This window comes from Moschus berezovskii, chromosome 7 (genome assembly GCF_049115385.1).
Source record: "Moschus berezovskii isolate FMDL1 chromosome 7, NW_MosBer_1.0, whole genome shotgun sequence".
NCBI lineage: Eukaryota > Metazoa > Chordata > Mammalia > Artiodactyla > Moschidae > Moschus > Moschus berezovskii.
In genome coordinates, this window is record NC_142466.1 from 31363166 (window position 1) to 31573603 (window position 210438).

Sequence of the window (210438 nt, forward strand, 5' to 3'; positions counted from 1 at the left end):
TAGTGCAATAAACAAGAAGACATGTACTGTATGATTCCAATTGTATCAATTACCTAAAATAGTCAAATTTATAGATACATAAGACTGGTTGTTACCAGGGATGAGAAGGGAAAAAGGGAGCTGTTTTATGAGTCCAGAGTTCCAGTTTTGCAAGAGGAAATAGTTCTGGAGATAGTTTTACAACAATGTGAATATATTTAACACTACTGAACTGCATACTTAAAACCTGTTAAGATGGTAAATTTCATGTCTTTTACCACAATAAAAAATGCATTAGAAAAGAAAAAAACGTGAGGAATAGTTCTATTTGCCTCATATTAACTCACTACTACTACTTCAATAAAAATAGAGCTTAAAAAAAAAAAGGGCAAAGGGCTTGAATAAACATTTCTCTACAGAAAATATACAAATGGCCAAGATGCTCAACATAATTAGTCACTGCTGCTGCTGCTGCTAAGTCACTTCAGTCGTGTCCAACTCTGTGCGACCCCATAGACGGCAGCCCACCAGGCTCCCCCATTCCTGGGGAAATGAAAATCAAGACCACACTGAGGTACCACTTCAAACCCACTAGGATGACTATAATTTAAAAGGAGAGATAAAGTAACAAAATAACAAACGAATACATTTCTGAAGAGAATGAAAAATGAAACTGAACAGTTTAGCAGTTGTCCTAGGAGGCACAGAATTACCACATCACATGACCCAGCAATTCCTCCTATATACCCCAAAGGACTAAAAATAGGTACTCAACATACCAGCACTATTCACAAGTCAGAAGTTGGAAACAGGACTTCTGGTGGGAAACAGGACTTCTAGCGCCACCTGGGAGGCTGAAATCCTCTTTGATCCGTTCTGTCCGTTCAGTCGCTCAGTCGTGTCCGACTCTTTGCGACCCCGTGGACTATAGCCTACCAGGCTTCTCCGTCCATGGGATTCTCCAGGCAAGAATACTGGAGTGGGTTACCATCTCCTTCTCCAGGGGATCTTCCCGACCCAGGGATCGAACCCGGGTCTCCCACATTGGAGGCAGACGCTTTAACCTCTGAGCCAGCAGGGAAGCCCTGAGCCACCAGGGAAGCCCCCTGTTTGATCATCTGATATTAATGTAAAAAGTGTGGCCAAATGATGCATTTAAATTCAGTATACGTAATTTTTGTTGTAAGGTGAAATTGACATAGCATAAAATCATTCATTTTTATGAGAACAATTCAGTGGCATTTAGCACTCACGGTGTTCTGCAATCACCACCTCTTTCCTGGTGGTCCAGTGGTTAAGAATCTGCCTGCCAACACAGGGAACATGGGTTTGACCCCTGGCCCAGGAAGATTTCATATGCTGTGGGGAAACTAAGCCCCTGCACCACAATTACTGAGCCTACATTCTGGAGTCTGTCTGCTGGCCACAACTACTGAGCCCACGCATCTCAACTATTGAAGCCCACCTACCCTGGAGCTCATGCTCCGCAATAGGAGAAGCCACCACGTTGAGAAGCTCCAACTAGAGTGGCCCTCATTTGCCACAACTGGAGAAAGCACAGCAATGAAGACCCAGGGCAGCCAAAAATCACCTTTAAAAAAAAAGTTGGAAACAGCCCAAATGTCTATTGGTGGAAGAATAGATAAACAAAACACGTATAAAGTGATATTATTCAATCATTAAAAGGAATTAAAAAACAGATACACACTACAATGTGGATGAATGTAAAAAACACTTGAAGGCAGACACAGAGATCACATACTATATAATCTCATTTATTTGAAATATATAGATTAAGCAAATCCATATAGTCAGTGCACAGACTGTGGCTACCAGGGGCTGGCAGAAGAGAGGAATGGGGAGCAATTGCTTAATGGATACAAGGTTTCCTTCTGGGGTGATGAAACTGTCTTGGCACCGATAGAGGTGCTGACTGTTCAACACTGTGAGTGCTAAATGCCACTGAATTGTTCACATAAAAATGAATAGTTTTATGCTACGTCAGTTTCACCTTAACAACAAAAATTACATGTACTGAATTTAAATGCATCATTTGGCCACACTTTTTACATTAATATCAGATGATCAAACAGGATTTGGGCCTTCCAGGTGGTGCTAGTAGTAAAGAACCTAACTGCCAATGCAGGAGAGATAAAAGTCTCGGGTTCGATACCGGGTCAGGAAGATCTCCTGGAAGGGGGCATGATAATCCACTCCAGTATTTTTGCCTGGAGAATCCCATGGACAGAGGAGCCTGGTGGGCTACAGTCCACAAGCTTGCAAAGAGTCGGACACAACTGGAGCGACTTACCACACAAATAGGATTTAGTAGAATCTTTCAACTTTGAATGTGAAGAGGGTCTAAACTCAAAACTTTGTGATACTGAATCAGAAGATGGATGTGATAATCTTGGAAAGTAAAAATTTATTTTAAACGTAGGGTTTTCTTGAGGAAAAAATACGGAGTAAATATGTAACAGATAGTAAGTGTTCCATTCTTCAGGGTACTGTGGGTTTCAAAGTTGGATCATCTGGATTTTCATTCTCCCAATAATGTTCTGGAGGACTATCAAATGCACCGTATTTTCCCCACATCTTTCTGTTCTATTAAGAGCTGAATCATTGCTGATTCAAGATTTACTGTAATACACTCAACTCATTCTTCCTCTGCTGGCTGGCTCCATACTACCACACTCTGAAAGACTAATACATATCAAAACTAGGGTTATGATCACATAATATTACTGAGCCTTACTTATTAAGTGCCACACATTTTACTGCTTCCTGAGTATACCACAGTGAAGTTGAGACCTAGCCTAATTTACCATCTAGTATGCAGACAGACCATAAGCAGGCCATTTATGCGTCATGATTAAATAGTACTCTAAAGGAAAACAGTGCTACACTAGAGGAGAGGAATACAATTTCTGGTTGTGTGGTCAGGAAAGGCTTCTCCTAGGAAGGACATGTAAGGTGAAAGCCTTTCATGGCATTAACAAATGGCAATAGCTGAGTTTTGGACTGTGGAAAACATATGAAAGTAGGTTAAGAAGTTTGGAAAGTATTTAATTGTAGTGGGAAATAAATTGTGCATCTCCAACAACGGAGTGACAGAACTTTGCGTTTTAAAAAGATCGCAGGGAAAAGGCAGAAAGCAGAGAGGCTCTTTAGGAGGCACCAGGACTTTGGGAGTGTTAACTGGCTTGCAAGAAAGGCTGGCTGAACGCATGTGATAGAACTGCAGGTGGCGCTGGTGGTGAAGAACCCGCCTGCCAATGCAGGAGACAGAAGGGACTCGGGTTCCATCCCTGGGTCGGGAAGATCCCCTGGGGCAGCGCATGGCAACCCACTCCAGTATTCTTGCCTGGAGAATCCCATGGACAGAGGAGCCTAGAAGGCTTCATTCCATGGGGTCGCAAAGAGTCGGACACGACCCAAGGGACTTAGCACTCACGCACGTGACAGAACGATGACTGCAAAGCGGTTAAAGGACAAGTGGATGATCAAGTATTTAAGAAAAAAGCAAAGCACAATTTTTCAAGACCGGAACCAGGGCAGGGCACGCTCCTAAACTGGAAATCTTCGGATGGAGCCTGAGGTACAGGAGAGGGCAGGACAGTCGAACTCCGATCCCGCCTCCTTCCTTGATATCATCAGAAGCAGTGTCCGGGACCGAGCAGAACCGCTCCCTAACCCAGAATCAAACGGGAAAGAACAAGCAGTACAAAAACTCATCTTCCGTACTAATCCTGTGCCGCCTCGTATGCACCGCCCACCAACCCTTATCGCCCAACCGCTGATTAGCCCCACCCCGGAAGTACCGCCTACCAATACTCACTTCCACTACACCAGGCGTCTGCACATCTCGCGAGAACTGGAAGAGCCTATGTGACCTGGGCTAAGCGGAAGTTGGGTCTCTTTTTCGTGGCGCCTCTGAGGCTGTCGGCCGCTTCAGAATGAAGGTAGGAACTGGTGGGGGGTGTTCGGGTAGGCTTGTGGAACGTGGATCAAGCCCTCCGGTGTGTCGTTGCGCTCCAAAATCCTGGCCCTGGATGGAGAACGGTCTGAGGCAGGAGAAGGATCGCTTTTCTGGGGCCGGAGCTCCATGGGAGGGCGGATGGCGAACGATTGCAGCGGGAGCTACGCCGGTCTGGGAGCGCCATGGTGGCGTCTTGACCCCCAGGGAGGATAGAGGCGGCCGGGCTGACGGCACGTAGGTCAGGCCCCTTGACCTGAGAGAGTGAACGACTGTGGACCGTAATTCTCCGTGGCGGCATTCCGCAAGCCTTGCAAGATGGGTCCTGTTTTTAGTGCCGTGTTTGTGGCGCCTTGCACGTGTCCTTTAGTAAATATAATCAAATTTTCTGTTAGTTGTGGGCGGGTGACAGGAAAAGCTTTTTGTTATGGAATAACCTTTCTAGTGGTTCTGCGATTTTCATGAAGTTCTTTTCCCCCTCGTTTATAATTTTTAGCTGAACGTCTCTTTCCCGGCCACTGGCTGCCAGAAGCTCATTGAAGTGGACGATGAACGAAAACTTCGTACCTTCTACGAGAAGCGTATGGCCACAGAAGTTGCTGCTGACGCTCTGGGTGAAGAATGGAAGGTAAAAGTTGACTGTCGCGTTGAATTGTTAGCTCTAAGAGACGTGGTAAACGCTGTTGGTAATTGGTAAATGTAATGGGGTTCACACTCAGGTTGTTTCCCAACCTTAGGTTAGTTCCAAATGTCACTTTATAAGTGACACTCTCACTTGGCAGGGTTATGTTTATGTCGATCAAATGAAAAATACATCGTTCTTGACCTGCAAGCTAAAGGTCTCCAAAGGGATCTTCAAAAGTGCCAAGAAGGGTTGTTTCTGATTTGTGGTTCCTTGATACTCTGGTTTCATAACATACTCTTTCTACCCCAAGAGTTAACAACTTTGGTAAAGTATAGGCTAGAAATATGACTTGGTTGAAAGGATTTTACTACTCTAACTTGGGAAACTGGAAGTATAGACAAAATTTAGTGACCAGAGGAAACTAAAGTGTCAGATCGGTCTTAATGAACAGTACTAAGTAGAATTAAGGGTGTACTTCTTAGAGGCCACAATGCTGTTTTTAATATGTCGTCATGTTCTCTTGCAGGGTTATGTGGTCCGAATCAGTGGCGGGAACGATAAGCAGGGTTTCCCCATGAAGCAGGGTGTCTTGACCCACGGCCGAGTTCGCCTGCTGCTGAGTAAGGGGCATTCCTGTTACAGACCAAGGAGGACTGGGGAGAGAAAGCGCAAATCTGTACGGGGCTGCATCGTGGATGCCAACCTGAGTGTTCTCAATTTGGTCATCGTGAAAAAGGGTGAGCCTTTCATTCTGGTATTTATTTTTGTCAACACTGACTTAAAGCTGATTGTCTTTCAAAGTGGACTTGCTTTTGGCAATGCCTGAACACTTTAGGGTTCTTGTTTGTAAGGAAGTTGTTGAATTAAAAACATCTGTTCCCTTTTTTCTTTTAGGGGAGAAGGATATTCCTGGACTCACTGATACTACAGTGCCTCGTCGCCTGGGTCCCAAAAGAGCTAGCAGAATCCGCAAACTTTTCAATCTCTCTAAAGAAGATGACGTCCGCCAGTATGTTGTGCGAAAGCCCCTAAACAAAGACGGTATGAGGGATTATGCAATATAGAGCTTTCTTAATTTCATTGGTTGTACCATTCTATGTGCATGTTGGAAGCCAGTCTCTGCTTACTATTTACCTGGAATATGCGTTTTTAGGAAATTAGTGTGGAAAAAAGGTTAAGATACGCAATTGGAATTAATCCTCATAACCAGTGCCCTATGCCCTGTAGTGTTAGAATTTTTCTTGGAAATTTGCTTTTGAGTGTTTGTATGAGTTCATTCAAAGGTAACTGCTCAGATATTTTTAAGTTCATTGCTTTGGGGTTAGGAGAAAAGTCTGGGATTGTGATTGAATATGCTCTCATGCCCACACACTTGCTTTCTTAACATACCAGTGGTTCTGATTTTTTGTTTACCAGAGTTGATAAAGTTAAGTTGATGCTTTCATTAACGTAAGTTGCTTTAACTTCTGAATGTGGATAGCGATAGTTTTGCGAAATAGAAAACCATTCAAAATACCAGGGAACATTTTATGTATATACGTATAACTATTGTGTTGAAGTATAATTGACATACTATAAAAATGTGTTATTAATTTTGTTGTACAGCAAAGTGATTCAGTTATATGTAAAATCTTTTCCATTATGATTTATCTCAGGTTATTGAATATAGTTCCCTGTGCTGTGATATGAGTAGGACTTTATTCCATGTGTAATAATTTGCATTTGAGAATCCCTAACTCCAAATCCATCCCTCCACACCCAATCTCCCTTGGCAACCACAAGTCTGTTCTGTGTGTTAGTGAGTCTGTTTTGTAAAGTTTCTGTTGTATTTTAGAATCCACATGTAAGTGATAACGGTATTTGTCTTTAACTGTGGCTTCACTCAGTGTGATCTGCAAATGACAGTCATTTTTTGTAGCTTAGTATTCCATTGTATATATGTATGACATCCATTCATCTGTTGGTGGACATTGAGGTTGTTTTCTTGTCTTGGCTATTGTGAATAGTGCTCCTAAGGACATAGGGGAGCATGTATCTTTCTAAATTACAGTCGTGTCTGGATATATGCCTTGGAGTGAGATTGTTGGATCATATGGGAACTCAGTTTTTAGTTTTTTCAAGAAAACTTGGTGTTTTATATTTTAAGCAGGTATATTGTTCGTTAGTCAACATAATACATCATCATAAATAACATGTTAAGTTTCAGGTTGAGTTTTCCTGACAGATCGGAAAAAATTGGGGTATTGGTTTCCAGGACTATGGGCTTAAATACCTAATTAATACCTGGCATGTGGTGAGTGCTTACTGGTCACTCATTCCAAATATTTGGAAAACTTTTCTGTGCCAGGATCTATTAAGTGCTGAAGATATGGTATAAACACACAATTATCCTCATGAAGATCATACACTTTTTTTTAAGTTTTTAAATTTTTATTTAATAAATGGTACAAAGCACAATGCCAAAAACATTAACAGTTAAAATTTCACCAAATGAAAAAAATACTATGGAATACACAGTTGCAAAAAGCTACAATAAGTTATTTTACAACTGCCTCAAGCTGCAAAAAGAAAAAAAACCCAATGCCATACCTAAGTTATCCCTCTCTCAAAATAATGCCATTTATATTATAAACCGCGAGCTCCCCATCAAAAGACGGGAACTGCTTTTGTTAATTCATATATATATATATATATGACTGTATATATATGACTATCACTTTGCTATACACCTGAAACAAACACAACACTGTAAATAAAATATAGTACAATATAAAATAAAAATAAGTAACAGATCTTTGGGGCTTTACACTGAGTTAGAGTTCCTATCAGAGGGATAACAGCACCACAGCCGCACTGAATCCTTGTGAAGGAGGCACACGAATGACTGGATTACAAGAGTTACAGGAATGAGAGCTGCTCATTTGCTAGAAACTACAGGTCACAGAAAACCAACAAAGGCACGAGATACAGACCATTCACTTATGAATGTGTAAAATATACTTTTAATTGTCGTCACACCCCTGGAAATAACATTAGTAAGTGGTAGTTCATAGTATTTCTAAGATGGTTCTTCTTTATAACTCCTTTATCGTTTAGCAGAACCTGGACAAGTGAGCATTTAGTCTTAGACTATATTTATATGGAGTGTTCATTGCTCTCACGAGGGTCCACAAACTAAAACCATTACATCTGAAAAGACTCCTGCTCTGAAGCAGGTTTATAATCCAGACAGGCTCAATGAAGATACTCATAGAATTTGCTGGTGGTCCAGTGGTTAGGACTCTGCTTTTACTGTGGTGGCCCAGGTTCGAACCCTGGTTGGGGAACTAAATTCTACAAGCAGCACAGCATAAACAGATAAGCAGGTCCTGTCTTGGAAAATAGCAATTTGAGAACCAATTGGGACTTCAAAGCATGGTGGGTGGGACAGTGATGCAGTTAATGCTTTACGTAGTTTTCATGACAAATTAAATACTATTTTAAAATAATGCTCACGTCTTACAGTAGATACATAATATCCTACCAAGACAATGTAATTATGGAAGGGATATCAAAGTGAGTAGTAAAAATTAAGATAGGACTTTGATCTTTTCAGCTAAGTAACATAAATTTATGTATGATCTTGAACTTGATACCCAAACTATTGGTATGGCTTAGTGAGCCATTAGAATTAAATGTGCTACCAAGTTTGAACCTCTGATGTTTTAAAAATATAAATGTGGGTCCTGTTGAGCAAGGGTATGGAAGTGATTGAGTCATCATCTGAATTTTTAGGTAAGAAACCTAGGACTAAAGCACCCAAGATTCAGCGTCTCGTGACTCCACGAGTTCTGCAACACAAACGCCGGCGTATTGCTCTGAAGAAACAGCGTACCAAGAAAAATAAAGAAGAGGCTGCAGAATATGCGAAACTTTTGGCCAAGAGAATGAAGGTAAATCTCAGGGGTAAATAGGAGTTTTGGGATTTTCATTTTTTAATCCAGATAAGCTTTAACAGCACTTTGTTTTTTGTTTGTTTAGGAGGCCAAAGAAAAACGGCAGGAACAGATTGCCAAGAGACGGAGGCTGTCCTCTCTGAGAGCTTCTACTTCTAAGTCTGAGTCCAGTCAAAAATGAGATGTTCTAAGAGTAACAAATAAATAAGAACAGATATCAACTCTCCCTTCTTGACTTTTAATTGATGATCAAATAGATAAATGAAGGTCCTCAAACATGGAAAAGGAGGTACTGTATAATCTAACAGTGGAATAGGTTTGCAAGAGATACTTGAAAGTGATAGTCCTTCAAATTCAGAAACAGACTATATATGATAGTGGAAGAAATGGCCAAAACAGAGTTTCTTTTAGTGGGTGTCTCAGAATTCTTACATTGATCGATTGACTTTTCAGCAAAGCATGGGACAAGATGGGGGAAATAATGACTTAGGACTATTAATCTTTGACAGACTTTATTTTAAGGAATGTAGTTTCTACACAATATATGAAAAGTGCCCTTGTGAAGATGGACATTGTCATATGTAAAAATAATAAATTGTGAAAAACACAGTTAGTGGATACCATTTTTAGAAGTTTTACAAAGCTTTTAAAAACAGTGCAGATTTAATACATTAACAGAAACCTTTTCAACTCAAGTGAATTTACATTTTTATTGTATTTCACACTCTGCAAGGGACTTGACTATACCTGTTTTTAGACACTCTTGCATCTATGAAGGATGTGCACAGAAAGTATACCTTGTGCTGTGTGGTTTATGGGATGTAGGACCTTAGCTCCCTGATTAGGGATTGAACCTGGACCTGTGGCAGTCAGAGCACACTCCTAACCACTGGACCACCAGGGAATTCCAAAAGTGTATTTTTTTTCCCTATATGTACCATGTCTGCTTTCTATAGTAACTGCAGTTAGAACCTTTATTCAAACCCGTAACAGACGAGAGGGTCTTGAAAGAAGGTACATTAGGCTTTAAAAGGTGCTCCTTTTCTGGAGTATGTATTCAATAACACAGGTGAATAAAATTTTCAAGTGGCTTTGGCACGTAGAGACTGAAGTGCTTCTTCAGTTAAGAGTGTGCAGAAGGATCACCCAAGGATCTGGCTAAAAAGTGGATGATGATTGGGTAGTTTGGGGCACTTTGCACTATGAGAAGCAAGATTCATAGAGGGGATCCCCACAGGTCTTGAAGTTACAAAACTTCAACTGGCAATTGACAGAAGCATTTTTTTTAAAGCTAGCAAAGACCTGGCATATTACAGTTCAGTCCTAAAGGGTAACAGAGGCCAAAAGGCAGGCAGGTCTGGTATAAATTCATAATTCTAACCCAGTAGTTGGTTGCTTCTAATGCTTAAAAATGAGAACCACCCTGATTTCAAGGAGTACAGTTTCTAATGTGGACAAATAAGGTGCGCCTTGACCATTCTAGCTCATGCAATCTGGTAGATTTAAAACTTTAACATTGCAAAATGCAGGCTGCTATAATCAATGCAGCTGATGCAGTTAATCTAAAACCAGAGTAAGGAAATGGTAACCTGGCATATTTTGAAAGATGGTTTTCAGAAGTTAATTAGATTTAAGTCTCAATGATTTGATGTTTTGTCTTTGTTTTTGCTATAAATTTCTACTGCCCAGTGGTAGGTGTTAGAAAAGGCCTTTAAGCAACTTTAATACAAATCAGTCTTATTTCTAAATAGGCTAAACTTTATAATGGCTGTTTTTTAGATTAATAGTAAAAATTACTGTAAAATTCATACATTTCTAAATGTAAGATTTAGGAATACATATCATCAGAGTATTTTTTAGTGGGAAGTGCTTTGTTAAGTAATTTAGTTCAAATTACTGAAAACCACAGAAAAGTGGGAAAACAGACAATACTGGAATTCTGAAGACCATAAGAACTTGAATTACTGTGCACATTTCAGGAGCCTTAAAAACGTAAGAGACGAGAACAGCAAACTTGTGAAGTTTTCACTTTATTCAACCTCAGTTTTTTTTTTATATGCAAGGTAATTCCAAACTTTCTGTTGGGGCAGTAAGTGTTAAAAGTATTAAAACTAGTACCAAGTTTAAGTTGCGAAAATATATACTCTGAGACAGTGCAAAAGATCCATTTTTAAGGCAATGAGATTTCTAAAGTTCTTTCACTCAGCACTTTAACCATAAATTGAAACAGGGATTCTGCATAGGTCTTAATAGCCCTGAAATCTTGGAAGATTGGTATAGTAACAGTGTGTGCTGTTAACTGTACCATCTGGAAATAGTTATCAACTGTGATTTAGTTATCTGCATAATTATTGTAAAAGGAGGCACACGCAATCATTGGTTTTTCAAACCATGCATGCAAAGGTAAGGAAGACAAATTTACTATCCTTAAGGGATGGTTCAATGAAAGACATGAATGTCAGTGAGGCATGTGAGGTCATGATTTTCTTAAACCTACCAGCAACAAGCTTAATAAGCTTTAATGTTTTAAGACTTAATTGATTCATCCTAAAAAACCATATTTACAAATGCACAAATAAGCATACAAATCTAAATATACAAGAATAGAATTCTGTGCAGTGCAAGTTATTCCACAGGTTTTTAAAAGTGAACAATAGCAACAAATATGTGCCTAAACAATTTCAGACCCAAAGACATACACAATTTTTGTAAATTATGAAGCTGATCTAATTTCATTTAAACTATTTGGCTCATTTATTCCATTTTAAAGCTGTTGCAAATTAACATGATACTGGAAAGAGGATGAAGGAACTGGATATTCGACATATAACCCGTTAAGGGAGCTAATATATAGCATGAAGGGTAAAAATAATATATTAATTTTGAAGTCAAAGGCATAGCAGTTTTCATCAGACTTTCCGGTAATTTTGAACTTAAATGACTACATATGAGTTTAGTAGTCATTTTAATAGTTGGAAACCCCTTTCAAAAAACTATTGCAACATGCAATTTAAGAATTTTAATAAATATAATATGGCTGAATAGACACCTACACAGCCACACATATATACACAATACACAAATAGTTGCTCTTATAATTGAGATTTCATTTGTTTGTGGGTTAGGCAAATTTACATTAATTTGCTATTCCCCAAACTCAATAGCTTCAAACATAAAATGCCAAAGGTGAATATGGTTTTCCATTCTCAAACTACTAGAAATACTGAGAAATGTGACACCAATTTTCAGCAGATATAAAAAGCTCAGAAATTGTAAATCTTCAATAAACCTTGGGGCATTTTAATGGCATTTTTACACTAAGATGATTCAGTATGATTTCATTACAAATACTGTCCCAAGAGTAACTTCATTTCTGTTTTCACCAATTTGTAATATGAAAAAACCTTGAATGTCTCCATACTGAATCTATTCCCCCAGTACTATGTCAAAAATCTAGTCAATCTGTTATTTAAATGAGAGGCGCTCCAAAACACTTCCTGCACCATTGCACACTGATACTTGGTGGAGCATCAATTTTCTGCAACTTTTCAAGAATCTCTGGAGACAGACTGTTGTATGCAAGTCCATACTCATTGTCAAAAGCCTCTGAAAGATATTTTCAAAAATGTAGTTGGAATTTGTTAACAATGACGAAAGCTATGCATTTAAAAGTGGTAGTCTAATCATTTTATATACATAAACTACATTTAAAGACAAAAATCTTTTAAAAGGCAAAAGGAGTATTTACCCATACCAGTTAGAATTTTTAAAATTACTTATGAGGATAAGACTAGACCACCTTTAGTAATCATTTGACCAACTTACCAATATCAATATTCTCTCTTCCAAGAGATACTAATGATAAGAAAAGGATTTCTCTGTATAAACTCCTGTAAAAAAAAAAAGTTTTGAAGTTAATGGGCAAAGAGCATAAAAATATGCTAAGAAGATTTTTTTAAAAGGTGCAAAAAACACCTGAAACTAACAGTACTGTAAGTCAACTATACTTTAAAAAAAAGGTTAGGTTCTGTGCATTCATGTCAGTGTCACAGTTTTGACTACACTACAGTTGTAAGGTGTCACCTTTGGGAAAAGCTGGGTAGAGGGTCCACAGATACTTTCTTTGCCATTTCCTGCAAATTTCTATTTCAAATTAAAAAGTTTAAAGTTAATGAGCATAAAGCCTCATGTTCAAAATAAAAATGGCTTATTTTAATTATTAAAATTATTGATACTTCAGTCGCTCAGTCGTGTCAGACTCTTTGCGACCCCATGAATTACAGCACGCCAGGCCTCCCTGTCCATCACCAACTCCCGGAGTTCACTCAAACTCATGTCCATCAAGTCGGTGATGCCATCCAGCCATCTCATTCTCTGTCATCCCTGTCTCCTCCCAACCCCAATCACTCCCAGCATCAGAGTCTTTTCCAGTGAGTCAACTTATCACATGAGGTGGCCAAAGTACTGGAGTTTCAGCTTTCGCATTAGTCCTTCCAATGTCTTACTATTAACCCAACAGTAAAGGAAAAATCACCTTTATCTGATTTGCGAACATAAAAGCGAGACAAATGAAACCTTAAAAATAAAATTCATGGCTCAGTTGTTTAAAAAGAGGGGGGAATCTAGGAACTGACTTCTGAGTATTTATTTACACACAAATCTGTAATGCTGATTCTGATGATGCTCCATGCAGCTTTTTTTAAAAGCTTCAGAAGCTATATAATTTCTCATATTCTTTCCCTGCCCTTAAATCAGATGCTTGTAACTGGCTACTCTTTAGCCTGTGAAGGAGATAATCTCCGTATCAACTGCTAAATTTATAAAAGGATCTATTGATTTCTATCATGAATTCTTGTCCTATTACTTCTGAGACTGTCTTCAAAGATGCCATGACTAAAAGGTGAAGAGCACCTGGAAACACTGTTTATGTTTGATAGAAGATACTATGTCCCCTTTCCTGAAGCTTGTATCACAAAATTCACTTAGGCTGAGACCGGGGTGAGTACTGATCCAAATATGTTAGCAGATAATAAATAGTAAGAGATCAGGATAGCTCCATATCCTTTGTGATTCATTGCTTCCATCATTTTCTAGTTTCTACTCCTAAACTCATATATTTTTTACATCCCACAAGATAAACTGTGTGACATGGCCTGAACAAGCAGTAGATATGTTTAACATCGATGTTAAACATATTTATGTTTCCAAGTAGTGTTTCTCAAAGAGTGAGTATATTTTAGACATGAATGCATCACCTACTAAAATTTAATCTATTCCTCAGACATTATGTTTGTGCAGAAGTATGAATGTATACACTTGGGCAGCACTTTAAAAATCAGATGTTCTATGTTTCTTTTACAACTGGAGATAGTTTTGAAAGTAATTTTTTAAAAATCATGAAATTATTCCCAGTGACATCAAGTGAAAAATACTGAATTATTACCTTTGTCTTTTCACGTCTCCCTTCATGTGCTGTGAAAGCAGGCTGATGGGTTTCAGAACATCATTATGTTGGATACTCTGCCTGACGGTTTCTACTAAAGTGCTTGTTGCTTGTTGTTCCTCTGACAGGAGAGACGATTTCTTTTCAGAATCTAATGATGTGAACACAGTAATAAAATACACTTATTCAATCTGTTAAAGAAGTTATTTCTTTTCCCCTTCACAATTATGCAGCAATGTAACCAGCTAAAAAATATTTTTCTTGCTTTCTTCAGATAGGAGAGGCCTGTCCCTTTTTCCTTTTTCTGAACTTAAGGGCTTTGTGCTTGAAGTTGGGATGTGATAGCTTGTACTCCAGCAGCCATCCTATGACCATGAATCTTTACAGATGGAAAAGCAGACAAAACATAAGAAGGAGTCCAGGCCCCTGATGACAGAGGAGTTGAGTACCAGTCCTGGAGTGTCTACATAAATTCTTCATGTGAAAGAATAATCTACCTGTTTAAGATTCTGTCATTTTCTATTAAATACAGTAGAGTATAATCCTAACTGATATGAGTAATTCCTGAATTATTAAGAAAAAATACTTATACCAGTTTCATCTATTATAAAAGTGCTTCAGTGGCATATTTGAACTGAATCACAGTTAACATTAAAAATACACCAAATCAACAGGGTAAGCTTGGCCCAGAAAAAGGGTAAACTCTAATACTGGAGGTAACCCCAGCAGCCATACAGTTTTATTATACCCACATCAGCTGAGATGGAACTGTGTATCCAAAAGTTGCCCAGTCAGCCAGCATCTGTCATAAAGCAAGCTATTTAATTTGCATACAACCCAGCCCCTTAATAAAGGTAACTAGTAATATTTCCTTTGTGTTGAACCAAAGAAAAGCAAAGTTCTCTGTTACAAGAGGAAATGCTGGCTGCTATGGGTTTACGTTTTTTAAAAATTATTTATTTTTGGCTGTACTGGTCTCTGCTGCTGCTCGGGCTTTCTTCCAGTTGCGGTGAGGATGGGCTACTCCGCAGTTGTGGTGCACAGGCTTCTCTTGTCATGAAGCTCATGCTCTTGAGTGCGCGGGCTTCAGCAGTTGCACCACATGGGCTCAGTAGTTTTTGTTCCTGGGCTCTAGAGCACAGGCTCAGTATTTGTGGCATACAGGCTTCGTTGTTCCGTGGCAAGTGGTATCTTCCCAGACCAAGGACTGAACCTGTGTCTCCTGCATTGGCAGGCAGATTCTCTACCAGTGAGCCACCAAGGGAAGCCCTCTATGGGTTTTAATCGTAGTTTTTCTACTGCTGAACAGATTTGATTTTCATTGTATGCTATGATTTTAGGGCATTCAACTCAAATATAATATGCAACTTCACTACTGCTCCTTAATGCATGGAGTTGTGCAACCATCACCAATTTTAGAACATTTTTATCAGTTTCAAAAGAAATCTTACCTATTATTAGCAATTACTTCTCTATCTTCCCACCCCCTCAGCCTTAGGCAACCACTAATCTAATTTTCTCTCTACAGATTTGCCAATTCTGATTGTTTCATATAAATGCAATCATACTCTTGTGTCTGGCGGCTTCTATAATATTTTAAAATTCATTCATTTTGTAATATATCAGTATTCACTACTTTTTATTGCCACATCATATTCCATTGTATGGATATACCATACTTTATTCCCTTATCAGTTAATATGAACATTTAGGTTGCTTCCATTATTTGGATATTAAGAAAAATATTGCTGAAAACAGTATACAAGTTTTAATGTGGATGTGTGCCTTTATTTCTCTTGGGTGTATACCCAAAAGTGCAACTGCTGTGTCATACGGTAAGTGTTTACCATTTTGAGGAACTGTGAAACTATTTATACCAAAGCAACAGAACTATTTTTTATCCCAATTAGCAATGAACTGGGGTTCCAATTTCTCTATATCCTCACCATAACTTAATATCTGCCCTTTTGGTTAAAGCCAATCTAGTGAATGTGAAGTGGTACCTCTCTGTGTGGTTTTGACTTACATGTCCTTGATGTTTAGTGATAATGAGCATCTTTTCATTTGTTCCTGGCCATCTGCATGTCTTTTTTAGAGATCTGTCAATTCAGGATCCTGCTAGGATCTAAATGTCTGTGTCACCCCAAAATTCACATGTTGAAAAGGAATGCTTACTAAATGGTATTGGGAGGTGAGACCATCAGTGGGTGGTAAGATCATGAGGGCAAAGTCCTCATGAATGGATTAGTTTAGCGCCCCACCAGTGGGATCCCTCATCCCTTGTACTGCCTGAGGGCATAATAAGTCTGCTATCCAGAAGAGGGCCCTCACTGACCATGCCAGCAACCTGGTGTTGGACTTTCAGCCTCCAGAACTATGAGAAATAAAAATTTTTATAAGCTAATAAAGTAATAGTAAGTACACTTTTTAGTAAGCTACTCAGTCTGTGCTATTTTGTTACAGCAGCCCAAACTAATTAAGACAGATCTTCTGCCCAATTTTTAGCTGAGTTGTCTTTTCTGTGATGAGTTTTGAGACTTCTTTATATATTCTGAATACAAATCCTTAAGATACTTTTTATGTTTTGTAAATACCTCCACCCACTCTGTGGGCTGACATTTCACTTTTTAATGGTTGATTTTTCATCACAGATGTTTTTTAAGTCCAGCTTATCTACTTTTTCTTTTGTCACCTCTTGGGGTTTTATTTAAGAAGTCCCAGTCCTATAAAAGGTCATGAAAATATATACTCCAATGTTTTCTTTAAAGAGTTTTATAGTTTCAGCTCCTACATTTAGGTATATGATCCATTCTGAGTTCATTTTTATGTATGATGTGAGGAAGAAATCCAACTTCATCTTTTCTGCATGTTATTCCCGTTGTGACGGACTATTCATTCCCCACTGAATGGTCCTTGGCACGCTTGTTGAAAGGCAATTAACTATACATGTGTGGGTTTATTTTTGGAAACTCAACTTTATTCATTGTCCTATATATCTATCCTATGCCAATTTTCCACTTTTCTGATTACTGTAGCTTTGCAGTAAGTTTTCAAATCAAGAAATATGAGTCCTACGACTTATTTTGACTATTCCAGGTCCCATGAAAACCCATATGAATTTTAGGATAGGCTTGCCAATTTCTGTTAAAAGCCACCTGGAATTTTTATATAGATTGTACTGAATCTATAGATCAATTTGGGAGTACTGCTATCTTAACAATATTAACTTTTCTAGTCCATGAACATGGGATTTCTATTTAGGTGGTTTTTACTTTAATTTCTTTTATTGAATTTATTCCTAAGTATTTTATTATTTTTAATGCTATTATAAATGGAGTTATTTTCTTAATTTTTGGATTATTAATTGAAAGTATAAAGAAATATAGTTGATTTCTATATATTCATCATATATCCTGTAACTCTGCTGAACTTATCCATTTGTCTTTTTCTCTGTGTGTGTGTATTCCTTAGGATTTTCTAATTTAAGATTTTCCATATATAAGATCACAGAACCTGCAAATAGAGATAGTTCTTCGTTTCTAATTTAGATGCCTTTTATTTTCCCATCTAACTGCTCTAACAAGAACCTCCAGTACAATGTTGAAAAGAAATAATGAAAACAGACATCTTTATCTTGTTCCTGTGCTTAGAGGCAAAGTATTCAGTCCTTCTCCACTAAGTATGAGACTAGTTGTGGATTTTCAGATAGTCATAATCAGGCTGAGGAGGTTTCTTTCTATTCTAGCTTGGTGAGTGTTTTTAACAAAGGACAATAGATTTTGTGAAATGCTTTCGTTGGGCCCATTCAGATGATCATGTGGATTTTGTCCTTTATTCTGACTAATATGGTGTATTACAGTGATTTTCAAATCAACACAGCATGTCTGGGGTAACAGCACTGGTCATGATGTACAGTCCCCTTTATAAATTGCTGGATTTGGTTTATAGTATTTTGCTGAGGATCCTTATGTCTATATTCATAAGTAATACAGATTTTTCGTTTTTGTTTCCTGCTATGTCTTTGGTTTTTGTATCAGGGTAATACTGGCCCTCTCACCAAAATCTCCACTTTTTCCAAGAGTGCTTTTAGGCTTAACTTCTCCAGTCTGTCCCAAATAAGATCATTTCCTTTGGGGAAAATATTTGAGCTCTCTGTTGTTATGGCCTCTTGGCCACTGCTCTGGAACTGGGGCTGGGAACTGTGGCCTTTCTCTTAGAATGATTCCCCTACTTTGTGAGTGGGACACTGGAGGGATGCAGTTGCCTCTATTTCTTTCAGTTCAGTTAAGTTCAGTCGCTCAGTCGTGTCTGACTCTCCGCTACCCCATGAATCACAGCACGCCAGGCCTCCCTGTCCATCACCAACTCCAGGAGTTCACTCAAACTCATGTCCACAGAGTCGGTGATGCCATCCAGCCATCTCATTCTCTGTCGTCCCCTTCTCCCGCCCCCAACCTTTCCCAGCATCAGAGTCTTTTCCAGTGAGTCAACTCGTCGCATGAGGTGGCCAAAGTATTGGAGTTTCAGCTTTAGCATCAGTCCTTCCAATGAACACCCAGGATTGATCTCCTTTAGAATGGACTGGTTGGATCTCCTTGCAGTCCGAGGGACTCTCAAGAGTCTTCTCCAACACTACAGTTCAAAAGCATCAATTCTTGGGCAATCAGCTTTCTTCACAGTCCAACTCTCACATCCATACATGACCATGGGAAAAACCATAGCCTTGACTAGACAGACCTTTGTTGGCAAAGTAATGTCTCTGCTTTTTAATATACTATCAAGGTTGGTCATAACTTTCCTTCCAAGGAGTAAGCGTCTTTTAATTTCATGGCTGCAATCAGCATCCGCAGTGATTTTGGAGTCCAAAAAAATAAAGTCTGACACTGTTTCCACTGTTTTTCCATCTATTTCCCATGAAGTGATGGGACCAGATGCCATGATCTTTGTTTTCTGAATGTTGAGCTTCAACCCAACCTTTTCACTCTCCTCTTTCACTTTCATCAAGAGGCTTTTTAGTTCCTCTTCACTTTCTGCCATAAGGGTGGTGTCATCTGCATATCTGAGGTTATTGATATTTCTCCCGGCAATCTTGATTCCAGCTTGTGCTTCTTCCAGCCCAGCGTTCCTCATGATGTACTCTGCATATAAGTTAAATAAGCAGGGTGACAATATACAACCTTGACGTACTCCTTTTCCTATTTGGAACCAGTCTGTTGTTCCATGTCCAGTTCTAACTGTTGCTTCCTGACCTGCATACAGGTTTCTCAAGAGGCAGGTCAGGTGGTCTGGTATTCCCATCTGTTTCACAGTCAAAGGCTTTGGCATAGTCAATGAAGCAGAAATAGATGTTTTTCTGGAACTCTCTTGCTTTCTCCATGATCCAGTGGATGTTGGCAATTTGATCTCTGGTGCCTCTGCCTTTTCTAAAACATGCTTGAACATCTGGGAGTTCATGGTTCACATATTGCTGAAGCCTGGCTTGGAGAATCTTGAGCATGACTTTACTAGCGTGTGAGATGAGTGCAATTGTGTGGTAGTTTGAGCATTCTCTGGCATTGCTTTTCTTTGGGATTGGAATGAAGACTGACCTTTTCCAGTCCTGTGGCCACTGCTGAGTTTTCCAAATTTGCTGGCATATTGAGTGCAGCACTTTCACAGCATCATCTTTCAAGATTTGAAATAGCTCAACTGGAATTCCATCACCTCCACTAGCTTTGTTCGTAGTGATGCTTTCTAAGGCCCACTTGACTTCACGTTCCAAGATGTCTGGCTCTAGGTCAGTGATCACGTTATTGTGACTATCTTGGTCGTGAAGATCTTTTTTGTACAGTTCTTCTGTGTATTCTTGCCACCTCTTTTTCTTTAGCTTGCTCAAATGGCATAAAACCTCTCCCTTATGAGCAAGATGCTGTGAGAACAATCGGAGCCCCAGTATTCAAGGGTTGCTGAAACAGGCAATGAACGGGGGCTGAGTGGAGGAACCGAGCCTCTGTGCTATAGAGTTGGGAGGATGAGAACTGCTGACAACCTGTCTTTCCCAGGGAGATGCTGTAGCCCCTTGACTGGGGGCTGGTGGGGAGCAGCAAGTTGTAGCCCAAGCGCTACAGAAACCACTGTTTTTATTACAATTTAATATATATTTTTTTAATAAATGTTTCTTCATTTTCCTCTATAGTCATAGACACACACAGATACATTTTTTTGTCTTTAATAACTCACCAATTATGTTGTTTTGCTGGGAAGTGGGACTGTGCAGCTCCTCATACTGCTTTTCCAAAAGTCACCACTCAATTCTATTATGTCTTATAATCTTATTTATGTGCCAATTCTTCATTTAAAGAAACCAAGTAAAGAAACAAAGCTATTCTTGGAAATTCTAAATTTTGTTCCTACCAAAAATTATAGAACATTTTAAAACACTTATCTATTTCAAGATATGAGGGGAAACAACTAAAGAAATTGCGATTATAATTCTTTTTTTTTCTAGCATAAATTTCAAGATTATTCTGCTCCTGCTTAAAAACTGTTCAAATATCATAACTGGAAAAACAACAAAAAGACAAAAATAGATATATTTAGTCATAATTTTGTGACTGACATATTTCAAGGGAAAATGTCAGATTCTTCTCTTCTAGTTTAAGTAAAATGTTAAGTAGTAAGTAAAAGACTGTAGGAAAAAATACAATCCCTTTTCTCTTCTGAGCAGGTACTGCTAACAGCTTGGGATATATATATACTTTTAGGCCTTTTTCTATGCATACATTAAAAACATATTGGGGCTTCCCTGGTGGCTCAGTGGTGAAGAATCCACCTGCCAATGCAGGAGACATGGGTTTGATCCCTGATCTGGGAGGATCCCACATGCTGCAGAGCAATTAAGCCCATGTGCCACAACTATTGAGCCTGTGCTCTAGAGTCTGGGAGCCACAACCCCTGAAGCCCGCGTGCCCTAGCGCCTGTGCTCCACAACAAGGGAAGCCACTGAATGAGAAGCCCCTGCACCGCAACCAGAGAAAAACCCGTGTGGCAACGAAGGCCCAGCACAGCCAAAAATAAATAAATATTCATAAAATATTTTGGTTTTGTTTTCCTGCAAAAAAGATCATATACTGTTCTACAACTTGCCTTTTTTCCACTTAATATAATGGGCATCCATCCTTTCAGGAACCTATACAGAAATAACTCCTTCCTTTTCTTGTTTGCCAACATTTCATAATGTGGATTTATCACAACTCTCTTGTTAGGTATTAAGTTTTTCATTATTATAACCTTTTGGGAAGCACTGTTGTACTGACAGCTTTGTACACTGTATATCTACAGAACAGAGCATTTTAATGTTTCTTCCATGAATTGCCTACTGATACCATTTACTCACTGACCTACTGGATTGTCTGTGGTTTCTTATGGACTCACAAGGCTTCTGAATACTGGATAACCTTTTAAACCATTTGTAAAAATATGTTCTATATATAAAAAACTGCAAATAAAGCCAAAATCTTTGAGGCTTGTACCCATATAATTGAAATTATGATCTACACAAACATATTTGCTATACAGAATTTACTCTCCAAATACCTTACCAAATTAATTAATCTCATCTCCTCAATTCTATTTTTCCCTCAGGCATCCATTTTTATTCACTGCTAAACAGTATTCTACTGTGTGGATGGACTGTAGAGTAATTGCTTATGCATTCACTTTTGGATGGATATTTGGTTGTTTCCAGTTTGAGTCTTTCATGTCTTTATTTTACTTACTAAAATTTCTCCACGCGACATACAGAGGTTCTCCTGGTTCCTGATGAAGATTGATATTATCCCATAACAGCTGAATATAAACGAGTTTGCTATCCTGGGACAGAGATGACAGGGGAAGCTAAAAAAGATCAATAGAAAGTATTAGTACCCTAAGCACAGTAATAACTAAGCATAATAGTAATTACCAGTGGACCTAGCAAAGCTTGGTTATATAAAACAGATGAGTCTTTTTTAAAATTCTAGACCTGGAGCGCGGCATAATGGAGCGCCCTTCCTCCTGGGACACAGGGTGCAGCTGGAAAGGCAGCCGCCCCCTTGCCTGTCACGCATTGCACGTTCCTGGGGAATCTGGTGCTAAACCATTCGTAGATGACTTGCTTCTGGGTCGAGATTTAGCACATAGCAGAGCAGCTCCCTCGCTGTGATCTACTGCAAGTCAGCTCTCGACATAAGGGTTTGTAAAGAAAAATAAAATTCTAGACCTAAAACTATGAAGAAAAATTTTAATTTTTATTTTATATCTAAGTACAAATATTATTTTCTGAGGTACATGATTCTCATTCTGACTTTCAAGGACAGAGTGACAAATGGTAACTGGCACAGCAGTCACGTGAATGATTAACTTCCATCACAACAAATTTTATGGTACAAGAAAGTACAACAGTTAACTACTATCTCGTTGCACTGACTAGTACATAAATCAGTCAAAACAGTTTACAAGACTCTAAAAGTTTATTGTGTCTCTGATATATGTTTGGGGTGGGGGGTATCTCTCAATATTCAGTATCATAAACTTACTGTCTCCCTGGGAGTCAAGGATGCCCCCTCAAGCAGAGTCAGAGAGCCAGACTGTGGTCTTAGCCCCCCATCACTTATTCAATTCAGTATGTGACCTAGCAAAAAAACTTCACTAGTTTTTAAATATATCTGAAAAATATGGCTAATACAAATCCTTTAAAATAAAGTTGTGAGAATTTCAGCTGGGAATACCTTTTAAAAAAATTGTTTTTTAATTTTCTATTGGATTATAGTTGATTAATGATGTTGTGACAGTTTCAGGCAGACAGCAAAGTGACTCAACCATACATATACATGTATCCATTCTCCCCCAACACCCCTCACAGCTGGGAATATTATATTTCAGAGAAAAAACTACTTTTCTAGCTACTCCTGCCACTAGAAATGATCATGTAACTAAATTTAGGCCAAACAAATACATATGAAAAGATTATAAGTAAATCTAGGAACTATCCCTAAAGAAAGAATATATTCTTCATCCATTTTTCTTCTTACTGCTGGCTGGAATATGGATGCGGTAGCTTGGAAGTAAAGTATAGCTATCCTAGACCAGGTGTAAAACTTGGAAATGGAGGCCACAATGAAAGCAAAAAAGATAGAAGTCTCTCAAGTCTCTAGCATTATACCATCCCTGGACCACATATCTAAATTTTTAAGTGAGAGAGAAATAACCTATGACTTAACATTACTATTGTATACTTCCTAATACCTGAAGTTAAGCCTCACCCTAACCAACATGAATATAGTATAAGTATAGAAGTTGGTTCCCTACCTGTACGCCTCCATTACAATGTTCAGAAGTGAGGATAAGTCCTGGCAAGTTACTAGGAAGATCCAAACGCCTGAAATACCAAACGAGGTTCCAGAAAATGATTGGATGTTGATTGATGAATGAGGACGTATGAATCACCTGATCGCCTTCATTTTCTAGCAAAGATTCAAGTTCTTTGCGAAGTACTAAAGGACTCAAGTAAGGCACAGAAACAGGGGGAGGGTTGGGTCTTTTTCCTAAAGGATCCTTAAAAACAGAAATACAAAAAGAAGTGAATATGATCAATTTTATTATGTATGTTTCAGAGTATGTCTCAATGAGAGCACACTTTTCTGTCCTTTCAAACTTATTTCAGGGCCATTACTACATGTAGTTGAACACCCTGAAGAAAATATGAAAGAAAACATAAAAGAAGAAAAAGTACTTAATCATAAATATCCTTAAATGATTATGAACAAAAATTATTAATCCATATACTAGGCCCTATTTTAAATATGAGTTTCTCTTATCACATTAAGAGCAATGCCCTATGTATGACTGACTTTTCAACTTTTTACAAGAAATATTTGTGTTTCTGATGTTTCATAATGATACCAAAAAAATCTGACTTTATCTTCCATGTAAAACTCTATAAACAGATGAGGCCATTTTTTGTGTTAATATTTCTTGATCAGTCTTTAAAATATATCTAACTTGTTTATACACTTGACTGCAATAAAAACTAAAGAGCAATTTTATAAATCAAATGAAATAATGAAAATAATGAAAAAAGAAACCCAACCTAGACTTTGTAAATTGTGTACAATTAGAATAAAGTGTTTATGACCAATATCAACAAGCATGCATGGTGCCCAGATTGAAATCTCCAAATACTGTTTTTCTCTAAAAGGAATGTTTCTTAAAGAAATGACTGATTTGAGGTATGAAGAAGAAAATATGTAACACTTGAGCATCAAACATCTTGTAACACAAGAAAGCAAGGAAACTTTAAAAGAACTTATACAAAGGTGAAAGTCACTCAGTCGTGTCTGACTCTTTGCAACCCCATGGACTAGTTCATGAAATTCGCCAGGCCAGAATACTGGAGTAGCCTTTCCCTTCTCCAGGGGATCTTCCCAACCCAGGGATCGAACCCAGATCTCCCTCATGGCAGGCACATTCTTTACCAGCTGAGCCACCAGGGAAGCCCAAGAATACTGGAGTGGGTAGCCGATCCCTTCTCCAGTTGGTCTTCCCAACCCAGAAATCAAACTAGGGTCTCCTGCATTGCAGGCGGATTCTTTACCAACTGAGTGATCAGGGAAGACCCACAAAAGCTACTAGAGTTGTGCCAAAAGGAATAAGGCACCAACATGTAGAGGCTTCTAGCTGACCAAAGAAGGAATAAAATAAGCATCAACAAGGGTAACAACAGCAGTGGATGTAACATACATGTTTAAACCAATGAGCTCATAATGAAACCCTATGCCCCAGATAATGGATCACCTTGGAGAATGCTAGGAACCCAACTTGTCACTGTGAAGTTTGACAAATAAAAGGAAAAAAGAAAATAAAACATTTATCTTGCTTTTCCAACATAAACTGCATCTTTCGAGAAAATCAGATAAAAGCCATAGGATAAGTTTCTCTTTATAAATATATTTCAGATAATAAAGAAGATGACAGAATTAGATTATTGTCATTTTATAGCTCCAAATGGATAACTTGTCTGGGCATTAAGGGGTTAACAACTGCTAACCCCACAGAGGTAGTTCATGTCCCTCGAGACATACGACTGATGAAACTGCCTTGTAAAAATAAACAAATGAACAAAACAGAACAAAAAAACCTGAATCTGATCAAGCTTTGAGCTGCAATACCAACTTATAGGGTTGTATTCAATAAATAAATTACAAGGGAAAAAAAGAGTCTATAGATTTAAAAAGACTAGAAAGCAGATCACCAATTACAAAGCATTATTTGATCCTGATTCCTCAAACTGTAAAACACACATACTTGACATTTTTGAAACCACTAGAAATTCGAAGACTGAATGAACCTGATATCATTTCTTATTTCTGATAATGGCACTTCTTTGTTTGACTTTTGGTCGCAGTGTGTGGCAAGTGAGATACTAATTACCTGACCAGGGACCGACCTGCACCCCTTGCATTGGGAGTGTGGAATCTTAACGACTGAACCAACAGCATTACATTTTTAAGAGTCCTTATCTCTTAGAGATAAATACTGAAATATTGACAAATGGAGTATATGTTTGAACTTTGCTTCAAATGGATCTACAAAAGAACTGAATGAGGGTATACATGACAGAAAAATGTAAGCTGAAAATTACTGAAGCAGGATGGTGCCACAAAGACTCATTATACTCTTCTGTTTATTTGTATACATTTTTGAAATTTGAAAGTTCTTAGCCTGCTTATGAAAATGTATCACTTTTTATGTGATTTAAAAAAACCTATTACAGAAGAAGATGCTATTTTAATAAACACTTACATGAACACAGTATAATTATAATGTTGTTACATACCACAACTTCCTGCAGACTGTTTGGAAGACTAACTGTTGAAATGCCATGAAACGGTCGCTGGGAAAAGTCCATATTTTGCAAGGGACCTCCAACACTGTGACTTCTAGTCAAAGACACATTTCGTTTTGATAAACTATTAGGCACAGGTGAAATTTTCATAGTTTGGACATCTCCGCTGGGTTTCATTATTTCATCACTTAAAAAAATGAAGAAGAAATGCTGTGGTTAGATTGGTTTAAACAATCTAAATCTGTAGAGCTAGAGTATTTTCTACAATAAATTTTGAATGTACTGAATATATATGAGAAGAGTCAGTACTGGCTTATAGGAATTAACTATTCTTCAGGTATTTTTGTAAAATCAGTCAGAAAAACAGGATGAAGTGGATGATCTGATGAAGGGTAGGAAGAGGGTATATGGTAAGTATTGTGGTATTATTTTTAAAAGATTGAGTGCCCATTCATGTGCTTTATTCAAACATTATTTCACCTTTATTAAACAAAATCACCTGGAAGTATGTATAATGCATCCAAGTAGGTAATGTCGATTCACTGACAAGTATTTAATCTCTACTAGGCCATGACCCGGGTTTCCCTTGTGGCTCAGCTGGTAAAGAATCTGCCTGCAATGTGGAAGACCTAGGTTTGATCCCTGGATTAGGAAGATCCCCTGGAGAAGGGAAAGGCTACCCACTCCAGTATTCTGGCCTGGAGAATTCCATGGACTGTGTAGTTATAGGGCTGCAAAGAGTCGGACAAGACTGATGTGACTTTCAGGCCATGACCCACCTAAGAACAGAGGTCAGATTTTATTTACTTTTTATTTTTAGTGTTTAGCATAACGCTGAGCATACAACAGGCTCTCAATAAATGTCTGAGTCAATATTTAAGAGTTAAATGTGTACTTCACTGTAAAGAGTATGTATCTGGAAACTGGCAATGACTACAATGAAGGGGAAAATACTTTTTACTGTTGAGAAGCTCATTTTTGGAAAAGACCACTGTAAAACATTAAACAGTATTAAAAATGGTTTACCATCAGATTCATTCATTAGATATTTAAACAACATGAAAATTGCTCAGTCATGTCTGACTCTTCGCGATCCCATGGACAATACAGTCCATGGAATTCTCCAGGCCAGAATAACGGGAGTGGGTAGCCTTTAAAGTTACATTCTTAAAAAATGCCAGAACTTATGTCTATGTCAGCCAGGTTGTATTTAAAGACGAAATTTTTACAGGGACACCCAATTTTTTATGAAGAGTTCTCTGAATTCTATGGTACCTTGATGCAACTGCAGAGCTTGTTTCTTCAGTAATGGTCTGGTTATGTTTTGGCAAATCCATAAAGTTGATCAGGTCAGGTTCTGCTGAACTGGATATGGATTTGTGCTCCAAAGGTTCACTTGCCAATGGAATGCTGCCACTTTGTAAACTGTCACCAGAGGTACTTGGTTTCAAGAAAAAGCTAAATATGGACCCATCCAAAAAAAAAAGGAAGTATAAAAAAGTCTATAAAAATCCTAGAATCTTCCAAATGTCATCATATTTACAATCACTGTATAGTAAAATACTCACTAATGAATTCTACAAATCTATAGAAATACTGCCTATTTCAAACACACACACACACACACTCTTGCTCTCATTCTCTCTTCTTCTCTTGTCTGAAACTTTTCAAACGAAAAGATTCAGAGCAGATCACTGGTTCACAGTTCAATACAAGATCCCTTCAGTTTTTGAGAGACACTAAAGAAAGCTGTGAAGGAAGTAGGAAAGCAAAATATTTCATTAATTTTCTTAGTTAAAAAAATAAAGAATAGCATTTTAACATGTATTAACCTATAACTATTTATAATACCCTTCCCCCCGCTTAAGAATCTCCATTTTTGTCTTTAGTCATTCTCTTTCCTCTCTATTAATTCAGTAATTTATTTTCATCTTCTCTCTCTCTTTCTCCTTCTGGGTGGGGATGGGGTGAGAGCTTTGCCTTGCAAGTGACATAAACAGTGCTTTCTGAAGTCATAATAATGTTCTGTATCTTGATCTGCAGAAATCAAATTTACCTTAAATGAAAAAAAAACTAAATACTGAACTCTAGTTAATTATATGAACACTCAAGTCTTTTGGGGAAAGGTATTTTTATTATTATTAATATAATATTACTACATATTAGTTCTGTTCAGTTCAGTCGCTCAGTCGTGTCCGACTCTTTGCGACCCCATGAATCTAGGTACTAATAATATAATATATTTAGTAGTATAATTAGTAGTAGGTACTAATTAATATAATATTACTACATATTAGTAGTAATATTATTACTACATATTATTATTATTAATAGGCCATACTGCAAAGCATGCAGGATTTTAGTTCCCTGACCAGGGCGGAACCTGTGTCTCCTGCAAAGCACAGAGCCCTAACCACTGGACTGCCAGGGAATTGCCCCACCCCCATCTTAAACAAATAAAAATATAAGATGGACTGGTGGATGGATGGAAGAATAGATAGGTGATAAAGCAAGCAATGTAAACCTTAACTGAAGAATACAGGGGTGGATATTTGGGTGTACTGTTTAAGAAACACAATTAACAAAAAGTACAAAATTTATGGAGAATAATTTAAAACTCTATTAAAAGAAGATCTAAAACAGGGAGATACATACTATGCTCATAGGAGAATAATACTAAAGATGTCCATTTCCCCCAAATTAACCTACAAATCTATTTGAATCCCATGAAAACTTAAGGTGGACTTTTTCTGTCAGGGAGGACTCAAAGTTACTCTAAAATTTTATATGCATAACCAAATAAATAAAAAATTTTCCAAAGGGAGAACTTATCCTACCAACCAGACACAACATAAATATAGTAATAAAAATAATACAATATTGACAGAACACAGAACCAGAGTGAAGTATACACAGGAACTTGATATATGATAAAGGTGATACTACATATAATATTAATGAAGGAAGAATGTAAAACTGGCTCATTTTATGGAGAAAAATAAACCTGGATCTCTATGATCATACACAAAGGTAGAGTACAGATGTATTTAAAACCTAAATACTACAGGGAAAATATAAAGGTAACAGAAGAACATTAGGGAAAGATTTTCATGTTCTACAGATGGGAATCTTGTTTAAAAAGAAGATTTCAAATGCACAAATCATAAGGTGGAAAATTAATGCATGATAACATCAAAACTGGTCATTTCTCTTCAAGGAATTAATATCAAGAATATTCAAGACAGGAATTCCCTGCCAGTCTAGTAGTTAAGGACTCTGTACTCTCACTGCCTCGGTCCTGGGTTCCATCCCTGGTCAGGGAACTAAGATCCCACAAGTGGAATGGTGCAGCCAAGGGAAAAAAAAAGAATAGTCAAGACAGATCAACAAGAAAAAGAAAACTAAATACAAAAATGAGTAAAAGTGAGTGACATCTGCAAAGTGCCTCAGTGGAAAGCTACCTTTATCTTGCCCCTTCAATTTACAAGCAGTAAAACATCAACAATGCAACAAAGGTACCTCTGCCTAATACACTGGAGATTCCCACACACCTGTACATCTAAAGGTGGGTGGGCGAGAACACACAGACAAGGCGAAACTGAAGGAACAGCACAAGTACAGCCTCCAGTCTTAGCTTTCTGCTCTGGCAAGCTGAGTCTGCAGCCTCAGAACACCTAGCAGCAGCAGAGGCAAGTTTACACAACTCCAGCTTCCCAGAAGCGGCAGCACCTGTCACGACAGGTAACTGAGTGGCAAAGGGGCTTCAGATCTCATCCCTCTGGCCACTGAGGAGCCCAGAACTCTGGCCCCCTGCCCCACCTTCCCACACCAGCGGAGCCCACTAACCTTAGAAAAGCAAATGACCACCACCAGCAGTGGCAGAGCCTGCAACCCAGGGGATTCCTGACAAGAGGGAAGAGTTGTAAGACCCCAGCAACAGTGGCAGCAACGAAGCACCAAGGACCCCAAAGGCCAAAAAGCAATAACGAGGTCACAAGGCCACACCTCTGACAGAGGCAGTGGAGTGTGGAAAGTGCAAACTCAAGTATAACAGAGGCAGCTCAGGTAAGAGGAACCAAAGACTTGTGCTATTAATATATCACCCCCTACTGGAAAACAAGAGGCCTCTATTTTTTGACCAGCTGAATTGTCATAATCAAGCAGAAAGGTGTTCAGTACTTCAAATATGTTGGCAAGGGGAACAACTCATCAAGCATCATGAAGCACCAGAGTAACATGTATCCTCCCCCCACACAAAAAAATTACACTCCCCCAGAACCCAAACTTAAAGCTATAAATACTGCAATCTAACTGATTAAGATAATGCAAAATAGCTGTCATAAAGAAACTCAGTAAGCTAAAAGGAAACTCAGGCAGTTCAATCTCAGAAGTGAAATTACTAAACAGAGAGAATACTCTATGAAACAAAGAGTATCTGGGATGACTGGGTATAAGACAGGCTCAAGGATGTATTGAACAACATGAGGAATACAGTCAATAAAAATTGTACAAAAATAATAATAAAAAAGAAAATCAAAACTCCCACATAAAACAATACCCAATGACTTGCTGTCTCCATAAGACTCACCTCAGCTCCAAGGACAAATGCAGACTACATGTAAAGGAAAAGAAAACGCCAAGAAAACTGCTGCCAAAAGAGAGTGGGTACAGCCCTACCCTAAACAGACAAAACAGACTGTAAACCAAAAAAGGCAATAAAGGACAAAAATGGATAGTAAATAATGATACATACTTATCATTTATTAATGATAAATAATATTCACCAAGAATATATATGCACCTAATATAGAAACACCAAAATATATTAAAAAGTAACAGATCTAAAGAGAGAAATTGACTAACATAGTAAGAGACTTTTTAATACCCCATTTACATCAATGGATAGATCATCCAGAGAGGAAAGCAGCCTTAAATGAAACCTAAGATTAGAAGAATGTGATAAATTTATATAGAACATTCCATCCAAATGTATCAGAATATACATTCTTCTCAAGTATACATGGAACTTTCTCAAGGATGCACCATATGTTGAGACAGAAAACAATGCTCAATAAGTAAATACAATTTAATAAATAAAAGAAGACTGAAATCATATGAAGTTACCTTTTCTAATCACAGGGGTATGGAACTGGAAAACAACTATAAGAAAGATGAAAAAAATCACAAATATGTGGCTAATGAACAATATGCTACTGAAACACTGGTTTAATGAAGAAATCAAAAGAGAAAAATTTACCTGAAGACAAACGGAAATATGACATACCAAAATCTATAGGATGCTGCAAAAACAGTACTAAGAGGGAAGTTTAGAGCAACACAGGCCTAATTCCAGAAACAAGAAAAATCTGAAATAAACAACTTAACCTTACACATAAAGCAACTAGAAAAAGAACAGGGAGTTCCCTGGTGGTCCAACGATCAGGACTCAGTGCTTTCACTGCCAGGGCCCCAAGTTGGATGCCTAGTCAGGGAACTAAGATCCCACAAGTCACGGGGCACAGCCAAAAATAATGTAAGAAGAAGAACAAACAAACCCCAAAGTCAGTAGAAGGAAAGAAATAAATAATAAAGATCAGAGTGGAAATAAATGAATGAGACTAAAATGACAACAGAAAAGATCAGTGGAACTAAAAGCTGGTTCTTAAAAAGATAAACACAATAGACAAATCTTCAGCTAGACTAAGAGAGAAAGCTCTGATAAATACAATCAGAAACAAAAAGAAAATAACAAAGGGCACCAGAGGAATACAAAGGATTATTAGAATATTTTAAAAACCAGCTATATACCAACAAACAGGACAACCTAGAAGAAATGTACTAATTCTTGGACTTGTACAACCTTCCAAGACTGAATCATGAAGAGAAGATTTGAACTGATTCATTGTTAGTACAGTCTGAAGCAGTAATCAAAAAGCCTCTAAAAAACAAATGGCCAGGATCAGGCAGAGTCACAAGTAAATTCTACCAAACATCTACAGATTTAATACCTATCGTTTTCAAACTATACTGAACAATTTAAGAGGAGGGAACACTTTTTAACTCATTTTACAAGACCAACATCACCCAGATGCCAAAATCAGATAAAGACCACACAAAGTAAGAAAACCATAGGTTGGTATCTCTGATGTACAAAGATGCAAAAATCCTCAACCAAGTACCAGCAAACCAAATGCAACAATACATTAAAAGGATCATATACTGTGATCAAGTGGGATTTGTCCATGGGATGAAAGGATGGTTCAACATCTGCAAATCAATCAATGTGATACATACATTAACAAAATGAAGGATAAAAATATGATCATCTCAACAAGTGCAGAAAAAGCAGCTGACAAGACCAGTCATCCATTTATAATAAAAACTCTCCACAAAGTGGATATAGAAGGAATATACCTCAACACAGTAACGGTTATATATGACAAGTCCCCAGCTAATATTATTAAAGGTGAAAAACTGAAATACAACACAGGAGTCCTAGCCACAGAAATTAGGCAAAAAAGAGGGAAAAAAGCCATCCAATTTAGAAAGGAATAAGTAAAACTCACTGTTTGCAGGTGACATGATTTTATGTCTAGAAAACCCTAAAGAATCCACCAAAAAACTATTAGAAGTAACAAATGAATTTAGTGAAGTTGCAGGGTACAAAACCAATAAAAACCTGTTGCATCTATATACTAATGAGCTAGCAGAAAGGGAATTGAGAAAACAATCCCATTTACAATCACCATAAGAAGAAAAAAAAATTATAAGTACTTAGGTCAGCAAACAGTTACCAAACTCTCAATTACTTAATGACTGATTACAGATCAGTTAATCTCTTTTCTAATGCCTAGAATTTAGTCATTTCACATTACAGAGCACCACCATAAAGGGGAAACAAGTTAAGAAAAGAGCTAAAGTCCCTTTCATCTTTTTTTTTTTTTTGGTGGTGGAGGGGGGAGGCTCCAGAGCACGTAATCAAGGTCATTAAGGCAGAAATATTAAAATAATAACTAATGCTAGAATTTTGAATTTATAATAACTGATATATAACCTATAAAGTTTAGCTCCAAAAAATTAACTATGAATAATAATCATTTGTTAAATAACATGGAAGAACAGCCTCCTACAATATTAGCATTTTCTCTCAAATACTGAAAATGAAGGAGGGCAAGGAAAGGAACATCTGAAGCACACCATGACTACTTCACTCTTCTGCCTTTTATAGGGTACTTACCTCTCTAAGGGAGCTTTTACAATACTAACCTTGCAGAGCCTCTTAAGTCTTTAAATTCTATATTGAGAAGAGGCAAGAAGTTGCTTTTACAGAAAGGACAGGCTGTATTCAAATTTGAATCATCTGCCGTCCATCCGGCCATAATTTCTTCATCATAAACTAAAGCTCCACAAACTCTGCACTGTGAACAGCTTGACATCAAAACCTAAGAGCAGACAAATGCACACAATGAAAACCGCTACAGTGAACAGTGGTCTTAACAGGTCTTAAAACTCGTAACAGTCCATCCTTGTGAGACAAACATAGAATTGTATTTATTCTGTGGATCACATTTGAAATTAATAACAGAACAATTACTTTATAGGTAAAACTACTAGCTTATTGCCTTGTTTACATAAGACACCAAGGAAATTCAACAAAATGACTTTTTTTTATTATTCTGTCCATAAAGGTATCACAGAATTCTATTAAAATGCCACTCTGAAATAAAAATATGTTTACTGCCACTTTATTATGGGCTGAATATAGAACTTTTACCTCCATTGCACAGTTCTGATAGATGCTGGACATGCTGGTGTTTGGAGAAGAACCATGATCTGACTTTTCAAATTCCTGCCCTTTTATGCCTCTTGGAAATGGAAGTTCACCTAGAGAGAAGTAAACATCATAACAGATTATGTATGAAAATGTCCTTATTCTTTGGAAATGCATATTTAGGGGGAAATACCATGAAGTCTAAAATTTATTTTCAAATGGTTTAGTATCAAAATGTATTTATGTACATTTAACAATTGTTAATTAAATCTAGGTGGAGAATATATGATTGTTCACTATATGATTCTTTCAACTTTTTAAGGTAATATAAATTTTTCATAATAAAAAGTTGGAGAAAATGAATAAAATTACAATTAAAAAAATAACACAGAACTAGGAAATTTCAGTAATATAGCAAAGAAATTCTCAAACTCTAGTAAATAACTGATTCGCCTGGAAAGCTGGTCAAAAATATATATTCTTAAAGTCCCATTCCAACAGATTAAGTCTCAAAAGTTTTAGCCTAGGGCTTGGATATTTGTAATACTTATAAACAAATACCCGAGGTGATTCTGAGACACACTAATGTTTGAGAACTAACGATACAATCCACAAATACACACAAATAAAAATAAACTCAGTGGATTTCCCAGGCAAGAATACTGGAGTGGGTTGCCATTTCCTTCTCCAAGGGATCTTCCCGACCCAGGAACTGAACCCACATCTCTGGCACTGCAGGCAGATTCTTTACCACTCAGCCACCAGGGAAGCCACACTCTGATTCCACACAGTACTTTAAGATCTTATAAAAATTACAGTGGTAATACGGTGTGGCTATATACAAATCTATCCGATCATCTTGACAAACGGGGCTTACTGTGTGTGTGGTACAGGGATGAGAATTATGGGCACATAAATCAGAAGAGAGGACACTCCCCGCCCTTACCTGGTGAGTAATGCAGCTTTCCTGCATCTCCACTGCTGCTACTACTGCCGAGGCTTGTGTTGCTCTGGGTAAGTTCACTGGGGACCAACCCTGAGATACTCGTATTAGGTGATATATTCTCTCCCAAAATATGGTCTTCAAGGCCAGCTGGGAAACTGTAATCTCTACTTGTTTCCTCCTTTAATTGGAAAAAATAAAATCCCACATACATACATAAGATCTTCTCCAATGAGAATATATTCACTCTATCCTTTTCAGAATTAAATTCATCTATAATTCTTAAATCATCATCACCATCTGTTCTGAAACCTTGACCTCTTTCTATTATTTGGAATTTGTCATCCATACTCTTAAGACATTCAAGCAATGACCTATGCTTTTAAGATCACGCTGTGCCCCTAGTGAATATTAGGACTGTGGGGTTTATCCAAATATTCAAACTATGAAATGAAAGGACTCTAGGAGCTCACTGCGTCCAATGTAATCAGAGACCTCCAGTACAAACAGAGTAGGGGCTTAAGAGTCAAGAAAGCCAGACTGTGATCTTGGTCCCCCATTACATACTGTGATCCTACAGAAATGGTCCTACAGAAATTACTTAACTTCCTTTTTAATTACGTTATTCGAAAAATGTGGATAATATGAGTACATTAAAATCAGGTAATTGTGAGAATTTTTGCTGGCAATATGATTATTCTGAAAACAACCATCATTATTAGAGGAGTAAAACATGAACAAAGTTCTGAACGCTACAATTGTTGATTACAGTGACTGTAATGCTTTAAGTGATTGTTGATGCTTTAAGATAGAAAACATTTCACTAAGCAGTTTCCTTTTTAATTTTTGCTTTAAAGAAGACTTAAATGCCTTCCTTCTTATAAAACTACTCCTGGGTATACATCCAAAAAAAAACAGAAACACTAATTCAAACAGAGACATGCACCACAATGCTCACAGCAGCACTATATAAAACAGCCAAGACATGGAAGCAACCCAAGTGCTTATCAACAGATGACGGGATCATGCAGATGTGATAAAAACACACACACACGCAATGGAATGTTACTCAGCCATTTAAAAAATATGAAAAATTGCCATCTGCAGCAACATGGATGGACTTAGTATTATGGCTAGTGAAATAAGTAACAGAGAAATATCATGTATAATATCATTCATATGTGGAATCTATAAAGTAACACAAATGAATGTAAACACAAAACAGAAACAGACTCACAGAAGTAGAAACCAAACCTGCAGTTACCAAAGAGTAAGGGGAGAGGGACAAATCAGGGTTATGGATTTAACAGATACAAACTACTTTATGTAAAACAGATAAGCAACAAGAATTTACTGTCTAAGAAATAGTATGTGGTTTAAAAAAACTAAGGAAATTAACGTGATACAGTATTAACTAAAGTACAGATTTTGTTCAAATTTCACTAAATTTTACACTACTGTCTATTATTTGTTTTCATATCTTATTCAAAATTCCACATTGTATTTAGCTGCACTGAACAGCTTCAGCTGCATGCAACAAATTCCGGTAAACTCTCTTTTTTTATTATGTTACAAATATTTTCTAATTTTCCTTGTTATGGCTTCTTTGATACACCATCATTCAAAAGCAGATATTTAATTTCCAATTACATAAGTTTTTTAAAGTATCTTTGAGATTTCTCATTTTGATACTAATAAGCTCATTTAAATGTTTTTTCTCTGCAATCACTCTCTGTATTTTTTCAGTCTTTTTTTATTGAGGCTTTCAATGGCTAAGTCAAAGATCTCTCTTGGTAAATGTCACATTGCACTTGAAAATATGTAGGGTATTTTCAAATATCTTTTGATACTGATTTCTAACATAATTCCAGAATGGTAAGAGAACAAATGGTAAGAGAATAGCAAGGAGAGATAAGAAAGCCTTCCTCAGCGATCAATGCAAAGAAATAGAGGAAAGCAATAGAATGGGAAAGACTAGAGATCTCTTCAAGAAAATTAGATACCAAGGGAACATTTCATACAAAGATGGGCTCAATAAAGGACAGAAATGGTATGGACCTAACAGAAGAAGAAGATATTAAGAAGAGGTGGCAAGAATACACAGAACTGTACAAAAAAGATCTTCAAAACCCAGATAATCACGATGGTGTGATCACTCACCTAGAGCCAGACATCCTGGAATGTGAAGCCAACTGAGCCTTAGGAAGCATCACTATGAACAAAGCTAGTGGAGGTGATGGAATTCCAGTTGAGCTATTTCAAATCCTGAAAGATGATGCTGTGAAAGTGCTGCACTCAATATGTCAGCAAATTTGGAAAACTCAGCTGTGGCCACAGAACTGGAAAAGGTCAGATTTCATTCCAATCCCAAAGAAAGGCAATGCCAAAGAATGCTCAAGCTACCACACAATTGCACTCATCTCACACACTAGTAAAGTAATGCTTAAAATTCTCCAAGCCAGACTTCAGCAATACGTGAACTGTGAACTTCCAGATGTTCAAGCTGGTTTTAAAAAAGGCAGAGAAACCAGAGATCAAATTGCCAACATTCACTGGATCATCGAAAAAGCAAGAGAGTTCCAGAAAAACATCTGTTTCTGCTTTATTGACTATGCCAAAGCCTTTGACTGTGTGGATCACAATAAACTGTGGAAAATTCTGAAAGAGATGGGAATAGCAGACCACCTGACCTGCCTTTTGAGAAACCTGTATGCTGGTCAGGAAGCAACAGTTAGAACTGGACAAGGAACAACAGACTGGTTCCAAATAGGAAAAGGAGTACGTCAAGGCTGTATATTGTCACCCTGCTTATTTAACTTATATGCAGAGTACATCATGAGAAACGCTGGGCTGGAAGAAGCAAAAGCTGGAATCAAGATTGCCAGGAGAAATATCAATAACCTCAGATATGCAGATGACACCACCCTTATGGCAGAAAGTGAAGAAGAACTAAAGAGCCTCTTGATGAAAGTGAAAGAGCAGACTGAAAAAGTTGGTTTAGCACTCAACATTCAGAAAACTAAGATCATGGCATCCGGTCCCATCACTTCATGGCAAATAGGTGGGGAAACAGTGGAAACAGTGGCTGACTTTACTTTTCTGGGCTCCAAAATCACTGCAGATGGTCACTGCAGCCATGAAATTAAAAGACGTTTACTCCTTGAAAGTTATGACCAACCTAGACAGCATATTAAAAAGCAGAGATTACTTTGTCAACAAAGGTCCATCTGGTCAAGGCTATGGTTTTTCCAGTGGTCATGTATGGATGTGAAAGTTGGACTATAAAGAAGGCTAGGTACCAAAGAATTAATGCTTTTGAACTGAAGTGTTGGAGAAGACTCTTCAGAGTCCCCTGGATTGCAAGGAGATGCAACCAGTCCATCCTAAAGGAGATCAGTTCTTGGTGTTCATTGGAAGGACTGATGTTGAAGCTGAAACTCCAATACTTTGGCCACCTGATGTGAAGAGTTGACTGATTTGAAAAGACCCTGATAATGGGAAAGATTGAGGGCAGGAAGAGAAGGTGATGACAGAAGATGAGATGGTTGGATGGCATCACCGACTCAATGGACATGGGTTTGGGTAGACTCCGGCAGTTGGTGATGGATAGGGAGGCCTGACGTGCTGCGGTTCATGGGGTCACAAAGAGTCGGACATGACTGAGCAACTGAACTGAAAGAGAACAGACTCTGTATGACTTCAATAACATTAGACCGTGAAATGTTTGCACCTTGTTTTATGTCACTGGATATGTTCCAGGGTCTCCTGGTTTATAGTCTATGGGAACTTGAACAGAATTTGTATCCTGCTGTTGTGTGAAAACTGTAGAAATCTTAATTATCTTCGATTGGTTCATAGTGCTTTTCAGGTCTACTCTTCCCTTCTACTTTTCTATTCATTCTATTAATTTTTGAGACTTTGATACTTAAATTCCATATAAAAGTCTTAATTTATCTACCTAAAAATAATTGTATTATACAGTGGAACTATATATAACTATATATACTTTGTCTTGTATTTTCCAAGTCTCCTGTAAATGTGTTATGATACCTTCACTATAAAAAAATGTAACAGTCTACAAAGTATTCAAAAATTAAAAGAAAAAAAAAGAATTTACTGCCTATAACAGGGAATTATAGCCAGTATCTTGTAATAACCTATAATAGAATATGATGTGTACTCTGATGTACACCTAAAACTAATACAATATTATAAAATCAACTAATACAGTATTGTAAAATCAACTTAAATAAAAAGTTAGTAGCTTTACTTATGCAGTATGAAATCTATCAATTGAGTTGTAGAGTGATTTATGTATCTTAAAGAAATAACAGGTTAAAGTTATTTAAAAAGTGAAGTGACATATGTAGAACAGACTGGTGGACACAGTGGGGGAAGGAGAGGGTAGGACAAATTGAGAAAGCAACACTGACATACACACTCTCGTGTGTAAAATGTTAACTAGCAGGAAGCTGCTAAATGACAGGGAGCCAGCCTGGAACTCTGTGACAACCCAGAGGTGTGGCAGGGAGCAGGGGGAGGCTCAAGATGGAAGGGAGATATATATATAATATATAAATACATAACATTTATACAAAATATATGATATACATTTTTATATAAATTATATAATTGTACATATATAACATATATATATATAGTATATGTAACTATATGTATATCCCCTCTATCTTGTCCCTCCCCCACTCCCGTCCACACTTCTGCTGCTGCTGCTATGTCACTTCAATCGTGTCTGACTCTGTGTGACCCCACAGACGGCAGCCCACCAGGCTCCCCCATCCCTGGGATTCTCCAAGCAAGAACACTGGAGTGGGTTGCCATTTCCTTCTCCAATGCGTGAAAAGTGAAAGTGAAGTTGCTCAGTCGTGTCTGACTCCAAGACCCCATGGACTGCAGCCTACCAGGCTCCTCTGTCCATGGGATTTTCCAGGCAAGAGTACTGGAGTGGGGTGCCGTTGCCATCTAGGTTGTTTGAAATTGCCAGGCTGGGCTCCCTGTGTCATCTAGCAGCTTCTTGTTAGCTATATGTATACATACACGTATATATGTGAAGTGAAAGTCACTCAGTCATGTCCGACTCTTTGCAACCCCATGGGCTGTATGTAGTCCATGGAATTCTCCAAGCCAGAATACTGGAGTGTGTAGCCTTTCCCTTCTTCAGGGGATCTTCCCAACCCAGGGGTCAAACCCAGCTCTTCTGCATTGCAGGTGGTTGTTACCAGCTGAGCCATAAAGGAAGCCCAAGAATACTGGAGTGGGTAGCCTATCCCTTCTCCAGTGGATCTTCCCAACCCAGGAATTGAACCAGGCTCTCCTACATTGCAGGCAGTTTCTTTACCAACTGAGTAACCAGGGAAGCCCAAATATATATATATTAAAAAAGACAATGACTCACAATGATGTACAGCAGAGACAACCACAACATTATAAAGCAATTATCCTCCACTTAAAAATAATGAAGTGATATGCAAATGCAACATGGCATTATTATTAGATCAAATATTAATCATTAATTCTTTCAACTAAATAGACAATGGATTAGTTTAGACTGAGGTATGGAATTATAAAGTAGTCCTGATATTCTATTTCTTCATTATTAAATTCCTTACATGTATACTTAAGTCGTTTCAAGAAAGAAGTAGGATATACATGTTTTAAGATATTAAAAAACAAAATTACCAGAAAAATCTAAATAATAATTCATATATTAAAAAATACTCTAAACATTGCAACATCAGACAGATGACACACATAAAGCTCTCTCACCTCATCGTCTGAGTAGTTGTAGGCAGACGCTACAGCTACCCACATCTTACTGGCTACTGTTGCTGCTTGTTTCATACCAGATTTTAGCACGTCCATCTTGGGTCCTGAGAGGATATTGTCCAGCTTTAGCCCTGACAAAGAATTTACCACAGAACCCAATGAGCCGTGTGGTGAGGAACGGACCAGTGCTGATAAAGAAGTTGAACGTTCCTTAGGACCTCTGGAAGGAGTCTGTTGCTTGAGACGCCCCGTAGAAGTTTTAGACCTGGACACTGCAGGGGAGCCTTTTTCACCTTCAGGACTTTCCTGTGCTGGTGGACCATGATCTAAAGGTAGGCTTGATCTCCTCTCTAAAGAGTGAATAAATGCACTGGTAGCACCAGACTCTCTGTTTCCCTCTCCATGTAGTTCCATACTAGTAGACTTGCTACCTAAGGGACTCTTTAGATTCATATAGCTTTCGATTTCATCAGCCAGATTACGTGCAATAACTGGAGAAAACAGCTTCTCTTCTGAATCAGTTTTTTCTCCTATACATTGAGTGGCTAAAAGCGACAAAGGATCTAGTCCAGTTTCAACATCTTCCCTCTCAACAGCTTTAGCAACACCATATAAGCTATTTCTCTTATTTGCTAGATCTCTGGATTCTGCTTTCGAGTCTCTGGACTGATTCTTATCATTTTGTAGACTGTCACATGCACCCTTTGTCATAGCAGCTTTAGCTACATTTTCATCAACCACAGGTTCGATCAGTTCTTGGCTTTCCTCAAGCATCTCTAACACCGATGATCGGTGCTCCGAATCCCAAGTGCTTTCAGATACACAAGTCCTAGTGTCAGCTGGATGACAGCTAATACTCTTAAAGCTATGGGTTCTTGCATTATGATGTGGAGAAGTCTTAGGACTTGTCAGCGCTGTGAGAATCTTGGCATCTGCTCCCATCATGATAGCCACTTCACTTGAATTCAAATCCAAACTGCTCTTCTTAAGTAACATTCCTGCTCGACTTTCAGAACTAAAACTACAGCTTCTCTCTGGAAAATGCTTTTGTCTTTTTTCTCCTCTGTCACCATTCTTCTTGAGATTAATAACTTCACCAAAGACAGCATCTTCAACTGGATCTTGACTAGAAAATAATACATTTGATGTACTACCTAAAAAGAGAAAGTACAGTATTAAAAACACATCTCTTTTCTGATGTAACTTTTCTTAAAAAAACGTTTTTTTCTGATTTTTGAAAGTGAGACATAAAGTAAAAGATTCAGAAAGGTTAGATGGTATACAGAAAAAGTCCAAAAACACTGCTTAACCCTGTGTCTTAAAAACATTTTAATGTCTAATATGTCTTTTATCCTCTATGCATATACATACACATTTTAAGAAAAGATCATGCAATATATACTGTATAAACCTGTATTGTTCACTGACAGATATCACACCTATTAATAAATATAATCTATAACCATGTTTTATAGTTTAAGAGTTTTACATTCAACTTAAGAAATACATTCTATGTTAAACAGCAGACCCTGGAGGAGGGCATGGCAACCCACTCCAGTATTCTAGCCTGGAGAATCCTATGGATAGAGGAGCCTGGTGGGCTGCCATCCATAGGGTCACAAAGAGCTGGACACCTCTGAAGCAACTGTGTACACTGTGCACCTCATCCTGTGGAATCAAGATGTCATGTAAGACATGGGTGCTGCCCTCGAGTTCCTGATTATCTAATTGAAGAGAGGAAAGCTCTAACAAGCTCCAAGACTGTTGGGCTGATTTTGTTTGTTTTTATTGGTGTATAATTGCTTTACAGTGTTGCGTTAGTTTCTGCTGCACAAAGAAGTGAATCAGCTTTATGGATGCATATATCCCTTTTCGCTTAGACTTCACTCAGCGGCCCCGTCCCTCCCCTCTGGGTCGTCTCAGAGCCAGGCTGGGCTCCCTGTGCCACGCAGCAGCTTCCCCCAGCTGTCTGTCTCCACGGGGTCGTGTGTAGATGTCGGCGCTGCTCTCGCACTTTGTCCCGCCCTCCCCTTCTCACCTGTGTCCACGTCTGTTCTCTGCGTCTGCTTGTCTATTCCTGCCTGCAAATAGCTTTCTTTGTACCATTTTTCTAGATTCCACATACGTGCGTTAATATACAGTATTTGTTTTCCTCTTTCTGACTTTTTCAATCCATATGACAGACTCTGGGCCCATCCTCATCTCTACAAAGGACCCAATTTTGTCCCTTTTGTGGCTGAGTAATATTCCATTGTATATCCATCTTATTTATGCATTCCTCTCTTGTTGGATGTTTTGTTTTTTTTTTTTTTTTGAACAGAGGAAAATTTATGCGTCGAACCTGGACTGGTCACTTATGATAATATACATGAGCTCCAAGATATATATACTGAGGGTCCAAGATCAAGGTGCTGGCAGGTCTGGTGTCTCCAGAGGCCTCTCTCCTAGGCTTGCAGGCAGCTGCCCTCTCACTGTGTCCGCACGTGGCCCTTTCCCTGTATACAGTCACTCCTGGTGTCTCATTGACTCCTTACAAGGACACCACTCATACTGAATTAGGGGCCCCATCCTTTAACCTCATTTAACTTAAATTATCTCCCTAAAGGAACTATCTCCAAATACAATCACACTGGAGGTTGGGGCTTCAACCTAGGAATTTGGGGGACATGGAGAGTCTATAGCATCTCCCCACATCACAGAGCCAGTAGTGGTGGAGCTGGGGTGTGCCTCTTGGCTCCCTCCCCACGATCCCCTCAACGGCTGTCTTTGTCACTTTGCCATCCACCACCGCCTCTTTCTGTGTACACAGAAAATGGCCCATGACACAAAAGTCAAGGGAATGAAGGCTATGGGGAGGCGATAAAGGAGAGAAAGGAAGCTGAAATGCAGAAAATGCAGAGAAAGTGACTCTTTGCAAAACAGGAAATACAGCTTACGCCCAAACTTATTCTTCCATGGCCAAGAGTCTCCTCCCGCCCCCATGACCCTGGTTTTGCTTTAACAATAGGAAATTCTCTCATCCTCTCAGATGGTAAAGAAGGTCTTGGGGACTAGTGTTTGTTCTCCTACTAAAAGCCTCTAGACTGACATGACCCAATAACATGCTCTTTCCAAAATTACAAGATCATATATGGTTTAACTTTTTTCATCATATTTTTGTAACACAACAACAAAAAAAACCAACCAACCAACCAACCAAAACCCTCTTCCAGTGCTAAAGAGTTCAGAAATGTAATTAATAAAGATTTTCTGATTAGCTAGAACATGTTAAATCCAAAAAAGCTAAACATGCTTTTCTCCTTCTGTCAGATAATGCAAGGAAGCATCTTATACAAAAAAAGCACATGCTTTCAACTATATTGGATTTTCCTTTAAAAAGAACAATAATTTAAAGTGGCTGCTAGCAGAGAATTAGGTGCATTTAAATGGGTATTTGTGTTCTGAAAATCTTAATTGAAACTCTTTCATTGTTGTTGTTTATGTATGTGTTTGTTTTGGTTCTGAGGGAAAGCTGAGGTTCTTTTGTGCATTAGGAAGCCTTTCATCTGAAATTCCAGAAAAAAAAATAAATAGATAAACAGCAGACCTAAAAAGAAACAGCAGAGCTGTATGAGGTCAAGAATCAACAGTTAGAATCAGACATGGAACAAAGGAATGGTTCAAAATTGGGAAAGGAGTATGTCAAGGCTGTATATTGTCACCCTGCTTATTTAACTTACATGCAGAGCACATCATGAAAAATGTCAGGATGGATGAATCACAAGCTGGAATCAAGACTGCCAGGAGAAATACCAACAACTTCAGATATGCAGATGATACCACTTGAATGGTAGAAAGTGAAGAGGAACTAAAGGGCCTCTTAATGAGCATGAAAGAGGAGAGTGAAAAAGCTGGCTTAAAACTCAACACTCAAAAAACAAAGATCATGCCATCTGGTCCCGTCACTTCATGGCAAATAGATGGAGAAACAATGGTAATAGTAACAGACTTTATTTGGGCTCCAAAATCACTGAGGGTGGTGACTGCAGCCACAAAATTAAAAAACGCTTGCTCTTTGGAAGAAAAACTATGACAAACCTAGACAGCATATTAAAAAGCAGAGATCTTTGCCAACAAAGATCCATATAGTCAAAGCCGTACAGTCAAAGCCAACTATTTCCCGTAGCCATGTACAGATATGAGAGTTGAACCATAAAGAAGGCTGAATGCCAAGGAATTGATGCTTTCTAATTGTGGTGCTGGAGAATTCTCTTGAGAATCCCCTGGACAGCAAGGAGATCAAACCATCCATCCTAAAGAAATCAACCGTGAATATTCATTGGAAGGACTGAGGCTGAAGCTCCAATACTTTGGCTACCTGATGAGAAGAGCTAACTCACTGGAAAAGATCCTGATGCTGGGAGAGACTGAGGGCAGGAGAAGGAAGGGGTCATAGAGGGTGAGATGATTAGATGGCATCACCGACTCAATGGACTTGAGTCTGAGTAAATTCCAGGAGATAGTGAAGGACAGGGAAGCCTGGCACACCGCAATCCATGGGGTCGCAGAGTTAGACACAGCTTAGCAGCTAAACAGACAGAAAAAGAAATAACCTCTTCTATCCTAGATCTCATATACCTAATTCAACAAGTATTTACCAGAAATCTACTTTGCACAAAAAAAATGCATAGTCATAGATTATATATTTGCTATAGCCAAAGTCTTACTTCTCCAAAGTACTGAACAAAAGGATCTAGAATGGAGTGCTTACAATCAGCAAATGATAAGAAGCCTAATAAAATCTGAATAGCCCAAATTTTTTCTGTTAAGTTTATTCCTTCAACAAGTATCTGAATGCCTACTAGCACCCACTACATGAAGTGCTAATACAATGGAGAATAAAACAGACATAATCCCAGCCTTCACAGAGATCAATCATGTTTCATCAAGTGTCTATAGGAACACCCCCTCCAGCTTTAGGAGATGCAGGCAGTCATTAAGTCCCTGCTACCATGCAATTTTTTCCACACCAAGACCAAAAACTATCTCTAGTTGCATCACTACGTGTATGCTGAGTCGCTTCAGTCATGTGCGACCCTATGAACTGTAGCCCCACCAGGCTCCTCTGTCCATGGGATTCTCTAGGCAGCATGCCCTCCTCCAGGGGATCTTCCCAACCCAGGGATCAAACCAGGGTCTCCTGCATTGCATGTGTTCTTTACCACTGACTCACTGGGATTAGCAGAACTTAACTCTAAGCATTCATATTTAGGATTCTCATTGGTTTTTTAAAAACCTTAGAGTTTGGGGCAAAATTTGTTTTTGATAAAGTCTTTTTTTTTAATCTTTCAAACTGATTTCAAGATTCTTTTTAATATTCCAAATCAGTATTTAATAATCATAATCAACCAATTAAAGAGAACTAATAATAAGCATTTAGAGATTTTTTTTTTTAAAGCTTTTAGGGGAATTAAATTAGCATGTTTTGTAACTCTGAAGTTTGTACCTGCTTCAAAAAAATTTTACCAATATTTTAGAAAAGATGTTTGCAAATTTACTGGTTCTTATTTTGAAGAGTTTAGTGGCACATTTTGTTCAATTTTAAATTGACTTTGAGTTAAAATATGTTTGACATATTTAAAATAAATTAAAATGTTTGACATATTGGCAAAAGCTTCATTCCATTTCCTTTCTTAATAGAGTAACTCTTTCTACATCAAAATGTAACATGGAAATAAGATCAAAAAAGAGAAAAAAACACACCAGTCCCCAAACTAAGTCCATTTCAATATTCTGAGAAGATTCTAAACATTTGATGAAGAAAACTCTGCCCTCCTTTTTCTTTTTAATCTGCTATCCATACGTTGGGAAAATAGGATTAAGAATACATATATCAATTACTTTTTAAAAAAAAACATTTATCTCCACCTCTTGAATAAAACCCCTCACCCCCTGCAAAATAACAGAAATTGGTATCACAACTAAAAACAAAAAAACTTTAGGAATGAGAAGTATTTCCATGTTAAAAAGCTAAGCAAATGAACTTCTATGAAGTCTCAATAGATACACTTACAGATAAGATAACTGACTTTAGGGAAGTGAACTGTAGCTACTACCAACAAGCGCAAATAAATGTGTTTGCCTTAAGGGTAAGGGCTACAATGTAATTGAAAGTAGTAAACTCAAATTTATGGGAGTTACACAGCAACAGTTACTCATTACAAATACTGATCCCCTGGAGAAGGGAGTGGCAACCAACTCCAGTACTCTTGCCTGGAGAATTCCAGAGACAGAGGATCCTGGTGGGCTACAGTCCATGTGATTGCAAACACAACTAAGCAACTAACACTGTGACTGTATGACTTAATCATAAATAAGTCGCTCAGGGTACCTATAATAATTGGGCAAAAATTAAAGACCCGCTGCTATTTTTGTGTAGAATCTTAAGTGATATCAATCTTTTTCTTCCATTTCCTTTCAGGTATAGGAATTACCCTGCTACGCACAGCCCTTTGGGATTTGACCACATAATTGCCTCTCTGTTCAGGATGAGTATGAGGCCCATCCTACAGTTCCTCTCTCATTATCAACCATTAGAAAGGAGGACAGAACTCAGAACAGGCACGACAATAAGAAAAGTATTCCAGGACTTCCCCGGTAGTCCAGGGTTAAGAATCCACCTGCCGAAGCAGGACAGACAGGTTTGATCTCTGGTCCGAGAAGATCCCACATACTGCAGAGCAACCAAATTCATGCACCACTACTGAGCCCGTGTTTGAAAGCCTATGAGTCCTAGAGTCTATGCTCTGCAACAAGAGAAGCCACTACAAGAAGATGCCCACACATCACAAGTGGAGGGTAGCTTCAGCTCACCGCAACTAGAGACAGGCTGCACACAGCAATAAAGACCCAGTGCAGCCATAAATGAATAAAAATTTTAAAAATTACAGAATACATGAATGCAGTCTTATTTTTTAAAAAAAGGTTTTCCAAATAACATCTAAACACACTTAATATCTTCCTTTTAAAAATGAAGTATTTTTAAATAACTATTTTAATTTCCTCTTTAGCCCATTTACAGGATTCAGCTTATTACTTTTGACTCTTGAGCATGTTCATTACAATTAAGTTAGCAATTTATAATGTCACTAAAGACACACATGGACCCACAGAAGTATGTTTTAAACACTTAATAACAAAAGTGTTGGACTTCCCTGGTGGTTCAGTGGTTAAGAATCTGCCTTGCAATGCAAGAGACATGGGTTCGATACCTGGTCCGGGAAGATCCCACGTGCCAAGGGGCAATTAAGTCCATGTACTGCAACTATTGAGCCCACACTTTAGAGCCCAGGAGGTGCAACTACTGAGCCCATGTGCTGCAACTACTGAGGCCTGCATCCTAGAGCCTGTTGTTAGCAACAAGAGAAGCTACAACAATAAGAAGCCTACGTACAACTAGAGAGTAGTGTCCAGCTCGCCACAACTAGAGAAAGTCTGATGCAGCAACGAAGACCCAGTGCAGCCAAAAAATAATAAAGAAATTAAAAGAAAAACATTTAATAACTTAAATGTAAAGACTCACCAGTGCTACTTTTTCTGCCATTGACATCAAATATCCCAGATGGAACTTTCACAATACTGCCGCCCCACGCAGGAGGTTCAGCGGGACTCTGGGGCTCTGCACTAGGTTGAGAATGTTTGGCCACAATAGCAGAGACATTGCACACCTCTGGGGAAAAAATATCTGGACGTTAGCATTCCTATTTTCACCAGTACTGAACAGACACAGTACTTTTAAATATATCTATGGACTTTTTTTTTTTATGTGGAGATGAATACATGATTATTTTATTACTGATTTATTCTGATTTTATGCCATAAATGTTGCCAGTAGTGACTGAAATAAATGCTTTATTTTAGCATTCATAATTCTAACTTGAGTATTCCTAAGTGAATCAATTAAGACTGGCCTTTTGTCACATTCCTCATCACTTCTCAAGTAGGAGAGGGGCTTGCTTCTGTATAATTCTGGAGCATAAAATAAGTGACATCATTAAAGAAAGGGAACTTTTGTGTTAGAGGACAAGAAGAACATCATGTTATCATAAAGCCAAATATTCCTCCATATTTTCTTAAAGTGATTACTAGAAAACATTTCTATCTCAGTAAGTACCCTAAAAAAAGAAAAACTACACAGACTATATTGGAACTTACAAATGAAAAATGTCAACTTAGATATCTGAAGGACTTCTAGTGGAAGAGCATTTTAAAATAAAAGGTACACTGGAATACAAGTTTGATGACTCAAAGTTTAGTCCTGATTCTGTCACGAAAGTTATTTTACATTGGCAAATGAATACCATGATGGGTTGTACTTTCTACAAAACTGAGGGCTGACCTACAGAGTCTCTAAAAATCTCTTAAATTCTAAAATTCTGAGACTACCAAAAATCTATCATATATGACAGAGTTCATGCTAAGTCATTTCAGTTATGTCCAACTCAGTGCAACCCTATGGACTGTAGCCCGCCAGGGTCCCCTGTCCATGCAATTCTCCAGGCAAGAATACTGGAGTGGATTGCCATGCCCTTCTTCCAGGGGATCTTCCTGACCCAGGGATCGAATGTGATTCTCTTGGTCTCCTGCATTGGCAGGCAGGTTCTTTACCACTAGCGCCACCTGGGAAACCCATAGATAACAGTACCTAATATCTTATAAGCCCAGACTTGACATTTCTGAACATAATCACCAAAATTATCAAATAAGACTTTTAAATAATACAGGTAACTCACTAAGTAAAGCTAAGTAAATATCAGTACTTAACCTTCTGTTTTAGTTATTAAGTCTCCTGACATTTGTTCTTCAGGCACATGAATTTCTGCATCATCCTTTAAAAGTTCATCCTTAGACCCATAGCCTTGGTCAGACTGACCTCCTGTTAAAAAGAATAAAGGCTGACATATGTTTTCATATATTTACAGTCAAGCTATAAATTGTCAAAGGAAATTCCACCAACTTATGCAATTCAACTTCTAAAAAGAAAGAAGAGACAAAAGCTCACAAAGCACACAAAACATTTTACAACAAAGATAAGAAGCAAAGAACAGCAGAAAGGAATTTCAAAACTAAAAATCATTACATATTTGAAAGCAATGAGTCTTAATTTCCTCATATATAAATCAGTAGATTTGGATGCTTTGAAAGTTTCTTTTGGAGTGTATTTATAAAATGATACCTTTTGTGTTAAGACCGAAGTGGAAATAAAACATACACCTGCTTACTTCTGCAAAAAGAAATGCATAATAAACCATAAAACAATAAAACTGGTCACCAACAAAAGGTGGGGGAAAATAGGATGGGAGGGATAGAGAGGAAACTTCTCTAACTATGGTTATCATATTGCATTTTTATTTTTGGAAACGTAATTTCTACATATTCAAAAATTAAATCAGCAAAACTGAGGGTGGGGGTGTAATTAAAACTGGATGTACACAAAAACAAAAGAAATCAATTGTCTATGAGTAAGATAACCACACTTAAAGGATGGGAGAAGACTAATCCAAATAACTTCTAATACATTATTTTGAGTATACACCCTAAGCCTGAGGGATAGTAGTCAAATTCTGAACTCCTTCAGTTTGTTCCTCACAGGGAAATGTATGTAGCTGTGCTGAAACTATACTATGTGTACTGGAAGACTGAGCAATTGAGTAAATGTGATGATGTTGGGAACCAAGATTCTTACTGTGGAAGAAGAGAGATTTTTTACAAAAGAAAAAAAAAATGACATGCAGAAAGGCAAAGAAAAACTTGTGTAACTGAGTTGGAATTAGAATTATTTCTAAAATAACATAAAAATTTTTTCTAGCTCTGCTGAAAAAGTCTAGAACATCACTCTGGAGGGAGTAAGCATATCTAGGGCCCAGATCTCGGCTTCTAGAATCTATTGCCCATTAAAAGGAAGCTGAGATCCTTGAAGAAATGGCTAATTCCAGAGCTCAGGCGGGGAAGGTACAAGAATGAGCCAGGAACACTTTGTTATGTAAGAAAACAAGTGCTCAAAAACATGAGAGGACATTTCTAAAGGAAATTCACCATCTTACAACCATCACAGTATAAAGACTGGTCCAGGCAAGAATCATCAATGGATGCTAAACTTAAAAGGGAAAGTGTGATGAAAAAGCAGATATTATTGCATAGTCTCAGAGTATCTCTTCACAAGTGACTTATTATCTGCAGGAGGGCTAATAGTAACTAACAGAAACCAAACACTGACACCAAGTGACCAAAATCAACACCACCAATGAGGAACAGACAGAACTGTGGCCTCTGAGATGTGGCCGTCTCAGAAGGCTATAACAGCATTTCTGTAGAAGAGCCATGGATGCAGTCTAATTTAATCACCGGGACACAGCAGACAAACTCAAATTTGGCAGCATTTCACAAAATAACTTGACTTACTCTTCAAAAAGGTAGAGGTCATGAAAGACAAAGAAAAGGTGAGGAACTATGCTGGTTACACGTGACTAAAGAGAAGGAGTTAAGTACCATAAAGGACATTACAACTGACCACACTGTGATAACTGTACATTAAGTTCAGCTCAGTTGCTCAGTCGTGTTAAAGTGGTATATAAATGTTTCCCTGAATTAGTAAACTATACTGCAGTCATGTAAGAGCAAACACTACTGAAGTATTAAGAGGTAAGAGGGCAAGATGTATGCAATCTGCTCTCACATAATTTAGGGGGAAAATGTGTATATGCATACAGAAAGAAAATGATAAATGTGTTAACCTAAAAGTGAATGAAGTTAGATAAAAGTTATTCAAGAGTTCTTTGGAGTGCTCTTGAAACATTTAATAAGCTTAAAATGATTTCAAAATAGTTTTTTAAAAGTCTACTTTTGCTTTAATGTTCCATCACTTTAAGGAAATAAAATAAAAAGAAAATAAAGGCAAATTACTAGGGAAACATTATGAAGGATGTCGATGAAAAACACATAAAACAAAAAATATAGTGACTTCCACTGTCTACCACTTTTTATTTTTTATTTCTTTTCACTTTCTGTCGCTCTTTAAAGTACCATTGAAACTATGGGTTCACCAATAACAAAAGAATCAAACTTAAAAAACTTGCTATTTAGATCACCAACAAGGACCCACTGTATAGCACAGGGAACTACACTCAATATTTTTTAATAGTCTATAAGGGAAAAGAATCTGAGAAGAATATAAATATATAAAACCAAATCATTGTACATCTGAAATTAACACAATACTGTAAGTCTACTGTACTTCAATTTTTAAAAAACATTTTATAAAAAATACTGCTATTAAGAATGACTACGTTCAGTCATTTTTTTATTGGCCCCTCAGAAAGTCTGGTAAAACGTTATGGTGCCACGAAACGGACACTGGTCTGGGAACTGAGTAAGCTGATTAAACTCAGATATGGCTTCAATAAGCTAACTGACTCAGTATCAAGTACCAAACGGAAAGATTCTATGAGATAATCCTTCATGAAAAGAGTAACTTAAGCAACTGGGCTGGAGGTTTCCAAAAGTGTCAGATGACATCACCTACAGAGACATAATCACAGTAAATTCAATACTAGAGCTTCAGTCATTTGAAATGTAACTGAAAAGAAATATATGAAAAAGGGATCTGAAGTTCCTTCCCCAACTGAGGAATACAGAATCTTCATGCAGTTTCCCAGTATTACTAGATCTTTTTTTTCCACTTAAAGGAAACCAACTTAAAAATCTAGAGAGAGAAGGAGAGTGCTTACTGTAATAATAATTATTATTGTAAGTGGTGAAATGGTTTCATACCACAAATTATTTTCTTGGTTTTTCACAAATGAAATCAGTTTATTCTCTAAGTACTAGGAAAAAATATAGGAGGAAATAAAATAAGGTGTTTTTCAAATTAAAGTCTCATGAAAATTCCTACATGTTGAAAGAAATTTAATTTACAAACAAAATTGTAACTTATAGTTTTATGTTGACTTTCACCAACTTATACCTGCTTCTGTAATCATGGGGGAGTTTCTAGCACAAGAATCAGCAGAATACTGAAATCTTTAATGGCCATAAAACTATTTGACACAATGAGGCTACAAATCACCCTCAAAATAAGAATTGTAGACAGGCATAGCATATTTTCAAATAAGATAACAAATATGCTTTGCAAATTAATCATAAAGTTACTTGGGCATTTTCAGTAGTACAAATAGGACTATACAGAAGAAAAAGCCAAGAAAACTAAAATTACCTTCTACTTGTAAAGGTACTTAAAACCAAAGGCCTCTCCCCCACCCATGCATGTCAGCAAAGTTTAACCTAATAAATGGGAAATTACCTGAAGTGGTTAACATTCAAGGGTAGAATTAATGCACACGTGTATCCATAGCTTCACGTCATACAAGTCTGTCTGCACCCCACACCATAACAGCCAAGGACAAATGCAGCACCCAGAAACAGCACAGAGCATAAAGCAGAGCAACAAAGAGCAGAGAAAAGGAAACTTCAGTCATTGAGACAAGTTCATCAGATGAAGCACAGGAATTAAGACTCAGAGTTCTTTATAAAGAAAAGCTTGAGATACTAACAATTAACAACAAAAAGAAAAAACACAAGAAGGATGGGCAACACACATGTAAAATATGCTACTTTAATTAAGCTTATTTTCTAACTTCAGAGGATAGAGCTTTGAACGCCCATGGCTTTGTATGTAAAACTACAAAACTTCAGCAGTTTTGCAGATTTTAAAAAGTGTCATTTACGGTAATGACCAAGCAAAGAATACTTTTTTCACATGGTGTGTGACTTCTTTTTGTTCCTTTTTAATATTCATAATTCAAATATTTAATAACTATTATCCACTTAATGAAAAAAGGACTTGCAATTTTTATTACTAGCAGTCAACTTTCTCAGCTCATGATACTTAAAACAAAAGGCCTATTATATAACTCCTAACAACTGTATCATATACTTGCACAAATGAATGATGAACAAACACAGAGTACCGCTGAGAGCCTTTAGTACAGCACTCCGAAGTTAATTTCATACTACAGGAAAAACAGAGACCTCATCTGCAGGCAGAGGTGTACCTTCTCCCCTCATTTATACATGGTATTCTTAAGGTACTTGTACTGCACAAACTTGAAAGAGGAAGGTAAAAGCTTTTTTAAAAAATAGAAGACTTAATGTGAGAGTTAAGTGAAGGGTTAGTGAATCCAGATTTTAGTACCTGTGCTAGAGTGATTGTCAGTGGAATCAAGCCTGATTAAATCTCTGACGAAGACTGTGTGCTCCCCACTGTTAGCATCATTAGAACTATCCACGCTACCGTGGCTCACCGTGTCCCCATCACTTCCACCTGTGGCATTCTGGGGAGCTGAAGACAAGCACAACAGCAATTCAATAACTCATGCACTGGTAATCTCTGAAACTAAACATGAGTGACTCACAGTTCTTTTAAAGTTGCAGAATACTTTCTAAATCTGTGAGAAAAGAAAATAATTTTGGGCTAAAGCAACCTCTATCTTTAGTAGTATATGAAAATATCAACTAGAATTTCACCTCTGTTTTCTGCCTCATATAATTAAAAATTCATATGCCTATAAAACTTATGGTTCAGCAAGAAAGTTATCTTTCCAATCACATGTATTACCTGATATTGAGGAGACCTGTGACTTTTGCACGGTATTTTTAAGCGGCTGCCTAAACTGTGCCAAGCCATGTACCACATTCCGTACCTTCGTCCACAAGAAGATACCACTGCGGGTACTGCTAGGCCACGGGCTCTCCAAAACTACCTAAAGGTAAAATAACAGTTAAAACAATGATTATTAGGAATATCTGAATTTTTAAATGCACACACATATAATACATACAAAAAGAATTCTACCCCCAAACCTCTAAGTTTTCTAAATAATAAAATGTATAGAAATTTATCAGTCTTAATAAACAGCATATATTGCCTAATGTCAATCCTACTTACCTTATTGTAATAGCCATAAGTAATAGCATTTGGCTTTATTTTAGCAGTTTTCATTTCAAATAAAACTCTCACTGCTAAAACAGGATGACCCCAAAGTCCACAAAGTTGCATCACTACTCGATAGCACACCTAACAAAAAATAACATCCGAGCATTAGCATATTAGTCTGTGACTTGTAAAAGTTTTTAAATGACTTCAGTCAATTCCTATCAAAGTTATCGAGCAATAGTTATTACTCTTTTGTCCTTTGTTCTGGTTTGAGAGTCTTGGTAAACTATTCTAAAAACCTATTCATTAATGGAAGCACCAGCACTATTAACTTTTCCATATAAGACCTATGTGCACACATACCATTGGTTTTAGTAACTAAATTTACACAGAGACCAACTATTATTTTCCATAATTTGAGAAGGAATTCATTTTTAAAATCACACATGATTAAAATGGCTCTCTCCCAAATCATGTTTTATATTTTATGCTAAAGGAATTAAAAGCAGCATCTCTAGGATGCCTACATAACAAAAAGAATTCTACAAACCCATGTCTCAAAAAAAGAAGAAAGTTAAAACACTGTAATATTATTAGCAAAGGCTTTTCTGAGAATATGTGTTTAGTGAGGAGGGATAGAATTGATCATAAGAGGACAATCCAACTGGCAACTCCTAAAAGTTTAGAATCTCACATTTGGAAGACAACAGTAGAAACCATGAAGAATGAGACAGTAATTTTACGGATCCCTGGCAAAGAGGCTAGCCAGCTCACAACAGCAGTGAACACAGCAGCCAAAAACTACCATAGCTTAATTTGAGAATAAGAAAATATAAAGAAAAAGCTACTCTTCTTGGGATTTGTAAAATGTCTCTATTTATAACAGGGTTGTTTAACAACTGTGAGCAGTACAATAAAGCCAAGTTGTGGCCTCTTAAAAGGGAAAAGAAAAAAGAATTGAGAAAGCATATTTAACTCAAGAGATGAAGGAGGGAAAGAGATGTGAAGAAGCAGAGGATCATAAAGATGAGTGTGGGGAGGGGGTTCAAGAAAGGGAACACATGTACACCCGGGGCGGATTCGTGTCAATGTATGGAAAACCAACCAATATATTAATGTAAGGTAATTTGCCTCCAATAAAATAAATTTTTAAAAAAAGATGCAAAAATAAATAAATAAAAATAAAGATGAGTGTGTATGTGTATATATATATATATATATACATACATACATATATACACATACAACTAGAAATGAAGAGTTTAATTCAGACGCAGAAGAGTTCAGAAATTATCAGAGCAACTTCACAAATGACTAGGCTAAAGAAAATTTACTATATAAAAGATGCATGCCATGATTAAGAAGAATGTGGCACAAGAGAGTTCTTCAAATATCTGAAGTGTTGTCACTTCACTGACAACTTCTGCAATGCCAAAAAAGCCATAAGGAGGTGGAACTGAACTCAGCATAAAACACACTTTCTAACAGAGCCAGCTCAAGCACAGATAAGGTCCCATATGTTACAGACTTCCAACATCTCAGGTTTTACATTGAAGTTTTATTAAAATATCTTCAAGTTCTATTCGACTCTAAGATTCTATGAGTCATGAAAAATTAAATTACTTTCTGTGTCAAATTGGGATTAATCTGGATTTTCCAAAACCATTCTCAAAAATTTATTCTGAAGTCAACAAAGTATATCTTCAAACTTCCAGGCTTACTTGTATAAGAGGCAGACACCAAACTAAATCAACAGTAAAAATGTCAGGGATGTAACTTTTTAATTGCAGTATGCTGTTGCCTACAACATGATACATTTTGGATATCTATGGTAGATAAAACATGGCCACAAACTCTTTACTACTCCTCCCATTGAGAGGGCTCTGTCCCTTCTCCTTGAATTGAAGGGGAAAGCCTCTGAGATTGCATGACCAATAGCATTTGCCTGAAGTGCAACTCTACCAGTTTCCTGGTTTAAGCCTTAAGAAAGGTCAGTTTCTACTTCTCTCTCTTGAAACAAATGCTCTTGGAGTGCTAAGCTATCATAAGAAAAGCCCAAGTATCACATGGAGGGGTCTGAGATTATATGGAGGAAAAGCGGTCCATCTGAGGCTGGTTTTCCAGATAACCTTGCCAAGGTACCTAGGCTGTTATTTGAGTTAAGCTGTCTTGGACCTTCCAAATCAGACCAGCATGTAAGAATGAGTTTGACACAAACATTTCATTTCCATTAAAAATTCAATAAATGGTATTGAAAGCAAACCACGTTATGCATTTTTAACTTTAATTTAGCCTATGTGGCATATGCTATTTCTGGGTTTCTACGAGTTTTATTTAAAGATCTACGTTATTAAAAGTTTTACAAACATAACATGTATATCACAAAGCTGTCAAATTAAAACAAACATTAAGCGTATGAATGAGACAGTGGTTTCCAATGGAGTATGAACCTAAAAATCAAAACCACTTACTTGCTAGGTAGCCTTATATATGTGTCATTCATCTAAGTTTTAAATTTTCTTTCTTTGTAAAATGTAACATTATAACATATAATTGCCTCAAAGAGTTGCTGGGAATACCAAAGGAAATAATTACATAAAAATACTGTGAAAATTTTAATGTGCAATCCTATGTGTAATCAATAAATAAAATGCATCAAATTTGCCAAGCAAATATACATCCTTAAAGTTTTAAAATAAACATTTCTTTCTTCCAGTTGTAGAGATGTAATTATATCAGGTGACTACAAATCTGTCAATATAACTTGTTAGAAGCAGAAATACAACAAATTAACCTCCAAATTTTAAACTTCCTATCAAAATGTTTATTGGGAAAATAATCTAAAAACATTTTTTAGCTTACTAGTTGTATCTGCTGCATGTTAGAAAACAAGAAAAAATGTAATTACTTACTTGTAACTACCGTAGAACCCTAATACATACATATAGAGGAAACAACTTTTCAGGAAATTTGTCTTATGAACTTACCAAAGAAACTTAACCAAGTAATGTGCTTTGACTTTATAGTGCAGTAACAATTAATATTAGCTCTCTCACAGAGCATATTTTAAAGCACTTAAAAAATATGATATGCTTTCACAAAGTTGAAATATATCCTAAAATATATCTTAGATACAAAAACTATATCAGAATAAAATTTTCAAATATTAAAACATATGAGATACAAAATACTAATACTGATCAAACACTTTTAATTTTCAAACAGTTTTATAAACATCAGATGAGAGAATATGTAATCAAATGTGAGAATGGATATGTTAGTATTTGTTCTGTAACTCTATCTTTGTATTTGAAAAGTTTTTTATAACATACAGGTAATACTTCGAGAAAAACAAGTTCAGTGTGGTTATAAGCATTATTAAATCTTAGTAAGGTACATGCTTTACTAGTTTCAGAACTTTTTTATTTTAAAGGAGGAAAAAATCAGTTAAACATAAAAATTAGTCTATCATGTGCCCCTCTTCAATTACATTTCTCTTCAAATCTTGTGCTATCTCCTTCTTCCCAAATACCCATTACTCTGAATTTTTATTCCAACTATATTTTAAATTCTAATCTGGTTCTAGTATCATTTACAGTTATTTTGACACAAAAATAATTTTTAGAGGGAGAAACAGCAAAGAGAACTAAATCAGTAGCTCAGTTTCTTCAGCTGTCTATTGGATAATATCTCTGCCTATCTCTGAGGATGGTCCTGAGCCCGAAGAGATTCAGCACGTTGTTCACTGAGCACTGACTATCAAGAACTCATCTAGACACATGTACGTTAACAGATTTAACCATCAAATTAACCATTTGAGGAAAGGAACTAAATATCATTATACTGCAGACATTTCCGATTACAAGGAGCTACCGGCATCTAGTGGGTGGAGGCAAGGATACTGCTGAACATTCTAGATGCATAGGAAAGGAGGTAATAATAATAAATAACCTCGTAATAAATAATTACCTGGGCCAAAATGTCAACAGTGCCAAGGCTGAGCAACTCAGACCTCCAGCTTCAGATACATAATATCTGAATCACAGATATGTTATGTAATCCACCTATGACACAGGTCCTAAATGGAAAGCCACTTACTAAAAGCCTATTTGCTTCCTAGTAATGTATGGATGTGAGAGTTGGACTGTGAAGAAGGCTGACCGCCGAAGAATCGATGCTTTTGAACTGTGGTGTTGGAGAAGACTCTTGAGAGTCCCTTATACTGCAAGGAGATCCAACCAGTCCATTCTAGAGGAGATCAATCCTGGATGTTCATTGGAGGGACTGATGCTAAAGCTGAAACTACAATACTTTGGCCACCTCATGCGATGAGTTGACTCACTGGAATCAAGACTCTGATGCTGGGAAAGGTTGGGGGCGGGAGGAGAAGGGGACGACGGAGAATGAGATGGCTGGATGGCATCACCGACTCTGTGGACATGAGTTTGAGTGAACTCCGGGAGTTGGTGATGGACAGGGAGGCCTGGCATGCTGTGATTCATGGGGTCGCGGAGAGTCGGACACGACTGAGCGATTGAACTGAACTGAACTGAAAGTTATCTCAGGATAACTTATCAGGAGATGACAAGAGTGAACGTAGACATTCTAGGAATCAGTGAACTGAAATGGACTGGAATGTGTGAATTTAACTCAGATGACCATTATATCTACTACTGTGGGCAGGAATCCCTTAGAAGAAATGGAGCAGCCATCATGGTCAACAAGAGAGTCCGAAATGCAGTACTTGGATGCAATCTTAAAAACGACAGAATGATTTGTTCGTTTCCAAGGCAAACCATTCAATATTACAGTAATCCAAGTCTACGCCCCAACCAGTAATGCTGAAGAAGCCGAAGTTGAATGGTTCTATGAAGACCTAAAAGACCTTTTAGAACTAACACCCAAAAAAGATGTCCTTTTCATTATAGGGGACTGGAATGCAAAACTAGGAAGTCAAGAAACACCTGGAGTAACAGGCAAATTTGGCCTTGGAGTCGAAATGAAGCAGGGCAAAGGCTAATAGAGTTTTCCCAAGAGAACGCACTGGTCATAGCAAACACCCTCTTCCAACAACACAAGAGAAGACTCTACACATGGACATCACCAGATGGTCAACACCGAAATCAGATTGATTATATTCTTTGCAGCCAAAGATGGAGAAGCTCTATACAGTCAGCAAAAACAAGGCGAGGAGCTGACTGTGGCTCAGATCATGAACTCCTTATTGCCAAATTCAGACTTAAATTGAAGAAAGTAGGGAAAACCACTAGACCATTCAGATGTGACCTAAATCAAATCCCTTATCATTATACAGTGGAAGTGAGAAATAGATTTAAGGGACTAGATCTGATAGAGTGCCTGATGAACTCTGGATGGAGGTTCGTGACATTGTACAGGAGACAGGGACCAAGACCATCCCCATGGAAAAGAAATGCAAAAAAGCAAAATGGCTGTCTGAGGAGGCCTTACAAATAGCTGTGAAAAGAAGAGAAGTGAAAAGCAAAGGAGAAAAGGAAAGATATAAGCATCTGAATGCAGAGTTCCAAAGAATAGCAAGGGGAGATAAGAAAGACTTCCTCAGCAATCAGTGCAAAGAAATAGAGGAAAACAACAGAATAGGAAAAACAAGTGATCTCTTCAAGAAAATTAGAGATATCAAGGAAACATTTCACGCAAAGATGGGCTCGATAAAGGACAGAAATGGTATGGACCTAACAGAAGCAGAAGATATTAAGAAGAGGTTGCAAGAATACACAGAAGAACTGTAAAAAAAAAGATCTTCATGACCAAGATAATCACGATGGTGTGATCACTCACCTGGAGCCAGACCTCTTGGAATGTGAAGTCAAGTGGGCCTTAGAGAGCATCACTACAAACAAAGCTAGTGGAGGTGATGGAATTCCAGTTGAGCTATTTCAAATCCTGAAAGATGATGCTGTGAAAGTGCTGCACTCAATATGCCAGCAAATTTGGAAAACTCAGCAGTGGCCACAGGACTGGAAAAGGTCAGTCTTCATTCCAATCCCAAAGAAAGGCAATGCCAAAGAATGCTCAAACTACCGCACAATTGCACTCATCTCACACACTACTAAAGTCATGCTCAAAATTCTCCAAGCCAGGCTTCAGCAATACGTGAACCGTGAACTCCCAGATGTTCAAGCAGGTTTTAGAAAAGGCAGAGGCACCAGAGATCAAATTGACAACATCCGCTGGATCATGGAGAAAGCAAGAGAGTTCCAGAAAAACATCTATTTCTGCTTCATTGACTACGCCAAAGCCTTTGACTGTGTGGATCACAATAAACTGTGGAAAATTCTGAAAGAGATGGGAATACTGGACCACTTGACCTGCCTCTTGAGAAACCTGTATGCAGGTCAGGAAGCAACAGTTAGAACTGGACATGGAACAACAGATTGGTTCCAAATAGAAAAAGGAGTATGTCAAGGTTGTATATTGTCACCCTGCTTATTTAACTTATATGCAGAGTACATCATGAGGAACGCTGGGCTGGAAGAAGCACAAGCTGGAATCAAGATTGCCGGGAGAAATATCAATAACCTCAGATATGCAGATGATACCACCCTTATGGCAGAAAGTGAAGAACTAAAAAGCCTCTTGATGAAAGAGGAGAGTGAAAAGGCTGGCTTGAAGCTCAACATTCAGAAAACGACGATCATGGCATCTGGTCCCATCATTTCATGGGAAACAGTTGGGGAAACAGTGGAAACAGTGTCAGACTTTATTTGTTTGGGCTCCAAAATCACTGCAGATGCTGATTGCAGCCATGAAATTAAAAGACACTTACTCCTTGGAAGGAAAATTATGACCAACCTAGATAGCATATTAAAAAGCAGAGACATTATTTTGCCAACCAAGGTCTGTCTAGTCAAGGCTCTGGTTTTTAGAGTGGTCATGTATGGATGTGAGAGTTGGACTGTGAAGAAAGCTGATTTCCGAAGAATTGATGCTTCTGAACTGTGGTGCTGGAGAAGACTCTTGAGAGTCCCTTGGACTGCAAGGATATCCAACCAGTCCATTCTAAAGGAGATCAATCCTGGGTGTTCATTGGAAGGACTGATGCTAAAGCTGAAATTCCAATACTCTGGCCACCTCATGCGAAGAGTTGACTCACTGGAAAAGAGTCTGATGCTGGGAAAGGTTGGGGGCGGGAGGAGAAGGGGACGACCGAGAATGAGATGGCTGGATGGCATCACCGACTCGATGGACATGAGTTTGAGTGAACTCCTGGAGTTGGTGATGACAGGGAGGCCTGGCGTGCTGTGATTCATGGGGTCGCAAAGAGTCGGTCACGACTGAGCGACTGAACTGAAAGTTATCTCAAGAATAAAATTAAATCAATATTTTTCATATTTATCAAGGGTAAATAATCTGGTCCAAGTAAGTCAATCCTCGCTGAATTTCAAAACAATAACTTTTAAATAAATGTATTTAAAAATAAACAATAAGTATTAGCTCTATGGGGAGAAGGCAATGGCAAGCCACTCCAGTACTCTTGCTTAGAAAATCCCATGGATGGAGGAGCCTGGGAGGCTGCAGTCCATGGGGTCGCTAAGGGTCGGACACGACTGAGCGACTTCACTTTCACTTTTCACTTTCACACATTGGAGAAGGAAATGGCAACCCACTCCAGTGTTCTTGCCTGGAGAATCCCAGGGACGGGGGAGCCTGGTGGGCTTCCGTCTATGGGGTCACACAGAGTTGGACACGACTGAAGTGACTTAGCAGCAGCAGCAGCAGCAGCATTAGCTCTATGAAACAGGGTAACAGTTTAATGACAATATCTGAGGTTAGTGAAAGTAACTGAGACCTAAATTTTCTCCATTCTTAAAAATACAAATAGAATTTATCCTTGTAACAACTCAGTGTTATACTTGCCTCATCTAGAGGATCCACATCTGTTTTCCTCATCTTAATAAGCACATCATATGCCTGCTGAAGAGCTCTGACCTTAGGATGAGAAACTCTAACATAGGCTGGGAGACAAATAAACCATAAGCTGTAACAATGACTGAAGAGACACTTGGCCCATTGTGGTGGATTTGTGTAACACCTCTTTGCCAACTTGTGAGCTGTTTTTATCTCCTAGAAAGAGAATAATTAAAAAATTATGACATTCATTAAAATTTATTAGGATGACAGGAAAAGTGAAAAGCAAAAGGGAGAGAAGACTTTAATGTAAAATTTGACTCTGAAATCAAGCATTTTGTATTTTTGATTTTGTGAATGGCTTCCTACTTAGTGCCACACTGTTCTTTTTATAGGAGCACTTTATACTGTGTTTTAACTATTTTTTGGCAAGCATGTGTCTCCTAAGAGACTAGAAATTCCTTAAAAGTAGACATCATTCATGTTATAATAATATAATGGGTAATTAAGTGCTCTTCACATATATGGCACTCAAATGTCTGATGAATGAAAGGGATTTAGCCATTCATAGCTTATGAGTTCTATAGTACCATTCTTGAAAAGTCAGAGCCTTCTCACTCTTTTCCCAACTAAAAAGTTTAAGATGTTCTGAGTGCTCTGGTTATTCCCCAAGATTTCTATTCTACCTTCTGTGTTAATTCTGTCACAGATTCTTTCAAATCATCTATTCCTTTGCAAGCAACATATTCAGAGAAAGATCACAGACGTCCCTACCTAATAGTTTGATAAGTATATTTTCTACTTCTGATTTTCATTCTGATTTAGGTGGAAGACCGAAAAGGCATCAAATCTTCTGAGCTTTACCGAACTCTACAGACATTTAGAAACTATAGAGCCCTCTACACGTCAGACTGACACTGTCAGCCTTGCATTACAGACCCCTCTGCTGGATGTGTTCTAAATAAACATACTGTTATGAGCTCTATTTCCAAGAGATGTGCCTGGAAAGAAAATTCTGGGGCAAATGAGTTCTAGAAACTTAGTAGCAAAATTCTCCCATTTTAAAAAACTTGCCTTTTATTAAGCTGATAACAGTATATATATTAAAAAAAATTCCCCTCAGACACACTGAGAGAACTGTGTACTGTATGAGATTAAAGACCACCTCAAGTTACCTCTAGGATTTGAGGGACTGCACTCGAACTGGTAAAACCTGAACTAAGAATTCCATTCTGAAATTTCCCATGTTTTGGAGACCCCCCCAATATCAGTATATGCATACGTGTATATATATAAAGGATGTTTGATTTTTAACTCACACCTAACCATAGTTTAATTCTTTATACCTAAATCAAATACAGTATAAAAGCAAAATGTCGAGGTTGTCCTAAGATAACTCCCTTTATAATGTAATATTCAGTATAAAATATATTCATACTAACCATGAGGAAAAACTAAAATCACAATGAGATACCACTTCATATGCACTAGATGGCTAAACCCAAAAAGACAGACGATAACAAGAATGTGGTGAAATTCCCACTGCTGGTGGGAATTTTAAATGGTATGCCCACTTTGGAAAACAGTCTGACAATTTCTCAGAAGGTTAAACACAGTGTAACTATGTGACATAGCAATTCTACTTACGCATATACCCAAATAAATGAAAACATAACCACACAAACATTTGTACACAGATGTTTACAGGACTACTATGCACAATAGCCAAAAAGAACCAACCAACCACACGAACATGAATGGATAAATAAAATACTCCACACAATGGAATATTATTCAGCAATAAAAATACGTGAAATACTGATACATTCTGCAACACTGATGAACTTTAAAAACATTATGCTAAGTGAAAGAAGCCAGTCACAAAAGACCACAAACTGTACAATTCCATTTTTATGAAATGCCCAGAACAGACAAAACTATAGAGACAGAAAACAGATTAATGATTGCTGAGGCTATGGAAGATGGAGGAACTAGGGCGCTTAACAGCTTAGGGATGTGGGCTTTCTTTTCACGGTGATGAAAATGTTCTATAATTGGCTGTGGTGGTAGCTGCACAACCCTGTGATCGTACTGAAAGCCAGAGAGTATACTTAAATGAGTGAGTTGTACGGCATGTGGGTTATATTTCAATAAAGTTTTCTAAAACTGTATTTAGTTCCCAAGCTTCTCTTAGAACATAAACATAAGCATTCAAAACCTTCACGCTCAAATTATAAGTAGGGTTGCAAGAAATCAATTTTAATTCATTAACAACCATAGTGGATCTTCAAATAATTCCTGTGGGTGATTAGTCTAAACTATGAGCTACATTTCACATATACATAGTTTACATTTTAAATTAGATAAAGAATATCTGACCTGTTTAGTTCTCTTAGCCATGAGAGCGGGACTGTTTGTAATGCTACTCCCAGTAGGGTGTCTACTAAAACAAAGTTTCAACTCCTGTGGTCTGTCAAAAAGCTTAAGGTCCAGTCTTGGAAAGTATTTGTAACTAAAATAAAAAGCAAAAATAGAACTGCTGATTTAAAATACATTAACTCTTCATATTATTTCAGAATTTAGGTGAATATTTCTAAACCTCAAATGTAACCAACATTATTCTCCAAAATCCTTGTATACACATTTCTTTTTCAAATATGTAAGATGATGTAATTATAAGATAAGTAGACTATCTACATGGAAACTGTGGCTCCTCCCCATTCTATATGTTATTTTCAACCAATGCCTAAAACACAGAAAACCCTGATATTTTGACTGAAGAAGTAACAACTCTTTCAACAGAACACATGTATTCAATGATAATTTATATTGAAACATTTAGTATATATATTTTCTAATTTTGTTTTTCTTTATAAAAGTATTTTGTATTCACATAAAAGGAAAAATGCCATAATATTTTTATATTAGGGACGTGCCATAATTTAACAAATTCTTTACTGTTGGACATTTGTAGGTTATTTCTCAACTTTTCCAATTAAGTATCTTTGTACATTTATCTTTGTGAATATTTGGCTTAATTTCTTAGAATAAGACCCTATAAGAGTTTTCTACGGTAAATATCTATCAAGAAAATAAAAATTATTATAATCACTGTCAAATTATTTCCAGAAAGGTTATAGTCATATCCTCAAGCTGATAGAATAAAAATGCTTCTACTCATCATTTGATCTGCATTTCTTTAAATACTAGAAAAGCTTAACATACTTTCATATTATTGACTATTGGGATTTCTTCTCAGAAACAGCCTACTTATTTCCTCTGGCCAATTTTCTTCTGAAATATATTACCTTTCCTATTTTATTTACTTATCTGTCAATACCTGATTTACTTATTTGTCAATACCTGCATTCCAATGTACAGTGATTAAAGTCAAAGTAAAAAAAGAGCTCTCTTTCTATAACTGACATGCAATTAAAAGAGTACTTAATTAAATCACTCAATCTCAGGTGTACATTCTTCATTCTTATGTAGTCCTAGTGAGATTATATATTAATTTTATTTTTAGAAAACAGTTCTTTTATATTCCCATTGCCCTAGAAATTCTTTTGTGAATACAGCCTAAGAAAATAACTGTGTGTATACACAAAGATACAGATAGCAGAGAACTACAAATCAATTCCATAGGAAGCTAGTTTAAATGCATGCGATGTAGTTATTCAAAATGATACGGCACAAAAGTATTTACTGGCATGGAAAAATGTTCAGACCATTAAAGGTAAACACACATCACAACAAATATGTGCAAGATGAACTAATATTTGTTTTAAGTAAATTCAAATATATGTACAAAAAAGACAAAAAGATAAACATACGATTGTTAACAGACATTAAGTATTAGTGCTAAAATGATGTGCTAATTATTTTTGTGTGGTTTTCTGAATGTATTAAAGTATTACCATGATCATAATAATAAAAAACTTTTTAATTTCTTAAAAGATTCCCATCCAAATTCTCTAAGTTTATTTTAATAAAGAGTGATTCCTGGCCCTCTACCTTTAAGTGATAGCTTACTAACACGTAAGAATTTCACAGTTTTTCACTGACAACAAAACACCCCAAAAGGAGGGGATCCTCACGAATATTTTTCTTCTTCAGAAATGAAAATTTTAAAGATTAAAATGTGGTAAATGTTTAGGTTAACAGTGATCAGCATCTGGCTCCCCTTCAAACTGGGCAGTCCAGTTCTTAAATTACAATCCCTGCTGGTATCTCCATAGAATATTCATCTCCACCAGTTCACAGAATACATTTTGAAAATGACCTTTACAAATGATCAATATACATATCTACTAATAGTTGCAAAAGATCAAACTATTATATTGTACCCAAACAACTTCAGAACAATTCCTGGTACCTGTACTTTGGTGACAGATCCTTTCCGTCATCAGGAGGTGGCTCGGGTGGCATTATGAATACAGTGTGCTCACTTTTCTGTGAATCATCTAGCTCTATCAATTTAGTATCTTCTGCTGAATCAAAGTCAACCTAAAAATAATTATTTTCTTCAATTAATTTGCATATAAGCAAGACCTGATTCTAAAATGTTGAAATTTATATTTAGGAAAAAAATATACCTTATCTGTTTTCTCTGTGCCTTTATCAGGAAACAACTAGGAAAAAAAAGAATTCTCAGTGAAAATGTCTACTGTGAATTTAATAGAGATTATCTTATATTCTAATTTAAAATTTAAAAAACTATTCTTTTTTAATACCAGGCAGATATGAAACACTTCACAATGTATTTGGTAGACCCCATACTTGTACAATATTTCGCTTTTGACTATTAGGATAGAAAACAATTCATTTTGACTAGATTATTCATATATCCCTCTTTAAAAGGAAAAGATAGGCAATCACAAGAACCTGATTTCTCAAACCAAAAATTTCATTATTAACAAACTCCTGCATTACTGACTGATAATATCTGTGCTGAGTTGCTCAGTCACGTCCAACTCTTTGCGACCTCATGGACTGTAGTCCGCAGGCTCTTCAGTCCATGGAATTTTCCAGACAAGCATACTAGAGTGGTGACTGACAATATCCAAGCTTCTCTAACTGAATGATATCGGACTATCAATATTTAAGTAAACAAAGATGTTGAAAAGCTTAAATCGTATTCCTAGAGTTTCAGATCACACTGATGTAATGGGAGAAAATTATGCTAGTCTTCTAAGATACACAAATCATTAGGTGCCTATAAAATTACAATGTCATAATATTCTACCTTTTTTTGATACAATCTCTAATTTTATGAATATAGTTTGCATAAACAATAAGTCCTACAACCCACCTAGCAAAAATAAGAGCTCTATGAAAAATGAGAAAAAATATGTGAGTTATCACTGTCAGAAATCAACATAGGACTACCATGGTGGTCCAATGGTTAAGAATCTGCCTGTCAATGCACAGAACACGGGTTTGATCCCTGGTCTGGGAAGGTTCCACATGCTGTGGGGCAACTAAGCCTATGTGCCACAACTACTGAGCCTGAGTACTGTAAGTACTGAACCCCTCGCACCCTAGAGCCCATACTCTGCAACACAAGAAGCCACTGCAAAGAGAAGCCCTCTCACGGCAACTACAGAGTGGCCCCTGAGCTCAGCAACCAGAAAAAGCCTGCATGCAGCATGAATGCCCCATGTTGCCCTTCATCACAGCCAAAAATAAATAAATTTTTAAAAGTCAACTTAAACTTTTTATGAGTGAGTAAAGCCTTAACATATTTCCAAATAGTTTCCATCTGGACAAAAGAAATATATCAGCAAAAATATCTGGAAAGACACTAAGACAAACAAACAAAACCCACAGAATTTCCATTACCCACAAAACTAACCTTTTTTTTTTTGGTTTGTTTTCTGGGGGTTTCTTTATAGCTGCCCTGTGTGGCTTGTGGAATCTTAGTTCCCTGAATAGTGACTGAACCTGGGCCCTTGGCAGTGACAGCGAGGTGTCCTAATCACTGGACCACCAGGGAATTCCCAAAACTAAACTTTTTTTAATGAACTACTAAATCTTATCTCAGTCATGTAAAAAAAAAAGATTCAGGAGTTTCAGTGATGTTCTTAGTACTTAATAAAAAACGAAAGTGAGATTCAAAGAGAAAAATTAGCTATGTTTGGTAGTATTAGATGCCACAAAGGAAAACAATTCTTACATTAAGTGTAGCACTGAACATCTGCGTGTGTGCTCATGTGCACAAACACACAAACCAGAACTTTAATGCTTTCCTCAGATCATCTGGGCTAATAAAACAATAATGGTTATGAAGAAAAACAAACTATTAAAGCTTTTCTTTAATACTGATTTATAGGACAAACTTTTACCTTTTCTATGCAGTCATCAAAAAAAGCCAATCCAGTATCTTTATCACTTACAAAACTACATTCTTCAATGAAACGAATAAAAATCTGTGTTTTGGATAAAAGGGTGTAGAATTTTGTATAGGCACGATCTCGACTTTTTAAAAATCCTGAAGAAAATAAAATTAGAATTAAATTCAGATTTCAAAGCAGAACTAGATGTATTTCTTAAACTTGTATATATATTATTTTATCTTTATATACATACATATATAAAGGGACCACAGTCCCTTATGCCTAATTTAACCATGAAAACTCTTAACTTAAACTCTTAACTTTTCACTGAAATCTGAATCTCCTAAAAGGAGTCTCTAGCCCTACAGATCTCAAGTAGAAAATTTCTGATACTCTACATACTCTCAAGCAGGAAGGGTCAAATCTTTCCTCTGCAATGCTATCAGACAATTACTTCTGTATCATCATATAAAAACTTCTGCTCTTCTGGCTATTATTTTATCCATTCCTCGACTAACTGTAGACAGTTGTTGACTTTAGAAACACTCTTTCCTTCATTCACTGAAGAGCAGGGCACCTAATTCAAAGTCTTCTCTCCAACTCCTCCCATCATCATTCTTCAACACCCATAAACACCAACCATCCAACATTTCAGAGTTTTTAATTCCTTAACTTTCAATAATCTATGGTCTGAGTACATCATGAGGAACGCTGGGCTGGAAGAAGCACAAGCTGGAATCAAGACTGCTGGGAGAAATATCAATAACCTCAGATATGCAGATGACACTACCCTTATGGCAGAAAGTGAAGAGGAACTCAAAAGCCTCTTGATGAAAGTGAAAGAGGAGAGTGAAAAGGTTGGCTTGAAGCTCAACATTCAGAAAACAAAGATCATGGCATCTGGTCCCATCACTTCATGGGAAATAGATGGAAAAACAGTGGAAACAGTGTCAGACTTTGTTTTTTTGGGCTCCAAAATCACTGCAGATGCTGACTGCAGTCATGAAATTAAAAGACGCTTGCTCCTTGGAAGGAAAGTTATGACCAATCTTGGTAGTATATTAAAAAGCAGAGACATTACTTTGCCAACAAAGGTCCGTCTAGTCAAGGCTATGGTTTTTCCCGTGGTCATGTATGGATGTGAGAGTTGGACTGTGAAGAAAGCTGATCGCCGAAGAATCGATGCTTTTGAACTGTGGTGTTGGAGAAGACTCTTGAGAGTCCCTTATACTGCAAGGAGATCCAACCAGTCCATTCTAGAGGAGATCAATCCTGGATGTTCATTGGAGGGACTGATGCTAAAGCTGAAACTGCAATACTTTGGCCACCTCATGCGACGAGTTGACTCACTGGAAAAGACTCTGATGCTGGGAAAGGTTGGGGGAGGGAGGAGAAGGGGACGACGGAGAATGAGATGGCTGGATGGCATCACCGACTCTGTGGACATGAGTTTGAGTGAACTCCGGGAGTTGGTGATGGACAGGGAGGCCTGGCGTGCTGTGATTCATGGGGTCGCGGAGAGTCGGACACAACTGAGCGACTGAACTGAACTGAACTCCACCTTAGTCACCAACTTCTATACATAGTTTCATACTCCCTAGACTTTTCTTGGTAGCACTATAAACAGCTTTGCCTCCCAAATCTCTACTTTACAAATTACTCTCTGTTACTCCTGTCCATCTGATATGCTTAAGTTCTTCCTACCAAGCCTTTTGTGAGGGATAATCTGCAACCCATTCACCCTTTTACATCCTACATACTCCCTCCTATCTTCACGTCTTTATCTAACATTGATTCCATGTCCATTTTAATTATTTTCTTGTCAACACTCTCAGTTTTTATGCCCTTTCGTCTTTTTGGTCAAACTCATCCAGTATAACCTAGCTCTGGAGCAATACGTGGTCTGCTCCCTCTGGATCTGCACCAGGGTGGCTGAGCGCAGGTCGCGGGGGTTGGGGCAGAGTCCCGTACCTAGGCGAATTAAAGCCACTTAGCTTTGGAGAAGGAAATGGCAACCCACTCCAGTGTTCTTGCCTGGAGAATCCCAGGGACGGGGGAGCCTGATGGGCTGCCATCTATGGGGTCACACAGAGTCAGACACGACTTAAGTAACTTAGCAGCAGCAGCAGCAGCAGCTTACACCTTTGCCCCTGACCAGCAGCACACTACACTTCCGGAGCCTGAGCTTCCCTTTCCTTACGTTGTCACACTTACTTTCAACGTTTAAAGTTCTCTCCCTCATCCCTGAACGGTAACAAATTGCAGAGAAAATGAAAATCATTAAGTGAGAAATACATTATCTCACTATAACATCTACGACTCTTTCTGCTTTCATTTATTCCTTACCATGTTTTACAGTGAGTATGACCCTCCTCCTAGCTAAGGCCAAGCCCACTATGAGCCTGGGATACAGTGTTCTCTGCAAAATTCTACTAGCTAGTTACCAATATACTCAAGTCTCTCTCATTTTAAAGATCTTTCCTCAAACATTTTTCCAAAGAGGACATTCAGAGGGCCAATAAGAACATCAAAAGATGCTCAATATCATTAGAGAAATGCAAATCAAAACCACAATGAGACATCATCTCACACCTTTCAGAATGGCTATCATCAAAAAGGACAAAAATAACAAATGTTAGCGAGGAGGTGGAGAAAAGCAAACCCTCATACACTGTTGGTGGAACTGTAAACTGATGGCACCACTGTGGAAAACAGTATGGAGGTTCCTCAGAAAACTAAAAATAGAATTAAAATATGATCCAGCAATTCCACACTCCAGGATATATATCCAGAAAAAACAAAAACACTAATTTACAAAGATATATGCACCCCAATATTCATAGCTGCACTATTTATAATAGTCAAAACAAGGAACTAACCTAACTAGTCAACAGATGGATGGATGAAGAAGTTGTGATACACACACACACATACATGCATGTATACACATAATGGACTATTACTCATTCATAAAGAAGAATGAAATTCTGCCATTTCCAACAACATAGATGAGTTTAATGCTTAGTGAAACAAGTCAAACACAGAAAAATACACTATATTATCACTTATATATGGAATCTAAAAAAGAAAACAAATGAGTAAATATAATAAAAAAAGAACAGATTCACAGATATAGATAACAAACTAGTGGCTACCAGTGGGGAGAGGGAAGCAGGGAGGGGTTAGATAGGGGTAGGGGATTAAGAAGTACAAACTATCATGCATAAGATAAATAAGACACACATGCATAAGATAAAAAGATACACAGCACAGGAAATACAGTCAGTATTTTTAATAACTATAAATGGAGGGCGTGTGTGCGTCTGTGTGCGCTAAGTTGATTCAACTGTGTCCAACTCTGTGCTACTCTACAGTGTGTCACCAGCCACGCTCCTCTGTCCACGGGATTCTCTAAGCAAAAAGCTGGAGTGGGTTGCTATCCCCTCCTCCAGGGAATTGTCCCAACCCAGGGACTGAACCTGCATCTCTTACATCTCCTGCACTAGCAGGTGGGTTCTTGACCACTAGCGCCACCTGGAAAGCCCCCATAAATGGAATATAGCCTGCAAATATTGTAAATTACTATGCTGTGTTGTACACCTGTAACATATAAATGCTGTACATCAATTATACTTCAATAAAATAAATAAAATGAAAAACTTTTCCTTAACCAATAATTAGATCCTTCCCCTTTCTGCCATTTTTCTTCTCAATAAAGGGCACTTAAATAAACAAGAAACCATCCACTTGGTTGTTAGACATGAAGCTCCAAGTTGTTCTCGACAGCTCCCTCTTACACCCCATATTCAACTGCAAAGCTCTATTCAATTTACATCCTATCTCTGCAGAGAAGTCAAAGAGATTTTTTTTGTTTGTTTTACAAATGCAAACCTGATCCTATTACCTACTTAAATATCCCTCACTGACTTGCCATTACTCTTGGAATAAACACTGAAATCCTTCATTGTTCCTAAAAGAGCCAACATGATCTGGCTTTCACCCACCATTTTAAGCATGGTTTTTAAGGTCAGTTTTTCCTCCAGCCTTTATCTTATGCTACAGGGCATTCCATATGCTATTGTCCTTACTAGATCACCTTGAAATATTACTTAGTTGAGAAAGGCTCCAATAAAACAGAAATCAATTATTCTTCCCAAGCAGTAACAAGAAGTCTTTTCTTCTAATGGATCTAGGCAATGATCAGCAAAGGCTACTAATATAATTAAATGAAAGCCTGATGGGGAAATTATAATGAATGAATGAGTCTGATAACACCTGAACACATGGATCAATCTTAGGAGTACTAAAAATGGTTCAGTTCAGTTCAGTCACTCAGTCGTGTCCGACTCTTTGCGACCCCATGAATCACAGCACGCCAGGCCTCCCTGTCCATCACCAACTCCCAGAGTTCACCCAAACACATGTGCAGCAAGGCGGTGATGCCAGCGAGGCAGTGATGCCATCCAGCCGTCTCATCCTCTGTTGTCCCCTTCTCCTGCCCCCAATCCCTCCCAGTATCAAGGTCTTTTCCAATGAGTCAACTCTTCACATGAGGTGGCCAAAGTATTGGAGTTTCAGCCTCAGCATTAGTCCTTCCAATGAACACCCAGGACTGGTCTCCTTTAGGATAGACTGGTTGGATCTCCTTGCAGTCCAAGGGACTCTCAAGAGTCTTCTCCAGCACCACAGTTCAAAAGCATCAATTCTTCGGTGCTGAGCTTTCTTTATACTTCAACTCTCACATCCATACATGACTACTGGAAAAACCATAACTTTGACTAGACAGACCTTTGCTGGTAAAGTAATGTCTCTGCTTTTTAATATGCTGTCTAGGTTGATCATAAAAATTATATCCATTCTTTAAAGTCATGCTCTTCCTTCCTTGACGTCTTGCAAAGTACTCATCTTTAAGAATGTTTCCTTTTTCTGAATGTTTATGCCCTCTCACTGAATGATTATGTAAAATCCTTTTCTTGAGTATTTGTTCTATTTCTTAAAACATGTTAAATTATTTTCCATTGGGTATCCCAAGGAGCTAGATTTTATACTCCTCTATATCCCTAAATAATAACTAATTGGACTTGCTGCTGCTGCTAAGTCACTTCAGTCGTGTCCGACTCTGTGCGACCCTATAGACGTTAGCCCAACAGGCTCCCCCTTCCCTGGGATTCTCTAGGCAAGAACACAGGAGTGGGTTGCCATTTCCTTCTCCAATGCATGAAAGTGAAAAGTCAAAGTGAAGTCGCTCAGTCGTGTCCGACTCTTAGCGACCCCATGGACTGCAGCCCACCAGGCTCCTCCGTCCATGGGATTTTCCAGGCAAGAGCACTGGAGTGGGTTGCCATTGCCTTCTCCGAATTGGACTTAGTAAGTGGTAACTAAATATTTGAGAAATAAGTCGTCCTAAACCAGAAATAAGAAAAGATAAAAGGATTATTGGGAAAATACAGATTAAAAAAAATAATAACTGCAGGGTATAGATATATAAAATAATTATCATTATGACTACTGATGTATCTGTAAGTTTCCCACTATATATATAAGAACTGCTGAATACCAACACAAATCTTTGTATTTTCCTAAAACTACAAATACTAAAGAGAATGAGTATGGTATTTTCCTTTGGAACAATGCTGTACTTTTCAAAAAATTTTAAAAACTGATGGCTTTATTCCAAAAACTATGTTAGAGAATACTGTAAAGCCAAGAATGTATAAGGTCAAAAATTATACAAAGCTGAGAAAACACCTAAAAGCAAACGACCATCTTCATTCTACTGAGATAATTGATCACAGAATACTATAAACATAAGGAACATCTTTGACATTTCATAAACACCTCCAATGTCAAATTTCTCAGGAAAACAATAAGGTATGAAATATAAAAGAAATTCTATTCATTGAACTAGATTACAAATACACAGAAGATAATCATATTTTAATATAAGTTTCTAAGAACTTATACAGTAAATATTTCTTGGCAGTACTACCAAATAGAAAATTTTTTCATTTCAATAAAAAGTATTTATATTTTCAGTGCTTCTCACCCTGTCGGTCAAACAATGAATCAGCAGCTGTAGCTTTATTTGAAGGAGCCTCTGTGATTGGTCTGAGATATGTTCTGTAGCCCTTTAAAATTGATGCCATAAAGCGCAAAAATGCCTCTTGAATTTCCATCTCAAGTTGTGTCATCTTCTTTTGCCAAGAGAAATCTGCTTCAATTGGAGTCATCTCAATTGCTGAACCTTCTTGAGTTTTTCGATGAACTGACAAATGAAGAAAGAGAAACAAATGTTATTAAAACATAGTTATACAATAACTCAACAACTAAGGGAATTGTCAAAATAAAGCCCATGACGTCTTGAAAGTTCTCTCCTCGTTAATGTGAAGACATCACCGGTAGAGGCTAACAGGGAGGCACAGAAAACATGCTCAAACACCACGAGCCACAACAGTAATTTCTTACTACTGGACTCTGTTCTGTAATGAGACTCCCATCAAGCACAGCCAAACTACGTTTAAATGTAACAAGAATTTTTTTACATACATTCTTTCATTAAAAATATTCCTTCTTATAGTTAGGGAGTTTGGAATCGACATGTACACACTGCTATATTTAAAATGGATAACGAACAAGGACCTATTGTATAGCACAGGGAAATCTGCTCAAAGTTATGTGGCAGCCTGGATGGGAGGAGAATTTGGGAGAGAATGATACAGGTATATATATGGCTGAGTCCCTCTGCTGTTCACCTGAAACTGTCACAAGGTTGTTAATCATCTATACTTCAATATAAAATAAAAAGTTAAAAAAATACTTCCTTCTTTTTTCCTCACATTTACCTGAGAATAACTGGGGATACAATTTCTTCAAGGTGCTAATCAGATTTTTGCATGGCTTTTTGGGAAGCTGCTTCCAGTTCATGTTCTTCTTTTCATCTGATCTATTAAATAACAACACAATTGATAAAGTCTGTTATAATCTGTCTTTACTTAAACAAAATTCTTATATCAAACTAAAAAAGAAGATGGAAAGGTTATTTATAGTGACGTTACAATTTAAGAATCTGCATTCTTAAATGATCACTTAAATTCTTAAGTGATTTCCAAGAAATTCTCTTTTCATTTCAATCAACCTCAGCCAAATCTGGTCATCTCATTCTAACCCTCCAACACAGACGTTCATTAACTGGAGTCATGAATACAACACAAGTTTTGTTTCAAAGTTACATTTTAGAATTATAACATTTTAAGTGTTAAACTTAACTGACTTGAGACTTAAAAGTACCTATTAGAAGCAAATCTCGACAAATAAGAGTCAGTAACATACAGTCTGTACGTTACAAATAGTAACAAACTGTACAAAGATGAAAGCACTATGTGCCAACCATGAGCTGGAGCTAATGCTATATATCAAGCCAATACCACTTATGAACATCAATGCTAGAATCTTAAATTCTTAGGTATACATTTTCAGGGATATTTTTGAGTATATTAACCATATACTCAAAGAAATATGCATAATAATGATCAGAGAGGCTTTGCCATACTTTAAAATTTAACTGCAATCTAAATAGTCATTAACACGGGTAAATATTGAAAACAAAGTAGAGCTACATGTATCAACATAAGTGAACCTCATAGAAAATGCTAAGTAAAACAGCAAGTCAGAAAACTATACAAACGTGAAAACTTTTAAAGCATGCAAAACAAAATATCATTTATACTAGTATAAATATAATGTGTATTGGTAGAATCTGGACTCTTAATGGAAGATTCATGAAGATTATTTACATTATTCTCTATAATTCTTTGGTACCTAGAACATTTCATAATTGTATAATTAAACATTCAAAACTATTTTAGAAATAGTGTTTTGATCTTTAGAAATTACATAGAAGGTATTTAAGCCAAGGCAAAATTGATAATCTCTGTATTATTTTATTCAGTATAGCAAATAAAATGGGGTAAATCTTTGAGTTACAACTTCAAAATAATTTCCAAAGTACCACAATATATGCAACCTTAAAATAACTTTTTCAGAGATAGTTACTAAAAAATAACAAAATGTGTACTATAAGAAATATTTAGTGCCTGCCAAGTAGTTCATCGTTTCTAGGAGATAAGTAAATCTAAATGTCCACAGTAGAGATCGATCAAGTAGGTGGACCAAGAGGATACGGAGCTCACTTCCTCCCATCAACACATCAGAAAATACATTGACACATGGAACAATTCTCATGAAAAACTGAAAACTATCAGGTGAACTACTGTACCACCAAGGCAATAAGACAGATACACACGGAAGGAAAGAAAAGTGATTTGAGTTGGGACCTGTGTCCATGGAGGGGCTCAGAGGAAAAAGATTATAAGGTGGACACCCACCCAGGGGAGGGAGCATTGAGAGCCAAATGCAGGGCACCGCAGTCCAGGAATCCTATGCAGGGGAGACAAGCCTATTTGGAGAACTGCTGGGACTAACAAGAGGTAAAAGAAAAACAAATTTTTCAAAATGGAAACAGTTTAAGAGCTCTCAAGAATAACATTAAATGTACCAGTATTCACCTTATAGGGAGGGGTACCCTATAGAAAACAGAAAAAGGGGTCAAAAATGTATTTAAGGAGATTATAGCTAAAAACTCCCCAAACCTGAGAAAAGAAACATATCCAGGTAAAGGAAGCACAGAGGATCCCAAATAAGATGAACCCAAACAGACCCAAACCAAGAGATACCATACTTAAAATGGCAGAAGTTAAAGGTAAACAGCAAATTCTAAAGGCAGCAAAAGAAAAACAGACACGTTGAACAGACCAATCACTAGTACCAAAACTCAATTTGCAATTTAAACAATTCCAGAAAACAAAGTCCAGGACCAGGCAGTTCCTCGGGGAAATTCTACCAAACTTTTCTAACAGTACTGCAAATTATTAAAGAGGATGAAACACTCCCAAATTCATCACAAGGCCACCAATACCCTGTTATCAAATCCAGACAAATGCAGCACAAAAAAGACAATTACAGGCCAATATCTTTGAATATAGATGCAAAAATTTTCATCAAACTATTAGCAAATCAAATCCAACAATATATAAAAAGGATCATACACCCCAATCAAGTTGGACTTACTCTAGCAACACAAGGATGGTTAAATATAAAAAAAATCAATCAATGTGACATACCACATTAACAAAAGGAAAGAGGAAAACCACATGATCATCTCAACGGACACTGTAAAAGCAACTGACAAAATTCAACCACCATCATAAAAACTCTCAATAAAGTGGCTACAGAGGGAACAAATCTCAACATAATAAAGGCCATATATGACAATTCACAGGTAACATCATATTCACTGGTGAAAAGCTGACATCCTTCCTGTTAAACTAAGCATCCAAATTGGAAGAGAAGAGGTCAAACTGTTACTCTTTATAGATGACATGATATATATATATCATGTATATATATCATCTATATATTTTTTATATAAAAAACCCTAGAAGTACAACACATGTACGTATATATACATGTATATATATGATATATATATATCATCTATATGTATTTTTTATATAGAAAACCCTATAAGTACAACACAGATGAACTTACGTATAAAACAGAAAGAGATTCACAGACACAGAGAACAGACTGGCGGTTGACAAAGGGGAACGGGGGAGGGAGACAGATGGACTGGGAGTTTGGGGATGGAAGATGCAAACTATTACATTCAGAATGGATAAACAAACCCTAATGTACAGCACAGGGAACTGTATTCAATATCCTCTGATATACCATAGTGGAAAAGAATATTAAAAAAGAATGTATGTATGTGTATCACTGAGTCACTATACTGTACAGCAGAAACTGGCACAACATTGGTAAATCAACTACACTTCAATTAAAAAAAATTTTTGAAGAAAATGCTAGTCTCCACACAAAAACTATTAGAACTAATAAATGAATTCATCAAGCTTGCAGGATACAAGATTAATAGAAATCTGTTGCTTCTATACAGCAATAATGAGTTATGAGAAAGTTTTTTTTAACAAATCCCATTTAAAGCTGTATCAAAAAGAATAAAATATCCAGAAATAAACTTAACCAAGAATGTGAAAGACCTACAGTCTAAAAAGTCATGGAAGGAAAGTGGAGATGATACAAAGAAATCGAAAGATATCCCTTGCTCTTCTTGAACTGGAAGAATTAATATCACTAAAATGGTCATATTATTCAAAGTAATCTACAAATTTAATACAACCCCCATCAAAATAGTCATGACATTTTTCACAGAAATAGAACAAGTAATCCTAAAATTCCTGAACAACCGCAAAAGACCTCAAATTACCAAAGCAATCCTGAGGAGAAAGAACAAAGCTGAAAGCATCACATCCCCGATTTCCACTGTACTACAAAGCTACAGTGATCAAAACAGCAACAGCAAAAACAAAACAAAACACAGCAACAGCACATTTTATGTCTGGCAAAACACCAGACACATAGATCAACTGAACTACACAGAAAGCCCAGAAATACACCCATGCACCTACAATCAGTCTATGATAAAGGAGGCAAGATTTACAATGAAGAAAAGACAGTTTTTTCAACAATTGGTGCTGGGAAAACTGGAGAGCTACAGGTAAAACAAATGAGATTAGAACATTGCCTCACACCAAATATCCAAACAAATTCAAAATGGATTAAAGACCTAAATATATGACCTGAAACCATAAAACTCTAAAAGACAAAGAGAACAAAGGCAAGACACCCTTTGACATAAGTCATAGCAATATTTTTTGGATCACTCCCCTAAGGTAAAATAAATAAAGGCAAAAATAAATGAGAATTAATTAAACTTAAAAGCTTTTACAGCAAAGGAAATCATCAACAAATCAAAATGATAACCTATGGATAGAAGAAAATACCTGCAAATGACGTGACCAACAAGAAATTAACACCCAAAACATCTCATACAACTCAGTATCAAAAAAGCAAACAATACAACTCATTATCAGCTCATAAAACTTATTATCAAAAAAGCAAACAATTCAATAAAAAAAATGGGCAGAAAGAACTCAAGAGACATTTTTCCAAAGACATACAGATGGCTAACAGGCACATGAAAAGATGCTCAATATCATTAATTACTACAGAAATTCAAGTCAAAACAATTTTGAGATGTCACCTCACATCTGTCAGAATGGCTATCATCAAAAAGAAAGACAAATAACAAATGTTGGCGATGATGTGGAGAAAAGAGAACGCTCATACACTGCTGGTGGAAATGTAAATTGGTAGTGGCACTATGGAAAAAAGTATGGAGGTTCCTCAAAAAACTAAAAATAGAATTACCATATGACCCAGTAATTCCACTCCTGGGTATATGTCCAAAAAAAAAGAAACCACTAATTTGAAAAGATATATGCACCCCATTATTCAAAGCAGCACTATTTACAACTGCCAAAACACGGAAGCAACCCGCGTCCATCAACAGATAAATGAATAAAAATTATTAACAGACTGGTTCTAAATAGGGTAAGGAGTATGTCAAGGCTGTATATTGTCACCATCTTATTTAACTTATATGCAGAGTACATCATGAGAAAAGATGGACTGGATGAAGCACAAGCTGGAATCAAGAATATTTGCCAGGAGAAATATCAATAACCTCAGATATGCAGATGACACCACCCTTATGGCAGAAAGTGAAGAGGAACTAAAAAGCCTCTTGATGAAAGTGAAAGAGGACAGTGACAAAGTTGGCTTAAAACTCAACATTCAGAAAACTAAGATCATGGCATCTGGTCCCATCACTTCATGGTAAATAAATGGGGAAACAATGGAAACAGTAATAGACTTTATTTTGGGGTCTCCAAAATCACTGCAGATGGTGACTGCAGCCATGAAATTAAAGACGCTTGCTCCTTGGAAGAAAAGCTGTAACTAACCTACACAGCATATTAAAAAGCAGAGACACTACTTTACCAACAAAGGTTCATCTAGTCAAAGCTATGGTTTTTCCAGTAGTCATGTATGGATGTGAGAGTCGGACTATCAAGAATGCTGAGCGCTGAAGAATTGATGCTTTTGAACTATGGTGTTGGAGAAGACTCTCGAGAGTCCTTTGGGACTGACAAGGAGATCCAAACCAGTCCATCCTAATGGAAATCAGTCCTGAATATTCATTGGAAAGACTGATGCTGAAGCTGAAGCTCCAATAGTTTGGCTGCCTGATGCAAAGAACTGACTCACTGGAAAAGACCCTGATGCTGGGAAAGATTGAAGACAGGAGGAGAAGGGGACGACAGAAAATGAGACAGCTGGCGAGCATCATGGACTCAAAGGACAATGAGTTTAAGCAAGCTCCAGGAGTTGGTGATGGACAGGAAAGCCTGGCATGCTGCAGTTATGGGGTCACAGAGTCGGACACAACTAAGTGACTGAACTGAACGGATTAAAAAAAGAGTGAAATTCTGCCATTTGCAGCATCATGGATGGTCTAGAGAATATTATGCCTAGTAAAATGAGTCAGACAAAGATAAACACTATGTGATATCATTTATATGTAGAATCTAAAACACAAAACAAAAAAATGAACACAGCAAAACACACTCACATTTATAGAAAACAAATTAATGGTTACCAGTAGAGAGAAGAAAGGGGAGAGGGGCAAGACAAGGATACAGGATTAAAAGACACAAACTACTATATACAAAATAAATAAGCAATAAGGATATACTGTATAGCAGGGGTCCTCAACCTCTGGGCCACAGACAGGTACTTTAGTGGCAGTATTAGATTAAAATAAAGTGTACAATAAATGCAATGTTGCTCAAATCATCCCCAAACCATTCCACCCACCCCCAGTCCACGGAAAAATTATCTTCCAAGAAACTGGTCCCTGGTGCCACCAAGGTTGGGGACCACTGCTGCACAGCACAAGGAATTACAGCCATTAGCTTTTAGTAACTTTTATTGGAATATAAGCTATAAAAATACTCTATCACTATGCTGTACACCTGAAAATAGTATAATATTATAAATCAACTATATCTCAATTCTTAAAAAGTATTGAAAGATCAAATAAACAAACATAGTATGGAGCTACAACAATACCACAATTACAGTTTTCAAAATACAATGATAGATTCATTTCAAAATTATTTTTTAAGGTACATCAAATGTTTTCTTCCTTCCTTAAGCTATTCTTCGGGTTCAACGCAAGCCTGTTTTCCCCAACCAATTCTACTGCTGTAACCACGGAAGTCTCATCCCAAACTCTTCCTCTGTTCATTTTCTACCAATATCAAACAGAAAAGAATAAAAGCAATCCAGCATCTGGAATCTGACTCTGACACTAGGGAACTTTCACTATGTACTGCTCTTTCCCACTTCGTCGTTGTTGGGGGGTTGGGTGTGGAGGGAGCGCCTAAACATCCATCTAGAACTGGACGGGTGAAGCTGCTTTTACGTGTGGTACCCTACTCTCTGAACCTCAGTTACACCACTGCCATACATATTTATCACCTCCGTAAACACAAATCATGTGATTGATTTTTAGTTTCGATTTCTCTACAATCCCTGTAAAATTCAAATCTTGAACTAAAGGAAACAGCATAATATTACCCTATATTGTGACTAAGGTCACTATGTTGTGACTTACACATGGATTCTGAATTAAACCTAGTGTCAGACTTTATTTTTTTGGGCTCCAAAATCACTGCGGATGCTGAATGCAGCCATGAAGGAAAGTTATGACCAACCTAGATAGCATATTAAAAAGCAGAGATATTACTTTGCCACCCAAGGCCCGTCTAGTCAAGGCTATGGTTTTTCCAGTGGTCATGTATGGATGTGAGAGTTGGACTATGAAGAAAGTTGAGCACCGAAGAATTGATGCTTTCGAACTGTGGTGTTGGAGAAGACTCTTGAGAGTTCCTTGTACTGCCAGGAGATCCAACCAGTCCATTCTGAAGGAGATCAATCCTGGGTGTTCATTGGAAGGACTGATGCTAAAGCTGAAACTCCAATACTTTGGCCAACTCATGCCAAGAGTTGACTCACTGGAAAAGACTCTGATGCTGGGAAGGATTGGGGGCAGTAGGAGAAGGGGACGACACAGAATGAGATGGCTGGATGGCCTCACCGACTCGATGGACATGAGTTTGAGTGAACTCCGGGAGTTGGTGATGGACAGGGAGGCCTGGTGTGCTGTGATTCATGGGGTCGCAGAGAGTCGGACACGACTGAGCGACTGAACCAACTAGCTGAACTGACTGACTGACCATATCGCCTGAGCTCTGAAAGCAGGGTTCACCCTTTTTCTTTTTAAGAATCCATATTATCTTCTGATAAACATAAACATCTCCTGCCTACTGTCAACATTATCTAATATAAACTATCATAATACTGAACACACTCTTTTTCAAACCACATAACATTCCAGGATTCTGATACCTGTCCTGATTGAGAATCACTGAATTGAAGATGAAGACTTATTAACAACTTTTAAAAGCAGCAATTTGTATATGCTTTCAAAGAGCTACAATTACATGTGGATAAAAATATAAAGGCAGATAATATAAAAAGAATCAACTTACAGATATAACATGTTTGTATCCAAGTCAATGCAAACAACATCTTGTGGTGGGTCATGAAGATCAAAATACCTTGAGTCAACTCCAACTATAAATGGTAAAGGTGCACTGAGCACTGCCGCCAGTAAGAGAGGACAAAGGGGAATATATGGGCATTGCCACTGAAACGGAAAGATCATCTGGGAAAAGAGTTTTAAACAATTAACCAACTTTTAAATTTGCAATGAGAATTACATAATTAACTAATATGATTGAAAGGGACTGTTAAAAAGCAGTTAAAGTCTAGTTTCTTTCACTTTAAACTTCATTCCAAAATATAAATGACTATAAAACATTACAGGTTAATCCTATCAACCAATGTGATTAAAACCTTTAGGCATGACAATGATCATAAGCACAATTAAAATGCTAACAGCTCTTTGATTGTTAATTCTAATGTCTATAGAAAATCCACATTCCTATTTTATGGGGAAAGTGAGAGAAGGGAAAAAATTGATGGAAATTTTATAAAACAAATTCATGATTTTTAACTGATGCATTTCATCCATCTATTAAATTTCAAGATAACCTCTAATTAAAATTCAACTAAGAACACCAAGATCTAAACAAAAAATTTAAATGATTATCTTGGGAATAGTAACAGTCAACTAAAAATTTCAACAAAAAATTTTCCTAACTGCCCAAATAAACATAAAATGATCCAGTTAAACTAATATTAAAATTTTAATCACTGATGACAAAATCTTTCCTCTGTTATAAAAATCTTTGTTATCTTTCAAGGTCTAGTTTAACTGTCACCTTACCCATCATTACTCACTCCAAATAATTACCTATAGTATTTACTACCTCTGCCAGCTATTCCAGATGGTTATATAGAATTGGAATTCTGTCTTCAATCATTTACTTGCTTTCTGGCAACTGAGCACTTAACATGTACCAAAAACTGTTCTACATGATGGGGCTATAACAATGTATAAAACAAAGATCCATGCCCTCATGAAGTTTATGGTATAGCATAAGAGTCAGCAAACATTTTCTGTAAAATATACAGAATATTTTATGGCTTGCAAACCATAATGCGTCTGTCACAAATAACTGCTTTCATGTACGAAAGCAGAGGAAATATATAAATAAATGGCCTACGTTCCAGTAAAACGTATTTACAAAAAACAAGCGGTAGCCAGGATTTGACTCAAACATATGGTCTAGCAGGAAGAAAGAAAACAAAAAGAAGACATAATAAATAGACTATATGCCATGTGAGAGGGTGCTAAGTCCTATGAGGAAAGAAAAAAAAAAGTAAAGCCAAGTAAAAGGTACTAGAGTTTAGAACAGTAGAGAGGAAAGAGGGAAAGTAGGCTATATTATTAAACAGGCCAAACTGGGTAGGCCTCATTAAGAAAGAGACACTGGACTGAAACTTGAAGGTGGTAAGAGATTTAGTCAAGGGGATATCTATGAGAAGAGCACTTTGAAGAACAGGAACAGCCAGGGCAAAGACCTTATGGTGTGAGGACTGCCTAATATGCTCCAGGGTAGCACAGGCCAGTGCAGCTGGAGCAGAGTGAGCGAAAGGGAGAGAAGCTGAAAATGAGATCAGAGAGCAGAGGGACAGAAATGCTTGCAAAGGACCTTGCAAGGACTCCAGATTTCCTCCAGTGAAAACTATCTTCCATTCAACAAAAGGTAAGTTACACCTCCAACTATGTAAGAAATCTCAGAATAAAACTACTGAACAACAGAATACAACATCCTTATCTTCATCTTTGACTTTTGCAGCACAATCAAAAATACAGTCAATTTCACAAAAATACTCACTGGTTCCACCAATTCTTGCTATAGGGCTCCATTAACTCTTCAATATTCTTTGATATTAAACTCATTCTCCTTTTGCATAATTTATCCTGTCACCATTCTTTTCAATTTTCTTCTCTTTAAATGATAAGTTGCCTTACTATCAAATCCTCATTTATCAATAGTCTTGCAAGCAACATCAGTTACATAAATTTGAAGCAGTCTTGCATTTTAATAAGATTTCCAAGTTCACATTGCAAGAGACTAAACTACAAAGATTCAGACAGAGGGCAGTAGATAATCCCTAAAGTTTTATAGGAAGGAATATTTGAGTGGGAACTTTCTAGAACTAGTCAGTTCATTAACAAATATTTTCATGCTATAACTACTTTTGCTTTCACATGCAACTGGGGAGGTTTGGAATAATTAGTATATAACTAGGATCTTTGTCCCCCATGAACCATCTCAAATGGTTATTAGTGTTTTCAGTCCTAGCTGTATTTCTTTGACCAGATTAAGATCTTGGAGACATACCCCATTTGTCGATTCAACAAGTATTTACTGAGTGTTTACTCCATGCTATTTAACTGTAATAAGTGCTGAGGACATAGGAGTGAAACAGAGACCTAGATCCTTCCCTCCACGATATTAAAATGGGGAAGGGAAGAGAGGAGAGTCAACTATTTAAAATTAAATAATGGAAGATAGAGAAATGGAACATCCAAAATTCAACACTATGGACCTACAAAGCCCTAATGATCAGACCTCTAACTGCAATGGGATGCCATCAAGAGGTTTTAAAACAGGAGAGGACTTAAATTTTTATTTATGCTTCTCACAATAGCAAAGCATTTGTACATTATTCAATTTTATAATCATCTAGATTTTCCTGTACGTTACTGGCCCACAATGATTAAAGGTTCAAATTGGGAGAAATTAGTCATGCCCACAATTTTAGGGCAGCTGAAACTGACTAGAACTTCTCATTTAATACAGTAAGCTTCATTCACAAGTTCTATTTTTATGTAATCATATAGCTTCTCTGAAGAACTCCAAGATATGAAAAATTAGAAACAAATTTTTTCTCAATACAAATTACTTTTTTTATTTATATTATCTCTTTGCCACTCTATTACATTTATGTTAAACATTTAGTGGCAATTTCAAAGTTGTTTTCATTGAAGGAAATTTCCCTTCAGAGTAAAAATTCTCTCAAGAATTCTGTACCAAAAAGAAAATTCTATACTTACAGCTACAACAGCTTCAGCTACTCCAGTCAACACAGCTGGCCTCAGAGAATGCAGCAAAATCTTACTCTCAAGTAAAACAAAGAGCAGCAGTGTTGCACAATTCTCAGGACCCAGATTCATTAACAAGGTGCTAAAGTTAGCGCCACTAGAAAAGGAGAGAAAATATTATGAACTATTTCACCAAAAGGTATTAAGATTTGCTTATTAAAGTATTTTCTGAATATTAATAAATTGAGAATATAACATTAACCTCAAGTCCTGATTTAGTCATCACTGAAAACTAGCAAAGTTAATGAGATGGTGTAACAGAATGATTCAAACTCATCCTTCAGAAACAAAGAGGCATTTATCAGGAAAGATCTTCCTAAAGAACAGCCGTTTGAGCCGAGTGCAAAAGAAAGAAGGTAGGGGTTGGTGGGGAGACAACATGTGAAAAGTTCCTGAGGCAAGAAAAACCACCTGCCATGTTCAAGGAATTGAAATATTGTGACTATAGCATAGGAAAGGAAGGGGTGAATACAGAAAGAGATTATGCCCCAAATAAAAATATTTGCATTTTCCAACAAGACGCACCGCAGTGTGAATAAAAAACTGAAAAACTAGAGCAAAAGGGTGCCAATTAAAAGGTTCATAATAAAGCTGAAACTCCAATACTTTGGCCACCTCATGCGACGAGTTGACTCACTGGAAAAAGACTTTGATACTGGGGGGGATTGGGGGCGGGAAGAGAAGAGGACGACAGAGAATGAGATGGTTGGATGGCATCACTGACTCGATGGACATGAGTTTGAGTGAACTCCGGGAGTTGGTGATGGAAAGGGAGGCCTGGCATGCTGTGATTCAAGGGGTCGCGGAGAGTCGGACACGACTGAGCGACTGAACTGAACTGAGTGAAATAGTTCAGATAAAAGACCATGCAAAGCCTGGACTAGCAATGCAGATGAAGAGAAGCTAATAGACTCAAGACATTTTAGGAGGTAAAGTCAGTTCACCTGAAATATTTAGTAATAAACTGGATATGGGGAGGGGAGATGAGAGGAAGAGGGAGATACTCCCTACACCCGATCTTTCAACTCTCTTTAAGTGTTTCATTTTTAAAATAGTGAATGACCCCCACCATCCAACCAGCTATCAGACTTAGAAACATTAAGAGTATTTTCAGTTTGTAAAAATAGCACAGCTCTATTATACTAACTCTTAAAATATTTTAAAGCATTCTGATTCAAGTGTATAAATGTATTATTTTATATACCATTAATTACCTTAGTGGTAAAGGTGTAGAAACTGGTTGTGATAATATTAATGCATCGTGGACTGATAGCTTAAATAAAGAAAAAAAAAAGATAAATTAACGAAGCCAGTTTTGAAACCTAAATATTTACATCAAGGGTAAAATGAAAAACTTAAACTAAACATATGCAGACTGATACAGTTTTGGAACCATGTACTAAAATATAAAACAACAGCTGTATTTACTTGGAAGTATATAATTCTTTATAATTAAATGATCAAATCAAATGAATTTTGATTCGGTTAGTCAATTAAAACACACCTGTTTAAAAAAAGTAACTGCTCTTTAAAAGCCTTTTATATATTTACTCTATATTTGGCAACTACTTAATATGTATTAATACTTGCTGAACTAAAATACATTCAAGATTAACAATACCTGACTATCCTATATAAGGTTGGTAACTATCTTAGAAAAAATGTTTAAATAGCTTTCCTCTACAGATCAGAGCTATTCAAAGTGCCAGTCTACAAACTGTTATCGGTCTAGGAAGAAATAGTATACATAAAGTGATTTAGAAACTTTTATGGCAATTTGACATTGCTCTCATATCCAATTACATCATCAGTGAACTCATGTCTTTGGACAGGGTATAGACTTGTTCATGTCTATACTGACTGTTTATGTCACAAGCTATTTGCTTATATAGGTCTGCCATTGACTAGAAATAAAAAAGAAACTGGTCCTTTAACAAAGACAGTTTAAAGAGCACTATAACAGACAACTTTACTTATGCCCTCCAACCATAACTGATTTCACATTTAATATTAAGTCACTCTGAAATTAGAAACTTGCCCTCAACATAATTCTGGGTTTTATGTTATTAAAATCAGCTACATAAATTTAGGCCACAAATGGACCAATGATGATGTCATGAACAAGTATTATAATTATTACAATTCTGTATATCCTAAATGCAAAAAAAATAGTACAAAAGAGTATTTGCTAAAGATACAAAATATAAGAATTCAAGGATTTAATGGATGCATCTTGCTCCACCTTAAACCCAAAGGGCCATAGAGTCCACACTGCAATGACTGGAATGAACATATGCAGCACCCCCCTCAAACATATTCTTTTTTGATTACCTGTACCAGGATTCTTGGTCTTTGAGGTGAAGGAAAAGGGATGTTTTGCATAAAATGTGAAATGTGCCTAGAAAAAAAAATTGAAATAAAGACAATTACTTTTCTAAAATACTTCATGGATTTTAACAGATCTTAAATATAATTTATCATCCCAGATTTGACAAAGCCACTTACCTAAAACTTAATAAACAAAAGTCAATGTGCCATTAGAAGTCAGAAAAGATGTGACTTTAAAAAGACAGTGACTCCACATCTATTTTTCTAGCTCACAAAACATTTCCCTGACAAAGAGAATTACAAATTGAAGGGAAAACATGTAGAGGTCAATCAACACTAAAACCAAAACTTTATTTTAGTATCAATCAAAGAAACTGAAAATGAAGTCACTCAATCCTGACTCTTTTTGACCCCACGGACCGTAGCCTACCAGGCTCCTCCATCCATGGGATTTTCAAGGCAAGAGTACTGGAGTGGGTTGCCATTTCCTTCTCCAGGGGATCTTCCCAACCCAGGGATTAAACCTGGGTCTCCCGCATTGTAGGCAGATGTTTTTACCGTCTGAGCCACCAGGGAAGTCTCAATTACCTCACCCTTAATTTCTACATCAGTTTAGAGATGTTTTAATTTGAAATGGTCATTTGGATTGGTTGGGGTGTGTCTGCATCAGCAGCTAATTTTCTCTTGGTTATTCGAGAATAAGCAGGAAGAACACACACAGTGCAACGTGTATGTTTCTTCTGTAGCTGAATTCTCAAAAGAATTCCACATTTTTATGTGATCATTCTCACCACCACTCCTCAGTTTTAAATTCAAAGTCGGGGATTCTGTGAAGAAGCAAGCAAGTAAAAAGTAGGATGATTGTGATTCGCCTTCCCTTTCAACCTTTTATGCTTAAAGTTAGGTAAACAATGAAATGTACATATACACATCCAATTTTTCCATCAGACACCCTTCAAATCATTATACATACTTCTCAATGGGAAGAGGATGTGGTCCAGACACAGAAAGTTTGTAGATAAACATGAGAAATTTTCTAAAAGCTTCAAAAAAAGGCCAGTGCGAGAGTAAACAAATGCATTTGTTCGAATTGATGGATTTAGAGACCATTTTTCTCTCCACAGGTGTCAACAGGCCCAGCTGCACGAGCTGTTTTTCTGTTAGAAGTTCTCGAGAGTAAGGCTCATAAAACTGGATTGCAGCTCCATATACCTACAGAGTAAAAGAATTTCATGATAAAATTTGAGTGTTTTTTAAAACTTAATTTCTCTCTTTCTGTATTCCAAAAGAAATATTTACTTAGAGTACATATGACAGATTAAAAAAAAAGAATCTCAAGCACTGCTGATGGGAATATAAAATGATTGCAGCTATGGTGGAAAACAGCTGGCAGCCCCTCCAAAAGTTAAATAATTACCATATGATTCACCTATGTATATATCCAAAACAATCGAAAGCAGGGACTAAAACAAATATTTGTACACTGATGTTCACAGCAGCATTATTCACAATAACCAAAAAAATGGCAACAACCCAAACGTCCACCAACAAATGAACAGATATACAAAATGCAGTACAGTCGTCCTTCAGTATTCAAGGGTGGTTGATTCCAGAACCCCCAGCGGATACCAAGATCCATGAATGATCAAGTTCCTTATATAAAATGTATGAGTAGTACAATCAGCCCTCCAGATCCATAGGTTTGGCATCTATAGATACAGTGGGCTGACTGTATATACATTCATGAAAAGAAGGGAAGTGAAAAGCAAAGGGGAAAAGGAAAGATATACCCATTTGAATACAGTCATATACTCATATGTAATATTCATCCCTAACAAGGAATCAAATTCTGAAAAATATTGCAACATAGACAAACCTTGACAACATTATGCTAAGTGAAACAAGCCAGACACAGGAAGACAAATATTATATGATTCCATTTATATACGCTACCTAGAACAGACAAACTGGTAGAGACAGATAGTAGAAAAGAGGGACATACGGTAGGATTAGAAGAAGCTTCTGTTTCAAGTGATGAAAAAGTTCTGAAAATGGATAAGTGATACTTTTATAAGTCTTGTAACTGAAAATAGATAAATGACACTTTTATAAATCTTCTAACACTATATACATGTGTGTGTGTACGTATTATACATGTGTATATATGTCATATTTATGTCTGTGTGAATTATATCATATTTACCCTTTAATTTACAAACAACACTCTCGGATACAGTTATTTCAAAGTCATCTCAAGGGTTTTTAACAAGCAATATGTCAAAAGCATCTCAAAGAGGCTCTGTTGTTCTCTACTAGTCAAGGTATATTTGGTAACTCAAGTGTTTAAAGATCTTTAAAAATTCATTTATATTTACTGCTTTCAAAGTGAGAAACTATAAATGATTATTAAGCTAGAGTTAGCTTACTTGTAAGCAATCCAGTCAATACAGGATTGGCCTTCATTCACTGAGTATTTTACTATGTTCCAGACACTGCTAGACACTTAACCTTAGCTGTCATCTTACAGTGGTTGAAAACATGAAGGCTGCTCATGGACACAGATGCATTTTTGTTTGCTACACAAAAGTCAGCCTCTGTCAGTTACACTTTTCATTAAAATTGAGTATTCTATCAAATATCCTATGAAAGGTTTCAATTTTTAAATTTCCACTAGATCTGTAGTTTTATTTACTTTTTATTTCCTAATTTTTTTGCCATTTCTTTTTTACTTTAAATGATTATTTTTTGTCATTATTACTGTTTACACATGTTTGGAGTTTTTGGAACTTACAAATATACATGTGCTTTGGAGAATATACACATTCATATCTCCTGGGATATGCTCAGGTGTATAACTATTGGGCCACAGAGTTACCGCTTATCCTGTTGACAACACAGAAGTTCTTTAAACATTCTGAATATAAGACCCTTGTGGAACACATACTGTATCACATTACTTTCTCTTTTTCCACCCTTTTTTTCCTTTTCCACCTTCTTAATAGTACCTTTGAACGAACAGGTGTCCTTAACTTCAATAAGGTCCTATTATTCATGTTTTCTTTCATGGCTAGTGCTATGTCTTTCCTTTCTGGATGTTTTTTATCTTTGGTATTCCATGGTTTTACTATAACATGAAAATAAGTGGTTCTATATACGTTTTTTTTTTTTTTTAAACTCTTTTTTATTTATTTGGCTGCATCAGGCCTTAGTTGTGGCATGTGGGTTCTTTGTGTGCTGCAGACTCTAGCTGCAGCATGTGGGCCCAGTAGTTGTGGTGTGCCAGCTTGGTTGCTCTGCAGCATGTGGGATATTAGTTCCCCCACCAGGGATCGAACTTGCATCCCCTGCATTTCAAGGTGGTTTCTTAACCACTGGACCACCAGGGAAGTCCCCTATATATGTATTTTTTTTTCTCCTAAGATACAGAATACATCTTTAACTTGAAAACTCAAATTTTCATCAACCCTGGAAAACTCTCAATCAACCATTAGCTCTTAAAAATGCTGCCTCTCCTCTTTCTAATCTCTCCTTCTGGATTATTAAGTATCTATTGGTCTTTTTGATTCTATTCTCTACATTTTTAAACTCCTTTTATGTTTTCCTGTGCCACATTCGAAGTAACTTATTTTCCACTTCATTAATTCTTCCTTCATGCAAGACTTACCTGTTGTTTAAGCCACTGATTAAATTTTTAGTTTTAAGGATATTTTGCATTTCTAGACACTTCTTTTTCCAACCTGTCTATTCATTTTTCAAAATATCCTGTTCTTTCTTTGATGTGTTAAGCTTCTCTCTTAGCTATTGAATGTTTCAACTATATATTCAATTTATAATATCTTTGATATTATCATTCTATCATTTCAATATCTTAAAGGTATAATCCAGATCTGTGTCTTATTGATTCATCCTTTGGTACCTATGTCTTCTATCTTCTACTAGAATCTCATCTTGAGTCCTGGGTTTTGGCTGTATCTCTCCACAGACTTTATATTTGCTCTTAAGAACACTCGAGTGGTATCAGTATCCTGATTTCAATTTTCATGTCAACTTCTCACTTTGGGCATTATAGTACAAAATTTAAATAAAAAATGTATTGCATCTGAATAGGATCCTAACATTCAAATAAGACATCTCATATTAAACAGTCTGTGGATTAAAACCATGGGCAAAATTGGTTTAATAAAAGGAAAACATACCTTTTCAGCAGAAGAACCTGTGAGCACAAAAGTTGAGAAAACTGGAAGTGGGTATTTGCTTTGGGGATCCCAACATTCAATCGTAGCTCCCATCGGAAGGCAGAAGAGAGGGACACATTCTGAGAGTGGAAATGACTCATAGTCCTCTTCTGGATACCTAAAAATTAAACCTTTTGGAGAAAGAAGGTAATGATAATTTATCTATCCACTGATTCCTTATTTATTCTTTTTATTTTTCATTCTTTGGCTGGACTGCACAGCTTGTGGGATCTTAGTTCCCAGATCAAGGAATGAACCCAGGCCCACAGCAGTGCAAGGGCAGAGTCCTAACCACTGGACGACCAGGCAACTCGAAAATTTTTAAGTTACTTTTAAGTAGTTATTAATATGTAAAACATACTAATAGGATATTTTAATAGCAAATTTTATATGTGAGATATTTATGTGTGAAATTTCAAGATCAACTTTTCTCTTGCCATAACAGAAATGAGAATAACAAATTTAACATTTATTTTTACTCAAGGACTTAGAGTTCACTATAACACTGCTGCTGCTGCTGCTGAGTCACTTCAGTCGTGTCCGACTCTGTGTGACCCCATAGACGGAAGCCCACCAGGCTCCCCCGTCCCTGGGATTCTCCCGGCAAGAACACTGGAGTGGGCTGCCATTTCCTTCTCCAATGTGTGAAAGTGAAAAGTGAAAGTGAAATCGCTCAGTCGTGTCCGACCCTTAGCGACCCCATGGACTGCAGCCTATAACACTAAAATGTATTAAATACACTAGTTAAAACTCTATTTAACAGAACCATTAATTTATTTTTCCTGCATACTGCCAACAATGCAAGAAACATTCAGGGAAATTTACCAACTATTTCAGTTAGCCTCCTATTAAAAAAAAAAGAATAAACTCAGGGAAGGGACAGTATTGCCAAAGCAGCAGAAATTATCTTAGCCCCTAAACTTATTTTGAGAGAGCAGCAGTGTAAAATGAATGCAAGATGAAAAGTAAATGAGATAGAAACTCTTGTGACTAAGTACAAAGTATGAGAGACCAAGAAAGCAGGAGGAGGCAGCACTCTGAGAAGCCTAACAAAGCCTTCTCAAAATAAAACAGCTACATGGCACCTCTAATATCTCTAATACACAGACACTTCTAGGTTAAACATTTGAAAATCAGAAGCTGAATTTTTAAGTCCAAATTCAGTCTACAAAACTCTTTATTCTAATATGTATGTCTTATATCAGATGCCTGAACAGTTTCACAAAACTTGTTTTTATAAGTTAATTGTAAGTTTAAGTGACACTTATGCCTCACAAAAAATTTTCTTTAGGAAATCACATATAATCAACACACTACAGTAATATTAACAGTATTACATTTTAAAGTGATACTGAAATTTATAACTGTCAGTTGCTGCCTTTATTTTCATATTATAAATTAAATGGTTTGATTCATTAATATGAATGTCTTTATGAGGACAGTTAAGATTTCTCATATATGGATCTGCCTGACTCCCCTGAAGTAAAATCTTATTCCAAAAATTGTGCATGACAAAAAGTAATGACACTGCTTCTTTTCACCAAGAAGTATTCCAGTATCTCTTCTATTTACAGCTGGAGCATACCTGTATTTTCAGTTTTTATCCCACCATACCAGTGGGATGAAGAAGTCACACTTAAATCTTTACAGCCCTTGACACTTTACTGTGCAGTAAGAATGTGACGATAGATTTCTCAAACACTTCATGGCAGAAAAGGTTCTCAGGCCCTCCTCTCTTCCATATAGCTGATTCTTTGCAACAAGGGAAAAAGGAAGCAAGTCCACCTCTCATGGCAAGTAACATGTGGTTTCAAATCAGACACACAGAGATAAGAGAAGGAGATATATAAGAAGTAAAGATGCAGTTTGACACCTTTCTGATTGTCAAAATATTAAAAAGGTCAGAGAGTAAGCATTTTCCACTCAACTATTAAATCTATTAGTGTAGACTAACAGCTTGAATGTTTATTCCACAAATGCTTGTTTGGAATAAAATTTTCTGTTCAATTAATACTGTATTTTTGTTGGTAAGGGGTAATATTAATATATCCTGTAGTATGAACTTAAGAAAACTTATGTCTTTACATGCTAAAGTTATAATTAACTCAATTTATGAATAGATCAATTCTACAAACTGTATAAGGGAGCAAACACTGTCTCTTCTAACCAAATGTTAGTGTGTAACAAATCCTATAGTAACAGAAACCTTTTTTTTTTTTTTTCAAATTTACTTACCAGCTTTATATGCTATAGCATTAGAAGCAGGCACAGACTTCTTGTAACACAGAAACACACTGGAACCCCACTGTAAAATATAAATTAGGTTTTAAAAAGATGAAAGAGTGAAAATCAATTGATTTTGTCGAATGTCTGCTAAAGATTTTGATTATTTCTTCAGGGAAGTCTATTTAAAACATGTTTCTCAAACAGACTTTATAGTATACAATATAACAAAGCACGAAACTACACTAAAAGAAAAGGAATAATAAAAAAAATTGCCACAAAAATTAAACTGATGTGAGGTTTATTTCAAAAAGTTTAGAACTCTGTAATCATGCAGAGGCTGCCTCTATTTGAAAGAAACAACACAAAATGGAGTGGATGCTGAGCCCAAACTAGGGAAGACTGGGGCTACTAGATGCTATGAAGTCATTATCTCCAGAGTCAAACTGGTCTTGACTAACAGCCTTGGGTGCATTGGTCAGCTCTGACTATATCACTTAGGCTTTCAGTTTGATTTAAAATATTTTTCAAAATAAACATAACATAAACACAACTCAAAATAAACATAATTTTAGGGTCATAAAAAACTAGAAATCAAATGCCTATGTTGTATTTTTCTCACTACAACCTTTTTAAAATAACCATGAAAACTATAATATCTAAGATAATTAAATAAATATAAGCAGTATCTCAACCCAGTCTCCCTGAAGTTGTCCTTGAGGACAACACTGAAACCCAAAAACTAGTAAAATCTGTACATTAGTGTGATGTATTAGCACATACCAAGGAAAAAAAAAAACAAACCTTACTTTAAGTATCTATTTTCTGGATGAAATTATTCTAAAACATCAGATAGCTAAGGATTTTTTAAGTTACAATGAACCATGAAAATTAGAAGGCTAAAATTTTTTTTTTTTTAAATCATGAAAATATAAACTAAGAGTAAATAATAAGTCAAAGGATAAAGAGGAATCCAAAAAATTTTTCTTAATTTTCATATGAAATTTCGGAGATGAAACTGTATTCTTACCATTCCGCAATTTAAGTTTTTATCAACTTTGCAGAAAGTATGAGGAGGGGTTTCTCCCTTACTGGTTACAATAACACAGATGTCAGTTACAGCCAAAGAATTCTGGGGCCGAATTAAAGGAGCCCTTCGAAAAGTGATAAAGATTCTTTGTGAAGTAGTTGAACTATTGTTGACATTGGCACAGCGACCATAGGGTGTGGCTTGGATCACTTCACATCCTGGAATAAGCCTTTCTTTCCCATCATATAAAACTCTGTATGGAAGGGAAGAAAAAATATTGACATGTAAACTTAGGTTAACACTACTTTTTTCTCCTTGATAACATACTTTTTTTCCCGGTCTCCCCTGTTGTTTCCCAAAACTTAATTACAAACCAAAACTAAAATTATTACTTTGGGAATTATAAATCTCTTAACTACTATTTTTTAACAGTTAGAACACAATTTCAGAAGTGTAAATAGGATCAAACAATTTGTTTTTTTTTTATTGCTTATTATATGAAAAATGAAACAAAAGAGAGGCACTACTCCAACCATCCTCAGGTCAATTCTTAGTAGTTTTATCTAATATTCAGATGTTTCCACAAAACTTATGTTCATAACTCTCCTCAAAATTTTCCCTTTAAAAAACTCCTCAAATGAAACTATAAAACACTGTTTAAAGAAATTACAGATGAGCTAATAAATAAAAAGGGCTTTCCCCAATAGCTCAGCGGCACAGAGCCTGTAAGGCAGGAAACCCAGGTGCAATCCCTGGGTTGGGATGATCCCCTGGAGTAAGAAATGGCAACCCACTCTAGTATACCTGGGAAATACCAGGGAAAGAGAAGCCTAGCAGGCAAACAGTCCATGGGTTCACAAAGAATCAGATATGACTCAGCAATAACCAAAAACAATAAGTAAAACGTCATCTCATGGTCATGGATAAGATGACTTAGTATTGGTTGGATATCAACTTTCTGCAAACAGATCTACAGGGTCAACACAATTACGATCTAAATCCTAGCTGCTGCCGCCTGCTTTTCTTAAATGCGTTCAGGGCTTCACAAACCCTCATCACATAACCTAACTAGCTCCTTAAAAATATACTCTCACTATAGCTTTTTGTTCTTTTATGTTTAATAAACTTACCTGATAAGTACAAAAAGAAATCACATTTGAGGCTCTAATGCCTTCATTTCAATATTCTTTTGAAAGGAAATAATCTAATGACTCAGTACAATGCAGAGAAATCCAGTAAGGATGGACAGAGGTACATAATATCTTACTACACTTGATCTTGAAGTAACAAATAATAATAAAACCATCAAGGATTTTAAAATTTCTATTCCTGTGTACCTTAAATAAATTTTATTCCCTTCACTACAGCAAAAGAAAGTCACCATACCCAATGTCAGTAAGGGGTGGTTTCTCTCTCCCTCTCTTGTAACAGAGAAACAGTTCTGGGCTTTTCAGACTTCCATAGTTCAAGTTTGCCTGGAGACCTGATGGAGTGGCTTCAACACAGGTGTATCCTTCAGGTACTGTTTCCCCAGCTGATTTGTTAATAACTGCAATGTCTGTTATTGGAGCTTTAGGTCCAGTTGACTTAGTATCTAAACGATTTATTTCTTGATCCAGAAGAGTAGATGTATCAGTGAGACCTGCCACAACAAAGTAGTCCACCACTCTTGGCCCTTTGTTTTCTATCATGGCTGCTACTAGATTTCCTGGAAGAGAGAGAGAGAAAGAGAAAAAAATACATCGATTAAATGAAATGCCTCACCCTAACTCACTAAATTAAAATACTCCTAAGTTAACAATAATTAACCAGAACACTTCCCAGTTGAATTTACAGTCAAACTGTTTTCATTCTGTAGAAGAAGCTTGTTATATAGCATTTAATCAGTTTTTACCTCCTACAAAGTAGAAGTTTACAGCACAAATTCATTCGTAAGACAACTATGATTCTATCATATGCCTAAGGTCCTGTTAAGGATAATCAAACTATCGGAAGTGGGCCATGGTGCTTTCCTTTCAGCAAAATGCATACACACACATGAACAAAATGCATACTATTTTTTAAAAATCATTCTAAGTTACAGAATTCTTAGAGCTAAACTTTACATTTAAACAAATGAATTGAGTTCATCATGAATTATTCAAGGTATAACAGAAAAAAATAAAGATACTAGTAATAAATATAATTGGGCTTCCCGGGTGGCTCAGTGGTAAAGAACCCGCCTGCAATGCAAGAGATACGGGTTCAATCCCTGCGTGGGGAAGAGTCCCTGGAAAAGGAAATAGCAACCCACTCCAGTGTTTTTGCCTGGGAAATTTCGCGGACAGAGGAGCCATGAGGTCACAAAAAGTTGGACAGGACTTAGCAACTAAACAACAACAACAAAAAGAAATAAAAATAACTAAACCAGTCTCTTAATCCAATCAGAAGTATGCTCCTATAGGTAAAAAAACTTTGAGTAAACACAGGTAAACTAAGAGTGTTTAAGGGTCAAAACTAAGTATGTTTCAGTTCAGTTGCTCAGTCGTGTCCGACTCTTTGCGACCCATGAATCGCAGCACACCAGGCCTCCCTGTCCATCACCAACTCCCGGAGTTTACTCAAACTCATGTCCATCGAGTCGGTGATGCCATCCAGCCATCTCATTCTCCATCGTCCCCTTCTCCTGCCCACAATCCCTCCCAGCATCAGGGTCTTTTCCAGTGAGTCAACTCTTCGCATGAGGTGGCCAAAGTATTGGAGCTTCAGCTTTATCATCAGTCCTTCCAATAAACACCCAGGACTGATCTCTTTTAGAATGGACTGGCTGGATCTCCTTGCGGTCCAAGGGACTCTCAAGAGTCTTCTCCAGCACCACAGTTCAAAAGCATCAATTCTTCGGCGCTCAGCTTTCTTTATAGTCCAACTCTCACATCCATACATGACCACTGGAAAAACCATAGCCTTGACTAGACAGACCTTTGTTGGCAAAGTAATGTCTCTGCTTTTTAATATGCTATCTAGGTTGGTCATAACTTTCCTTCCAAGGAGTAAGCGTCTTTTAATTTCATGGCTGCAATCACCATCTGCGGTGATTCTGGAGCCCCCCAAAATAAAGTTTGACACTGTTTCCACTGTTTTTCCATCTATTTCCCATGAAGTGATGGGACCAGATGCCATGATCTTAGTTTTCTGAATGTAGAGCTTTAAGTCTACAATGAGGGAGATCTAGGTTCGATCCCTGGGTTGGGAAGATACCCTGGAGAAGGAAATGGCAACCCACTCCAGTACTACTGCCTGGAAAATCCCGTGGACAGAGGAGACTGATAGACTACAGTCCACGGGGTTGCAAAGAGTTGGATAAGACTGAGCGACTTCACTCACTCTGAGCTTTAAACCAATTTTTTCACTCTCCTCTTTCACTTTCATCAAAAAGCTTTTTAGTTCCTCTTCACTTTCTGCCATAAGGGTGGTGTCATCTGCATATCTGAGGTTATTAGGGGTCATTACTATTTCATATATAAATACCAGATACAGCATAAAAAATAACCAAAGAAGACAAAATTATATAAAATACATTATGGATTTTATGTGCTTCTTAAAAATACTTTATTAAGGTATAACTTACATACAATAAAATGTACATATCTAAAATGTACATATCTAAAGTGTACAATTTGGTAAGTTTTCACAAATGTATACACCCATGAAACCATATCACAATCAAGATAGAGAACATATTCATCAACATCCAAAATACTCTTGTACCCCTTCATCATCCCTTCCTCCCCAGGCAATGAGTGACCTGCTTTGTGTCATTATAGATTAGTTTCTAGAATTGATATACATCAAACCACACAGCGTATTCTTTTTTGGTCTGGCTTCTTTCACTCATTTATGTAATATATTCTGAGATTCATCCACATTACTGTTAATATCAACAGTTCATTCCTTTTTATTGCTGAGCAGTATTCCTCTGGCAGGCTATAGTCTGTGGGGTCAAAAAGAGTCGGATACCACTTAGCAACTAAAACAATTAACAACAATTCCATGTCTGAATATACCCCAAGATGTTTATCCATGCACCTACATTAATAAACATATGGGCTATTTTCAGCTTGGAGCTATTATCTATATAAAGAAAGCTAACATGAAAACCCATGTACAAACCTAACAGACATATGCTTTCATTTATCTTAGTTAAATTCTAAGATGGAATGAATGGATCACCTGGTGAAGTGAAGTGAAGTCGCTCAGTCGTGTCCGACTCTTTACAACCCCATGGACCGTAGCCCACCAGGATCCTCTGCCCATGGGATTTTCCAGGCATGAATACTGGAGTGGGTTGCCGTTTCCTTCTCCAGGGGATCTTCCCGACCCAGGGATCGAACCTGGGTCTCCCGCACTGTAGGCAGACGCTTTACCGTCTGAGCTACCAGGGAAGCCCACGTGGTAGGTATATGCAATTCTAAAAAAGTGCCAAATAGTTTTCTAGAATGACTATATCACTTTACATTCCTATCATTAGTATTTGAGAGTTCCAGTCATTCCACATCCTTTTCTAGAAGGTCAGTCTTTTAAATTTAGACCACATTCTACTATGTCTATAGTGATACTTGGCTATAGATGTAATTTGCAGACACTACCCTTATGGCAGAAAGTGAAGAGGAACTCAAGAGCCTCTTGATGAAAGTGAAAGAGGAGAGTGAAAAGGTTGGCTTCAAGCTCAACATTCAGAAAACAAAGATCATGGCATCTGGTCCCATCACTTCATGGGAAATAGATGGAAAAACAGTGGAAACAGTGTCAGACTTTATTTTTGGGGGCTCCAAAATCACTGCGGATGCTGATTGAAGCCATGAAATTAAAAGAGGCTTACTCCTTGGAAGGAAAGTTATGACCAACCTTGATAGTATATTAAAAAGCAGAGACATTACTTTGCCAACAAAGGTCCGTTTAGTCAAGGCTATGGTTTTTCCCGTGGTCATGTATGGATGTGAGAGTTGGACTGTGAAGAAAGCTGAGCGCCAAAGAATTGATGCTTTTGAACTGTGGTGCTGGAGAAGACTCTTGAGAGTCCCTTGGACTGCAAGGAGATCCAGCCAGTCCATTCTAAAGGAGATCAATTCTGGGTGTTCATTGGAAGGACTGATGCTAAAGCTGAAACTCCAGTACCTTGGCCACCTCATGTGACGAGTTGACTCACTGGAAAAGACTCTGATGCTGGGAAAGGTTGGGGGCGGAAGGAGAAGGGGACGATGGAGAATGAGATGGCTGGATGGCATCACCGACTCGATGGACATGAGTTTGAGTGAACTCCGGGAGTTGGTGATGGACAGGGAGGCCTGGTGTGCTGTGATTCATGGGGTCGCAGAGAGTCGGACACGACTGAGCGACTGAACTGAACTGAACTGAATAACTAGTGATGTTGACCACCTTTTCTGTCCTTATTCTCCATCCATATATTACCCTTTTCATATACTATTGGATTCTACTTGCTAAAATTTTGTTTGAAATTTTACATGTGTTAATGAGGGATACCAGTCTATAGTTCTTTCCCCTCCCCTTATACTGTCTTTAGCTGATTTTGATATCAAGGTAATGTGATAGTACTGATGCTGAAGTTGAAACTTCAATACTTTGACCACCTGATGCAAAGAGCTGACTCATTTGAAAAGACCCTGATGCTGGGAAAGATTGAAGGTGGGAGGAGAAGGGGACGACAGAGGATGAGATGGTTGGATGGCATCACTAACTCAATGGACTTTGGGTAAACTCCCAGAGTTGGTGATGGACAGGGAGGCCTGGCATGCTGAAGTCCATGGGGTCGCAAAGAGTCGGACACGACTGAGCAACTGAACTGAACTGAACTGAATGGGATAGTTCACAGAATGACTTGGGAAAACTTTCTCCTTCAGTTTTCAAGAATTTGTATAGAATTGTTAATTTTTTCCATCATTGAGGTCTAGAGTTTACTTTGAGAGTATATTGTAAACTATAAATTCATTTAACATGTAGGGCAATTCAGGTTACCTATTTCTTCTTGGGTAAACTTTCATAGTTTGTAGTTTCATCGTTTGTATCAGTCTTAGTCCATTCAGGCTGCTATACCAGAATATCATAGGTTGGGTGACTTATAAACAACAAAAAATTTATTTCTTGAAGATGGGAAATTCAAGATCACTGGCAGATTCAGTATCTAGTAATGGCTGGCTTCCTAGGTCACAGAAGGCTGTTTTTTCACTGTAACCTCTTAGGGTGGAAAGGAGCAAAGGATCTTCCTGGAGTCTCTTTGAGAAAGACACTAAAACCACTGATGAGGGTTGCATCCACATGACCAAAACACCTCCCAAAGCCCTACTTCCATATACCATCACATTGGGGGTTACATTTTAACATAAGAATTGGGGGTACTTCCCAGTGGTCCAGTAGTGGTTAAGAATTTGCCTTCTAATGCAGGGGACGCAAGTTCAATTCCTGGTCTGGGAACTAAGATTCCCCCAAGCCGTGGGACAGCGGAGCAACGAAACCGCCAGGCCACAAGCAAGACTCAATGAAGCAAAAAACTGAAATACATAAATGAAGAAATGAAGAATTGGGAGAGGGCATGTGGACAGGAATTTGTCCATTTCATCTAAGTTGAGTAATTTACTTGTATAAAGTTTTTCATAATATCCCCTTATTCTTTTAGTATCTGTAGAATACCATAGTGATGCCACATTTCTCATTTATGATATCAATCAAGTCTGTGCCTTCTTTTTATCCTGATCAGTCTGGCTGCTGCTGCTGCTAAGTCACTTCAGTCGTGTCCAACTCTGTGCGACCCCACAGACGGAAGCCCATCAGGCTCCTCTGTCCATGGGATTTTCTAGGCAAGAGTACTGTAGTGGCTTGCCATTGCCTTCTCCGGATCAGTCTGACTAGAAAACTGTCGATTTTAATGAACTTCTCTAAAAAGCAACTTTCAGTTTCACTTGTTTTTCTTTCTTGCTTGTCTATTTCATTGATTTCTAGTTTGAACTTTATAACTTTCTTTCCTCTGTTTACGTAGACTTTCAGTTCCGTTCAGTTCAGTCACTCAGTCACTCTTTGCGACCCAATGAATCACAGCATGCCAGGCCTCCCTGTCCATCACCAACTCCCGGAGTTCATTCAAACTCATGTCCATGGAGTCAGTGATGCCATCCAGCCATCTCATTCTCTGTCGTCCCCTTCTCCTCCTGCCCCCAATCCCTCCCAGCATCAGAGTCTTTTCCAGTGAGTCAACTCGTCGCATGAGGTGGCCAAAGTATTGGAGTTTCAGCTTTAGCATCAGTCCTTCCAGTGAACACCCAGAACTGATCTCCTTTAGAATGGACTGGTTGGATCTCCTTGCAGTCCAAGGGACTCTCAAGAGTCTTCTCCAACACCACAGTTCAAAAGCATCAATTCTCCGGCGATCAGCTTTCTTCACAGTAGACTTTAATTTGCCCTATTTCTAGTTTCTTAATGTCAGAGCTGAGGTCACTGAGATCTTTCTTTTCTAACGCATGAATTCAGAGCTAAAATGTTCCTCTCCAAAATTGTCTGTGGCATCTCACAAACTCAGTTATGTCTTCTTCTTATTCAGTTCAACAGATTTTAAAATTTCTCTTTCTTATTTTCTTTGACAAATGGGCTACATACAGTATGCTTTTCAGTTTCCAAATTTTGTACCTGGAAATTTTCCAAGAATCTTTTGGTTACCGATTTCTAACTTAAATATACTATGCTTGGAGGATATACTACATATGACTTGCAGTCTTTTATCTTTATTGAGATTAGTTTTACAGCTAAGAATACAGTCTCTTTGATAAATACAATGTATGTTCTATTTTTGCTGGAGAGAGGCCAAGAAGGTTATTAGTGTTATTCAAATCTATATATTCTTGCTAATTTTCTGCCCACTTGTTTAATTACTAACACAGTGTTATTGAAATCTCTGACTATAATTATACATCTATTGACGTCTCTCCTTTTAATTCTATCAGTTTTTGCTCCACGTAATCTAAAGCTCTGCAGACATAACTATCTATAATTACTATGTCCTTTTGATGAACTGACCCCTTTATCATTATGAAATGATCTGCTTTATCTCTGGTAAAAACTAGTCTGTATTAAAAAAAAAACTTTTGAAAAGTATTAAAATATTTATTAAAAGATATACAGTTAAATAATTAGACTTCATTTTCCACCTATAGCCAAGATACCCTTTCAGAATCAATTTCATTTCACCTTACTATTTAGAATGGCATAACATTTTAATAAATAAATATTATTAACATCAACAAAATATTATTAACTTCAATTTACAAGGCTAAATGTAGTTTGCAAAATTCCTGTCACTGAAATAAAAAAATTTTTTAAAGGTTCAAAAATATCAGTGTTCCCTGGTATTCCAAACCATAGAGAATGAAAAACGAACATTGTTTAAACCACAATGAAACTAAAGTATTATTCAAGTTATCTGCTACAATTAAGGCCTCAGTGATTCCATATAAACAGTATTATCAACATCAGTTATGCTGGCTGAATCATGGAATTACAAAATCAAAAAAGTAACTCATTTCAGATAGTCTGCTTCTTTCTAAGAAAACAAAGCAGTGTAATTCCCCACTGTCACACCGGCAACTGACAGTTTTGTAAGGAAGAAGGGATGTAAAGAAAGGCTGAAAACACAAATGCTTTAAAGGAGTCATAGAAGATATGAGCTGTCAGAACTAGAGAGAGAACACAGGCAGCCACTACTGGTCAAATTCATCCAACTACTGCCAAATGGACTTGGTAAAACCAGAACTTCCTTCTTGTCTTTTCAAGAGAAAACAAATAATTCAGATCCTGCCCCTACTCCCTACCACATACCTCCAATATTTCAGGGCAGAGCTCTTGTGACCAAACCATGTGTCATCTACCTCCCAAGCCAAGTGCGACTGCCTGGGCTGTAGAGAGCCCAGACAGTTCCTTTCCAACTTTACCCTGACTGCACAGAGTTGAGCACTGGAATAATACAAATTTTAATTTAAATCACCAAGTTTTAACATCAGCCACTAATTAAAAATCCTTAAATATTATACAAATAAAACGCATAAGCAGGCTGCATTGACTCTAAAGATTAAATATCTATAAAAGAACAATTTCTAAATTTCATTTTAAAATAGTGACCTGGTTAAATACCTAACTTCATCATGAAATTTATGTGAGCCAATGAACCTAACTGTATATCAAACTGATATATGTAATCACATAGAAGAGAATGAAAAAGGAAAACTAATTCAAGTAAATTTTGGACAATTTAACATGAAGAACTGAAAATAAATCTTAGCCTTTACTTAGAAGGCTTGTTTTTTTCATACTGGTATGTTTGTAGCAATTCTGAAATTATGATATGTACTCTACGATTGCTTAACTGTTGGAAGCCAGAGTTTCTGCGATGAGAAAAGGGAGCTGTAACTAAGGGATAGGATAAGACAAGTAAGAATCTCTATTGAGAATGGGATTAAGAGGTATCAGTACAAACTCACGATTTTAAAATATATATACACTGAAGGCATGTGCACCTTGAATTGGATCACAGAAATCTTTTATTAATGTAAAAATTAGTCAAATTAAAATAAAATTTGGATTTCAGTTAACAACAATGTAACAGTATTGATGTCTTAGTTTTGAAAAATGTACAGTGGTAATATAAAATGTCAGCCATAGAAAAATACAGGAATTCTCTGTGCAATTTTTTCAACCTTTCTGTAAACCTAAAATAATTTAAAAATAAAAATGTTTCAATACATGAGTGTGAACATTATTGATTACAAAAAAATGGTAACAGTCCAAATGTCCATCAACTGATAAAGAGATAAATAAAATGTAGTATATTCATACAATGAAATTTTTATTGTTCAGCAATAAAGAGAAACTAAGTACTAACACATGCCACAACATGGATGAACCCTGAAAACATGCTAAGTGGAAGAAGTCAGTCACAAAAGACCGACAGTATGATTCCACTTATATGATGCAGCACAGGCAAATCCATAGAAAAAGTTGGCTGCTAGGCCTGAGGGTGAGAGGAAATAGGGAATGACTGATAAATGGGTAGGGCATTTCTTTGAGGGAATAAAAATGTTCTAAAATTGATAAAGAACCTGCCTGGCAGTACAGGAGACGTAAGAGATGCAGGTCCAACCTGTGGCTCAGGAAGATACCCTGGAGGAAGGCACGGCAACCCACTCCAGTATTCTTTCCTGGAGAATCCCATGGACAGAGAAGCCTGGCAGGCTGCAGTCCATAGGGCCATACATTCAGACATGACTGAAGCCACTTAGCATACATACCTAAATGCACACCTATATATGTATTTAGGGTGTTCATTGGAAGGACTGATGCTAAAGCTGAAACGCCAATACTTTGGCCACCTCATGCGAAGAGTTGACTCACTGAAAAAGACTCTGATGCTGGGAGGGATTGGGGGCAGGAGGAGAAGGGGACGACAGAGAATGAGATGGCTGGATGGCATCACTGACTCGACGGACATGAGTTTGAGTGAACTCCGGAAGTTGGTGATGGACAGGGAGGCCTGGCATGCTGTGATTCATGGGGTCGCAGAGAGTCGGACACGACTGAGCGACTGAACTGAACTGAAAATTGTTTGTGGTGATAGTTGAGCAATCTGTGACTACACTAAAAATCAGTAAATTATATATTTTAAACAGATGAACTGTGTGGTGTATAAATTACAGCTCAATAAAACTCCAAAATGCGTATGTGTGAGTCAGTGTATCTCCTCCTCCTCTCCATTATTAAAAAAGAACAAAAAACAAAAACCCAGAAGCTATGTCACTCCACCAGCAACAAACAAACCCAACACCTAAATCTTTGTTTCTTTAAGACATTTCCAGTCAGGAGATAACTAGAGCTCCTTGGAGAAATGGCCAATTCCAAGGCAGGAATTGTTCTTTTAAAAAAAAAAATTTTTTTTTTTAATTAAAAAAAAAACGTAACACAGGATACACCCAGAATATTTTATACAAGGGGGGAAAAAAAGCACTGCTCAAAGACTAATGGGGGACTCAAAAGGGGACTGAAACTGCTTGAAGAGTCTCCCACTGGCCAATCTGGGAACAAATTTAGCATCAAAATGAGTGACAGTAACGGACTAATAAAACACTGCCTTTTTTTTAGGCCTTGAGTCCACACTGCTATAATTATAAAATAAATGAATAAAAGTGAAAAAAGGAAAGGAAGACTCTTCAAAACAGAATACAACATAATAAACACATAAGAAATGATTAAAAGCCATTTTACAAGCATCACAGTATTCAAATTCAAGTAAGAATCACCAAATGGATGCTAAAACGACTGGATAAAAAAGCGGTCAAGATGGCAGAAGAGAAAGACCTTGAGCTTACCTCCTCCTAAGTCAAGTGAAAGTTGCAGAGTCATGTCCGACTCTACGACCCCTTGGATATACAGTCCATGGAATTCTCCAGGCTAGAATACTGGAGTGGGTAGCTGTTCCCTTCTCCAAGCTGTTCCCTTCTCCCTTGCCAACCCAGGGATTGAACCCTGGTTTCCCGCATTGCAAGCGTGTTCTTTAGCAGCTAAACCACCAAGGGAGCCCACGTCCTCCCAAGGGCACACCAAAATTACAACTATATACAGAGTAACATTGGTAAGACCTGAAAACTAGCAGAAAAGATGTTCTACAACTGAAAATAAAAAATAACAATGAAACAAATAAGAGGGGTAGAGATAGGATATGGTAGAGAAGCCTGGTAGGCTGCAGTCCGTGGGGTCGCTAAGGGTCGGACACGACTGAGCGACTTCACTTTCACTTTTCACTTTCACACATTGGAGAAGGAAATGGCAACCCACTCCAGTGTTCTTGCCTGGAGAATCCCAGGGACGGGGGAGCCTGGTGGGCTTCCGTCTATGGGGTCACACAGAGTCGGACACGACTGAAGTGACTTAGCAGCAGCAGCAGAGAACCACACCCCAGGTGGGAACCACAAACAGGATAATTACAAAAGCAGAAGTAACTCCCCAGGGTGCCCCACATCAGGTTCCCTAGCCCAGAGACTGCATCCAGGAAGATGAGCTCCTACAATGTTTGGCTATGAGGGCCAGTGGGGTTTACTTTGAGGAGAGTCAAAGGACTCTAGGAAATAAAGATTCAACTCTTAAAAGGGTACACTCAAAATCTCACACACTGAGAACCAGAGCATAAGCAGCAATTTGAAAGAAACCTGGGTTAAACCCACCTGCTAATCTTGGAGAATCTCTGGAACAGAAGGCAACTGAGCTTACCCTGTGGACACAGATACTGGCAGCGACCACTGTGGGAGCTCATACAACATGAACACACTGGAGCTGGCAAATGTCATTTTGGAATCTTCTAACTTATTATTATTAGCACTGGGACCTGTCCCAGCTCACCAGTCTGTCAGTGCCAGTACTGGGACACCTCAAGTCGTGCAGCTACCCGGGTCCTACCAATCTGTGGCCCAGCCAGCTTAAGACACCCACCCCATCTGCCTCAGGACCCAGCTACTTTCACCAAGGGCTCAAGACCCAGTACTTTTACAAGAAGTGTTAAAGAAACTTCTCTAATGTGGAAAATAAAAGGTTACAACTAGAAAAATAGATGTTACAAAAGGAAAAATCTCACTGATAAAGGCAAATATAAAGGTAGTAAATCAACCGCTTACAAAGCTAGTAGGAAGGTTAAAAGACCAATGTAGTAGAATCATCTACATCTGCAGTAAGTAGTTAAGGGATACAGAAAACAAAAAAATATAAAATATGATGTCAAAAGAAAAAATTAAAATATAGCAATCAAAAATCTATGATAATGTAGGAAAAGCAATTCTAAGAAGGAAGCTTATAGTGACACAAACCTACCTCAGAAAGCAAGAAAAATCTCAAATAACCTAAACTTATAGCTAAAAGAATCAGGAAAAAAAAAGAAAAATAAATAAATAAAGGAATGAGAAAAAGAAGAGCAATCAAACCCAGTTAGTAGAAGAAAAGAAATCATAAAGATCAGAGCAGAAATAAAAGAAGTAGAGGCTATTAAAAAAAGAGAAAAGATCAGTGAAACTAAGAACTGATTCTTTGAAAAGATAACCAGAACTGATAAACATTTAGCCAGACACATCATTAAAAAAAAGGGGCCCAAACAAATAAAATTGAAAATGAAAGGAAGACATTACAACCCACACCACGGAAATACAAATTATCATAAGAGATTACTATGAACAATCATATGACAATAAAACGGACAACCTAGAAGAAATGGACAAATTCACCTTCTCAAACTATTCCAAAGAATTGCAGAAGAAGTACTTCCAAACTCGTTCTGCGAGGCCAGAATCACCCCACACCAAAACCAGAAAGTATCACACACACACACAAATACAGACCAGCCAATATCACTGATAAATACAGATGTAAAAATCCTCAACAAAATATTAGCAAACCAAATTCAACAATACATTAAATGGATCATACATCATAATCAAGTGGGATTTATTCCTGGGATGCAAGGATGGTTCAAGATACACAAATCAATAAACATAATATACCACATTAACAAATCATACTCAATAGTGAAAAGCTGAAAGCATTTCCTCTAAGATCAGGAAAAAAGACAAGGATACCCACCTCTTACCATTTTTATTAAACATAGTATTAAAAGTTCCAGCCATAGCAAATCAAAGAAACAGAAGGGGAATCCAATTTGGAAAGGAAGAAATAAAACTCACTGTTTGCAGAAGACATGATACTGTACATAGAAAATCCCAGAGGGAATTCCCTGGTGGTCCAGTGGTTAGAACTCCACCCTTTCATGGCTGAGGACATGGGTTCAATTGTTTCCCTGGTTGGAAGCAACACAGTGTGGCTAAAAGAGAAAAATCAAAGGGACGGGGAGAGGGGTGGGGGGGGGCACTTCCCTGGTTGCTCAGTGGTAAAGAATTCACCAGCCAATGCAGGAGCCATGGGTTCAGTCCCTGGTCCAGAGAGATCCCACATGCTATGGGACAACTAAACTCGTGTGCCCCAACTACTAAGCCTGTGGTCTAGAATCCAGGAATGACAACTACCGAGTCCACATGCAGCAACTACTGAAGCCCAAGCAGCCCAGACTCCGTGCTCTGCAACAAGAAGCCCCTGCAATGAGAAGCCCACACACGGCAATGAAGAGTAGCCCCCACTCTCCACAACTAGAGAACAGCCCGCAAAGCAACAAAGACCCAGCACAGCCAAATAAAAAAGCAACGAGAACTCATCAATGAATTTGGCAAAACTGCAGAATACAAAATCAATGTACAGAAATTGCTGCATTTCTATACATTAACAACAATCAGAAAGAGAAATTAAAAACATATTTACAGCTGCATCAAAAACAAATATCTAAGAACAAATTCAACTAAGGAAGTGGAAGATCTGTATTTGGAAAACTGATGAAGGAAACTGAAGACAAAACAAACAGATGGAAAGATAAACCATGCTCATGGACTAGACGAACTAATGTTGTACTACCCAAGGCAATCTACAGATTCATGCTAGTCTCTATCAAAATATCAATGGCATATTTCACAGAACTAAAACAAATAATTCTTAAATTTGCATGGAAACACAAAAAATCCAAATCTTGAGAAAGGAAGCCAAAACAATCTTGAGAAAGGAAGACAAAGCTGAAGGTACCACATGAGCTGATTTCAAACTATACTATAAAGCTACAGCAATCAAAACAGTATGGCACTGGCACAAACACAGATACACAGATCAATGAAATAGAATAAAGTGTGCCAAAACTAATCTATTTTTATGGGCAATTAATCTATGACAAAGGAGTCAAGAATATACAGTGGAGAAAACACAGCCTCTTCAATAAATGGTGCTGGGAAACTAGAAAGTTACATGCAAAAGAAACAAACTGAACTACTTTCTCACAGCATGCACAAAAATAAGTTCAAAATGGATTAAAGACTTAAATATAAAACCTGAAACCATAAAACTTCTAGAATAAAATGTAGGCAGTACACTATTTAACAACAATCTTGGTAATATTTTTTTGGATATATCTCCTCAGGCAAGGGAACAAAATAAACAATTGGGACTGCATCAAACTAAAAAACTTTTGCACAATAAAGGAAACAATCAAGAAAACAGACCAGCTACTTAACAGGAAACTGGTATGGAAAACAATATGGACATTCCTCAAAAAATTAAAAATAAAACTGTCATAACAATCCGGCAATTCTACTCCTGGGTATTTATTGGAAGAAAACAAAAGCACTGATTCAAAAAGATAGATATGAATTTCCCTGATGGTCCAGTCATTAAGAATTCTCCTGCCAATTGCAGCAGACATGGGTTCAATCCCTGGTCCAGGAAAATTCCACGTGCCACAGGGCAACTGAGCCTGTGCACTGCAACCAAGACTCAAAACAGCCAAATATATACATTTTAAAAAAGAACGGCAATAGGTATCACAAAGCAGCAAAACATATATGCTTAATGCATTTCAGTCTCATTCACAGTCTATTTAATGACAGCTTATAAAAAAATTCTATTAAGTTCATTTGACTACTAAATACACAGTGGAAATAATAACAAATTAAGAGGAAGAGAGGTAAACACACTATGAGATCAAAAAATTAAAGTTGTCAAGGAGTGAGGGAAATAGTTTATGAAACAGAAGATGGCCTAAAGGCATAGTTAATTAGATCCCAAACTGTAAGAGCTCCACATACCTCAAATATATCTACAGGGTATCACAGTTTTACAAATGCTCTACAGCATTTATAATCCTGTCATCTACTTATAATGGAAAGGTTAACTTACATGCTTTTCTCACTTTTATCTATATACTAAATAATAAAATCATATACGCTAAAATTCCATATAATCCTAAAAAAAAAAGTCTAACTTCTTTAGCCAACTTCCAAGCTAATATACCACCCACAGTTAATTGTAACAGTTCTGCATGTTTTTTGATCTGGTACATAAACTCCCTCTTCACCTTTTTTAAAAACTTATCCATTTTAAAAACGACTGGCATCTTTGGTAAGGATCACATAGTGGCTTCAGGGTAACTTTAGGAGCCAGCTCTATGGCAGAAAACATCAAAATGAAAAACTACCAGCCTGCTCCTTTTAACAGCCGCTTCTCCAAACAGAACCAGACCAGGAACTGCTGGCAGAACTGGACTTTCACAGCTATGAGAAGGCAATGCCAGCTCAAGGGGGTGATGTCCCCATGTGTGAATGATACTGGTTTGTATACAAGTCCCTCCACCCTATATCCTGGCTATCAGTCTGGGATGTTCTCCAGGCAGAAGGCAAGTTTCCTGGGAATATCTGAACTGGCTCCTCCTCACCCCTTCTGTCCTCCCCACTTCTCAGGGCAATGAAGGGGCACCTGGGTTGATCCCCACCCTGGGATCCTGAATCATGGCTTAACTAAGAATAAATACTCGTTGGAAAAGTGAAAAAAAAAAAAAATTCCAGGTTTATTCATCCAAGCTTCTCAAGTTTTGGGAGGAAGAAAGTAGAGATCTTTGTTACGAACAGGTCTAAAACACAGGTTTAAGGAAAACAAGCATCCTTACATTAAGTTCTCCAGTCAAGTGAGTATGGTATGGCTTTCCTTTTTATTCAGCTCTTTTTTTGTTGCTGTGAGCGACTGAACTGAACTGAAGCCTGTAAATAAAGTCTCATGATTTTCTACATCCATGTCCTCCAGATTGTTTGTTAAGATTATTCATAATTATTTTACAGTTTTGTGGCTAACGGGAAGGAGCTTTTATGTTTGCAAAACAATCACTGCTGGTATATTAACAACCTATGACTGAGTCTCAGTCCTTGTTCTAAATGAGGGGAATTAAAGCAATGAAAATACAAAAGGCCACATCTTTATGGCACTTACATTACAGTTGGGAAATAGTCAGTAAACAAGTATAGACTTACAAATAATTTTAGAAAGCAAACATGCTATGAATAAAAAATAAAGCAAAATAGAGTAAGGAAATTATATTGAAGTGTTTATATGAAGTGCTTATATTGAAATGCTTTTTATAGTACAATCAAGGAAGATCTCTTTGAAGAAGTAAGGAAGTAAAAAATCTGAGCAGAGGTTGAAGTAATTCAGTTCAGTTCAGTTGCTCAGTCGTGTCCGACTCTTTGTGCGACCCCATGAATCACAGCACGCCAGGCCTCCCTGTCCATCACCAACTCCCGGAGTTCACTCAAACTCATGTCCATCGAGTCGGTGATGCCATCCAGCCATCGCATTCTCTGTCGTCCCCGTCTTCTCCCACCCCCAGTCCTTCCTAGCGTCAGATTCTTTTCCAGTGAGTCAACTCGACACATGAGTTGGCCAAAGTATTGGAGTTTCAGCTTTAGCATCAGTCCTTCCAATGAACACCCTGGATTGATCTCCTTTAGAATGGACTGGTTGGATCTCCTTGCAGTCCAAGGGACTCTCAAGAGTCTTCTCCAGCACCACAGTTCAAAAGCATCAATTCTTCGGCGATCAGCTTTCTTCACAGTCCAACTCTCACATCCATACATGACCACGGGAAAAACCATAGCCTTGACTAGACGGACCTTGGTTGGCAAAGTAATGTCTCTGCTTTTTAATGTTGAAGTAATAGGAAAGAGTAAATCATATGATGATAGAAAACACTGCAAGGAAAAATAAATAAAAAAAGTCTGAGGGCAGGTCAATACCTTGATCTTTGAGGAACAGCAAGGAGATGGCTCTGGCACTTAGGGAGTACTGAAAGATGAGTTCAGTGAAGGGGGAAATCGTACAGCACCTTTCAAGTTAGGTAAGGTCTTTAGATTTTACTCTAAGTGTGCTGGGAAGCGACTAGCAGCCTCCAGATGAGGGTGATCTGCTATTATTTATGTCTTTTGAAAAAAATCACAGCAGCTGCTGTACAAGAGGGAGAATAGAGTAGAAGCAGGGAAGGCAGTTAGAAGGTAACTTCAGCAGTCCAGCAAGAGATAATAATGACTTACATTATAGAAAGGAGTGATAAGAGATGGCAAGATCTGAGATACAGATTAAAGGTAAAACTGCTACTGATGAACTGGAGGTAAGAAGCAAAACAGAAACTAAGGAAACTAAGGACAACCAATTTGTGGCCTAACTGAGTCAGTGAATGGCTGATGCCATGTACTGAGAGCCTGAGAAAAGAGTAAGTTTGAGTAAATAAACCCAAATTCTGTATCAGACAAGTTAAGTTTCAGATGCCTACTAAAACATACAAATAGAGAAAGCAGTCCAACACAGTGTGGAGTCTGCTAAAAATATCAAGGCTACAGTCAGCAGGGAACTGATGATACTAACAATCACAATATTAAGTAAGATATCTATACGGATGTAGAAAAGGTATAAGGCCTAAGCCTAGGGCATTCCAACTTTACTGTAGGGAAGAGAAGCTAGAAAACACAACTGACTGAGAAGGAACTGCCATAAATCAGAAAAGAATCAGGATGATACGGCATCCAGAAAACCAAGTGAGATTATTCCAAAAGCAGTGACTGACTGATCAATCGTGTCAAATGTTGATGATAGGTAGAGTAGCTTTAAGACTGACAACACTGACTAGAGCGGGTTTAGGTGGTGAAGATGGAGAAGTCAGCCTCAAGTAAGTTGGAGAGAAAATGCAAAGAAAGAAAAGAGACAATACGACCAAGTCTTTTCAACAAATTTTGCTATAAATGAAACACAAAGGGGTGTGTGTGTATATGTGACAGCGAGAGAGATTTGAGATGTTACAGCATGTTTATATGCTTGCAAATATGATTCAGAAGGAAAGAAGGATGATGCAGGGGAGACAAAAGATAACAGCGGAAGCTAAACCCTTAAGTAGCTGAGGAGATGCAGCACAGATGGAGGATGCAGTAGAGAGAGAAAAAAGTAAAGGAAGAAAAGAGATTAAGTACTCAAGTAATAAAAGCAGAAGCGTAAATGACTACGTAACGCTGATGGCATTTGTGGCCGTAAGTTTAAAGAGAGACAGCACTGCCGTTTGTTTTCTCTAGGCACACTTTGCTGCTCAGGTTTAAGGGAACACAAAGTTTGCAAAGAATTGTGTTTTATCGGTGCTGAAGTTTTACCCTAATTACAGGGAAGGAAGCAAGAAACAAGAGATGGTAACCTGACCTCACAAAATAGTACAGGACATTAGTAGGCTAACTTTATTTTTTCAATGAATCAATGTAATCGGGTAAGGAAAGAAGTTACTATATCAGGGGGATGAGGGACAGTGAAAAAGTGGTGTGAACAATGGCCTGGTGGTCTGGATAGAATCCAAGAAACATCAAAGTGAAGTTGCTCAGTCGTGTCTGACTCTTTGCAACCCCATGGACTGTATGTAGTCCGCCAGGCTCCTCCGTCCATGGGATTTCCCAGGCAAGAATACTGGAGTGGGTTGCCATTTCCTTCTCCAAAGAAATATCAAAACAGGTTATTAAAGTACAAGCTAGCAAAAGAGAGATAGAAGTCAGAATTAGATGCTGAAAATATTTTAAGTTATACATGATGATGATAAAGCCTAGGGCAATAGTTCTCTATTCTAACTATACAGTGGAGTCTGCTAGAATACTTAAAAAAAAAAATCAGACCAAGGAAATAAGAATTTCTGAGGGTGGCACTCTCCCATCAAAAATTTTTAAGATGCCCAGGTAACCGTAATATATAGTCAGAACTGAGAACCAATAATCTTGGGTGTGATCATGGAAATGGGTAGCTGAGGCAAACTAGAAAAGAAACTTGCAATATGCAGATTCAAGAACTTCAAGTGAAGTTGCTGTTGCTGCTGCTAAGTCACTTCAATCGTGTCCGACTCTGTGTGACCCCATAGACAGAAGCCCACCAGGCTCCCCTGTCCCTGGGATTCTCCAGGCAAGAACACTGGAGTGGGTTGCCATTTCCTTCTCCAATGTGTGAAAGTGAAAAGTGAAAGCGAAGTCGCTTAGTCATCGTCTATTATTCTCAAAATAAATAAAAGCATGAGCTATACTCTAAATATTTTACATGCATTATCTCATTTCATACTCCTAAAAACCCAAAAAGGTGTAACTAATATTATCCTATTTTGATGAATAAAAAAAATGGAAGAGAATGAAATATACAAAATTAAAAATCCTAGGTTGCACATGAAGTAGTATAATACTATTTGAAGGTAAACTGCTGCTGCTGCTGCTGCTGCTGCTGCGTCACTTCAGTCGTGTCCGACTCTGTGTGACCCCATAGACGGAAGCCCACCAGGCTCCCCCGTCCCTGGGATTCTCCAGGCAAGAACACTGGAGCGGGCTGCCATTTCCTTCTCCAGTATTTGAAGGTAAACTATTGAAAGCTAAAGATGCATGTAATAAATTTTAAGCCAACTACTTAAAAAAAAGGATGTATAGTTAATAAATCAATGTCACGATAAATGGAATACTAAAATAGACTCAATCCAAAAAGAAACAAATAACAAGACATTAAAAACAGATAGCAAGATTATACATGCAAACCCAACCATATCAATAATTTCACTAAAGGAGCCTGGTGGGCTTCCATCTATGGGGTCACACAGAGTCGGACACGACTGAAGTGACTTAGCAGCAGCAGCAGCAGCAAGCAGCCTATACCAAGACAAATGAAAATGTATGTCCATAATACTTGAAAGGATGCTCAACACTGCTAGTCATCAGAGAAATGCAAATCAAAACCACAATGAGATATGACCTCACACATGTCAGAATGGCTAGCTTCAAAAAGAACACAAATAACAAGTGCTGGTAAGGATGTGGAAAAAAGGGAATTGCACTGTTGGTGGCAGTGTAAATTGGTGCCTCCACTGTGGAGAACAGTACGGCAGTTCCTCAAAAAACTAAAATACAACTACCATATAACCCAGCAATTCCACTGCTGGGCAAATACTTGGGGGGAAAAAAGGAAACCCCTAATTTGAAAAGATATATGCACCCCAATGTTTTCAGCGGTATCATTTTTGATAGCCAAGGTATGTAAGCAACCTAAATGTCCACCAATGGATGATACATGTATACATACACAAAATGGAATACTACTTAACTCTGTAAGAAGAATGAATTTCGCCATTTGTAACAATGTGGATAGACTTGAGGATATCAGGTTTAGTGAAACAAGTGAGAGAAAGACAAATTCTGTATGGTATTATACGTGCAATCTAAAAAACAAAACCAACTAGTGAATGTAACAGAAAAGAAACAGACTCACAGACTGGCAGAACAAACTAGTGGTGACCAACAGGAAGAGGGAAGTGGGGAGGGACAAGATACGGGCTGGGGATTAAAAGGTACATGCTGCTATGTATAAAATAAATATGCTACAAGGATACACTACACAGCCCAGGGAACATAGCCAGTATTTTATAACTATAAATGGAGGATAAGTTTTAAAATTTGTGAATCACTACACTTAGACTATACCTCAATTTCAAAAAATATAAACAAATCTGAAAAAAAAAGTCCATATAAAAACTTGGATACAAATATTCATCGCAACACTACTCAAAACAGCCAAAATGTAGAAACAACCCACATGTCCATCAAGTCATGATGTGCACTTTCCATGCAATGGAGAACTATTCAGCCATACAAGGAACGAAGTAATACTGATTCATGCTGTGACGTGGATTAATCTAGAAGGCATTATGCTAAGTGAAAGAAGCCCAGACAGAGAAGTCACGCATTGTACTATTCCATTTACAATAAATATCCAGAAGAAGCAAATCTACAGAGAAAGCAAGACTAGTGGTTGTCAGGAAGAGGAGGAAGGGGGAAAGGGAATGGGAAGTGACTGCTTAAAGGGAAAAGGGTTTCCTTTCAGAGTGATAAAAACATTCTGCACCTAGACAGTAATAACAGTTGCATATCACTGAGAATGAAGTAAATGCCACTGCATTGTATTAATAGATTTTTAAGTTGTTAATATGATGAATTTTACATTATAGGAGTTATGACACAATTTTTAAATAATTTCTAAGAAAATATTTTTACTTATTTATTTACTTATTTGGCTGCGTCAAGTCTTGGTTGTGGCACTCAGAATCTCTGTTCTTCCCTGTGGCATGCAGAATCTTTAGTTGTGGGGCCCAGGATCTTATTTTCAGTTGTGGCACATGGGATCTAGTTCCCTGACCAGGGATCGAACCTGAGCCTTCTGTACTGGGAGCCTGGAATCTCAGTCCCTGGATCACCAGGAAAGTCTTACCACAATTTTTTTTTAAAGGAAATACCGATAAATATAACAACATCAACCTCAAAAATATTATCCTGTGCTAGGGGGGACTGGGGGTAGGAGGAGACGGGGACGACAGAGAATGAGATGGCTGGATGGCATCACTGACTCGATGGACATGAGTTTGGGTGAACTCCGGGAGTTGGTGATGGACAGGGAGGCCTGGCGTGCTGTGATTCATGGGGTCGCAGAGAGTCGGACACGACTGAGTGACTGAACTGAATGAAGCCAGTCATAAAAAATCACATACCATATGACTTTATTCATAAGAAATGTTCAGAATAGGCAAATCTAGAGACAAAAAATAGATTAGTGGTTGCCTAGGGCTGGGAAAAAAGCAAAAGCAAAGGAGAAAAGGAAAGATAAAAGTATCTGAATGCAGAGTTCCAAAGAATAGCAAAGAGAGATAAGAAAGCCTTCCTCAGCGATCAATGCAAAGAAATAGAGGAAAACAACAGAATAGGAAAAACAAGAGATCTTTTCAAGAAAATTAGAGATATCAAGGGAATATTTCATGCAAAGATGGGCTCGATAAAGGACAGAAATGGTATGGACCTAACAGAAGCAGAAGATATTAAGAAGAGGTGGCAAGAATACACAGAGTGAAAGTGAAAGTGAAGTCACTCAGTCGTGTCCGACTCTTTGCGACCCCATGGACTGTAGCCTACCAGGCTCCTCCGTCCGTGGGATTCTCCAGGCAAGAGTACTGGAGTGGGTTGCCATTGCCTTCTCCAGGGATCTTCCCAACCCAGGGATCAAACCCGGGTCTCCCGCATTGGAGGCAGATACTTTAACCTCTGAGCCACCGGGGAAGAACTGTACAAAAAAGAGCTTCACGACGAAGATAATCATGATGGCGTGATCACTCACCTGGAGCCAGACATCTTGGAATGTGAAGTCAAGAGGGCCTTAGAGAGCATCACTACGAACAAAGCTAGTGGAGGTGATGGAATTCCAATTGAGCTATTTCAAATCCTGAAAGATGATGCTGTGAAAGTGCTGCACTCAATATACCAGCAAATTTGGAAAACTCAGTAGTGGCCACAGGACTGGAAAAGGTCAGTCTTCATTCCAATCCCAAAGAAAGGCAATGCCAAAGAATGCTCAAACTACCGCACAATTGCACTCATCTCACACGCTAGTAAAGTCATGCTCAAAATTCTCCAAGCCAGGCTTCAGCAATACATGAACTGTGAACTCCCAGATATTCAAGCAGGTTTTAGAAAAGGCAGAGGAACCAGAGATCAAATTGCCAACATCCGCTGGATCATGCAGAAAGCAAGAGATTCCAGAAAAACTTCTATTTCTGCTTCACTGACTATGCCAAAGCCTTTGACTGTGTGGATCACAATAAACTATGGAACATTCTGAAAGAGATGGGAATACCAGACCACCTGACCTGCCTCTTGAGAAACCTGTATGCAGGTCAGGAAGCAACAGTTAGAACTGGACATGGAACAACAGACTGGTTCCAAATAGGAAAAGGAGTACGTCAAGGTTGTATATTGTCACCCTGCTTATTTAACTTATATGCAGAGTACATCATGAGAAACGCTGGGCTGAAAGAAGCTCAAGCTGGAATCAAGACTGCCGGCAGAAATATCAATAACCTCAGATATGCAGATGACACCACCTTTATGGCAGAAAGGGAAGAGAAACTAAAAAGCCTCCTGATGAAAGTGAAAGAGGAGGGTGAAAAGTTTGGCTTGAAGCTCAACATTTAGAAAACGAAGATCATGGCATCTGGTCCCATCACTTCATGGGAAATAGATGGGGAAACCGTGGAAACAGTGTCAGACTTTATTTTTTTGGGCTCCAAAATCACTGCAGATGCTGATTGCAGCCAGGAAATTAAAAGACGCTTACTCCTTGGAAGGAAAGTTATGACCAACATAGATAGCATATTAAAAAGCAGAGACATTACTTTGCCAACCAAGGTCCGTCTAGTCAAGGCTATGGTTTTTCCCGTGGTCATGTATGGATGTGAGAGTTGGACTGTGAAGAAAGCTGATCACCGAAGAATTGATGCTTTTGAACTGTGGTGCTGGAGAAGACTCTTGAGAGTCCCTTGGACTGCAAGGAGATCCAACCAGTCCATTCTAAAGGAGATCAATCCAGGGTGTTCACTGGAAGGACTGATGCTAAAGCTGAAACTCCAATACTTTGGCCAACTCATGCTTTGAGTTGACTCACTGGAAAAGAGTCTGATGCTAGGAAGGACTGGGGGTGGGAGAAGACGGGGACGAGAGAGAATGAGATGGCTGGATGGCATCACCGACTCGATGGACATGAGTTTGAGTGAGCTCCAGGAGTTGGTGGTGGACAGGGAGGCGTGCTGTGATTCATGGGGTCGCAGAGAGTCGGACACGACTGAGCGACTGAACTGAACTGAAGGGCTGGGATGGGAGAAAGGAGGGCTGGATAGTGACTATGAATGGACAAAGATTTCTTTCTAACATGATGAAAACACTCTAAATAAGATTATGCCAATGGCTGTAAAACTCTAAATATTCTAAGAACTGAACTTTTTAAATAGGTGACTTTATGGTGTATAAGTTATATCTCAATAAAGCCTATTTTGAAAAGCAAATTATCAAGTGGTCTAAACACTCCTAAATAAAGGCAGAAATTATTAGACCAGATATAAAAATGTAAGACTCAACTCTAAGCTATCTACAGGAAATATGCTTTAAATACAAAGACACAAACGCATTAAAAATATCATTAAAAAAATGACTGAGTGGACAAAGGAGCAAAGACAATTCAAAGGAGAAAAGACAGCTTCAACAGCTGCAAGTGGAAAAGTTAGATTTCCGTATGCAACAAGACTGAGACGTTATACTTTCTATAAAGAATAATTCGAAATGAATCAGACCAAATATAAAATGCAATACTATAAAACTTGTAGAGAAAATAAAGGCGAAAATCTCTATGTGATCTCAGGTTTGGCAATGAATTTTTAGATACAACACCAAAAGCACAATTCAAGAAAAATAACAGACAAGGTAGATTTTACTAAAAACCTGTGCTCAGCTAAAGACAAAGAGAATGAAAAGACAAGCCACAGAGCGAGATAAAATATTTGCAAAATACATATCTGATAAAGAGCTAGTATCCAAAGTACAGCAAAAACACAGAGAACTAAACAGTAAGAAAACAGACAACTCAATTAAGAAATGGGTGAAAGATCGGCACACACACATTATCAAAGAATACATACACATGGCAAATACATACATGAAAAAACAGTCAACATATTTAGTCATTAGAGAAATGCAAGCTGAAATAATGAGATGCAATAATACAGACCTTTAAAATGGGCTTCTCTGGTGGCTCAGACAGTAAAGAAACCACCTGCAATGAGAGAGACCTGGGTTCAGAAGATCCCTAGGAGAAGGGAGGAGTGAAGTGAAGTGAAGTCGCTCAGTCGTGTCCGACTCTTTGTGACCCCATGGACTGTAGCCTACCAGGCTCCTCTGTCCATGGGATTTTCCAGGCAATAGTACTGGAGTGGATTGCCATTTCCTTCTCCAGGGGATCTTCCCAACCCAGGGCTCGAAGCTGGGTCTCCTGCATTGTAGACAGACGCTTTACCGTCTGAGCCACCAAAAAGGCTACCCATTAAAGTATTCTTGCCTGAATAATTCCATGGACAAAGGAGCCTGGCAGGCTACAGTCCGCGGAGTCACAAAGAGTCAGACGTGACTGAACGACTTTCACTTTCAGTTTCATTTCATTAAAATGGCTAACAATTTTTTAAAAATTGACAATACTGAATGCTGAAAAGGATGCCGAACAGAAACTTCCAATCATTACTCATGGGAAAGTAAAATGGAACAGCCACTCTGAAAGACAGTTTAACAGTTTCTTACAAAGCTAGACATAAGCTTACAATCCTTGTAAGCTCCTTGTAAGGAGTGTGATTGTACTAGCAATCACACTCCTAGGTACTTAAGCAACTGATTTGAAAACATACATCCATATAAAACCTGCATACAATGTTGACAGCAGCTTTAGTCATAATCACCAAAAACTGGAAGCAAAGTCCTTCAATAGATGAATAGATTAAAAAACAAAACAAACAAAAACCTGATACATTCAGTGATAAATGAGCTACCAAGCCACAAAAAGATCTGGAGGAACCTTAAATGCATATTGCAAAGGGGAAGCCAGTCTGAAAAGGCTGTTTTTTATATGATCCTTTTTACATGACGTTCTGGAAAAGTCAAAACTACAGAAAGAGTAAAGAGTTCAGCGGTTTCCAGGGCTGTGGGGTTTTGGCAAAGAGGGTTGAAGAGTTGAAGTGTGGGATTCTTACACATGTGAAACTATTCAATCTGATACTGTAACGGCAGATACTCACATTAAGCATTTGTCAAAATTCATAGAACTTTAGAGCACAGAGAGTGAATTTTAATGTATGCAAAATTATTAAATCCAGTGAGGACGTCATGGGATACCCTGAAGGAATATGGAGTAGGTCATGAGAACATTACAAATGTATGAAACCATTTCACTGGAGGGGTGAGGGTTGGGGGGTGTGGAGGGCAAGATGAGTTTAGAAATGAGTACAGTCTAAAAGCAACAGGAACTGCAAACAGGCACTCTAGCTGATAAAATGGTTTCACACAGTGCTATGGGTTAACAGTTCTGATACTGTCATTGAACAGCTACATAAATGGATGACAGATGGTGGGAGCCACATTTTTTCACTAAGTGGGAATTTACAGAGAGAAAAGGGGAGAATTATCTATGTAATAACAGATTAAAGTTGGCGCTCACTATGAACTCGTTTAGTTTAATATAAATACAGATTGTGACATATAGGTAGAGTTACAGACATAGGTATATAATAGGTTAATACACACATGTATATTTCCTTGCTCAGTCAACTAAGCAGACCTAGAAGTAAGCACACCCCAGTGCAGTCGGCACACCTAGCACCTAGATCTTGATTTCTAACGCTATTTTCCAATAGAAGGAGCCAAGGTTTCTTGAAAAAATGATTGACTATAGGATTGGAACAGGAAATACAGGTATCCCATGCTTTTCAAAAGTTTGCTTTATGCCACTTCACTTTTACAAAAGACCTATATAAGCACCTGGTTTTTGCTAATCCAAAAGAAATCTGAAGAAAAAAAACAAAACAAAAACACTTTTATGGAAAGAGGTGAAAAGCAAAAATAGGATGGCATTTGTTTTGCAGCAAGCAGTTTTAAAGGCAGCAGGCACCCCAAGTAGAGGAGGGAGAAAAGCCTAACCAAACTCCCTCCCCAGTAACCACACTCAGCATATCAGCATCAAGCTGACATAGCTTTGAACTGTGTCTAAAAGCAACTGTGCTTCATCTAAATGTATTGTGCACAACGGTTAGCAAGATGTGTCCTAAGGTAACGGCTTCTTTTACACTGTACTGACGTATGAAAGGTTTCATAGGAACACTCTACTTTCATAAAGCAGAGGAAACCTCTACACAAAATGAGCCTGCACCGACACAGAAAATAAACTTATGGTTACCAAAGGTGGCAGAGGGGGTGGAGGGATACATTAGAAGTTTGGGATTAGCATATACACACTGAATTCAAGTGAAATGAAGCATTAGTCACTCAGCTGTGTCCGGCTCTTTGCAATCCCATGGACTGTAGCTCACCAGGGCTCCTCTGTACATGGAATTCTTTAGGCAAGAATACTGGAGGGGGTAGCCATCCCCTTCTCCAGGGGCTGTTCCTGACTCAGGGATCAAACATGAGTCTCCCACACTGCAGGCAGATTCTTTACCGTCTGAACTACGAGAGAAGCCCCAATATATACACATTGCTGCTGCTGCTGCTGCTAAGTCACTTCAGTCGTGTCCGACTCTGTGTGACCCCATAGACGGAAGCCCACCAGGCTCCCCCGTCCCTGGGATTCTCCAGGCAAGAACACTGGAGTGGGTTGCCATTTCCTTCTCCAATGTGTGAAAGTGAAAAGTGAAAGTGAAGTCGCTCAGCCGTGTCTGACCCTTAGCGACCCCACGGACTGCAGCCTACCAGGCTCCTCCATTCATGGGATTTTCTAGGCAAGAGTACTGGAGTGGCCTGCCATTGCCTTCTCCATATATACACATTACTAAATATAAAATAAAGGACTTTATATACAACAATATATAAAATAGATAACCAACAAGGATCTACTGTATAGTACAAGGAACTATAATCAATATTTTGTAAAAATTTATATAAGAGAAAAGAATCTGAAAAAGAATTTCTATATGTATGTATACAGTGTATATACACACACACAATGGAATCATTTTGATCTACACCGAGAACTAATACAACACTAAAAATCAATTATATTTCAGTTGAAAATTTTTGAGAAAAAATTTAAAAAACAAAATGAAAAAAAAAGAAAAGAACCTGGAGCATTTTTTTAGCGCCAGAATTAACAAACATGCAAATAGACAAGAGCAACAGCAGACCCACACTTAAGGGTGTGTGTCAAAGGAGCACAGAAGTCAACTAAAGTCAACTAAGAGAGCTCCCAATTGCCAAGGCCAGAACAATGTGAGCCAAGAAGGTAAGACTGCATTATAACCCAAAGTATAAAATAAGTATGTGTAAGCCCATCCTGATACAATTTGGTATGAATAAATAAATGAAGGAAAAGAGACCACTCTTCTCAATGCAAAAAATTCTAAATAACTCGAGCAAATACTCTGTCCTCAAAGAGTGTGTAACCCCCTACTCCTTATGTGTGGGAGGAGCTTAGTGACTTCTTCAAATACAGAATGGAAGTGGGGAAGAGAGTAACTTTACAGTGGAGAAGACGACAAACACTACATCAGCCAAGTAGTCATGACTGACAGCAAAATCACACGTCAAGGTGCTTCCCGGATGGTCCAGGGGCTGAGGGAGAGACTCCACGCTCCCAATGCAGGCAGCCCAGGTTCAGTCTCTGGTCAGGAAACTAGATTCCTCTTGCCGCAACTAAGAGTTCAAATGCCACAACTAAAAGATCATGCACGCTGCAGTGAAGGCCAAAGTCCCACATGCTACAATTAACACCAGCACAGCCAAATAAATAAATAAAAATATTTTTAAAAAGAAAAAAGTTAACTCTCTAAAAAATGAAAGAAGTCATGTTGATAATATGTACTCCTGAAATGTTGTAATGGGGCTTTATCTCTGCAACCTTCCTCACAAAAACATATAACCTCAATCTAACCTTGAAAAAAACAATCAGAACAATTCCAATAGAGGGACACCCTACAAAATGTTCGACCAGTACTTGGCAAATGTGTCATAGTCATCAACAACAAGGAAAATCTAAGAAACTGCTACACTCAAAAGTAGTCTGGAGACACAACTAAATGTAATAAAATTGTATTTGGGTGGGATTCTGGAACAGAAAAAAGGACATTAGTTAAAAATTGGGGAAATCTGCATAAACTAGAGATTTTAGTTAATGTGTCAATACTGGTTCATTTAATTGTAACAAATACAATATACTAGTATAAGATGTTAAGAAACTGGGTCTGGGATATAGAGAACTCTCCGTAAACGTAAAACTGTTCTTTAGAGTATTTTTTAAAGGATGCAAAAATATATATCATGTACATTTTAATCACAAGAAAGCCAGAGTGGCCATACCAATAACAGGCAGACTTGGAAGCAGAGATAAAAAGAAACATTTCATAATAACACTAAAAAGTTAAATAATCAAGACGTAACAATCCTAAACATGTACATGTCTCACAAGAGAGCATTAAAGTACATGGAGCAAAAACTAACAGAAATTAAAGAAAAATAGATTCATAATTAAAGAGGATTCAACACTCCTCATTCAGTAATTCATACAACAGCTACACAGAAAATCAGAAGGATACTTAAATTTGAAGAACACTATCAACTAACTTCACACAGTTAGTATTTATAAAATACTCCAACAACAGCCAAATCCAAAATCGCTTCAAGTACATATAGAACATTCACGAAGATAAACCATATGCTGGTCCATAAAACAAGCCTGGATAAATTTGAAAATATTATAAAACATACAGAGTCACTGTCATTGCTCAGTCGTGTCCAACTTTTTGTGACCAAATGGACTGTAGCTCCTTTGTCCATTAAACTTTCAGGGGAGAATACTGAGGTGGGTTGCCATTTCCTCCTCCACGGGTCTTCCTGATACAGGAATTGAACCCGAATCTCCTGCATTGCAGGCAAATTCTTTGCCGCTGAGCCACCAGGGAAGCCCATATAAAACACTCAGAACATGGAATTAAATTTCAAAACTAAACAACACTCTTCTACGTCATCAATAAATCGATGATTCAAAAAAGAAACTGTAAGAGAAATTAGAAAGTATTTTGAACTAAATGAAAATGTATGTGTGTTCAGTCTCTTAGCTGTGTTCGACTCTTTGTATAGACTGTAGCCTGCCAGGCTATCTGCCTATGCTATTTTCCAGGCAAGAATACTGGAATGGGGTACCACTTCCTACTCCAGGAGCTCTTCCCAATCCAGGGATTGAACCCACGTCTCTTGTGTCTCCTGAACCGGCAGGCAGATTCTTTACCACTAGTGCCACCTGGGAAGCCCAAATGAAAATAAGAGAAATCAATTTGTGAGATGCAGCTAAAGCAGTGTTTAAAAGGAAATTCTTGGACTTCTCTGGTGGTCCGATGGTTAAAAATCCGCCTGCCAATGTAGGGGACATGGGTTCCATCTCTGATTTGGGAAGCACAGGGCAACTAAGCCCCGTGTGCCACAACCACTGAGCCTGCACTTTAGAGTCTGTAAGTTGCCACTACAGAATCTCCCAAACCCTAGAGCTCAAACTCCACAAGAGAAGCCACTGCAATGAGAAGCCTGTGCACCGAACTACAGGATAGCCCCTGCTTGTCGAAGCTAGAGAAAACCCATGCACAGCAACAAAGACTCAGCAGAGCAAAAAATAAGTAAATGACTAAAAATTTTAATTAAAAATAAAAAAGAAAATTTTTCTAAATTTTACTTATTTTACTAATTAGAAAAGTTTTTCAATCAGTAATCTAAGTGTCCACCTTAGGATGCTAGAAAAAGAAAAGCAAATTAAATCATGAGTATGTAGAGGAAAAAATAAAAAGAGGAGAAATCAATAAAATTGAAAATGGACAAGCAATAGATATCAATGCCTCTAAATCAGGAAAAAATCAGGAAGCAGAAATTACCAATGAGGATCATTACAATGAAAGAACGCACATCATTAGACATTTAAAAAATAACAAGAGAAAGTTACAAACACTTTCATGCCAATAAATTCAACAACACAGATGAAAAGGACAATTTTTTAAATTTACAAATTTAAATTTTTTAAATTTACAAATTACCAAAATTGACTTAAGAACAGAAAATCCAAACAGTCCAATATCTATGACTTGCCAACAACCACCAAAGTAGTAAAAGGCAAGGAAGGATTCTTTCTTGAGTCTTGAGAGGGAGCATGTTCCTACCAACACCTTGATTTTAGATTTAAGATTTTCCAAAACTGTGAAAGAATAAACCTGCTAATTAAATCACGTGGTCTGTGGTTATTTGTTATGGCTACTCTAGGGAAACTACTACGCATGTTAACATTCTGGGCACAGTGGAATAAAAAATGTTATTAATTTTAATGACAGTTTTTGGTACTTAGTGTGAAGCTACTAGAAAACTTAAAATTACACTCATGGCTTACATTATTTCTAGTGAACATCACTAATCTAGTTAGTGCAAACAGGCAAGAAAAAAACTAAAGGAATACTGATTGGAAATGAAGAAGCAAAACTGGTTTTCTCTGCAGACATTGTGATTATGTACTAAGAAAATCCTAAGGGGGCTTCCCTGGTGGCTCAGTGGTAAAGAATCTGCCTGCCAATGCCGGAGACACAGGTTCGATCCCTGATCCAGGCTGATCCCACATGCCACGGAGCAACTAAGCCTGTGCACCATAACTACTGAGCCTGTGCTCTAGAGCCCGGGAACTGAAACTACTAAAACCCGCATGCCCCAGAGCCCCTGCTCCACAAGAGAAGCCGCCACAGTGAGAAGCCCACGCACTGCAGCAAAGAGTAGCCCCCACTCTCCCCAATGAGAGAAAAGCCCGTGCAACAACAAAGACCCAGCACAGCCAAAACTTAAATAAATAACATTATTTTAAGAAAAGAAAATCCTAAGGAATATACACAAAAGCTGCTAGAACTAAAAAGTTAACTTATGGACTTCCCTGGTAGTGCAATGGATGAGAATCTGACTGCCAATGCACGAGACATGGGTTCAATCCCTCGTTCAGGAAGATTCCACCTGCCTCAGAGCAACTAAGCCCATGCGTGACAACTACCAACCCTGTGCACTCTAGGGTCATCAAGCTACAACTCCTGAGCCTGGGTGCTGCCAACTACTGAAGCCCATGTGCCTAGAGCCTGTGCTCTGCAACAAGAGAAGCCACCACAGTAAGAAGCCCACACAACACAATGAACAGTAGCCCCCACTCACAGCAATTAGAGAAAAGCCCCCGCAAAGCAACAAAGACCCAGCATAGCCAAAAATAAATTTTAAAAAAATTTTAAGCTAATTTAGTAAGACAGACTACAAAGTTAACTTTGTATTGCATTTTTATATACTATCAAACAACTGGAAAAAGAAATTTTAAAGTACCGTATCATTGACAATAGTATCGAAAAACAAGAAATACCTGAGGATAAACTGAACAAAACATGAGCATGACCTATAAAATGAAAATCATAAAACACTGGGGAAAAAAAAAAAGAAAACTAAAGATATTTAAATAAAGTTATGCCATATTAAAGTACCAAAAGACTATTATTGAGATGTCAATTCTCCCTATCAGGGTTTTTTGTAGGAAGTGACAAGTTTATTCTACAACTTATAAGAAAATGCTAAGGATATAAAGTAACCAAAACAATTTTGATAAGAAAAAAAAAAGGTAAAAAATAAATACTAACTGATTGCAAGATTTGCTATAAAGAAACAGCAATGAAGACAATACAGTATTGGTATAAGGATAGACATTTAGACAAAAGGACCAGAAAAGACCAGAAACAGACCCACGGTTTAAAATAAAAAAAAATAGAAAGGAATCAGATTGCACATAACCTCCAAACTAGTAAGAGGGACTAATATGAAGCAAGGGAGGGAGGGGAGGAAGGAAGAAAAATTAAACTCTGCAGAATAAAATAACAAGATGCTAAGATAATAACTGATCTCTCTTGATCTAACTAGACAGTGTAATTGGAAAAGACCTCTCAGGAGAATGCCCTGGCAGTCCAGTGGTTAAGACTGAGCGCTTTCACTGCTGTGAGCCCGGATTCAACACCTGGTCAGGGAACTAAGATCCCACAAGCCATGTTGCATGGCCAAAAAGAAAGAATAGAAAAGAAATGGAAAAGACCTCTCAGAAAAGTAACAGGTAAATGGAATAGTACACACAAAGGCTCTGAGGGAAGGAATCTAAAAGTAGGCTGGTGTGACAGGTGCCCAGTAGGCAAGTACAGAGGTAGGGCTTTTCAAGCAGAGGAAAATGGCTGCATAGTTTTCAGTTCTACCCACTTTCTTTCATCCCTACCACTGCTGTTCTCAATTCTCACGTAGATGCCTACAAGATTCTAGCTGATGAACGTGCAGCCTCACTCAAGCTGCTTTCCCAAATGCATCCTTCAATATTGAGCCAGATACTGAACACCTTAAAATCATTAAATGACTCCATTCCCTACAGTGTCTATGATCTTAATTTCCTATCTGACTTTTAATATTCTTCATGACATAGTCCCTGTTTACCCCTCTAGCTTACTCCCCACTTCCCTTCAAATTTACCTGTGCCCCAAGACTAAATTACTTGCATTTTAATAAAGCCCATCACATTCTTTCATTATTTTGTGCCTTTCAGATCTTTGAGTTTTAAGTCAAATGTCTTCTATGAAAACTATATTTAATCCACACCAAAAACACCTAGGTATTTCTCTCTGCTACAACAACACCGTTTGCTCTATACTACGTTTGTCATGATGTGGATGCTTGTCTACAAGACTAGGATGTTTATCCTGCTAGACTTTAACAGGCAGACTGTATGTTATTCATCTTTTTATCGCTAGCAGATAGTATAGTACCTATTTAATAGAGACTTGTTTCTGCAATTAAACAACAGAGACGCCTAACATTTATGCTTTCAGAATCTAAGCATCCCTAAATTAAGAGACAAAGGAACCACACACACGATGACAAATGAGAGTCAAAGAATCCTTTAAAATATTTCAAAGATTTAAAAGAAAACATAAAAAAAAACCTATTCCGTAAGTCAAATGATTATAAATCTGTATTTGCAAATATTAAATTTGGCTGAAATGAGGTCCAGTTAGAAATATTTATGCCCCACAATATTACTATGAGAGTTAAGAATTTTATTATATTGAAAAATAAAACAGAATTATTACAGAAACTTGCAGCAAATCAGTAACAGAGACTTACAAATTTATATTTTGATCTCTACCCAATGAATTCAAGTCACAGATGCACATTTACAGTTTTCACCTTGCTTTCATTCCTCAATCAAATACTGTATTGTAAGAGCCCTCATGATTTACTGCAAAGGAAGTAGTACAAAGAATGATTACATTTTCAAAAATTTAATGTGGGTTGGACCATCATACTAGCAAAAAGATTTCATTATAGCATTATTTTAAGACTTAAAAAGTGGAATTACTAAAATATTAAAAAGACAGAATACTGGTTAAATAAAACTGTGACAGTAAACTTTGGACTGCTACTACACAAAACCATAAAATATAGCAATATGTAGCACCATGTTAGTTTTCAAATATCACACAAACAGAATTCTATTACATTTACTTACTCATATGTATTACATACTGACATAAATTTAGAAACAATTTTAAGTTTACAAACTACCTAATTTCCCCCCACAAATAACACTAAATAAATCTATTAATTAAAATTTAAGTTTTAAATTTCAAATATGAAGTTACTGGATTTTGGAATTTCCTACAATCTGATGCTAAAGACTTACCATTTTATATCAGCTATACTATACAAACTCATTCCCCAAGTTTTAATTCTTTCAAAGGATTCTCCGGTTCCAACAAGGTGTCCTATTACTACAAGTATGTCAAACTGACAGTTTAAAAGAGGAGGTACAACTTGCGGTACCAGCATAGAGGAGACAAAATTTTAATTCATGTACGATAAAAGCTTATTTACCCTTAATATCTAAGTTTCAGAAGATAGATTATATTGGAAATACAAATTAAAACAAATTCCATCTGCAAATCAAAAAGACGAAATGAGACAATCTGCCCCTACCTCAGCAGCTTTCTTTTTTTACTTTACAACCTGTATTTAAGTTGCAAGAATAAGACTGAAACCTAACTTTCAAACTGAGCAGCAAATTCAATGCAAAATCAGTATCTGTCTTAGCAGGAAACTCCAATGAAAACATGAAATGTTTTGGTCTCAATTGGCAGAGGAAAGGTGCCTCCTTGGGTTATTATTTACCATGCAAAATCCCTTGTCTATAGCTACAAACTGGTTTTTATTGCAGATACTTAACATGTTTCCTTAGAGCTGCCTCAACCAAATAACCTTCCAAATCTGGCACTATGAATTGTTACAGCTTGCACACACCACTGCAGTCCCTTGTAATTTAAAACATGTTGCGTTTTAAAATCAGCCTCCACATACCAACTCTACTGCCAATTTCCCCAGTTGAAAGTTCAAGTTTAAACTACAAAATACTATATTTACTCTCAACAACATAATGCACTCATTTACAAATTACACACGAGTAAATGACTCCAATCTTACAACTTCAAAATTTCTAACATCATAGCTTTTCCATCATGCAAGTCTAAACAGTAGTACAGTAAGTGAGGTACTACTGCCAAAGTGAACTGCCACATTATCGGTAAATAATACAATCCTAATCAACTATTCGGCAAAATGGCCACAGGAGATACCAATGAGGGGCAAGTGTGGATCGAGTTTGACATTACTAGAAAAACGAGTCAAAACAAGTTTAAATGAGAAGCAGATTAACCTCATGAATACAAATCTAAGTTCATTTTTGAGTTCCAGTCTCACACCATGAAGCAGTTTATCAAATTTTCAACAGTAATACAGGGCAAAAAATAAAAGCGAGGTGTTTTTTTTTTTTTGTCATGGTAATACTGATAAAAGACATGAGTTTGAGTGAACTTCGGGAGTTGGTGATGGACAGGGAGGCCTGGCGTGCTGTGATTCATGGGGTCGCGGAGAGTCGGACACGACTGAGCGACTGAACTGAACTGAACTGACTGATCCTTCAATGCTGAGATGAAGTTTTCCTTCCTTCAGTTTTACTCGTGTCACGTGTACACATAAAAATCCTATAATTTCCTTAATTTCGGAAAGCTTAATATACACGATCACCCGAAATGCAACATTTATTGAAAACTTAGCGCCTTAGCACTAACATTCTCTCCTTACCACACCCTTCATCTTCTAAACCAAGAGACCGGAAGGGAAAACCTGACTCCTACCTTAAATTAGGGTCTAGCGAGAACTTCTTAACGCGAGTTCGCACACAATTAAGCTGGTTCAGTAAATCAATTACCCAACTACAAGGCTTGACGATTTCTCAGAAGCAAAAACACACAGACAGCTGAGGGCTTATTACTGGAGATGACTCTTTCCCTCACATCTGCACAAGTAACTTCGGTAACTGACCTAAATGTTCCAGTGTTAAACAAACAGGTAATGGGGGGCGGGGGCGCGCATTGTTTAAAAATTGGGTCATTTATTTATCCTGACGAAGCACCGTCTTTCAGAGGGAAAAGTCTATGAAGGGGAAAACCGGGGGAATGGGAGGGCAGATAGATGATAGCATCTTCAATGTAGAAAAGTTACAGCTCTTTACAAGAGCCAGCATTAGGGGCTCATTAGTTGGTTTTATTTGTGTTTAGTCACTTTCCTAAAAGTCATCGCCAACAAAGAAGCCCTGAGGTTCCGCCACAGTAAGGCGGAGGAGACGTCCTCAATTCACCTGGGACACCTGCCCGGCCCCGAGTTCTCCCCCCGCCCCGGGCCCAGACCCCCGATCTCGGCTCTTCCCCCACTCCGCCCGAAGCCCTCGCGAACCCGCTTCCCCGCCGCTTCCCCCCATCCCCACCCCGGCGGTCCCCAGGGCCCGGACCGCTCGCGCCTCCTCCCACGACAGTGGCTCCCCGAAGCCCGGGCGGCTGCGCGGGGAGGCCCTTCCCGGCGGGGCCTCTCCCCGCGTCAGGCGCCGCAGGCCCCTGGGGACTCCCCGCCCCCGCCAACCGCAGGGAAACCAGGCCGGGAATGCCAGCCCCTCCACTCCCCGCCTCCCGGGGACCCCCCGCAGGCCGGCCGTCGGGACGCAGCCCGCCGCGTCGCTCCCTGCCCAGCGCCCTCGCGGCCCGGAAGCTCGGCCGGCCGAGGCGCGGCGCAGGCTTCCTCCGCCGCACACTCACCTGCTGCCCGGCCTTCCTTCAGGGCCGCCCGGGCACAGCCCCTTCCTGGGGCATGAAAGCGCCGGCCTCGGGCCTGGTCTCTCTCGGCAGAGCCGGGCGGGGGACGGGCTCCGGCGGCCGCCGCCGGGTCTGCGCCTGCGCCGGCTCCGGGGCTGGGTCTCCAGGGGCGCCTCCCGCAGCCAGGGGAAACGGCCGGGAGCGCCTCGGCTCCGTGCGGGCGGCGGGGTGCCTAGGCGCCGCGCGCTGCGCTGCCGCCCCGACAGCTGACGGCCATGTTTCTGCTCCCTTTTTCTTTTTCCCTCCGCCTCCTTCCGCCCCTTTCCATAGCGCAGCACTTTCCTTCCCCGCCACTCCCGCTCCCTTTCCTACTGCGGGGGCGGTAGAAACGGGCGTGGGGGAGGGGTGGGGAAAGCGGGGGCGGGGCAGCGCCCGAGCCCCGCCCCCGGGCCGCTGCGCCCCGCCCCCCGCCCCCGCCCGCGGCCCCCGCGGGGCGCCCGGTCCCGGTGCAGCCACCCTGAGCTAGCCCCTCCTCCGCGTCCGTCCTGCGGAGCCCGAGCACGAACTAGTCAGGGAGGAGAGGTTCAAGGCTCCGCTTTGCACCCCTTCCTGCGGGGCTCAGACTCGCAGTTTGGTGTGGCTTTATTGCCTTGGCCTCGGGCAGGTGGCGGCTGCTCCTTTCGGGCTCTTCATAGGCGGGGAAAGTGACGCCGAGTCGCTCAGAGTCACTGAGAACGCTGTCGAGAGGGATACGGGTCTTTGGACGGGAAGCCTACTTCTCGGGATGGGAGCTGGAATTTCCACGGATGACTGGGGGCCTCCCAGACAGGAGAGAGCCCCACCGACTGTGGCTTCCCGAAGCCCTTCCCGGCTGCAGCGCCCCTGGAGAGTCTTAGACCGCGCTTGGTGTCGCTGCCTCGGCTGAGATTTGGGGATGGGAACTTCGTTTAAATAATCAGCCCGCTCCTGCCTCTTAAAAGTGTAGCCTCCTTATATATACGGCTGCATGCATGATCGGTTCCCTTAATGCAAATTATATGAGATGTTGTAGACTACGTCCTGAAATATATATATGCAATTATATATACGTGAAAAAATAGCAGCTAGTTATTCAGGAAGACGCAAATGGTTTAAAACAAGTTAGGAGAACATTTTCACCTTCTGGACAAGAAAAATAAAATTGGCGAGTGACTTCATAGATTCCGTGACAGATCAGAATTAGAATTGACAAGCCAGGGACGGGGGAGCCTGGTGGGCTTCCGTCTATGGGGTCACACAGAGTCGGACACGACTGAAGTGATTTAGCAGCAGCAGCAGCAGTGCATATCTAATAAGTATTCACACACACAATGGTAATTTTCCTGAAAATTACTTTCTCCTTATTAAATCTGTTTTTTGACTTTTTTTTTTTTTTTTTTGCTGAAAAGTATGAGATTAAACTTTGGTCATGAGGGCCCTGTTGACAATTTATTTCCAACGTTTATTGCATATGTGGGGTGCAGAAACTATCTCCCTGACCATGTTAGCAGTAAGAGTTGATTCAGTGCAAATGCACAGCAATAAAAATGTCTTATTTAATACTAGGTTGGAGTCATTTTGAGCTTAGTGGTAACCAGTCATTGACAGTGACTATCTGGTCAAAAGTTTACAAAAGTTTAACAATTGAGAATTAGTTTGTGAACTTCTTGTCCTTCCATACTAGGAACTTACCTGGTGGATCTGTGGTTAGGAAATCCATGCTTTCACTGCCAAGGGCCTGGCTTCCATCTCTGGTGGGGGAGCTAAGATCCCATAAGCTACACCTGCAGGGCAAAAGAAAATAAAAGGTAACTCCTCCTTTACTGAGTGTTTCTGGGTTCAGCATGTGATCTAACATTCTGCAATGCCAAGTTAAATGACAGTGTTTACAGTTGCAGTAAGAGAAGGTATCTTGGAAAAGTAGAGAGACTAACTTGTGTGATCTGTTGTTTATAAACTATCTTTGCTTCAAGAGAATCATTTTTTTTAAATTCAGTTCAGTTCAGTTCAGTTCAGTCGCTCAGTCGTGTCCTTAGCCTCCAATAAAAAAAATTTAAAAATTAAAAAAAAAACCTCTAAGTGAATTATAGATCTTAAAACTCAGTTGACGAGAACAATTTTTATTCTAGCATTTGATGACAGTTTTCATCTTGCCAGCAGTTGAATTCTGTTTAACGAGATGAGAGAGCTTGGTTGTCTGTCCACTTATCTCAACCTAAGGAATATTAACTAGTGTAACAGATGCCTGTGAGTCAAGGTGTCTTTATTGTCACTCGAGACCATCTCTGTTATGCTACCTTTCATTTTTTTTTTTTAATAAATGTTGTTTTATTTTTATTTTTTTAATTAATTTATTTTTTTTAATTTTTTATTGGAGGCTAATTATTTTACGATATTATATTGGTTGGTTTTGCCATACATTGACATGAATCCGCCCTGGGTGTACATGAGTTCCCCCTCCCGAACCTCCCTCCCACCTCCCTCCTCCCTTTATCCTCCCTCTGGGTTATTCCTGCACACCAGCCCCGAGCATCCTGTAACATGCATCAACCCTGAACTGGTGATTCGTTTCACATATGATAATATACATGTTTCAATGCCATTCTCCCAAATCATCCCACCCTCACCCTCTCCCACAGAGTCCCAAAGACTGTTCCATACATCTGTGTCTCTTCTGCTGTCTCATATACAGGGCCATCATTTGCATCTTTCTAAATTCCATATATATGCGTTAGTATACTGTATTGGTGTTTTTCTTTCTGGCTTACTTCACTCTGTAAAATAGACTCCAGTTTCCTCCACCTCGTTAGAACTGATTCAAATGCATTCTTTTTAATGGCTGAGTAATACTCCATTGTGTATATGTACCAAAGCTTTCTTATCCATTCGTCTGCAGATGGACATCTAGGTTGCTTCCATGTCCTGGCTATTATAAACAGTGCTGCGATGAACACTGGAGTACATGTGTCTCTTTCACTTCTGGTTTCCTCGGTGTGTGTGCCCAGGAGTGTGATTGCTGGCTCCAAGAGAATCATTAAAATATATTTCATATGTCTAGAATTTGCTTCAGAATAATAGTGGGAGCAGGAAGGTGAGTAGAGGTTGAGGTAAAATAAAGTTGGACATTATGTTGAAGTGCAATGATTGGTACTTGAGGTTTCCTTATGTTGTTCTCTGCATTTTATGTCTTTTTGAAATTTTATATATAAAAAAAGTTGTTTTAATTATTTCATGGAATTTCAGACCTGAAAAGAGCTGAAGGGAATCCCTATAGAGATTGTCTAGTCTAATTAATTCATTTAATAGATGGGGAAATTAAGGCCTAGCAAAGTTTCTTAACTTACTTATTAAAAGAAGTCTCCCAGGCTCAGTTTTGGTGATTTCATAGTTGAGTAGGAACTGCAGTTGACAAAAAACTTCTGCTTGAACTGTGCAGATTTACTGATATGGGGATATTTTCCAATAAGTGCTTGCTACAATACTATAAGATCTGCAGTTGGTTGAATCCTCGGTTGTGGAGTTGCAGATATGAAGGGCTGGCTGTAAAGTTATATGCAGATTTTGGACTGCACAAGGGGATTGGCACCATTAACCCATGTGTTGTTCAGGGTCAACAGCACTAAATTCATGGCTCTTTATTTTCCCAAACAGAATAACTTGCTCCAGATTTCGTATAATCCATACCTTGTAGATTAACAAATTATTTCATTCCAGATCCTCATAATGAATTCTCAAAAACATAGTGTTTGAAGGCCTGGTGCCTGTAAGCACTCTTAGTTTATTGTTTTAGAAAGAGTTTTTAGTAAGAATGACATCAACAAACACTGCTGCTGCTGCTAAGTCACTTCAGTTGTGTCCGACTCTGTGCGACCCCATAGACGGCAGCCTACCAGGCTCCCCTGTCCCTGGGATTCTCCAGGCAAGAACACTGGAGTGGGTTGCCATTTCCTTCTCCAATGTGTGAAAGTGAAAAGTGAAAGTGAAGTCGCTCAGTCATGTCCGACTCATAGCGATCTCATGGACTGCAGCCTACCAGGCTCCTCCATCCATGGGATTTTCTAGGCAAGAGTACTGGAGTGGCTTGCCATTGCCTTCTCTGCAACAAACACTAGATCTGCTTTATTCATGTGATATCTAAATGACTCAGTGTGTTCCATTCTCCACAGGGAGCCGCAGCACACTTTTCTCTTTGTTCTCCACTCCAGTATCTTATCTGGCTGGAGACTCTGTCTCAACTTTATCAGTAAAGGCTCATCTAGAGTCTTTCGGAGTTACTCAGCACATTCTTTATCCAACTCTCCCCAAACATGACTGATATTCCTAACATCATAGCAAATTGTCCTGACCACTGATCAAAAAAATAGATGTATTCTTTATTTCAAAGATTAATTTTAAAAAGCATTTTATTATAGGAAACAATGAAAATGGTAAAATACAAACAAAAATAGGACTGTAATGAAGCCTCTGTACCCATCAGTTCAATTCAGTTCAGTCGCTCAGTCATGTCCGACTGTTTGCGACCCCATGAACCTCAGCACGCCCTGTCGATCACCAACTCCTGGACTCCACCCAAATCCATGTCCATTGAGTCGGTGATGCCATCCAACCATCTCATATTCTGTCGTCCCCTTCTCCTCCTGCCTTTAGTCTTTCCTAGCATCAGATTCATTTCAAATGAGTCAGCACTTCACATCAGGTGGCCAAAGTATTGGAGTTTCAGCTTCAACATCAGTCCTACCATTGAACACCCAGGACTGATCTCCTTTAGGATGGACTGGTTGGCTCTTGTTGCAGTCCAAGGGACTCTCAAGAGTCTTCTCCAACACCACAGTTCAAAAGCATCAATTCTTCGGTGCTCAGCTTTCTTTATAGTCCAACTCTTACATCCATACATGACCACTGGAAAAACCATAGCCTTGACTAGACGGACCTTTGTTGACAAAGTAATGTCTCTGCTTTGTAATATGCTGTCTAGGTTAGTCATAACTTTCCTTCCAAGGAGTAAACGTCTTTTAATTTCATGGCTACAATCACCATCTGCAGTGATTTTAGAGCCCAGAAAAATAAAGTCTGACACTGTTTCCACTGTTTCCCCATCTATTTCCCATGAAGTGATGGGACCAGATGCCATGATCTTAGTTTTCTGAATGTTGAGCTTTAAGCCAACCTTTTCACTCTCCTCTTTCACTTTCATCAAGAGGCTTTTGAGTTCCTCTTCACTTTCTGCCATAAAGGTGGTGTCATCTGCATATCTGAGGTTATTGTTATTTCTCCTGGCAATCTTGATTCCAGCTTGTGCTTCCTCCAGCCCAGCATTTCTCGCAACATACTCTGCATATAAGTTAAATAAGCAGGGTGACAATATACAACCTTGACGTACTCCTTTTCCTATTTGGAACTAGTCTGTTGTCCTAACTGTTGCTTCGTGACCTGCATACAGGTTTCTCAAGAGGCAGGTCAGGTGGTCTGGTATTCCCATCTCTTTCAGAATTTTGCACAGTTTATTGTGATCCACACAGTCAAAGGCTTTGGCATAGTCAATGAAGCAGAAATAGATGTTTTTCTGGAACTCTCTTCCTTTTGTCCATGATCCAGCAGATGTGGGCAATTTGATCTCTGCTTCCTCTGCCTTTTCTAAACCCAGCTTGAACATCTGGAAGTTCATGGTTCACATATTGCTGAAGCCTGGCTTAATTCATAATTAATCTTGTATCATGTATGGTCTTCTGACTCCTTTCTTCTGAGCATCTTGAAGAAAATACTCAACATTGCATTTCACCTGTAAGTATTTCAGCGTAGCTGTAAGGAATTTTTAAAAACCATACCCACAAGGCCATTTTTGCCATTAAAAAAATTTGTTTTTTAACTTTTTCTGTCTTTTTTCTTTTTCGATTACGCTTGCTTTTCATTGCTATTTATGGGGTTTCTCTAGCTGCAGAAAGCAGAGACTTCTCTCTAGTTGCAGTACATGGCCTTCTCATTGCGGTGGCTTCTCTTGTAGAGCACAGGCTCTAGAGTGTGGGCATAGCAATTGCAACTTATGGACTTAGTTGCCCCATGGCATGTAGAATCTTAGTTCCCCAGGGATCAAAGCTGTATCCCCTGCATTGGGAGGTGGATTCTTTACCACTGGATCACCGGGGAAGCCCTAAAAAAAATGTTTAATTGATATTTTATTTTAGTAAATATTTTGTTAATGTTTTTAATGACCAAGAACCTTACCATATTGATATTGCACCTTCTCTCACCCCTTCCTACTTGTGGATCTATTCCCTTGGATACAACTCCTGCCCAGAGGGTTTGAGTGTGTCATATTCTTTTTTGATTGGTGCACTAGAATGTTACTTCCCAGTCCCAACTTTTTTCTAGCTCCCTCCATGCTTCAGAGAATATAGGGTAGGGATTCTTTCCTTTCAGATTTTCCCCTCAAAGGTGATTCATTATCCAATTCAAAAACTCTGTAATACTTAAGAATCAGAGACTTCCTAAAAATCTCAAAAATGATCATCTCCAATTTACATTTAATCTGAGTGCAATAGGCTAAGTAAGGCTTGACATGCCCTAAACAAACAAAAAAAAGACTGGGGATCTGATACTGATACCCTTTAATACCAATTCAAATTTCCCTGTAGTTTTATAGTTCCTTTCACACAGAAAAGGAGAAAGTGAACTAAATTCTAGAAGCCGTCCCTTTAAAGAATTAATGGAAAATAATTATTTCAACCCCTTTCGGTTGTTCTAGGTTTAAGCTCTTCATCTTAAGTGATCTCATTCAGCTCAGTGGCATCTATGTGTTCACTCCCAAATTTACTGCTCTAGCTCCAGTTTTCCCTAAGCTGTAGATTTAACCATCAAACTACCTCCAGTGTCCAAATGGCATCTCACACTGTACATGTTCAAGATACAGTTCTTATTTCCGTTACTGTCTTGCATCACCTCCCACCCCAGAACTATTCCTTTTTAAGGTACCTCATTTCATTATATGATACCACCATCTCATCTCTTACCAAATGATATCTTCTTTAATCACCAGATTCAAAGGTGGATCGGCTGAACTGGAGGTTAAGGAGGACATCATTTGGCATGCTAGAAGAGAAATGGGCCAGGGGTCAGCAATGTGAAACTGTCCCGCACTTCCAGGGACAGTGCCAGGGAGCCACACAAGGACCAGTGTCTCCAGATCATTGATTGCCATTCAGGGGTACATAACATGCAGTCATGTAAACTTGTCACCTTAGCTGTGTGGCTGGTGGTTGAAGGGTATGGTCCTTCCATTGACAGCAGCCTGCTCATAACTGTGGTTCTTGAGTTAGGGAGTGTAAGCCTATGTCCTGAGACTTGAACCCCTAACCACATTGTCCATGTAAACAACTACCCTTTTTTAGTTTTTCGGAATACAGGCCAGGGTGACTTGACACCCTCAGGAGCAGTGGTAGTACAGAAGGAAAAACCTTGCCACTAACACTTGGGAGGGACTGGGCAAAGATAAAGCCACCACCTTACAGAGAAAACATTTGTTAGATAAGCAGGAGTTACAGTGTTGTTGACCATGAGTTCAATGTTAATGAATCAATGATATTACATGTGGTGTTTTTAAGCAGAAACACACGTAAGCAAGTGTTTGATACAAATATCAATTGACACCAGTGTTGCAAATAGAGGCTCTCAGAAACCTAACAGATATTTCTGCTAGGAACAATGGTTGTGTTGTTAATTCAGTATTCTCTGCCTACCCTATTTAGAACAGGGTTATACCATCTTGTTATACCATCCTGCCCTGTTTTAAATATTCCTCATACTCTGGTCAATGACATTTACTATCTATCCATGTGTTTACCACCTTCCCTATCAGTATGTAAGCTCCTTAAGGATAGGAACTTTATTTTCCTTCATTAAACTTTTATTATCTTTTTACCTAAAGCAGTAGTAATGTTCCTTAAATATTTGATGCTGAATCATTCACATAATTAAGCAACCCTTTTCGGAATCTGTTCTCTCCATCAATTTTCAGCCTTTGTGTTTCTGGTCATCTTTCTGTCCTTTAAACTGCTGAAACCCTAGCACAGTTAAACACCAACTGGCCTCCCCTCTCCAGTCCTATAAGTATGCCTGAGCATGTCTGGAATCTCTGGAACTCTTACTATCCATATTTATTCCTTGTGCGCAATTTATGTAAGAAGGTTCTCTGAGTTGGGTCCAGAGCATTCAATATGATTGTAAACAATTCTCTAATAGCAATAACCATTACCTGATATGCCTAAAAGTGAAGAGCAAGCTAGTAAATTTTGTCTTAACTGACTTGAAGGCCATGCTAATTCTCAACTAAATGGCTTATTTACTGATGACTGCTACATTCAAGAGTTATTAGAATGAATTCTGTGGTGGTCTAGTGGTTAGGACTCTGTGCTTCCACTGCCGTGGTCCCAGGTCAATCTCTGGCCAGGGAACTAAGATCCTGCAAGCTGCACAGTGCTCTAGTAATACTTAGAGCATTTTGAGCACATCAAAAGAAAAATTATATTTGTGTTTACTTTAATCATAAGCGTTTTTGCTATTTTAATGCTATTTTGATATGCTAATAACTCCTAACAAGGGTCATTATTGCCCCCACTGACAGCAGCCTGGATCCCTCTCCCTCTGTGGCTCCCTCCCTTAGTGGCAAAGGGGAGCTGGTATTTGAGGTTCCTTGCCCACCCATGGCCACTCGTCCCAAGGCAGTCATCCTGTCCAGAACTCCTACCGCCTCTGTCGGCCCTGGCCCATTTGGGGGCAGTCCAGGGAGGCACATTCTTTGTGGGGGTAGAGGTAGGCAGACCCAAAACCTTTTTGCCTGAAGTGGAAACCATAAATTTGAGGGGCTGGTCAGAGAGAATGGGCTGGGCTTTGATGGTAAGCTGGGTCACTGCAACCCTGCCCAGGCAGGCTGAGGTGGGACCCTGTCATCTCGGCCAGCACTCTCTGTTTTCTGCCCAGAAGCTACTTGGGCCTCTTGGTGGGCAGAACCAAGGCTCCACACATGCCTCTGGGCCCTCTGTGAGTCTATTTCTGTTTTGTACATAAGTTCCTAGTATTTTCACTTATTCCCTGGGCAAGTAATTTAATGGCCCTGTTTCCCCATGCATGAAATAATCCATCTGGCAGAGTCCTGTAAGATTAATTGTCATTTGCAGCAACTATTCATCAGTCATCTACCATAGGCCAGTCACTATGCTAAGCACTTAACCTTCCTTGTCTACTCTCTAACCTTATAGGGGAATTGTCTTTATGGTTTCTCATGGTATAATGTATGTAAAGCCTCTGTCAATCAAATAGGAAAAGGAGTACGTCAAGGCTGTATATTGTCACCCTGCTTATTTAACTTCTATGCAGAGTAATCATGAGGAACGCTGGGCTGGAAGAAGCACAAGCTGGAATCAAGATTACCAGGATAAATGTCAATAACCTCAGATATGCAGGTGACACCACCATTAAGGCAGAAAGTGAAGAGGAACTCAAAAGCCTCTTGAAAGTGAAAGAGGAGAGTGAAAAGGTTGGCTTGAAGCTCAACATTCAGAAAACAAAGATCATGGCATCTGGTCCCATCACTTCATGGGAAATAGATGGAAAAACAGTGGAAACAGTGTCAGACTTTATTTTTTTGGGCTCCAAAATCACTGCAGATGCTGATTGCAGCCATGAAATTAAAAGACGCTTACTCCTTGGAAGAAAAGTTATGACCAACCTAGATAGTATATTAAAAAGCAGAGACATTACTTTGCCAACAAAGGTCCATCTAGTCAAGGCTATGTTTTTTTCCCGTGGTCATGTATGGATGTGAGAGTTGGACTGTGAAGAAAGCTGATCGCCGAAGAATTGATGCTTTTGAACTGTGGTGCTGGAGAAGACTCTTGAGAGTCCCTTGGACTGCAAGGAGATCCAACCAGTCCATTCTAAAGGAGATCAATCCTGGGTATTCATTGGAAGGACTGATGCTAAAGCGGAAACTCCAATACTTTGGCCACCTCATGTGACGAATTCACTCACTGGAAAAGACTCTGATGCTGGGAAGGATTAGGGGCAGGAGGAGAAGGGGACGACAGAGAATGAGATGGCTGGATGGCATCACCGACTCGATGGACATGAGTTTGAGTGAACTCCGGGAGTTGGTGATGGACAGGGAGGCCTGGCGTGCTGTGATTCATGGGGTCACAGAGAGTTGGACACGACTGAGCGACTGAACTGAACTGAACTGAAAGCCTCTGTCATAGTAACTGACATATACTTGGACAAGGGTTGGCATACTACAATCCTTGGGCAAATCCAGCCTGATGCCTGTTTTTGTGAATTAAGTTTTGTTGGAACAGGCATGCCCATTTGTTTACTCCGGTCTGTGGCTGCTTTTGCATTATAATGGAAGAATTGAAGAGTTATGACAGAGGCCATATGGCCCACAAAGACAAAAATATTTGCTATCTGATCCTTTACAGAAAAGAAAAGTTCACCAACTCCTGTGCTAGAAGACCAACTAAAGTTAGTTTGATGTACTTTTTTTTTCTTTTGATCTTGCTGTGCAGCATATGGGATCTTAGTTTCCCTGGGTTCAGATCCATGCCTCCTGCATTGGAAGCACAGAGTCTTAACCACTAGACCACCAGCACTCCCTGATACACTTTTTATCTAAAGAGGAGGCCAGAAAAATAAAGCAGACAATCAGGGCTAGAGAGTGGGTTATGAATGACTAGTTTTCAAAGATGCAAAGATTTTTACCAAGAAAAAAAAGAAGAAGGAAGAATAGCAGAAATGAATGTGAACAGAGATCCTAATTTGTGGCTTCCAGATACATTGCCTACTGCGCAGTGAGGAGCCTCCAATACAGAAAGTAGCAAGCAACATGCTCAGGGAAGAATTAGACTCCTCAGCAGAGATCCAGGTAGCAAGTCCTCAGTGAATAGATTAAGGATACAGAGCAGAAATCTGTTTGCCATAGAAAATCTCAGGAGGCAGAGTGGAAAGATTTATAAGGGAAGAGCAAGAGCAGTGGTGGCCCTAGAATGTTTATAACAGAAGGCACCTAGGAGTATCACTGGTTGAGAAAACTGTCACTTACCCATACTGAAGAATGGGCGTAACTGAAGGAGCTTCTGGGAGATCTGAAGCTGCTCCCTAACGCCCATAGGCGCTCTCCACCACTGGGAGGTTGGGATTGGGAAAAGGAAGCAAAAATGTGGGCAGCACCAAAAGCCATGACAAAAAGAACTTAGATTTTGAACAGTGAGTGAAGATGATGACAGGAACGATAAGCATGGTGGAATCATCTGGCTTCACAATTTCAAAAAGATTCTTACTGTGCACTTGGTCTAGCTTGAGTAGAAGCTCTGGTGCTGGCAGAGCCAGTGGCCTGATGAAGATGGTGGTCTGAGCTATAAACTTTGTAGGCCAGGAGTGAACAGGCCTTACAACATTGATCCTCTAACTATAGGTAGTCAGCAATGTTTATCAATCAAGTCGTTTTCATTCTTTAACCTACTGGAATTACAGCAGTCAGAACGCCAGATTATAGAGAGGTAATTTGAAATATTTCTGTGGTTAAAAAGAAAGTGAAACTATACTGTCAGAAGTTCTTAATCTTGTTTTTTGATATGCTCTTGCTTTTTCTTTAGATAACATCATCTTTCAAAAATTTTTTTTTAATTTCAGGAAAGTAATGTAAAAGGATTGAGATTTCTGGAAAGAATAGAAAATAAACAAGGAACCACCTGCAGTGTTGTTTCAGGGGAGTTCTGACTCATTAATATATACTCTTACCTCTACTAAGTTTTTCATTATGCAGTGTTTATAAGCCCTTTTTTAAACTGCATTTTGCCAGTCATAGCATCTCCAGAATTTTTAAGCAGAGTTCAAACTAGTTTAACATTGAGAGAGTCAATATCTTAGGGTAACTCTTCTGAAATTCCATCCTATTTGGGGACAAAACTAAGAAGCATTTTTAACTTTACCTACTTAGATTAAGTTCAATTATTTTCTTTTTCACTTTGACTCTGATTTTCTTCAGTTCTTTAATTTTTTAAACATATGAAAGTTATTTTAGAACTGGACTTACAGACTGGTTTACTCAGAAAAAAATCATAGCACTATTAGTAATGATGTTCTGATGCTGAAATGTTAGAAAAAGATTTTACTTCTAGAGAAAGACCCACAATTGTGTATGTAAGTCAGCCAGAAAACCCATCTAACTCAGCATTCATAGTAAGTAAAAGAAAGGCAATGGGCCTGTAATTGTTCACTCATTCAGTATTTATTGAATATCTATCTATATGCCTCCACTCTACTGGGCACTGAGGATACAGCAAGACAAACCTTACAAAAATTCCTGCATATGAGGAGCTTATATTCAAGTGGGGGAAGACAGACAATAAACAAGGTAAATAGGAAAATACATAATATGATAGAAGTTGTAAATGTAAGAAGAAAAATTATACTAGAAATGGAAAAGGGGGCTGTTGGGGACTGGGTGTTTACGGTTCTTAACAAGGGCTCAGTCAGCTTTGAACACCCTAATTATTCTTTAAAATGCTTTGGGGATTATAGGACACTTAGCTGGAAGTTTGAAGAAGGTTCCAAGAGACAGGAATTGGGGCTGGTGGTAGCTTGCCCAATTATCTGATTACTTAAGACCTTAGGCATAGTGGGAACATTATTTCATCCCTTGCCTTCCCGTCTTCTTAACCTCCACTACCACATCTCCCTTGCCAGTTACTTTTAATTTACCCAATTAAAGTGAAAAAAGGGGCGAAAGTGTTAGAACTATTTTTGCTTACATTCTGAGCCTGATGAATTTTTTTAAAATATAAATTTTGATGAGATCCAGAAATGGAAGCCATATAAAAGCAAAATTCCCATAACTTGTGCTTTTGCAGTTAAACTGATCATTGAATCCACCCTAGAATTTCTTTCCATTTGACGTGTAGCCCTGTGTGCTGGAAAGAAATGAGTCAAGAGTTTTGGGTTTTGGGTACTAGATATGCCACTGCCTACCTAGGCAACTGGAATTAGGTCCTCAGCTAAGACTCTCTAAAGTGCTATGATTCTTATTCTTTTCAATCAATGCAAGTCATTAATTACATAAACCTAAATGAAATATAGCTTCCCTTTTTTTTTTCAGGAAGTAAATATTCGTGGCTAAGACTATTAAACTGGGTTTTGTGTATGATAAACAGAATATGGATATTATGACTGAGTTACATGGCTCTTTGGTCTCCAAGAATGTTTTTCAGTAGGACATGTGTCAAACTCCTTGCATATATTTATAATTTACATCAAAGTAGATTTTTAAGTGTAGAAATGATTAATTTGTGTAAGTTAATATCAATTTTGATTAAAATTGGAATAGCTTTAGAAAACTAGAATATTTATTTAAGGTCAATTTAGGGCAACTTTTTTTTTTTGATGATGGCATTACACGTGAATAAAATCTTGGTAAATAATGATAATTAATTATAATAGCTGCCAGGTGGTTTGATAAATGCCTTATACACATTGACCCAGTTAAGACTTCTAAGTACCCCATGAAGTAGGTACTGTTATTTCTTCCATTTTATAGACAGGGAATCTGGAATTCAGTCTTCCCTGGTGGCTCAGTCAGTAAAGAATCTACCTGCAATGCAGGAGAAAGAAAGTGAAAAGTCAAAGTCGTATGCAACTCTTTACAACCCCATGAACTGTACAGTCCGTGGAATTCTCCAGGCCAGAATGCTAGAGTGGGTAGCCTTTCACTTCTCCAAGGGATCTTTCCAATCCAGGGATTGAACCCAGGTCTCCCACATTACAGGCAGATTCTTCCAACTGAGCTACAAGGGAAGCCCTGCAATGCAGGAGACCCGATTCCTAGGTCAGGGAAGGTTCCCTTGGAGAAGCAAATGGCTACCCACTCCAGTATTCTGGCCTGGGAAATCCCATCAACAGAGAAGCCTGACGGTCAACAGTCCAGGGGGCCACAAGAGTTGGACATGACTTATGGACTAAACCACCACCAATCTGGAGTTCAGAGAGATTAAATAACTTGAGCCTACGTTGTTTTTTTTTTTTTTTTTTTTACTTCTAATGCAGTCTTTATGCATTTTATTTTGGTTGCACTGGGTCTTCGTTGCTGCTCATGGACTTTCTCTAGTTGTGGCTAATGGGAGCTACTCTTGTTGCTATGCTCAGGTTTCTCATTGCTGTGGCTTCTCTTACTGCAGAGCACAAGCCCTAAGCACGTGGACTTCAGTAGTTGTGGCACACGGGCTTAGTAGTTCTGGCTCGCAGATTCTAGAGCGTGGCCCTTGAGCCTAAATTTGATTTCAGGTCTATCTGCCTGGCACATTATCATCATTGCTTTCTTAGGAAAGACGATTCTCATTTGAGGTGGCTAAACACTGACAGAAGAAACTGACAAGAGATTTGGGGATAGTTTGGTATGTTTTGTGTGAAAGCAAGGATCTTGATCAGATTATCTCAGGTGACTCCCATCTATCCCAAGGTTTGTACACCTGGAGCTGCGACGCCTTATTTAAATTAAAAATATTATTAGTTGTAATTTATATAACAAGTGAATATTCATTAATCCTGAACAATTGTATTTTTGTTCGCAAGAGAGTTCTCAATATGTCCTTCTCATCTTAGAAGGTCATTTGTTATAAGCCTATTTGAATAGTATATGCAAACTGCTGTCAAAAAAACCTAAAATTCAACTTCATTGTAACATAGCTTTTGCCTTCATGATATTGTCCAAGAGTATTATGCCTAAAGTACTTTTGATAACACTATTCTAATTTATTTCATTTGGATTTATGTATCACTTAGTATTTTAGTATATAAAGATACTTATCTTTTCTCTTGCAGGTAATTATTAAATAGCAGTTTATTAATTCCAGGTTACCGAACACAGACAAAAATTCTAAAATTGCATGAAATATTCTACAGTTAAAATTTTTCACTGTTACTTTCAGTTAGTCTAAAAAGTGTTTTTTTTTCTTACCCCCAATTAAATTTCAAATGATATGCTGAAGAGATTTCATTTGATAGTCATTCATGGCTCAGAACTGTAGTATGTTGGCCAGTATTAATTGATGTTCCCTCACCTTGGGCCTTTAAATAAAAATATGTTTTTAAACATTGACTATGGTATACAAGGGCTTCCCTGGAGGCTTAGATGGTAAAGAATCTACCTGCAATGCAGGAGACCCGGGTTCAATCCCTGGGTCGGGAAGATCCCCTGGAGAAGGAAATGCCAACCCACTCCAGTATTCTTGCCTCTGAAATCCCATGGACAGAAGAGCCTGATGGACTATAGTCTCCAGAGTCACAAAGAGTTGACAGGACTGAGACTAACACACACAGTATACAAAGGGAAACTGTCAATAAATACATCTGCTTTCTTGATGTCAGTAGATCACATTACTAAAATTTAGCCATAAAAACAAAAGTGTTACAAAAATACCACAGTGAAATAAAGCAGCTCTATCATGAAACTGAGCTGTATTCTTTTCTATAGAGTTCCAAACAAGTAAGCCATGAAGAGATGATGGCTGCGGAGAAAAGAATTCTCATAAAAGTACTGCATGAAAGAAGAGCTGTGTCTTAAGTGTCCAAGATGTGAGAATTCTATAGGGAAATAACTAGGGATGGGGATAAAGGGCCAGGGAGTAATTCCTGCTGAAATCATCATCCTGGAGTATTAACCTTGGACACCGTTTTGGCCTATGGCTGGCAAATTGCCAAAATTGGCATGGTGGAAGGGTTTGGGCAGAAATAGGCCCTAGTATGTGCTGGAAGCCAGCTTGTGATAATAAGAGAATCTGACTGCTGAAGACAAAGCCAACTTACGTGGGGAAAAGCAGAGAAATTCACAGGCAAATGGAGCCAGCATGTGACTGAACTGAACCTAGAGCCCTGTCAACCTCTGGACTTCCATTTGTGTGAGTCAGTAAAATTCCTTCTTTTTAAAGCCTTTTAAGATAAGTTTCTGATACTTGCAGCTAAGGCATCTTAAAGAAATTCTTGACATGTTAGGGATTTTTACTGCTTTTCATTATATATGTTGTAAATAGTTTTACTTTAGACCATAGATTATTTTTGTTTACCTGTCAGACATTAAAATCTGTTTAAAGTTATACAGACTAAAACAAGCCTGATAATAAGTGTTCAACGAGGAAGAAGAATCAGTGAAACAGAATATTTAACTCAAGATTTTGTTAAGGATACAAAGTAATTTACATTAAGATAAAGTTGAAAACCGATGAATTTTTGTTAGTGTTGCTTGTGACTCATACCACAGCAAAATAAATTGTAATTGATTAAAGGTGTAAATGTCAAAAAGTAAAGCCATAAAAATGGTAAAATGAAAAATAATTTTATAATCACGGCACAAGAAAGATCTTTTTAGGCCTGATGCCAAAGGTAAAAAACATACAGGAAAAGATATGGTTACACAAAACTTTAAACTGTGTTTCATTTTTCTTTAGCATTTTTCAGTTGTGAAAGTAGTTCATTGTGAATTCAGTGTAAGATGTAAAAACATTGTGAATTCACTGTAAAATGTAAAAGATCAAACAATACAGAGTTGTATAAAATAATTAGAATCTCCTTTTCTTCAATCCCTCACTTCATGGGTAACTACTTTTAATAATGTATATTATATATTTACAGACTTTCATCAATACATATATATGCATATAGTGTGAATATCTAAATATGTAAGTTTGTCAAAACAAGAATCATTCTTAGTTATATTTTGCATCCAGTCTTTCTCTCTGAGCGCTGTATCTGGGCATCTTTCCTCACTAGCACATATAGAGCTACTGTACTGTTTTTAACATCTGCCTTGTATATTCCATTATATGAATGAATGATAATGTATTTAATCAGCCACTTACTAATGTATATTTTGTATTTTTCTAACCTGGGAAACTTTCTTATAGAGAAAGTTCTGATAAATATATGAAAGTAAACTATTTTAATATAACCAGCTTTTTCAAATCAATAATAAAAAGTATAAGCATCAAATTTACATAAGAAATAACATAAAATATATTTATATAGAGAAAAATGGACAAAAGCAATGCAAGACAATTCAGATGGAAATACAAAAGACAAATCAATATATACAAATATATGGCAAATAAATATTTGTGTCTCCTAGTAAAAGGGGAAAACACAAATTAAAATAGTGAGCTATTGCCTTTCATCCAACATATCAGCAAAGAATAGGGGGTAAAAAGAATTTAAAAAGAGGGAAGTGGTGGTTTCAGGGGAAAAGGCACTTTTTTTGTTTTGGATGGATATCAACTTTATGTTCATCTTGGAGAAAAGTACATGGGAGGCAGAAGGACTATTTTAATGAGGAACATTTTGGTCAGGAGTTTCCTACTTCTTCAGCCAGTGTGGACAGACTACTTCTCTTTTATCATCCATGGCCATAAATGCTCCAAAAGGACGATGTTATGAAAATAACAAAAGAACAGGGTTGTTCCTATGTAAATGCAAAATTATTGTATGGACCCAAAAGAGGGCATAATTCCTGTATAGAAGGCCAGGACATTGGTGATGGTGGTGATTGTAATGGATACTGCCACTTTTGAATAGACATCAGACATCTGTTCACTTATGTTATCCATGAGGCTGGTCTTCTGCCTGGCAGAAATCATAATAAACATGTCATCAACCTCAACACCTAGAATAAGAAATGGTGAATTTGCAGCTATGATCACAAATGGCACCCTGATGTACAACATCAGGCCAAAGCTGCTCACCACTGCCAAGGCAGCAGAAATGACTCCAAAGGCTGCAACACATGTTTTGTTTTGTATACAGTCACATCTCTGAGTCACCAGGGAAGCCCAAGAAAAGTGGCCACTTCTGCTACTGCTGCTAAGTCACGTCAGTCGTGTCCGACTCTTTGCGGCCCCATGGACTGCAGCCTACCAGGCTCCTCCATCCATGGGATTTTCCAGGCACGAGTACTGGAGTGGGTCGCCAGTGCCCTCTCCAAAAGACACTTTTGTAAACTAAAAGAGAAATATTCGTTCATAGTATTTTTAGCAGGGTAATTTGGCAGTGTTTATTAGATAGCTTCAAATCATGTGTAACTTTTATCCAATGAGTCTATTTGCATAAATTTTAATGAAAAAAATAAAGCTACAGCTTACTTTTACTTGAGGTAATTACGAGATTGTTTAAATCCAATAGCTTAAAAATAATTTAAAATAATAAATATTCAGTCATTGAATTGAACAACATCAATGAGATGGACTCCTATGCATCACATTAAAAATGATGTTGGAAGTATATTTTTATATGGAAAAGTGCAGGCCAAAACAATAGAATGCACAGAGGATTGCTTTTTAAATTAGTGTGAATATACATATGCATACACACAGATATAGAAAAACACTGCCACTGAGATCGGTGAGGTCATGGAGAATTTATTTTCTTCAGTTTGCTTAACTGTATTTTCAGTGAACAGATATTACAATCATCTGACAAACACTATGAAGTGAAGTGAAGTTGCTCAGTCGTGTCCGACTCTCTGCGACCCCATGGACTGTAGCCAACCGGGCTCCTCCGTCCATGGGATTTTCCAGGCAAGAATACTGGAGTGGGTTGCCATTTCCTTCTCCAAAATGAAGCACATGTCAAAAAATAAAACAGTCTATCAGAATTAGACTGTGAAGGAAACAAAAGCAAACAGGGAACATCTGGATTGCTATTGGTAAGGGAGGTGTGCTCTCCTTTTAAGAGGACGGTGACTGACTCTGCCATATAAGGTTGTATTTTTGAGACTGTCATCTCTTTGTTCTCTTTGAGACTATCATCTCTTTTATTCTTAATTCTCAAACCAAATGAAAAGAGAACAAAGCAGTAGGAAGAAGGACCTTGAACTGATTTGGAGGGTAAGGCGTACTAAGAAAACTAAACCTCAGTTAACTCTTGGAGTAATTTTGTGTAGCAAGAAAATAGTATGGACTTCATTAAGCTGGAGAAAAACCCACTGAGCTCTTGTTACCAGAAGAATTTTGAGACTAGTTTGGCCTGAAGTGTGGGAACCATCTTGTCAGTAGGAGACCGTTTTTTTAAAAGACTTAATACTCAGGGTTGGAGAAGGCAATGGCACCCCACTCCAGTGCTCTTGCCTGGAAAATCCCATGGACAGAGGAGCCTGGTGAGCTGCAGTCCATGGGGTCGCTAAGAGTCGGACACGACTTCACTTTCACTTTTCACTTTCATGCATTGGAGAAGGAAATGGCAACCCACTCCTGTGTTCTTGCCTGGAGAATCCCAGGGACGAGGAAGCCTGGTGGGCTGCTGTCTATGGGGTCACACAGAGTCAGACACGACTGAAGTGACTTAGCAGCAGCAGCATACTCAGGGTCAGTTAGAAAGAAGCCTTCCCACTTGGTCTGGGCATAAAACCAAAATGTGCTATATTTTGAAATGTGGTAAAAGTATTACATTTAGTTTATATGTATGCTTTCAGTAAAATCTTGCCTGATAGGGATATTATTTAGACTAAGCTTAGTGTTTAACAAGAGCCCTCTATGTATTAAATACTTTCATATTAGAAGAGGGATGTAAAAAATGTGTTGATCTATCTCTTGGTTAACCATCCCTGCTCCTGAAGTCCAGTTTTTGGACTATGTTGATGTAATCAACATAACATGAAACATCAGTTTATAGCCATGAAACAAAGGAACAAACTATGACCAGAATGCTGAATTTGAAACCTAAAGCTATGGTGGGAACATCAAACCCAGCAAAACTATTAAGCACATACATGATTAGTGGGCAAGTGGCTTTTGCAAGATTGAGCTGTTATGTTTAGATTTTGGGCAGTAGCTTTTAGCATACAAATGGTAATTCTCTGATAAATCTAGAAGTGAAGACCTCTTTCAAGTGAATCATAGTCTTTTCTTTCTATAGACATCACAACTGAAAATTAATTCTTGAGACTTCCTCCTCAATATAATAATGTAAACAAATGTAAACCCTACTTATTTATTTGCTTAACATTGTTTGCTGGATACCTATTCTGGTTGATTTAATCCGTAACATCCATAACATAGTCAGCTATGAAGGTTGACTATCAAATATGAACCTTTGACTTCATAAGAGATGAAGTGACCTCATCTCCCTCTAAGATTGCCAGATCCACTCACGTGGGCAATTGTTTGCATTTTTAACCCTCTTTAGAAAAATACACAAACCTTACTATTTGACACCAGTCTTCCTGTGATTTCTTTGTAGTCTGAATCTTACTATTGGTGTTTTTAGCCTTGGCACTGTGATTTATGACCGTAGCCTCAGATTCTGATTTTATATTCTGGATCCTTTGTCAAATTTTTTCACTTTTGTTTCTTCCTGAGCTGTAATTCAAATTCCTGAACTCGACACCCTCCACAAGTTCCACCCACACATCTCTTAAACTGAGACTGAAACTGCAGGGGAAATGTTAACTCAGATTGAAAAGCATCTTTCTTAGTCTCTAGATATGATCTCCTCTTAGGTGGAGGGTCCACACATAAAAACCAAAATTTGTTAATTCAGAAAGCATTGTGCAAGAATTATCTGTTTGTACAGGCTTTTCTCCCAAGGGGACAAGAACAACCTGTTGTACTAGTTGCCATCATTCTGTTAGAAAAGACATTTATGATACACACTTGAAGCCTGTCTGTCTTACAGTCAATACTCATCTGCTCGTTTACTCTCCCAATAGACACATTTGCCTACACAGCTTGTCTGGTACATGGTTTATTAGAAGGAGCTAAGGTTAACTTGTACCTTAGTTCTATTCTGGTATCATTTCACTGTTGAAAGTCTTCTGCCCATCAGTCCAGATAAATGTCTATCTGTGAATGTGTACATGGCATCAGGTACATGATTACTTGGCATGAATTTGGCTGAACACTCTTAGCTTATTGTGAGTATATGAATTTGATGCCAGTTTGTTTGAATGATAATATTAAATTATTAATACCCGTATCATGGGCTGGTCTTCTCTGGTGGCTCAGAATGTAAAGAATATGCCTTCATGTAGGAGACCTGGGTTCGGTGCCCTGGAGAAATTAATGGCAACCTACTCCAGTATTCTTGCCTGGAGAATCCCATGGACTCCTCCCAGAGGAGCCTGGCAGGCTACAGTCCATGGGGTTGCAAAAAGTCAGACATGACTAAGCAACTTTCACTTCTTTCATATCATGGGCCTAGAGTTACTTATTCTGTAACTCATATTTGAGTTACTTAATAACTGATTATTTGAGAGTATCACTATAATGCTATCATTTTAGAAATGCTAATGTTTTCTTTGGTACAATTTGAGGAAACCTTAAAACCTTAAGTTTCCCACCAGACTGCCACAAAGCGTGAAATTCCACTTAGGAACTCATTTCTTTAAATCTTTGAAAGGAATTCAAGATACCTAATAAAATATGTGTGTATGTGTGTGTGCACACCTGTGTATTTTTTAAATATTAACAATTACCTGGAGATAGTCGGATTATTATTGGCTATTTTTATTTCCTTGTATGTTTCCCTATTTTCCAACATTTCTATATTGGATACATCACCAACTCGATGGACATGAGTTTGAGTGAACTCCGGGAGTTGGTGATAGACAGGGAGGCCTGGCGTGCTGTGGTTCATGGGGTCTCAAAGAGTCGGACACGCCTGAGCGACTGAACTGAACTGAATAGAATACTTTTATTATCAGAAAAAAATGCTCTTAAAATGTTTATGCACCCAAGGATGATAAAAATTTAAACTATTTTCATCAGGTAGCGCCTAGTTGATATGTATTTCTCAAACCTTCTACGTTAATATTAGGTAGCTAGAAGCCAGACTCCTTCAGAAATTAGTATATGATCCCAAAGGCAGTAAATCTTGATATTGATAATGTTCTTGTTTTTAAGCAGAACACAAATTCTTACAACATATTTTTTTGTATGTATGAAATGTCACACTAAAATACTTTTTAAAGTTTAAAAAATTCTGAAAGGGTCAAATATAAACTCCTTATTTTCCTAGTATTGCCCAGGACTGCCATGACAGGATTCACACAGAAGGAATAGATAATGCTGCTGTATAAGTTGCGTTCTAAAAAAACTTTTTAGAATGTGTAAGACAGACTCATCTTAGGCTGAACTTCACCCCATTTTGTGGTAAAGTTTAAATTCCACTCAGAGTTGTGAGGATAAGCATCATATCATACTAACTCACATCAGATTAATACTCCTTTTCAATGTCAGGTGAATTCATCTTTGATTTCATGAGAATCCAAGGATTAAAGAAGGGGTAGTTTCCTCCAAGGGTAGCTAATTGTCTATTTCATTTTCAGGTATATTCATGGAAAATTTGTCTTCCAGTCATGTACTCATCCATTCGTTTATTCCTATATTTCTGAGCAATGTGCTAGGGACGGGGGAGCCTGGTGGGCTTCCGTCTATGGGGTCACACAGAGTCGGACGCAACTGAAGTGACTTGGCAGCAGCAGCAGGGATATTGTGGTGAACAAACTAGACGTGGGCCCTGCCCTCATGGAACTTAAATCTGGTGTTTCTGGCATGCCACCCTTAGAAATTATGTTGAAGATTTTTTGGTGGGGTTTTTTGAAGTATAATTCACATTTCATAAAATTTATCTTTAAAGTACTATTTGTGTCTTCATTAGCTTATTCAACTATTTATTTAGTGCTAGTTACAGTAAGGTAGTGTATTCAGTTCAGCTCAGTCGCTCAGTCGTGTCCAACTCTCCGCGACCCCATGAATCACAGCACGCCAGGCCTCCCTGTCCATCATCAACTCCCGGAGTTCACTCAAACTCATGTCCACAGAGTCGGTGATGCCATCCAGCCATCTCAGATATAGACCCAACCCTCAAAAGTCTTTTTTTTTTCTTTTTTATTGGAGGCTAATTATTTTACAATATTATATTGGTTGGTTTTGCCATACATTGACATGAATCCGCCCTGGGTGTACGTACGTTCCCCTTCCTGAGTCCCCCCTCCCTACTCCCTCCTCCCCTTATCCTCCCTCTGGGTCATCCCCGTGCACCAGCCCTGAGCATCCTGTATCATGTGTTGAACCTGGACTGGTGATTTGTTTCACATATGATGATATACATGTTTCAATGCCATTCTCCCAAATCATCCCACCCTTGCCCTCTCCCACAGAGTCCCAAAGACTGTTCTATACACCTGTGTCTTTTTTGCTGTCTCATAATACAGGGTTATCATTGCCATCGTTCTAAATTCCATATATATGTGTCAGTATACTGTATTGGTATTTTTCTTTCTGTCTTACTTCACTCTGTATAATAGGCTCCAGTTTCATCCATCTCATTAGAACTGATTCAAATGCATTCTTTTTAATGGCTGAAAAATACTCCATTGTGTGTATGTACCAAAGCTTTCTTATCCATTCATATGCAGATGGACATCTAGGTTGCTTCCATGTCCTGGCTATTATAAACAGTGCTGCGATGAACATTGGAGTATATAAAAATATGGAACGCTTCACAAATTTGCGTGTCATCCTTGCGCAGGGGCCATGCTAATCTTCTCTGTATCATTCCAATTTTAGTATATGTGCTGCCAAAGCGAGCACTCAAGAGTCTTATAAGTAACATTTACCAGATAGTAAGAATTGAAGGATTGAAGGCAGGAGGAGAAGGGAATGACAGAGGATGAGATGGTTGGGTGGCATCACTAACTTGATGGATATGAGTTTGAGCAAGCTCCAGGAGTTGTTGATGTACAGGAAAGCCTGGTGTGCTGCAGTCTATGGGGTTGCAAAGAGTCGGACATGACTGAGAGACTGAACTGAACTGAAGAATGCTAGAATTCCACTTCTTCATTTATACTGCATAATCTTTTTTCTCCAAGTTTTATTAAGATACTGACATATATCTCTTGATGAAAGTGAAAGAGGAGAGTGAAAAAGTTGGCTTGAAGCTCAACATTCAGAAAACTAAGATCATGGCATCTGGTCCCATCACTTCATGGGAAATAGATGGAAAAACAGTGGAAACAGTGTCAAACTTTATTTTGGGGGGCTCCAAAATCACTGCAGATGCTGGTTGTAGCCATGAAATTAAAAGACGCTTACTCCTTGGAAGGAAAGTTATGACCAACCTAGATAGCATATTAAAAAGCCGAGACATCACTTTGCCAACCAAGGTCCATCTAGTCAAGGCTATGGTTTTTCCCGTGGTCATGTATGGATGTGAGAGTTGGACTGTGAAGAAAGCTGAGCGCCAAAGAATTGATGCTTTTGAACTGTGGTGCTGGAGAAGACTCTTGAGAGTCCCTTGGACTGCAAGGAGATCCAACCAGTCCATTCTAAAGGAGATCGATCCTGGGTGTTCATTGGAAGGACTGATGCTAAAGCTGAAACTCCAGTACTTTGGCTACCTCATGCGAAGAGTTGACTCACTGGAATAGACTCTGATGCTAGGAGGGATTGGGGGCAGGAGGAGAAGGGGACGACAGAGAATGAGATGGATGGATGGTATCACCGACTCGATGGACATGAGTTTGAGTGAACTCCGGGAGTTGGTGATGGACAGGGAGGCCTGGCGTGCTGTGATTCATGGGGTCGCAAAGAGTCGGACATGACTGAGTGACTGAACTGAACTGAACTGACTGATCACTGCATACGTTTAAGGTGTATAGCAGATAACCACAGTGAATTTAGTTAGTATCTACTATCTCATGTAGATACAATAAAAGAAAAAAGCAAAGAAAAAGAATTTTTTTCCTTGATGAGAACTCTTAGCATTGGTTAATCATATATCATGTTTTACCTATCATATGCCAGGATTAATTCAGATTAACCTATGCTTAACTGAGGAGCTTCCCTGGTGGTCCAGTGGTTAAAACTGTGCTCCTAATGCAGGGGGCCTGAGTTTGATGCCTGATTAGGAGCCGCAACTAAGAGTTTGCATAGTGTGTACTTAGCCTGTCCCATAGTGGTTCCGACTAGCGGCCAGTTCCTTGTCTCGTAGAAGCCCCATTGTTCTGCTTTTCCGTGAGATGCTTCCACCTAGAAGGGAGGTCTGTACTGCCTTCCTCCTTGGAAGAGGCAGATCCTTTGTTTGTATTTATGGCCCATTAACTGCTTTTATCTAAAAGATAAGAAAGATCAATGAAAACCAGCTGCCCTTTATTCAGACTTTTTCACTGGCTTTGATATAAGCCCAGTCCATTCTAAGGGAGATCGATCCTGGGTGTTCATTGGAAGGACTGATGCTAAAGCTGAAACTGCAGTACTTTGGCCACCTCATGCGACGAGTTGACTCACTGGAAAAGACTCTGATGCTGGGAAAGGTTGGGGGCGGGAGAAAGGGGACGACAGAGAATGAGATGGCTGGATGGCATCACCAACTCGATGGACGTGAGTTTGAGTGAACTCCGGGAGTTGGTGATGGACAGGGAGGCCTGGCGTGCTGTGATTCATGGGGTCGCAAAGAGTCGGACACGACTAAGCAACTGAACTGAACTGCCATTTTCACCCAAAGTTTGCTATTTACTTTACAGGTTTGGGAAAAGTCTGTTTAGTTTAAGTCCTGTTTTGATCTCATTCCTTAAGCTCTTGGGTGGCTGGTAAACATCTTAGAAACCAAGAGCTACTAGACTTGGTGTTAGTTGTTTTAGGGTCACATAATTGTAGACTTTGAGAATAGTAAAGGACTTTCAAGTTTCAGGTCAACCCCTTTTTCTGAAAGACAGGAAATAGAAGCCGGTGGAGTTTCTGTACCTTGCCAAAGACTGGAATGTGGAGTCCATGTGGAGTCCCCACACCATTTAAGCTGTGCTGAGTTGCTTTTATTTGGAGGAGAGGAGGCAAAGGCTTTCTTCCCTCCATACCTCTATCAAAGGAGCTCTGTTTATAATACCTGCATTTGTTCCACATGTTAAGCTTCCAATTTATGTCTTATTTGAAGAATGAGTTGTATTATTCACAAAAAATTTTAAATCATTCTATTTCACCATGGTGCCTGCAAATTAATCTTAATTCACAGTCATATTTTTGTTTTCATTTAATTGAAGAGTGTGAGCCAGAGCTAAAATTCTACATCTGTGGAAAAACTAAGGAAAGGAAGTCTGACACTTATGAAACCGTGCAACTCAGACTGGGACTCAAACCCAGCTGAAACCCAGACTGAACCCACAGTCTTTTAACTGAGATCACACCTGATTCTCAGGACTTAATGAAGCTCAGGTTATTTTTTTGGGGGTTGTGCTGGGTCTTCATTGCTTTGCATAGGCTTTCTTTGGTTTGCAGTGAACAGGGACTACTCTTCATTGCAGTGCACAGGCTTCTCACTGTGGTGTCTTCTGTTGCAGAGCACAGGCTCTAGGCACATGGGCTCAGTAGTTCTGGCCATGGGATTTAGTTGCCCACAGCATGTGGAATCTTCCTGGACCAGGGGTCGAACCTGTGTCCCCTGCATTGGCAGGCAGATTCTTATCCACCGTACTATAGGGGAAGTCTGAGATGCAGGTTCTTGATGTCTCATCACAGAAAGAATTCAGTGAAAAACAAAGTGATAGGTATGAAGAGAAGCACACTCCACAGACAGAGTGTGAGCATCTCAGAAGGTAAGAGCAGCCCTAGGGTATGGAGTCATCAGTTTTTATAGGGGTGGGCAATTTCATAGGCTCCAGTCAGCAAAAACAAGACTAGGAGCTGACTGTGGCTCAGATCGTGAACTCCTTATTGCAAAATTCAGACTTAAATTTAAGAAAATAGGGAAAAGCAATGGACCATTCGGGTATGACCTAAATCAAATCCCTTATTATTATACAGATCAAATTGCCAACATCCGTTGGATCATCAAAAAAGCAAGAGAGTTCCAGAAAAACATCCACTTCTGCTTTATTGACTATGCCAAAGAGTTTGACTGTGTGGATCACAACAACTGTAGAAATTCTTAAAGAGATGGGAATACCAGACCACCTGACCTGCTTCTTGAGAAACCTGTATGCAGGTCAGGAAGCAACAGTTAGAACTGGACATGGATCAACAGACTGGTTCCAAACAGGAAAAGGAGTATGTCAAGGCTATATATTGTCACCCTGCTTATTTAACTTATATGCAGAGTCCTGTTCTGTTCTGTTCTGTTCAGTCGCTCAGTCGTGTCCGACTCTTTGCGACCCCGTGGACTGTAGCCTACCAGGCTTCTCCGTCTGTGGGATTCTCCAGGCAAGAATACTGGAGTGGGTTACCATTTCCTTCTCCAGGGGATCTTCCCGACCCAGGGATCGAACCCGGGTCTCCAGCATTGGAGGCAGACGCTTTAACCTCTGAGCCACCAGGGATAACACCATATGCAGAGTACATCATGAGAAATGCTGGACTGGATGAAGCACAAGCTGGAATCAAGATTACCAGGATAAATGTCAGTAACCTCAGATATGCAGATGACACCACCCTTATGGCAGAAAGTGAAGAAGAACTAAAGAGCCTCTTGATGAAAGTGAAAGAGGAGAGTGAAAAAGTTGGCTTAAAACTCAACATTCAGAAAACTAAGATCATGGCATCTGGTCCCATCACTTCATGGCAAATAGATGGGGAAACAATGGAAACAGTGACAGACTTTATTTTTGGAGGCTCCAAAATAGTGCAGATGGTGATTGCAGCCATGAAATTAAAAGACGCTTGCTCCTTGGAAGATAAGCTATGACCAACCTGTTCTGTTCTGTTCAGTCGCTCAGTCGTGTCCGACTCTTTGCAACCCTGTGGACTGTAGCCTACCAGGCTTCTCCATCCACGGGATTCTCCAGGCAAGAATACTGGAGTGGGTTACCATTTCCTTCTCCAGGGGATCTTCCTGGGTCTCCCTCATTGGAGGCAGACGCGTTAACCTCTGAGCCACCAGGGAAGCTCTATGACCAACCTAGACAGCATATTTAGAAGCAGAGACATTACTTTGCCAACAAAGGCCCATCTAGTCAATGCTATCGGAGAAGGCAATGGCAAGCCACTCCAGTACTCTTGCCTAGAAAATCCCATGGACGGAGGAGCCTGGTAGGCTGCAGTCCGTGGAGTCGCTCAGGGTCGGACACGACTGAGCGACTTCACTTTCACTTTTCACTTTCACACTTAGAGAAGGAAATGGCAACCCACTCCAGTGTTCTTGCCTGGAGAATCCCAGGGACGGCAGAGCCTGGTCGGCTGCTGTCTATGGGGTCGCACAGAGTCGGACACGACTGAAGTGACTTAGCAGTCAATGCTATGGTTTTTCCAGTAGTCATGTATGGATTTGAGAGTTGGACTATAAAGAAAGCTTAGCACTGAAGAATTGATGCCTTTGAATTGTGGTGTTGGAGAAGACTCTTGAGAGTCCCTTGGACTGCAAGGAGATCCAACCAGTCCATTCTAAAGGAGATCAATCCTGGGTGTTCATTGGAAGGACTGATGCTAAAGCTGAAACTGCAATACTTTGGCCACCTCATGTGACAAGTTGACTCACTGGAAAAGACTCTGATGCTGGGAAGGATTGGGGGCGGGAGGAGACGGGGACGACAGAGAATGAGATGGCTGGATGGCACCACCGACTCTGTGGACATGAGTTTGAGTGAACTCCGGGAGTTGGTGATGGACAGGGAGGCCTGGCGTGCTGTGATTCATGGGGTCGCAAAGAGGTGGACACGACTGAGCGACTGGACTGACTGACTGACTGAATGACTCCTTAATAGTAGAATTTTATGTTAGTCATCAACTCATGCTATGAAAATATAAAACTTAAACTTAGAAAGATAGAACATGCATCTTCTCATCCAATCTCTGTGATATTTTCCTGATACTTTTCCATCCCTCACCTTGGAAATTGTACGTAGTCATCGACAATCTGTGACAGTCTGTGCTCAGTTGCTCAGTCATGTCTGACTGTGACCCCATGGACTGTAGCCCACCAGACTCTTCTGTCCTTGGAGTTCTCCAGGTAAGAATGGATTGCCATTCCCTTCTCCAGGGGATCTTCCTGACCTATGGACTGAGCCCATGTCTTTTGTGTCTCCTTTATTGGTAGGTGGGTTCTTTACCACTCGTACCACCTGAGAATCTAATGACTGATGTTCACTCAAATCATGTTAAATTTAACAGCTTTTATTATTTTTAAAAATTATTTATTTATTTATTTTTAGCTGTGCTGGGTCTTCGTTGCTGTGTGTGTGTGTGTGTTTGTCTGTCTGTCTGTGTGTATGCTGGGTCTTCGTTGCTGCTTGGCCCTTTCTCTAGTTGAGGCAAGCAGGCGCTGCTCTCTAGTTGCAGTGCCTGGGGTTCTCGCTGCAATGGCTTCTCTTGTGGTAGTGCATGGGTTCTAGGGCAAGCAAGCTTCAGTAATTGCAACATGTGGGTTCTGCAGTTGTGGCTCCTGGACTTAGTTGCTCTATGGCATGTGGGATCTTCCTAGATCAGGACTCGAACCTGTGTCTCCTGCATTGGTAGGATTCTTTACCATTGAGCCACCAGGGAAGCCCAAATTCCACTCACCATATTGTTAATTTTATGCATCAATAACTGGGCTAAAGGTTGCCTGGATAGCTGACAAAACATTTCTGGGTGTGTCTGTAGGGTGTTTCTGGAAGATATTAGCATTAGATTCAGTAGACTGAGAAAAGAAGATCTGCCCTTAGCAGTGTAGGTAGGCATCATCCAAAGGGTTGAGATCCAGAATAGAACACAATGAGGAGGAAAGGGACTTCCCTGGTGGTCCAGTGATGAAGAGTCCATCTGCCAATGCAGGGGACACAGGGAAGGTTGCACATACTGCGGGACAACGAAACTTCTGTGCCACAATTACTGAGCCCGCACATCCTAAAGCCTGTGCTTGTTAACAGGAGAAGCCTGTGCCTCACAACTAGAACATAGCCCTTGGTTGCCTCAACTAGAGAAAGCTTGAGTGCGGCAATGAAGACCCAGGGCAACAACAATAACAACAAATATATATATAAATAAAGGAGGAAAGGGTGATTTGCCTTTCTCTTGAGCTGGGATGTCCACACTAGGGCCTACACCACTGACTCCACAGATTCTCAGGCCTTGAGACTCAGACTGAATTACACCATTGGCTTTCCTGGTTCTCCAGCTTGCAGATAGCAGATATGAGACTTCTCAGCCCTTGTAACTACACAAGCCAATTCCTATAATAAATTTCCTCCTTTGTATATCTGTGAATATATCCTATTCTTTTTCTCTGGAGAATCCTGATTAATGCAGCATGTAATTCACCAATTCAGAGTATACAACTCATGACTTTTAGTTTATTCACAGAGTTGTGTAACCATCATCACTATCTAATTTCAGAACATTTTCATCACCCCCAAAAGAAACACTGTGTTCCAACGACTCCCTGTTCCCCTTTCCCTCAACCCTTGGAAACTACTAATCTACTTCCTGTCTCGGTGGATTGCCTCCTTTGGGTATTTCATATAGGTGCAATATGCAACCTTTTGCATATTGTGTCTGGCTTCTTTCACTTAGCATGTTTTCAGGGCTCATCTGTGTTGTAGCATTTATCCATGTTTCATTCCTTTTGGTGGCTGAATTGTATCCTATATTGTGTATATACTTAATTTTTTTATCTCTTCATCTGTTGGAGGACATTTGTTTCCACCTTTTGGCTAATCTGACTACTACTGCTATGAATGATGTCATATAAGTATTTGTGTGAGTACTAGTTTTCAGTTCTTTGGGCATATACCTAGGAGGAGGGCTTCCCTGATAGCTCAGTTGGTAAAGAATCTGCCTGCAATTCAGATTCAATTCCTGGGTCAGGAAGATCCCCTGGAGAAGGGATAATCTACCCATCCAGTATTCTTGGGCTTCCTTTATGGCTCAGCTGGTAAAGAATCCTGCAACACAGGAGACCTGGGTTCGATCCCTGGGTTGGGAAGATCCCCTGGAGAAGGGAAAGGCTACCCACTCCAGTACTGTGGCCTGGAGAATTCCGTGGACTGTATAGTCCATGAGGTTGCAAGGAGTCGGACACAACTGAGTGACTTTCCCTTTCACTTCACTTTCAGAATTGCTAGGTCATATGATAAGTCTCTGTTTAACTTTTAGAGGAACTACCAAAATGTTTTCCACAGTGGCTCCATCATTTTACATTCCCGATAGTTGTGTACAAGAATTCCAGTTTTTCTCCATTCTTGTCATATATCTCGAATATATGAAGAATGCCCTTATTAGTTAATAAAATTCTATGGTTTACCTTTTCACTTTCTTTTTCAAACTGAAGTATAGTCAGTTTGCAATATTATATTATTTTCAGATGTACAGCATAGTGATTCAGCGTTTTTGCAGGTTATATTATAGGTTATTATAATGGCTGTATTTCCCTGTGCTATACACTATAATCCTTGTTGCTTATCTTTGTTTTTTCACTTTCTTAAAGTTGTCTTTCAAAGCAAAAAAGTTATACATTTTGTAATATCTAATGCATTTTTTCTTAGGTTGTTGTGCCTTTGGTGTCATATCTGAAAAAAAACAGCCTAGTCCAAGGTCCTGAAAATTTTACACCTATATTTTCTTCTAAGAGTTTTATTCAGCTCTTATGATTAGGTCTGTGATCCATTTGGAGTTAATTATTGTATATATTGTTAGGTAAAGGTCCAACTTTATTCTTTTGCATGTGACATCTATTTGTTCCAACATCATTCGTTGAAAAGACTCTTCTTTCTCTGTTGAATTGTCTGGCATCCTTGTTAGAAATCAGTTCACTGTAAATGTCAGTGTTTCTAGACTCTCAACTTTATTCCATTGATTTATGTGCCTACCCTTATGCCAGTATCCCACTGTCTGGATTATTATAGTTTTGTACTAAGTTTTGAAATCAGGATGTATGAGTCATCCAACTTTGTTCTTCTTTTTCCAGGCTTTTTTTGGCTATTCTGGATCCCTTGCATTTCCATATTTTTTTTAGGATCATCTTTTTGATTTCTGTGAAGAAGACGCTTGGGGATTTGATAGGAGTTGTGTCGAATGTGTAGATCAGCTTGGGGAGTATTGCCATCTTGACAATATTAAGTCTTCCAATCTATGAAGATGGGTGTCTTTCCATTCATTTGGGTCTTTTAACATTTATTTCAACAATGTTTGTCGTTTTCAGAGTGCATGGTTTGCATTTCTTTTGTTAAATGTATTCCTAAGGATTTTATTTTTTGATGCTATTGTAAATGCAGTTGTTTTCTTAATTTCATTTTTGGATTGTTCTCTACTAGTGTATAGACATATTATTTTTTAAATTGATCTTGACCTCTACAACTGTGATGAACTTATTAGTTCTAATATTAGTAGCTTTTGCAGTGATTTCTTAGGATTTTCTTTGTGCAAGATTAGGTCATCAGCAAACAGAAATTGTGTTACTTTTTTTTCTTTTTATTGCCTAACTGCCCTTGCTGGAACCTCCAATACAATGTTGAATAGCAGTGGCAAAGAAATTCCCTGGCAGTCCAATGGTGTTCTCATTGCTGAGGGCCTAGGTTCAATCCCTAGTTGAGAAACTAAGATCCTGCGAGATAAGTGGTACGGAAGAATAGCAGTAGCTAAAGTGCAAATCCATATCTTACTCCTGGTGTTAGGGCAAAAGCAGTCTTTTACCATTAAGTATGATGTTATTTCGGAGAAGGCAATAGCAAGCCACGCCAGTACTCTTGCCTAGAAAATCGCATGGATGGAGGAGCCTGGTAGGCTGCAGGCGGTGGGGTCACTAAGGGTCGGACACAACTGAGCGACTTCACTTTCACTTTTCACTTTCACACATTGGAGAAGGAAATGGCAACCCACTCCAGTGTTCTTGCCTGGAGAATCCCAGGGACGGGGGAGCCTGGTGGGCTTCCGTCTATGGGGTCACACAGAGTCGGACACGACTGAAGTGACTTAGCAGGAGCAGCAGCATGATGTTATTTGGGGTGTTAGCTATTTTTGTAATGCCAGCACATATCCCAGTAGAGCTGTTCAGGCTAACGGTAGAAATATAGGATAACACTCAGAAGAAAGATCTGGGTTTCTTGTGGAAATCCTTAGTATTCAGATGATAGTTGAAGTTGTTGAAATTAATGAGATGGTCCAGACAGGGAGCATAGGATGAGAAGACAACTGGGGATAGCCCTTTTGGGAAATATCAACCTTCAATGAACGAAGAGGCAAAGAAGAACGCTTAGAATGGTAGTTCTTCAGCTTGGCCAAGCAGAATTATCTGGAGAACTTTATAAAAGTACAGATTCCCAAGTGCTATCCCAAGGAATTCTGATTAAGGAGGGTTTGGCTTTGGTCTCTGTGTTTTTAGAAACTCTGTAGCAATTTGGTTCTCTGATTCCTTTGATCTGTACCTCTGTTCTCAATACTCCTTTTGTTTGAACACCTGTTTGTCTTCGAAGAAGCGGTGATACACTGACTCTTGAAGCATTATTGAGTTGCAGATGAAGTTTCAACCGGTCACCAAACTATCAAAACACTGAATTTATCTAAGGGATGGCCTCGCTCATATCTCTGTAGTCTAATTGGTTGCCCAGCCTTGTCAGTCACACTTCAGAAATATCTCTCAAGTCCACCTCCTCCATTTCCTGCTTCTTGAGGTATTCGTCCTCCTGCATCTGGTCTGTATCAACTTATCTATTTGGTTTCTGTTTTTTTCTCTGTAGTTATCTCCATGCTGTCTCCAAAATTATCTTTTATCTATCATATTATATCTTTGTTGAAAAACCTTTAATTGCTCCCTGTAGTTGTAAGATGAAATTCACGCTCCTTTGTTTGAAATTCATGCTCTTTGTAAAGACTGTTCACCAGCTTACTCTAGCACACTTTCCCAGCATTAGTTCCTGACACCTTTCTCTTTGTACCCCACAGTATTTCCCTTCTACTGCCTTTTTCTTCCCTATTTCTTGCATAATAATCTCTGGCATCCTTCAAGATCTAGCTTAAATGTCCTACTCTATGGTATTGCCCTTGATGGTCCACACTGACTTACCTACTTCTTTGTAACTATAACAGTGCCTGGGGAATGAGCAGTGTGAACCCTGATAGATCAGAAAGAAAAAAATGGAAATTTTAAAATTTGTGTGTGCTGTGTAAATTTAATGCAAAGGCAGAGCAGTTCAGTGGTTACAAACACAGATCCTAGCTCTAAACTGCTTGGGCTTAAATCCTGATACTGCTACTTTTCTAGCGTTTTTTCTTTTGTTTTTTTAAAGATTTATTAAGATTTATTTATTCATTTATTCTTGGCTGTGCTGGGTCTTCATTGCGGCATGCTGGCTTTCTTTAGTTGCAGCAATGGGGGGGCTACTCCTCTTGTGGTGCTCGGACTTCTCATTGCAGAGACTTCTCTTATTGTGGCTCATAGGCTGTAGGGTGCCTGGGCTTCAGTAATTGTGGCTTGCAGGCTCCAGAGCACTGGCAAAGTAGTTGCAACACATGAGCTTAGTTGCTCTGCGGCATGTGGTATCTTCCTCGACCAAAGATTAGAAGCCATGCTCACTGCACTGGCAGGTGGATTCCTGACCACTAGACCACCAGGGAAGCGCCTAGCTCTTTTTGACTTGGACAGGTTACTTAAGCCTTCTCCATTTCTCATCTGTGAAGTGAATATCATTCCAATCACTTGTGGTTGTTTTACCAACCACCTTAAGACTTGATAACTTAAAACAACTCTTCACTGTCATCGTCCAAAGTTTGGGGGGATGACTGAGCTCCCTGGGTGGTTCTCATTTGGGATCTGTTATATGGTGTCTTGGGATGGAATTTTCTGTAAGTTTCTTCACTCCTGCATCTCACACCTGGGTAAGAGGACTGTAACAGTGCTTAGTACAGTGCATAGCAGATGGTAGCTGCTCAGTGATTTTTGTAATAAGTGGGTGGAAAGAATAAATGGAATAAGGTAACATTGCCTGGGATCAGTGAGGTTCCCAGGACATAGAAATTTCAGTGCTGGGCTGGAAGAAGCACAAGCTGGAATCAAGATTGCCGGGAGAAATATCAATAACCTCAGATATGCAGATGACACTACCCTTATGGCAGAAAGTGAAGAGGAACTCAAAAGCCTCTTGATGATAGTGAAAGAGGAGAGTGAAAAGGTTGGCTTGAAGCTCAACATTCAGAAAACAAAGATCATGGCATCTGGTCCCATCACTTCATGGGAAATAGATGGAAAAACAGTGGAAACAGTGTCAGACTTTATTTTTTGGGGCTCCAAAATCACTGCAGATGCTGATTGCAGCCAGGAAATGAAAAGACGCTTACTCCTTGGAAGGAAAGTTATGACCAACCTTGATAGTATATTAAAAAGCAGAGACATTACTTTGCCAACAAAGGTCCGTCTAGTCAAGGCTGTAGTTTTTCCCGTGGTCATGTATGGATGTGAGAGTTGGACTGTGAAGAAAGCTGATCGCCGAAGAATTGATGCTTTTGAACTGTGGTGTTGGAGAAGACTCTTGAGAGTCCCTTGGACTGCAAGGAGATCCAACAAGTCCATCCTAAAGGAGATCAGTCCTGGGTCTTCATTGGAAGGACTGATGCTAAAGCTGAAACTGCAATACTTTGGCCACCTCATGTGACGAGTTGACTCACTGGAAAAGACTCTGATGCTGGGAAAGGTTGGGGGCAGGAGGAGAAGGGGACGACGGAGAATGAGATGGCTGGATGGCATCACCGACTCTGTGGACATGAGTTTGAGTGAACTCCGGAAGTTGGTGATGGACAGGGAGGCCTGGTGTGCTGTGATTCATGGGGTCGCGGAGAGTCGGACACGACTGAGTGACTGAACTGAACTGCACTGAAAACCTAGAAAGTCTCAGATAAACTAGGGCAAATGGTTACATTAGGAATAAATGAATGAATGCATTTTTCAAGAGACCAAAGTTGAAACCTGATGGTGAGGTGAGGTTACTAGGCCAGTCCACCAAAGCTTAGCAAGATCATAAATCATGTTAAAACTGTTTTTAAGCACTGGAATTTTTGATTTGTTTGTTTTTTTCTTTAAATGAAAACTTACCTGAGCACAGTACATATAAAACAGACAAACTGGACCCTGGTCGATGTGCAGGACAGTGCACCTGGAGCTTTGGTTTTGGCCTTTTCCTCCTTCCCTCTCTCTCTTTAGAGGCCCTCAGAGCATCTCTGAAAACCCTAGGGCATTACCTTGAAAGCCACTGATAACAGTAGATTATAGCACCAGGGCCTCTAAGCCTCTGAAATCTTTGCATTTGGCTCCTCTTAAATTTATATTCTGGGCTTCCCAGGTGGCGCTAGTGGTAAAGAACCCACCTGCCAAAGCAGGAGACATAAGAAATGAGGGTTCAGTCCCTGTATTGGGAAGATCCCCTGGAAGAGGGCATGACAACACTCTCCAATATTCTTGCCTGGAGAATCCCATGGACAGAGGAGTCTGATGGGCTACAGTCCATAGGGTCTCAAAGAGTAAAACATGACTGAAGTGACTTAGCACTCACACACACAAACATATTCTGCAGCCTGGAGCATGAGTGGTAGGAGATGGTAAGGCAAGTGGACAGTTCCAGGGCACCAGAGTGGTAGAAGGGAAGGTGTCCAGCACAAAGAAAGAAGGTGGGCCAGATCTTTACAGGCTCCCCCTGAAACAGAAACCAGGCCATTTATGTAAAGGAAGCAATATCAGCACTAGGGGAGCCCAGGGGCAGGAAGGGTGAAGCAGAAGGGCCAGTTGTTTGTGCTATCATTTGCAAGTCAGGAACTGATTGACTTTATAAACATTTTATCATACCTGACTATTTTAAGAGAAAAAGCTTTGATATATATAAAGATGTATAAGCGAATAATCTGCCTTTCTTTCTTTCTTTTTTTTTGGCCACACCACGTGGCTTATGGGATCTCCGTTCCCTGACCAGGGATTGAACCCTGGCCACAACAACGAAAGCCCAGAATCCTAACCACTAGACTACCAGGAAACTCTCAAGTGAATAAACTTTGTCACAGTAACTCCACCTCTAATAATTTCCAGTGAAAGAGGAGAGTGAAAAGGTTGGCTTGAAGTTCAACATTCAGAAAACAAAGATCATGGCATTTGGTCCCATCATTTCATAGGAAATAGATGGGGAAACAGTGTCAGACTTTTTGGGCTCCAAAATCACTGTGGATGCTGATGGCAGCCAGGAAATGAAAAGACGCTTACTCCTTGGAAGGAAAGTTATGACCAACCTAGATAGCATTTTAAAGAGCAGAGACGTTACTTTGCCAACAAAGGTCCATCTAGTCAAGGCTATGGTTTTTCCCGTGGTCATGTATGGATGTGAGAGTTGGACTGTGAAGAAAGCTGAGCGCCAAAGAATTGATGCTTTTGAACTGTGGTGCTGGAGAAGACTCTTGAGAGTCCCTTGGACTGCAAGGAGATCCAACCAGTCCATCCTAAAAGAGATCAATCCTGGGTGTTCATTGGAAGGACTGATGCTAAAGCTGAAACTCCAATACTTTGGCCACCTCATGCGACAAGTTGACTCACTGGAAAAGAGTCTGATGCTGGGAGGGATTGGGGGCAGGAGGAGAAGGGGATGACAGAGAATGAGATGGCTGGATGGCATCACCGACTCGATGGACATGAGTTTAAGTGAACTCTGGGAGTCGGTGATGGACAGGGAGGCCTGGTGTGCTGTGATTCATGGCGTCGCGGAGAGTCAGACACGACTGAGCGACTGAACTGAACTGAACTGAACTGAAGAGCACAATGACAAATGTGTGCAATGATATGTACTAGAAAAAAAGAAAGATATATGCAAAGATATTCATTGAAGTTTTATAATAGTAAAGGATTCCAAGAGGAAGAGATATGTAAGCTGAATAGTAAAAGGTGAATACGGATTAACCAGGCCTTTTGGACAAAGAATAGAAAGAGAAGAAGGTTTTCTAGTTAGAGGAAACAGCAAGTACCGAAGTACAGAGATGTTAAAAGTTTAATATTGGAGAACTATAGAAAATTGGAAATTACTGGAGCAAAGGATTCACTGTAAATTGGGGAGAATATGAGGCTGGAGGGGAGGGTAAGTTCAGAGGCAGAACAAAACTATAATTGATATTTAAAACCACGGTAATTTTACTGCTTGACTGAGAAACATGATCTTTAGATTGACAGGTATACATAAGAGAAGTAAGAAATCTAACCCTGTGTGTAGGAGATTCAAACCAAGGGAAGTAGTGAACTATTCTTGAGTTTAAATGTTATTTGAAAGAGTAAAATAAGGAAGATTAATGAGTCATGGTACTTTGATGTCAGATGTAATCATCTCTATGTATGATTGATCAAAGTTTGTCTATGTACGTATGATTGGTCTACGTATGTATGGTCAAAATTCAAGAACCTGTTATCTTTATAAAAATTCTGCTTTTCTGTTTACAAGGTCTTCTCAGTGGGTCCAGAGTTATTTGGCTAATGTTTTGTTTCTGATGCAAAAAGTTATGGTTTTAAACAAGTTGATCATAAAATAAAACCTTGCATAATCTTAATAGATTTATGCCATTTGCATAGCAAAAATTGCTGCAGATTTACCATTATCATATTGAGTCAATCAGATTATGCTGTTGCTGCCACTTTCCTGTTTTCAAACTCATAGAAGTTTAACAGGCACAATCAGCATCTTTTTACTACTACTAAATAAGCTTCTGAAAGAAAGGTTTTTGCCTCACCTCTTTCTCTCATTGTTCTCTAACTACAAAGCGCCCACCCACCACTATATCATTTACTGCATCAACAGACCCTGGGTCAATGGCAGTACTTGATCACAGGTGAAACGTTATTAGACTGATGAAACAATTGCATCTTAAAATGTTCCTCTGTTGGACTTCCCTGGCAGTCCTGTGGTTAAGAATCTGCCTGCCAGTGCAGGGGACGTGGGTTCAATCCCTGTTCCAGGAAGATTCCACTTGCCTCCAGGCAACTGCGCCCATACAGCACAACTACTGAGCCTGCGCTCTAGAGACCACACCCTGCACCAAGAGAAGCCACCACAATGAGAAGCCTGAGCACTAAAACTATAGAGAGTAGCTCCCGCTTGCCATAAGCAGAGAGAGCCCATGCACAGAAACAGACACCTAGCATGGCCCCAAATCAATCAATCAATAAAAAACGTTTTAAATTTCCCTCTGTACACATCAAACATTTAAGTCTCAAAAGCATGTAATTCCTTCTCAAGGAACAATTTATGGTGGAAGAACCTGTCTCACAACTTGGAATCCTAAGACAATGGAATGTTAGAGGTACACACCAGCCTACATTTCAGAAATTATCCAGCTCCTTACAGATGATGTAACTGAAGTCTAGGAAGACAACATAGTATCCGTGAGACCTTGGGCAATTTACTTATCTTCTCTTGCTTCTCTTTTCTTATCTATTAAATCGATCTTAGGGTGTGGAGAAAAGGGAACCCTCTTATACTGTTGGTGGGATTATAAGTTGGTGCAGCAAAAAATAAATTAGTGCAGCTACTATGGAGAACAGCATGGAGGTTCCTTAAAAAACTAAAAATAGAGTTGCCATATGATCCAGCAATCCCACTCCTGGGTATCTGTCTGGAAAAGATGAAAGCTCTAATTTGGAAAGATATATGCATGCCAGTGTTCTTATCAGCACTATTTACAATAGCCAAGACATGGAAGCAACCTAAGTGTCCATCAACAGATGAATTGATAGAGAAGATGGGGACACATGATGGAATATTACTCAGCCATAAGAAGAATGAAATAATGTCATTTATATCAATATGGATGGACTAGACATTATCATCGGAGAAGGAAATGGCAACCCACTCCAGTGTTCTTGCCTGGAGAATCCCAGGGATGGGGGACCCTAGTGGGCTTCTGTCTATGGGGTCACACAGAGTCGGACACGACTGAAGTGATGCCGCAGCAGCAGCCACAGCAGAAATTATCATACTGAGTGAAGTAAATCAGACAAAGGCAAATATCATATGATATCAGTTACATATGGAATCTAAAAAAAAAAATGACACGAACTTATTTGCAAAACAGAAATAGATTCACAGACATAGAAAACAAACTTATGGTTACCAGAGGGGGAGGGGAGGAGGATAAATTAAAAGTATGGAATTAACAGATACATACCACTATACATAACACAGATAAACAACAAGAGTTTACTGAATGGCACAGGAAATTATATTCAATACCTTATAATAACCTATAATGGAAAATAATCTTAAAAAGATTGTGTGTGTATATATGTATATACCTGAAAAACGGTAAATCAACTATACTTCAATTAAAATAGATAAATCTTAGCAGTACCTCAGATTGCTATTGTAAGGAATAATTGAAATAGTGCAAGTGAAAATTTTAAAGCTGTATTAAGCTCAAATATATCACTCAATAAATGTTGTTATGATTACAAAGATATAACAATGAGTAAGGGGTCCTGAGTCTGCTGTTTTTTAATTTAATTTAATTTGGTTTTGGCTGTGCTGGGTCTTCAGTGCTGCTCAGGCTTTTCTCTAGTTGCATTGAACAGGGGCTGCTGCTGCTAAGTCACTTCAGTCATGTCCGACTCTGTGTGATCCCATAGACGGCAGCCCACCAGGCTCCGCCATCCCTGGGATTCTCCAGGCAAGAGCACTGGAGTGGGTTGCCATTTCCTTCTCCAATGTGTGAAAGTGAAAAGTGAAAGTGAAGTCACTCAGTCATGTCTGACTCGTAGCGACCCCATGGACTGCAGCCCACCCAGGATCCTCCGTCCATGGGATTTTCTAGGCAAGAGTACTGGAGTGGCTTGCCGTTGCCTTCTCCGTGAGCAGGGGCTGCTTTCTCTAATTGCAGTGCTCAGGCTTCTCATTGCCGTGACTTCTCTTGTGGAAGAGCACAGGCTATGGGTCACATGAACTTGAGTAGTAGTGGCATGTGGGCTCAGTAGTTGTGGTTCCAGGGCTCTAGAGCACAGGCTCAATACTTGAGGCGCATGGGCTTAGTTGCTCCATGGCATGTGGGATCTTCTAGGATCAGGGATTGAACCCACGTCTCCTGCCTAGAAAATCCCATGGATGGAGGAGCCTGGTAGGCTGCAGTCCGTGGGGTCGCTAAGGGTCAGACACAACTGAGCGACTTCACTTCCACTTTTCACTTTCACACATTGGAGAAGGAAATGGCAACCCACTCCAGTGTTCTTGCCTGGAGAATCCCAGGGACGGGGGAGCCTGGTGGGCTTCCGTCTATGGGGTCACACAGAGTCGGACACGACTGAAGTGACTTAGCAGCAGCAGCAGCAGCAGCTCCTGCCTTAGCAGGCAGATTCTTTACCACTGAGCTACCGGGGAAACCCCTGAATCTGCTATTAATTTGCAATGAACTCAGAAAGTTCCTGAGTTTTCCCCATGTGTGAAATGAGGTTGGATTCAGTCAGTGTTCAAGTTGCACTGTGGAGTCCTAGTGCTTGCCTGAAGACTGAAAGGGAGAGGATAGGAGACCAGTAGGCAGGCATTCAAATACTTACCTTCCTTCTACCAAAGTTGTTTAGCTTTCATCTTATATTTTTGTTTGAGTAAAAGAGTTCTGCCAAAAAAATTTAATAACTACTTATTGAGATCATCGTTAAGCTTCTTTCAGTTCAAGATTCTGTGGTTTGGCAACAAACACACTGTGTTCCCCTATTATTATTTCAAAATAAAGACAAGGATTTTAAAGTTTTGAGGATAAGATCAACTTGTGACTTTAGGTACAGAGCCAGGACAGAACCCTGAGGTTTCCTGACCTTAAGGAAGAGACATGATCATCTTTTGAGGTTAATGGGAAGGAGATACTCAAATAATAAAGGGTCAGCAATGGTTATGGATGTTCTTGTATCTTCCTTATGAGGAAACAGATTCTGCCTTTTTCCTTCATATTTCCTCTTTAGTTTTTTAAGGAATGCATATTCTCCTTAACAGTGCTGATGACTAGTCTGTGATTGCTACATTTATTACCCAATCCTTTTCTGGGTAACTAAAGATTCAAAGTGCTGAATTAAAGTTTACTGGAAAAGAGAAATTTAAGGAGAGATTTTACCATCACTTCTTTTTTAAGACTTTTTAAGTGGGGTATAGTTGATTTATGTTAGTTTCAGGTCTATAGCAAAGTGAATGTACAGTTATACATAAACATATATCCACTCTTTTTTAGATTCTTTTCCCATGTAGGCCATTATAGAGTACTGAGTAGAGTTCCGTGTACTATACAGTATGTCCTTATTAGTTATCTATTTTATATATAGTACTGTATATTGACCATCACTTCTATTCAGATTTGAAAGGTTATAGAGTAGTTATTGCCATACTATTGAAATATCCAGGTGAGGATTTATGTATTTCACATGCAATTCTTTGATATAGTTCTAATTTTCAGAGATCTCACCCTAGTTTCAATGGTCTAATCAAAAAAGAGGTTGTAAGTATATCAAAATATTAAATAAGCAAATTTTGTTGGTACACAATAAGCTTATGATATGTTTTCTATTGGATTAAGTTACTATAGTCTTGTTTTCTGTTCAGACTTTCTCAGGATAAAAAGTGCTTCAGTTCAGTTCAGTCACTCACTTGTGTCCAACTCTTTGCGACCCCATGGACTGCAGCATGCCAGGCTTCCCTGTCCATCACCAACTCCCAGAGTTCACTCAAACTCATGTCCATTGCATCGGTGATGCCATCCAACCATCTCATCCTCTGTTGTCCCCTTCTCCTCTCGCCTTCAATCTTTCCCAGCATCGGGGTCTTTTCAAATGAGTCAGCTCTTTCCGATGGCCAAAATATTGGAGTTTCAGCTTCAGCATCAGTCCTTCCAATGAACACCCAGGACTGGTCTCCTTTAGGATGGACTGGTTGGATCTCCTTGCAGTCCAAGGGACTCTCAAGAGTCTTCTCCAACACCACAGTTCAAAAGCTTAAATTCTTTGGTGCTCAACTTTCTTTATAGTCCAATGATTTATATGTACTGACTGTATCAGATTCCAGTATATGAATTCCATGCTGTTCTTTCAATTTTGCTTTTTCAAGAGTCTTTGAACTAATGTTTTATTATGTAAGAAAGTTAAAGGGCATTGATTTTCATCAGATAAGAAATGTAACTCCACCCCAATGTTCATAGCAACACTATTTACAATAGTCAAGTGCCCATCAACCTAAGTGCCCATCAGCAGCTTTTTGGCTTAAGAAGATGTGGTGTACATATATTAATAGATATATCCCAATGGAATATTACTCAACCATAAAAGAGTAAAATATTGCCATTTACAGGAACATGGCCCTAGAGAGTATTAGGCTTAGTGAAATAAGTCAGACAGAAAAAGAGAATTACATGATATCACTAAAATGTAGAATCTTAAAAATAATACAAATGAATTTATAAAACAGAAACAGACCCACAAATGCAGAAAAGAAACTTATGGTTACCAAAGGGGAAGGGAGGGTGAATAAACTAGTAGGAGTATGGGACTAACAGATACATACCAGTGTATATAAAATAAACTACAAGGATTTATTGTAAAGCACAGGGAAGTATATTTAATATCTTTTAATAACCTATAATGGAAAAGAATCTGAAAAAAAGTATATGTATAACTGAATCACTTTGCTATATATCTGAAACTAACACAATATTGTAAAGCAATTATGCTTTATTTGAAAAACAAAAGAAAGAGAAATGTAACTCTAAAAGATATGCAACTTTCTACTGTGCAATTTTAATTCTCAGACTCTGTAACAAGGCATTGCAGCCAAAACAATAGATCTGAGTGTAAATGAAATAGCATGCTTCTGGATTTTCATGAAGATTTTTATTAAAGCCTAAATTTCATACTAATCATTCATACATATGCATTGTTTTTATGAGATAGAAAGTACTATATATACAATATAATCTTTTGCCTAGCCTTGACCCCATCTCTGTGTTCCGTCACCCAGAGATAACCACTAGTCACAGTTTCTTATCTAGCATTTCAGAGATATTTAATGCATTTTTCTGCTATAAGAAAGCAGATCTTCAGTACTTACTATTTTATTTGATCCTCACAAAAATTGTGCAAGGTAGACAGAAGGTTTCCTTCCTGATCACAGAAATGAAAATGGAGGCTCAGAGAAGTGAATCAATTATTATGACTCTTTTACAACTAATAAGTTGATCACACAGTCAGGGCTTTATTAAGCACCTCTTACATCCAGGCATTGGGTTGAGGGATAGAGACAGGACTCCACACTCAAATGTATTATATCTTGGTTAGTTTGGGGGAGGCTTTCATACAATGTCAATGTGATTAATAGAGAAATCTTGATTCATGAGTATCATATACCCAGGGCTTCCCAGGTGGCTCAAGTTGTAAAGAATACATCTGCCAATGGAGGAGCCACAGGGGAAGCCGGTTCAATCCCTGGGTCGGAAAGATCCCCTGGAGGAGGAAATGGCAACCCACTCCAGTATTCTTGCCTGAAAAATGCCATGGACAGAGGAGCCTGGCAGATTACAAGCCATGGGTTCACAAAGAGTCGAACACAACTGAGTGACTGAGCACTCAACTCTATTCTGTGAGAGCTGAGGCCAGAGGAAAGAGAAAAGAAAAGGTTGGCTTTTCTAACTATAGTATTGCCTACCTAGGCATCTGGGTTTTCATTTTACAGACTTCTTAAGAAATACCAACTGTTATAAGGAAGTGTTGCTTTGGGTTTAATGTTTATCCTGCTAGTGAGCCCCACCCTTAAATGATCTTAGTGACTAATAGGACTGGAGCCAGTTCTCACTTACCAGATGCAAATTCCACTTACCAGCTTGCTTTTTTGCCTTCTGCTGATTTGCAGTCATAGGCAAATCTAGACTAAAGAAATTCTTGAATGAGAATAGGCAATGATGCAGTTGTTCTTTAATTTCAAAATTGGCCTGGTACAATGGCCTCACCTAAAAGTCAGAGAGTCAGTCGGTTGGTCTTATGTTCCCTGACAGTTAGAGCACCCTCCCTGGTCACCCGCAGTGACTCAGAAGGCAGCTGCAGAGAACAGGAAGGCCTGAGATTCATGTGACAAATTATCAGCCTTCACCAGGACAAACAAGGCAGGTGGATATCTCCAGCAGCCTTCAGCTTTATGTTGTATTTCTGGATTTTTTTTTTTTTCTCTCCTTCAAACTGCTCTGAATTTTCTCCTTGACCTAGTTCAATCTGTGAAAAAATGCCATCCAAAAGGGCCTGCGGAAATGTTGTCTGGGCCTGCATCCCTGAAGAAGGCCAACAATCTAATTGCACACAAAGAATGGAAACAATGTTTCTGTGCTTCAAAGATTACTGAACACACTCTTTCCAAAATGAATCAGTTCTTTCCAGCAGGGATAATTTCCACTAATTGGGAAAACAAAGCTATCAATATTCAGTCACCAACCACTAGATTTCAAAAGAGACCCCATGTCCTCACAGTTTCATGCAGTTTTTTTTGGCCAGGTTTAAGCCATTGTTTCCCAAAGTGTGGCCTGAGGGCCACCTACATCAGAATCATGAAGGTTAAGGAATGATTATTGCTAGAGAAGGATCCAGTCGTCTGTGATTTTTAACAAGCATTTCAAGACACATAACTCATTTTTATTTTTATTGGAGTATAATTGGTTTACAGTGTTAAGTTAGTTTCTGCTATACAGCGAAGTGAATCAGCTGCACGTATACACATACCCCTTCTCTCTCAAATGTCCCTTCCACCGCCTCCCCTCCTAGTTGTCTGGGTCATCACAGAGCACCAAGCTACACTACCTGTGTCGTACAGAAGCTTCCCACTAGCTATCTGTTTTATACACAGCAGTCTTTATATGTCAGGTCTACTCTCCCAATTCGTCTCATCTTCTTCTCTCCCATGTTCCCATGACCATTCTCTACTGCTGCGTCTCTATTCCTCCCTGCAAACAGGCTCATCTGAACCATCTTTTCCAGAATCCATACATATGCATTAATGTACAATATTTGTTTTTCTCTTTCTAACTTACTTCACTCTGTATGACAAATCCTAGGTCCAACCCCATCACTACAAATGACCCAATTTTGTTCCTTTTTGTGCCTAAGTAATATTCCTTTGTTTACATGTATCACATATACGCAGGTGCGCCATATCTTCATCTGTTCATCTGTTGATGGACATCTAGGTTGCTTCCATGTCCCGGCTATTGTAAATAGTGCTGCAGTAAACACTGGGGTACAATTGTCTTTTTGAACTACAGTTTTCTCTAGATATCTGCCCAAGAGTGGGATTGCTGGGTCATATGGTAGTTTTTTCAGTGTGGGTTTTTTTGTTGTTTAAGGAACCTCCATACTGTTCTCCGTAATGGCTGTACCGGTTTAGAGCCAGAGGGTTCCCTTTTCTCCTATAACTCATTTTTATGCATGAAATTGACTCAGCTAAGTAGGAGTTCACCAGCCTTCATTGGTAACACCAAAGGAGACAGTCCTGGGGAAGAGGGTTTTTGCTAATGCCTTCCCTGTTAAATCCCATGGGTGGAGGAGCCTGGTGACTGCAGTCCATGGGGTCACTAAGGGTTGGACACGACTGAGCGACTTCACTTTCACTTTTCACTTTCATGCATTGGAGAAGGACATGGCAACCCACTCCAGTGTTCTTGCCTGGAGAATCCCAGGGATGGGGGAGCCTGGTGGGCTGCCGTCTATGGGGTCGCGAACAGTCAGACACGACTGAGCTAAGGGTCGGACATGACTGAGCGACTTAGCAGCAGCAGCAGCAGCCTGTTTTTACCTCCCTTTTCCCTTCTATCCCTGCCAAAATGCCATTTCTGAAAATATTTCATGGTCATTATAGAAGGAAAGAGAGGAAAGAAGAGCTAAGGAAATAACCATGTTCTCTCTCAATTGTGCTAGTGTGGGAATGGTTCTGTTGACTGAAGAAAAACCTCATAATCTAAAAGCTGCAAGTTAAATTTTATTCCTGGATCTTATTGAGGACTGTAGCCTGGGAGACCACTTCTTGGATAACTCTGAGGAACTGCTCCCAAGAGGTAAAGGAGGAGCCAGGATATTTAGGATGTTTGTTTTTTTTTTTTTTCTGGGAAAAAAATGTGGTTGAACCTCAAAAGATTACTGCTAATCACAACAGACATCTCAAGTTAATGATTTTGCTGCTTTTCTAGGTATACATGTATGAGAAGATACAAGGATCTGGGTTCATTAAAATTATCTTTTAGGTATGCATCTTAACTATCTAGGGCCAGGATCCAAAGCACAGAATACTTCCTGTTTTTCTGTATCTTGAATTTCCCACAGGGCGCATTGTCTTTGGTGGTTGGCTACAGTGGCCAATGGCTTGATCCTTGTAGAACGGGATGGTAGGCAACATTCTTTGTTCATTGGAATGCCAGGCAACATTCTCTGTCCACAGTTCCCTGGCCTGTGCTGGGAACGTGGGAGGTCAGACTCCCAACGTGGCCAAATGGAAGAAAAAGGAGACAGGCTCATTTAGATGGCCGATGCAGTACATCCAGTGCTTTCTCAACATTGTCCTGCCTTTGGACTTACCTGGTGGCTCAGATGGTAAAGCGTCTGTCTACAATGCGGGAGACCTGGGTTCAATTCCTGGGTTGGGAAGATCTCCTGGAGAAGGAAATGGCAACCCACTCCAGTATTCTTGCCTGAAAAATTCCATGGACAGAGGAACCTAGTAGGCTACAATCCATGGTGTCAGAAAGAGTCGGACACGACTGAGGGACTTCACCTCACTTTCACTTTGGCTAGAAGCAGGGCTCCAATGTCAAATTCAAGTTCTTTGTAATCCTCGTGCTCTCTAATAAGCTACTTAGCCCAAACAAAGAAGAAAAAATGATTTCATCAATGCCTTAAAAATAAACATTTCTAAAAGGATTGATTTTAGAAAACAATGGACCAGAATACTTCAAACTCCTCCTCAAAAGTTGTTGAAAATGCAAATCTCCCCTTCTCCCCATTCTAATTAAGTAAATATGGTTTGGGGTTTGGGAAGTTGCATTTACTGAAGCACCTAAAGTCATTCTAAAGCAAATTTATCAGGGGACACATTAAGATATCACTTGTTTAATTTTCTGAAGCAAAGATAGACTGGAAAAGAAAGACATTTGCAATGTCCACAACTAACAGGAGATTTCATAGCTAAAACAGCAGTTTTCAAAGTGTAGTCTCTGAACCTGTGGGGTCTCTGAGAATTTTCAGGAGGTTTGCAAGCTTGAAAATGTTTTTATAATAATACAAAGATTTTCTTTTTCTTTTTTATGTGTTGACTTTTGCTCCCATTGTCCAAAACCAATGTGGGGTAAAATTGATGGCCCAGGTAACTAAGTGAATTTATTGAAATAGAAAACATAGAAAGAATAGCCTACATGGAGGGGAAGACTTTAATGCTGGATATATTGATTTGAGGTGCCTATTTATTGGACATCCAGATGGAGTTGGTCTGTAGGCATTTATGGATCTGGAGCTCGGCAGAGTTCTGAAGTGGAACTATCTGCAATGAATAGTAATTACGCTTCTTCTTTACATACACCTGAATTCTCGTGACTATGTTAAATCTCCATGATATTCTCTTTTTGTCCAAGAATATACAGTCAAGGATACACTTGCCCATCTGTGTATCCTTGAGCAAGTTAAACAAGCTTCTCTGTTTCTCAATTTTCTCATCCATAAACTGAGGATAAAGAACTTGTGTTATAGGATTGCTTGTGAGAATTAAAGGACTTAAGGTGTAAAATACCAAGAGTAGGGCATGGTGCACAGCAAGCACTCAAGAAATTATCAACATTTTGTAATTATGGCGCTTGTACTTTCTCTTAGTAGAATTTGTCATAGTCGTTAGCATATAATTGCCACGTTACAAGCTCCATTAGAGTTTGGGTCTTGCTTCCTGCAGTATCTTTAGCACTAGGACACAGTGGATATGCAATGAATACTCGTTCAATAAATAATAAACCAATTTCCAAGGTTTGTGGTTATGTTGTTGAGAATTTTTCCATCTTTAAGCTGCCTTTTACTTAACTCAGATCAACAGGTTGGAGAAGTGAGTTTGCTGTGACTTGTTCTTTCCTCTGTAGAGTGCTGTGTTCCTCAAAATCTCTATGATGATGGCCCCACACAAGGGGCCAATAAATGTTTAGAGACTGACTGATTGTATGTTGTAGATTGATGCTCATTTCCTCACTCAACTTTGCCTGTCTTCATGCTGTTTTTTTTTGTTTGTTTTTCCTTTTTGGCCACATCCCACGGCATGGGGGCATCCTAGATCCCCAGCCAGGGATCGGACCTGCACCTCCTACATTGGAAGCATGGGATTCTAACCACTGGACGCCAGGAAAGTCCCTAGAGGTCAAATTTTTACTTGGATTTTTTGAAATATAGTCTGGGATCCATAGGAACTTGCCTATTTTTGATCTAAAAAAAATGGTCTGAAAAATCAAATACCTCATTCTAATGACCAATAACTGACTACTTCATTATTTCAAGTGTTACAGATAGCACTAACTCCCACACCTGCCCACACTATGGATTAGTGTAACAAAAAGTGTCTTTTTCATCTTATGCGTTGCAAATGGATTTGTAGATATTCACTATTATTCACTTCATTGTACCCAAATCATAGCTATATTAGAGTACCAATAACTCACTAGCTGCATAGCTTTGGGCAAATAATTTCTTTCTGGAAGTAAATTTCCTCATTGATAAAACAAAAGCCTTGAATTCAGGTCTAAGATGTCTTCTAATTCTAATGCCTTCCCCTCCACATCCAGTATCATTTGGTGCCATATCAAACAGCACCATATCAAATAAATTAACTCTTGTTCATCTTCCCTCTCTGTTCAAAGGGAAAAAATAAGACTTTGTCTTTCCGTAAATCTGGAAGTAAAGTGTTTTGTTTGTTTTTTCCTTACGCTCATGTTACTAAAAGGGATTTTTTCTTGAAAATAAAATACCGAAAACAGACTTTTTTCTATTTGGCCATTAGGTGTCGCTCAACATGCAGGAAGTATAAGAAACCAGCTGTGAATAATGAAGCTCTCGTTTGGAACTCCAGGATCTGCCAAGTCTGACTGTCTGAATCTGTAGTTTGCTTAGTCATATATCGGTATCTGTGCTCCAGTTCTCTTGTCTTATGTCGTCAGAAATCTCAGCTATCCAAATTCTGAGAATCTATTCTGCGAATGTCCTAATTTTGCCAATTAAGTCAACACTTGCAGTAGTTGAGCCTTTTGTTGCTGATGTACGAGGATCAAAGCACTCAAATGGCAGAATTCCTGTTCATCCTTCAAGGCCTCCTTCAAATGCCACCTCCTCTGTGGAGCTTTGTCTGACCCTCTTCCTTAACCCGGAACATTGTAGGCAAATCTCTGTCATGTTTGTTTACAAATGTCTCCCCAAATTCTAGAAAAGATTCAGAATCTTCTTAATAAAAGAAATGCACACTAAAGCTATAAAGAAAGCTATTTTCGTGTAGGAGATTAGCAGATACCCACAAATTTGATAATAGGTTCAGCATTCTTATACATTCTTATTGGAAGTGTACACTTGTTTATACTTTCTGAAAAGACAATTTGGCAATCTGTCAAATTTTAAACATAGCAGTTATTCTCCTAGACATTTTTCCTGAAGATGTATAATACTTGCAGCTTTCATGTTAGTTGCTCAGTCGTGTCCGACTCTTTTCAACCTCATGGACTGTAGCCCGCCAGACTCCTCTGTCCATGGAATTCTCCAGGCAAGAATACTGAAGTGGGTAGCCATTCCCTTCTCTAGGGGATCTTCCTGACCCAGGGATTGAACCTGGGTATCCTGCATAGCAGGCAGATTCTTTACCGTCTGAGTCACGAGGGAAGCCCAAATATTCATTTATTTGGCTCCTCTGGATCTTAGTTGCATGTGGGATCTAATTCCCTGACCAGGGCTTGAACCTGGGCCCCCTGCACTGGGAACGTGAAACTTAGCTACTGAACTACCAGGGTACTTGCACACATGTACAAATATCTGTGTAAGGAGATACTCACTGCACAATTTTTGGTGGTAGCAAAAGACTAGAAGTGACCTAAAGGCCAATCAAAAGTCACTGGTTAAATTTTCATATTTTACAATGAATTACAGCAGCTATTAAAAGAACGGAGTAGGTTTATAGGAACTGATACAAAATTATCTGGAAGATAAATTATTAGAAAACTGCTAGGTACAGAAAAGTGAAGGAAGTTGTAGTGGTTAACATTTGTTGAGCACTTTAAAATGGAGTTTCTCATTTCATCTTCATAAAAACTCTCAGAGGTAGGTTCTTATCACCAAGGTACAGATGAGCAAACAGGCTGAGAGAAGTTAAATCATTTGTCCAAATTTTAGCTACTGCTTGGAAAAATTGATATGTAAATCCAGTAGTCTAGATTTCATGGCCTTTGCTGTTAATCACCATACCACATTTATGGGCCAATGGGCCAATGTGCTCAGTCACTCAGTCATGTCCAAATCTTTGCAACTCCATGGACTGTAGCCCGCCAGCCTTCTCTGTCCATGGGATTCTCCTGGCAAGAATACTGGAGGGAGTTGCCATTGGGATATACATATAGGTGCCATATTTCTTCAGAGAAGGCAATGGCACCCCACTCAAGTACTCTTGCTTGGAAAATCCCATGGATGGAGGAGCCTGGAAGGCTGCAGTCCGTGGGGTCGCTGAGGGTCGGACACGACTGAGCGACTTCACTTTCACTTTTCGCTTTCATGCATTGGAGAAGGAAATGGCAACCCACTCCAGTGTTCTTGCCTGGAGAATCCCAGCGACCGGGGAGCCTGGTGGGCTGCCATCTATGGGGTCGCAGAGTCGGACACGACTGAAGTGACTTAGCAGCAGTAGCAGCAGCCATATTTCTTAAAGGTAGGGTGTGTATAGGCACCGCATGGATTTCATAACAGCCTGGCAGCAATGGCTGCCTCTGGCAGGAGAATTGAGGGCCAGTGGTTCAAAGGGTGAAAGTGTTACCAAAAGAGTTTGTGAGGTCCAGCTGCTCACTGCCCAAAAGCCAGTAAACAGGCCAGGTTGATGGAAAGGAAGGTGTGCTTTATTTCAGATGCTGGCAACTGGGGTAAGGGTGGACATATGTCCAAAGGCCGACTCCTGGCCCAGCAACCAGTGGGGCAAGAGCTTTTACAGACAGAAGGAGTGGGCTACAGGCAGAAACAGCACAGTTGGCTCTGACAATCATCTTCAAATTCATCATTGGTGGTCTGACCAGCATCATCTTGGTTATTTTAGGTATAGTTAATCTTTAGTTCTAGGATCCTTTTGTTCCCATTTCTTCTAAGCCAGTTCTTAGAATTGTGGCAGCTTATGGCATGGGTACAGTCTGGTCATCATGGAGTTAACTTCTTCACCCTGGCATTTAGTAACTATAAGACTGCTCACAGGATGTGGCTCAGAATATTATCTATAGCCCTTGAGAAAGAACTAAAGGTCCTTGACCATGCTTAATGATTATTATTATTTGGTCTCCTTTGACTGTTTTCCTTTGTTTTTTATATTCTCATTTCTCTGATTAAACTAATTCTTTAACTAAAGTTTTCCACAGACAAAAGGTAGGCAGAGGACTCTGGAGGGGAGTGGGGAGGGGGCAAAGACCATAGGATCCTGCTCCGTTTGAAAAGGGAGAGTTTTTTTCCCCCATTCTACACAAGTGGTTCTCAGCCTTGGTTGAATATTAGAATCACCCGGAGAACTCTTAAAAATACTGTTCCCTGGGCCCATTTTAACATCAATTAGGTGAGAACCTGAGTGAAGGGCCCTGGCGCTGGCATTGTTTTCAAAACTTCCCAGGTGATTCAAATGAGAACTTGGCATTAAGAACCACTCTCAAAACCCTTTTTTAACAATGGAAAGTGTTACTTTAAAAAGAATTTCACAAGGGAACATTGTGTCTCCTGACACAGGTCTCAGGAGAACACAGTTTCCTAGCTGACACATTATTTTATTGTGTTAAAATTTCTTTCTGTAAATATATGAGACTGGTTAATTTAGCAAAAACAAAACATATAGTTTCAGGGAGTTCCCTGGTGGCCTAGTGGTTAGGATTCCAGGCTTTCACTCCTGTGGCCCAGGTTCAATCCCTGTTCAGGAAACTGAGATCCTACAAGCTGTGTGACATGACCAAAATAAAAACCATACAGTTTTTACCAAAAACCCATAATATGTATATGTTAATTGACAAATTAGCTATGACTGATATAATCTTTATGTGAGTTTATTTTCTGGTTGTTCAGTCGCTCAGTTGTGTCTGACTCTTTGTGACCCCATGGACTGCAGCACGCCAGGCTTCCCTGTCCTTCACTGTCTCCCAGAGCCTGCTCAAACTCATGTCCGTTGAGTCAGTGATGCCATCCAACCATCTCATCCTCTGTCGTCCCTGGCTTCTCCTCCTGCCTCTGTCTTTGCCAGCATCAGGGTCTTATAATAATACAAAAAGTTTTCTGGCCTCATATCACCTTAATACACTATAGATTTATCAGCTATATCTGTTTCTTGCTAAGAGAGTGGCCAACAAAATTATTTAAATATATTTGATTTTTATGTTCCTGACATTTTCATTCCTCCCTCCTTCATATCTCTTCTTCACATCTCTGTGATGTCATAGGACAAAAGAGCTGATAACTCTGAGAAGTTAGAAGTTTATACACCAAGCACTTTCAGAAATGATTTACGTTCATCACTAACAATTCTGTTTTATTGACATACAACAGCTAAAGATGGGCTTTCCAGAAAACTCCACTGAAAGCTTTACTAGGGGTAGAGTAGGACACACACCCAGATACCCAAGGGAAGAACAGTTTTTGCCCGATCAATGATTAATAGGTCATAAGTTAACAAACTGTTAAGATTTGGAAGGAGGAGGAGTAACAGTGGCATGGTGCATTTTTGGCTGACTTGAATAGAGGACGGAGAACATTGGCCTAAGAGGATGGGTGGTGCTGAGTATGACAGCAGGCAGGTGGGTGATCAAAGGCCCACTTACATGCCTGAGACCCGTGGGTGGTTCTTCCCATCCCCACAGCAGGTGACTTCTTGAACATTATATTGGCATCCTCTGTCACATTTCTTTCTCCCCTTGGGAAAAAAAGTCCTGGCATTCACCACCCCCAGTTTCTATCTTTCTTGAGAAATGCTTTAGTTTTTTTGGCTCCACCATGAAGCTTGTCAGGATCTTATTTCCCCACCAGGGGTTGAACCCAGCCCTGGCAGCGAAAGCAACAAGTCCTAACCACTGGACAACAAGGGAATTCCCAAGCAGTGCTTTGAAATCACTTTTCATTGGTTGTGTTTTTCACAACCAGCACAGGGGAACTGAGGCACAGTCCGAGACTTAACCATGAAGTAAGCTTTCTGGCCTAATGCCACAATTCAGTTCAGAACCTTGTGTATAATCCTGGTTTCACGGTGAACTTTGGTTTCATCAGATGAAGAATGAATTTCCACACTGCAATTTTTATTTAATCACTATGGATTACTTAATCCTCTTAATATTTGTTCTCATTTTTACACATTAAAAGGCTCTCATTTGCCCCTCATATGATCATTGCCAGAAAATGAGAAGCTCAGTTACGTCCTGAAATTCCTTGCTGCTAGACCTAGAACAATAGCAGGCTAAAATAAAATAGAATTATGAAAAAAATGCAATGTGAATTTAGCTCAGAATAACTGCAACAGATTTTTTTTATATGTCATCAGAGCAGCTAGATATTTATTTAGGAAACAGTTACTGGGAGAAAAAAAAAAGAGAGAGAAGGAAACATTGACTATCTGGCCTTTCCTTTAATTTTCCTTTTCTTTTTTGGCCACCTTGGGCAGCTAGAAGGATTTTATTCCCTGACCACCAGAGATTGAACCTGTGTCCCTTCCAGTGGTAGCACAGACCTCCAGGGAATTCCCTCATTTCATTTTCCTCTTGCTTTCTAGTTAATAAATATATCTGGATACTATGCGCCCTTTGTGCCAGGCACTATTGTAGGCAGTCTGCATCACCTCATTAAGCTTTCATTGTAAGTGAAAGCTTCCCATTCTTCCTGCCTTTTTCCTTCCTGTAGCCCACATTTTGCCTGACTCCCACTCTTTCTCTCTATTACTGACTCTGCTGCCATTATTTTTCTCCCTGTTATCACACTCTATCCTTCGAAGACCTACTATTTTTTCCTGTGGCTCCCCCATCATTTTCCTTTCTGCTGGTCTTTCCTATATGTTGATCAATGTGAAGAACATTCAGAGGAAACACACAAAGTTTTCCTTAAATACTTTAAAGTTCTGATTACACCAATTGATGCCAAAATCTTGGCTCTCTGTGCACTGATGCAGGACAGAAACACAGAGGCAGAGTTATGGAGGAGAAAGAAAGAATGGATTTATTTCTTTGCCAGGCAAAGAGGGAACACAGTAGGCTAGACCCTGATGACAGATTCTAGAAAAAGGGAATAATAAACTCAGAGCACTTGAAACATTTTTCCTTTCCTCTTTGGTTTAAGGTAAACATACTTGGGGAAGTAGCCCAGAGAGTAAAAGTATCTAGGGCAAATGGAAAAGCTTTTCTAAAGTGAGAGGATGATCTGACTCTTGCTAAGACTGATTGCACACAAGTATCTTGAGCAGTATATCATCATATCCTGTGTGACACTCAACACCCATCCTTTTTGTCTTGCACAACTTTTCATTGTTCATGGGATGAACTTTGTTCTAGATTTGAGTCATTTTCTGTTGAACTTTATGTCTACTTGTGGTGCTAAAAGTTTTACTGGTAGTGTGATAAGATGAATCAAAAGCTTTGCAACTGTAGCTCTGAACTTTGGCCTAGTTTGTGTTGCAACAAACGTATTCCTCTGTGAACTTTCACCTAGACACCTGATTCCCTGAAATCATTACTAGTATTGCAGTGGGCCTAATAATTCTTTTTAATGTATTGGTATTTGAGATCTCTAAATACATCATAAATAGTAACACATACATTTAAAGTTAAAGCCATTCTTCCATCTCAGCCTTAGAAAATGGCCCTTGCCTATTTTTTTCATCCTGTGGTAATAATGATAATACTTATTGAACCCTTACTACATTCTAGGTATTATTATCAGCCCTTTGATGGTTTAGTTGCTAAGTCATATCCGATTCTTGCAACTCTCTGGACTGTAGCCTGCCAAGCTCCTCTGTCCATGGGATTTCCCAGACAAGAATAGTAGAGTGGGTTGCCATTTCCTTTTCCACTGATGATCAAAGCATCCATGCTGGGGTGTTGACTTCTACTCCAGGTTCAGATCATATCCCTTGATGCTGCTGCTGCTAAGTCACTTCAGTCGTGTCCGACTCTTTGTGACCCCATAGACGGAAGCCCAGCAGGCTCCCCCGTCCCTGGGATTCTCCAGACAAGAATACTGGAGTGGGTTGCCATTTCCTTCTCTAATGTGTGAATGTGAAAAGTGAAAGTGAAGTTGCTCAGTCATGTCCGACCCTTAGCGAGGGTAGGTTAACTTACTACACCCATCCAGCAATTAAAGTTCCACTATTTTATCTTATTTGAAATGAGCCAGATAGTCAATGAATTCTCTTCATTTGACTTCATTTAATTTCAATTACCAAAATCTGGAGAAACTGATTTATTTCTGTAAGAAAGAGTTTACCTAAAAGTTCTTTTTTCTCAATTTGTTGTTGCTCAGTCGTGTCTGACTCTTTGTGACCCCATGGACTGCAGCATACCCGGCTTCCCTGTCCATCGTCATCTTCTGGAGTTTGCTCAAACTCATTTCAGCTGAGTCAGTGATGCCATCCAACCATCTCATCCTCTGTTGCCCCCTTCTCCTCCTGCCTTCAGTCTTTTTCAGCATCAGGGTCTTTTCCAGTGAGTTGGCTCTTCCAATCAGGTCGCCAAATTATTGTGCTGGAGAAGACTCTTGAGAGTTCCTTGGACAGCATGGAGATCAAACCAGTCAATCTTAAAGGAAATCAACCCTGAATATTCACTGGAAGGGCTGATGCTGCAGCTGAGGCTCTAATACTTTGGCGAAGAGCTGACTCATTGGAAAAGACCCCGATGTTGGGAAAGATTGAGGGCAGGAGGAGAAGCGGGTCACAGAGGGTGAGATGGTTGGATGGCATCACCGACTCAATGGACATGAGTTTGAGTAAACTCCAGGAGATAGTGGTATATTTATCTATGTATATATACGTTAAAAAAGCTAGTCTTCTGAGATGTTAGAGTAACACTGATAATAACATCATCTTGAAGACTATTTGTTAATGCTTTACCTTTTGAATGTTTAATATTTGGACAGTGACTCAGTGACAGTAGAGAAAGAAGAAAGAAGCATTTAGTAAAACATGTTAGAAAATTGCTTTGAGGAAGACCTTAGGAATCAGAATGCTCTATCTTAAAGCAACAATTGTTAAAAGTAGATCTCCCTAGGTCTTTTCCAAAATATATAGAGTAAAAAAACAAATGAAGATATACAAAATAAAATACATATTTATTTTTAATCTTAGAAAATTGGCCCCACCAAAAGGCCAGCTCTTATTTCAGTTCACCATCTTGACTCTTAAAAAAAAAAAAAATCTCTCAATCAGAGGTGAAATGAGTCAAAAAAGCAATTCCAGAAGTACACTCAGACAAAATTATTTCTTATAAACCAGTAACACAGGTAACTCTGAATTTCCAGTTTGCTCTGAGCTCTTTCTGTCTGTCATGCACAGACCCTGAAGGAAGAAAAGAAAGAGATTGTCTGCAGATAGGCATATAAAAGCTGGGGTTGTAAAAGGGTGCTCATTCCTTGAGGTGGATGGAAATTTTCCTGTCATGTATGTTAAGTTAAAAAGTAGGATATGGAGACTTCCTGGCAATCCAGTGATTAGGACTCTGTGCTTCCACTGCTAGGGGCCCAGGTTCAATTCCTGGTTGGAAAATGGGGATCCTGCAACCCTGTAAAACCTGCCTACCCTCCCCCTCAGAAAAGTAGGATATGTCTTTAAATGAGAGAAGGAATTGACCATATGCTGCCAGACATCTGATAAACACATCATTATGTACATTTTTTCTTAGAGAGGAGTTTGCATTTTAAGAATAAATAGTAATGGCTTCAAACTCTGCTTGCAAGAAGGCAAAGTGGGGTTTATACAGGGACACTGTGTACAGTGAGAAGCAAGACAATATACATCCTGGATTGCTAAGATGTGAACTTTTCAAGGCATTTGAAGGAGAGTAGAATACTTCAGGGGCTTCCCTGGTGGCTCAGATGGTGAAGAATCTGCCTGCAATGCTGGAGACTTGGGTTTGATCCCTGGGTTGGGAAGGTTCCCCTGGAGGAGGGCATGGCAACCCACTCTAGTATTCTTGCCTGGAGAATCCAGGACAGAGGAGCCGGTGGGCTATAGTCCATAGGGTCACGGAGAGTTGGACATGACTGAGTGACTAAGCTGTGTTGAGTGACAGCACAGCACAGAATATTTCAGGCTTTCCATCAAAAACCTGAGAACTGATACTTTTCCCAGTGATTTCTCTTGACTTGGCCTGTTCCCTAAATCTTGCTATTCCTCAAAAGTTTTCTCTGACCTTCCTTTCTTTTCCTTATGGCCTTTCTCCCTTAGCCCCCAGCCATATCACACAAACTCCAATTATTCCCTCCACAGGAACGACTTCTGAGTCAGCCTTCCCAACCCGAGCTCCCTGCATAGCTGGGACACTGTGTGCAGGCCTGCGCAGCTGATCTAAGGAATATAGGCGAGGTACCAAGGTTCTAGATGAGGGGTTGGCAAACCTTTTTTGTGAAGTGCCAGATAGTCTCAGTTACTCAACTCTGTCACTGCAGCGTGGAAGCAGCCACGGACAACACATAACCGAGCAGGCATGGCTGTGTTCCGGCACGGCTTTATTTTCAAAAACAAGAGGCAGGCAGGATTTGGTTATCGGTTGCCGATCCTCATTAATCACAGATTTTCAAGCAAGAAGCCCCTTCACAGTCCACTTGGAGAGAAAGAAGGGGATGAGAGGGCGGGAGGAACTGAGTACCCTCCTCCCAGTCTCTCGAGTCAGAAGAGGTTTAACTTTCATCCAGTTTGTTTACATTGTTGAGTGAGATCTCATTTGCACAAAGGGTTTCATGGTCAAAGTGTTTGAAGGCCAGTTATCTACATGTGGGGCTTCCCTTGTGGCTCAGCTGGTAAAGAATCCGCCTGCAGTGTGGGAGACCTGGGTTGGGGAAGATCCCCTGGAGGAGGGCATGGCAACCTACTCCAATATTCTTGCCTGGAGAATCCCATGGACAGAGGAGCCAGGCAGGCTACAGTCCTTAGGGTTGCAAAGAGTCAGGTATGACTGAAGCGACTTAGCACGCACACATCTCCATGTTCTCTGAGGTTCATTCTCAGTATCAATCTGTCACCTCGCTCACTCTAGTCACTGTCTCCTCTGATCCATTCTTTTGATCCAAAATAATAATACAAGTGCCCACTTCAGATCTAATCACTTCTCAGAATTCAGTGATTCCTATTCCCAACCTACCTCCTTGATCTCTCCGCTACCGACTTCAAACATACCCTCTAGATTAGCCACACAGGACTCTGTGTATGACATTCCCCAAAGATGCTTTTCCTTCTGTCCTTCTGCATGTTCTTCTCTTGCCTGGATGCCCCCTCCCTCTCACCCTCTGCAAATGCTACTTGCTCTGAGGAATCACCTGTAACTTCATCACCCAGAAGCAGTCTTGTCTATGTCCCGATGTATGTTGTTCATGGGGCTTTTGTGTTCCGGTCCCAGCTCCCCTGCTGGAATGTCCCTTAAGGGCAGAAATCACATTTTAGGGATCTTTCTAGCCCACACAGGCACAGTCATCCGCAGGAACCTTTTGATCTTTTTATTTGGATTGAAATAGGGCATGCCCCGGCAGAGTGCATCCTGCTTGCCCAGACACTTCTTCACTGGCCTCCCATCCTCTCACTTCTCCCTCCCCCATTGCCTGGGGAAGACCACAGTTAACAACGCACAGGCGACTCCCATCATTCTTAGATGATAAGAGGACCTGACTGCTACTTGGGGGCTGACAGCACAAGATCCAGAAAAACTATCAGTGAAAGGACATAAGGATCAGATTGAGAGGAGGAAACAAGTCCAGAAGCCCGGGTGACAGGCAAACCTAAGACCTCTGGCCCAGGTGAGCAAGGTCTGGGCTGAGGTATCAGCTGGGGTTTTGAGAGACAGTGTCATGAAGTGGGAAGAGGGCAGCGGCCCTTGGAAAGGAATGCATTTATGTTTCAAACGTACAACCATTTAACTTTGGGTAGATTTCTAACCTTCTAAGCCTCATATCGGAGAAGGCAATGGCACCCCACTCCACTACTCTTGCCTGGAAAGTCCCATGGATGGAGGAGCCTGGTAGGCTGCGGTCCATGGGGTTGCTAGGAGTCGGACGCGACTGAAGCGACTTAGCAGCAGCAGCAGCAGCAAGCCTCATATGCATGTTAAGAATAAAAATATTTTTTGAAGTTTAGAAATAATGTCTCTGGTACAGAATAAGGGCTCAGCAAGTGCTATAGGTTATGAAGAAGGGGGAGTGAAGAGGCAAAAAAAAAACCCAAAATAAAAAAACCAAGAGGGGAACTTCCCTGGCAGTCTAGTGGTTAAGATTCCATGCTCCCAATGCAAGGGGGACCGGGTTGCATCCCTGTTCTGGGAAGTAGATCCCACACACCACAACAGAGATTCCACATACCGCAACCAAGACCTGGCTTGGCCAAATAAATTTAGAAACAAACAAACAAAAACCCAGGAAAATGTAGTTCTTAGGATAAATGTCTTTTATTGCTATTTTTTTTCCACCTGGAATTTATCCTGCACTTCATATTGGCCTTGCTTTTAACAACAGCTGAAGTGAGAGTGTAGTCATCTGGCTTGTGCATAGGAATCACTTGGGGATCTGGTAAAATGCAATCTTTCATTCAGTGGGTCTGGGTGGGCCTGAGATTGGACATTTATGATGTCATGCTGCTGGTCTGTGAGGGTGGTACTGATGCTCCTGGTCCCTGAATCATGCTGTGAGTAGCAAGGTGGTATTCCAAGGCTATTGGGATAAAGAAGATGAACGGATCTGTTAGGCTGCCTGGTCAGCTTCCCTCACATGTCTAAAAAGTCCTGAAGTTTTGAGAAGAATGAGGTCAGCTAAGGGAGGTTAAAGTCTGTTAGGGAAAGAAGCACCACATTGGATGGTAGGGCCAAAGTGGGTAGGGAGACTACAAGTGAAAAGAGGACGTCTATTCTCTGTGGCTTTTCTGCAGATCATATTCAGACACAAGAAACTGGACTTCAGTTTTTTTCAGGCAACTTGAATCTCTTTGGATCTTGCTTGAAATGCTGGAATAGAATAGAAGTAAATGAGGGGCAAGACAGCATGTGGGGCCTTTGCAACAAACTATTAATACCTTTATCCCCTAGTGAAGTAGTATGATCAGTTGGAAAAACCACCAATACACAGTGTCACCTGAGTGACTAGTTAGAGTACCTATACCATCTGACACAGTTCCTGGCAATATAATGGGAATAATAACTAGAGCAAATATAGAAAATTATTAATGGTAGAATTTAGGTGGTGGGTACTCACTGAACAATTCTTTCAACTTCCTGATCTGTTTGAAAATCTTCATAATAAAATGTTGAAAGTATAATAAAATGTTGAAAATGTTTGAAAATCTTCATAATAAAATGCCGAAAATGTTGGTGGGCTACTGGTTAGGATTCTAGGCTTTCCCGGTCATGGCCCAGATTCATCCCTAGTCAGAGAACTGAGATTCCACAAGCCACTATGGCACAGACAAAAAAAAAAAAAATGTTGAAAAACCTTTTGCTTCCTACCTCTCAGAGTTTCCAAAATGTAGAAATGGGACAATTAGAATACAGTACATATAGCTAAATAACATTAGCCTAGTCTGAACCATCCCTCTCTGAGGGAGTTTCTCAACAGAGTTGGAAATTATTTTTTAAGCATAGCTATTCATAAAATATCTCTGGAAGGATACACCAGGAAATAATAGCATTTCCTCCAAGGAGGGGAAACTTTGTGGCTAGAGGACAAGAAGAATAGAAGGGAGACTTTCTTAAATTCTCTTTTTTAAGTTTTGAATATCAGATTGAATGTACGTAATACCTATACTTTGGCCGCCTGATGCGAAGAGCTGACTCATTAGAAAAGACTCCGATGCTGGGAATGATTGAAGGCAGGAGGAGAAGAGGATGACAGAGGATAAGATGGTTGGATGGCATCACTAACGCAATAGACATGAGTTTGAGCAAGCTCCAGGAGATGGTGAAGGCCAGGGAAGCCTGGCGTGCTGCAGTCCATGGGGTCACAAAGAGTCGAACACAACTGAGGGAACGAACAACAAAAACAATACCTATTCAAAAATAAAAATATAAAGCTCTCAGAGTCAAACAGTCTGCCTTTCTTCAAAGTAACAGAATAAATGTAAAATAAACACAACTTGCTGTGTATGGCTCTTAGTTAGCAAAGTCAATGTACAGCTTCATGAAGGGGGCTAGACCAGTCCAACAGCAACCAGCGGGCTCTGTCTGAGGACATTTTTAGCTCTGAGTCAAAGGACTGCCTTTTTCATTCCTGCTTCCCAGATGGCCTGAGCTGAGGGAGTAACTCGGTTGGGTAGCTCAGAAGAAGGAGGGTCCAGAGGCAGACTGGAGGGACGGTGGACCCCACTGCTACAGGAATGAAGAATTACAGCTGATGACAGAGGCATAGTCCTGTGTAAATAACTGTTTGCATAATCCATACTTTACAAAGTGTTCATAAACGTCACTTCCTCTGAGCTACACAACTCCCCTACAAGATGAGTAGGCATGGATTTTGTCCTATTTTAACTGAAGAGGAAACTAAGTACAGTGGCCATAAGATTCACCTCTCAGATATCTTTCCAACTGCAAGAAGTAACTGACCAAGGGCCCCCTCCTGGGTTCTGAAACTCATGTGCGTGTTTGAGTTGAGCCCATGCTTTCCATGGGCTGTTTCCAGCCAGTAGTCAGTGCAGCAGTGATATCAAGGCAGGCTCATTCTTTGGGATCTGATGGCTTGAGTGGGCCCAGCAGCCTTGCTGAGCTCTCCTTTTAGTACACTGCAGTCGAACATGTTTTGGGGCAGCCTTTCTTCCCTCTCTTCTTCACTCCTGGGCAGGCCTGCATCACAGGCTCATGGCTCTCCCAGCCTCTCTTAGCTCCCTCCCATTTTCTCTTAGAGGCATTTCCTGAAAGTTTAATGCCGTTTTGGCATCAAACATAGAGCTGGGTGATTCCAGGCTGTGCTTCTAATCAGTACACTATGTTGTCTTTCTTTTCATGAAATTTATTTCAATTTGAGTCACTAAATGGGCACATCCTTCTTCCTATCAATTTGCTGTCATATTTCATACTTTTATTATTAAAAATATTTATATATGTGTGATTATCTGGCATATTACATAGGCTGTAAATGAACAAAACTTTCTGATTGGTTTATATGCAGATTTTGAGGTTTCTTTGGGCTTCCCCAGTGGCTCAGCAGTAAAGAATCCGCTTGCTCTGCAGGAGACGCAGGAGTCTCAGATTTGATCCCTGGGTGGGGAAGGTCCCCTAGAGGAGGGCACAGCAACCCACTTCAGTATTCTTGCCTGGAGAATCCCATGGACAGAAAAGGCTGGTGGGCTGTGGTCCATAGGGTCACAAAGGGTCAGACACAACTGAAGTGACATCACACATGCACGCATGAGGTTTCTTTAGTTGTTCTTTCTGAAATGAGTTTTCTTCTACCATTCTCCATCTCCACTTCTCGTTGCCCTCTATTAACACTCTGAGGTTTGTTTGTGATGGCCAACCTAGAAATTCTGAGAATTTCTTCAGGCCTGAAGAACTACCTACAATTTGCTGGCTGCCCTTATGGCTTGGCAGGGAATATAATAAACACATAGATGCTAGTCTAAGGAGGAAGCTGTTTAAGTCTCTTGAAGTGGTGTCACCAGGAGAATGGGGACATTGTAAGCTGTGGGCAGGAGGCCATTTAACATGGAAGGGGAAGGAATGAGGAGGCAGAGGAACTGGCAGACTCTTACTTGGTTCTTCCTGGAATTGACTGGCAGGAGTCTGGCTAGCTGTTTGCACAAGTTTCCAGGATTCCATCAAGAGTTTGTTCTGAATGCACAGAATCTTTTGTCAGAATAATTAGGGCTTCCTTTTGTATGTGTTTGACTAAGAAAGACAGAAGGAACCCCTCAGGGGCTAATATTCTTGGAGTGGTTGACCCTGGCATGATGCCCAGAAGAAGGGCTACAGAGTAAGGATGGTGGAGAGGATTCTGAAGAAGCTGGAAAAAACTGAGTCTCATGGAAGCAATCCCCAAAGACAGCAGACTGGAGCATTGTTAATACTCACCTCCTGCTCACGTGCCCCTGTGGAGACAGGAAGTGAGACTGGAGAGGAAGAGGGTGCCAAACTCAGAAAGGCAAAAAGAGAGAGTTCGAGCAGCTGTACTTGATTTGGTGAAGAAATGAAGAATGTTGTTAAGGAACTGTGTGTGTTTGTAAGCAGACTGGTGGCTAACAGGAATCGGTACCCTATGTGTACGAGTGCTCAGAGGGAGACAGAATGAAAGAAACAGAAGGAACGACATTACCTTGCCCCTTTCCAACAGTCAGAATCCTCAGACATTAATTATTTAGGTTACTTCAAGAACAGGAGGCATGAATTTTCCCTCTCTTATGTCTGTTGCATGGCAGGGCCTCCTTGAATACAGTGTATTGTACTTTGGGCATCATGGGAAATGGATTCTTGGCTTCCTGGCAGCGGGCACTGGGCTAAATGATTTGCATATCTAAAACACAAGAGTTCCTGACCTCACTTCCAGCATTCTTCATCCACACATTTTGAGAGGGCCAGGAAGATCCCCTGGAAAAGGAAACAGCAAACCACCCCAGTATTTTTGCCTGAGAAATCCCATAGGCAGAGGAGCCTGGTGGGCTACAGTCCATGTGGTTGCAAAAAGTCAGACATGACTGAGCATGAACACACTATACCACTTATAGTTATAAAATATTGCCTATGTTCCCTGTGTTGTACAATACATCCTTGTGGTTTATTTTATACATAATAGTTTGTAGCTTTTAATCCCCTATCCCAATATTGCATCTCCCCTCTTCACTGTGGGAACCACCGATTTGTTTTCTATATCTGTGAGTCTGTTTCATTTTTCTAACATTCACTACTTTCTTGTATTTTTTAGGTTCCACATGTATGTGGTATCATACAGAATTTATCTTTCCCTGACAGATTGTGTCTTAATACACATTGTCTCTGACCATCGCAGTGCCCCCCCAAATTGCACCCACTATAAACTGAGATATTCCTGGGGTATATGTAACCAGACTGTATGTTCGTCTGTGAAAGAGACAGACAGCCAACTAGAATAAATGTGATGAAATCGGCCCTGCTCCATTTCTGGGAAATGCTCTTTAGTTCTTGATTTTTATCTTTCATAGGAAACTGTGTTATGAATTAGGACTTTCCAGGTGGCACTTGTGAAGAACCCACCTGGACAGGGACAGGGACAGTGGAACCTGGCATGCTGCAGGCCATGGTGTTGAAAAGACTTAGCGACTGAACAACAATCATTTATTTAACATGAATATGTTAAAATTTAGTTCAGTCACAGAATGCTTCAATCAGAATTATCTCCAAAACATGGAGGAATGAATGGAATAGTTATGAGCTATGAGCCACTTCAATGCTTACCTGTTGGAGAGCTGTCAAGAACATGGTGGCTTAGATGTGATTTCTACCCAAGGATACTTGAGGTTCTTCAGTTCAGTTCAGTTCAGTTCGGTCGCTCAGTCGTGTCCGACTCTCCGCGACCCCATGAATCACAGCACGCCAGGCCTCCCTGTCCATCACCAACTCCCGGAGTACACTCAAACTCATGTCCACAGACAGAGTCGGTGATGCCATCCAGCCATCTCATTCTCCGTCGTCCCCTTCTCCTCCCGCCCCCAACCTTTCCCAGCATCAGAGTCTTTTCCAGTGAGTCAACTCGTCGCATGGGGCACATAAAGGAAGGGGCTGTATCCTAGATGCTCAGCAAATACATCCTGGAATGATGGCTTGAGAAGAAGTCCTTTTGTAAATGATTGTTTAGGAACCTGCAGTATTAACTTGGATGATTTCATGGACATGAAACCATGGGCCTTTAAGAATGCACCATCCACCAAGAAGTTCCAGAAACTGATGCTGGGTAATTGGGGATACATGTTGCTTGGAAAAGGTAGGTTTAGAGGCCTAAGGCTCCTTTAGAGGCCTAAGGCTCCTCTAGGAAGGGGTCCTGTGATCCTGTGACTGTGTTCCCACATCCACACCCATGCTTTTCCAGAACATTTCAGAGAATATGTAATAATTTTGAAACTCCTTAACTGGCTATCTCCAAGGAGCTGTGGGAGTTTCTGACTCATCTATGAATATAAAAGCTCACAGTTGGATTTTATGGAACAAGTAAGTTGTACTTAATTATTCAGTTCAGTTCAGTCGCTCAGTCGTGTCCGACTCTTTGCGACCCCGTGAACCACAGCACGCCAGGCCTCCCTGTCCATCATCAACTCCTGGAGTTCACTCAAACTCATGTCCATCGAGTCGGATATGCCATCCAGCAATCTCATTCTCTGTCATCCCCGTCTCCTCCCACCCCCAATCCCTCCCAGCATCAGACTCTTTTCCAGAGAGTCAACTCGTCACATGAGGTGGCCAAAGTATTGGAGTTTCAGCTTTAGCATCAGTTCTTCCAATGAACACCCAGGATTGCTCTCCTTTAGAATGGACTGATTGGATCTCCTTGCAGTCCAAGGGACTCTCAAGAGTCTTCTCCAACACCACAGTTCAAAAGCATCAATTCTTTGGCGCTCAGCTTTCTTCACAGTCCAACTCTCACATCCATATATGACCACGGGAAAAACCATAGCCTTGACTAGACAGACCTTGGTTGGCAAAGTAATGTCTCTGCTTTTTAATATGCTATCTAGGTTGGTCATAACTTTCCTTTCAAGGAGTAAGCGTCTTTTAATTTCATGGCTGCAATCAGCATCTGCAGTGATTTTGGAGCCCAAAAAAATAAAGTTTGACACTGTTTCCACTGTTTCCCCATCTATTTCCCATGAAGTGATGGGACCAGATGCCATGATCTTCGTTTTCTGAATGCTGAGCTTCAAGCCAACCTTTTCACTCTCCTCTTTCACTTTCATCAAGAGACTTTTTAGTTCCTCTTCCCTTTCTGCCATAAGGGTGGTGTCATCTGCATATCTGAGGTTATTGATATTTCTCCTGGCAATCTTGATTCCAGTTTGTGCTTCTTCCAGCCCAGTGTTCCTCATGATGTACTCTGCATAGAAGTTAAATAAGCAGAGTGACAATATACAACCTTGACGTACTCCTTTTCCTATTTGGAACCAGTCTGTTGTTCCATGTACAGTTCTAACTGTTGCTTCCTGACCTGCATACAGGTTCCTCAAGAAGCAGGTCAGGTGGTCTGGTATTCCCATCTCTTTCAGAATGTTCCACAGTTTATTGTGATCCACACAGTCAAAGGCTTTGGCATAGTCAATGAAGCAGAAATAGATGTTTTTCTGGAACTCTCTTGCTTTCTCCATGATCCAGCGGATGTTGGCAATTTGATCTGTGGTTCCTCTGCCTTTTCTAAAACCTGCTTGAACATCTGGAAGTTCATGGTTCACATATTGCTGAAGCCTGGCTTGGAGAATTTTGAGTATGACTTTATTAGTGTGTGAGATGAGTGCAATTGTGCGGTAGTTTGAGCATTCTTTGGCATTCCCTTTCTTTGGGATTGGAATGAAGACTGACGTTTTCCAGTCCTGTGGCCACTGCTGAGTTTTCCAAAATGCTGGCATATTGAGTGCAGCACTTTCACAGCATCATCTTTCAGGATTTGAAATAGCTCAACTGGAATTCCATCACCTTCACTAGCTTTGTTTGTAGTTGCTAGGTAAAATTTAGCCATCATTAAAGACTCTTCTGGCTAATTGTTTTGTTTTTGAGCATTAAGTATACCTGATGAAAAACTTACTATAAAAAAGCTGTTTCTGCCACAAGTAATATTCATTTGAGAGAATACAGAGCAATACTAAGAAAAGATGAGCTATAATCCTCCTATAAATGATACATATAATTAACATTTTTGTGTGTGTTTGTGTGCCCAGGTTGCTCAGTAGTGTCTGACTCTTTTCAACCCCATGGACTGTAGCCTGCCAGGCTCCTCTGTCCATGGGATTTCCCAGGCAAGAATACTGGAGCAGATTGCCACTTTCTTTTCTAGGGCATCTTCCCCATCCAGGGATCAAACCCAAGTCTCCTGCATCGCCTGCATTGGCAGGCAGGCATATTTTCCTCTTAAATCCTCTTTCTTTAATAAATTTCATTAAATGGACAACATATAGTTGTATGAGAAAGTTTTCCTTTCTCCTTTTATTTCAAATTAGGGATAGCTATGATGTTTTTCTTTTTTCTTCACAGAAATACTCTATCATCTGTGTTTTTCAAAAACATTTGACCGTGAATTATTTTTATTCAATCTTGTTAGCAAGCTTGAGGGTTTTAGATATCTGAAGTCCTTATCTTCTGTATAAACACACACAGAGCTATGAGGTTTCTTTATGAAAATATGAAAATTCATTCTGTTAACTAAAGATTGAGGAGATAATAAATTAGTTTGCTTTGCTTATTTAAATGCACATTCTGTCAAATGGTATTCTTTTTTACTTACATTTTTTGAGGAAATTTGAGTGGGAAGAGGAATAAAAACCAACATGTCTTATATGTATGACATTCAATTTAATTTAGCTCTGTTTTACCTACGTACATATATTTCAAAGATTATATATTATGACCTGTAAAGCCAGCCTGAAGCTCCTTAACCTAGGGAATGGGGACAGTTTTTGAGTCCATATTCCATTACCTTCCTTTTAAATCTAATCAAAATCTAAGAGATCAGTGTAAGGATTTAGGGTGGGTGGCAGTAGCTAGCTGATCTGTTATTTCAGTTTCAGAAAAATGGCCTTCCTTTTCTTCTCCTGGTCTTCCCTGGTGGCTCAGCTCAGTAAAGAATCTGCCTGCAATGTGGGAGACCTGGGTTCGATCCCTGGGTTGGGAAGATCCCCTGGAGAAGGGAATGGTACCCACTCCAGTATTCCAGCCTGGAGAATTCCATAGACTATTCTGTGGGATTGAAAAGAGTCAGACCCGACTGAGAGACTTTCACTTTCACATCTCCTTGGACCATAGACTAGAGTGATTTCAGTTTGCTAAAGCCAGAAATGAAAATTTCTAGATTATTGGAAAAGTGATGTTGCTACCACAGATGCGATTCTCATCAGCATAACTTTGGGTCACATGTCTATTTTCCTTTTTTTGAATTCTAACATGTAAAGATCATCAAAGACAGATTGCTTTATTATTATAATTTTTTGTTACAAATCTGTTAAAATAATATCAGGACTACTCCTATCGGTGTGGTCTTAAATTTCCGAAGATCAGTTCTGAATCCTTGATGGATTTTGTAACATTTATAGTAATGTAGCTGTGCATGTCGGCTGAACTGTGGATCATGATATATCCTGTCTTTACTCAGCGAAGCTTTTTGGATTTTTCTGTAAAGAAATATTAAATGAAATGCAGAAATTTGATTAATTGGCTCAGATGAAAGAAATGACTCATACTTGGCTGACAAAATGGATCCTGATCTTGTGGGTTTCATTCTGCAGCTCAGAGAGTGTCAGGATTCTGGAAAATGGCAGTGGCCCTATCTGGTAAAGCCATGTTTCTCACAATTTCCTCCGTTGTTTGTTGAGTCATTAAGGACTGCTCATGTTGTCTCTGTCAAAACCCAACCTAGGAAAAGCATCTTTGCCAAATCTAATTCTAGAACTGGAATGTGGAGGTTGACCCTAAATATAATAGCTGTCACTCCCAAAACTTTTGGCTCAGTCATCTTTCCAAAATTAGCATATGTAAACAAAACACAAAACCACTCCTTTCCTACCGTTTCTTCCCTCCTTGCTCTCGACCAATAGAGGACTCAAAGAAATGGAAGGATCAGGCATCTTTACAAAGATGAAGCCAGGACCAAAGGACCACTTTCCAAGGGAAGCTGGCCTCATACCTTTCGCCTCCAACAAAATTGATGAAGGAGCCACCCCAGGGGAAGGTGCTTGGTTAAAGACCTGTACCCCAAGCTGTTGCACACAGACCCACTGGATTAGATAATCACCAGAATCTCTTCCTACTCTAAAGTTCCTGGGTTGGGACTTCCCTGGTGGTCCAGTGGTTAAGACTCTGTGCTTCCACTGCAGGGAGCGCAGGTTCAGTCCCTGGCCGGGAAACCTCCAGTGCAGTGAGGCCAAAAAATATAAATGAATAAACAAAAAACATTCTAAAGTTATTTTAAAAATTTAAAAAATAAGATTCTAGGTTTATCATATGGACTTGATCCAAAATTAAAGAGGTTCAAAGAGTAGGTGGGGGACCCACAGAAAATAATTCGCCTCCTTTTATTTTCCCGTGGTCAAGCTCTGACTGTTCTTGACCTGAATACACTTTGGATCATGGCCTCCAAGCAGAACTACTTAGGTTAACAAGGACAGAGGGCACTCATCCTGCAAAGCAAACTGCCATGCTCTCGAAACTTCCAAATTGTATGTTCTTGGGGCTATTAGGCCTTGAGTTTCGGAACTGACTTTCTTTGAGAAAGTTGAGTGACTTTCTCAGTGACTGAGCATGTATATATATATATATATATATATATACTTGTTGTTGTTTAGCTGCTCAGTCATGTCTGACTCTTTGTGACCCCATGTACTGTAGCCTGACAGGCTTCTCTGTCCATTACCAACTCCCAGAGTTTACTCAAACTCATGTCCATCGAATCAGTGATGCCATCCAACCATCTCATCCTCTGTCATCCCCTTCTCCCACCTTCAATCTTTCCCAGCATCAGGGGCTTTTCCAATGAGTCAGTTCTTTGCCCAAAGTATTGGAGTTTCAGCTTCAGTATCAGTCCTTCCAATGAATATTCAGGACTGATCTCCTTTAGGATTGACAGGTTTGATCTCCTTGCAGTCCAAGAGACTCTCAAGAGTCTTTTCCAACACCACAGTTCAAAAGCATCAATTCTTTAGTGCTCAACTTTCTCTATAGGCAGCTAAGGGAGAGGTAAAACAGGAGTGAGTCTTCTGAGTATTCTGATTCTTAAAAATAATCAGGCAAAAAAAAAAAAAAGCAAAACAACCTAAATCAGTCCTCATGCCAAATAAACATGTTTTGGTGTGGCAAATTTTGCTCCCCTACTGTAGATTTTTTAAATTCTTGGGACTTCCCCGGTGGTCCAGTGGTTAAGATTCTGCACTTCTACTGCAGGGGGCAGGGGTTCCATCACTGGTCTGATCAGGCAACTAAGATCCCACACGCTATGAGGTGAAGCCAAAAAAAAAAAAAAATTCTCAACCCAGAAATTCTAACTGTATGAGGTGACGGATATATTAACTAACTTTACTGTGGTAATTCTTTTTCAGTATATTCATATATAAAATCACTACATTGTATACTTTAAACTTAAACAATGTTATATGTTTATAGTATCTCAGTAAAGTTGAAAACAAAATAGTTGGGAACCTGAATTCAATGTTTTTTCCCTATGGTATAATGCTGTATACAAAAGAGCTTATTTTAACTGATAAGCTCCAGCACGGCACCTTATCCCCATACAATAGATTACTATCTTAGAAACCATTTCTTATGGGGAATCACTGAGTTTCTCCTAATATAACCTATTAAGCATTAATTATCTGATGGGCTTCCCTGGTGGCTCAGAGGTTAAAGCGTCTGCCTCCAATGCGGGAGACCCAGGTTCGATCCCTGGGTCGGGAAGATCCCCTGGAGAAGGAAATGGTAACCCACTCCAGTATTCTTGCCTGGAGAATCCCATGGACGGAGAAGCCTGGTAGGCTACAGTCCACGGGGTCGCAAAGAGTCGGACACGACTGAGCGACTGAACGGAACGGATAATGATAAAAGCAAGAAGGTTCACCTTAATTTCTGTTTGCCTTAATATTATTTTTTTTAACTTATTTAAAATGTATTCTTCCTGTATTTTATGCAATTTGTAAGGCAATTTATGTCCTTTGTGTGTGGTGGGGAGTAAACTGGGTATAAATACAAAACAGAAAGTAAGCTATATTCTAAGTTCACTTAATTATATTCATTTATAGAGAGTAAGAATGCATGAAATTGTGACATCCCAGGATAATTTTCATTTGTAAACTCTCAAACCTATAAGGAGATACAAGATGGAGGGGGAAATAAATAAGTTAGATGAGAAATAGACTTGAAACTTGATCAACCTTCTTGCTTCTTCTTGAGTTACCTATTTAAGAGAGAAAAGGGAAGGGACCCTGGCAGGCTAAAAGATGTGGAGTTCAGTTGGGCAGGAGGAGGAGGGTGGTCTGTTTGGAAACCAACTCAAGATGAAGTCCATGTGAAAAAGGAATTGCGTTTTCCACCCAAAGGTACTTGGAGAAGAATAAAGGATGGTGGAGTATCAAGTTCAGGGGTAAGAAGGTAGAGTAATTGGGTCATCCAAGTAACTTCCTGCTGGTGACCAGATTGCATGGAGTTTGAACTGTGCAAAATAGAAATCATCTGGCTTCATGACTCATTACTTGTGACCCACTATCTTTGTCTCTGGGCTATGAGAAAGGTTTGCTTAGTCACTCAGTCATGTCCAACTCTTTGCAACCCCATGGACTGTAGCCTGCCAGGCTCCTCTGTTCATGGGGATTCTCCAGGCAATAGTACTGGAGTGGGTTTCTGTTCCTTTCTCTAGGGGATCGTCCCAACCCAGGGATCGAACCCAGGTCTCCTGCACTGTAAGTGGATTCTTCACCGTCTGAGCCATCAAGGAAGCCACAATGAAAAAGGTAGTTTTATCTAATTTCAAGCTCAAGTATGAAGAGAAATGAACGGAGTAATATTTCCCCTGTGTTTGGATGAGGCTGCCTTGTGACAAGGGAATAGGAAAAAGTACCTGTCTGGGTTGAAATGTTTATTGAAGGACATTATAAAGCTATAAACAAGGTAAGGTATTGTTAGTTTTTGGACAACTGAAAGGAACCCTAGATGTCATCTAACTCCTGCATCTTATAGGCATTGAGGGTCGAGTGTATTTACTGCCTAAGCACACACACCAAGTAATGCTGCTGCTGCTGCTAAGTCACTTCAGTCGTGTCCGACTCTGTGCGACCCCATAGACGGCAGCCCACCAGGCTCTCCCGTCCCTGGGATTCTCCAGGCAAGAACACTGGAGTGGGTTGCCATTTCCTTCTCCAATATAATGATAAAGTGTCAATTCTATAGTCAGACATCCCTGGTTTGAGACCCAGTTCCAATGCTCACTAGTTAATAATCTTGGGGCTGAGGAGGGCCTCACAGAAGTAAAGAGCTGAATGGTAGAGAGAAGTAGAGCTTGCCAGATGGGCAACCACTCCAGGCAGAGGGAACGACGGTTTGTCCAGAGAGAGAGAGTGGTCTGCAAGGGAGAGAGTGGAACATGGAGTGGAGGATACGGGTGGCCGCAGGAGCACACAGCGCCTTTGAGGGAGGGGAGAAAAACCATAAGAGCGGGAAGGGGGCTGCTGCCCCACTTCCGGAAAAGGAAACTTCAAGGCAGATTTCTTTCTTCTTCTTTTTTTTACTGTTATTTTGTATCATTAATACACCCAGGTTGAGTTGCTACAAACTCTAAGAAATGTGTCTCCTTTAGCAAAGTCTCTCTTACTTCCTAGTCTAGGGGAGAAAAAAAAAAAAAGATTAGGTGGGACCTGGGATATTGCTGGTTTCCTGGAGCCCCTTCGGCCTCCCCTGTGAGCAAAGCTTTCTTGGGCAGAGAGGCTCTGGGTGGGTTAGAAAACAGTAATAACAACTGCCATTTCCATGTACCTGGCATTATTCTGTTGAATGTATCAATTCATGTAATCCTCACAAAAATCTTATGAAGTAAGCACCACTATTTTTTTCTTTTCTCAACTTTTCAAATCTTAAAAAAAATAGAAGTATAGCATTTAAAAAATAAAATGTACATTTTAATGAATTTTCACAAGAAGAGCAAACACACGTAACTGGTACCCAGAACAAGAAAATTAGCTGCACATGAAAGGCCCCCCAAGGCCCCATCCAGTCACTAGCCCTCCCCACTCCCCAAAGCAACTACCAGACTTACTTCTGACAACGTAATTTGTTTTGTATAGTATTATTTGTATGCAGCTTCTTTCACTCACATGGCATGTAGTTACAGGCCTGTTTATTTTCTCAAATTGCTGGATAATATTTATTTTATAAATGAAGGAACTAAGGCAAAGAGCAATTAGGTAACTAGCTCAGATTATGTCCCTGTGATCTAGTCTTACTTACCTTGCTACTTAGTTAGTCATGACTGTGGGCAAAATCAGGTAACTTTTCTGAGACTCTTCCTCATTATTAAAATGGAAGTAATTATCCCCATTGTACTGGGTTGCTGGATTGTTGTGAAGTTCAAGCAACAAGGAACATATGAAAGCACTTTGTGCAGTATAAAATGGTGTTACTAAAAAAAAGTATTTTAAAAAATACAGACTCCTGGGCCTCCCCACTGTAGGTCCTAATTCAATAGGCCTTGTGTAGGTGGCAGAACGTTTAACAAGCACTCTAGGTGATTCTGATGCACTAGTCTGAGACCAACTATGAAAACCACTTCTGTGAAACAAAGGTTCTCAAATTTTCAGAGACTATCAGAATCACCTGGAGAACCTGGGCGTTATCATTGCCCATAACTCCATGTTCTCCTAGACTCACAAAGATGAAAGAGCAGCAGGTGCAGAATTTGGTGTGCTTTATCCTCTGGGAACTTGAAGAGTCTTGCCCCCAACATTAGTCTCTCGAGCCCTCTCCTTCTCAGGTACAGAAAAGCAGAAGGATGCCTGCTTATTTTTAAGGAAGGCAAGTGATTCCCAGGTTTAAAACAAACAAACAGGGTCAGAGGTGGGAGGGAGGGGACATATGTACACCTATGGCTCATTCATGTTGATGTATGGCAGAAACCAACATATTAAAGCATTGTAAAGCAACTATCCTCCAATTAAAAATAAAATTAAAAAAAAGATGGAGGCATATGTAGGTGAAAGGGCAAAAGTCTTCTGTTGCAAAATAAGAGCTCAGACTAGTGAGAGGTTAAAAGACAAGCAGAAAAAAACACCTCACCATCATCACACAGATTTCAGCTGTTTTTGCATCAGGATGGGGATAGATTAACAAGAGGAACACTAAACATCTGCTTAGTGCACCAACAAAAATGGAACAGCAAAAAGAAAAGAAAACAATGAGCACTTAAAGCAGTGAAAGAGGAGAGTGAAAAAGTTGGCTTAAAACTCAACATTCAGAAAACTAAGATCACGGCATCCGGTCCCATCACTTCATAGCAAATAGATGGGGAAACAGTGAGAGACTATTTTTGGGGGCTCCAAAATCACTGCAGATGATGACTGCAGCCATGAAATTAAAAGATGCTTGCTCCTTGGAAGAAAAGTTATGACCAACCTAGACAACATATTAAAAAGCAGAGACATTACTTTGTCAACAAAGGTTCATCTAGTCAAAGTTAAGGTTTTTCCAGTAGTCATGTATGGATGTGAGAGTTGGACCATAAAGAAAGTAGAGCACCAAAGAATTGATGCTTTTGAACTGTGGTGTTGGAGAAGACTCTTGAGAGTCCCTTGGACAGCAAGGAGATCCAACCAGTCCATCCTAAAGGAGATCAGTTCTGAATATTCATTGGAAGGACTGATGCTAAAGCTGAAACTCCAGTCCTTAGGCCACCTGATTTGAAGAACTGACTCATCTGAAAAGACCCTGATGCTGGGAAAGATTGAAGGCAGGAGGAGAAGGGGAGGACAGAGGATGAGTTGGTTGGATGGCATCACGGACTCAATGGACATGAGTTTAAGTAAACTCCAGGAGTTGGTGATGGACAGGGAGGCCTGGCATGCTGCAGTCCCTGGGGTCGCAAAGAGTGGGACACGACTGAGGGACTGAACTGAACTGAACTGACTGAATCATTGAAAATGTCAATATGGGGCGGGGGGTGGGGTGGGGTTGGGGGGGGGAATGGGATATAAAAATTTTGGACCTCCTAATAGTTATTTTATGGTAGTATTGTATTTTGTTTTGAATGACCTGGTGTGTGTAGGAGGGGAAAGAAGACACAATTTTAGTTTTTCTTGCTGGGGGCCTCTAGATGTCTTCAGTCCTGTATGAGGGATACATTTTTTCCATGGGTCGGTTTGGAACTTTAAATATTCACAGTATCTCTGTACCTGCAGCATCAGTTAGGTAATTAAGGTAAATGCCTTTGAGTGTTTCCCACAGTTCAAACTCTGGAGCTTGACAAACACAGCCTGCCTCCAGGCTCCTGCGTACTCAACAGCCGCCTCCTCTTGCTCTAGATTCCAGAAGCTGAGGCCGAGGCCCTTGCCCCAGCTCTCCCTCGCACCTCCCACCTCTCCTTTCTCCTATATCTTCCCTGGGAAAGAG

At 39.1% G+C, this 210438-nt stretch overlaps 2 protein-coding genes, 1 non-coding gene and 1 pseudogene across 5 annotated transcripts; 2 read left to right on the plus strand and 2 right to left on the minus strand.

Moving 5' to 3' along the window:
• Positions 1-3784: 3784 nt before the first annotated feature.
• RPS6 (ribosomal protein S6) lies at positions 3785-8736 on the plus strand. The gene is made up of 6 exons (XM_055428163.2): positions 3785-3941; positions 4452-4583; positions 5107-5317; positions 5475-5621; positions 8355-8512; positions 8601-8736. Exons 1-6 carry the CDS (start codon positions 3936-3938, stop codon positions 8694-8696), a joined length of 750 nt encoding a protein of 249 aa, XP_055284138.1. The 5' UTR covers positions 3785-3935; the 3' UTR covers positions 8697-8736.
• A 1792-nt stretch (positions 8737-10528) lies between these two features.
• On the minus strand, positions 10529-134157 carry DENND4C (DENN domain containing 4C). 3 transcript variants are annotated; one of them, XM_055428159.2, is made up of 34 exons: positions 133793-134157; positions 121597-121641; positions 97399-97720; positions 96013-96265; positions 94995-95064; positions 92721-92890; positions 89498-89736; positions 88528-88594; positions 87411-87469; positions 86149-86293; positions 83108-83283; positions 75356-75456; positions 74560-74778; positions 68523-68668; positions 66774-66809; positions 66554-66684; positions 64558-64690; positions 62188-62394; positions 54304-54432; positions 53974-54118; positions 53551-53697; positions 49126-49236; positions 47884-48030; positions 40323-41476; positions 34539-34716; positions 33596-33705; positions 33088-33263; positions 27097-27279; positions 25813-26008; positions 23286-23531; positions 21716-21833; positions 13959-14109; positions 12341-12405; positions 10529-12121 (listed from the first exon to the last, which is right to left on the minus strand). In XM_055428159.2, exons 3-34 carry the CDS (start codon positions 97701-97703, stop codon positions 11985-11987), a joined length of 5850 nt encoding a protein of 1949 aa, XP_055284134.2. In that variant the 5' UTR covers positions 97704-97720; positions 121597-121641; positions 133793-134157; the 3' UTR covers positions 10529-11984. The 3 variants fall into 3 exon arrangements, with proteins under 3 accessions (XP_055284134.2, XP_055284133.2, XP_055284135.2); XM_055428158.2 differs by lacking the exon at positions 121597-121641; XM_055428160.2 differs by lacking the exons at positions 53551-53697; positions 121597-121641.
• On the plus strand, positions 112121-112371 carry LOC148777303 (cytochrome c oxidase subunit 6B1 pseudogene; annotated as a pseudogene).
• Positions 134158-157312: 23155 nt separating the features above from the next.
• LOC129557675 (U6 spliceosomal RNA) lies at positions 157313-157419 on the minus strand. Its single transcript, XR_008686269.2, has one exon. It is a non-coding gene; the product is annotated as a U6 spliceosomal RNA (small nuclear RNA).
• Between the last annotated feature and the right edge of the window lie 53019 nt (positions 157420-210438).

What these genes read in the sequence shown, in the direction of transcription:
- RPS6 (XM_055428163.2), top strand. An exon ending in TTTGGTCATCGTGAAAAAGG is followed by an intron (nt 5,318 to 5,474) that starts GTGAGCCTTTCA and finishes TTTTTCTTTTAG; the next exon opens with GGGAGAAGGATATTCCTGGA. An exon ending in AAAGCCCCTAAACAAAGACG is followed by an intron (nt 5,622 to 8,354) that starts GTATGAGGGATT and finishes CTGAATTTTTAG; the next exon opens with GTAAGAAACCTAGGACTAAA.
- DENND4C (XM_055428158.2), bottom strand. Translation starts at nt 97,703, where the DNA reads ATGATAGAAAACAAAGGGCCAAGAGTGGTGGACTACTTTGTTGTGGCA. An exon ending in GACCAAGAATCCTGGTACAG is followed by an intron (nt 87,470 to 88,527) that starts GTAATCAAAAAA and finishes TCTTTATTTAAG; the next exon opens with CTATCAGTCCACGATGCATT. An exon ending in TGGCAGAAAAAGTAGCACTG is followed by an intron (nt 41,477 to 47,883) that starts GTGAGTCTTTAC and finishes TTCTCTTTTTAG; the next exon opens with GTAGTACATCAAATGTATTA.